The 243,793-nt window shown below is 42.8% G+C and overlaps 1 protein-coding gene and 1 long non-coding RNA gene across 5 annotated transcripts; one reads left to right on the forward strand and one right to left on the reverse strand.

Moving 5' to 3' along the window:
• The first annotated feature begins 80,382 nt into the window (after positions 1–80,382).
• Positions 80,383–225,362, forward strand: LOC134355557 (alpha-1,3-mannosyl-glycoprotein 4-beta-N-acetylglucosaminyltransferase C-like). 4 transcript variants are annotated; one of them, XM_063065593.1, is made up of 4 exons: positions 80,383–80,461; positions 205,209–205,364; positions 207,757–207,907; positions 218,314–225,362. In XM_063065593.1, exons 2-4 carry the CDS (start codon positions 205,263–205,265, stop codon positions 219,468–219,470), a joined length of 1,410 nt encoding a protein of 469 aa, XP_062921663.1. In that variant the 5' UTR covers positions 80,383–80,461; positions 205,209–205,262; the 3' UTR covers positions 219,471–225,362. The 4 variants fall into 4 exon arrangements, with proteins under 4 accessions (XP_062921663.1, XP_062921661.1, XP_062921660.1 ...); XM_063065591.1 differs by lacking the exon at positions 80,383–80,461 and adding an exon at positions 92,612–92,850; XM_063065590.1 differs by lacking the exon at positions 80,383–80,461 and adding an exon at positions 148,770–149,020.
• On the reverse strand, positions 123,740–148,755 carry LOC134355558 (uncharacterized). The gene is made up of 3 exons (XR_010020123.1): positions 148,451–148,755; positions 138,990–139,146; positions 123,740–123,771 (listed from the first exon to the last, which is right to left on the reverse strand). It is a non-coding gene; the product is annotated as an uncharacterized LOC134355558 (long non-coding RNA).
• Positions 225,363–243,793: the final 18,431 nt, after the last annotated feature.

Raw genomic sequence — 243,793 nt, forward strand, 5'->3', positions numbered from 1 at the left:
CACATACCACCAGGCTCAGGGACAGCTTCTATCCCACTGTTATAAGTCTATTGAATGGTCCCCTAGTACAAAAGATGGAACCTTGACTTCAGAATCTGCCTTGTTATGATCCTGCATTTTTGTTTACCTGCACGGCACTTCCTCTAGAGCTGATACATTTTATTCTGTACTCTGTTATTGTCCTACCTGAATACACCACATAATGATTGAATCTGTATGAACAGTATGCAAGACAAGCATTTCACCGTATCAATATTAAACAAATTCCGATTTCTTCGAAATACACAATATGTGACATAAATGACACTACTAAATTTGATGAACAACGGTAGTAGAAGAGACATCAGTGAGATTGAATGTGAATTGGCCAGGTGATAATAAGCTGACAGAGTGTTCCCTCGGACCTTGAAGGAGACTAGTGTTGAAATTGTGGGGGCCCTGACAGAAATATTTAAAATGTTGCTGTCTACGGGTGAAGTGCCGGAGGATTGGAGAGTGGCTCATGTTGTTCCGTTGTTTAAAAAAGGATCGAAAAGTAATCCGGGAAATTATAGGCCGGTGAGTTTAACGTCAGTAGTAGGTAAGTTATTGGAGGGAGTACTAAGAGACAGAATCTACAAGCATTTGGATAGACAGGGGCTTATTAGGGAGAGTCAACATGGCTTTGTGCGTGGTAGGTCACGTTTGACCAATCTGTTGGAGTTTTTCGAGGAGGTTACCAGGAAATTGGATGAAGGGAAGGCAGTGGATATTGTTTACATGAACTTCAGTAAGGCCTTTGACAAGGTCCTGCATGGGAGGTTAGTTAGGAAAATTCAGTTGCTATGTATACATGGAGAGGTGGTAAATTGGATTAGACATTGGCTCGATGGAAGAAGCCAGAGAGTGGTGGTAGAGAATTGCTTCTCTGAGTGGAGGCCTGTGACTAGTGGTGTGCCACAGGGATCAGTGCTGGGTCCATTGTTATTTGTCATCTATATCAATGATCTGGATGATAATGTGGTAAATAGGATCAGCAAGTTTGCTGATGATACAAAGATTGGAGGTGTAGTAGACAGTGAGGAAGGTTTTCAGAGCCTGCAGAGGGACTTGGACCATCTGGAAAAATGGGCTGAAAAATGGCAGATGGAGTTTAATACTGACAAGTGTGAGGTATTGCACGTTGGAAGGACAAACCAACGTAGAACTTACAGGGTTAATGGTAAGGCACTGAGGAGTGCAGTGGAACAGAGGGATCTGGGAATACAGATACAAAATTCCCTAAAAGTGTCGTCACAGGTAGATAGGGTCATAAAGAGAGGTTTTGGTACATTGGCCTTTATTAATCGAAGTATTGAGTATAAGAGCTGGAATGTTATGATGAGGTTGCATAAGGCATTGGTGAGGCCGAATCTGGAGTATTGTGTTCAGTTTTGGTCACCAAATTACAGGAAGGATATAAATAAGGTTGAAAGAGTGCAGAGAAGGTTTACAAGGATGTTGCCGGGACTCAAGAAACTCAGTTACAGAGAAAGGTTGAATAGGTTAGGACTTTATTCCCTGGAGCGTAGAAGAATGAGGGGAGATTTGATAGAGGTATATAAAATTATGATGGGTATAGATAGAGCGAATGCAAGCAGGCTTTTTCCACTGAGGCAAGGGAAGAAAAAAACCAGAGGACATGGGTTAAGGGTGAGGGGGGAAAAGTTTAAAGGGAACATTAGGGGGGGCTTCTTCACACAGAGAGTGGTGGGAGTATGGAATGAGTTGCCAGATGAGGTGGTAAATGCGGGTTCTTTTTTAACATTTAAGAATAAATTGGACAGATACATGGATGGGAGGTGTATGGAGGGATATGGTCCGTGTGCAGGTCAGTGGGACTAGGCAGAAAATGGTTCTGCACAGCCAAGAAGGGCCAAAGGGCCTATTTCTGTGCTGTAGTTTCTATGGTTTCTATGGTTCTATGGTTAAGCTATTTGCCTCACCAAGGCAGTCTTGCAGAAAATGTGAGAAACTATTTTTGACAAGAAACCAAAATAATTGGAGCCTATTCTTCTGGAAGCTAAGAGAACCATAAGAGCTCAAAGAATGGTGTCTCCTGTGTGTACTTTCATTTCTAAGTTGAATGGTGCCAGTGCCACACTGGGGTTAACAAGTAAGCAGTGGGTGTAGAGAGGAATTGGTAATTAATTTGTTATCATTTCAGAAACAAGAATGCAGTGAAATACTCTTGCTTGCATGCTCTCCGGACAGATTGTTCTATAAATACACATGTCAGAATCAGGTGTATTATCACCGGCATGTTAAGCAGAAATTTGTTAACTTAGCAGTTCAATGCAATACATAATATAGATGAGAAAATAAACAAATAAAATAGTAATAAACAACTAAGTAAATCAATTACAGTATATGTAAATTGAATAGATTTAAAAAACATGCAAAAAACAGAAATACTGTATATTAAAAAAAGTGTCCAAGGATTCAATGTCCATTTAGGAATCGGATGGCAGAGGTGAAGAATCTGTTCCTGAATCACTGAGTGTGTGCCTTCAGGCTTCTGTACCTCCTACCTGATGGTAACAGTGAGAAAAGGGCATGCCCTGGGTACTGGAGGTACTTAATAATGGACGCTGCCTTTCTGAGACACCGCTCCCTGAGGATGTCCTGGGTACTTTGTAGGTTAGTACCCAAGATGGAGCCGACTAAATTTACAACCCTCTGCAGCTTCTTTCAGTCCTGTGCAGTAGCCCCTCCATACCAGACAGTAATGTGGCCTGTCAGAATGCTCTCCACGGTACAACTATAAAAGTTTTTGAGTGTGTTTGTGAACATGCCACATCTCTTCAAACTCCTAATAAAGTAAAGCCACTGTCTTGCCTTCTTTATAATTACATCGATACGTTGGGACCAAGTTAGATCTTCAGAGATCTTGACACCCAGGAACTTGAAGCTGCTCTCTCCCTCCACTTCTGATCCCTCTATGAGGATTGGTATGTGTTCCTTTGTCTTACCCTTCCTGAAGTCCACAATCAGCTAATTCGTCTTACTGACGTTGAGTGCCAGGTTGTTGCTGCAGCACCACTCCACTAGTTGGCATATCTCACTCCTGTACTCCCTCTCATCACCACCTAACATTCTACCAATAATGGTTGTATCATCAGCAAATTTATCGATGGCATTTCACCTATGCCTAGCCACACAGTCATGTGTATAGAGAGAGTACAGCAGTGGGCTAAGCACACACTTTTGAGGTGCGTCAATGTTGATCATCAGCGAGGAGCATATGTTATCACCAATCCACACAGACTGTGGTCTTCCGGCTAGTAAGTCAAGGATCCAATTGCAGAGGGAGGTACAAAGGTCTAGGTGCTGCAACTTCTCAAACAGGATTGCGTCTGCCATTGACCTATTGTCCAGGTCCTTGCTGAGGCAGGAGTTCAATCTAGTCATAACCAACCTCAAAGCATTTCATCACGGTCAATGTGAGTGCTACCAGGTGATAGACATTAAGGCAGCTCACATTATTCTTCTTAGGTACTGGTATAATTGTTGCCTTTTTGAAGCAAGTGGGAACTTCTGCCCGTAGCAGTGAGAGGTTGAAAATGTCCTTGAATACTCCCGCTAGTTTGTTGGCACAGGTTTTCAGAGTCTTACATCGAGACCTTCTGCCTTGCGAGGGTTCACTCTCTTTAAAGACAGCCTAACGTTGGCCTCTGAGACAGAGATTACAGGGTCATTAGGTGCATCAAGGATCTTTACAGTTGCAGTTATGTTCTCCCTTTCAAAGCGGGCATAGAAGGCGTTGAGTTCATCTGGTAGTGAAGCATCGCTGCCATTCATGCTATTGGGTTTCACTTTGTAGGAAGTAATGACCTGCAAACCCTGCCAGAGTTGCTGTGCATCTGATGTCGCCTCCAACCGCGTTCGAAATTGTCTCTTCACCCTTGAAATAGCCCTCCGCAAATCATACCTTGTTTTCTGGTACAGGACTGGGTCGCCAGACTTGAATGCCACAGATCTAGCCTTCAGCAGACGACGTACCTCCTGGTTCATCCTTGGCTTTTATTTTGGGAATGTACAGTAAGTCTTTGTGGGCACACACTGATCCACACAGGTTTTAATAAAGTCGGTAACAACTGCAGCATACTCATCCAGGTGCAAAGATGAATCCCTGAATACAGTCCAGTCCACCAATTCAAAACAGTCCTGTAGGCACTCCTGTGCTTCCCTTGTCCAAACCTTCTTGGTCCTCACTGCTGGTGCTGCAGTCTTCAGTCGCTGAAGGGAGTAGAAGTACAGCTAGGTGATCAGACTTCCCAAAGTGAGGGCGTGGAACAGGTATTCTTGATGGTGGTGTAGCAATGGTCCAGTGTGTTGTTTCCTCTGGTATTGCAAGTGATCTGTTGATGGTAATTGCTCAGTGATTTTTCAGACCAGCCTGGTTAAAATCTCCCAAAATGATTGTGAAGGTGTTAGGGGACACCTAGGTGTGACTCGAGTAGCAGCAGTACTCTCAATGGATGCGATTAAATATTCCTGCTTCAGTCTGGTACAGAATCAGGTTTAATATCACTGGCATGTGTTGTGAAATTTGTTAACTTAGCAGCTGTAGTGCAATGCAATACATGATAAAAACTATAGAAAATAAATAAATCAATCAATTACATAGTGCAAAAACAGACATAATGAAAAAAAGTGAGGTAGTGTTCATGGGTTCAATGTCCATTTAGGAATCAGATGGCAGAGGGGAAGAAGCTGTTCCTGAATCACTGCGTGTGTGCCTTCAGGCTTCTGTACCTCTTCCTGATGGTAACAGTGAGAAAAAGGCATGTTCTGGGTGATGGGGGTGCTTAATAGCGGACGCTGCCTATCTGAGGCACCACTCCTTGAAGATGTCCTGAATACTATGGAGGCTAGTACACGTGGTGGAGCTGACTAATTTTACAACTTTCAGTAGCTTTTTTTGATTCTTTACCCATACCCAGTGATGCAGCCTGTCAGAATGTTCTCCATGGTTCATCTGTAGAAGTTTTTGAGTGTTTTAGGTGCCAAACCAGATATAGCATGAAAGGATAGAAAGCACGGAATGTGTCCATCTATTTTTATTTGGGAGACTAGAACTGGGGTAAAACAGCAGTGAGGCCATGGAGCACATTCAGATTACAGAAGAGGAGCTGTTTGCTGTCTTGAGGCAAATTGTGGTGGATAAGTTTCCAAGCTGACAATGTGTCTTCTCGGACCTTGTGGGAGGCTAGTGCAGCAACGACAGGAGCCCTGGCAGAGGTATTTAAAATGTTCTGAGCCACAGGTGAGATGCTGCAGGACTAGAGGATAGCAAATGTTGTTCTGTTGTTCAAGAAAGCCTTTAAGAATAAGCCAGGAAATTATAAGATTGGTGTCTATCCAATCTTGTTGAGTTTTTGAAGAGGTTACCAAGAAAGCTGATGAAGGAGAGGCAGTGGACATGGTCTACATGGACTTTAGCAAGCCCTGTGACAAAGTCCCTTATGGGAGCTGGTCCAGAAGGTTTGGTCGCCTGGCGTTCAGTGTGAAGTGGTCAATTAGAGACAACAGGTGAAGCCAGGGAGTGGTAGAAGATGGTGGCCTTCCTGACTGGCAGCTGGTGTCTAATAGTGTGATGCAGGGATCAATGCTAGGCCAATGTTAGTTGTCATTTATATTTATGATTTGGATGATAATGTGGTAAACTAGATCAGCAAATTTGTGGATGACACCTAGATTGGGGGTGTAATGGACAGCCGGGAAGGCTATCAAAGCTTCAGCAGGATCTGGAACAGCTGGAAATATGGGCTGAAAGATGCCAATGGAATTGAATGCAGACAGTGTGAGGTATTGCACTTTAGGTGGACAAACCAGGGGAGGACTTTCACAGCAACTGAGGAGTATGTTAAAACAAAGGGATCTGGGAAGACAGATCCATAATTCCTTGAAAGTGGCATCACAGGTAGATAGGATCAAAAAGAGAGCTTATGGCACATTGCTTTCTTAAGTCAGAGTATTAAATACAGGAGTTATGTTGAAATCATGTAAGACATTGGTGAAACCAACTTTGGAGTATTGTAAGCAACACACATCAAAGTTGCTGGTGAACGCAGCAGGCCAAGCAGCATCTATAGGAAGAGGCGCAGTCGACGTTTCAGGCCGAGACCCTTCGTCAGGAGTATTGTGTGCAGTTCTGGTCACCTACATCAGCGGTCCCCAACCACCAGGCCACGGACCGGAACCATGCCGCAAAGCATGGCTACTTGACCGCGAGGAAACGATATGAGTCAGCTGCACCTTTCCTCGTTCCCTGTCACGCACTGTTGAACTTGAACATGGGGTTGTCAACTGTCCCGTATTTGCCGGGACATCCCGTATATTGGACTAAATTGGTTTGTCCCAAACGGGACCGCCCTTGTCCCGTATTTTCCCCGCTAAGGTAAAGCGTTCCTATGAAACCTTTCGTGCCAAAATGGTGTAAAGCGAAGAAGTGATTACCATTGATTTATAGGGGAAAAATTTTGTGAGCATTCCCAGACCCAAAAAATAACCTACCAAATAACACATAAAACCGAAAATAACACTAACATATAGTAAAATCAGGAATGATATGATAAGTACACAGCCTATATAAAGTAGAAATAATGTGTGTACAGTATAGTCGGGAAGATTAAGCCAAAACCGATTTGTGGAAAAAAAATCGGCACGTACGCACATGCACACGTCACGCATGCGCACACAGGTGCCCGCGCAAGGCCTCATGGTCATGGTAGTCTTTCCAGGGATAAAGTGTCCCAGGATTTAACTGCTACTTTTGTCCCTTATTTGGGAGTGAGAAAGTTGACAACCCTAACTGTAAAAGGCATGTCGAGGTGTGTTTAACCCTACTTGAACATCCTCCAAGCGCCGCCCCCCCCCCCCCGGGTCAACCGGTCCGTGGTGCAAAAACGGTTGGGGACCCCTGACCTACATACAGGAAAGATATCACAAAGATTGAAAGAGCACAAAAAAAAATCTAAAGGATGGTGCCACAACTTGAGGAGCTGAGTTATAGGGAAAAGGTGAATAGATTAGGACGTTATTCCCTGGAGTTGTAGGAGAATGAGGGGAGATTTGATGGAGGAATACAAAATTATGAGGAATATAGGTAGGGTAAATTCAAGCAGGCTTTTTTCCACTGAGGTTTGTTATGTTCTTTATACGTACCGTGGGTTACTCATAAAGACACATATTCTGGAAGAACATAACTAGAACTTTTATTTATCAGCAAACAGCAACTACATCTAACATACAAGCTTCTTGGTCATTCTGTCAGTTCTGCGCATGCTCCAAACTCTGTCACGTGACACATAATAGCACCACATCTTCCTTTCCTTAAAAAGAAAAACAATTAGCAACATTAATCAAAACAAATACATAATTTAACACGTCTCTATCAGTCTGCCTGGGGGTCTACAAACACATGTAGACCTTCTAAGTCAGGGGTCCCCACCCTTTTTTGCACTGTGGACTGGTTTATTATTGACAATATTCTTGTGGATCAGCCGACCCGGGGGGTGGGGGGTAGGGTATGGTTGCCAACGGATAAGAGCAGCAGTCAAATATGTTGTGTTTACCCCAGAGAGACTACAATGACTATGAAGCCTTGCGCGGGCACCAGTGCGCATGCGTGTACATGCCGATTTTTTTCTACAAATCATTTTTGGCGATTCTGTTCCGGGGGGGGGGCGTTGTTAATCACGACCGGAATATAGGTGATAAGTGGCTAATACACTCAATTTCGTTTCCTAAAGGGTTTATCTAACGAATTTAATATTAAACACACAGCGTATATTTTCCTCGCATAAATATAGCGATAAGTCAATTATCAGGGGAGGCCAGGGGAGCTTGAAGTAAGTGTTGAATGAACTTCCAGTAGAAGTGGTAGAGGCAGGTTCGATATCATCATTTAAAGAAAAATTGGATAGGTATATGGATAGGAAAGTAATGGAGGGTTATGGGCCGAGTGCAGGTCGGTGGGACTAGGTGAGAGTAGCGTTCAGCACGGACATGAAGGGCTGATATGGCCTGTTTCCGTGCTGTAATTGTTATATGGTTATATAAGTCACTTATAAGTCAATAGCATCATAACATTTTAAGTAATGTTTGAATATTAAACACACAGCACATATTTTCTCCGTATGAACATATAAAATCATTGCAACACACCAATATCGCTGAATCAGTGGAAGCCCTGGGCTTGTTTTCCTGCAACAACACGGTCCTATCCAGGGCTGATGGGAGACAGCGATACTCAGAGGGGGTTCCTTATGTCCAGTCTATTCCGCAATTTAGTTTTCATTGCATTCATTGCAGAGATACGTTGGAAATGGAAGCAACATTTTCCGTGCTTTCACGGCTATCTTAGGAAATTTAGCCTTGACTTTGATCCAGGCAGAGATGTTAGATCAATCATACTTTTCAGTCCACTGTCATTTGCAAGCTTGAGGAGTTGATCTCCTTCCCGCGCTGACATGGATCACGCGTGCGTAATGACTTCGTGCGCGTTCGAGCTCAACAGTGGGCGTGACAGGGAATGAGGAAAGGTGTAGCTGACTCATTTCACCAAATCATATCGTTTCCTCACGGCCCGGTAGCACATGCTTTGCGGCCCGGTACCGGTCCGCAGCCCGGTGGTTGGGGACCACTGTTCTAAGTGGTTCACACAGTTCTTGTGTTTCATTGTTATTTCCATGTTTTGTCTGGTCTGCATCAGTTAACTGAAACTCTGAAGTTGGCTCTTTCTTGAGGTCTTTGCGATTTCTTCTTAACACTGCTCCCTCCTCTGTTTGGACCATGTATGATCTGGGTTGTACTTCTTCAAGTACTGTAGCTTTCTGTGTCCATGTGTTCATTTTGTCTTGTATCCTTATTTCATCTCCTTGGTGCAATTCAGGTAATGGATGAGAACATCTGTCAAAGTATGTTTTCTGCTTTGCTTTTAGTTCATCTTTCCATCTTTTCACTTGTTCATCTCCCCCTGTTCTCAGGAGGCCCTCTCTATTGGCAGATTGGATCTCAAATGACATCCCATCAAGAGCTGAGCAGGTGAAAGTCCACATTCAAGTGGAGTACTACGATAGGCTAACAAAGCTTTATAAAAGTCACCTCCACTATCTTTTGTTTTGTGCATCAGTTTCTTGATAATTCCTACTGACTTCTCAACTAATCCATTGGACTGAGGGGAAAATGTTGTATGAACAAAGTCCCATTCATGAGCAAAATATCTCATGCATTCACCATTGAATTGTGGACCATTGTCTGTGAAAACTCCATCAGGTACACCATGTCTGGAAAAAAAACTGATTTCATGCATGTAATTACAGTCTCTGCTGTTGTTCTGCTCAGACCACACACTTCAGGGTACAATGAGTAGTAATCTGTTATTAATAGATAATCTTTGTTGTCAGTTACAAAAAGATCAATGCCCATCTTCTGATAACATCCCTGAGGATCAGGATGTGGATGCAGTGGCTGCTTAGGGTTGCTAGGTTAGTATTTAAAGCATATTCGACAAGAAGACACCAATTCTGCAATTTCTTGATTCATCCTGAGCCAAAACATCACTTCCCAAGCTCTTCTCTTACATTTTTCAATACCTAGGTGGCCTTCATGAATTTTCCCAAGCATTTCTTTTCGGAGACTTTTAGGAATCACAATTCTGCTACCTTTGTACAATATCCCATCCACAACAGAAAGTTCTGATCTGTGGTTCCAATATTCTTGTACTTCTGAGGTACAGTCATGCTTATTATCTGGCCATCCATCCATCACCACTAATATTACCTGACTGAGAATTTTGTCCTCTGTCTCAAGACGCAGCAGTTCCAACTTTCCAGCAGCAACAGGTACAGTCTCTATGATCATATCAATGAATACCTGAACATCAACAGCGTCCCCGTAACTGCCTTTTGTTGTTGGATCCACAGCTCTGGAAAGTGTGTCAGCCATGTACATGAATTTTCCAGGTTTGTATGACACAGTCAACGCATATCTTTGCAATTTGATCATCATCCTCTGAATTCGCAAAGGACAGTCACTTAAAGTTTGGGAAACAATGCAATCAGAGGCTTATGATCAGTTTCATCATCAATAGATTGCCCTGACACAAACTGATGAAATCTCTCAGAAGCAAACATAATGCTGAGCAATTCTTTTTCAATTTGGGCAGACTGTACCTTGTTTCTGGATCAGATAATGAACGAGACGCATAAGCCACTGGTAGCCATTCCTGATCATGTTTCTGGAGTAATACTGCCCCTAAGGCTGCCTGAGATGCATCACGTGAGATTTTGGTGGGTCTTTCAGCATCACAGAATTTCAACACAGGTTCTTTGGTGAGCACTTTCTTGAGATTTTGCCATGCCTTCTCCTGTCATGATTCCAGCTCCATTCGTTTCTCTTTTCTGTTAGCTGCCTCAATGAAGCAAGCTGTTTCGAAAGATTGGGTATGAATTTTCCTATGTAGTTGACCATTCCCATGAACATTTGAACATCTTTTTTACATTGCGGTCTTGGCATGTTCTCAATAGCAGAAACCTTCAATGGATCAGGATGCACACCCTCATTGCTGATGATATTACCCACAAAGGTAAGTTCAGTCACTCCTAGCTGACATTTGTCTTTATTCAACTTCAGGTTTGCCTTGTATGTTGCCTCTAAGACTTGTCTGAGCCTGGCGTCATGCTCTTGTTTAGTTGATCCCCAAACAATAATATCGTCCATGGATGTATCCACGCCCTCAGTGTGCTCATATAGCATGTGAATGGTTTTATGGTACACTTCAGGAGCTGATGCAATTCCAAACGGAAGCCAAAGAAAACAATATCTGGCAAAAGGAGTGTTAAAGGTACACAACTTTGAACTTGGTTCAGCTAGTCTAAGTTGCCAGAATCCAGAGGATGCATCTAATTTACTGAAGTACTTTGCATTAGCAAACTGTGAGATAATTTCTTCACGAGTAGGCAATTTGAAATGCTCTCTTTTAATGGCTCGATTCAAGTCTCTTGGATCTAAGCAAATCCTCAGTTTTCCATTTTTCTTATCAACAATGACAAGCGAATTGACCCATTCAGATGGTTCATCAATTTTTTTTATGACTCCTAGCCATTCCATTCTGTCAAGCTCTGTTTTCGGTTGATCACGTAATGCAAAAAGTACTTTTCCACTTGAATGTACTACGGGTGGCACTGTGTTGTCAATTTTAATCGTGTGCTCTCCTGGAAGACAACCAAGCCCTCTGAACAAGTCCTCATACTCTTTCATCAAGTCACTGTATTCTGACTCTGTGTCACTATCCAGGACTAAGACTCTTTTCACCAAATTCGGTCTCTCACAGGCAGATAAACCAAGTATTGACTGTACATTCTTAGGCACAACCACAAATGAAAGTGTGCACACGATATTTTTGTGTGATACTTTTGCCACACATGTTCCTTTAACTGGAATGTCTGCACCTGAATACCCAATCACTTTTATATCTGTCTGATGTAACTTTAGTCTAGGCTTTAATGCATTAAACTCACATTCTGCAAGAACATTTACTTGCGTTCCAGTATCCAATTTAAACAGAATAATGTTTTGGTTCACTTGCAATGGCATAGTCCTGTCAATCTTACTTTGTTTGTTTTCACAAAGCACATCTATGTAAAACTCCTCACGTTCATTTTCAAGCACTGCATTTATGTGTTTTATTTCCTTTCTACTTCTGCAACAGCATGAAAAATGATTAATCTTACCACAGTTGTTGCACAGTTTCTGATACACTGGACACATTTTAGGTCGGTGCTGCCACCCACAGTGAACACAAAGTTTATTTCTTTCAAACGACATCTTGCTCTCTTTTGGTTTCATAGTCGCTTAATTATTTTTTCTAACATGCTCACGGTTATTCACAACGTGTATGCTTCAGTTCTCAATAAAAAACTTTTTAGCCTGTGACTTTGCTGTTTCTGAAGCTTTAGTCATAGTCATAGTCATACTTTATTGATCCCAGGGGGAAATTGGTTTTCGTTACAGTTGCACCATAAATAATAAATAGTAATAGAACCATAAATAGTTAAATAGTAATATGTAAATTATGCCAGTAAATTATGAAATAAGTCCAGGACCAGCCTATTGGCTCAGGGTGTCTGACTCTCCAAGGGAGGAGTTGTAAAGTTTGAGGGCCACAAGCAGGAATGACTTCCTATGACGGTCTGTGTTGCATCTTGGAGGAATGAGTCTCTGGCTGAATGTACTCCTGTGCCCACCCAGTACATTATGTAGTGGATGGGAGACATTGACCTAGATGGCATGCAACTTAGACAACATCCTCTTTTCAGACACCACCGTGAGAGAGTCCAGTTCCATCATCACAACATCACTGGCCTTACGAATGAGTTTGTTGATTCTGTTGGTGTCTGCTACCCTCAGCCTGCTGCCCCAGCACACAACAGCAAACATGATAGCACTGGCCACCACAGTCTCACAGAACATCCTCAGCATCGTCCGGCAGATGTTAAAGGACCTCAGTCTCCTCAGGAAATAGAGACGGCTCTGACCCTTCTTGCAGACAGCCTCAGTGTTCTTTGACCAGTCCAGTTTATTGTCAGTTTATTTGCAGAGAATCAAAGCTTTTTCCAAATTTACATCTGGTTCTCTTAAGAGTCTTTCTCTCAGAGCATTATCCAGAATGCCGCAAACAATTCTGTCTTTAACGAGAGTCCCTCGCATGTTTTACTGTGGTTTCGCAATTCTGTAACAAATTGATCAATCATTTGACCAGCCTTCTGCTTGCGTGTAAAGAATTTATACCGTTCATACGTCACATAGTGCTTCGGTATGCAAAATGACTCAAACTTGTCGATTATTGCTTTTAGATTCAAATTATCTCCATCTTCAAAAGTAAAGTGGTTTTATACCTCAACTGCGTCATCCCCAATCACGTGGAGTAGAATTGCAGCTTTCGTTTTCTCCATTTTATTATCTCCTTTGATCACCAATAAATAAATTTCAAAACGCTGTTTAAATCTTTTTGTTTTCAGCTACATTTACAGTCAGCTGAAGCGTCGATGGGGGTTGCGAAACTTCTATTCTTAAAGCTGTTAGCAAACAACAAAAAAGTTTGCGCTCTTTTTTTTCCCAATTACCTTCGCTTCTCCTGTGTTAGCGAAATGAATTATTCTTCCAGACTGACTTCTGACACCATGTTGTGTTCTTTATACGTACTGTGGGTATTCATAAAGACACAGATTCTGGAAGAACATAACTAGAACTTTTATTTATCAGCAAACAGCAACCACATCTAACATACAAGCTTCTCGATCATTCCGTCAGTTCTGCACATGCTCCGAACTCTGTCACGTGACACATGATATTACCTCAAGTTTGGGTGAGACTAGAACTATATGTCATGAGTTAAGAGTGAACAGTGAAATACTTAAGGGGAACCTGAGAGTGGTGAGAGTGTGGAGTGAGCTGCCAGTGGAAGTGGTGGATGCATGTTCAATTGCAACATTTAAGAGAACTTTGGATTAGTACATAGACGGGAAGGGTATGGAGGGCTATAGTCCAGGTGCAGGTCAAATGGACTAGCCAGAGTAACAGTCTGGCATGGAGTAGGTGGGCTGAAGGGTTGTTTTGTATTGTATAATTCTATGACTTTAATGCAGTTAGTACTACATTTACAAAGAAAGTGCAGTGCAGGTAGTCTAATAAGTGGCAAGTGCCATGATAAGGTAGATTGAGAGATCAAGAGTTCACCTTTATTGTAATAGATGTCTGCTCAGGAGTCTTATAACAAGCAGCAAGATACCTGGAGCCAGAATGTTTTCTCAAACATTTGTATCTTCTGCATGCAGGAAGTGGGGAAAGTGAGAATAACCTGGGGGTAGGGCATGGGAGAATGTCCCTTGATTACGCTGGCTATTCTCCCAAAATAGCAGAAAGTGTCGACAGGTTCAATGCAAGAAGCAAATGATAAATACTGTACAAGAGATTCTGCAGATGTTGGTGAATATCTAGAGCAACACATCAAAATGCTGGAGGAACTCAGAAGGTCAGGCAGCATCTATGAAAATTAATAAGCTATCAACATTTCAGGTCAAGATCCTTCAGGACCTGTTTGTTCATTTCCATATGTAAGGGGTTTCTTCTTTTATGTTACTGCTAAGGCTAATAACAATGGCTTCTTTGTTATGTTAACTGCTGAGAATGTTCTCCCTCTAGCAGCTTGTTTGGGTTAATTACTGATAAGAGCATTGTATTCATTTGCTAACCAATTGGGATAGATGTTATTCTTTCTTGTGTGTCTGTAAGCTATTGTTTCGCGGGCTTTGGGGCAGAAGGCGTGATGGGGACAGAGAGAGGAGACGCGATGCTGTAAGCTGGGCGGCGGAACGGACCACGAGTGGGAGTCTAAGGCCCAGGGTCTTCGGCTAGGAGAGGAGATGGAAGATAGACTTGTGTGGGCATGAGGCATTCTGCAGATGCTGGAAATTCAAGCAACACACATCAAAGTTGCTGGTGAACGCAGCAGGCCAGGCAGCATCTCTAGGAAGAGGTACAGTCGACGTTTCAGGCCAAGACCCTTCGTCAGGACTAACTGAAGGAAGAGCTAGTAAGAGATTTGAAAGTCATTTTGGATCTCCCCCTCCCCCTCCCACTTTCAAATCTCTTACTAGCTCTTCTTTCAGTTAGTCCTGACGAAGGGTCTCAGCCCGAAACATTGACAGTATTTCTTCCTATAGATGCTGCCTGGCCTGCTGCGTTCACCAGCAACCTTGATGTGTGTTGATAGACTCGTGTGAAGCGTCTGGTCAACCACCGTGGTTGGTCCCAGGTGGCGGGTCGAGGTGGTCGGAGGGGATCAAATGGTGGAAAGAGGACTCCATTAATTGAGCTCCAACTGTTGTGCATGAAGTGGTTGAACTTTGATAAGTTTGGCACCTTTTACTTTCCTTTTATATTTTATCTCTATTAATTACATAGTTCCAGTAAGATCTATAAAGTGTAATCATTTAATTGCATATGGTGTACAGTCTGTTATTTGGCGGGGTGGGGTACATCACACAGCATCCACACAAACCTGATTACCCAGTTTGGTGAGACCGTAGGCTGCTCTCCCTAGAGGAATGCGAGCTGAGCGAGCCTGAGGCTTACCAGGGGGGGCTACACATAGATGCTACCTGATCTGCTGAGTTCCTCCAGAATTTTCAGTCTATCAAACGAAGAAGTTGGTTTTCATCATAGACTGCTAGGATGCAAATAGAGCCAGGAGATAGAGACATCCATCGAGATGGAACTCAACTTTAATAGTTCTGCTGACCTTCTGGAGCTCGGCACCTTCTTTGATCCTCACTAGCCTGAATAGGCATTTAGCAGTGGGTAAAAAATTCCCATCTTTTTTTAATGGATTGTTGATTGTTTGAATCTAGTTGTTGCTACAGTTCAGCAGGTATTTCATTCTTTCCACCTTTGTTTCAAATAACAAAGAACTCTGGAGAGGATTGACAGGAGATGAAAGAAATGTCATTGGCACCAAAGCTTCTGAACAAATTAGTCTCTCAGATGCATATTATTAAGCTTTCCTTTTAAAAATGGAATAATTTAGTGAAAGATCAGAGGCAAACTCCTTGAAGAAAATGGAGCTTGGTGGGTGTGGAAGGGAGGAATGTGGGCTGATGGGTGTTGGGGGGAGGGTGGATAGTGTGGAGGATAGTTCTTAACACCAAATATTGTCTATCCCGACAGCTACCAACTAAATTGTCTATACTTCATTCCTTTCCTTTCACACAGCTAGCCAAACAAGGATGGGAATGGCACAGGAACTTACAGGAAGTTTTTAAGTTAGGAAGAGTGCTTCCCCTGAATATTCAAGGGATAGTCTATAACGCTTACCACATTTGCCCTCACAATTGTCCTATTGCCAGCAATTTCAAGTGCAAAGACAATCTAGAACGTATCAATGGCTATTTGTAGTTCATTATATTCTGATAATGAACTACATCAGAATATAGTGACGGGGTGCATGGGGTGTCAGGGAGGGGTAGCACCTCTGGTGGGGGAACATGTCGCGTCCTTTTCAAGGCGGTTAGTCCACGTTTGGTCCCCACCTGGCACTCAGCTCTCACCTGTGGCTCCCCGTGGCTGTTTGCATGCGACAGCGGCCACACCCTGGGCAACGGCTTCGACAAGCCGGCTAAACCAGCTGAGGGTAGCCGACGGATCTCAAACCCTTGGTGAGACAGGGAGTTGTCTATCCCAGCATGTGAAGACAGACTCTGGTGGATTGAGTGGACGAGACCAATGGAAGGTCCAATGGTCAAGAAAGGTGATCTCTGCAAGCGTCGTGGAACGTGTAGAGCAGGACAAGACACAGAAGACGTCCTGGTCATCCGCTGCGCCTAGTCCCACCTCCAGCCATCTAGACTCTATCTTGCCACTGGATCCAGATGGGAATTGGGAAGAGAGAGTGAGGCTGACGCTGTGCAACTCTCCCTCACTTAAACCCAAATAAAACACTAGTCTCGACACCATCATCATGGTGTTGAGGTCCTCATCAACGTCAATGACGGATGAACACCTATATTCTGATACTGAAAACTGTTTTAATTGTCTGAATGGTACAAGGGAATGTTCATCTTAATTGCATTATATTTACATGCCTGAATGGTTTGCAAAGAACACTTTCTAGTCTTGTATTGCTATAAACTGTAGACTGTAAGACATAGGAGCAGAAATTGGCTATTTGGCCCCTCGAGTTTGCTCCGGCATTCAACCATGGCTGATTTATTATCCCTCTCAACCCCATTCTCCTATAGCAAATAATATCAATGTAAACAAACAGATGTCAATGAAATGAAACATGTACACTTGTTGGAAAGTATCAGAGAAATAAAAGACCTTCAGGGGAGAAAGTCATTTAGCAGTTGCCAATAGTTGAAAAACCCTGGAACTTGGAAAGTCAGAATGACAGATTCTATGGAACAAATGCCTCATGTTGAAAGTCTCCTCAAACTGCCCAATTATGAATAAAATACTGAAATTCTCAGGTTTTTGAACTCAGGTTGCAGCAATAACATAAAAGACATAGGAACAGAATCAGGCCATTTGGCCCATTGAGTCACAGGCTATTTTTTTATGCCTCTCAATCCCATTCTTCTGCCTTCTCTCCGAAACCTTTGATGCCCAACTAATCAAAAACTTAACAGCCTCCACAGATTTGGCCTTCACAGATTCACTACTCTCTGGCTAAAGAAATTCCTCCTTATCTCTGTTCTAAAGGGGTATCCTTCTATTTGGAGGCTGTGCCCTCTGGTCCTATACTCCCCCATTATAGGAAACATCATATCCACTCTCTCTCTCTCAGCCTTCCCATATTCAATATTTTTCAATGAAAACACTCCCTCATTCTTCTAAACGCCAGCAAATACAGACTCAGAGCCATCAAATGCTTCTCGTGCATCAACCTTTCCATTCCTGGGATCATTCTTGTGAACTGCCTCTGGGCCCTCTCCAACGTCAGCACATCCTTTCTTAGATACAGGGCCCAGAACTGCTCACAATACTCCAAATGTGGTCTGACCAAAGCCTTATAGAGCATCAGCATTATACCCTTGCTTTTGTATTTTAATCCTCTTGAATGCTAACATTGCATTTGCTTTCCTTACCATCTACTCAACCTTCAAGTTAACCTTTAAGAAACCCTATACATGGACGCTCAGTTCCCTCTGTCCCTCTGAGCCCTCTCTCCTTCTGTTATGTCCTCGAACATTTTGACCCTTACAGGTTGCTGTCAAGTTTCCCCGTGTTTTACATACTGAACACAATATGACAGGGCAGTCTGGGTAGATGGCTCACGATAAAATAAACAGCTGCATGCTTGTTCTTCACCTCTCCGTCTCTGGTGTGTGTTATTCTCAGCCACCCGGCTTCTCAGTAGCACAAACATGAAAACTGGTGACGAGGAGACAAGTCCTCTCGCGATATTTATTGCTTTGCTCCGTACGGCAAACAAAGCTTATGCGCGAGACTGGCAGTGTACCGCTGTGTAACGTGGGTGAGTGAAAGGACAATGGGCACAGGAAGAGGGGTGAGCGAAGAATCCGAGGGAAGAGAACAAGAACAGAACAGTTAAATAAAACAAAAAGAGGGGGGAAGCGAGACGGATAAGACTAGATAACCTTTTCAGAACGTGATTGTGTTTGAAAATGGTGACAATGTTTGAAAATATGGGGCCTTATGACGAAACGACAGAGCAATAGAGTTCATATACTGAAGGATTTGAACATTTCACACTGGCAAATTAAACTTCAGATGATATTTGTGTTCCAACTTTTCTGACTGTAATGGGTGTAAAAACATTTAATTTAAGATACAGTCTAGTGCAACCTGCTAAGCCTGGTGATAAGCCTTATGAGGACATAGTTAATGTCTTAAGGGACCACTACTCACCTATAAGTTTAATTATTGCTGAGAGGTTTCGATTTTGTAAGGGGTCTATTTCAGTTTGTAGCACTGCAGAAGCAATTGACTGAAATGTGACTGAATTGACTGAATGACACGGTATTTTGAGCAGTCGCTGAATGACACGGTACAGGATAGACTCGTTTGTGGTCTGCGTAGTGAGGCAATTGAGAAACATTTGCTTACAGAATACATATCAACATTACAGAAGGTAATTGAGATTAGTACATCGATGGAGGTGGCAGCTAAAGAAGCACAGGTATTAAGTACATCTTCCCAAATTCATAAAGTTTCTACTGACTTTAAGAATAAAACATTTATTGGCAATCAATGTTACCGTTGTGAAAAAACTGGGCATTCAGCAAAAGAATGCTAGAATAAGAATTTAGATTGCTGAATCTATGGCAAAAAGGGACATATTGAATGTTCATGTAAAAGTAAAAAGAGACTATCAACCAAAAACACTGTAATAAGAAAAATAACTTTTGGAAAAACAAAAAGAAATGTGATCAGGGTAGAGCATACTGGGGGCAGACTGAGTGACTCTCACTCTGTGGATAAAGAAAACTTAAGATCATAAGAACTTAAGAAATAGGAGCAGGAGTAGGTCATCTGGCCCGTCGAGCCTGCTCTGCCATTCAGTAAGATCATGGCTGATCTGACCATGGACTCATCCCCACCTACCTGCCTTTTCCCCGTAACCCTTAATTCCCCTACTATGCAAAAGTCTATCCAACCTTGTCTTAAATATATTTACTGAGGTAGTATCCACTACTTCACTGGCAGAGAATTCCACAGATTCACCACTCTTTGGGAAAAGCAGTTTCTCCTCATCTCCATGCTAAATTTACTCCCTTGAATCTTGAGGCTATGTCCCCTAGTTCTAGTCTCACCTACCAGTGGAAATAACTTTCCTGCCTCTATCTTATCTATCCCTTTCATAAGTTTATATGATTCTACAAGATCTCCTCTCATCCTTCTGAATTCCAACAAGTATGGTCTCAGGTGACTCAATCTCTCCTCATAGTCTAACCCCCTCATCTCTGGAATCAACCTGGTGAATCTCCTCTGCAATGCCTCCAAAGCCACTGCTTCCACAAGTAAGGAGACCAGAACTGCATGCAGTACTCCAGGTGTAGCCTCACCAGTACCCTGCACAGTTATAGCATAACCTCCCCGCTCTTAAATTTAATCCCTCTAGCAATGAAGGCCAACATTCCATTTGCCTTCTTGATAGCCTGCTGCACTTGCAAACCAAACTTTTTGTGATTCATGCACAAGCACTCCCAAGTTCCTCTGCACAACAGCATGCTGCAATCTTTTACCATTTAAATAATAATCTGCACTTCTATTTTCCATCCAAAGTGAATGAGCTTGCATTTACCAACATCATGCTGCATCTGCCAGACCCTTGCCCACTCACTTAACGTATCTATATCTCTCTGCAGACTCTCTATATACTGTGCACAATTTGCTTTTCCCCTCAGTTTAATGTTATCAGCAAACTTAGACGTACTGCCCTTGGTCCCCTCTTCCAGATTGTTAACGTATATCATGAACAGTTGTGGGCCCAGAACCAACCCCTACAGCACACCACTCACCACTGATTGCCAACCAGAGAAACACCCATGTATCCCAACTCTCTGCTTTCTATTGGTTAACCAATCCTCTATCCATGCTAATACATCACCCAACTCTATGCATCCTTATCTTATAGATACGTCTTTTATGTGGCACCTTATCAAAGAACTTCTGGAAATCCAAGTAAATAATATCCCTCTGCCACTGAGCTTGTTATATCCTCAAACAGCTTCAGTAAGTTTGTCAAGCAGGACCTGCCTTTGCTGAATCCATGCTGCATCTGCCTTTTCTTTCCAAATGCCTCGCTATTTGCATGTTTATCTGTTTCAGGATACAAAGACGGCTCTTGGGTGATCCCACGGTTGGAATGGGCCACAGTGATGATGCAGGTGGACGTGGGTGCTGCAGAATTGCTGGTGTTAAAAGCAGTTTACAAGGGGAAATTGCAGCCAGCATCTCACCCCAGAAGGGGCAAGTTGACATTAAAAACTTACACTGGTGAGGTTGTTTCATTGAGGGGAGTTGTACATGTTACAGTGGAGATTAACAAACAGAGAAAGAGACTTCCACTGTACATTGTCACGGGTGGTTATTCAGCACTCCTGGGCCACTTGAGATTGGAGCAACTCAAAGTCAACTGGACAGAAAGTGTCCAGAAAGTGACAGAAAGTGTACTGGATTGGTGGGAGCACTGGTCAACAAGAGGTATTGAAGAAACGAGCAGAGGTATTCAACAGAGAACTGGGCAGTATAAAAGGAATCACTGTTAAGCCTGACACTACACCCAAATGCCTGAAGGTAAAACCTGTTTCATGTGCTCTCAAACCAAAGGTAGAGGCTGATTTGGAAAGACTGGTCCAGAGCAAGGTATTGAAACCAGTATGCATAAGAAAATCAGCAACTCCAATGGCTTCTGTCCTTAAAAGGGATGGATCTTTAAGGCTTTGTAGAGACTTCAAGATAACCATTAACTCAGTTCTTACTGCTGAACAATAGCCTCTTGCCCTCATTGATGACCTTTCTGCAGGATTGGTTGGAGGACAGACATTTAGCAATGACTTGTGTCAAGCATATTTGCAGATGAATATGGAGCCAGAGTCACAGGAACTGCTGACCATTGTGACTCACAAAGGAATGCTCAGGTACCTAAGGCTTCTGTTTGGCCATCACCTTGGCTCCCGCACTTTTTCAGCAGGCAATAGCCCAGATCCTGAGCGGGTTGATAGGGGTGTAAGAAAACTTGGATGCTATACTACAAAGGCTCAAGGGATACGGGCTAAGAATCTGGAAGGACAAGTCTGCGTTCTTTCAACCTTCAATTGAATATTTGGGCCATGTGATCGACAACTCTGGGCTTCACAAGGCACCACCAAAGGTGAAGACAATCGTGGAGGCTCCATCATCACAGAATGTAAGTCAATTCAGATCTTTCTTAGGACTACTAACATACTACGCAAAGTTTGTTTATAACTTAGCTAGCACTTCATGAGCTTTTAAATAAATCAACGCACTCGCAGTGAATGGATCACTGAGAAGAGGCTTTTAAAAAGGCCAAAAGAATTTTGTCACAGTCTGAAGCACTCACACGCTTCAACCCATCATTGCCCACACAGTTGGCCTACAACGGAGTGTGGGGGCAGTTATCTCACACATATGCCATCCTGTGAAGAACATCCAACTGCTTTCGCATCAAGGACATTACCCATGGCAAAAACCACTATGCCCAGGCAGAATCAGAATCAGAATTGGGTTTATTATCACCGGCATTTGTCATGACATTTGTTAACTTAGCAGCAGCAGTTCAATAGAAGAAGAAAAAATGATCAATCAATCAATCAATCAAATACCGTATATGTCTATCAAATAGATTAAAAATTGTGCAAAAACAGAAATAATATATATTTAAAAAGTGAGGTAGTGTTTATGGGTTCAATTTGCATTTAGGAATCAGATGGCAGAGGGGAAGAAGTTGTTCCTGAATTGATGAGTGTGTGCCTTCAGGCTTCTGTACCTCCTACCTGATGGTAACAATGAGAAAAGGGCATTCCCTGGGTGCTGGGGGTCCTTAATAATGGATGCTGCCTTCCTGAGACACTGCTCCTTGAAGGTGTCCTGGGTACTTTGTAGGCTAATACCCAAGATGGAGCTGACTAGATTTACAACCTTCTGCAGCTTCTTTTGATTCTGTGCAGTAGCCCCTCCATACCAGACAGTAATGCAGCCTGTCAGAATGCTCTCCACCATACATCTCTAGAAGTTTTGAGTGTTTTTGTTCATATACCAAATCTCTTCAAACTTTGAATGAAGTACAGTCGCTGTCTTGTCTTCTTTATAACTGCATCAATATGTTGGGACCAGGTTAGGTCCTCAGAGATCTTGACACCCAGGAACCTGAAACTGCTCACTCTGTCCACTTCTGATCCCTCTATGAGGATTGGTATGTGTTCCTTTGTCTTAACCTTTCTGAAGTTCACCATCAGCTCTTTCGTCTTACTGCCATTGAGTGCCAGGTTGTTGCTGTGACATCACTCTTTGGCATATCTTGCTTCTGTACACCTTCTCGTCTCCATCTATGATTCTACCAACAATGGTTGTATCATCAGCAAGTTTGAGCTATGCCTAGCCACACAGTCATGGGTATATAGACAGTAGAGCAGTGGGCTATGCACACACCCCTGAGGTGCACCAGTGTTGATCTTCAGTGAGGAGGAGATATTATCATCAATCCGCACAGATTGTGGTCTTCCAGAAATGAAGTTTAGGATCCAATTGTAGAGGGAGGTACAGAGGCCCAGGTTCTGTAACTTCTCAATCAGGATTGTGGGAATTATGGTGTAAAATGCTGAGCTATAGTCGATGAACAGCATCCTGACATAGGTGTTTGTGTTGTCCAGGTGGTCTAAGGCCATGTGAAGAGCTATTGAGATTATGTCTGCTGCTGACCTATTGTGGCGATATGCAGTGGGTCCAGTTTCTTGCTGAGGCAGGAGTTCAGTCTAGTCACGACCAACCTCTCAAAGCATTTCATCACTGTAGGTGTGAGAACTACTGGGCGATTGTCATTAAGGCAGATCACATTATTCTTAAGCACTGGTATAATTGTTGCCTTTTTGAAGCAAGTGGGAACTTCCACCTGTGGCGGGTTGAGCAGAAGGCACTTGCAATTGCCTTCAGAGTTAAGACAATCCATCAGTCCCTTGATGTCAATTTTGTCCACTTGCAGGCTGCTAGTCAAGTGCAGCGTTGGGCTCTGTTTCTATCTGTACATCAGTACAATATGAAATACAGGAGATCCAAGCACCAGTGTTGATGGACTATCCAGTCTTCCCTTACAGCTCCAAAGCCTCCCCAAAAGAGTTCCTTTGCTTCAAGGAAGTACCGGCAGCTCCGTTAACTGTGGCACGTGCAGAAGCACACGCATACCCACCTTGTTCTATCTGAAGTGGCAGACACGGTAACCATAGAACTGAAGCCTGACCCTGCTCGATGGAAGGAGCTCACAGTCCAATCACAATGTTTACTACGGGGCTACTGCGTTGTCATTAACAAAGCGGGTGCTTGATGAGCTACATGCAGGACACAGTAGCATAGTGCACATGAACTAAACTACACACAGCTACTGCTGGTGGCCGGGACGGGGTGTAACCATTGAAGAGAAGGACAAAGCACGACCACATTGTCAGCAAGTGAGAAATATTCCTCAACTTGCTCCTTTGCATCCACGGGAATGGCCTGAAGAACCACGGCAGAGGATTCACATCGATTTTGCATGACCTGCAGAAGGGCGCATGTTCTTGGTCGTCGAGGATGCATACAACAAATGGCTCGCGGTAGTCAGCATGAAGAGAACTACATCTGAAAGATGAATTGAAGAGCTACGTTCCACCTTTCATAATTTTGGGCTTCTTCAGCAGCTTGTAACTGACAGCAGCCCACAACTCCTGTCTGGAGAAATCAAGGCATTTATAGAAGCAAGCAGTATTCAACACGTTAAGTCAGCACCATTTCATCCAGCCACTAATGGCCTTGCTGAATGATTCAAACAAACAATGAAACAAGCTTTCAGGACTTCAGTGGGAAGTAGATCCCTCACCAGTATCTCAGCACTTCCTTGCTCACATATAGTAACACACCTCATGTCACCATCAAAATGGCTCCAGCCACTGCACCGATGAAAAGGTAGCTTCATGCCAGGCCTGATCTGCTTAGATTGTTTAGTGACTGACCCTCAGCATGCAGGGCAGAATAATCGCCAGGGCTATGTCTGTGAAGAGAGGCAGCATCCTCTTTCCTTGGTTTTGAAAAAAATTGTTGCTGTTTGAATTTGATGACCATACCATTGAATGTTAATAGTTCAATGGCTGGTCTGTGTTTGGAAAGGGAGAGAGATCTTTAAAATAAGGGAATAAGGGGGGGATGTTATCTATGAATGTATACTTTGAACCCTACGGGTTGCTGTCAAGGCTTCCCTGTCTGTTATGTACTGGACGTAATGTGAGAGGGCATCCTGGGCAGACTTACAAGCAAAATAAACAGCAGCACATTCGTTCCTCACCTTTCCGTCTCTCATGTGCATTATTTATGGCCACTCGGCTTCCCAGTACCACAAACGTAACACCAAAATGCCTGACCCACACTTCCCTTCATTGCATTCCATCTGTCATTTCTTTGCCCATTCTCCCAATCTGTCTAAGTCCTTCTTTATCCGCACTACCTGCTTCATCCGCACTACTGACCTATCACTGCCCAATACTATTTTTTGTATTATCCACAAACTTGGCCACAAATCTATCAATCTCATCACTAAATCATTGACATATAACGTGAAAAAAGTGGTCCTAACGCTAGCCTGTGTGGAATACCACTAGTCTCTGGCACCAATCAGAAAAGATCCCCTTTATTTCCACTCCTTGCCTCCTGCCAGTCAGTCAATCTGCTATCCATGCTAGTATCTTTGCTGTGATACCATCTTGTTGAGCAGCCTCTTGTGTGGCACCTTGTTAAAGGCCTTCTGAAAATCCACGTAACACAAAATAGTGCAGAACCTTTATTTTATAAAGCCAAATCACCAGGCAGGTCTGGTGCTGTAACCCAGTCAACTTGCCTGTCATCCCAAATGATGAGGTCACTATCATCTCTGACCTTGCAGCCAAATCAAAGACACTGATGATCAAAACATTTAGGCAACGCGCCTGTATGTAGCAGCCCAGATTAATTAAACCCAAGATCATCACTCTTTTCTCTCAAGCACTTTCATAATGGAGTAACTAATCAATGGATTTACAACTACAATGTCAGGGACAATGAGTAGTCCCTGATGGAGTTTTACAGAAGTTTCTTAGCAATCTAGGAATATGAGCTTTCAGTTTGTGGGTATTTTCACAATATCTGTCTTAGAATGCTCCACAGGGTGATCGCCACATTCAGAAAGCTGGGAGTCCTGCTGTTGTACCTGATCAGCTGTAGGGTAACGTCCTCTCTGGCCATGGTTCACGAGAAATCCAGTCTGGATGTCACGACAGCCAAAGAACAAAGCAATTTCTGTGATCAATCAAAAACAACAAAATAACACTAACTGGTCACACTCTGGCTGGATGTCAAAGCAAGTTAAAAACAAATGCAGCTGTTATAGATCTTTCCTCTACATATAACTCTGCCTATTGTTAAAAGTTGGCAAGCAATCAGACCTGTGCTTCCTCTCAAACCATAGTCTCTGGGTACACTTCAGTCAAAAGTTCTGCAAGCTTCTACTGCCATGTTTCCAACCTCAGAGCAGAATAAGGGGCATATTGCCAGAAGTTTTAACCCATTGATTCTTTCCAACAAGGAGCTAGGGAACTTACATTGTACTGAAGAAAGTTCTGTGAAAGATATCAATTTTCAGAGAGAATTAACTTCAGTTCATTCTACCATGCTACGGGTAGCCGGGGAGTAAGTACATAGCTTCATTATGATAATAGGCTTGCCCATAAAGCAAGCTAGCATTACCGTCCACAGGTATGTAGGCTCTGCTTTGCAGTGGAGAACAAAGGGATTCAGTTTCCTCACTGTCCAGATGATATATCATGGCAGGTAATCTAGAAGCCTGCTGTACCAGCTGTGTTTGCAAAATCATGCAAAGAATGGATGATTACTGAGTGATAATTAAAGTTTCAATGGTTCAAAGCTTCCATTTGATATCAGAGAATGTATCCAGTATACAACCTGAAATTGTTACTCTTCACAGACATCTATGAATCGGAAGAGAAACGCAGAGAATGAATGACAGAAAAATGTTTGAACCCCAAAGACCCCTTTCCCCCCGCAATGTACAAGCAGCAGCAAAGCATTAGCCCTCCCTCCACCCCTCCCACTTGTTCCAGCAGGAAGCATCAGTGGCATAACAAAGCACCCAAAGAGAGACAATGACCTGTAGTCCAACAGAAACTACTGTTCACCTGACAATTGACATGCCACAGGCTCTCTCACTAACAAGGGACAGGGAGGTGTCGCTCTCTTCCACAGCGAGAGGGGAGACCAACAAACTGCTCACTGTTACGACGTTACAGTCTGAGCTTGCTTTTATTCTGAATTACTCCAACTCGAGAATCGGTAGCAAACTCTCTCCCACCATCGAGAGAAAGAGGGAGAGAGAGCGATTGCCCAAGTACAGAGGCCTATGACGGACGTATCCAGTATCACGATGTTCCGTTCTCAGGTGACACCTCAGTCGGCATCACAGGCACCGAATTGGTTCATCCACAAGGCCACCCAAGGCCACTCCTGGAGATGTTAAAAGTGGCCTGTCGGCGAGCTCCAGGACCAGGAACTCATCTGCCACGAAGAACCGGAGTTTGAATGCAACTGTAGATCATGAGCTCCAACAGAATTCCATCCACCTTGAAAAAGAAAAAAAATGACACTAAAGAGATGAATTTAAGCTGTTTCACAGATGAACTCAAAGAAGTCACCTGCTGTTGCCATCTTAGCTCTGCCCACTTTGCAGCAGAGCTGAATATCTCATTACACACACCATGCAGCAGGCATACAATGGGAACCATGCTACCATTTTAAACAACACACATAAAAGTTGCTGGTGAACGCAGCAGGCCAGGCAGCATCTCTAGGAAGAGGTACAGTCGACGTTTCAGGCCGAGACCCTTTGTCAGGACCGTCGTGTTTGCGCTACTACTTTAAACGTGTCAGAGCAGACATTGTGTGATGAAAAAATTGCCCCTGCTGCCTGAGCCAGTCTGAATGAGCCCCGGAGGATTACCATCATGAAAACACATCCCTGGCCACCAACTCTATGGCAATTAACTGAGGTGGAGTAATATGAAGAAGGTGAGGAAATTAGGGAAGAGATGAGGAGGTGAAGGAAGAGGACCAGAGTGCCCAATCAATAGAGAGTAATACTGGAAACTACAACATATTTCTCTTGCATTGACAATTCCTCATTTAACCCTCCTTCTGACATTGACAATTACTACATCTGCTTGTACAAAATATGAAATTAAAAGCCAGCACAAAGTTAAAATCAAAACATTTAAAACCAATGATATAAATCAAACCATTAAAACATTAGCCAATTAGCCGATGGCTTCCCAGTGCCTTTAGATCCTGCTCCACAGTTACTGCAGCCCAGCTGCCGAAGAAGATCAGTACTGCAGATTGCAAATAGCCTAGATGTGGAGAGGAACACAGTGACTGGTGATTATTTTTACTGGTCAGATAACACAACAGCTATATCTTCGAATTCCATCAAAGCATCTGGAGAATTCACATGCAGAGATGAAGAAAGTCAGAAAATGTTAAAAGAAGCCAGTATCAACAAAGATGTCTACAAAACTAGGGGATTACTATAAAAGCCCGCCAAGTTTCTTAATCTCCTTTGGAGTAGGAAGTCTGTTGTCCTTACCCTTGCAGTTGACTCTTATCTGTCTTTGACATGGCATGTCAATCTATTCAGCTCAATAGTAAGTGGAAGAGCAAAACTTTAAACACTTCGGGGTTAGAAGTCGTGATTTTGGAGTCAATCTTCCTAGCGTGGATGACAGCAGCCTTGGCAGCAACAATCCCCTGGCATTGGCAAGAGGGGGAGAATGAACATGAAGGAAGCTGCAACTTCATCCAGCAGATGCAACACCTCAAATGTGCAGGAAGTTCCAGTAAGATGGCGGTGTGTTTGGTCGCAATGGCTTCCACAGGGTCAACAACAGGTACTACTGTCATATTTAAAGATTGCAAATTTTGCTAAATATTAAGAACTTAAAGGACTGCAGGTCTACCCCATCAGCGATTTGCTCACTGGTGGAGAAAATGAAGGAGCTGAGCAGTGGACTGCTGCCTGAGTCGAAGGATGCGTACAGTCTATTAACGAATCAGCATCTTGGTTGCATTTCTTGTGATCACAAGATCCCTTTGGAAACTGTTAATGTGGAATGCCGCAATTTCAATTTACTGATTTATTGGTGATCAAGACCGGATGGCGGGGGAGCTGTCTGGCCTAGGTCATAGAGAAAACTAGGCCTCAAGCAATGGTGTCATCTACCTACAGCTATCAGCAGAGAGGTGTCATAGCTAGTGTTCTCCACCGGGGGCAGTGTGGTGCAGCATCCAGGCTGGAGTCAGTGCTGCCCCCCAAGTTTTCGATCAGTGGAAGACTGCCGATTTCGGTGGCATTCAGTGGACAGCCACAGAGAAAGAGACACCGGAGCCAGTTCACTCCACTGGGTGTCACAGCATTCGGGCTGGAGTTAGTGCTGCCCCCACCCCCACCCCCACCCTCACTCAGCTGTTCACTCAGCAAAACAATGACTCAGGGTCTGGATTATATACATACTGCATATGCTTTGCATGATTGTATTTTACCGATGTCCTATGTGTGCTTGCTATCTTGAATGTGCAAGGCCTAGGCCTCAAGCTGTGGTATTGGATGTTAACGGCTGCCAGGGAGAGACGTCAGAACTGCTGCCCCAGGGGCAGTGTGGCGCAGTGTCCAGGCTGGAGCTGGTAGTGCCTCCCCGCCCCGCCACCGAGTTCACTCGGTAGAAGGCAAGCTCTGTTGTAGTCAAATGCAGATTTCAGCAGTGCTGGAAGGCTTGAGTTTGTTGTGTGGCTGTATCTTTCTGTCTTACAGATCGTATGTGTGCTTTGTGCTGTGTGTGACTTTTGGTATTGCGTTTTGCACCTTGACCCTGGAGTAACGCTGTCTCGTTTGGCTGTATTCATGTGTGGTTGAATGACAATGAAACTTGAATTGAATCGAATCAAGTGGCCAGCTCTCCCATGCTGGGAAAGGATAGGCTCCGAAGCTTCTCTTCCATGGGGTCTAGGATATGCAACCTCTAGTGTTTCCCAATATCTGATCCCTGAAGCCTTCGTTTGCAAGGGAACAGAAATGTTTCACTGAGTGATATGCTATCCATTTGAGTGACAGGACATATGTTAGACTCCATGGGATAGTAATTGCCAACATATAACTTGTGAGGGTCTGGTGGAGCATATGAATGATGAAAATGAGTTTTAATTTCTAGCAATTGTTATTAGGTTAGTCACGTGGCTGTGAATGAAACTGCGCAGTGTGGGTCCCGCAGTGGCAATACTAGGATATGGTATTTGAAAATGCTTGTGTAAGTTATTGCACTTCTGGCATCACTGCCATCAGGTTACTGTGACTTAACTCCGGGCTGCAATCTCCATGTCTCCCTGCTCCTATTGCTTCTTCAGTGTAGAGCAACTTTAAGTCCCAAGGTGGTTAGAATTCAGTTCCCACTCTGCTAAGACCTCCTATGTAAAACTATCAAACATTTGGAGCCAGCTCTTTCCTATTTTGTGCTGCAACCTCGTTCTTTCACAGATGGGGTTCACTTCCTACATATATCCAAATGTATGCTCCCATCGCAAAATACCTACTCCAAGATGGCAGTATGAATGAGATGAGTGGACAGCATGAAATTAGAGAGTCATGTGTAGACAGGTGATGGGGATTAATTCTGCATCACATTCATCATCCAGTCCTATCCAGTTGCATCAAAGGTTCAAAGGTTCATTTATTATCAAAGTATACAACTCTGAAATTCTTCTTCTCCAGATAGCCATGAAACCAAGAAAGAAAAGAAAAGCAGCACGATCATCAACCCCCCCTCCCCAAATACCCTCCACTGCACAGAAAAGTGGTCAATTTTGTTAATCGTGTTTATTCGGTGGAAGAAAGGTGAGGTGCTCATTCATAAAAGTACATTCTCCTTGTAGCAATTTGCTTTGCTTGGTGACGAATATTTCAACTACTTTAGATTGCCTCAGTATATGAGGGATTTTATCCTCTCAGAAAATACTCTGTGAATCTTAAAAAATTATCCAGTGGGCTCCATTAGAATTCAGAAGATAAAGCAAAACTTCGGACCCACAGCTAGCAAGATCGCTCTGTAGAAGTCCAAGGACGGTGGAGTCATCAAAGACCGTGCCAAGCAGATGAAGAAGTGGGCTGAGCACTACCACTGAGAACATGGTCACTGAGTCAGCCCTTGCCAGTATCCCTGCCCTACCCGTCATGAAAGAGCTGAATCTACCCCCAACAGAGGAAGAACTCAGCAAGGCCATCGACTCGCTTGCTCACAGCAGGGCACCAGGCAAAGACGGCATCCCCGCAGAAGTGATCCAGTGCGGGAAACCAGTGCTCCTGAGCCATCTTCATGAGCTGCTCTGCCAGTGCTGGGAGGAGGAATCAGTTCCCCAAGACATGCGAGACCCAAACATCATCACATTGTTCAAGAATAAGGGAGACCACAACGACTGTAACAATTACAGAGGCATATTCCTGCTCAACACCATTGGCAAAGCATTTGCCTGAGTGGTTCTGAAGCGACTGCAGACATTGGCAGAACGCATCTACTCTGAGTCCCATTGTGGCTTCAGAGCAGAGAGATCCATCATTGACATGATCTTCTCACTCAGGCAGCTACAGGAGAAGAGCCGGGAACAGAGACAGCCTTTGTACGTTGCCTTTATCGATCTGACTAAGGCTTTCGACCTGGTTAGCAGAAGAGGCCTCATATACTGAGGCAATCTAAAGTAGTTGTCAGGTCCTGATCCGGGAAATACTCTTCGCTGATGATGCTGCCCTGACGTCTCACACACACAGTTTGGTCTCCAGAGGCTAGTCAGTTTCCTGGCACATGCTTGCCAAGAGTTTGGTCTCACCATCAGTCTGAAGAAGACAGAGATCATGGGCCAGGACGTCAGCGAAGCCCCTTGCATCAGTATCAGCAACCAAACCCTGAAAGCGGTAGATGAATTCACCTACCTAGGATCGACAGTCTCCAGCAACCTGTCCCTCAACCCAGAGCTCAACAGGCGAATAGGGAAAGCCGCCGCTGCCATGGCCAAGCTGTCAAAGAGAGTGTGGAAAAACAAGCTCACCACAGCCACCAAGACTGCAGTGTACAGAGCCTGCGTATTACGCGCGCCCAGAGCACAGCCTCAACAGCTTCCACCTACGGTGCTTGCGTCGGATTCTGGGCATTTCCTAGAAAGACCGCATGCCAAACAAGGACGTCCTGGACCAGGCCAGCATGCCTAGCATGTATGTCCTTCTCACACTGCGACGACTGCGGTGGCTTGGCCGTGTCCGCCGCAGGCAGGATGGCCACATCCCCAAGGACATCCTACACGGAGAACTCACTGCAGGATCCCGGCCCTTAGGGCGCCCACTGTTGCGTTACAGGGACGTTTGTAAACGTGACCTGAAGTCTGCTGATATCAGGGTGGACACTTGGGACGAGACAGCTGGTGACAGGCTGTACGTACAGGCATTACCAATGCAGACTCGACTGTGGTCAGACAGGAGAGAGGGAAGGAAAGCTGCGACAGTGACTACCCAGCCGCAGCCATCAGGCTTGGTGAGCAGCAGCCGTGCCAAGGACCGCCGCTCAAGAATCGGCTTATTCAGCCACACCCAACTGAGTCCTAAACTGGGCGCGTCCATTGTCTACTTAGACAGACGGAGCCATTATATATTATATTATCCTCTCAGAAAATACTCTGTGAATCCTAAAATGTTATCCAGTGGGCTTCATTAGAATTCGGAACATAAAGCAAAACTTTCTTCAACATACTGCCTTCTGCAATCAACAACATGTCAAACACAGCAAGGAATGCATGTCAGAAAACAGTTAAGAGCTCTCTGTAAGACCTCCCAGAACCATATGCCCATAAATAATGTCTCACTCACCATGAAAATAACTAATTTGGTCATCACCATGGGATGTGGAATTTTCATATTTATTACACAACTGTGACATTTCGTTTTTGAATGTGAGTAAGCACACATGTGCAGTAGTGATTGGGTGGGGCATGGTGCAAATTAGGATGCAGCAAGCTGTTTTGTATGAGTCAGCACAGAAGTAAGACTTCTGAGGACAAAGTCTCAGACTGAAAAATGGTAACTGCTTCTTTACTGCACCCCAAGGAGTTGCATTGTGAAGAAGCCAATACTTTCCCCATGCTGGTCTCTGCCCGGCACATTCTTCAGCATTTTCTTGTAATTAGCCTATAGAATCTGAGTTGCCCGTCAAACATCAGCAAAATCAAGCAAAGTCTGCACTACGCACTGCTGATTCAGGAGGGCTCACAAACATGGGGGTTCTTAACTCTCAATCGGAAAACCAGTTCTCCAAAAAAGACGGTTACTAGTTAAAATGAAACCAAAAAGATTTGGAACACATACTGTTGTTTGCAAGGCGATGTTTTGTTTGGATTACACTCCCATCTTGGACTCTTGCCCTCCTTGGCCCCGATCTCTCTGAATGCAAGTACCATTGTGATATGCAGTTGGCTCCTTGATGAAGTTTTGGCTGACTGAGTTCTGACCCCATCTGGCATAGTCCTGCGCTGTGCCAGGACCTTACTCACATATGCGTGCACACAAGTCACATGGTTGGGTCAAAACAAGCCTCACCCTCAAACTGGCTGAGGAATCGTTTCTGTCTGTGTTTCTGAACGTTCCTGTTATTTAAACACACTCAAATATCACTAGAACTAAATGTGCAATTGCTATTTTAAGCACTTAGAAACAATGTAAAAATTACCTAAACATTTATAACTCTTAATTGAAAACAATATTGCAGTATAACTAAAGACAATGTAATGTACAGGTTTCTCCCACCATCCAAAGGTAGAGCGTTCCTATGAAACAGTTCGTAAGCTGGAACGTTGTAAAGCGAATAAGCAATTACCATTAATTTATATGGGAAAAATTTGTGAGCGTTCGCAGACCCAAAAATAACCTACCAAATCATGCCAAATAACACATAAAACCTAAAATAACAGTAACATATAGTAAAAGCAGGAGCAGGAATGATATGATGAATACACAGCCTATATAAAGTAGAAATACTTTTCTACAATCACTGCCTGCACTGTTCTCCGTAGCGAAGCAAGCACAGTTGGCAGAAACACGGCACAAGCGCTCTCGGCAGAAACACGGCGCAAGCGCTCTCGGCAGAAACACTCTCTCTAGTAACCTTTAAGCTATGAAGCTGCCAAATCATACCAAATAACATGTAAAAATACACAGCCAATATAAAGTAGAAATAATGTATGTACAGTGTAGTATCACTTATGGGAATCGGGAAGGCATTGAGCACACTGATGATGGTGTGTTAGGCTGAGTGTTCGGAGGTTGGGGTGGTGCAGTGGCCCCCACCCTCCGGGCAGCGAACCAATACTGATCCGCGAAGAACACAGTGGTACAGCGGTGGCCGGGACTCACCCAGCACATCTTTAAGAAAAAAGCTGAAATAAACAAGCTAATTAATTAGGTGCCGCCTGGCACACAAATGTCGGCCCAGATAAGAGGCAACGCTATCGGCAATCGCCTCTGATCTGGGCTGACATTTACGTGCCAGGCGGCACCTAATTAATTAGCCTGTTTATTTCGGCTTTTTTTCTTAAAGATGTGCTGGGTGCATCCCGGCTACCCCTGCAGGCTTCGCAGATCAGTATCTGTCCTCGGCATGGGGGTTGGGGTGGTGGGACACTGGGGTGCCATTTCGTCGTCTGTTTCCATCAGGGCAGGCAGGTCATCTTCTTCAATGTCTGCCTGCCTTGATGTCGAAGGTCGAGGTTCGTTGTCTGCTGTGGCTGATGTGGAAGGCTTGCTTGACTGCTTAGCCTCGCGCATTTTTCTATCATACAGTTCTTTGTAAGGACTCAAACCATCCTGCAAATATGCCCTAAACCGATGTACCCATTCAAAATTAAAGTCATACTTTATCATTGCAGTGAAATTCTCACATAGTTGCTTCACATTCAGTCCCTGGACGACTTCACTTTCAGTCCATTTGCTACTGTATTCGATTTCGATTGTTATCCTTTCCTCTTCCAATTGCATCAGCTCTTCATCTATCAGTTCTTGGTCATGGGATGCCAAAACCTCTTCAATATCATCTTCGTCAACTTCCACAAGCCAAACTCACATTGTCCTTACTTCATTCACCACGATCGAAACGCTTAATTATGTCTAGTTTTACGCTAACACCCTTATGAGCTCTTTCAGGCTTTTCCAATACCTTAGAACTCATCTTGCTAACGGCTGCTCACAGGCATGTGTTTAAGCAATGCCGGCGAGAATGTAGTTCCGAATCCAGGGGAGAGCGGCTGCTCGGGGCGCGCGCTGCCTTTTTTCGCGCACTACTTTTTTCACATGCTGCCTTTTTTCGTAACAGTGAAAATACCTTCTGTTAGCAAAAACAGGTTACTAATGTAGGTCTTTCATAACAGTGAGGTTTCATAAAGCAAACGTTGGAAAAGCGGGGGACACCTGTAGTCTATCGTAAAGGCACAAGAAAGCGCGGATTCTGGAATCTGGATCAAAAGTCATGCTGCGCGAGGAACTCAGCAGGTTGCTACAAGAATCACCCCTTATAATAATGATCAGGGTTGGGGAGGCACAGAGAGAATCTGTAATTACCGTTAAGTACCTTTATTATTTCAATGGAAGAACACGTGAACTTACACAACTGAATACCTAAGCGCAGACCCACTAAGTTTTCCTGACCTTCCATGATCAGTCAAAGAACAGAAAACATAATACCAGTTAAAATAGTAGTTCCTCCTGGGGCTACATGTTCCTCATAGCCCCATTTCGAATCTCCACACATCCGTGGGGTCCTCCTCATCCGCAATGCTGTCTCCTACAGGGTTATGGCTGCTAGCACACTTGAAGTGTCTGCTTTCATATTTATTTCTTACTAATTTGAATATTGCATTCCACTGTCATTGGCTGTAGGTCATGTAGGCTGGTCCTGGACTTATTTCCTGGCATAATTTACATATTATTATTTAATTTTTTATGGTTTTATATTGCTATATTTATACTCTATTCCTGGTTGGTGCAACTGTAACGAAACCCAATTTCCCTCGGGATCAATAAAGTATGACTATGACTATGTATGTGACTATTAACACCTTTTTGTTGGCTCTGCTCCAGGCCAGCATCCATTTATTGTCCTCTTCCCAGTAATTGGCAATCGGTAATTTATGGCTCTTTGTTTTCAATCAGCAACCAGCTTGAATCATACAGATCAGACACAGACGCCAAAATTCATAAACCTGCATAAATAACTTCTTATTTTGAAATGATCCCTAGTTTAACAGATTACCTGAGGCACCATTGTGTGTACTTTGAAGCACTGATCAAACAGCTGACTGACAAAATGGAAAAGACAGTCTCTTCATAAAATGGCAGCCTCCATCTCTACCCTTATGTCAAGAAACAAGGCAATTGGTTTGTCTGCTTCCACTGTCCCAAATTCATTCTAATTCACTGATTTGTGGACTGTAGATCTTTCTGGCCAACAGGGTTGAGTAGTATCTGTGGAGGAAGATGCATATTTGGGGTCGAGACCTTTCATTAGGACTGTAAGAGCAGCGGAGAGATCTGTCACTACCTCCAGTCCACCCCCCACCACCACCCCCACCCCACAGCTCCTGGCAATCGACCCCTGCTCACCTGAATCCACCTACCACTTGCTAGCTCCTGCCTCACCTCTTTATGCAGATTATTTCCCCCTCTACTTTTTGAGTCCGGATGAAAGGTCTTGTCCCGAAGTGCTGACTGCCCTTCTCCCTGACATGCCTATTTCTTCCACCAGCTCTTTTTTTTGTAGCGTCCTCCTTCCTTGCCAGTGTAATACCTCTATCGAAGTGGTTGGGCTTATAATTAAACTACACTTGGAGTATTGTGTTCAGTTCAAGTTACCACATTATAGGATGGATGTGGAAGCTTTAGAGAGGGTGCAGAGGAAATTTACCAGAATGCTGCCTGGATTACAGAGCATATCTCATGAGGAAAAGTTGAGGGAGCTAGAGCTTTTCTTTTTGGAGTGAAGGAGGGTGAGAGGGGAGCTGACAGAGGCATAGTAGAGTGGAATATCAGCTCCTTTTTCCCAGGGTACCAATGGCTAATATGAAAGGACACACTTTGGTTAATATAAGAGGACAATGGCTAATATGAAACGTCATACTTTTAAGGTGATTAGAGGAAAGTACAGGGGGCTGTCAGAGGTGAGTTTCTTTACACAAAGTGGTAGGGGCATAAAAGTGCATGGGGCATAAATGGTAAAGGCCCATACATTAGAGACATTTAAGAGACTCTCAGAAAGGTACATGGAAACATGGAGGACGATGGAGGAGGGACGGATTAGACTGATCTCGGAGTAGGTTAAGAAGTCAGCGCAAAACCATGGGCCGAAGATCTGTACTGTGCTGTACTATTCTTTGTTCCGTATCGTGGAACCTATTCCAGATCCAAATTGGGACAGGATCCAAGAGCACCATCATACATTTTGGGGAATATTAGCAAACTCGTGCTCTGCCATAGGACTCCAAGCAGACCATGACCAGCTTGTCATTGGCTGAGCTGGACTACCATGTCAGGACATGTGCATTCTAGCTGAAGTCCCAAACTAACCAGCATTTTATTCCGAACCTCGAGAAAAATTCACAATGGGAAATGTGCATGATTTTCACCAGCTTAAAGTTATGGCCAGAATGTAGTTTGTAGTGTGAGCTTAAATTTCTGATTTTTGCTCGCTACTGTCCGCAGAAAATTATTGATCTTATATTTTCACAGAAATATTTGATTTATTCAGATAATTTATACTGAGCAAAAGTGCAGGAAACATATCTCTACAACTAAGGCTGATTGATTAAAGTTTCATTTTACCAACATCTATCTTGTCTCTGAACTTGCCATAGGATGTATCATTCACTAGTACTTTAGTGTAATTTTTGAGTCACGGTACATTTGTATGGAATTTTTAATGAGAAAATAATAATTCCTGGACAATAAAAATGATGGTAAAGCTCAATAATTCTGACATATTTGCTGATTTGAAGCTTGTGTTTCATTGAGCAAGGCTGCAGAATAAATAAGCTCCACTTTATTTCAGAACTTCCTGAGATGTTCGTAACAGCGCACAGGAGAACAGTGGTTCAGGACAAAAGGGAATGCCAAATGGGTTGTCTGAGATGACTGGAAGAAGAATCTTAATGAAAAAAGGGGCAACAATCTTTTTCTTTAGCCATTAGAATATTATTTGGTGAGGTAATATTCCAGTTGGTCTGAGGTCTTTCGATGTCTGTGAAACAAAGTCTTAGTAATAGATTACAACATGGAGCTATTAATATGTCTGCATGTTTTATGCAAGATATGGAGGAGAACAAGTTTCTATCCTAGCATTTCCCAATTATAATACTGCTTAGGTTTTCTTACTAATACAGATATAAGATATTTTTATGTGTGTAATGCTCAGCAAATAACCATTGCAATGTTTACTGTATATAGTGCTGTTAAAGCAATCAAGAGTTCCAAATTTTTCCATATGAGTCCTATTAAACAAAATTTTATCTTAATTCCAAATTATAAGAGTAGATCACCAAATGATTGGTCAAAGGGGTGTATGAATGGCTTATCATATGAAGAGCATGTGATAGCTCTGGGCCTACATTCACTAGAATTCAGAAGAATAAGGGGTGACCTCATTGAAACCTAGCAAATACTGAAAGGCCTTGATAGAGTGGATGTGGAGAGGATGTTTCCTATGGTGGGACAGCCTAAGACCAGAGGACACAGCCTCAGAATAGAGGGATGTCCTTTTAGAACAGAGACGAGGAGGAATTATTTAGACAGAGAGAGGTGAATCTGTGGAATTCTTTGCCACAGGCAACTGTGGAGGCCAAGTCCTTATGCATATTTAAGGCAGAAGTTGATAGATTCTTGATCAGTCAGGGCATGAAGGGATATATGGAGAAGGCAGGAGATTGGGGCTGAGAGGAAAATTGGATCAGCCATGAAGAAATAGCAGAACAGACTCGATGGCCCAAATGGCCTAATTCTGCTCCATTATCTTATGCTCTTATGGTCTTATTTTAAAGAGCGGTTCAAAGGAAGAGGGACAGGTGGAAGGACAGAAAGGATCAGGAGGAAACTACAAACCCTGAGGCCCAGCTGGTGGAAGATATGGCTGCCAGTCTGAGAGTGACTGAAAGTGGGAATCTTCAGGAGCCTTTTATATTAAAGATTTGTGAAGTTCCATTAACCTTATAGGTCTTCAGGAACTTAGAGAAAGAAACAGGAGTAACACCATGGAGTGATTTGAAACACGGTGTTTTTTTAACATTCGACAGAGCAGTACATTCTCTTTATTTTGTCAGATTTGGGGTGGAGTAGGGTGAGGAAGTTGTTTTCCAACAGATGCCCTGCTGGCTCGATGACAGGTTAGGAAAGGAGACTGGGCAGATTCCAAACACAGAAACATAGAAAACCTACAGCACGATACAGGCCCTTCGGCCCACAGAGTTGTGCCAAACATGTCCCTACCTTAGAAATTACTAGGCTTACCTATAGCCCTCTGTTTTACAAAGCTCCATGAACCGAACTAAAAGTCTCTTAAAAGATCCTATCGTATCCACCTCCACCACCGGTACCGGCAGCCCATCCCACGCATTCAACGCTCTCTGAGTAAAAAACTTACCCCGACATCTCCTCTGTAACTACTCCCCAGTACCTTAAACCTGTGTCCTCTTGTGGCAACCATTTCAGCCCTGGGAAAAAGCCTCTGACTATCCACATGATCAATGCCTCTCATCATCTTATACACCTCTATCAGGTCACCTCTCATCCTCCGTCGCTCCAAGGAGAAAAGGCCAAGTTCACTCAACCTATTCTCATAAAGCATGCTCCCCAATACAGGCAACATCCTTGTAAATCTCCTCTGCACCCTTTCTATGGCTTCCACATCCTTCCTGTAGTGAGGCAACCAGAACTGAGCACAGTACTCCAAGTGGGGTCTGACCTGGGTCCCATATAGCTGCAACATTACCTCTCGGCTCCTAAATTCAATTGCACGATTGATGAAAGCCAATACACCGTATGCCTTCTTAACCACAGAGTCAACCTGCGCAGCTGCTTTGAGCGTCCCATGGACTCTGACCCACAGATCTCTCTGATCCTCCACACTGCCAAGAGTCTGAACATTAATACAATATTCTGCCAACATGTTTGACCTACAAAAATGAACCACTTCACACTTAACTGGGTTGAACTCCATCTGCCACTTCTCAGCCCAGTTTTGCAATGTCCCGCTGTAACATCTGACAGCCCTTCACACTATCCACAACACCTCCAACCTTTGTGTCATCAGCAAACTTACTAACCCATCTCTCGACTTCCTCTTCAGGTCATTTATTAAAAATCACGAAGTGTAAGGGTCCCAGAACAGATCCCTGAGGCACTCCACTGGTGACTGACCTCCATGCAGAATTTGACCTGTCTACAACCACTCTTTGCCTTCTATGGGCAAGTCAGTTCTGGATCCACAAAGCAATGTCCCCTTGGATCCCATGCCTCCTTATTTTCTCAATAAGCCTGGCATGGGGAACCTTATCAAATGCCTTGCTGAAATCCATATACACTATGTCTACTGTTCTTCCTTCATCAAGGTGTTTAGACACATCCTCACAAAATTCCATCAGGCTCGTAAGGCATGACCTGCCCTTGACAAAGCCATGCTAACTACTCCTAATCATATTATACCTCTCCAAATGTTCATAAATCCTGCCTCTCAGGATCTTTTCCAACAACTTACCAATCACTGAAGTAAGATTCACTGGTCTATAATTTCCTGGGCTATCTCTACTCCCTTTCTTGAATAAAGGAACGACATCTGCGACCCTCCAATCCTCTGGAACCTCTCTTGTCCCCATTGATGATGCAAAGATCATCACCAGAGGCTCAGCAGTCTCCTTCCTCGCCTCCCACAGTAGCCTTGGGTACATCTCATCCGATCCCGGCGACTTATCCAACTTGATGCTTTTCAAAAGCTCCAGCACATCCTTTTTCTTAATATCTACATGCTCAAGCTTTTTAGTCTGCTGCAAGTCATCACTACAGTCACCAAGATCCTTTTCGATAGTGAATACTGAAATAAAGTATTCATTAAGTATCTCTGCTATTTCCTCCGGTTCCGTACACACTTTCTCACTGTCACACTTGATAGGTCCTATTCTTTCATGTCTTAATCTCTTGCTCTTCACATACTTGTAGAATGCCTTGTGATTTTCATTAATCCTGCCCGCTAAGGCCTTCTCATGGCCCTTTCTGGCTCTCCTAATTTCCTTCTTAAACTCCTTCCTATTAGCCTTATAATCTTCTAGATCTCTAACATTACCTAGCTCTCTGAACCATTTGTAAACTCTTCTTTTCTTCTTGACTAGATTTATTACAGCCTTTGAACACCACGGTTCCTGTACCCTACCATAACCTCCCTGTCTCATTGGAACGTACCTACGCAGAACTCCACACAAGTATCCCCTGAATATTTGCCACATTTCTTCTGTACTTTTCCTTGAGAACATCTGTTTCCAATTTAAGCCTCCAATTTCCTGCCTGATAGCCTCATAATTCCCCTTACTTCAGTTAAACGTTTTTCTAACTTGTCTGTTCCTATCTCTCTCCAATGCTGTTGTAAAGGAGATAGAATTATGATCACTATCTTCAAAATGTTCTCCCACTGAGAGACCTGACACCTGACCAGGTTTATTTCCCAATACCAAATCAAGTACAGCCTCTCCTCTTGTAGGCTTATCTACATATTGTGTCAAGAATTCTTCCTGAACACACCTAACAAACTCCACCCCATCTAAACCCCTTGCTCTAGGGAGATTCAAATTGATATTTGGGAAATTAAAATCTCCCATCACGACAACTCTATAATTATTACACCTTTCCAGGATCTGTTTCCCTATCTGCTCCTTGATATCCCTGTTAATATTGGGCGGCCTATAAAAACACCCAGTGGAGTTATTGACCCCTTCTTGTTCCTAACCTCCACCCACAGAGACTCCGTAGACAATCCCTCCATGGCGTCCACCTTTTCTGCAGCCGTGACACTATCTCTGATCAACAGTGCCACACCCCCACCTCTTTTGCCTCCCTCCCTGTCCTTTCTGAAACATCTAAAACGCAGCCCTTGAAGTAACCATTCCTGTCCCTGAGCCATCCAAGTCTCTGTAATGGCCACCACATCATATCTTCAAGTACTGATCCACGCTCTAAGCTCCTCTGCTTTGTTCACAACATTCCTTGCTTTAAAATAGACACATCTCAAACCTTTGGTCTGAGCGTGTCCCTTCTCTATCACCTGCCTATCCTCCCTCTCGCACTGTCTGCAAGCTTTCTCTATTTGTGAGCCAACCTCCTCTTCCCCAGTCTCTTCAGTTCGGCTCCCACCCTCCAGCAATTCTAGTTCAAACTCTCCCCAATAGCCTTAGCAAACCTCCCCGCCAGGATATTGGTCCCCCCAGGATTCAAGTGCAACCCGTCCTTTTTGTACAGGTCACACCTGCCCCAAAAGAGGTCCCAGTGATCCAGAAATCTGAATCCCTGCTCCCTGCTCCAATCCCTCAGCCATGTATTTATCCTCCACCTCATTCTATTCTTATTCTCACTATTGCAAGATTACTACCTTTGCGGTCCTGTTGTTCAATTTCCTTCCTAACTCCCTGTAGTCTGTTTTCAGGACCTCTTCCCTTTTCCTACCGCTGTCATTGGTACCAATATGTACCACGACCTCTAGCTGTTCTCCTTCCCACTGCAGGATATCTTGGATGCGATTTGAAACATCCCAGACCCTGGCACCTGGGAGGCAAACTACCATCTGAGTTTCTTTCCTGTGTCCACAGAATCGCCTGTCTGACTCCCTAACTATCAAGTCCCCTATCACTACTGCCTTTGTCTTCCTTTCCCTACCCTTCTGAGCCACAGGGCCAGACTCTGTGCCAGAGGCATGGCCACTGTCGCTTCCCCGAGTAGGCTCCCCTCTCCCCCAACAGTACTCAAACAGGAGTATTTATTGTTAAGGGGACAGCCACAGGGGTACTTTCTAGTACCTGACTCTTCCCTTTCCCTCTCCTGACTGTGACCTACTTGTCTGTCTCCCGTGGCCCCGGTGTGACCAGCTGCCTATAACTCCTTTCTATCACCTCCTCGCTCTCCCTGACCAAGTGAAGGTCATCGAGCTGCATCTCCAGTTCCCTAACTCGGTCCCTTAGGAGCTGCAGTTTGACACACCTGGTGCAGAAATAGCCGTCCGGGAAGCTGGGAGACTCCAGGACCTCCCACATCAAACGCCGAGCACAGAAAACTGGCCTCACATACATACTTCCTTCTTTCCGCAAATAACAGAGGTAAACCAACCTCGCCTCTTCCCGTTACCTCCAAGCCCGTTGAGCCAAAGCCCTATCACTCTGCCGCCTCTCACTCCGCCACCCACTGGATATGGTGGTTTTCTTTTTAAACCTTTTGCGCTCTACTGGCTGACGTCACGCGCCTGCATAGTCTCGCCTCTCTTTTACCCCGAGTAGTAAAAAACTCCCTTCGTTCCAAAAAATCAGCCATTCACTCGCAGCCTTCCTGCTCTGAATCCTGCTGAAACACTCTGTCATAAGCTTTACACAACAGTAGTGGAACATGCAACCCTCAGTCTAAAAGTGATTAGAGCAAAAATATCATCGAGGTGCTAATCGAGGTGCTGGGGGAAGTGGAATGCTTGGAAGTGGAATATTGTCAAATGATCATGGTGAAAGCAGCATTAACAGGCCATCCATAGAATTAAATTTACCCTCTGATAGGAACAGTGGCGCATACCAGACGTGTTCAATAAGATCATAGCTAATTTGTGATCTAAAGCCCAAATCCTCCTTTTCCCTATCATTGTCGTCGTGGCTATCCCTCGAGGTCGAGGATGATGGTCTTCGTTCTGAAGAAGTGGCCTACAGAGTGAAGACACCTGTGCTTGTATTTGTTTAATGTGTACTTGATGCTGCACTCCGAGAAGCACACGATACTTCACAAATCAAACAACTGATTCCAATGGCATGGAAACTATGACAATTGGAGCTGATGGATTTGTTGCAGCCTTCATCCGCCTTCACATCCGTTGAGTTCGAAGTAACATCGTCAGCATGTTACACCATTGAGGTCCCTATACCCCTTAATAGTATAAGTTAAAAAGAATCTCATTAATAATTTTCCCAGCACCATTTGTAAGTTGTGGGTGAATTGTAAATTTCTACCACCCTCTGTCTGGAAAACTGTTTCTTAATTTCACTCCTGAAGAGTCTACTTTTCAGACTATTGGAATCCAGAACAAGTAAAACTACCTTTTCTTTACTTAGAAGATAAGATATTCTTAATAGTATGAACATTCAATTCAACTATTACTTAATTTTCTAAACTCCAGGGGTATATAATCTCTGTAACTTATACCTTGCTGATTGTATATGATGACTGTAAATCTCAGAAGCACAGCCTTCCAAGGCTAACCTATCCTTTCTCTGGGTCATGCAAAGTGAATAGGTTTCTTCAGGAAACAAGCATGCAGTGGCCACTTCGTTCTACACCTCCTGTACCGAATAAAGTCACCACTGAGTGGAGTTCTGCTGTGGTAGCCCATCGGCTTTAAGGTTCAATGTGTTGTGCATTCAGAAATGCTCTTCTGCACACCACTGTTGGTTATTTGAGTTACTGTCACTCTCCTGTCTGTTTGAACCAGTCTGGCCATTGTCCTCTGACCTCTCTCATTAACAAGGAGTTTTTTCCAAAGAACTGAAGCCCATTGTTTTGCACCATTCTCTGTAAATTCTAGAGACTGTTGAGTGTGAAAAACCCAGGAGATCAGCAGTTTCTGAGAGACTCAAATAACCCCGCCTGGCACCAACAATCAATCCACCATCAAAGTCATTTTCCTTCCCCATTCTGATGTTTGGTCTGAACAATAACTGAACCTCTTGACCATGTCTGCATGCTTTTAAGCATTGAGTTGCTGCCCCATGATTGAGTGATCAGATAATTGCATTAACGAGCAGGTGTATATGTGTACCTAATAAAGTGGCCACTGGGCATATTTTGACCTTTTAACTATGTTGAAAGTACTCTTTTTATCATATTCGACTCCAAATTGAATGGAATCCTTTTGCCCATTCAGTGCATGAAAGAATTTCTTTCTGGAGTTTAAGTCTTCCATTTGGACAGCTTACAAAGAAATGTGTTGTCAGAAATTTAGATTCAAGGCTTTGTGTTCTCAGCAATGGATGTGGTGTGCACCCAAAGCCCAAACCAGACTACTTGCAGACACCCTCTGACAGACAGGGCAAGCTGGCATATCTGGCCATGATTCACTCATCACTCATTATTCATACTGTGACCTTTGTAAGTTTTTCTCCTTGGTCAAAGTAATGTTCCATAAAAGGTTCAAATCATAGTGACCACTGTCCTACATTTCCCTCAATAGCTTAAGTATTGAACTCTGGGACAGATTGTTCCAGTTGTAATTTTTTCTACCTTTCTGTGCCTTAACTCCAGACTCTGAGAAGTATCCCTGAATAAGGGCTTGTGCAGGATTTTAGATTTGACTGCCTTAGGGTCCATGTATGAATATCCTTAATGTTTTCAGAGATATATATGTATGTGCTGAGGTCAGTGGACAAGGACTAGAGACTGCCAAATAGTTCGAGTGTCTTGGCTCTATCATCAACCAAGAAGGATCAAAGGCTGAAGCTCTTACAAGGACAACCCAAACAACGGCAATGCTGGCTAAACAAAGACCAATCTAGAGAGACAATAACATTGCTCTCAGATCCAAGTTGAAACTCCTGCATGCACTTGTGTTCTCCATCTTCTTGTATACATGCGAATCACGGACAGCAGAACTGCAAAAGAATATCCAGGCAGTAGAAATGAGAAGCTTCAGAAGGCTCCTCAGCATCTCCCACAGAGACCATGTCTCAAACGACAAAGAACCATCACCCAGCATGAGACACTACAAAGATCTACTATCCACAATAAAGAAGAGGAAACTGAGATGGTATAGCCACAGAGCAAGATCAAGTGGACTCTCAAAGACCAGTCTTCAGGGAACAACGCAGGGGAAAAGAAACAGGGCAGATAGAGGAAGAAATGGACAGACAGCATTGCAGAGTGGACCAGAGACAGCTTTGTCTCCAACCCAGGCACTCACCCACAACCTTGAGAGATGGAGGCAACTGGTACAGTACTCATCTGTACAATGCCCCTACGGCGCAGGATCCATGACCATATGTGTATGTACATCCATTACCTCACATTATACACTTCTCTTTCTGATATCTGAGAGGATATGTTCCTGTTTCCCTATAGCCCTCAATTCTTTTTTGCTGAACTGTAATAGTGTGAGTTCAAGTTCAAGTTTATTGTCATTCAACCATACACATGTATACAGATAAGCGAAACATTGTTCCTCTGGAGCCAAGGTGCTGTATGGTCACACACAACATATTTAGTTAGGATCCAGCACATACAGCCACAAAATAATATTAACACAAGTCCTGAGTGGACTGGCCTGAAGATTGTCAGGTTGGCATAAAGTGCCAGGTGCATGTTTATATAAGACCATATAATGTTACTGGCACGATAAAAATGTGAAACAGCAGCAATAAAAGATGAAAAATTGACCAATCGATCAGTGACCAGGGCATTCATTCATGTGTGCTGGTTGCTCTTGCTCTTATAACAGCCAAACACTCTATCAGTTATTCTTTAAATAAACTATATACATTATGAGGACACTCAGTCCTCGTTTATTGTCATTTAGAAATGCATGCATGCATCAAGAAATGATACAATATTCCTTCAGAGTGATATCACAAGAAAAACAGGACAAACCAAAGATTAACACTGACAAAACCACATATTTATAACATATAGTTACAGCAGTGCAAAGCAATACCATAATTTGATAAAGAACAGACCATGGGAACGGTAAAAACAAGTCTCAAAGCTCTGATTGACTCCTGATAGCAGACGGCAGAAGGGAGAATCTCTCTCTGCCATAAACCTTCAGGCACCGACAACTGTCGATGCATTGGAAACACCCGACCCCAGCTGACTCTGAGTCCGTCTGAAAACTTCGAGCCTCCAACCAGCCCTTCGACACCGAGCACCGAGCGCCATCTCTGCCAAAGCGCTTGGACCCCGTCCCGGCCGCCAAGCAACAAGCAAAGCCAAGGATTCCGGGCCTTCCCCTCCGGAGATTCAGGATCATACAGTAAAAGCAGCAGCGAGAAAGGCATTTCAGAAGTTTCTCCAGATGTTCCTCCGTTCTCTCACGTCTATCTCCATCAAATCAGAATTGTGCACGGCACCCTACTTGACAGATTACAGATATCATTCACCGGAGTGGCCGCGCAAGCTGCGTCGCGCCGCCATCTTCTCCTCCTTATAAAACAATGAATTTACTTTAAATAATTTTTGTGGCAAAATTTCCCTTTGTTCCTGAGATGACAGGACTGCACACAGTTTATTTCATGTTGTACTCATTAAAATAAACCTTCACTGATTGACACAGGCTGATTGTAAGATAATTTACTATGTCCATTTGATTTTCATAGATCCAGCTTTTTCCCTCCTTTGTGGTTTCTTAATCCATCATACTTTTCAAGTTCAATTGACCCAATCTAAGAGATTTCCCCTGGAAATGGTAATTCCACTTTATTGGAGTTTGCGGTAAAATTTACGTACTGGTTCTCTCCATACCTTTTTTATTTCAAGTGCTATATTTTTTTTCTGTGTGATTCTCTAATCACTGTTTATACTTTCCTCTTCTTAATAATTATTTTCTTGATGTGTAGCTAGTAGTAGTAGCATGGAATGGTTCTGATTTTTATAGAGGGAGTTTTTATAACACTTTGCAAACTGAGAAAACTTCCTACTTGCATTCAAATATTAAGGTGGCTGCATCAAAACAGTGAAAAGGTCAATATTAACTTGGTAAATATCTTGACATTTCCAGGAATAATTTTATTTGCAATGCAATTAGTCTTAGACTATTGTACAAAACAGTCTACTGGAGAGCTTTCTTCAAACTTGAAGAAATGAGAAAGGATCTAAAAAGCATGGATTGGGACAGGTTGTTCTCTGGCAAGGATGTGATCGGTAAGTGGGAAGCCTTCAAAGGAGAAATTTTGAGAGTGCTGAGCTTGTATGTTCCTGTCAGGATTAAAGGCAAAGTGAATAGGAATAAGGAACCTTGGTTCTCAAGGGATATTGCAACTCTGATAAAGAAGAAGACAGAGTTGTATGACATGTATAGGAAACAGGGAGTAAATAAGGTGCTTCAGGAGTATAAAAAGTGCAAGAAAATACTTAAGAAGGAAATCAGGAGGGCTAAAAGAAGACATGAGGTTGCCTTGGCAGTCAAAGTGAAAGATAATCCAAAGAGGTTTTACAGGTATATTAAGAGCAAAAGGATTGTAAGGGATAAAATTGGTCCTCTTGAAGATCAGAGTGGGTCGGCTATGTGCGGAACCAAAAGAAATGGGGGAGATCTTAAATGGGTTTTTTGCGTCTGTATTTACTAAGGAAACTGGCATGAAGTCTATGGAATTAAGGGAAACAAGTAGATCATGGAAACTGTAGAGATTGAAAAGGAGGAGGTCCTTGCTGTCTTGAAGAAAATTAAAGTGGATAAATCCCCAGGACCTCACAGGGTATTCCCTCCGACCTTGAAGGAGACTAGTGTTGAAATTGCAGGGGCCCTGGCAGATATATTTAAAACGTCGGTGTCTACGGGTGAGGTGCCAGAAGATTGGAGCATGGCTCATGTTGTTCCGTTGTTTAAAAAAGGATCGAAAAGTAATCTGGGATATTATGGGCCGGTAAGTTTGACGTCAGTAGCGGGTAAGTTATTGGAGGGAGTACTAAGAGACAGAATCTACAAGCATTTGGATAGACAGGGACTTATTAGGGAGAGTCAACATGGCTTTGTGCGTGGTAGGTCATGTTTGACCAAACTATTGGAATTTTTTGAGGAGGTTACCAGGAAACTGGATGAAGGGAAGGCAGTGGATGTTGTCTACATGGACTGCAGTAAGGCCTTTGACAAGGTCCCGCATGGGAGGTTAGTTAGGAAAATTCAGTCGCTAGGTATACATGGAGAGGTGGTAAATTGGATTAGACATTGGCTCAATGGAAGAAGCCAAAGAGTGGTAGTAGAGAATTGCTTCTCAGAGAGGAGGCCTGTGACTAGTGGTGTGCCATAGGGATCAGTGCTGGGTCCATTGTTATTTGTCATCTATATCAATGATCTGGATGATAATGTGGTAAATTGGATCAGCAAATTTGCTGATGATACAAAGATTGGTGTAGTGGACAGTGAAGAAGGTTTTCAAAGCTTGCAGAGGGACTTGGACCAGCTGAAAAAATGGGCTGAAAAATGGCAGATGGAGTTTAATACAGACAAGTGTGAGGTATTGCACTTTGGAAGAACAAACCAAGGTAGAACATACAGGGTAAATGGTAAGGCACTGAGGAGTGCAGTAGAACAGGGGGATCTGGGAATATAGATACAAAATTCCCTAAAAGTGGCATCACAGGTAGATAGGGTCGTAAAGAGAGCTTTTGGTACATTGGCCTTTATTAATCAAAGTATTGAGTTTTAGAACTGGAATGTTATGATGAGGTTGTATAAGGCATTGGTGAGACCGAATCTGGAGTATTGTGTTCAGTTTTGGTCACCAAATTACAGGAAGGATATTAATAAGGTTGAAAGAGTGCAGAGAAGGTTTACAAGGATGTTGCTGGGACTTGAGAAACTCAGTTACAAAGAAAGGTTGAATAGGTTAGGACTTTATTCCCTGGAGTGTAGAAGAATGAGGGGAGATTTGATAGAGGTATATAAAATTATGATGGGTATAGATAGAGTGAATGCAAGCAGGCTTTTTCCACTGAGGCAAGGGGAGAAAAAAACCAGAGGACATGGGTTAAGGGTGAAGGGGGAAAAGTTTAAAGGGAACATTAGGGGGGGCTTCTTCACACAGAAAGTGGTGGGAGTATGGAATGAGCTGCCAGACGAGGTGGTTAATGCAGGTTCTTTTTTAACATTTAAGAATAAATTGGACAGATACATGGATGGGAGGTGTATGGAGGGATATGGTCCTTGTGCAGGTCAGTGGGACTAGGCAGAAAATGGTTCGGCACAGCCAAGAAGGGCCAAAAGGCCTGTTTCTGTGCTGTAGTTTTTCTAGGGTTTCTTGAAGTGGGTTAATCTGCTTATCAAGACAATGCCACCAGTTATAGCAGCTGCTGTACTGTTAATACCTGCTGCCCTTGAATCTGAATTTGAATAGAAGGCACACGGTACATGGCGATTACATTGCAAGTTAATAACTGTTACTATCCTAGGCAGTCATGGGTCAACGTGTTGGTGATCAGTGAATTTGTGGACTTGGAGGCTGAGATTAACAGGGTGAGGAGGTCAGGAACCATCAGGAAGGGTGGCCATATGAGTGAAGAGAAAAAGTAGATACCGAATGACAGAAGGGTAGAAAGTAGGTGCTCACATTTATTTTGGTGATGCTCCTGCTGGGATTAGAGATAAAAATACATAGTTATCCTGGGATTGTCCAGTGATGGGGAATGAAGCCACCTGATGCTTGGCAAGGCACATGCCAGCTGAAGTTTTGAGTAATGCAAAATAATTCAGAAATAACACAACTGTATTTCTAAATTGTTTCTTACCAAATATTAATGTTAACATGATTTTCTGGCCAAACATGATGATAGAATCATGATTTACATACCCTATATTTTTTGTTTTTTCTTGCTCCTTTCTATGCCTTTTGGCACATCAGGCAGCAACAGTGCTCTTTCTTTATCATTTTTCTGTTTTTTACGAGGCCAGTTGCTAGCTCGATGCTCAATCCAGCACGGATGGAAAACGTGTAAGGAGCCGGCCAGATTCAAAGCCAGGATCACCTTGGTCAGGTGCGGATACCACTACACCAGCAGCCCGCTTACATATTCTGTGTAGTTAACAATAAAACCAAAAAAAGTAAAATGAAGACTAAAAAATCCAAGAAGTTATTTACTTTAACAGAATGTAATCATGAGGGAGAAGGTCACAGTCTTTCTCCCGGGGTAGGAGAATCTAAATATGGAGGACATTAGGTTTAAAATGCTTTTGAGAGACAACTTTTCACACCAAGGGTGGTGGGTATATGGAATGAGCTGCCAGAGGATATGGTAGAGGTAGGTACATTTACAACATTTAAAAGTTATTTGGACTGATGCATTGATTTATTATTGTCATATGGCCCAAGATACAATGAAAATTGCGATGTACTGCAGGTAGACAAATAAGATATATGGGCCATGATAAGGTGGAAATCAGCAGAATTTTTTTTCAGTGCATAACTGCAGGGTAGGAAATAACCAGACTAAGTAGCATAGCTAATGTATTATAAGTTGCACTTTAGCAACTAATCCTTTGATAACTATTTCTCTCGTTTGCCCAGTGAGGGATGCTCCTGAAGACAAGCATTATTTTTGAAAGCATTTATTGCCCATCCTTTTTTGATCTTGATCTACCTTCCTCAACATTGCAGTCTCCCTGGTAAGTTATTTTTTTGAGATACAGTGCAGAATAGGCTCTTCTGACCCTTCAAGCCATGCCACCCAGCAAACCCCCCCCATTTTAAAAAAATCACAGGACAATTTACAATGACAATTAACCAACTGACCAGTACACCTTTGGACTGTGGGAGGAAACCAAAGCAGCTGGAGAAGACCCACATATTTCACAGGAAGGGTGTACAGACTCCTTACAGATGACTTTGGAAATGAGCTCCAGCGCCCCAAGCTGTAATAGCACTGTGCTAACCACTTACGCTACCGCGGGGACCAAATATAAAAATACCCCGACTGTGCTTTGGGTAGAGAGAGACAGGAATTAAACCCAATGGCGACCTACTAGTGATATATGTCCAAACCAGGATGGTTTGCTTACTGCATGAGGGGAGCTAGCTGGTTCTGGTGTTCCCTTGCACCTGCTACACTTGCCTTTCATGGTCGCCAGTGTTGCAGAATTAGGAGATGCTATTGAAACCACAGGGCAGTTCAAAGATGATGACCACTGCAACCACTGTACCCTAATAATGGGGGTAATAAATGTTTCAGACAGTTGACGGGCTGCATTTTCCTGCACGGTGTCAAACTTCGAGAGCTGTTGGTGAGGCACTCTTCCAGGCAAATGATAGTGTAGATAGTGGAATGGCTTTGAGTGCCAGAAAAAGAGTCACTTACCACAGAATACCTTGCCTCTGACCTGCTCCAGCTGTCGATGAGATTATGTGGCTGGTTCAGTTGAGATCCTGGACAATGGTGACCTTCAGGGTATCCATGCTTGGGCACTGCCAGTGAATGTCAAAAGCAGGCAGAGTCTCTCACACCATTCCTGAATTTTGCCCAATCCTTGCTAACTGCAGGCATTGATTGTAAAAGTCCCCATCCTTTACTTTATGAAAGAAGCAGCTGAAATTGTTTGGGCCCGAAACACCTCTCTAAAGAACCTTCTGCACTGACGTATTGGGGCTGCCTTACAACCACAACCATTTCTCTTTGTGCAAGATGTATTTTCAACTACTGTTTTTTTTTTCTCTTTGATATTCCCTGATGAAATCACTGGAGAGACAGAGTTACCGGTAGATACAAAGCAGCTTCTTTATTTGACACAACAAGGTACAACAGGCATCATATGGACTGAGACACTTTCGGTAGAAAGGCCTGCTAGCCCAATGGGGGCTCGATATTTATTTGCTAAACACAAAGGGAAATTCCTATTTACAAAGTATAGACAATACATAGACAATGCTTTATTTTGAAGCTACATACAAAACATCACACCTTCTGACTTCATCCTTTCCTCCCAACACCAACATCTCTGGGTTGGTACTCACAGCCTTTAGGAATGCAAGTTAAACCCACAATACATTTATTTGGTATTTTACGTGCTAACATAGAGGACAATTCATATTTATAAGGTATAGATAATATTGTCTTCGAAACTACAGCATCTGGTCGAACTACGGCATCAGCAGCGTCTGGTATTCACAGCTTTTAGGAAGTGCATTGTTATGAACTCAATCCACAGTACTTTGTCAAACAGAAGACTGGTGGCCAGAGTCATTTAAGTGTAGATGAATCATCTACCCAAAAACTCACTCTAACAGTCCCTCCTCTATGCCCTCCTGGACAAAAACTAAATTTGTACCAGGAAAGGCCAACCTGCTCAAATAGGGCAGCAAAAATGCCCTGTCTCAAAATTCCCCCCTAGTTTTGTGTGCCTCAAAATCTATCCTAGTATTCTCCAATCGCTACCTACCAAATGTTAAGCAGAGAGGCTGTTCCAAGTCTTTAGGGAATGCAGCTCCTTTCATGTGCTTGTTGGCTCTTTCCCTGCAGGCTGACTGCAGCTTAATCACATTCCTTTGTCTTCAATCCTTCATCCTCTGGTCACTGAAACTCTCCTTCCAGGAGTACTCACAGGCTCTCTCATCGATGTACAGGAAGAGGTTGGGGTGGCCTCTACGTAAATGTCTGCAAGGCCCTCTCCCCGGTGGCACCCCCTTCCAAACTATCCAGTCGATCACTGGCTCAACTGCTGAAAAGGGCCCAGCTCCTCATACTGGGGGTGACTGTTTCCAGATGCTGTGTACAGTCTGAAATGCCATCGAAATGGTGGAACTTGCCATCTCTGCTTTAACTTAAAAATCCCTCTCCGTCTATTTCCCGATAATTTCCTATACTATGCTATAAAATTAATCATCTACCTTTAGCAACCAGCCTTTTTTACAGAGTACCATCATCATCACACTTTAGCAGGCTATTCATGGTTTTCCAACACGCTCTCAGTGCCTTCTGCCATGCTCTCAGCGTTTTCTGCCATCAAGTTTCTTCCAGGTATGTTTTCATCAGCTGTGGTCAGGTCTGGCATGGCCGGCTGGTGTTCCTCTCTTAGGTTCTCTGTAATTACATGGTTACTGGGTACACCTGGTTCCCCACTCCGTCTGTGGGAGCAACAAGAGGGTGAGTCGTATGCTTTAACCTGCATCCAGTGTTTCCACTGGCTGCCTCGCTGAGTTTGCACACGGACACACGTATCATTGGTTAAGAGTACCGTCTGTGGTCCTGTCCACCTGGGGGCAAACCCCGGCCTTTCTGGCAGCACCCTCACCATGACTTGGTCACCGGGCTGTGGAAGGACTATCTCCTTTCCCTCTGGTTCTCTCTGATCAGCGATTCGCTGCTGTTGTTTTGCTCAGTTCTTCAACACTTTATTCTTGTCTAAGGGGAGTCACTGTCATCTCACCACTGCAGTTCAGCTCTGTCATGCTAGGAACAACTGGGAAATTGTCTAACAGTATAATCTTTATTATATTCAGTGCTCTCAACATATGTATGGAACGAAGTTGACTGAACATGTCTCCTGTACTCATGTGGCTCTGAGAAGGAAGCAAGATTGATCTGACTTTATGAATGCCTCAGTCTTATCTTCAGAACTGAGGTGCTGGAGCTCACCAACATCTTCTGGTATCTCCACCATCATTCACAACTAGATACGGCAGGTCTTCTGGTATCTCCACCATCATTCACAACTAGATACGGCAGGTCTTCTGGTATCTCCACCGTCATTCACAACTAGATACGGCAGGTCTTCTGGTATCTCCACCATCATTCACAACTAGATACGGCAGGTCTTCTGAACTTCAATCTGATTTGTCACTTGTGAGATGCACTAGCTTTGTCTATTGCATCGAATGTCCTACCCCTTAATCGAAAGCTAGCTTGTCAAAGTACAAGTGACCATGCAAAAGCAATGAAACCTCATGATCAAGGGAGCTTTTCAAATGTGAGATGGAATCACTTGCCGAAGTGTGGAAGCTGTTATGACATATTCAACCCAGAAGATGGATTAAATACAAATGGACAGGGGTGGGAAGAGTCATTTTTTATTAAATATATTGTAAAAGAATCTTTTCCAAATTGTCAATGAAAACAATTTATAGAAAAAAGTTTATGAAGAGGAAAAGATACTGGAAGACCATTTTGACATTGTGCATAACCTTACTTCAAATAATGTATAATCACATTTCAAAATCCTTTGGAAGTTCATAAATGCAGTGTCTTTCACAACCACAGAAAGTCCTAGAGCATTTTCACCTAATGAAGTACTTGTAAATTGCACTCACTTTTACAGTCAGATCATGAGATCACCTGTTTCTTTGTGTGATGTTGTTTAAAGGATAAATATTAATGAAGCTATAATTCCCCAAGTCCACTTCAAACTGGAAATCCACTAGAAAGAGCAGCTAGAAGCTGGGTTTAATGTTTCCTTCAGAGAACAATATCTCCAGCAGTGCACCACTCAATACTGCCCCATGTTTTTGGCTTAGATTTTAGTGGCCATGTTCTGAAATAGGGGTAGAATCTATAACTTTCCAATCTTAGAGTGAGAATATTGCCAAATGAGTAATGACCAAAAATGTGAGGTACTTTGTCATGTCGTTTTTTTTTTATGGCAGCTTATATTATCACCTTAGCTTCTTAAATCAGAATTTTAGGTCAAAGTGAACCTCATTCCATCTTTCTAAGAGGCCATCTTTATATTGTTGCTAAGAAACTGCATAAATGGTAAAACCAGGGTTAGATTGTCCTGGACAAAGCACTGTGAAACCACCTAAAGGAGATAGTTTTATGCTGGTTAGGTTTGAGACAGTGCAAAATATTACTTCAATAGTAAAATCTAGATTAAAAATTCAGAAGGTACGTTTCTTAGTTATCCTGGTCATTTTGAAATTTAATTGCAGCAGATTTATGAGTTTCCTTTGTGCTTATACTGTCAACTGATGAAATATAGGATTCTGCCTGCTCCCTCAACTACTCCCCACTCCTGCTCCAGCATTACAATCTTCAGGTCTCAGTACTTTCTGTATCTTTCTGTATGTACATAGCAGTCAATAAACACTAATGCCAGAAGTCAGAAGTACAGGCAAGTGTCACTGACGCATACAGCCATGGTCTCATTTCCACAGCTGATCCCTGCACAAGGTTCACCAAATAGCCTAGGGACAAATACATTTTGCAATGGCCTTTTCCCTTCCTTACAGATATAGAAACAAATGCAATTCACTACAATATGCGGCACCAGTAAAGAGCACTCTCACTTCTGACTAAGTAAGGTCTGGGATTAAGTCCCAATCAGAATCAGAATCAAGTTTATATGTCATGAAATGTATTGTTTAGCAGCAGCATTACAGTGCAATACATAAAAATGATTATATGTCACAATAAGAAATATAAAAAAATAATTTAGTGCAAAAAGAGAATAAAATAATTAAGTAGTGTTCATGAGTTTATGGACCGTTCAGAAATGTAATGGCAGAGGAGAAGAAGCCGCTTCTAAAATATTGAGAATGTGTCTTCAGGCTCCTTCCTCATGGTAGCAAAGAGAAGAGAGCCTGTCTTGGGTAGTGAGGGTCACTAATGATTGATACCACCTTCTTAAGGCATCACCTTATGAATATGTTCCCGACAGTGGGAAGGGTAGTGCCCATGATGGAGATGACTGTGTTTACAACCCTTTGCAGATTTTTCCCGACCTTCTGCATTGGCCACTCCGTAACAGATGGTGATGCAACCGGTCAGAATGCTCTCCACAGCACATCTGTAAAAATTGCTCAGTCATTGATGACATACCAAATCTCCCCAAGCTCCCAATGAAATATAGCTGCTTATAAGCCTTCATCATAATTGCATCTATATGTTGGCCCCAGAATAGATCTTCAGATCCCAGGAACTTGAAGCTGCTCACCCTTTCCAAGATGATCCCACGATGAAGACTGGTGGTCCAGAAGTTTGAACACGAAAACCTAGGCTGGCACGCAAAGTAAATGCTGCAGTGATAGGTTTATCTTTTACGTGAGAAACCAGGCTGATGTTTGATGACGGCATTTCAAAAGTTCTCCTTTGTGAGACATTAATTCACTTTGCCTTTATCAATCTGGCCACCATATGTCAGTAGTCAAAGCTCAAGCTTGTAAAGTCCAAGGTTTTCATCTAATACCCTTCAATAGAGCTGCTGAAAATCACACGTCAATTCAGTGAGCACATTTAATAGCACGATTAAAATTTGCGGAATTTCTTGATTATTTTGCAGCAAAAAAGAAATATGTTTCAAGGTGTGTTTTCAGATGTAATACTCTTTCTAAGCACAATCTATTCCAGCTGCTACCATCCAGGAAACAGTACCACAGCATAAAAACCAGGACCATCAGGCTTCTTCCACCAAGCCATCACTGATTAACTCATGCTGATTTGAGTGTATTTCTACGTTACATTGAATATTCTATTTATTATAATCTACTATGATTGCACACTGCACATATAGACGAAGGAGTATCGTAAAGATTTTTACTCCTCATGTATGTGAAAGGTGTAAGAAATAAAGTCAATTCAATTTTAATGTATTTATTTGTAACTCCTAAGCAGTTTCTCACAGGGGCTTTCTCAGCCTTTTTGATCCCCTTTCTCTTGAGTTTTCAGTTACTGCTTTATTTTGAGAGAAGTAATTCAATGTGAACATAAAAGTGTGACAGCAGAAGGCAACTGTGGAATCGGTGGCAGTGTGCTAATCGTAGGACTTTTAATATAAATTGACAAATAGACACCAAGCACTGTACAGTAACAACATTCCATGTAAACGATATTTAATTGCTTGATAGATACAGATTTATCTAATTTTTGTATTAGCTGGTCTTTCACAAAAGAACTGTAACCTTTATAAGGATTAAATCAGATTTAATTAATTGATTTATAACTCACTTCTGTCTGTGGAAGACCCCCCTGAAAATCTGAATTATGATTTTTTTTAGGAGAATCAGAAATGCCTGCTCGGAGTGTGTTATTACCATAAATGTAAATAGCCGTTCCTTCTTATATCACATAATCCTGCAGGATGAAGAATTGCATTACAAGTCCAGGTTGAACAGAACCAGCTGCTTAGCTGGTAACAATACTACAGTTTCCACGGTTTAAGAGATCAGCAGATAAATGACTAAGTTAACAGATGGACAGCACTAACAAGCTGCTCAGAGCTTTTCAATTTACATTCCAGCGTGAAAGGTGCAGAGAAAATGCAGGTAACCCATGCTGCAAACAGATGCAGATGGTGAGATTCCTCTCCGGGCTCTCGGGAGATCCTCCCTCTCAAGCTGCCGAGCAGTTGTCAACAATTATTTTTTCCCTGGGACTGCTGTTCCTGCAGGACCTGTGACTTTTTTCTCCCCCATCAACATTAATGTTCTTTGGCATGTGTAAGGACGTAGCCTTGCCCACACACAGACGTACATACTCTCTCTCTCTCTCTCTCTCTCACGCACACACACACAAGCACAGAGACACATATATAAAAAATCAGTGTCCATTAGATGATGTGGGTGCAGCAACAGCACTATGCTTTCTCCAATTGCCCGATAAGGATTTACAAACCAAATCCGAAAGCCGCAGAGAAGAGATTTGAAATGTGGTATATCACAAAGGTAAGAAGATTATGTTTTAACAAGTTTAACTCTCTAGCTACTGATGTTCACTGTTTAACTTGCACAGTAAAAGTGGATTTTCTCTTATAATGTCCATCTACAAAAGAGACAATTACTTCCTGGCTCTTTGCTGTTTGGCACATTCTCACAGATTTGAATTTAAGGAACTTGTGCCACGCATGTAAACAATAAAATAAAGTCTGATCTGAACTCAGATAGACTCTCATTGGATCTAAAAGTGGAGCTTCCATGTGCAGCTGAATCAGAATATGAAAATACAGGATCCTGGGCTCTATACAAGAGCAAGAAAATCATAATAAACACTCATAAAACAGTGGGTGAGCCACATTGGGAACATTCTGATCTGTTCTGAGTTCTTCACTTCTAGAAAGACAGATGGGTTTTAGGGTGGCTGTAGGAAAGGTTTATTAAAATGATTCCAGGAATGTGGGACTTTAGTGGATAAAGAGAAGAAACCATAGCTGTTATCTCGATGAAAGTGGGAATTGATCTGAGGTAGTTAAAATCATGAAGTGTATAGACAAGGTAAATAGAAAGAAACTGTTTCCACTGGAAGGTTCAAGCGCATGGAATAGAGAGGATTGGCAAAAGTGCCAAATGTAACATGAAGAGGTTTTTTACACAGTGAGAGGAGGAAATTGCCAGAGGATTAGTGGAGGGAGAAAAGCGCTGGAGAAGTAAAGCATAGAACATTGGACAGTGCAGCACAGGAACACCTATCTACATTTTCATCCAGGTCATTTACATATATCACAAGCAACAGAAGTCTTAGCACATATCCCTGTGAAACCACCAAACACAGACCTCCAGCTAGAATAGGTCCCTTCAGCCACTCACTCCGTCTTCTGTGGGTAGGCCAGCTCTGAATCCAAAGGGACAATTCACCTTTGATCCCATGCATCTTAAGTTTTCAGGATGAGCGTCCAATGATGAATGTTGTCAAATGCCTTGCTAAAATCTATGTAGACAACGATGCTGAGGATGTTCTACAAATCTGTGGTGGCCAGTGCGATCATGTTTGCTCTTGTGTGCTGGGGCAGCAGGCTGAGGGTAGCAGACACCAACAGAATCAACAAACTCATTCGTAAGGCCAGTGATGTTGTGGGGATGGAACTGGACTCTCTGATGGTGGTGTCTGAAAAGACGATGCTGTCCAAGTTGCATGCCATCTTGGACAATGTCTCCCACCCACTACATAATGTACTGGTTGGGCACAGGACTACATTCAGCCAGAGACTCATTCCACCGAGATGCAGCACTGAGCGTCATAGGAAGTCATTCCTGCCTGTGGCCATCAAACTTTACAACTCCTCCCTTGGAGGGTCAGACACCCTGAGCCGATAGGCTGGTTCTGGACTTATTTCCTGGCATAAATTACATATTACTATTTACCTATTTATGGTTTTATTACTATTTATTATTTTTGGTGCAACTGTAATGAAAACCAATTTTCCCCGGGATCAATAAAGTATGACTATGACTATGACTATCCCCACTTCTACTTTCATCAATCACCCTTGTCACCTCATCAAAAGGCTCAGTCAAGTTAGTGAGACACAACTTGCCTCGCACAAAACCATACTGGCTTTCCCTAATTAGGCCATGGTTTTCCAAATGCTCATAAATCCTATCCCTAAGAATTCTCTCCAGTAACTTCCCTATCACTGATGTGAGATTCACTGGTCTATAGATTCCAGGATTATCTCTGCATCCTTTATTGTCCAATGGAAAAACATTAGCTACTTGCCAGTCCTTAGGAACCTTGCTTGTGGCTAGAGAGGACGTAAAGGTATTGGTCAAAGCCCTAGCAATCTTTTCACTTGCTTCTCTCAGTAACCTGCACTATATACCATCAGGCCCTGGGACTTATCGACCTTAATGCTCTTTAAGAGACCCAACACTACCTCCTCCTTTACTTCAAAACGTTCTTGATTATCAATACTCTAAGCACTAATCTCGTTATCCTCCATATCCTTATCTTTGTAAATACTGATGGAAAGTCTTTATTAAAGACCTCATCCAGATCCTTCACATCCAAACAAATACTCCCATCTTTAACCTTAATTGGTCCCACCCTCTCCCTGCTTATCCTCTTGCTCCTAATGCCTTGGGATTTTCTTTAATTCTATTTGCCAATGACTTTTCTTGCCCCTCCTGGCCTTCCTAATTCCCTTCTTGAGTTCATTTCTGTTTCCAGTTAACTCTCCCTGGTTCCTGCCTAATGGTCTTGTAATTTGCTCTACTCCAGTTGAATACTTTCCCACAGGGTCCATACTTATTCTTATCTATAGCTATCTTAAAACTTAAGGAGTTGTAGTCACTATTACTTAACTGCTCACTGAAAAGCCGGTCAGCTGGCCAAGCTCATTACCCAACACCAGATCCAGTACAGCCCCTTCTCTTTTTGGACTATCTACATATTGATTTAAGAAAAACTTCTGGATGCACCTAACAAATTCTGCCCATCTAATCCACTTGCTCTTAGAAGGTCTCAGTTTATATTGTGTAAGCTGAAGTTCCCCATGACAACAACACTGTTGTTTTTACTCATTTCCTTAATCTGACTGTATATCTATTCCTCAATGTCCTATTGGGGATTCTATAGTCTAGAGTGATTGCACCCTTCCTCATTTTGTGTTCCAGCCACATAGATTCAGTGGACATGCCCCCATTATGTCCCCTCTGACTGCAGCTGTGATATTGTCCCTGATTAGAAGGACAACTTTCCCCCAATCCTTTTTTTTGCTCCCATAGAAAACCATAGAAACTACAGCACAGAAACAGGCCTTTTGGCCCTTCTTGGCTGTGCCGAACCATTTTCTGCCTAGTCCCACTGACCTGCACACGGACCATAACCCTCCATACACCTCCCATCGATGTATCTGTCCAATTTATTCTTAAATGTTAAAAAAGAACCCACATTTACCACCTCATCTGGCAGCTCATTCAATACTCCCACCACTCTCTGTGTGAAGAATCCCCCCCTAATGTTCCCTTTAAACTTTTCCCTCCTCACCCTTAACCCATGTCCTCTGGTTTTTCTCTCCCCTTGCCTCAGTGGGAAAAGCCTGCTTGCATTCACCCTCTCTAACTTTTCTATAACATCAAAACCCTGGCTTGCATTCACCCTCTCTAACTTTTCTATAACATCAAAACCCTGGAACATTAAGCACTCATTCCTGCCCTCTTCCAACCAAGTCTCTGCAATGGTTACAACATCTGAAAGGAATTAACTTGCAAAATCAAAGGGAAAGAGCAAGGGGTACGACTGGTTGGATTGCTCCTACATGGAGTCAGAATGGATTTGATGAGTTAAATAACCTTGTTCTATAGTGGAACCATTCTGTAGTTCAATGCCTCTGTGAAGAGCTGGCTGCTTGCCAACTGACATTTCTATTTGTGCTAAGCGACAGGATAAGCATCAAAGAATATCAAGATGAAATGATACACTTTAAGAAATATATTTTGCTCAGAAATAATCAGTACTGATTCAGTTTTGGAGAGGAAAGCGGGAGACTTCAGACAACTGTTAGACCCTTAACACATCAGAATGTATAACAAAAGGAAAACTTAAGGTTTGCAGTTTAGTCCTGCAATCTTGCTGCCGTTCTTGATGTTAACGATATCAAAACGAGAGGGTCTCTGTTTTGTTTATCCCTTAAGCACAGCAGGATTGAAAGTTACCATTTTCTCATGCTTTTATCTAGTTAGAAAACTGACAGAAATGTGAAATAATTGTTTAAGGATCAAGGTTTATGGAATAATGAATTGTCAGTTGTTGTCAAATAAATAATGTGATACAAGAACAAAGTAATGGTAATTAACTTCTGGCGCTGTAAAGAAAAGCTTCAATCTTCATTAATGGAAACATTTCAAACTTTTCACATAATCAAGACTTTCTGAAGTGAACAAAGGACCTGTTAAGTAAAGCTATTGAACTGAAGAAGATCCAGAAGTACCTTTGTCACTGATGATGTTGAACTCCATGCAATGATCTCTTTAACAAAATACAACTTCAGAAAAAAATTATTCATTTCATTAGTGACATTTGCTTTTCAGATAAAAACAATTTTCAGCCTTCAAAATGTTAAGACTTTGGAAGTTGGGGATATCCTGAGTCTCAACATTAATCCATGTCAACCAGTAGAGATGTACTTTGAAATGGAATTTGTTTGAAATACAGAAGAAACTCCACTGCACTAAAGCATTTCTGTTCTCTGCCACATTTTTCCTTCTCCCAAAGGCATCATGCTGCTGAAGGAGAAGAATACTAATGGGTGGTGGGTGGGGGAAGTGTCCCCTGCACTTCAACTGAATGACCATGCAACATTTGATCCTTGCTAGCTAAATGCTACCAGAAGGGAGAGAAATTTGAGGGTCAGTTCAAAGCTAAGTGTTCTGGCCATCCTTAGCTGTCTGACCCTTTTGTCCTCCTCTTCTTACCCTCTGTCCCATTCCTCAATCACCCAGTTTTCCAAATGCAATACAACTAATAGAGTCACAGTTTTGAGAATTGGACTTTCTGGTTCAAATTGCTCAGCTACATTCTTCTTCAGAAAGTGAGTCATCAGAGAATTGAAATATATTATTTATAGCACAGTAGCAAAAAACATTGCCATATCTAGCTTCCTGTGTAGAATGAAAGGCTTTAACTCCAATTCTCAAAAGATTTATTTGGAACGTTAACTGAAATTATTACAACTAAACAACATCAAATGGGTCTGAAAATTAACATATTCCCCCACAACCTAAGAGGAGACAAACTACCTTTATGTATAAAGTCATGAATTTCATTTGTTTCCTTACTCTCAGAGGGGATTTTGACATGTTGGAGGAGAATGGTGCCTTTTTTATATATTGTGATACAGGTGTGTACTGACATTTCCAAGCTAAAGGCAAGTTTATTATAAGCTGTGGTTCTGAGTTATGATTTTGTCCAGGTCATTGGAGAATTTTCTAATAGATGTGTGCTTATTCAGGAATACCAGCCTTCTAAAACCTGTAAGCTTATTGATGAAAACACTAGAATATAACCATGCATATAATAGTGCATGCAGAAAATATTTTAATATTTGTTTTTGATTTTCAGCATAAGAACATAAGAAATAGGAGCAGGAGTAGGCCATCTGGCCCACCATTTAATAAGATCATGGCTGATCTGGCCATGGACTCATCTCCACCTACCTGCCTTTTCTCCATAACCCTTAATTCCCCTACTGTGCAAAAGTCTATCCAACCTTGTCTTAAATATATTTACTTAGGTAGCCTCCATTGCTTCATTGGGCAGAGAATTCCATAGATTCACCACTCTCTGGGAAACACAGTTCCTCCTCATCTCCGTCCAAAATTTGCTCCCTTGAATCTTGAGGCAATGTCCCCTAGTTCTAGCTTCACCTACCAGTGGAAACAACTTTCCTGCCTCTATCTTATCTATCCCTTCCATAATTTTATATGTTTCCATAGGATCTCCCCTCATTCTGAATTCCATCAAGTACAGTCCCAGGCCACTCAATCTCTCCTTATAGTCCAACCTCCTCATGTCTGGAATCAACGTGGTGAACCTCCTCTGCACTGCCTCCAAAGCCAGTATATCCTTCCATATAAAGAAGACCAGAACTGCACGCAGCACTCCAGGTGCGGCCTCACCAGTACCCTGTACAGTTGCAGTATAACCTCCCCGCTCTTAAATTCAATCCCTCTAGCAATGAAAACCAGCATTCCACTTGCTGCCTTGATAGCCTGCTGCACCTGCAAACCAATCTTTTGTGATTCATGCACAAGCACTCCCAAGTCCTTTTGCTCAGCAGCATGCTGCAATCTTTTACCATTTAAATAATGATCTGATCTTCCATTTTTCCTTCCAAAGTGGATGACCTCGCATTTACCAACATTGTACTCTATCTGCCAAGCCCTTGCCCACTCACTTAACCTATCTATATCTCTCTGTAGACTCTCTGTACCCTCTGCACAAATTACTTTTCCACTCAGTTTATTGTCATCAGCAAACTTAAATACAGTACACTCAGTCCCCTCTTCTCGATCATTAATGTATATTGTGAACAGTTGTGGGCCCAGCACTGACCCCTACAGCACACCACTCACCACTGATTGCCAACCAGAGAAACACCCATGTATACCAACTCTCTGCTTTCTATTACTTAACCAATCCTCTATCCATGCTAATATATCACTCCCAGTTCTGTGCTTCCTTATCTTATGAATAAGTCTTTTATGTGGCACCTTATTGAATGTCTTCTGGAAATTCAAATAAATAACATCCATCTGTTCCCCTCTATCCACTGCGCTTGTTATATCGTCAAAGAACTCCAGTAAGTTTGTCAAACAGGACCTGCCTTTGCTGAATCTTTGCTGCATCTGCCTGATGGATCCATTTCTTTCAGATGTCTCGCTATTTCTTCTTTAATGATAGCTTCAAGCATTTTTCCAACTACAGTTGTTAAACTAAGTGGCCTATAGTAACTTGCCTTTTGCCTACATCCTTTTTTGAACAGTGACATGACATTTGCTTTCTTCCAATCTGCCAGGACCTGCCCAGAGTCCAGAGAATCATGCTATTGTTAATGAGATTCTGACAGAAATTAATAATATTGGAAGTAATAAACGATGCATAGTTAATTTTCTTTCACTATTTTCAGTGTGGTTGTTCTAAATTTTAGTCTAACACCTAACTTAGGAAAAGAGTGAATTCATTACAGTTATGAATTTTGTATCAAAAAATATTGGAATGGCTCTTAATAGTTAGGCTGGCTTCATTAATAGTTAATAAGAACAAAGTAAAGACTAAACTAGTCGCAGTGCCAAAAATGTAAGCAAAACAGAATGGATTGGAAATACTCAGTGGGTTCGGCAGCACCTGTGAAGAAACAGAGTTGATGTTTTGTGACAATGCTATAACAATTTTAAGACTCCAAAAGGAAAGCAGTAAATACAAGCTCTGAAATTGAAAGTAAAGCAATGGAGATTAAAAACTGAAAGGGTGATAGGGCGGGACAAATGAAGGTCAGATTAGGGCAGTGACCAGATGACTGTGCCAGTAAAGATACTGACAACAGAATTTTAGATAGCCTTATGTTTTTGAAACACAAACAATCTGTTGAAGGATTCAGCAGATTGAGTGGCATCTGTTGGGGGGAAAAAGTTGCTGATGTTTAGGGTCAAAATCCTGCTTCAGGACTAGGGTCCCACCTGAAATGCAAGCAAACTCTTTACCCCACAGATGCTGCTCAGCTCGCTGTGTTCCTCACCCGGGTTTCTCATCACTACATATTCTCTTGTGTCGCTCATGTTTTTGAAGCTAGCTTGTGGTTTCAGCAGCACGGTGGCATTGGGGTTAGTGAAACTCTTTACAGCACCAGTGATCCGGGTTCAATTTTCGCTTCTGTCTGTCAGAAATTTGTACATTCTCCCCTGACCCAATGCGTTTCCTGGTGCTCATGTTTCCTCCCACATTCCAAAGATATACGGTTGGTGTTAGTAAGTTGTGGGCATGCTACCTTGACACTGGAAGCATCATGACGCTTTCAGACTACTCCTAGCTCATACTTGGACAGTGTTGGTTGTTAACGCAAGTGACAAAAATCACCATATGTTCCGATGTTTCTATGCACATGTGACAAATAAACCTACTCTCTTGGAGCTCTGGAACAGTTGAATCTAACAATCAAGACAAATAGATCAGGATCACAAGAACATGGAAGTGGATTTTAGCAGCTGACAGATTGAGGGAGAGATAAATGAAAGGCAATGTTGTGAGCACAATGGAGACAACAAAGGTTCAAAAGTTGAGTTTAGGACCAGATAAGACACAGAGTTTGCAAAAAGTGATCCAATTTAAGACAAAAACCAAGGAAGGAGCTTCTGTTTCAGACACCCAGCAAGAAGAAACATAACTCCAAATCTACTCTATTGTCACTAAAGAATTTTGCATATTTCCAGGTAACTGGAGCAGACCTGGATTACTTGCAGGTCTACTTGGTCACATTAATTGCACAGCGGTGTCACAATGTATATTTCCAACAAAACAGCCTGACCACCTCCATTTGACATCCAATGACATTACCTGTACTGCATCCCAACTATTTTTGACAAAAAAGCACAAGGAAATAGTAAGGAGCTTTTTGGCCTGTGAACATTTGGCTCCAAGTATTCTAGAGCACCTGAATTGGTTAATGGTTGTTCAATGAGTGTCATTAATCCCTGGTGCTTTCTGTTTAATCTTGTCAAGTTCATTCTGTTTGGCTCAGGGATTCTGCGTTCTGGTATTATTTAAGTGGACATCTGATTTTCGCTTATCATGGGGTCTTAGTTTTGAGAATGTCTTGTCTTCTGGTGTCGCTTGGTCAAGCCATCAATATTCTATTGGAATTCCTATGTATAAACTCTTGTTGCTATCTCTACATGGGAGTCTGGTTTCCCTCCACACTAGGGTTCAGTCACTGCCAGCACTCACTGTGACAGAAATACCAAATAAACACTGTGGCTCCCAAAGAAGATCAGAGGCTGAGTATTCTACATTAAGAGGCTCACCTCCTGACTTCATTCCTGACGTAATACTCTCAAACCACACATCAATATTCCAGTTCAACACCATAAAGTACATGCTGACTGATTATTCGTGTCTAAACACTGTGTGGGCACGTGGCCAAGTGGTTAAGGCATTCAACTAGTGACCTGAAGGTCGTGAGTTCGAACCCCAGCTGAGGCAGCGTGTTGTGTTCCTGAGCAAGGCACATAACCACACATTGCCCTGCGACGACACCGGTGCCAAGCTCTATCGGCCCTTGCCCTTCCCTTGGATAACATCGGTGTCGTGGAGAGGGGAGACTTGCAGTATGGGCAACTGTTGGTCTTCCATACAACCTTGCCCAGGCCTACGCCCTGGAGAGTGAAGATCCATGGTCTCACAAGACTAACGGATGCCTTAAAAACATTGACCATTTAACTAACACTATGTGGCTGCTCTGTGTACCACTCCACAGGACGTTCTGCAATAATTCTCTAAGGTTGCCCACAACTCCCAAAACCTAGACATCAACCATCTTGGAGGCAAGGAAATTGAGTATGTGATACATAATATCAGAGAAGAAAATGCTGTTGATGTAACCCTGGTGACTCCTGGAGTCGATCCACCAGATCCTATTAATCTTGTCCCAGAAAGTAGCATTACAGTTGGACAAGGTGGTGAAGGTGGGGTGTTATTTTGCAGTTTTGTTGGTGCGACATTTGGAGTATTGTGTTCACAATCATGTTCTAGTTCATGTGCTAGTTATGATGGTGCATGACTTGAAGGTTGCGGTGTTTTTATTTTTATATATAATAGAGGACATTAGTTCTGGAAAGTCACTAGGTTACATCTTGTAGATGATGCACAGTGGAGCCATGATGAATGGTGGTATGGTGGTGCAGGAAGTAAACATTTATACTTGTGGATGGCATCCCAAACAAGCAGGCGATTCACCCTGGACTACTCTTCTGTCACGTGAGTATTATTCCACTGCACATTAGACATGCTGTATAAATGTTAACTAAGCTTTGGGGAATCAGGACCTAGATCAGTGCAGAATACATCGCCTCTAATCTAGAATTGAAGGCTGGTCCATTTAAACTTCTAGTCAATGGCAGTGTCTAGGATATTGAACATAAAAGACTACAGCACAGGAACAGGCCCTTCAGCCCTCAATGTTGTGCAAAGCAGCTAAAAAAATCAAAAACCTCAAAAAACTAATCCCTCCTACCTACACAATGTCCATATCCCTTCATCTTCCTCAGTTCCATGTGTTTATCCAAAGGTCTCTTAAGAGCCTCTAATGTATTTGCCTCTACCACCAGACCAGGCAGCACATTCAATGCATCCAGCACTCTGAGTAAAAAACTTGCCCCTCACATCCCCCTTGAACCTACCCCCTCTTACCTTCAATGCATGCCCTCTGGTGTTAGACATTCCAACCCTGGGAAAAAGATACTCCCTGTCTACTTTATCTATGCCTCTCATAATCTTAGAAACCTTTATCAGATCCCCTCAGCTTCTGCCACTCCAGAGAAAACAACCCAAGTTTGTCCAGCCTCTCATGATAGCACATGCCCGCTAAACTAAATAGCATCCCCTAGTAAACCTCGTCTGCACCCTCTCCAAAGCTTCCACATCCTTCCTATAGCGGGGCGACCAGAACTGTGTGCCATACTACACATGTGACCTATAAAGTTGCAACATAACCTCCTGACTTTTGAATTCAATGCCTCAACTAATAAAAGCAAGCAGTCCATAAACAAGAGAAATCTGCTGATGCCAGAAATCAAAGCAACAGCCACAGAATGCTGGTGGAACTCAGCAGGCCAGGCAGCAACTGTGGACAAGAGTAAACAGTTGATGTTCTGGGACAAAACTATTCATCAGGACTGGAAAAAAGAGATTAGAGAAGGAGAAAGAGGTGGAGGGAGGAGAGGAAGAAATACAAGGTAGTAGTTGATAGGTTAAACCGGGGGAGGGGGAAAAGTGAAGTAAGAGCTGGAAAGTCAATTGGTTGTAGAGATAAAGGACTGGAGAAGGGGGAATCTGATAGGAGAGGGAAAAAGACCACGGAAGAAAGGGAAGAGGGAAGAGCACCAGAGGAAGGTGATGGGCAGGTTAAGAAGATAAGATGAGAGAGGGGAACAGGAATGGTGAATGGTGAAGAAGTGGGCAATTACCAGAAGCTCGAGAAATTGATGTTCATGCCATCAGGTTGGAGGCTACCCAGGTGGAATATAAGGTGTTGCTCCTCCGACCTGAGGGTGGCCTCATCACAATAATAGAGGAGGCCATGGACTGGCATGTCGGAATGGGAATGGGAAGTCAAATTGAAGTGGGTGACCACCAGGATACCCCGCTTTTTCTGGTGGACAGAGTGTAGGTGCTCAGTGAAGCGGTCTCCCAATCTACATCGGGTCTCACCGATACGTAGGAGGACACACCGGGAGCACCAGATCCAGTAGATTAGCCCAACAGACTCCAGGTGAAGTGTCATTTCACCTGGATCCAGACCTCCACTGGAGCAACAGTGTCTCAGCTTGTGCAGGTTGAGTGTGGTTGGATGTGGAGCACTTGCCAGCATGTTACAGGTGCTGATATCTTAAGACCATAAGATATGGGAGCAGAATAGGGCCATTCGGCCCTATCAAGTCTGCTCCGCCATTCCATCATGGCTGATCCAATTTTCTTCTCAACCCAAATCGCCTGCCTTCTCCCTGTATCCCTTCATGCCCTAACCAGTCAAAATTCTATCGACCTCTGCCTTCAACAGACATAAAGACTTGGCCTCCACAGCTGTCTGGGGCAAAGTATTCCACAAATTTACCACCATTGGTGACTTCCTTGTTCCAAAAGCCCATTGACACTCTTCCAGGATCAGGAATTCATTGGTGTTGTAGTCTGCCATGAATCGGACTGCACCACTACCAGCTCCATCACCGGAGCTCTCCAACTCACAAGATCCACTCTCTGACAGTTATCTCCTCTCTGCATTCAGCTATCTCCTCCTGGGTAGTCGCTCTCTGCTCCTGTGTGTCTTCCTAGAAATGCAGATTTTGACTGGTGCCTCAGTGGAAGCTCAAACTTGCCCCACTGGCCATTGCACTGTCGATCTGTACAAGTCGCTGGCATTAGTCTGGGCACCAAATCCATTCTGGCAGTAATGTGTCCCTGGCTCTGTTGAAGGGCCTTTGAGGAGCTCGTCACCTCCAAACGTCTTGACATCTCTCACAGATTGCTCAAATAGTCAGTGCCCATACTTCGCTTCTTTCTTCATTGTTACCTCACCCATCATATCATCTATATGTCTGCTGTGCGTGTGCACATACATATATGTATGCACATACATATGTGCTTAGGATTTAACAGTGAAGACAAGTTCAGGACAAGGCTGCATCTGCCAGTTTGGTTTTGTTAAGAAGTTACACAACTAATTGTGTCTACATGAGAAAGATCATGGAATCTTTTGCAGCAATCCTTCCAGATCAGTGGAGACTAGCCTCTGGCACTTATTTCCCAGCTGTCCTCCGCCTAGCTTCTTACCACTTCAGCTCAGCTCCTGGAACTCTCCCGGCATTCCTTCGAGTTCCCTCTCAAACTCATCCACCAAGATACTGAGGTCGCTATCTGTAAACCTGGGGGACAATCCTCCGCTCAGGTCAGACTCCCTTGCAGCTCGTGCTGCAGAGAGAGACAGAGCTACATCCATTGATGAGCTGCTTCAGTGGGAAGGTACTGTCTAAGACCCTAACCCTCTGACTTCGGTTGGCAGAGGATGAGGTGCATAACTGCACAGTACTTCAAAAGCTCATAAGCAGTTAACAAAAAAGAAAGCTCTGCCTGCTGAAAATACAAATGCTAGAGTCAGTTATCAAAGATGTGATAACAGCACATTTGGAAAGCAGTGAAATCATCAGAGGAAGTCAGCATGGATTTGTGAAAGGAAAATTGTGTCTGATGAATCTCACAGAATTTTTTGAGGATGTAACTAGTAGAGTGGATAGGGGAGAACCAGTGGATGTGGTATATTTGGATTTTCAAAAGGCTTTTGACAAGGTCCCACACAGGAGATTAGTGTGCAAACTTAAAGCACACGGTATTGGGGGTATGATATTGATGTGGATAGGGAATTGGTTGGCAGACAGGAAGCAAAGAGTGGGAATAAACGGGACCTTTTCAGAATGGCAAGCAGTGACTAGTGGGGTACCGCAAGGCTCAGTGCTGGGACCCCAGTTGTTTACAATATATATTGATGACTTAGATGAGGGAATTAAATGCAGCATCTCCAAGTTTGCGGATGACACGAAGCTGGGCGGCAGCGTTAGCTGTGAAGATAATAATAAGAGGATGCAGGGCGACTTGGATAGGTTAGCTGAGTGGGCAAATTCATGGCAGATGCAATTTAATGTGGATAAATGTGAGGTTATCCACTTTGGTGGCAAGAACAGGAAAATAGGTTATTATCTGAATGGTGGCCGATTAGGAAAAGGGGAGGTGCAACAAGACCTGGGTGTCATTGTACACCAGTCATTGAAAGTGGGCATGCAGGTACAGCAGGTGGTGAAAAAGGCGAATGGTATGCTGGCATTCATAGCGAGAGGATTCGAGTACAGGAGCAGGGAGGTACTACTGCAGTTGTACAAGGCCTTGGTGAGACCACACCTAGAGTATTGTGTGCAGTTTTGGTCCCCTAATCTGAGGAAAGACATACTTGCCATAGAGGGAGTACAAAGAAGGTTCACCATATTGATTCCTGGAATGGCAGGACTTTCATATGATGAAAGACTGGATCGGCTAGGCTTATACTCTCTGGAATTTAGATGATTGAGGAGGGATCTTATTGAAACGTATAAAATTCTAAAGGGATTGGACAGGCTAGATGTAGGAAGATTGTTCCCGATGTTGGGGAAGTCCAGAATGAGGGGTCACAGTTTGAGGATAAAGGGGAAGCCTTTTAGGACTGAGATGAGGAAAAACTTCTTCACACAGAGAGTGGTGAATCTGTGGAATTCTCTGCCACAGGAAACAGCTGAGGCCAGTTCATTGGCTGTATTTAAGAGGGAGTTAGATATGGCCCTTGTGGCTAAAGGGATCAGGGGGTATGAAGAGAAGGCAGGTACAGGGTTCTGAGTTGGATGATCAGCCATGATCATACTGAATGGTGGTGCAGGCCTGAAGGGCCGAATGGCCTACTCCTGCACCTATTTTCTATGTTTCTATGTTTCTATTTTTGTAAATATCTCAATTGAAAACCAAGCCTCAGAAGCATACTGTAGGTGTTGACAGGTACTGGTTACCAACACCACCCTAGTTTAAACCAGCCTAGTTAAGGGCAGAGGAATTCCTACCCCCATGATTCTATGATGCAATTTTAACTTTGAAACTGAGTTATTTTTGAATATAATATTGTAAAATATTGCATATAGCTTGAGCTTTTTGAATAATGTCACAGGAACTAATTATTATGCTTCTTTAATCATACTTGGTTCTTAATATGATCTGCAGTGTCACAACAGGTCTGTTGTATCTTATAAAACACAAACTCAGTGAGAAAGAATTTAATAATTGCAAGCACGACCTGTTCATTTTGAGGGTTGATTAAAGTAAGTTCAATTATTCATGATGTCTGCAAATCCTCTTGCATTCAAATGTTGCACATTGTTTGGGGTTGAGATTAAGTCTAAGGAGCTCTGTCTGTGTTTTGTACTCGGCTCCAATGGAGGGGCTGATGAGATGGAGTTAGCTCAAAGGAAGCTGAGGGTGACCCCACCACTTGGAAGGGGTCTGATTCGTTTAAACATAGCAAAGGCCAAGATGCAGCTGGGAAGATTAAATAGTGTACTTGTTGGACTTTACAGTGCAAGTATAACTACATGACAGACCCTGGTGTGCCCTGAACCAGGGATATTCTGCAGTTCCCTGGGCTGGGTGCATCTACTTGCAACAGAGACACGGATGCTACTCTTTGTTGACAAGGTATCTATAAATACATGCAGTCTATCGCACATAATCTCTTGGTACCTCTGCCCTATATGTTGTAATGCATTGCTGTGACACACCAGCAAGCAATCCTTTAGCCTGCTGTAGCCAATCATGGTTCAGGCTAAATCTGGACAAATTTAATTTACATTTTTAGGCATTCAGATCACGAGTGTGATTTAAATTGACTGAGAAGAAAAAAAAAGTTCTAAATTATTTTTTAAAGAGCCAAGAATGTGTTCAATACGAAAGAACTTAAAGAAGACTGACTTTATTTGACGGCAATGCGCAAGCAGCAAATAAAAAGTGTACGGACCAACAAGGTAAGAGTTTTCCAGCAACTCTTGAGTGGAGAAACATTCCCACTTCTGTGGAAGTGTTGGGCTACATGGTTCTCTCTCCTCAACACTCAGTGAGTAATAGAAGCAGTATAATCAATCACAGTCAAGTGTCTTTGGCAGAGAGCAATGAGTACTTAAGCAGTGAAATGAACAGACGGTCAATCGCAGGTTGTCAACAGCTAACACAATTGATTTTTGTTTTTAAACCTCTTTAATACGACTGTTTCATGAAATAGCCAGTTGTTGATGTGAATGCTAAATCCGAGCTTTGCATCCCAGGATTCTGACCTGGATTGATTGCTCTTTATTTTTCTGCTTGAGGATATATTTTGACTTTTGAAAACAGATCTGGATTGAAATGGTTTGGTCCATTAGGAGTCATTACTTTACATACTCTTACATACCCTAACCATCTGTGGTAAGCTAGACATGTTCCTGTGCAGGGTCAAATGGCTGAGATGTAAGGCAGATAAGGTTAAATGACTTAGGCGATTGAGCCCATCAAGTCTGCTTCTCCGTTCATTATGCACCTTCTGAATGTTTATTTCTACTCTTTTATGCTTCTGCCTAGACTAAATATTCTGTCAACTGTAACAAAACAAGTTCTCAAAGGTGAAAAGTTTAAGGGGAAACGTCTTCACCTAGAGGGTCGCGAGAGTGCAGAATGAGCTGCCAGCACAAGTGGTTCATGTTAATTCGATGTACAATACATGGATAGTAGGGGTATGGAGGAATATGGTCCCAGTTCAGGCCAATGGGAGTAGGCAATTCAAATGGTTTCATCATGGACTAGATGGGCTGAAGGGCCTATTTCTGTACTGTACTTTTCTATGACTCAATGACAGTATTTGGTTAAGGGCCAAAGGATAATCCTATCCCATGAACTATGTCAGTGTAAATCATGTTTTCAGAATATGAGAAAAGGGGAAAAGAAACATGTCACCTTCGTAATAGACATGACAACAATTGACATATTTCTCTTTTTTAATCTTTATTTAAGAATCCTTTTACTGATGCCAACCTTAGGTGCTGTCCATGTGGAGTTTGCATGTTCTCCCTATGATTGCATGAGTCACTTCACACATCCTAAACACATGCTAGTTGGTTAATTAAAAACCAGCGAGAGATTTGGGGCAATGTGAGAATAGATGACCAGAAAATATGCAAGGAAATGAGACTTATGGGAATGCTTACTCTATGTGTTGAACACCTTCCTTCTATGTCACAATGAAGTATAAGAAATTAAACTCTGTGATAACATTTCCATGTGTGTTGAAGAATGATTTGACGGTAATATCTTTGTTCTTAATAATAAGTCAAGATGAAACATGGAATCCTTTTTATCCGGTGTCACCCACTCAACCTTGCCATGAGCAACACATACGGAATGCTGGAGGAACTCAGCAAGTCATGGAAAATAATAAAGAATTGATGTTTCTGGTTGAGACCCTTGATCAGGACATCTGAAGAATGGTCTCGACCTGAAACGTCAGCTGTTTATTCTGCCTGACTGCTGAATCTCCAGAATCTGCAAAATCTTTTGTGTTTATGACCTCACCATGAAGATACTTTTCAGGTAATAAAGATACTGTGATATCTCCTAACGGCACAGGTTCACTTGCGTATTCTGATTTGCTTTGGTTCATTTTGTCTGAGTGTGGCCCTGGCTGTTTCACTCACTACTTCTCTTGCTCCATGTATGAAATGAAATAGATATCCTGCAATTAGAGGGTGGGGGGGCAGGGAGAGGAAAATGAAGCTGAAAGTACCACTCTGACCTCCAGCAGACAAGTTCACAACCGTCTGTCGCATTCACCAACACAGTTTCATGGGTAGCTGCACAGCCTGAGCCCACCAAACCTCCGCTGGGCTATGTTACTGGATTCTTTGAGTTGGTGGTAGCTTCTCAACACAGATCACGGAACAGCACAGCACAGGGACTGGCCCTTCAGCCTAAGATATTGTGCCAAACTAATCAAACTAACTAATTAAACTATCTTCCTCTCTTTATCACTACCTATTTAATTTTTATATACTGTATATTATTATCGTAATTTTAGTTTATTATTATGTATTGCAATGTACATAATTGCACTACAACAAATATCACATCATATGCCAGTGATACTAAACCTGATTCTGATTCTGAATTAGTAATTGATCACCTAAGTAAACCGATCCCTTCTCCCGACACTGTGTCCATATCTCTGCACATTCATGAGCCTTTTCATTGCCTCTGTCCTATCTGCCTCTCGTGGCAGAGCATCCCAGGCACCCACCGCTCTGATTTGTAAGTACAAGTCAACATTCTTCTCAGGTGAGGTTAGAATGAGGAGCTTGCTATCACATAAAACTGATGTGAATAGCAGAAATGTGCTTAAGATAAACTTAAATAAAACGATATTGCGCGGAATAGATGGAGTTAGATGAAGACATTTGTGTGCAGCAACAAAATCAACATGAATTAGTCAGGTGTCCTATTTCTTTGCTGAAAGTCTGTGTGATTGATGACTCACCCCCATGCTTTAGGATGAGACATGACAATTTGCAATGATATGGACTCCTACTACCTCATTTAATGTCCTTAGGGAGGCAGGTAACCACAGGAAACATTTATAGGCAGTGTGGGTAAATACGATTTTTTCATTCTTAGCTGTCCTTTGACATTAAGTAAACATTATATGATATTTGCAAATCTTTTTGATAGTGCTTCACAGAAGGAAACAAATTACAGTAAAGCTAACCTGATATAAAAATAGTTAATTTTTATTCAGTATTTCAATAGAAATAATGGTCAGTTCCTGCACTCTCTCTGGGAGTACAAATGATGCACTTGTGAGTAAGTGGTCTTAAATGCATTCATTAGCATTGAAAATGAACTCAGCAGCTTCCTTTTTCATGTGGTGTCAGGGAGCCAAGGATAAACTGAAAACCAGAGTGGTGCGCCTGCTGCTCAGTAATAAGAAGTTTGACATATTCTTGCACTGTGGGTTAGGACATTGCTCATCTCTGATTAAATGTACCTGTATTGCGATGACCCACAAAGTACTCTGGTATGAGACAGGCCCCCGCTCTGGTTCAAGTGCACCCTCCTGATTTTCTGCTTATGTTGATGACTTTAATTTAGGATGGCAAGGCAAGCGAGTAGGTAGAACAAAATAATTCATGTCCTGCTGTTAGATAACCTTTCCTGCCAACAGAATTATTGATAACCTATTATTTTTAGACATGTTTGTGTGAGACCTCATCACTGTGGTGGCATGAAAATTCTTGAAGTGGTTATTATAAATGCCAAGTAAAGCACACAATTTCTTGAGGGACAAAGGGTCGCTTTTATTTTTGAAATTATCAACAATTTCAAGTAAACTTTTTATCATTTTACCAATCCATTCTCGGACACTGAATATTCAGTTGCAAACCAACTAGTTGCCTTAATTCTTTAGAATCTCCTGTAGGTTTCTGCAAATAAAACAAAGTGAGGTGTTCTATGTTTAATGAAACCTGTAGTACATTTTATTGAACTCCAAAACCTAAAACACAAAAGCATGCGAACGGCCTGTATTGTGCTATAGGCTTTCTATGTTTCTAGAAAACCTTATGTGACAACGTTCATCACTTCTAACCAGCCTCTTAAAATGAAACCCCAACTCAATGTTGGTGGTTGTGAATTATGTACCTTTCTCCTAAATATGTTACCTCACACAGGACCCCACCCCTGCCCCCAGAATTCACTAAAATTGGCATTCTGAGCCTGTCTGGCGTTCAGACGAGCCGCCCGGCTCAGGTCCTGTGTCCCATGGGTTCAGGAACAGCAGCTGCCTGTGGCTCATCCAGGGGTGTGTTGACATGCTCATGGTCATGTCGTGATGGCAGGGGCCTGCTAACAGAATCCTCCAGATCTTGGTGGGCCCGTTTAAGGTGATCTACCGAAATACGTTCAGGTTTACCCCTCTTATCTATGATAAAAGGCTTTTCCCCCCTTCTAAAATGTAGACTGGGCCATCATAAGGGGGCCTAAGGGGATGTTGGTGTGATTCATGGCAGACAAAAACAAACAAGGCAGAATGTAGGCCAACAGGAACCCAAGTGTGCTGTACGCCATGATGGGAGACAGGAATAGGTGCAAAGGAATTGAATTTACTGAGGAGCGTGGAATGCTATTGAGAGGCCAACCAGGCAGTCGTGGTGTCAGGAATGAAATCACCTGGCACTTGTAACAGTTGTCCGTATGCCAAGTCAGCCAACGATGACTGTAGGACCTCCTTTGGAGCAGTTCTGAGCCCCAGCTGAACCCAAGGGAGACGATCATGCCAACACTCATTGGTTAGGGAAGCCCTCAGAGCAGCCTTTAAGGAGCAGTGAAACCACTCATTAAGGACATTGGACTGTGGATGATATGCTGTGAGTGATGTAGCTTATCGTCGAGGTTCTAGGCCATCACAGCCCAGAGGTTTGATATGAATTGGGGACTAAGTCAGAGGAATTATTAGACGTAATGCCAAACCGAGCAACCCAGGTGCTGATGAACGCCCGAGCCACATCTGCGGCCATCGTTGTTGCTAGAGGGACGACCTCTGGCCACCTGGTGGTACAGTCCACCATGGTAAGAAGGAGCATAAAACCACGGGAGGGGGAGAAGAGGTTGAAAAAAGTCCACATTGACATCGCTCAGGGACCTCAAAAGGTGCAATAGCACCTGAACATGACGGCCCTCACACAGGCTGCCGTCCAATCACACACGGCCGAACAAACTTTAGTGCAAACAGTTTCTGTGCGACCTTCCAGCCTGGATGTGAGAGAACATATATGGAGTTGGAAACAGTCCGTCTCCAGTTTGCGAGGGGCGAGGGTGACCGTTTCAGACATCGTACAGGAGAGAAACCCCAGCTTCCCCGCACTTAATGCCAGCCAGCCACAGGCCCATGATTGCTGTTCAGCAAGCCTGGACTTCTGGGTCAGTCAGTTGATCAGCTGCCATGCTGGCAGAGTCAACTCCTATATGCACGGCCTCAGTGGCTGGCTGTGAGAGGCAATCGGTCACGGCAGTATTTTTCCCCTTGATATTTGTATATCAGTTGTGACTCTGATATGTAGGCCAGGTGGCATTGCTGCATGCAGACCAAGGGTCTGATACTTTGCCATCGTCTGCACAAATGCTGTGAAAAGGTGACCGTCGAGAAGAAAACAAAAATGGTGGATAACTAGATAGAGATTGAGAAGATCACGGTCAAACGTGCTGTACCTCCTTTCGGGGGGAACCAAGCCTCCAGCTGAAGAAGGCAAGTGGCTGCCTTAAGCCTCCAAACAACCGTTCATGCACAGCACCCACAGCATAGTCTGAGGTGTCAGTAGTAATTGCTACCGGTGTGTGGGAGAGCGGGTGCACCAGTAGGGACACGTCAGAAAGAGCTCGTTTGAATCATAAAATGCCCTGGTCATGTCTGCTAACCAGTCCAACACTTGATTAGGGCAATTGTATTTAATTGCACTATACAGGGGGAAGCGTAAGTTCAGCAGCTCGCGGAATGAAGCGGTGGTTGAAATTCGCCATGCCTAAAAATTCCTGCAGTTTTTTTTTGTAGTGTAGGGCAGTGGGAAATCCATAATAGTGGCTGTTTTTGATGGGAGGGGTTTCACACCTTCTGAAGAGATGCAATGGCCAATGGTTCACAAACCATACTGGCATTTAGCAGAGTTAATAATCAACCTGGGTTGGTTTAAGTGCTGAGAAAGTGTGCAGAGACGAGATACATGTTCAGATTTGGACGCACTGGCGACAAACATGTCATCCAGGTAAACAAAAAGAAAATCTAAGTCTTTTAATACAGAGTCCATCAGGCATTGGGAAGTCTGTGCACGCACTGTTGAAGCTGCAAGGCGGTCGGCACTTCCTAGCGTTCGCTCCAAAACGAGTGTAGTAAAAGCACAGGCCCTGCGTCATCTGTTTCATAGCCGCCGGCGTCCTTGTGTTCGGGGCCTTGCTGACGGGACTTTTTGAGATAGAGAAAGGAGGAAGAATAGGACTTAGACTCTGATAGTCCAAAAGCTTGTAAAAGGTGAGTTTATTTATCATGTTCAGGTGGGTGTTCAAGCAGACTCACCACTCTCGCAGTCATGGAATTACTGAGCGACCCTACCACATAGTAGACTTTAGTGTTGTCAGCAGAGATTTCTCACAGGGTGAACTTGGCTTCAGCTTGTACAAACCAAATGACAACATTTTTGCTCCCGAAACTTCAGCAGTTTCAAAGTGACTACGTTGGCCGACCTGTTCAATAACTCTGGAATCGTCCTGGAGCATCAGGGTCACCAATGTGGGTGTCCGCAAATAAAACGAAATGAAGTGTTTTATGTTTACCATAACACATCTTATTGAATTCCTAAACCTACACAACAAAAGCACATTAAAAACTTTTACGTAATATTGTCATCACATCAGGGCAGTTTCATAAAGCAAAACCCCAACTCAATGTCAGTTGTTATGAATTATGTTCATTTCTCCCAATGATGTTACCCTACATTTAAGGCAGCAAAATAACCTGAGAAAATATAAATTTAGCAATGGTGTAACTTAACCTTGTGTGGGCATGTGGCCAAATGGTTAAGGCATTTGACTAGCGACCAGAAGGTCGTGAGTTCGAGCCCCAGCCAAGGCAGCGTGTTGTGTCCTTGAGCAAGGCACATAACCACACATTGCTCTGTGACAACACCGGTGCCAAGCTGTATCGGCCCTTGTCCTTCCCTTGGATAACACTGGTGTCGTGGAGAGGGGAGACTTGCAGCATGGGCAACTGCCGGTCTTCCATACAACCTTGCCCAGGCCCGCGCCCTGGAGAGAGAAGACTTTCCGGGCACAGATCCATGGTCTCACAAGACTAACGGATGTCTTAATAATAATGAGAATAACTTAACATAACTCAGTAAAGGTTGCAAGTTTATTTTCAAAAGACTCATTTTAAAATATTTTAGTTAGTCCTGACGAAGGGTCTCGGCCCGAAATGTTATCTGTACCTCTTCCTATAGATGCTGCCTGGCCTGCTGCATTCACCAGTAACTTTTATGTGTGTTGCTTGAAATTCTAGCATCTGCAGGTTTCCTCATGTTTGCATTTTTAAATATTTAATGCTTTAAAAGTTATACATTTATGTTATACATTTTAAAACTGAATTGAAATTATTAAGGGTACACAGAAATCACTGTTTTGTGAATTAAGATCGCTGGATTATTATACTGTACCAGTAATATAACCACAACATTACTACACTGCTGTGTTATTATGTTTTGAAGCTACAAAGAATGCTTTTGGCCGACACTGTATTGCCCAATAGCCAAAGGGAACAGTCTGCTAACTCCTCCTCATGTCTACGTACAACTTGATATTCCACACTGCACTTGCACTCTTAAAGGCAAAAGTTGAAGTGGAACTGGAGAACAGGCTGTCAGGCAGCTGACTCCTTTGTGGATCATTGTCACACTGAAGAGAAGGGTTTAATGCACGCAGCATCTGGCCCCCAATGTTTCTCTAGGGGGAGTTGAATTGGGTTGGTGGAGGGAATGAATGAGCTGCTCGCCATGTGGACAAAAGTGTATACAGGTGAGTGCGTGGCTTACGTTGCTTCACTTTGATGTTCATAACCTTTGACATTTTAGCATCCTTTAATTAAACCTTTGTTTAAATATTGTTCTTAAATCTTTAATGGCTGGCAAGTTGTTTAAGGCATTGTGGGCTCTCAGAATGCAGTGGCTTGGTCTAGTTGCCTCTTGGATCCTGCTCTGCCTCAGCATGTACCTGCTTGGCCCTCTACATCTGGTAAATAGGGTCAGGCAGGGGTGATCTGTGGAAAGCAGGACCAGTCATGTAGCAGGCCAAGGATTCTGTTAAATGGTGCACATTGTGGTTTTCTGTTGACCAATTATGTTTCCCAATATTGTTTTTTTGTTGCTGATTGATTACGTTTCCAACTCTAAATATTGCCATTGAGTTAAACTGATAAATTTAAGTTTATGTAATTGATTATTCTTTCTTTGTAACATACTGTGGTTCAGCTGTAAAAAGCTATTTTTCATGACATCCATACTCTTGTATTTAAATGTGACTTTCACATGACATCCTTGGTGCATTTTAGTGCCTGCTTTGACTAAATAGTTGAAAAATAAACAACAGATTAAAGGATCAGCAATAGTCACTTCTGTTGGGCCTGCAGAAGCAGGCACTTCCTAGTCTCCACCCAGCTGACAGGAATCACCTGCCGCTTGTTTCCAAATCAGCACCTGTGGCTGTTTCAAGGCAGCTGACATCCACAATCCTTGTTTGGGATTTAGAATGTATGTCTCGTGCACATTTTGGAGCAGAGGGTGGCGGTAATGCACCATTAAGCTGGATGCCAACCGCCGTAAAACAGGATACAGACAGACAGACCTTGTTCACTCACACAAACCAGCTGCTCCCAGCCCCGGCATGTTAAGTATCTGTGTTCTCTTGTTTTCTGGCCCCTTGCCAATTGTTGTTTTGCAGTTTATTAGTAAAATACCATTTACTGTTAAATTATTTTCTGCTGCTCTGCTTTTGGGTTAAACCCCCTCGAATCCTCTTGACAACTGGTAAGATTGGTGTACTGGGGCAGCTGCTTGCCTGGTGCAGTGGTTCCAGCATTGTCAAGACAGTGGCATTTGTCCAGCTCCTCCAGCCCTGGAAAACAGGCTGGACCACCTTCAAGCTTTACCAACTATTGTTTGAGTTCTGTAATACAAAGACTGCTGCAGTTTGCTTCCTCAGGGTAACAAATGCACAGACGACCTATGTACATCATGAGAATACTGCTTTTTAAATAAATTCATTGCTAATATATAATGTTTGAAAATGGCTGCTCATATGATTTCAGTCGAGATTTGTAATTCTCGTTGGAGGATGGTGGTGTGCATCAGGTCGGCCTGGTGCCTTTTGCTATCCTGTGTGCTCATGATGCCAGCACTACAGTTCGTAAGGAAGGAAGTGGTCTGAACGTGAGGCTTGCCATGTTCTCACTAGGCACTATGATTGAGTGGTCAGTTATCTTTAGGATTGTGCTACATTCATTAAATCATGGATGAAGTAATGAATGGGCAATTCTATATGACTTGATCTGAATAAACTGACAGTGATTTAGAAACTGATTTAGAAAACAATGTTGTTGTAGCTGACAGTGAGTTGCTTTTAATGACTGGAGGTAGTGGGTGGAGAAAAATCAATGATTTACCCAACACACATAATTAATAGTCCAACAACACTCTCCAGTGAGATCAAATTTATCATAGAAAATGGAATAAGTTTCATGTAAAAAAACATTTGTATTCTGAAAGCAAATTCTACAGCTTTAATATCACTTCTAAAAAAAATTATAGCTGTTATATAGTTAATGAGAGCAACCAATTAATTGCACAGCAAGGTTCCACCAACAGTAGTGAGGCAAATAGCCTGATAATAATTTTGTGTACCGGTTTCACAACAAATGGGCAGGGCTCAAATCTTTTTGCATCTTCATTTGGTACTACAGCAAAGGAAAAATTAAACTGAAAGACTGGGTTGAAAACACAGCGGAAGAAAGCTTTATAGAAGGATTTTCTTCAAGGGTCAGAGATTTCAGGAGGTAGTTCCAGACAGCAGAAGTTTAACAATCAAACAGCCTGTTGTCATAGAAAGTCCCTGATGAAATGGGAAACCAGGAGTAGTGGAGAAATGCCATTTGGGACCTAGAATTAGTGAACCTTGCGCCGTCCTAGTATTTTGTTCAAGGTCATGTTGTGAAGATGCTAATTTTATGATCATTGTCTTTCAAAATTGTGTTTTAGGATTGTTTCTAGGCTTGTGGCACAGAATCAAAGGTAATACGTTACCTGTATTTGTCAGCATTCTAAAATTCTGTCCAAATTAATAGTCAGTAGTCCCTAGTGCATGACCTGATGTACTTGTGTAGAGCTTGATGTACTTAAGCATTGTATGATCTGTCTGGATGGCACACAAATATAAGATTTATCTCCGGACACGTAACAATAATAAACCAATACTAGTGTCAGGAGTTTTGATGCAGGCTGTACTTCACTAGAGCCAAAGTACGAGTGTAGAAGTCTACAATATGACATTTCCATTTACTGCACCAGCATATCCCTCAAGTTCTGTTGGGGAGATTAACAGTTTTAAATGGAATTCTGTATGGATGTTTTCAGAAGATGACGACTACTCAAAAAGCTGCTGATGCTGGATAACAAATTGAAAGAGAAAATGGTGGAAACACTCAGCAAGTTAGTGAATAGGAAACAGATCACATTTTAGCTTTGAAGACCCTTCATTTACTAAGGTACTTCTGAAGTTTTTTTTGTTAACTATGGCTTCCCCTCTTCTCTTGATGAACTCTCAGGTGTTTTGTATTTATCTCGTGCCCCCTCACCCCCTCGCCCCCTCGCCTTCCAGACAGAACAAGAAGTGGGTTTTCCCTTTGGTCGCCTTTCACAGCATCAGTCTTCACATTCACCAGATTAACTTCTGTACTTTTAATGAGATTTCTCCACTCGACACACTTTCTCCTCCCCTCGTTCAGCATTCTGTAGGGGTTGTGCCTGACCAATCCTCATCTACACAAGTTAATTCGCCTATCACTGCACATGCGGGATATACAACACGTACTTCTGCATCTCCTTTCTTCCCAACATCCAGTGACCCAAACCATCCTTGCACCTTGCCAATTTGGTGCACTCAATTTGAAGTCCAAGATGTGCTGTCCTCTACAATGAAAGTGTAGATTACAATGCCACTTGCAGAACACCTCACTCAAGTCCTAGGGTGACTCCGAGCTTCCAGCTGCCTATCACTTAGTTACTTAGAGCTTTATTGTCATTGCTGAGGACGAGATTGTAGTGTAACTCCATTCAGTGCAAAACAGCAATTCAATTACTAAAGACAAAATGACTACATTTAAAATAATATCTTGAGTTATTTAGAGTGACATCGAAGTTATAACTGAGTTAAAAACAAACACCTCTAAAAGTGGGCATTGTTCAGTTGCATGTCGGCCTGGGGGAAAAGGTTGGTTTAAGTCTGGATGTTCATGCAGAGATGCTTCTGCGTCTCCTGCCGGATGGTTGGATATTGAACAGGTGATTACTGGGGTGGGATGAGCCCATCACCATTTTGTGAGCACGCCGTAGACATCGCAAGTTGTGGATGGTTTCCATGTCTGGTAGTTGTGTCCTAGTGATGTTCTGTGCAGTCCCGATCACTTGCTGAAGTTCCTTTTTGGTTGATCTTGTTGCAGCTAGTACACCATACTGTCATACAGTAGATTAGTATGCTCTCATTTACACATTGGTGAAGGTTTACCTGCAGCTTTCGGGGCAGATTCACTCTCTTCAAACTCCCTTAGGTGCTTTAATTATTTGTTCCATTTCCTGTTTCTCTGTGGTCTCCTGCATTGCTCCAACAAGGACTCATGTAAAGTTGAGGAACAGCATCTCATTTCCATCTGGACATTTCAGTTTTCAGGATTCAGTAATGAAATCAACAATTTTAGGTAACTCATGTTCCCTCTTTGTGTCAGAACTACCCAATTCTGCCACAGTTATCCTGCAGAATCCTCCTACCATTCCCATTCTGACATATTGGTCTATGGCCTCCTTTTCTGCCGTGATGTGGCCACTCTCGGGTTGGAGGAGTAATACCTTATATTCCGTAAACACAAGAAAATCTGCAGCTGCTGAAATCCTGATGAAGGGCCTCAGCCCTAAGCATTGACTGTACTCCTTTCCATAGACGCTGCCTGGCCTACTGAGTTCCTCCAGCATTTTGTGTGTGTTACCTTGTATTCTGTCTTGGTAGCCTCCAACCTGATGGCATGAAAATTGATTTCTCCAACTTAGAAACATAGAAAACCTACAGCACAATACAGGCCCTTTAGCCCATAAAGCTGTGCCGAACATGACTTTACCTTAGAAACTATCTAGGGTTACCCATAGCCCTCTATTTTTCTGAGCTCCATGTACCTGTCCAGGAGTCTCTTAAACTCCTGGTCGGTAATTCCCCCTCCCCCACTCTTCAGTTCCCCACTTTGGCCTCTCAGCTCCTAAAGAGTCAGAGTCATAGAGAAGTACAGCACAGAAACGCCCTTTCGCCCATCTAGTCCATGCTGAAACCTACTCCCAATGACCTGCACTTGGACCATTGCTCTCCACACTCCTACCATCCATGTACCTATCTAAACTTCTCATAAACATTGAAATTGCATGCACCACTTGCTGGAAGCTCTTCCACACTCTCACTGCCCTCCGAGCAAAGAAGTTTCCCCTCATGTTCCCCTTAAACTTTTCATCTTTCACCCTTAAGCCAACCTCAGTGGAATAAGCCTGCTTAGATTTTCCCTATCTATACCCCTCATAATTTTGCATATTTCTATCAAATCTCCTCTCAATCTTCTACATTCTAAAGAATACGGTCCTGTTCAATCTTCCCTTATAACTTGGGTCCTCCAGACCCGGCAACATCCTTGTAAATTTTCTCTGTACTCTTTCAACCTTATTTACATCTTTCCTGTAGGGAGGTGACCAAAACTGCACACAATACTCCAAAATAGGCCTCACCAGCATCTTGTACAGCTTCAACATGACATCCCATCTCCTGAACTCAGTACATTGATTTATGAAGGCCAATATGCCAAAAGCTTTCTTTGCAACCTTACCTACCTGTGCAGCCACTTTCAATGAATTATGTACCTGTATTCCCAGATCCCTTTGTTCTACCACCTCAGTGCCTGACCATTCACTGTAAGGCCTATCTTGGTTGGTTCTACCAAAGTGCAAAACCACACATTTGTGTACATTAAATACCACCTGCCACTTTTCAACTCATTTTTCCAGCTGATGCAGATCCCTCTGCAAGCCATGATAGCCTTCCTCACTGTCCAGTACACCCCCAATCTTGGTGTAATCCACAAATTTGCTGATCCAGTTAATCACATTATCATCCAGATTATTGATATAGATGACAAACAATAAAGGACCCAGCACTGATCCCTGCAGCACTCCACTAGTCACAGGCCTCCAGTTAGGGAGGCAACCCCGTACTTCTACTCTCTGGCTTCTCCCACAGAGCCAATGTCTAATCCAATTTACTACCTCATCCTGAATGTCGAACGACCATGCAGGACCTTGTCAAAATGCCTTTCTAAAGTCCATGTAGATAACATCTATTGCTTTGCCTTCATCCACTTTGCTGGTAACTTTCTCAAAAAAATCAATAAGATGTGTTTGAAATGACCTACCACACACAAAGCCATGCTGACTATCCTCAATGAGTCCATGTCTATCCAAATACTTATACATCTGGTCCCTTAGAATACTTTCCAATAACTTTCCCAATACTGATGTCAGACTCACTGGAATATAATTTCCTGGCTTCTGCTTAGAGTCTTTTTTAAAGAGTGGAACAACGTTGGCTATCCTCCAGTCCTCTGATACCTCTCCTGTTGATAAGGATGTTTTAAATATCTCTGCTAGGGCCCCGGTAATTTCTGCACTGGGTATGAGGGAACACCTTGTCAGGCATTGGGGATTTGCCTCAGGGTAGCAGAGGCAAATCTTCTCTTTATCTGCCTATCACCCCCTGCTGGTGCCCCTCCTCCTTTGTCCCATGGTCCATTGCTCTCCCATTAGATTCCTTTGCTCCAGCCCTACACCTTTTCTATCCATCACCTTCCAGCATCCTACTTCATCCCTCCAACCCTCCACCACCAACCTGGCTTCACCTATCACCTAATTTGTCCTCCTTTCCTCCCCACTCCCCACCTTCTTTTTCTGGCATCTTCCCCCTCCTTTTCCAGTCCTGATGAAGGGTCTCAGCCTGAAACTTTGACTGTTTATTCCTCTCCATAAATGCTGCCTGACCTGTTGAATTCCTCAAGCAATTTGTGTGTGTTGTCCTGAATTTCCAGCATTTGCAGAATCTCTTGTGTTTATCCCTTTGTCTATTATCTGGAACTAATAAATAACTTGTTTTCTTTTACTCTTTGGAAGGGACTCCAACCTGAACTAGTAATAGCCAAAAAAAAACAGGATCTACCAGTGGCCACCCATTTTAACTCCACTTCCGATTCCCATTGCCCTTCCAACATGTCGGTCCACGGCCTCCTCTACTACTGCGATGAGCCCACACTCGGGTTGGAGGAGTAACACCTTGTATTCTGTCTGGGTAGCCTCCAACCTGATGGCATGAACATCAATTTCTCGGCACCTCCAACTTCCCTTTCTTCCATGACCTTCTGACCTCTCTTATCAGATTCCCCCTTCTCCCGCACTTTAGGTCTTTCACCAATTGACTTCCCAGCCCTTTCCTCCTCCCGGTTTCACCTATCACCTGCTACCTTGTATTCCTTCTTCCCCTCCCCCCACCTTCTTACTCTGACTTCTCGTCTTTTTTTCTCCAGTCCGGAAGAAGGGCATTAGCCCGAAACGTTGACTATTTACTCTTTTCCCTAGTTCCTGCCTGGCCTGCTGAGTTCCTCCAGCATTTTATGTGTGTTGCTTGGATTCCAGCATCTGCAGCTTTTCTCTTGCTTGTTGGCAATAGTATTTAATTTTTTCACAGGAGCAATCTGATCTGCCTAATATTGTTTCCAATGCTCCAGGCCTGTATAGAGTGTTCCCCAAATTAAATATTGAAGACAGGGAAGGTACTATTTGAACTTCTGACCTAAGGGATTGTTTGCAACCTTACTGCAGAACCAAGCTCATAATCTTAAATGTCAGTCAGTCTTTTTTTACAGCAGTGTAACACAGACTTTTTAACTGAGTTGAAACATTTCTTTTTTAATAATACCTATAATTATGGAGATCACGATTCATTTTAAATCACCTGATCTCTGGTTACAGAACCAGGCATTACATCTCCACATTGTGTTGGGCAGAAGCCAAGCTGTGTACAAAATGAAAACTGAGATTCTGTTCAGGAAGTTGGTGGAGAATTACACTCAGTGGCCACTTTATTCGGTACCTCCCGTACCTAATAAAGCAGCCACTGAGTGTGTGCTTGTGCTCTTCTGCACACTACTGTTGTAATATGTGGTTATTCGAGTTACGGCTACCTTCCTGTCAGTTTGAAATAGTCTGGCCATTCTCTTTTGCTCCGTCACATTAATCAGGTGTCTTTGCCCACAGTACTGTCACTCACAGGATGTTTTATGATTTTCACACCATTTTCTGTAAACTCTAGAGACTGTTGTGCCTGAAAAATCCCAGATCAGCAGTTTCTGAGATACTCAAACCACCCCATCTGGCACCAACAATCATTGCACATTCAAAGCCACTTATATCACATTTCTTCCCCATTTGGATGTTTGGTCTGAACAACAAACAAACCTTTTTACCATGCCTGCATGTTTTTATGCATTGAGTTGCTCCCTCGAGATTGGCTGATTAGATATTTACATTAGCAAGCCTGTGTACCTAATAAAGTGACCACTGGATGTATTTGTATGAGCATTATGTTTAGCATCTGCATTGAGAGTATGGGTCATGGTGGGGGTGGTGCTGGTGGAGGGACATGAGAAGCTCCCTCTCAGGAGAGGTCTTTCTTTAGCAATTGCAAGATGTTAGTATGGGCTCCCCACCCACTTCATCCTCCTGCCTTCCAAAATAGATTGGCCTAGAAATTGCTTTGGTCAATTCCAAAAACAAAAGTTCCTGCAGTTGAAAGCTAGTTTAAACAGGAGAAGTGCAATATTGCCTACATTTCTGCCTGTCTTAACACCTTTTCACAAATTCAACTGCTGCCTTTTCAGTGAGAATTTTGATTGCTGTAGCATATTTATCCCAGTGTAAATCTCTGCCAGATGATCTGAGCAGCAGTACAATGTTCAGTAGTCAACTCCAGCATTGATTTTCTACTTCACTGATCTGAAATCAGACAGTTCTTATTTGTTCACACAAGAGCCAGCTTTTATTTAACATGTTTCATCCAAACTATACTTACATATAAACCCAGCTCTCAATCTGTATTCTTTGTTGTTACTGAGATCTGTGGCTTCTTGCAACCTCAGCTGAGCTCACCTGTGTGTCTCAGCTGATTTTCACATGATGGAGAAGGAGGTTATTCGGCCCACCAGGTCTATGCTGGATCTCAAAACCCATCAATGCCCCTCCCCCACTTATTTCCCTGGGACCTGTTTCTCTCACAAGCCCATCAACTCCATGATTCAATTGATTTGACTTTATGACTTGCATCCTTCATATACATGAGTAAAAAGTTACATCGCTGTTCAAATGTGCAATATTGTAATTTATAATAAATATTACATACAACAGGATAGTCGATATAACATAGAAATACAGTTGTGTCAGCATGAATTAATCAGTCTGATGTCTTGGTGGAAGAAGCTGTCCCAGAGCCTGTTGGTCCAGGCTTTCATGCTGTGGTACCGTTTCCCGGAGGGTAGCAACTCGAACAGTTTGTGGTTGAAGTGACTCGGGTCCCCGATGATCCTTCGGGCCCTTTTTATACACCTGTCTTTGTAAATGTCCTGAATAGTGGGAAGTTCACATCTACAGATGTGCTGGGCTGTCTGCACTACTCTCTGCAGAATCTCGTGACTGAGGGAAGTACAGTTCTCATACCAGGCAATGATGCAGCCAGTCAGGATGCTCTCAGTCGTGCCCCTGCAGAAAGTTCTTAGAATTTGGGAGGTCATACCAAATTTTTTCACCACATAGCTGGAATGTACAGACCACATGAGATCCTCAGTGATGTTTACGCCAAGGAATTTAAAGCTGTTCATCCTCTCAACCTCAGATCCATTGATGTTTATAGGGGTTAGGCTGTCTCCATTCCTCCTGTAGTCCACAACCAGCTCTTTCGTTTTTGCAAGGTGGAGGGAGAGGTTGTTCTCTTGACACCACTATGTCAGGGTCATGACCTCCTCTCTGAAGGCTGCCTCATTATTATTTGAGATGAGGTCAGTGTTGTGTCGTCAGCAAATTTAATTAGCAGATTGAGGCTGTGGGTGGCGACACAGTCATGGGTAAACAGAGGGTAAAGGAGGGAGTACACAGCCCTGAGGGGTTCCTGTATTGAGAGTCAGAGGGGTGGAGGTGAGTGAGCCCACTCTTACCACCTGCCAGCAATCTGACAGGAAGTCCAGGATCCAGCTACACAAGGCAGGGTAAAGGCCAAGGTTTCTAAGCTTCTTGTTGAGCCTGGAGGGAATTATGGTGTTGAATGCTGAAAGATAGTCCAAGAACAGCATTCTCATGCAAGCATCCATCTTCCCCAGATGTGTAAGGACAGTGTCTAGAGCTGAGGCTATTGTGTCATCTGTCAATCGGTTGTGTCAGTAGGTGAATTGTAGGGGGTCCAGTGTGGGTGGGGGTCCAGTGTGGGTGGTAGCAAGCTGCAGATGTAATCCTTGACCAGCCTCTCAAAGCATTTGCTCATTATTGAGGTGAGTGTGACAGGACACCAGTTGTTCAGATATGTTACCTTAGTCTTTTTAGGTACAGGGACAATGGTGGATATTTTGAAGCAGGAGGGCACTCTACACTGGGAGAAGGAGGGATTACTCCCTCCCCCACTAACATGAGGGTTAACTACAGCAGCCAAATGACCTCCTAACTATCTCGTTGTTAGAATTGAGAGGAAATTGAACAATCTGCAGGAAGCTCTATGAGTACTACCCGCCGAGTCATTGTGGTGACCAGGCCACCTCCCTGCCAACTACCCGCCAGAATATCAGCTTGTAACCCTACAGTGACTCAGTGTCATTGCACAAATATTGTAACATCTTCAGGAGCCATTTATCTTTGGTGTACTCAGTTTCCTCTGACTTCTTGGACATCATTCTTCCCCCCCCCCCCCCACCCCATCCCCATTTCATTGCAACATTGATTATTTTAACAAGCATCACTCATAATAATTCAATAAAGTAGAACAAATTGAGACTAATAGTGCAGTGTTACACATGAAAACCCAATACGATCTTCTGAAAACCATACCCAGAGAATCTTCAGTTGTATTGTTAACATTCCCACCAATAGAAAATGGCTGCTGTTGCAATTTAACTATTAAACTCTGATTATATATATTTGCCCAGAACTTCAGATCGATCCAAACAGGTGTACTGATGAGGCACAGTAGCCATGTCAGTACAGCAGGCCAACTGAAAATATTTTGCACATTGGTTACAATCTACTGCCCAGAATGAGTGCTTGACCAGTCTCTATTTCCTATAGCGTAGAAGCTTTTATGAAAAACAGAATAATTTGAATGGGAGGTCATTTAATTGATAGCATTATTACAGCACCAGAAACCCAGGTTCAATTCACTGCCGTCAATAAAGAGTTTGTATGTCCTCCCAATGACTATGTGGGTTTCCTCCGAGTGCTTTGGTTTCCTTCCACATTCCAAAGATGTATGCTAAAGTAGGTTAATTGGTCACAAGGGTACAATAGGGTGGCGTGCTTGTTGGACTGGAAGGACCTGTTACTGTGCTATATCCCTAAATAAATAACAATTTGGGAAGGGACAGAGTTGCCAAGGACTTAATCCTGGGGGATTAGCTGGTAAGGGGTCAGTATAGCAGAATATTCAGGGCTAGGAAGAGAGGCTATGACTGGAAAATGGAGAGCTAAAAGATCAGAGACAATACCTCACAGGGTCCCAATCTAATGCTGCAGTTTTAACACCTAATTGTCTCAGGAATGTGTCAGTAGTTGCTGGTTGGACAACCCAGTAGACTAATTTCCTCCATGGTGCTTCCAAAGGAGCATTTCATGGGGAAAGAATTGGATGTGAATTTACACAACAGTAAACTTCTCTGGTACAGCTGATTTTCCTAAGTGACGCAAAATATTTGAGGAATGGTCAATGCTGTGTTTTACTGTGAAGAAAGTCAAGATTTAATCACACAATTAAAGGAAAAAAAGAAGAAAATGTGATTGAATCTCCAGGCAATTATTTTATACTTTCTAATTATTCAACAGAATAAAGATTTAATGGATCTGATTTTGCTGATGTATAGTATTATATTTAATATTGTTGTTCACACTTCTGTAACATTGCATTGTATAGCGCATGGGGCCAAAGTTATTTTGTTAACATGAGACCAAAAGCACAGCTGTTACCGTAGTTGCTAAGGTTAGAACAGTTATTCAATAAGTTCGTCATCTCACTGCAGTTGAGAGAAATAAAATCAGATTTCAGATTGTTAATTAGGCCAACAAATTATCGCAGTGGGTTAAGGATAATTACTAAACGTAAGATGAAAGTAGAGCCCAAGGGAGGGTGGGAGCACTAATCTGAAAGGAGAGCAGCCATATTACGCACATTAGCTGTAGTAATAGTTGAACTGTAGATTATGATTAAAATTTTATGTGATTATAACTAATGTAGATATTTGATGGGGTGATGGTGTGGGGGTGATAATTGGGGGGGGGTGGGTTTAGCCCGCACATATTAGATCCAGCAATGAATCTTCCTAATTTATAATTCTATTGATTTCAGTGCCCAGTCGGTATTGAGTGTATTGTTGTTTGTCTAAATCCATCAGAGGGAGAGAAGGTTCAAGGGAGAGCACACTGCTTAAAGCTGTCTAGCAGTTGTCAGTCTGGAGGTGCCACAGATGTGCCACATTGATTGAGAGGAAAGGTGCCAATTCCCCAAAGAATGACTGTGTCTATGGAATCAACTGCGAATTCTCAGCTGTTAACTTTGACAGGGCAGATCGGAGAAAGACTGATGGAATATTTGTTGCACTGGAAAGCTTGGCTCCAAGTCAAACAGCTGGAGGAGAACAGCATCGACCTTGGAGACAGATGTGGAAGCTCCATTAAGTCCGACTGAAGGCGCAGCAATCCTCCACCTTCTAATGGCCTGCTGCCTCGACATGCAAGATGCTACAGGGCAACACGAAAGTCAGCAGCCAACCACGTAAGGAAAAATTGGATATGACATACAGAATTATATAATTCAAGGTAAACTCTACAAGCTCTCAGTATTCCATTCCCTTTCAGCATTAGCAATGCAAAAGAAATCCAGAAGTAGCAGTGCAACATACAGAATGCTAGAGGAACTCAGCAAGTCAGGCAACCTCTATGGAAATGAATGAAGAGCTGATGTTTTGGGCTGAGACCCTTCTTCAGGACTGGAAAGGAAGAGGGAAGATACCAGAGTAAAAAGGTGGTGGTGGGGGGGGGGAGGAGAACAAGGATAGCTAGAAGGTAATAGGTGAAGCCAGGTGGATGGGAAAGGTCAAGGGTTGGAGAGGAAGGAATCTTACAGGAGAAGAGAGTGGACCACAGGAGAGAGGGAAGGAAGAAGGGACGGGGTGGAGGGTGTGATAGCCAAGTGAGAAGTTGTAAGAGTCCAGAGTGGGGAATAAAAGAAAAGGGGAGGGAAATTTTTTTATACTGTACTGGAAGGAGAAATCGATATTTACATCACCAGGTTGGAGACTTCCCAAATGGAATATAAGGTGTTGCTCCTGCACCCCGAGGGTGGCCGCATCATGGCACAAGAGGAGGCCATGGACTAATCTGTCAGCGGGAATGGGAACCAGAATTAAAATGTTTGGCTGCCTGGAAGCTCTGCTATTGGTGAATGGAGCAGAGGTGGTCAATGCACCCTCACACCAATTTGCATTGGGAGCACCAGACACAATAAACGAGCCTAGTAGATTCACAGGTAAAGTGTTGCCTCACCTGGAAGGACTGTTTGAGGCACTGAATGGAGGTGAGGGAGGAAGCAAACAGGCATGTGTAACACTTTGGCCACTTGCAGGGCTAAGTGCTGGGAGGGAGATTAGTCAGGAGGGACGTCTGGTCAAGGGAATCACGGAGGGAGCGATCCCTGCAGAAAGTGAGGGGTGAGGCATAAATATGGTTGATGGTAGGATCCCTTTGGAGATAGTGGAAGTTTTGGAAAAGGATATGTTGGAAACAGAGGCTCACGGAATGGTAGGTAGAGGCAAGAGGAATTCTATCCCTGACAAGAGGAACTCTGTCCCTGTTAAGGTGGCAGAAGACTGAGTGAGCGTGGATGTTCAGGGAATGAAGGAGATGCAGGTGAGGGCAGCGTCTATGGTGGGGGAAAGGGAAACTCTGTTCGTTGATGAAGGAGGACGTCTCTGATGTCCTGGAAAGGAAAGCTGCGTCCTGGGAACAGATACAGTGGAGACCAGGAAACAGAGAAAAGGGAATAACAGTTTTACAAGAGACAGGATGGGAAGAGGTGTTGGTCGACAGCTTGTCTCCAGAGACAGAGATTGACAGAGAGGAGGGAGGTGTCAGAGATGGACCAAGTGCATTTAAGGGCAGGGTAAAGTTAGAGGTAAATTTGATGAAATTGATGAGCTCAACATAGGTGCATAAAGCAGTGCCAATGCAGTTCTATGTAGTGGAGAAACAGCATTACTGGGGAAAGCTTGGAACGTGGACTAACTGAGAGGGCAGGCAGGCATACCTGGGGCCCATGCTGTTGCCCATGGCAACCCCTCAAGTTTGGAGAAAGTGGGAGGAGCTGAAGGAAAAATTGTTGAGGGTGAGGACCCGTTCTGCTCGGCAGAGCAGTGTGGTGGTGGAGGGGAACTGGTTGATTCTTTTACAGGAAAACAAGTTATATGGCTTTCTTAATGGGGGGTAGAAGTGTAAAGAAACTGGATATCCAAGGTACAAATGAGGCAGTCAGGACCAGGGAATTGAAAGTTAGTGAGGAGATCGAGAACAGGACAAGTGTCACGGATGTAGATGTGAAGGGACATGAACCACGGGGGAAAGAATGGGGTCGAGGCATGAGGAGACGAGTTAATTGGGGCAGGAGTAGGCCAAGACAAAGCGCCTACTGAACAGCCGGGTTTGTGGATATTGGATAGGAGGTAGAAGCAAGCAGTGCCAGGTAAAGGAATGCGTTTGGTGGCAGTGGATGGGAGTTCTCCAGAATTGATGAGGTCAGTGATGGTGTTTGGAGGGACTTTCTAGTGGCCAAACATTTCTGTTCTGACATATCAGTCCATGGCCTCCTCTTGTACCACTATGTGGCCACCTGCAGGGTGGAGGAGCAGCACCTTGGATTCTATTTGATAGCCTCCAACCTGATGGCCTGAATTCTGGATTAAATAAAAATCTTTCCCCCTCTCTCATCTTCTATTCCCCACTCTGGCCTCTTGCCTCTGTTCACCTGCCTATCACCTCCCCCTGGGTCCCTTCCTCCTTCCCTTTCTCCTTTGGTCCACTCACCTCTCCTATTAGATTCCTTCCTCTCCAGCTCTTTATCTTTCCAACTGACCCAGATTCACTTATCAATTTCTAACTATACTTCTTCCCGCCCCCCAACCTTTTATTCTGGCATCTTCTCCCTTCCTTTCCTGTCCTGAAGAAGGGACTTGGTCCAAAACAGTGGTCAACTGTTTATTCATTTCCATGGATGCTGCCTGACCTGCTGAGTTTCTTCAACATATTGTATGTGTTGCTTTGTATTTCCAGCATCTACAGAATTTCTCATGTTTATAGAAACACCAAATGCTAGTTCGCTTAAAGCCATACATAGTAGAAATGAGATCAATAACTAAATTGTAAGCACTTGATGACATATCTAATTGGCAGCTGAAAGCTTAAACCTCCACAAGTGTTAAAAGCAAGCTGCTAACGGCATCATGACATTCCAATTCGACAATGTTGACATTAGTGTTTCACATTGATTGATGTAATAATTGGCCTACTCTAGCAGATCATTTTTGGCAGGTTATATCATTCAGATAAACTGCCCCTTTTTTACTCATCCTACAAATAAGTAGGCAGAGACATAGAAACATAGAAAATAGGTGCAGGACTAGGCCTTTCGGACCTTCGAGTCTGCACTGCCATTCAGTACGATCATGGCTGATCATCCAACTCAGAACCCCGTACCTCCCTTCTCTCCATATCCCGTGATCCCTTTAGCCACAAGGGCCTTATCTAACTTCCTCTTAAATATAGCCAATGAATTGGCCTCAACTGTTTCCTGTGGCAGAGAATTCCACAGATTCACCACTCTCTGTGTGAAGAAGTTTTTCCTCATCTCAGTCCTAAAAGGCTTCCCCTTTATCCTCAAACTGTGACTCCTAGTTCTGGACTTCCCCAACATCAGGAACAATCTTCCTACATCTAGCCTGTCCAATCCCTTTAGAATTTTATACATTTCAATAAGATCCCCCCTCAATCTTCTAAATTCCAGAGAGTATAAGCCTAGCTGATCCAGTCTTTCATCATATGAAAGTCCTGCCATCCCAGGAATCAATCTGGTGAACCTTCTTTGTACTCCCTCTATGGCAAGAATGTCTTTCCTCAGATTAGGGGACCAAAACTGCACACAATATGCTAGGTGTAGTCTCACCAAGGCCTTGTACAACTGCAGTAGTACTTCCCTGCTCCTGTACTCGAATCCTCTTGCTATAAATGCCAGCATACCATTTGCCTTTTTCACCACCTGCTGTACCTGCATGCCCACTTTCAATGCCTGGTGTACAATGACACCCAGGTCTTGTTGCACCTCCCCTTTTCCTAATTGGCCACCATTCAGATAATAATCTGTTTTCCTGTTCTTGCCACCAAAGTGGAAAACCTCACATTTATCCACATTAAATTGCATCTGCCATGAATTTGCCCACTCACCTAACCTATCCAAGTCACCCTGCATCCTCTTAGCATCCTCCTCACAGCTAACACTGCCGCCCAACTTCGTGTCATCCGCAAACTTGGAGATGCTGCATTTAATTCCCTCATCTAAGTCATTAATATATATTGTAAATAACTGGGGTCCCAGCACTGAGCCTTGCGGTACCCCACTCGTCACTGCCTGCCATTCTGAAAAGGTCCCGTTTATTCCCACTCTTTGGTTCCTGTCTGCCAACCAATTCTCTATCCACATCAATACCATGTGCTTTAAGTTTGCACACTAATCTCCTGTGTGGGACCTTGTCAAAAGCCTTTGTATAACAATTTGAAAGCTAATCAGAATTTGGTAGTGCCTAACTGAAAGGGTCTACGCTACAGCAAAAGGCAATCCATATCAGTTGTCAGAGCCAACATGGTTCCCAGCTCTGTACTGATTTGGATTTAAGAAGCAGGAAAGAAAACGTGAGGAAGAGAGTTTAAGGATATTCCATTTATCCTATACAGTACTTGCGTAATCTGAATCCTTGAAGACCCTGGTTAATAATAAAAGAAATATAGAATACTTATCCACAGAGTCAAAGCTGGTGGGGAATGATGTAATAACTATCTAATGGATTTCCAGATTCATTGCTTAATTGGATATAAAGAGAACTCGGGAATTAAAAAGTGTCTCTGATATAAATTTCCATCCCTTAATGTTGATTATCCATGATAGCCATCCTTTGGAGATCTACACCCTCGCCTAGCTAACACAATGCAGCAGCAGCGCAGCTACAACTGAAGAGAAATGTGCTCACTCTAAACTAAAACACAGCAGAATGAAGAAAGACATCTAAGTACAAACAAATATCTTCCAAGTGCATAATGTCTGACAGACAAAATTTTAGTTAGGTCTAACTCTCAACACAACTGATTCAGAAAAAGAACACCTGAAGTTACCTTGACTGTCCAAACACCTGTCAGATACTAACAGTGTATAATATTATATATATCCTCCCAGCTAGCGACATATTTGATAACAGACCAGCTAGAATCAACATGATTCCCAACACACGTCATCAGCACTGCCACATGAAGTGTGTTGACGTGAAAAGCTGTTTTTCTTACTTGCAACCAGTTTTTACAAATGACCGACTAAAATGGCAATAGCATTTACACTTAATTCAGACAAAATTCAAGTTCATGTTAAAATTGCTGGACTTAATATTTAGTTTAGGTTAAATTAAATCACAATCAGTTTTATAGAATTCCTGATGCTCACACCAAATTGCCCTCCTTTCTCTCCCATGCTGCTCAATTAACATTGGAAAAAATCACTCCAATAAAATTGAATTCCAATGAACCAGACACATTTAATTGCCAATTGAAGGGAATTCCAACGTACCCACACCAAATCACTCTCTAATCCCACAGATCAAGATAGTGGAGAAGGTTGTGCTTCTCCACTAATAGGTTGTGCTTTGACCTTGAAAGAATATTCTGTTCCAAGACTTAGATCTCTGATGAAGCAAATAATTAGGTGAAACATTGGCTTGGTGAAAAGAAAACTGCGAGTTGCAAAGTGCTGATTTGTGGAATTCTACTTTCTCGATCCCCAACTTTTTAAGGTTTTCACTACTGACCTAGATGAAAGTATTAAAAAAGGCATTTCTAAATTTGTTGAGAACACAAAATTATGTAAGTTAGCAAAAAGTAAATCATTCCATTGATTTGGAACTGCTTTGCAGCTGGCTAATTCTTTGTGAAGTGTGTCTAATTTGAATAAGTATAAGGTAATGTTCACAGATGTAAAATGCATGAAGAAAACAACAGAACCTTAGAATGGTATATCTGGTTGTGTGTCCTTTTATCTAAGGGCTTAACTTATTGACTGAAAGTTTTTTTGCACTTTAGTAAAGTTGCAAACCTATTGCTCAGTTGGAGATGCTCTGGTGGGTCTGACCATTTCTGACCTTGCTCTCCTACTAGGGTATTAACTACCAATTGGAACATTCCCAGAGCAGCAGCTGATAAAATGCTTGGGGTTTTCCACTTGTATTTGCCTCTCAGCCATTTCTCTGGCTGAAAGCATAAGATTCTAATGGAAGGTGGTTTCTTAAGAATACCCCAACTGCCTCCAAACTGAACTGGGGATGAATAAGTTACGCAAGACCAGAATTTAACATTCTGTGGTGATATACTGTTACAAACAATCACAATTACAGTGCTGCTCATGTAAGCTTTTGGGGGGTAAAAAGAGACTCTTCACTTCCTTTCTAGTCCTCGATACAACAAGATGAATCCCATGTACTCATAACAGGAGTCAATCAGTCAACATGCCTTATTTCCCGATGAGTGACCAGTCATCCTTCTCAAACAGCAACTTCTGTCAAGGTGCTGCACTCACTGGCAACTGCCTCTGTGAGAATAGACCACCTTGCACTGACTGCAGTGCCCTCATGATTGATTGGTCTTATTTTAAAGACAATACATTACCAGCTTAAACAGCCTCTGCCAATGGAGTAAACTGATGGTTTGATATAATACGCTTTGCCAAATTCTTCTACAGTTCATGCTTGGGGGTGGGGGGTGGGGGGAGAAAAGGATCAGCCATTACTGAATGGCAGAGCAGACTCGATGGGCCAAATGGCCTAAATTCCGCTCCCATGTCTCGTGGTTTTATGCCCTCGTCAGTGCATTGAGTACAGGAGTTGGGGTGAAGTTGAAGTTATTATATGATGTTGAAGATATTGGACGGGCTGAACTTGGAGTATTGTGTGCGGTTCTGGTCAGGTCATCTACCAACAGGAAAGATGTCAGTTAGCCTGAAAGAGTACAGACAAAATTTGCAAGAACATTGCTGGGTCTTGAGGACCTGAGTTAAAGGGAAAGGCTGAGTAGATTAGAATGAAGGGTGCCTGCCTGAAACGTCAACTGTTTACTCTTTTCCAGAGTTGCTACCTGGCCTGCTGAGTTCCTCCAGCATATTGTGTGTGTGTGTGTGTTGCTTTGATTTCCAGAATCTGCAGAACTTCTCTTTTTAGGTTAGGACATTATTTCCTGAAGTGCAGGAGAATAAGGGGGGTTCTCATAAAGGTGTACACAATTACGAGAGCATAGACAGAGTGCATGCTGGCCAGCCTTTTCCCCTCAGGTTGGGTGAGACTAGAACTGGGTTTAGGTGAAAGTTGTAATATTTAAGGGGAATCTGGTGGGAAGCCTTTTCACTCAGAGGGTGCTACGAGTGTGGAACATGAAGCCAGTGGAAGTGGTAGGTGGGAGTTCATTTGTAACATTTAAGAGAAGTTTGGATTGGAAACTCAAGATTCAAGTTTAATTGTCACATGTACATCAAAGCATACAGTGAAATGTCTCTTTGGGTTAACAACCAACACCTCAGAGTGTGTTGAGGGCAGCCCATAAATATTGCCACACACTTAGCGCCAAAATAGCATGCCCACAGTTTTCGGTAGAACAACACAGATCACAGCAAACAACAATAGCACTAAACAAGCCCTGTCCCTCCCACACAGAACACACACACCCCTTTAACCCCATGACAGGCCTCAGGCTCCAGTCTCCAGCAATCATGAACTTGGACCCAAACACAATGGGCTATGACCTCCACGTGGACTCACAGAGATTCGCAGACTCAGCTCTGGCCTACAGGCATCAACCTCCAGACCTTCTCGGGCCTTGATCCTCGACATCAATCCCAGGACACACCAATCACTGGGCTTTGAAACCTGGAATCGGTGATGGTGGGGACCTGAACACCAGGCCTCAAACTCTGGTCTCACCAATTCATAAACCCAGTGAGTCATCAGAGCGCAATCCTCCTGCCTGCACAGAATTCACTCAGGAACTTGCCGACAACTCAGTGACCTAGGAGCTTCCTTCATCCACTCTCTACCTGTCTGACATCCAACATCTGATCAGACAGGTCCTACGTATGTGTTGATGATCTTTGAATGTGGGACGGAGACCTAGACTCTGACCTGACCTCTAACTCGCAAACATCCATATTCCTAAACCCTAACATGACCTCCGACACCCCTCTCTGTCCCCAAAACAAATCCCCACAAACCTAAACAACAAATAAAAAAAAAGAACTAAATCTGAGATCATGCAACAGAGATCACAGCACGCACCAGCTCGAAGGGTTACTGCATGGATGAGGGAATATGGAGTGCTTTTGTCCAGGGACTAGGCAGAAGACCAGGACAGCATAGACTAAGTGGGCTGAAGAGCCTGTAGCACTCTATGACTCTATGAAAGCCCAACTTGTGGGCAGCCTCTGTACATGAAGGAGCATTTGGAAGAACAGTGGGAAAGACAGGATGGATTTACTGGCTGCATTGGGACTGCAGGTGTCTTCACGGTGGAATAGGCCATTTCTACCTTCTGTCCCAACACCCCTTCACACGACTCCTGCACCCACCGCCCCCCCCCCCAAGCCAAAACAATCAAGAACTGGGTCAAGCCTAGCTGGGTGGTGGGCACTGAACATTGAGTCAGCAGGGCTGGCGGCTGCTCCTCTGAAAAAGTACAAAGTAAATTTATTATCAAAGTACATGTACCCTGAGATTAATGTTCTTGCAAGTCCCTGAAAGTGAGTCCATTGGTTGTGCAATCAGTTCAGTGTTGAATGAAGTTATCCACGCCGGTTCAGGAGCCTGATGTTTGAAGGGTTCAGCCTGTTCCTGAACCTGGCGGTGTGGGACTTGAGGCTCCTGGAGCTCTTTCACAATGGCAGCAGTGAGAAAAGATATGGCCTGGGTGATGGGGGCACTTGATAATGGATGCTACTTTCTTGTGGCAGCTCTCCTCGTAGATGAGCTTAATAGAGGGGAGGGATTTCTTGTGATGGAATGGGCTGTATCCACTACCTTTTTGTGGGCTTTTTCATTCATGGGCATTGGTGTTTCCATCTCAGACTGTGAAGCAACCGGTCAGTCAATGGTGTTGATGTTTCCATACCAGACTGTGACGCAACCAGTCAGTCAAGGGTGTCGGTGTTTCCATATCAGATTGTGTTGCAACCAGTCAGTCAAGATACTCTGAGCTGTGTATCTATAGAAGCATACAGCTGTGATCCTTTCCTACACACTGTTGTAGCTCACTTCTGACTTGCAGATAGTTCAGATTACAAGCAGTTCTGAGGAACAGAGCCCTGTTGAGTCCTGAGGACTGCAGGTATACCTTGCAATTAGTTGCCAGTTTGTCTTCCAGCTCATTGCTTAATGCAGTGCATCACATTGCCCAACACCTGATCTATCCAATTGAGATATCCAGAACCAAAGACACCCCTGACTAGTTTTGACTTTTTAAAAGGGGAACATTAGAATGATAGATTTTATCAAGGACCTACAAGAATATTCACATTTTCACAAAACTGCTAACAATATTTTTGTTACTTAAAGAGAAAGAAGCCTGAGATAAAAAAGAGAATTCTGAAAACACTCAGCAAGTCAGCCAAGACAGAAACAATTATTATTAAGTTGGTAACTTTTCATTATAATTCAGAAAAGTTAGATTTCAAACAAGTTTAAGTTGGAGAGAACTGAGAATGTGATGAGAACAGGGATTGCCTGTTCAAAAGGGGAGAGCAGGAGCCTCAACGACAGGTGTGGCAGTGTCAGCTGAGGCAAGAGGTGAAGGTTTGCAGAGGGTATGTGTCTGGTGGAGATACAAACAGGAGAAAAGTATTGGAAACAGAGGAAGAAGAAATGACACAGGTGAAACAACAAGATATAAACTGAAGAAGCAAACCACTGCAGATGCTGAAACTATGAAATAAAAACAAAGAATGCTAGAAATTCAGAGCATTGTATTCTGTTCTAGTTGTCAGGGAGAATACAAAGGTTTTGGGGAGTGTGGAAAACAGTTCACCAGGATTTTGCCTGGATTAAAACTATTCACCATAAAGAGAGGCTGGTAAAACTTGTATTGTTTTCTCTGGGGTATTGGAGGCTGAGAGCGATCGATAGAATATAATATTATGAGAGGCACTGATATGGTATATAGTGGAAATGTCAAATACTAGATAGGGTATATTTAAAATGAGAAAAGGAAGGCTTAAAGCTGATTAATGTATGGGGAGCTTTTGATGGATCTTTGCTTGTACTTGCTCTGGAGAATAGTGGGTGGGGCAATCTCACTGAAACCCATTGAACATTGAAACCCTAAGAAGAGCGGGTGGAGAGAGGATGTTTCCTATAGTGAGTGAGTGTAAGACTAGCGGGCACGGCCTCAAAATAGAAGACTGTCCATTTAGAACAGAGATGAGAAGGAATTTCCACAGCCACAGAGTGGTGAATCTGTGGAATCCATTGGCCCAGGCAGCTAAAGGGGCCAAGTCATTGGTTTATTTAAAGAAGAAGTTCTTGATTAGTAAGGATGTCAAAGGCTATAGGGTGAAGAAAGGATAGTGGGTTTGAGGGATAATAAATCTGCCTTGATGGAATAGCAGAGCAGATTCTGGGTAAAGGACTGTTCCAGCCTAATTGTGCTCCTATGTCTTGTAGTCTTTTGGTCTTCACTGAACCCTGAATCATCTGGATCGCAAAGATGCTCTTTATTGACTACAGCTCAGCATTCAATACTGCCATCCCCTCAAAACTAATCAATAAGCTTCAAGACCTTGGCCCCAATACCTCCTTGTGCAATTGGATCTGATTTCCTCAGTTGCAGACCCCAGTCAGGTTGGATTGGTAAAAACATCTCCTCCATGACCTCTATCAGCTCAGGTGCACTACAAGACTGTATGCTTAGCCTCTGCTCTACTCACTTTACGTTTATGACTGTGTGGCTAAGCACAACTCCAATACCATATTCAAGTTTGCTGACAACCCCACTGTTGTAGGTTGAATCAAAGACGGTGATGAATCAGCATATAGGAGGGAGATTGAAAATCTGGCTGAGTGATGCCATAACAATAACAAGATCTCTCCTTCATTCTTCTACCCTCCAGCAAGCACAGGCCCAGAGCCATCAAATGCTCCTCATATGTTAGCCCTTTTATTCCTGAAATCATTGTTGTGAACTTCCTTCTGAACCCTCTCCAATGCCAGCACATTTTTCTTAGATAAAGGGGCCAAAATTGCTCACAGTACTCCAAGTGTGGTCTGACCAATACCTTATAAATCCTCAGCATTACATTCTTGCTTTTATATTCTAATCCTCTCCTACTGAATGCTAACATTGTATTTGCCTTCCTTACTACGACCAACTCAATCTGCAAATTAACCTTTAGGGAATCCTGCGCAAGGACTCCAAAATCTATTTGCACATCATGTTTTTGAAATTTCTCCCCATTTGGAAAATTGTCTACATCTTTATTCATGCTACCAAAGTGCATGACCATAGACTTCCCTACACTGTATTCCTTCTGCCACTTCTTTGTCTATTCTCCTAATCTAAGTCCTTGTACAGACTCCTTGCTCCCTCAACACTACCTGTCCTTTCTACTACCTTTGTATTGTCTGCAAACTTGGCCTCAAAGTTAAATTCCATCATCCAAATCATTGCCATCTAATGTGAAAAGAAGCGGTCCCGACCTCAACCCCTGTAGAACAACCTGGTAGTCACTGGTAGTAAACTGGAAAAGGAAACCTTCATTCCCAGTCTTTGCTTCCTGCCAGTCAGCCAATCTTCTATCCATGCTAGTATCTCTCCTGTAATATCATGGGCTCTTATCTTGTTAAGCACTCTCATGTGCAGCAATTTGTCAAAGGCCTTTTGAAAATCCGAGTAAACAACATCCACTGACCTGCCTATTACTTTCTCAAAGAATTCTAACAGTTTTGTCAGGCAAGATTTCCCCTTGGAGATACCATGCTGACTCAGCTTATTTTATCATACCCCAAAACCTCATTCTTAATGATGGACTCCAACATCTTTCCAACGACTGAAGTCCGGCTAACTGGCCTATAATTTCCTGTCTTTTATCTCTCTCCGTTCTTAACCTCTAGACAAAGAATAATATTTTGTACTGGATTCTTGAGTACTCTGATATCCATTTCAATTCAATTAACAATGATAAGTGGGCATTTCTGAAAACAAACTTGACCAATTGCTTTTACTTTGAGGTTTGCATCTGAGCTCAGATTGTAAGCAATTTAGATTAAGATTTGAAATATTGAGTTCTTTTAGGAAAACACTTAATGGATGCTATCAGTGCCCCCTTCTAAATGTAATGGAAATGAGATTAGCACATGTAGTTTAATGCTACATATCACTCAATCTCCACCCTCACATTGAAATGAACACAAATCATGGGCAAATTTTGTCAGCTAAACCCAAGTCTAATTACACTTGTCACTGAGATGAATAAATAGGGTGATTTATTTTTCCCTACGAAGTCCTATTTACAAGCATTCATTTATAGTTCTGTTTTCAAATGTAATTATTTTGTGGTTTGTACTTGATTTACTTGTGCTTCCACTGCTAGGTTTTATGGGGAGAGTTTGTTCAGCTATAAATCTTGTCAACCAAATACTGTGCACCATTTCAGTTCATCAAGTCTGATCTGAGCAAAGTTTTTCCATGCAGATGGTCCTTATCCATCTTCCACCATACTGAATTCCCATTGAAATGAAATCCAGGAATTTGGAGTTAATCTTTATTGGTGTACTAAACAATTGGTGGCATTAATCAGATGATCCACAAAATCATGAGGTCGGTTTTTTTCCCTGATGCACATGTCTAAACTTCAACAGGATGTTTTCCTGACAGCTCACTCACCATACCTATGACTGGGAAACAGATCACCTCCTAATCTACCTTTTCCATAGGAGCAGGCAACAACAGAATAAAGGCTCCCTTGAAGATGAAGATGAATGAGGGAAAAGGAAAATGGGAGACTTAATGCTCTTTTGAACTGACCTAATTCAAATCTTGTGTTGCCAGTGTCTGCTATCCAGCAGGAGATATGGGCTCATCAAAGGGCCAGTGATATCTCAAAAGGTTCAAACATTCATTCATTATCAAAGTATACAATTCTGAAATTCTTCTTCTCCAGATAGCCAAGAAAGAAAAGAACAGCAGCACAATCATCAGCCCCTCAAATCCCTCCTCCCCACACAAAATAAAACGAAAACTGAACAGGCACATCAACACCAAATACCCTCCCCTACTCACAAAAAAAAACAAGGAAGATTGGGTGAAAAACAGAATTAGAGAAACTATAAGACTGGAAAAAAAAAGTCTATAGTCCTAGTCCATCTCCAAAAAGCAGAAAACCTGGTAATATTGTCCAGGCCTAGTGGTAGCCTCTCCCCAATGTTTCATTCTCCCTTGTCACTTTAATCGGTCAACAATGGAATTTTTAATCTGCAAAATGGAATCGAACATTAACTTGTGGCCCGTCCTGCCGCCCACTCACCACGAGGTTTGTGCACTTTGCCTTTGTCTCCCAGAATCCTGTCGGAGATTGCAGAGCACTGAGACACTCAAACGATCTCCAAACTGCAAATCACAGGCTCCAACAGTTCCAGAATCACATTCAAGATGAGAAACAAACATAAAAGACATAAAAGAAGTGAAATATATGGTTTCGTAATCTGGCCAAAAGATGTCTACCGAAGGAGCATTGTACACAGCCGCCATCTTGACCGGAAGAAAGTTAATATAGAGGTGCTATTATCAGCGTTTAGTTCGCATTCCCTTACCAATCTACTGATGGGTTTATTCCTTGTATTATTGTGGTGGAAAAACTTGCCTGACAACTAATTTCCGCTAGTTAACGTGGAAAGGCTATGTCACACCAGACGGTGCCATTGGATGCATATCCAAAGCTATGCAAAGATCTGATGCCTTGAGTTGAAACATACACAATAAGATCCTATCAATATAATTCCTTTTCCAAGAGGACCACAACCTTGCCGTGGTTTGAAGGCTTGCGTGCCTCAATGACCCAGAAAGCTATGCTGGTTGGAGTCAAGGCTTTATGCTTTGGCTCTTGGTAGGGTCTCCCATGCCAAACAGGTCAAAGGGTAGAGGCCAGACTAAGAGTGGTCTACTGGTCCTCCAGGTTCCGGGGTTCATAGCGGCAAGTAAGTAACAACTGGGTCCTATATTTGAGGGTGTCTTATTTATTATTATTATTATTATTATTATTATTATTATTATTATTATTGCTACTAAGGTTTATCCCTTGATCAATGCTAACCTAGAACCTTTCCTACTGCCTATGCTGATGATAGCTGAACTCCAGGAAGAAAGTGGGGAAAGAAATAAAGTTCATGCTTCTGAAAGTTACTTAATCCACTGGCCAAAAGTAGCTGAGGACCTTGATCACTCAAACAAAGCTGGTCTCAACGGCCTCTCAAATTAATGGGGACAGTTTGGCACAAACAGACTTGAAGATGAGTGCTGATCAATTTATACCTGTTGCTTCAACACTGCTTCAAAGTTGTAGTCTACTTCCTGCCAGAAGTGGGTGAACTCTCTGAAGCCTAGATCCCTGGGAAGTAGAGAACCACTTTAATTTGTGGTTAATAATAGCTATCAGCTAACACACCTCCCTTAGATCCCAAACACAGATCTGGGAACTTGTCAAGCAACATACATCAAAGTTGCTGGTGAACGCAGCAGGCCAAGCAGCATCTATACGAAGAGGCGCAGTCGACGTTTCAGGCCGAGACCCTTCGTCAGGACCCTTGACCCTTGTCCTGACGAAGGGTCTCGGCCTGAAACGTCGACTGCGCCTCTTCCTATAGATGCTGCTTGGCCTGCTGCGTTCACCAGCAACTTTGATGTATGTTGCTTGAATTTCCAGCATCTGCAGAATTCCTGTTGTCTGGGAACTTGTCAACCATTTTTGTACATTTTCTACATTACAAGCTAGTGTGTACAAATATCTAAACAATATTTTTGAACTATCCATGTAGATATAACTTCCTGATGGTTTATTCATGGTAAGATATTTTAAATTAATTTGAGAAAGCAACAATACTTAAAAACACAAAACTTGATTAATTAGTATAGTTTTAGGAAAGGGAAACCATGTTCAATGAATTTATTAGAACTCTTTGCAATTGGAAGGTTAGATAAAGGAGAACCAGTCGATCTGGTGCACTTAGATTTTCAAAAGGGTTTGATGGGATGCCACACAAAAGATTATTACATGCAATCAGGACTGATAGGGTTGAGGGTTATAATATTGGTATGGATTGCCATTGTTTAACAGAGAGAAACGAGTAGGAATAAACCGATCTTTTCAAGTTAGCAACTGTAACCTGTACAGAGCTTCTAGGATCAGTGTTGGATGCTCAGCAAGTTGCAATCTATATTAACGACTTGAACGACTGAATCAAGAATAATCTAATCAAGGTTTCTGGGGAAAATAGTTTCTGAAAGGGACACTGTAAAGGATATAGACAAACTAAATGGTAATATTTAAAGCGGAGGTTCATAGGTTTGTGATTAGTAAGAGCATCAAAGGTTATGGGGAGATGGCCTGGGAATGAAGTTAAGAGGGATAATAAATCAGTCAGGATGGGATGGCAGAGCAGACTCAATGGGCTGAATGGCCTAATTCTGTTCCTATGTCTTATGGAAATATAGGCAGCTGCTGTATAATAATATGATTGTGAGTTATTCACTTCCACAGAAAGAATCAGAATCAGGTTTAATATCACTGGCATATGTCATGAAATTTGGTGTTTTGTGGTAATAATCCAATGCAAAACATAATAATAAAAAACTATAAATTACAATAAGATACTGTGTGTGTAAGCGAGGAATAAAATAGTGAGTTCCATCTCCTTTTAGAAATCTGATGGCAGAGGGGAGGAAACTGTTCCTGAAATGTTGAGTTTGTGTCTATACTTTCAAGACTAGAAAAGCAAAGTATAACTTTAATTGGCATTAGATGACTAAATATTAGTATTTTCAGAAAGATTTACTGGTCCTTGTAGGGTGCTGGTACAGCAAGTTAGAAGACATCAAATTAAATCCTGTGGTAGAGGTGTAAGATCATTTTTGGGGCTCTAGTGGTTCACACCTGCAGTACAGTATACACTTTCACTCATTTCAAAAAGTGTGTTTTCTGAGATGAGAGGGAAAGATTGAACAGAATTCGTCTATAATGGATTCTGGAAGAGTGAGGAGAGGTCATTGAAACATGAGATTCTGAAGGGAATATACAGGATAAATGTTGTGAGGACTTTTTCTTCAATGGGAATTTAAAATAGGTAAAGGCAAATGAGAAGAGATTAACCAAGTAAGATGATCGTGTGAAAGTCTAGAGTTAAGATAGCTGTTGATGCTGAGCTATTAATTACATACATGGATGATATTCACCAATTTCCTCTATCAATGAGGGAATCAAGGATTATGGAAATTGAGGTGGAAATCCATGGTCTTTTTAAACAATAGAAGTGACTCAAGTTCTTTTAAGGCTTGTTCCTTTCACTTGTGCTTTTATGTTGCTGTCACCAATTAAACTGTGCCAATGTAGGGCATCCTATAGAAAAGGCACGTACAACCTTTGAATTGTTGGAATGATTATAAAATGTTAAGGAATTAGAGATGCCAGCTAGGTTTAGTACCTGAGTTCAATGTCATTTTTCACAGGAAAGAAATCAAATAGAACCAACAGTTATCTAGATAATCACTGCCCATTCCGTACAGTCATGGCACTGTGGTGAGAAAGAGCATGAATTCAAAAGAAAATTAATTTTGTGAATATCTTTATTTATTCATTAGCTTGCATCACACATGCGAATAAACCACTGATGCTAAAGCAGATGATCATGCAACACTCTTGTGTTCATTATCTCTTAATCAGTGCATAAAAGTGCTGTTATTACTCCAGGATTTAATGGTAATGTATAGTATTGAGCCCTGCAGCTGAAAGCACTTTATCACTGATAGATGGGGTTGTGTTTGTATCATTAATTCATTTTATAAATAGCTACTGAATCATTTGAGTTCTCGCCTTTATGTAACAACAGCTGTTGTTGAATATATCCACTTTGTCAGAGGTTTTCAAGTCTGTGTAAACATAATTTTTACTTTCCATTACACTCTTTATGCGATGCTTCTTGTGTTTTTTTTAATGGCAATGTTTTCCATTCTGGGAAGTACTGAGTTTTGCGTTGGCTGCCTCTGATAATTCACATTGGTGGCCAGTTTTGGGATATTGCATAATGTCCATACCATGCATCACAGTCAAACCAATGACTCCCTAATGGAAGATCACCACTCTGCTGCAATGAGCAAGGATAGATCTTAGGATGTTCTCATTAGTAGGAGTGTTTTGAGTTAGGGGGACATAGTCAGATATGGAGTCAACTTCTTGTGTTTAAGATAAAGGGGAATTTCTTCTCTGAGTGTTGTGAAGCTTGCTGCGTATATGATGTTATATACCCCTGAAACTGCTGTAAGTTTTTCATTATAACTACATACATGAACTTAGCATCTGACAATAAATGTGACATTTCACTTTGATACTCTGTCTGTGTGAACTTACCTCGTTCTCTATGACTCTATGGCTTTCTCCTATTGCTCCTTCCCAATTCCCAAGATGGTCTAATTGAGAGGTTAATTAGCTCATTGTAAAATGCCCTACTGTAAGTGGATAGCAGGAGGATCACTGGTGAGGATAAATAGTAAAGAGAGAAATGGTAGTATCGAAATTAATAGCATACACGCAATGGGCCGTATGGCTGCTTTCAATATGATAATAGGAGGTTAGCTGATCTCAAATGTTATTTCCAAAACCTAATACAAAACAAACCTTGATGCTGGCAATGTCAAATTTTCATCTATTGGCAAGTTTCTAAAACAACTTGAACCTCGTTATTAGTCTGCTTGATATTGGCTGGAATTGTAGACTCCATTTTGTTCTATGTTTTTAGTCTGTTGGGAATTACGTTGGCTGTATGATGACCTGTCTTTGTCCATGGAAAGGTCCCTTGCCGTCAGTGAAACTCTCATTGTTGGGCTTTTCATTCACATAATAAATAATTGCAGAATCCTGCAGCCATAGCCCAATGTAGTAACCTTTTCTGAGTTAAATAATTGTGACAACAAACCAAATTATTAGAAGATTGATGCTAATGTGAAAGAGATAAGGGAGACAATGGAGGAACGTTCAAAATGTTAATGGGAGAGAAGAGAGAGATAACGGAAAAGAAACACAGTTCAGAATATTGACAGACTGGTTGCTTTGAACCTGAACTGTTTGAAGTTTGATGGACAGGCGATACCCCAGCAGGGGGATAAAAAGAACAGGTTTGCTAAGGCACGACACACCACAAGATCACGAGATAACGAGATCCTGGAAGAGCGGTGTGCCCCCACAAGTTGGTGAAAGTTTGGAGGTCTGATTCGAGGGAACCAACCATAGACTCACAGGGTGAAAAGGTACGATCAGCGGGAACCTGGTGTGTGTGTCCATCCTTGCCTGGGTGCCGGGTTCACCGTGGAAGAACGGTCGTATCCGGAACGTAGGGGTCACAGTCGGTGACCACAGCGGGATAGAAGACATAAAAGGGTCTGCCCGAAAGCCAACTGCGAAGAACATCAAAGGTCTGCTTGAATCAAAATTTGCATATCTCTCTCTCTCCAACTGCACAACAGTGATTACTGCGAACTGTGCTAAGCTGAACTGAACTCTACGTCACTTGAGACTGACCATTTTACCCCTAGACTGCGATAGAGCTTGGTTGATTTCTATTACCCTAGTCCTGTGTATGTGTGTGTTTTATCATTGCTAACCTGTTGCATTTATATCCTTACGATTAGAGTACTGTGTTACTTATTTCTTTAATAAAACTTTATTAGCTTCCAGTAATCCAGACTCCAACTAGTGGTCCATTTCTGCTGGTTTGGCAACCCAGTTACAGGGTATGTAACACAATTTAGTGGTTCAACTCCCTCTTGAACGAATTGACCCCAAATCCAGATCGACTCTCCCAGTACAATACTGAGGGACGGCTACAATTTTGTAAAATATATCCTTCACAAAGATCAGGAGGACCATGAATGACAGTCTTTTCAGTAATAAATTGGAAAATGTTATGATATGAGAATGTAAGAAGTAGAAGCAGGAGTAGGCCATTGTTCTCATGCCTGCTCCACCTTCCAATAAGGTCATGCTTCTGCCCGTTTCCTGCAATAATTCTTAATTCCCATAACCATTGAACATTGATGAAGCAATCTGAGCCAAAGGTTTGAATGCTGTATTGGAGAAATAGGCGTGAGCAGCATCACCATTTATTTGTAACGCAGCTGCTGACTGTGGACAATGTCACCATGAGGTAATATGTAAGTGGTAACGAGAAGAGGTTGGTCATCTGTATATGATATGGCAATGCTGGGGACTAGAAACCATCACTGGGGATAATCCAACTACAAAGACACCAGATAAATCAAACAAGGCTTGTCTCATTGTTCAATCCACTGCTGAAAGTATTGTCAAATACTTAGAATTAGGCACAAAGTTGCAGAAAGTGAGGGAAGGAAATGGGAGAAACCTTTAGTAAAGGAATAACTAAACCTTGTAGTGACTGATGACTATACATAAAAACTCTTGGTAAAAATGTAAAGATTTCAAAGTGGCTTGCAGTTTCATAAGCTTTATACTTTATTGTCACCAAACAATTGATACTAGAACGTACAATCATCACAGCGATATTTGATTCTGCGCTTCCCGCTCCCTGAATTACAAATATTAAATATTAATAATAGTAAAAATTAGTAAATATTAAAAATTTAAATTATAGATCATAAATAGAAAATAGAAAAATGGAAAGTAAGCTTCAGGAAATGCCTACTCCCTTACAGGCCCACACATGACTGAACAGTTGAAAGCTCACCCAACCTGCAGGGTGAATCAGATTTTATCTTGTAGTACTATGGTGGTGCAGCTAAGTGTGTGACGCAGGTATTTTGTAAAGCAAATATAATCATGAAAATACAAGGAGGGAGTTCATGAAGAAGTAAGGGATGTGAAACAAATCATTTGATAATAGTACTCGCAGTTTATGGGCCGTGACCTCAGTGACTGGGAATTTATAGTGTACTTCATTGAACATGGTGCTGGTCAGCCAAACTGAACAGTCTGTTCCACTGATTCACTGAGGGCTAAGACTTTGTTTTTGGGAAGTCACAGAGAAGGCCTCCTTATATTTCAAGATTACATTTTGTGATCAGAAACTAGGTGGAAGAGACAAAAACAGGAGAGTCGCCTGAAGACCCAGTTATATTATTGCTGATGTGCATTTTAATTCCAAATACCCATTTTGATTGTATGATCTTGTACTCTGGACTAACAAATCTATGATGGCCATATTCTAAGTTTTCAGTGCAAAACGCCTCAACATACTTTTACTGGAAGGTATATCAGATTTCCACCACACATTGGAAATGTGTGAAAGTATCTTTTATCATCACTGGGTCTAAAAAGGGACTTCTGGGCTACCATGGTTGAAGAATAAGAAGACATTATTTATTTACTTAGAGATACCGCATGCAAACAGGCCCTTCTGGCCCAATGAGCCCCTGCTGTCCTATCACACCCATCTGACCAATTAAATTAACTAACCCTGTGTGTCATTGAAATGTAGGAAGAAACCAGAGCACCTGGAGGAAACCCACATGGTCAAGGGATAACAAACAAACTCCTTACAGACATTTGCTACCACACTTTCAATGACGAGGAATTGACGTTGCTAGAACTGACAGAACAGGTATGACCCACGTACAGATTTACGTCATCAGCAGAGATCAGTTTTACTTTTTAGTCCTCCTGCTTTCAAGTTGACAAATTTACAATGCATCCCCTCCTTCCTGAAGGACACCATCCAAAATGTTTGCAGTGTTCTCAGTGGAGCCTAACCATCATATTATCTCCCGGTTCCAGTTTCATCTGCTTCATTTCTTTTTAATCCAGCACTCTACAGATAAAGTCCAATATGCTTTCTATTATATTCTGCACTACTCACAATTTTTTCTAAAATTCCATATTTGGAGTCCTCAGACTCACTGCTGATCTGCAATACCAAACCATTCATTATCGAGAAAATCCTCCGACCTGGCTTTCTTGACCCCAATGTAGATGATTTAACAGTTATTACATTCAGCTCCATCTGCCGCAGTTTTTGCCTCCCACTTAATTACCATTTTTCTTTTCCCATCGCCACTATTGTGCTGGTAAACTTGATATAAATGTAAGTATGTAGCATGGTTTCTGGTTAATTGGGAGACAACTAAGTAGTTGCACCAATTAACTTAAGTTTCATGGAAATAGTTAAATAGGCATAAGAAAGACAAAGTATTGTTTAACTGAATATCAAATTATATACTTAAATCAAAATCGTAACAAATTAGAACACTACCAATACTATTACAGTATAAAACTGTATTAGTTCCTGATAGTTATTGACTGAGGAATTTATCCGGTGTATGAAACATAGAAACAAAGAAAATCTACAGCACAATACAGGCCCTTCGGCCCATGATGCTGTACCGAACATGTACTTACTTTAGAAATTACCCAGGGTTACCCATAGCCCTCTATTTTTCTAAGCTCCTTGTACCTATCCAGGAGGCTCTTAAAAGACCCTATTGTATCCACCTCCATGACGATCGCCGGCAGCCCATTCCACGCACTCACTCTTCATATTTTTTGAAAAAACAACTCACCCCTGACATCCCCTCTGTACCTACTTTCAAGCACCTTAAAACTGTCCCCTCTCGTGTTAGCCATTTCAGCCCTGGGAAAAAAGCCTCTGACTATCCACACAATCCATGCCTCTCATCATCTTATACACCTCTATCAGGTCACCTCTCATCCTCCATCACTCCAAGGAGAAAAGGCCAAGTTCACTCAACCTATTCTCATAAGGCATGCTCCCAATCCAGGCAACATCTTTGTAAATCTCCTCTCCACCCTTTCTATAGTTTCCGCACCTTTCCTATAGTGAGGTGACCAGAAATGAACACAGTACTCCAAGTGTGGTCTGACCAGGATCCTATAAAGTTGTAACATTACGGCTGAACTCAATCCCACAGTTGTTGAAGGCCAATGCACCGTATGCCTTCTTAACCACACAGTCAACTTGTGCAGCAGCTTTGAGTGTCCTATGGACTCGGACCCCAAGATCCCTCTGATCCTTCACACTACCAAGAGTCTTACCATTAATACTATATTTTGCCATCATATTTGATCGACCAAAATGAACAACCTCACACTTGTTTGGGTTGAACTCCATCTGCCACTTCTCAGCCCAGTTTTGCATCCTATCAATGTCCTGCTGTAACCTCTGACAGCCCTCCACACTATCCACAACACCCCCAACCTTTGTGTCATCAGCAAATTTACAAACCCATCCCTCCACTTCCTCATCTATGTCATTTATAAAAAATCACGAAGAGAAGGGGTCCCAGAACAAATCCCTGAGGCACACCACTGATCGCTGATTTCAATGCAGAATATGACCCATCTACAACCACTCTTTGCTTTCTGTGGGCAAGCTAGTTCTTGATCAACAAAGGAAGATCCCCTTGGATCCCATGCCTCCTTATTTTCTCAATAAGCCTTGCATGGAGTACCTTATCAAATGCCGTGCTGAAATCCTTATACACTACATCTACTGCACTACCTTCATCAATGTGTTTATTCACATCCTCAGAAAAATTCAATCAGGCTTGTAAGGCATGACCTGCCTTTGACAGAGCCATGCTGACTATTCCTAATCATATTATGCCTCTCCAAATGTTCATAAATTCTGCCTCTCAGGATCTTCTCCATCAACTTACCAACCACTGAAGTAAGACTCACTGGTCTATAATTTCCTGGGCTATCTCTACTCCTTTTCTCAAATAAGGGAATAATATCTGCAACCCTCCAATCCTCCGGAACCTCTCCTGTCCTTATTGATGATGCAAAGATCATTGCCAGAGGATCAGCAATCTCCTCCCTCGCCTCCCACAGTAGCCTGGGGTACATATCTCATCCGGTCCTGGTGACTCATCCAACTTGATGCTTTCCAAAAGCTCCAGCACATCCTCTTTCTTAATATCTATATGCTCAAGCTTTTCAGTCTGCTGTAAGTTATTCCTACAATTGCCAAGGTCCTTTTCCGTAGTGAATACTAAAGCAAAGTATTCATTAAGTAACTCTGCTATCTCCTCCGGTCCCATACACACTTTTCTACTGTCACACTTGATTAGTCCTATTCTCCCATGTCTTATCCTCTTGCTCTTCACTTACTTGTAGAATGCCTTGGGATTTTCCTTAATCCTGTCTGCCAAGACCTTCTCATGGCGCCTTCTGGCTCTACTCATTTCATTCTTTAAGCTCCTTCCTGCTAGCCTTACAATTTTCTAGATCTTTATCATTACCTAGTTTTTTTAACCTTTTGTACGCTCTTCTTTTCATTTAGACTAGATTTTCAACAGCCTTTGTACACCATGGTTCCTGCACCCTACCATCCTTTTCCTGTCTCATTGGAACGTACCTATGCAGAATGCCATGCAAATATCCCCTGAACATTTGCCACTTTTCTGCCATACATTTCCCTGAGATAATCTGTTCCCAATTTATGCTGACACCTGACCAGGTTCATTTCCCAATACTGTACCAGGTCAAGTACAACCTCTCCTCTTGTAGGCTTATCTATATATTGTGTCACCCCATCTAAACTCCTTGCTCTAGGAAGATGCCAATCAATATTGAAGGAAATTAAAATCTCCCAATCACGATGACCCTGTGATTATTATACCTTCCCAGAATCTGTCTCCCTCTCTGCTCCTCGATATCCCTGTTACTATTGGGTGGTCTATAAAAAACACCCAGTAGAGTGATTGACCCCTTCCTGTTCCTAACTTCCACCCACAGAGACTCAGTAGACAATCCCTCCATGACTTCCTCCTTTTTTGCAGCCATGACATTATCTCTGATCAGCAGTGCCACACCCCCACCTCTTTTGCCTCCCTCCCTATCCTTTCTGAAACATCTAAAGCCTGGCACTCTTAAGTAACCATTCCTGTCCTTGAGCCATCCGATTCTATGGCCACAACATCATAGCTCCAAGTACTGATCCACGCTTTAAGCTCATCCGCTTTGTTCATAATTTAAAGGCATCCCTTAGTCTTGCGAGACCATGGATCTGCCCCTGGAAAGTCTTCACTCTCCAGGACACAGGCCTGGGCAAGACCAGCAGTTGCCCATGCTGCAAGTCTCCCCTCTCCATGACACCAATGTTGTCTAAGGGAAGGGCATTAGGACCCATACAGCTTGGCACCAGTGTCGTCACAGAGCAATGTGTGATTAAGTGCCTTGCTCAAGGACACAACACGTTCCCTCAGCTGGGGCTTGAACTCAGGACCTTCAGGTAGCTAGTCCAATGCCTTAACCATTTGGCCACATGCCCACACTTGTTCATAATACTCCTTGCATTAAAATAGGCACATCTCAAACCATTGGTCTGAGCATGTCTCTTCTCTTTCACCTGCCTATTCTCCCTCTCACACTGTCTCCATGCTTTCTCTATTTGTGAGCCAACCGCCTCTTCCTCTGTCTCTTCAGTTTGGTTCCCACCCCTCAGCAATCCTAGTTTAAACTCTCCCCGATAGCCTTAGCAAACCTCCCAGCCAGGATATTGGTCCCCCTCAGATTCAAGCGCAACCCATATGCTGCTGCATTCTATAAATGAACAAAATCAGTACAGACATCTAGTGGAGGTAGACTGCCTTCAAAAAATGCTTTCACCTATTGTATCCTCCATATCTTCATTTTCATTGTAGCATTCAAGATGATTGTCGATACTCTCAAATTAATTGTAGTTGCTAACTTTTAGTGAGACTGTTTCATTTTCACTCTGGGCCATTTTTGGCATCTCCAAGCCTGAATGCTTGAAACCACAGTGAGTAAAACAGTTTGGAATTGTCTTATTGCTTATTCCCCACCATTGGCTGCCATTTCAACACAAACACATGGAAGTGACTCTATATAAAAACTGTTCTCTCTAAGCATGGTGTAGTGTCTAATAGCCACACAACTGCATACTACTGACGCTAATTAGAAACTGTTAAGCAACAGTCTCCTGTCCTGATTGATCAGAATCCGGTTTAATATCAGCGGCATATGACATGAAGTTTGTTTTGCGGCAGCAGTACAATGCAATACATAATAATAAAAATGATAAATTGCAATATGATGCAAATATATAGAAAAGAAAATTAAATAAGTAATGCAAAATGAAAGGGGAAAATACCGACGTGGTGTTTATGGGTTCACTGTCCATTCAGAAATCTAATGGCAGAGGAAAAAGCTGCTCCTGGAAAATTGAGTCTTTGTCTTTAGGCTTCTGTACCTCCTCCTTGATAGTAGCAAGGAGAACAGGGCATGTTCTGGGTGATAGGGGTACATAATGATGGATACCACCTTTTTGCCACAGCACCTTCTGAAGACCTGCTGGATGCTGGGTTGACTAGTGCCCATGATGCAGCTGTCTGAGTTTCCGATCCTGGGCAGTGGCCCTTCCATACCAGAATTAAGCAGCATAGTGTCCCCAATAAACAAAGGGAATCTTGACTATTCACTCAAATAGCTTTTGTACTTTAAGAGTTATCTCAAATAAGTAGATGTGCCAATTACTGACGGCTCAATTAACCAGAATCCACTGTAATTTCACATCTTGAGTTTGTAAGAAAGGTGTTGAAAAGCAAATAAACCAGTAGAAATTCTTGAAGGGCGTCACTAATCACAACCTGTTAAATTCACTGCATATAAATTACCTTGCTGTTTATATCCTGCCTCCCAAGCAATTCACTATCAAAGTCTAATTTCTTTGTATTTTCCTTTCAGGCTTCCACTTACTGTATCTGAAACATTGTTAAATGTCCTGTGGATTATTCAGCCTACTTTGTATCTTATTTCTACAAGATGTTCATATTATAAATCCATGCTGATCCTCATCAACTTTGCATACCCAAGTGGATCTGTCAGTCTTCCCCCTCCAAACCTGAAAGCACAAGGTGAAAGAGTGATATTTCAGAACATAATTGGGATGACCTACCTGAGGGAGGAGGTAGCTTAGCTGGAAGAGGCAAAAATGAAACCTAATTTAACAGTGCAGCAGAGACAAACCAAGGGGAATGGCTTTAGAGAAGGTTGGGTCAATGTTTTGAACCCGCGGTGGATTTTTCCATAAGACCATAAGATATAAGAGCAGAATTAGGCCATTTGATCCATTGGGCATTCTCCGTCAATCCATCATGGCTGATTTATGATCCCTATCAAACTCATTCTCCTGCCTCCCATCCCCTTACTGACGCCCTTACTCATCAAAAACCTATCAACCACCACTTTAAATATACCAAATAATTTGGCCTTCACAGCCAGCTGTGGCAGAGAATTCCACCCTTTGGAAAAATAAATTCCTCCTTCATCCTTTCCATTGTACCTTTGCCCGAGTAACCAGGATAAACTTGGTGCTGTGGGCATGGCAAAATCTTAGACTGAGGGGATTTGAGAGGCAACTGTGGAAGAGATGAATGGACTGTTTTTAGGAAGTAGAAGCAAAGTGGAAATGCTCAGTGTCATCCAGTAGGAAAGCAGGCCCTGTAGTCTACTGAGTGTGCACTAGTAACCAAACATCTGCTTACACTTCCGCTACTCTGCTCTCATTTTATTGCCCCATATTCCTATCCATTCCCCAAATTCTACCACTTCCCTACACGCTACAGATAATTTACCATGGCCAATTAACCTATGAACCTATGGATGGAAGGAGTAACGTATGTAATTGTGATCCTTACAGCAAAGAAATGAACTAGCTCTTTTAATGTGACGTTGCAGGAGAAAGGGGCACAGGGTAATGGTTAAAGATAAAGGTGTTGAGCCTTGTTTGCCAGGATCTCCTTACGCCGGGTCAATTTAATCTTTCAAGTGTAGAATCAGATTTTTGTTTTGGTGAGTGTATCAAGAGATTTGGTTCCACAGAAGTTTAAACACGTTCAAGTACAGAAATCAACTGTGATTAAAGTGAATGGCAAAATAGGCCTCAAGTGTTGAATGGTGCACTGGTGGTCCTAAATCCCTTATTTCGTCTTATTAATGAAACATTATTGCTTGGTTTGAATTGAGAAATGTATCTCAGATGTTTCTGAATATTCCATACTGTAATAAAATGTTGCCAGGGATTCTTAGAGGCAGTTTTTATTACCCAGGGAATAGTACTTGCAGAAAATTGAAAAACAGGTACAATTAAATATACTCTTGTAAGCTACACCATCCATGAACAAATTCTCCTACAGCTCGTGTGATTTTGAAACCAATTTTTGAAGTCTCAGTGACAAGCCCTAGGAATTGTTCTGTCATCAGAATCCCAGGGAGAGAGATTTTCCAACATTCAAGCATGTTGGTTATATTGCTTCGTGTGCTGTGCAGATGTTCAGCATTTCAAACAAAAAGTGCTTGCTGACAATTGACCTGCATGGTTCAGAGAAAGAAACAAAGTTTATCTGCCTCGAAAATACGTGAGACATTACAATGCTTTTCAGTAACATCGAGAACACTCTCTCACATACCATGAGACAAAGGATTTCCTGTGGAGAACTAAGAGACACAATTCTTCCAGTCAGTAGCACAGAACAGGTGAAGTAGAATTGCCAGTCCATTCTGAATGCTGCCCTTATATGTCACTGATACGATTTAATTAGGCAGATCTATTAGCTTTTGGCCATCTTTCCACTCATGACAAAGTTCACCTCCATTGTCCCTCATTTGACAAGCTCAGTACATATAAATTAATTTAACATTTTAGTAAATTATTTCCTAGAGAAAAGAAAACTTATTAGCTGAAAGACAAAACTATTGAAAATGATCCAAAAGATTTGATCTTGGTGTCTTGACGGAAATTCAAATGGTCATATATCATTGCATCAGTTGTTACCCACAAGATAAATCAGATTATGTCAAATACGTAATAAAGCTAGATCGTGATGAGCTTGGTATTCAAGACAACTCTGAGTGCCCATATTGAGGAGGTCAAACGAATGAAGTGCAACTGTGAGAGGTCTGCAGAAATACTGAGAAGTACTACAGTTAACCAGCTTTCAGCCAAGTAACTTTGACCATAAATGTACTTAAACAGCCTGCAATGCAAGCATGCTTACATAACCGTTGCATTTTCCAGAATGTCATCTTGAACAGCTGTAGTATTAAGTCAGCTGATTTCTGTACAGCGTTGGTCATGACTTTGGGGGTAATGGTCTTGTGGCTTAACCATAAAGTGGAGGATTCATAACCTGACTGAGGGACTTGAGCACAGGGTTAAAGCAGGTGCTCTTGTGTATTGCCAAGCGAGCGTCAGGTGCATCAGACATTAGAGTTATGGACCAACACAACATGGATACAGGCCCTTTGGCCCACTGAGTCGAGTTCAAGTTCAAGTTCAAATCACAAACAAGAGAAAATCTGCAGCTGCTGCAAATCTGAGCAACACACACAAAATGCTGGAGAGCCCAGCAGGCCAGGAAGCATCTGTGGAATAAAGTACAGTTGACGTTTCAGGCCGAAACCTGTCGGCAGGACTGGAGGAAAACAAAAGCTGAGGAGTAGATTTGAAAGGTGGCGGAGGGGAGAGAGAAACGCCAGGCGATAGGTGAAACTTGGAGGGGGAGGGATGAAGTAAAGAGCTAGGAAATTGATTGAAGAAAGGAGAAGTGGGGGACGGGGCACCAGAGGGAAGCAATGGGTTGGCAAGGAAATAACATGAGAGAGGGACAAGGGGATGGGTAATGGTGATGGGGAGCAGGCATTGCTGAATGTTGAAAAAAATAGATGTTTATGCCATCAGATTGAAGGCTACCCAAATGGAATATAAAGTGTTGTTCCTCCAACCTAAGTGTGGCCTTATCCCGACAGTGGAGGAAGCCATGTGACATATCAGAATGGGAATAGGAAGTGGAACTAAAATGGGTGGGCATTGGGAGATCCCGCTTGTTCTGGCAGGTGGAGCATAAACAGTCAGCGAAGCGGTCTCCCAACCTACGTCAGGTCTCACCAATATACAGGAGACCACAGCGGGAGCAGTAAACGTAATGAAGTGATGCCTCACCTGGAAGGACTGTTTGGGGCTCTGAATAGTAGTGAGGGAAGAGGTGTAGCACCTTGTTCTGCTTGTAAGGGTAAGTACCAGGAGGGAGATCAGAGGGGAGGGACAAATGGACAAGGGAATCGCATAGAGAGCGATCCCTGCAGAAAGTAGATGGGAGGGAAAGATGTGTTTACTGGTGGGATCCAGTTGGAGGTGGAGGAAGTTGCAGAGAATTATGTGCTGGATGTGGAGACTGGTGGGGTGGTAGATGGGGATGAGAAGAATCCTATCCCTGGTAGGGTGGTGGAGGATGAGGTAAGAGCAGATGTGCATGAAGTAGATGAGATGCAGTTGAGGCAGTGTTGATGATGGAGGAAGAGAAACCCCTTTCTTCGAAAAAGAAGGACATCTCCTTCATTCTAGAATGAAAAGCCTCATCCTGAGAGTAGATACGGCAGAGACGGAGGAATTGAGAGAAGGGGATGGCATTTTACAAGTAGCAGGGTGGGACGAGGTGTAGTCTAGGTAGCTGTGAGAGTCCATTGGTTTATAATGGACATCAGTGGATAAGTTGTCTCTGGAGATAGAGACAGTGAGATCGAGAAAGGGGAGGTAAGTGTCCGAAATGGACCAGGTGAGGCATTGATCATGTGGATAGCCAGAGGCTTTTTCCCAGGGCTGAAGTGGCTAACACGAGTGTGCACAGTTTTAAGATGCTTGGAAGCAGGTACAGAGGAGATGTCAGGGGTAAGTTTTTTTTATGCAGAGTGTGGTGAGTACATGGAATGGGCTGCTGGTGACAGTGGTGGGGGCAGATACGATAAGGCCTTTTAAGAGACTCCTGGATAGGTACTGGAGCTTAGAAAAATAGAGGGCTATGGGTAACCCTAGGTAATTTCTAAAATAGGTACATATTTGGCACAGCACTATGGGCTGAAGGGCCTATATTGTGCTATAGGTTTTCTATGTTTCTATGAATTGAGGACAGGGTGGAAGTTTGGAGGCAAAGTGGATAAAGTCAACGAGTTCAGCATGGATGCAGAAAGCAGCACCAATGCAGTCATCGATGTAGCATAGGAAAAGTGCAGGACAGTGTAGGTTTGCAACATGGACTGTTTCACATTGCAGACAAATAGGCAGGCATAGCTGGGACCCATGCGAGTACCCATGGCTACCCCTTTTGTATGAAGGCAGTGGGAGGAGCCAAAGGAGAAATTATTTAGTGAGGACATGTTCTGCTAGGCAGGAGAGAGTGGTGGTGTAGAGGAACTGGTTGGGTCTGGTGTCCAGAAAGAAATGGAGAGCTTTGAGGCCTTCCTGGTGGGGGATGGAGCTGTATAGGGACTGGATGTCCATAGTGAAAATAAGATAGGGGCCAGGGAACCTGAAATCCTCAAAGATCAAGAGTGTGTGAGGTGTCACGGATGTAGGTGGGAAGGGACTGGACTGCAGGGAAAAAAGAGTTCAAGTTCAAGTTTACTGCCATTCAACTATACACATGTATACAGCTAAACAAAACATCCTCCTTTTGTCTTGCACCTTGGCCCCAGAGGACAATCAAGTTCAAGTTAATTGTCATTCAACCATACGGAATACCCATGAATACAGCCAACGGGAACAGCATTACTTCAAGGCCAAGGTACAAAACACAGTACCAACAGTCACACATGGCATAAGTCACATATAGGACAGCAAGAACACAGTCACACAAAAAATATAGTTCAAGACTCTGAGTCCATGAATGTTGCGGCAGTCTGTAAACAAACACAATACAGCTGGTCTTTGACTGAGCAAATACTGGGGACAGCACCAACTCCAGCTTGGATGCCATGCCACACGGCCTCCGGTGGAGCACACCAACACCTCCTTTCTGGGCAGCTGAAAACGGTGACACCACAGCCCAAGGCCTGGTCCTCACCACGATCGAGACCACAGAGCTCCCCCACAGTCCATGCCTGCCATCCGGCAATAAATCAGTGAAACAGACTTGCAGCATTCCACATTAACAATGTGCAACAGGGTCTTGTGATCGCAGGAAAAGCAAACTAAGACAATTGCTGTTGGACTGCACATCGCCTTTGCGCACCAACTCGTCTGACTCCTCTCTGACGAGTACAGCAAGTCCAGCTTCTTCGCTTTCTCCACCAACAAGCAACTCGCTGATGGGGTAGACCCACAGTACTTTAATTTCTTCATGTCTAGCAGTATCCTGTGATAATAAAAAATACATTTAAATAGCCAATAACACCTCTGGTTGACCCTGTAGCAGTTATTAGGATCGAATGTGCCACCACCTTCAGGTTCCATCTGATGTTTCATTTAGCTGTATACATGTGTGTAGTTGACTGACAATAAACTTAAACGGAGTCCATTACAAGCACACCACCCACCCAGCTAGTCTCAATTTCTTGCATTCAGCCCATACCTGCCTTAACCACATCTTCTGATAGTTCACTCCATATACTCACCACCCTTTGAGTAGAAGTGGGTCCCTTTTAAATCTTTCCCCTCTAACCCTAAATCTATCTTTTGGACTCCCCTACACTGGGAAAAAGACTGTTAGCATCCACCTTATCTATTCCTTTCATAACTATAGACTTATCTATCAGGTCACTTATCATTCTCCTACTTGCCAAGGAATAAGAACCTAGGCTGGCCAATCTCTCCCTGTAAATCAGGCCCTCCAGTCCCGGTAACATTCTCAGAAATGTTTTCTGCATTCTGCCCAGTTTAACTACATCTTTCTTATAACAGGGTGACCAAAGCTCTGCACATTACTTCAAGTGCAGCCTCACAAACAATTTGTATATCTGCAACTTAATTTCTTATCTCTTGTACTCAGGGCCCTGATTAATGAAAGCCAGCATGTTATATCAGAATCAGAATCTGGTTTATTATCATCAGCATGTGATATGAAATTTGTTAACTTAGCAGCAGCAGTTCAATGCAATATATAATCTAGTAGAGAGAAAAAATAACAATAAATAAAATAAAACATAATAATACATTGAGTGCCAGGTTGTTGCTGCGGCTACACTCCACTATTTGGCACATCTCACTCCTGTACGCTCTCTTGTCACCGTCTGAGATTCTACCAACAAAGGTTGTATCATCAGCAAATTTATAGATGGTATTTGAATGCCTAGCCACATAGTCATGTGTATATAGAGAGTAGAGCAGTGGGATAAGGACACACCCCTGAGGTGCACCAGTGTTGATCGTCAGCGAGGAGAATATGTTATCACCAATCCGCACAGATTGTGGTCCAGGTCCAAGGCCATCATGTTATATGCCTTTTTCACTACCATCTCTACCTATGATGCTGCATTCAATGAACAATGCATTTACATGCCTAAATCACTCTGTTCCATTACACTTCCTACTACTCTACCACTCACAATATAAATCCTACACTGGTTTGTCTTTTTAAACTTCATCACCTCACACTTGTTTGTATTGAAATATATTTGCCACTCCTTGGTCCAAATCCTCAACCGACCAAGATCCCTTTGATAATCTATGATAATCTTCTTCACAATCAACAACACCTCCTAATTTCAGATCACCTGCAAATTTACTGATCAAGCCTTGTGCATTTGCATCCAAATCAGTTATATAAATAATGAATAACAGTCCCAATGCCAACTTTTGTGGCACACCACTAGTCACTGGCTTCTATTCTGAGAAACAATTTTCAACCACTACCCTCTGCGTCCTACCGCTAAAGAAGTTTTGAATCCCCTAGGTAATTGTCCCTGGATTCCATGGAACCTATCCTTCCAGACCAGACTACCATGCGGGACCTCGTCCAAGGTCTTGCTAAAGTCCACATAGACAACTTCCACTACCCTATCGTCATCTACCGTTTTGGTTACTTCTTCATAAAACTCTAAAAGGTTCATCATGCATGACTTTCCATGAACAAAACCATGCTGATTCCTGCTAATCAGACTCTGTCTATTTAAATACTGATCGATTCTGCCCCTCAGAATTCCTTCCGGTAATTTCTCCACTACTGATATCAGACTATAGTTCCGTGGCTTATTCTTGCTACCTTTGTTAAGCAATAGAACAACATTAGCTTCCTTCCAGTCTTCAGGAGCTTCACAAGTGGTTAACCATGAAGAAAATCTTACCGCAAGGGCTTCTCTAGCCTCTCTAGCCTCCCACAGAGTCTGAGGACGCAGTCAGTCAGGCCCTGGGGATTTATTCACTTTAATGCCCTGAGGCCTTAAGGTTGTAATACCTCCTCCCTGGCATTATGAATGTACTCCAAAACATCTCCACTTGTATTCCTTACCTCTTGAGCACCGTGACTTTCTTCTCAGTAAGCATCCATGAGATACTGTATATTTGTTAAAAATCCCATCCATCTCTGATGGCTCAAGACATAGATGACTAATATTTAAGGGTGCATTTTCTCACCCTGGCCATTCTCTTACTCTTAATATAGCTATAGAATCTCTTGGGTAGGTAATGATGGAGGAGAAGATGGCAACGCGACACAGCACACGCGGCCTCTCCGGTGAAATGATATCGTATTTGTAAGTAGGATGCCGTGCACAATTCTGATTTGTTGGAGACAGACGTGAGAAGCATGGAGGAACATCTGGAGAAACTTCTGAAATGCCCGGTTCGCTGCCGCTGCTACTGTGCAATCGAGAATCTCCGGAGGGGAAGGCCCCAAATCCTCGGCTTTGCCTATTGCTGGCGGCTGGGACTGAGGTGGTGCTCAGTGTCGGAGGGCTAGTCGAACGCTTGAAGTTTTCGGATAGACTGAGAGTCGGACTGAGGTCGGGTGCTTCCAGGATGCTGCATCAGCAAGTTTGCCGCGCTGGAAGCTCATGACAGGGAGAGTTTTCTTCCTTCGTCCATCTGCGTGAGATGTTGGGACTTTTGAAAGACTTTAAGACTGTTTTTTAAACCGTGCCCATGGTCTGTTCTTCTATCGAATTACGGTATTGCTTGCACTGTTGTAACTATATGTTATAATTATGTGGTTTTTGTCAGTTTTTCAGTCTTGGTCTGTCTTGTGTTTCTGTGATATCACACTGGAGGAACATTGTATCATTTCTTAATGCATGCATTACTGAATGACAATAAAAGAGGACTGCGTGTCCTCATAATCTAACCTAACCTGCCTGAACTATCTCATTCCTCTACCCACCTCATGCCAGACCTATCTCTTCCCTCCTAATTTCCCTCAAGTATATTCTTAATCTTACATAGACATGAAGAGATTCACTCACCTCCATCCTCCTAAACCCAATCTGTTTCCTTCCTTATCTGGACCTTGGCCTCAATATCTTATGCCAGCTAAGGTTCCCTGAACGTACCATCCATCCCAACAGGAACCTGCTGCCCCTGGACACCTGGTATCACTTTTAAAAGCCTCCCATCTGCCTTTCCAATCCTTTTATTTTAAACCGGCTCATCCAATTGATCCTGTCTAATTCCCCCAATTAGATGCAATGTTAAAGCCTCTTGTCCCCTCACCCACAATTGTGATGGAAAGATCTGTTTATTTGCAGGCAATAACACTCGAGTTTAATATTAAAGATACTTTTATTGAGAGATTTTTGCTTACAGTACCTCTCTGAATGAATTATTAATTAACACTCACAAAATACTGGAGGAACTCAGCAGGTCAGGCAACATCTATGGAAATGAATAAACAGTCAACATTTGGGGCCAGACCTTTTTTTGGGACTGGAAAGGATGGGGGGGAAGATGCCAGAATAAAAAGGTGGGGGAGGGGAAGGAGGACAGCTGGCAGGTGATAGGTGAAGCCAGGTGAGTGGGAAAGATAAAGGGCAGAAGAGGGTGAAATCTGACAGGAGAGGACAATGGACCATGGGAGAAAGGGAAGGAAGAGGGGACCTGGGGCGGGTGGGTGATAGGCAGCTGAGAAGAGTTAAGAGGCCATAGTAGGGAATAGAAGAAAAGGGGAGGGGGGGGGAGGGATTCTTTTTTAAACCAGGAGAAATTGATATTCATGCCATCGTTGGAGACTACCCAGATAGAATATGAGGTGTTGCTCCTCCACCTCGCGGATGGCCTCATCATGGCACAAGAGGAGGCCGTGGACTGACATATCAGAATGGGAATGGGAACTGGAATTAAAATGTTTGGCCACCAGGAAGTTCCACTTTTGGCGAAGTGATCGATGAAGCAGTCCCCAATTTACGATGGGTCTCACCAATGTAGAGGTGGCTGCATCGGCCCTTCTCTACGTTGACATAAATTAACTGATTTATCTAGACTTTATGATGGGCTTCTATAATGTATAGGTTCTAAAGGAATACTGAAGAAAACATAATATATCATATCTAACTATTGTATATCTCAGCTTTTCCCCATGCTGCTCTTGAAGCTAGTGACTAGCAATTTCACAGGGATACTGCTGAGAAAAGGCATTAAGTTTAATTACTTTTTTCCCTATGACAATGAATAAGAAGCTGACACAATGGAGATAAAACATTGAATTATCAGTTCCCAGCATGTGATGAAAAGTAATATTAATATTTACTGATCTCTGGGCTGCTCTGGATATAACTAGAAAACTGTATACATCATGTCTTCAAAAGCAGGAAAAAATTGTGAAATGCTCTGACTTTTGAAGGTAAAAGGGATATCTCACAAACAAGATTGTATATTTTAATATTGACATCACATCTTGGGCTCCTGTTTATTCAGTACAGGCTATATTTCATTTATAAAGACGAATAAAGTCATTTGTGTGTTACATTGTCCTAATTGTCTTCTAGCCACTCTCAATGTTCTTGAACAAAAGCAACCTTTCAATATATTTTAAGGAGGAGTATAGTCATACAATATATTCTTTATACAAACTTGATCTATCACTTGATAGATTACTAAAATCTTAATAATGTAGCATTTGTTTTGCTTTTCCCATTGTTTCTAATCTTTACAATTCACTTTATAGGATCTCTACATGACTGGGTTTTTCACAATTCCTACCTGTTCTTGGAACTGTGCTGATAAACCATCTACTTGAACCGCTCTGGTATTTTGGTGCTGCTGGGTAGATAGTTCCAGAATTGAGACCAAGTGCCGATATTGTTTTCAATCAGGATGGTGTGCAGTTTGAAGGGATGCCTGCATGCGATGAATCAGCTATCCTCGTCTCCCTTGGCACTTGGGGTTACAAGATTAGGAAGTAATGCCAGGGCAGTCCTGCAGAGTGTCTGCAATATGAAATGCACTGCAGCCATTGTACAATGTGGTAGAATGTATATTTAGAGTGCGGATGAGATGTCAAGCAAGTGAGCTAAAAATAGCTGGGCTGGGGACAATGCCCAGGGGGACTCCAGCCGTATTGCTCTGGGTGATAGAGATTGACTTCCTATTACAACCATGAACCTTTGTACACGTATGACCCCGACTGTGTGTTTATCCATTGGTTTCCATTGACTTCAGTTCTAAGAGAGTTCATTTAGAAAGCCACTGCCTTGGTGTCAAGAGGAGTCATTCTCAACTCACCTTCAAAATTCAGCTCTGTTACCACTTCTTTCTCCGCCGTCAGATTTCTAAACCATGAACTCTACCTTGTTCTTTATGTTTTTTCAGTGTTATTTACTTCTGTAATTTAAACATTAAGAGATTCGCTTTCTTTGTCACATGATCATCAAAACATACAGTGAAATGTGTTGTTTGCTTCAAGAACTGACAGAGCCAGGGGCAGCCCGCTAGTGTTGCCATGAAGCCAGCACCAACTGAGTATGTCCACAATGTACTAACCCGGACTAATCCGTACGTCTTTGGAAGATGGGAAGGAGGCAGAGTGCCCAGAGGAAACACACGCAGTTTTGGGGACAACGTACAAACTCCTTAGAGATAGTGGCAGAGTTGAACCTGGGCTGCTGGCACTGTGATAGCTATGCTGATGTGTCACACTGTAGTAATTGTATGCCTTTGCACAGTACTGCTGCTACAAAACAACACATCATTTAAGTCAGTAGTAATACATCTGATTTTGATTCTTTGCTTCATGTTTGGACCATGGCTGTAAATGTGATAAGACCATCAGATACAGGACAGAATTAGGCCATTTGGCCCAGAGTCTGCTCTGCCATTTCCAATTTTCCTCTCTGCCCCAATCTCCTTCCTTCTCCCCGAATCCCTTCATGCCCTGACCAATCGAGAATCTAACCTCCGACTTAAATTTACATAAAGACTTGGACTCCATAGCTGTCTGTGGCAAAGAATTTTACAGGTTCACCACTCTCTGGCTAAAGAAATTCCTCCCCATCTCTGTTCTAAAAGGACACACCTCTATTCTGAAGCTGTGTCCTCTGATCTTAGACTCTCCCACCACAGGAAACATCCTCTCCACATCCATTCTATCAAGGCCTTTCATTATTCGATAGGTTTCTATGAGGTCATTTCTCATTCTTCTGAATTCTAATGAATATAGGCCCTGAGCCATTGCATGCTCATCATAGGACAAGTCATTCAATGCCAGAATGTGGCGATCTAGGTGGGCATTGACGAGCAGGTTATTTCTGGGAAGGTAATGCTTGCACCTTGCATTTTTTTTTCTTATGACTGAGAACAGACTCAGTCATTGGACAGCAATGAGTTAATGTGCATTTGTCCTGTTTTCATGGACAAGGCGTTCTAAGTAAAAATTCCTCATTACCTTGGCTTAGCAATTAAAATATCAACACACTTATTATTCTGGAAATCCCTTGACATCTAAGAGAGGTGGAAGTCGAAAGAGTTTAAGGCAAGTTAGCTAGGTGTTTGAAACACATCAATGAGGCAAGCCAACCTAGGAAAAGCTACCTGATGCCAAATCCTATTCTGATAATAACTGTGACCTAAGACAACCTGATGCAAAATTTTGGCAGTTATCCTTAGTTTCCAATTAATGCATTCAGGTACAAGTAATTTTTTGGACTGGCTTGTCAGTCTCTGACCCTGAGATTTAATGTATGAGGTCTCATTCCCTCCAAACTTAATTAGTGTTGATGATTTAAAACAGAATTACTTTAAAAATATATTTTCTCTTTAATTCCAGCTATTTTTCTGAATATTATTTTGCCTTCTCAGCATATTTGATTCAAATTTCTGTATTTTTATTCCATGCTTATGATTTACACTCTCATGGGTTCGGCGAGTATAACCTGACTGGATGAAGAATCCCATTGTTGATTTTCTTGCTACACCAGCCACAATTTCTCTGTGGATGACACCCACCTGGATTAATCACACAATTGCAACAACTTGGTATTCCAGAAAACTTTTAGAAAATAAGAGACCTAGAGATGGAGAAGCAGAAGCCGGGAGCTAAATGAAAGCTTGGATTTGTGACAAGTATATGGTTTGAGTGACTGCTTCCTTCTGACACTTGGGGAGAATAGCTAACCTCCAAAAAGAGCTAAAAAGTTACCGACCTTTCATTCTCACCCATGTGAGGCATGTAGGTTCATTATCAGACAGGTGTCCTCCAGTCTACAATTAAGTTGTGGCTTCTGTGGTGACAGGCTTTTTCAACTGTGTGTGAGGATCCTGTCTGTCTGGTTTTGTAACACAATAGAAATAAGGGCAAATTACTCAATCCTAAACTGTTGTTTCACCAACTTTCTCCCCTGCCACTCTGGGTGGGTTGATAAAATTGACACTGAGCTTATGATGAAACTCTTGGGAATTTCTCCTGCATACCAAGGATGAAATGAGGAGAAAATTGCTCAAATCTGTCCATTTTTCTCTAATGTAGTAAGGTTTTGTCAGGACAAGAAAGAGACTGATTGGAAGTACATTCAAGTTCATGCAGAAGAACCTGTTTTTCCTCATTGGGTAACTTGTGCAGAATCCTCCAAACAAAATGATGCAATCTGACACACAACTATTTAGAAAGCAGAGCGTAGACTCAGAGCACCACTGGCATAGTTCAGCGTGCTTATGGAGCTGGAGCTGCCAGAAGACACGGTGCATGCAGCCCCTGGGAATTATGGATTATTCATTCCCTAGAAAGAACACTAGAAACTGACTGTCATCTGTTGAAATATCACTTATTTACTGCATTCCGATCTGAATACCTTTGGATGTATGATGTTAGTAGTTGCTCCAATCCAGCTACTGTACACCCACACACTCATATACACACATTCTGAGCTGTGAGTTATGCAGGAAGCTGTTATTTTATTCCAGCAGCTGAGTGATTAATGATATGAACTTTGCACAGTGCGAACCAAGGGCTTGACAATTATTTTCTGTGATGACAAATACTTCTGACAGCCAAATTTGAAGCTGCTTTTCAATGAATAAATGTTACTTTACATCAGTGATCGAAATCTCACAAATAGCACACACACACACACACGCTGACAAGCCTTCGTGTCCAACACATAATACTCTGAAATTTCTGCCATCTCCAACAGGATCCCACCACCAGGCAAATCTTTCCCTCCCTCACTGCCTCACTGCCTGCCCCCCCCCACTTTATGCTTTCCCCAGGGATCATTCCCTATGTGACTCCCCTGTCCATTTGTCCCTCCCTAGCCCCACTGATCTCCCTCCTGGCACTTATCCCTGCAAGTGGAACAAGTGCTACACCTGCCCCTACACCTCCTCCCTCACTACCATTCAGGGCCCTAAACAGTCCTTCCGGGTGAGGCGACACTTCACCAGTGAGTCTGGTAGGGTCATCTACTGAATCCAGTGCTCCTGGTGAGGCCTCCTGTATATCGGTGAGACCCAACATAGATTGGGAGACCACTTCGCCAAGCATCTATGCTCCATCCACCAGAAAAAGTGGGATATCTGTGGCTATCCATATTAATTCCACTTCTCATTCCCATTCTGATATGTCAATCCATGGCTTCCTCTACTGTTGCGATGAGCCAACATTCAGGTTGGAAGAGCAACACCTTATATTCTGTCTGGGTAACCTCCAACCTGATGACATGAACATCGATTTCTCAAACTTCAGGTAATGCACCCCCTTTACCATTTCCCATTTTCCTCTCTCACCTTGTCTCCTTGCCTGCCCTGCACCTCCCTCTGATGCTCCTCCCCCTTTTCTTTCTTCCATGGCCTTCGGTCCTCTCCTATCTGATTCCCCCTGCTCCTAGCCCTCCAACTCTTTCACTAATCACCTTCCCAGCTCTTTACTTCCCCCACCCCCACTCTCCTGGTTTCACCTATCACCTTGTACATCTTCCTCCTCTCCCCCTCACCTTCTTGCTCCAACTCTTCATCTTTTTTCCAGTCCTGCTGAAGGGTCTCAGCCCGAAATGTAGACTGTACTCTTTTCCATAGATGCTGCTTGGCCTGCTGAGTTCCTCCAGCATTTTGCGTGCGTTGTTTGGATTTCCAGCATCAGCAGATTTTCTCTCATTTGTGATTGGACACCCTGACAAGGCACTATTCCACCAGACCAGCTTTGGTGGAAGTGCAGTCTTACATTTGCAACAAACATTGATCACAATGTAGTAATGTCAGTACATGGAGACAGAATCAGCCAAGTTCAAGTTTATTGTCATTTCAGCCACGCGCATGTATACCACCAAATGAAACAACACTCCTCTGGACCAAGGTACATACAACTCACGCACAACACAAAGTAATATTACCACAAATAAATGAACAAATAATACGGTGCATTTGCAATACAAGTTAAAAAGTAAACGGCATAACGCCACTAGAAACAACAGGAATTCAGCAGATGCTGGAAATTCAAGCAACACACATCAAAGTTGCTGGTGAATGCAGCAGGCCAGGCAGCATCTCTAGGAAGAGGTGCCGTCGACGTTTCAGGCCGAGACGCTTCGTCCTGACGAAGGGTCTCAGCCTGAAACATCGACTGCACCTCTTCCTAGAGATGCTGCCTGGCCTGCTGCGTTCACCAGCAACTTTGATGTGTAATGCCACTGGTGCTTCATAAGTGATGAGACCTGGGTGGCAGGGATTTAGTAGTCTCACAGCCTGGGAATGAGACCTGGGTGGCAGGGAGTTAGTAATCTCACAGCCTGGGAATGAGACCTGGGTGGCAGGGAGTTAGTAATCTCACAGCCTGGGAATGAGACCTGGGTGGCAGGGATTTAGTAATCTCACAGCCTGGGAATGAGACCTGGGTGGCAGGGAGTTCAGTCGTCTCACAGCCTGGGGGAAGAACCTGTTTCCCATCCGAACAATCCTTGACAATCACATCACCAAGTCCCCCACCAAAGTCTGGAGATCACCAGTGACCAAAAGCTCAATTAGATCAAGTACATAAATACTGTTACTATATGGTCTTATCAGAGGCTGAATATTCTATTGAGTGACTTATAATTGTGTTCAAAGAATTTCCAGCATAGATCAGCCACATAAGGAGTATAAAGAAGTGTCCTTCACTTGCCTGGATGAGTGTATCTTAATATAATTCAAGAAGGTTGCCACATTCTCCATCATTAGCTTATTTTGTACTGCATCCACTCCCCAAATATCCATTGGTGCAACTTGGCACCATTTACATTCTACACTGTAACACACACAAAATGCTGGAGGAGCTCAGCAGGCCAGGCGGCATCTATTGAAAAGAATAAAGAGTTGATGTTTTCTGCTAAGACCTTTTATCAGGACTGGAAGGGTCTTGGTCTGAAACATTGACTCTTTATTCCTTTCCATAGATGCTGCCTGATCTGCTGAGTTCCTCCAGCATTTTGTGTGCGTAACTATTTATTTCCAGCACCTGCAGAATCATTTGTGTTGATGGCATACTGCACTATACTTCCTTGTCTAGACTATTCCAACAGCACCCTCCCAATCCCCAACTTCTACCACCACAAAGAAGAACAGCATGATTAGGCACACCAACACCTATCGTGGTACACTGTTTAGACTTGGAAATATACCACTATTCTTTCATCAGCACTGTGACTAAGTCCTGGGACTTCTGAACCTGCAGCATTGTGGGATTATTTTTACTTAACAAGCTCAAGACTAATTAATGGTGGGAAATTGATGTTGACAACTATTGGTGAGCTCAGGACTTTAATGATGGGGTTGGGAGGGTGGATATGCCAGTGTGAACTGTTAACTCCATTGTGGTCACTCATTTATGTGTTCATTTGTTAGTTACTTTGTTTATTTACTTATTTATCGATTGCTTTACTATTTATTGATTGATCGATTGATTGAATAGGCTGTTTTGCCCTTTGAACTACAGTGCACAGCAATCCCCCAACTTAATCCTAGCCTAATCATGGGACAATTTACAATGACTAATTAACCTACGAACTGGAACATCTTTGGACTGTGGGAGGAAATCAGAGCACCTTAATGCCTTCATCATTTTAGGGGATTTTAACCAGGCCAGTCTGAAAAAAAAAACTTACAACAATTACCATCAACAGATCACTTGCAGTACTAGAGGAAACAACACACAGGATAATTGCTACACCACTTTCAAGAAAGCCTATTGTGCTATTCCATGCCCTCACTTCAGGAAGTCTGATCACCTGGCTGTACTTCTACTCCCTGAGTATAGGCAGAGACTGAAGCCTGCAGCACCAGCAGTGAGAACCTAGAAGGTTTGGACAAGGGAAGCACAGGAGCGTCTACAGGACTGTTTTGAATCGGTGGATTGGACTGTATTCAGGGATTCATCTTCAAACCTGGATGAGTATGCTGCAGTTGTTACTGACTTCACTAAAACCTGTGTGGATGAGTGTGTGCCTGCAAAGACTTACTGTACATTCCCAAACCAAAAGCCATGGATGAACCAGGAGGTACATCGTTTGCTGAAGGCTAGATCTGTGGCATTCAAGTCTGGTGACCCAGGCCTTTACCAGAAAACCAGGTATGATTTGCAGAGGGCTATTTCAAGGGTGAAGAGACAATTTCGACACTACCAGATGAAGTCAACTCCTTCTGTACCCACTTTGAAAGGGAGAATATAACTACAGCTGTGAAGATTCCTGATGCACCTGATGACCCTGTGATCTCTATCTCAGAGGCCGATGTTAGGCTGTCTTTAAATAGAGTGAACCCTCGCAAGGCGGAAGGTCCCGATGGAGTACCTGGGAAGGCTCTGAAAACCTGTGACAACCAACTGGAGGGAGTATTCAAGGACATTTGAATCTCTCACTGATACAGGCAGAAGTTCCCACTTGCTTCAAAAAGGCAACAATTAGTCATAGTCATACTTTATTGATCCCAGGGGAAATTGGTTTTCGTTACAGTTGCACCATAAATAATAAATAGTAATAGAACCATAAATAGTTAAACAGTAATATGTAAATTATGCCAGGAAATTATGAAATAAGTCCAGGACCAGCCTATCGGCTCAGGGTGTCTGATCCTCCAAAGGAGGAGTTGTAAAATTTGATGGCCACAGACAGGAATGACTTCCTATGACGCTCTGTGCTGCATCTCGGAGGAATGAGTCTCTGGCTGAATGTACTCCTGTGCCCACCCAGTACATTATGTAGTGGATGGGAGACATTGACCAAGATGGCATGCAACTTAGATAGCATCCTCTTTTCAGACACCACTGTCAGAGAGTCCAGTTCCATCCCCACAACATCACTGGCCTTAAGAATGAGGTTGTTGATTCTGTTGGTGTCTGCTACCCTCAGCCTGCTGCCCCAGCACACAACAGCAAACATGATAGCACTGGCCACCAGACTCGTAGAACATCCTCAGCATCGTCCAACAGATGTTAAAGGACCCCAGTTTTCTCAGGAAATAGAGACGGCTCTGACCCTTCTTGTAGACAGCCTCAGTGTTCTTAGACTAGTCCAGTTTATTGTCAATTCGTATCCCCAGGTATTTGTAATCCTCCACCAAGTCCACACTGACCCCCTGGATGGAAACAGGGGTCACCGGTGCCTTAGCCCTCCTCAGGTCTACCACCAGCTCCTTAGTCTTTTTCACATTAAGCTGCAGATAATTCTGCTCACACCATGTGACAAAGTTTCCTACCGTAGCCCTGTACTCAGCCTCATCTCCCTTGCTGATGCATCCAACTATGGCAGAGTCATCAGAAAACTTCTGAAGATGACAAGACTCTGTGCAGTAGTTGAAGTCTGAGGTGTAAATGATGAAGAGAAAGGGAGACAAGACAGTCCCCTGTGGAGCCCCAGTGCTGCTGATCACTCTGTCGGACACACAGTGTTGCAAGCACACGTACTGTGGTCTGCCAGTCAGGTAATTTAAGAATCCATGACACCAGGAAAGCATCCACCTGCATCACTGTCAGCTTCTCCCCCAGCAGAGCAGGGCGGATGGTGTTGAACGCACTGGAGAAGTCAAAAAACATCACCCTCACAGTGCTCGCTGGCTTGTCCAGGTGGGCATAGACACGGTTCAGCAGGTAAACGATGGCATCCTCAACTCCTAGTCAGGGCTGGTAGGCGATCTGGAGGGGATCTAAGTGTGGCCTGACCATAGGCCGGAGCAGTTCCAGAACAAGTCTCTCCAGGGTCTTCATGATGTGGGAGGTCAATGCCACCGGTCTGTAGTCATTGAGGCTGCTGGGGCGCGGCGTCTTCGGCACAGGGACGAGGCAGGACGTCTTCCACAGTACAGGAACCCTCCAGAGCCTCAGGCTCAGGTTGAATACATGGCAAAGTACTCCACATAGCTGAGGGGCACAGGCTCTGAGCACCCTGGTACTGACACCATACCAGTGCTTAAGAAGAATAATGTCAGCTGCCTTAATGACTATTGTCCAGTAGCACTCATATCTACAGTGGTGAAATGCTTTGAGAGGTTGGTCATGATCAGACTGAACTCCTGCCTCAGCAAGAACCTGAAGCCATTACAATTTGCCAATCATCACAATAGGTCAACAGCAGACACAATCTCAATGGGTCTTCACAGAGCTTTAGACCACCTGGACAACACAAACACCTATGTCAGGATGCTGTTCATCGACTATAGCTCAGCATTTTACACCATCATTCCCACCATCCTGATTGAAAAGTTACAGAACCTGGGCCTCTATACCTCCCTCTGCAATTGGATCCTTGACTTCCTAACTGGAAGACCACAATCTGTGCGGATTGGTGATAGCATATCCTCCTCATTGACGATCAACACTGATGCTCAGGGGTGTGTGCTTAGCCCACTGCTCTACTCTCTCTATACACATGACTGTGTGGCCAGGCATAGCTCAAATACCATCCATAAATTTGCTGACGATACAACCATTGTTGGTAGAATCTCAGTTGGTGACGAGAGGGCATACAGGAGCGAGATATGCCAACTAGTGGAATGGTGTTGCAGCAACAACCTGGCACTCAATGTCAGTAAAACAAAAAGAGCTGATTGCGGACTTCAGGAAGGGCAAGATGAAGGAACAAATACCAATTCTCAGGGGGATCAGAAGTGGAGAGAGTGAGAAGTTTCAAGTTCCTGGGTGTCAAAATCTCTGAGGATCTAACCTGGTCCCAACATATCGATGTAGTTATAAAGAAGGCAGCAGCTATACTTCATTAGGTGTTTGAAGAGATTTGTTATGTCAACAAGTACACTCAAAACCTTCTATAGATGTACCGTGGAGAGCATTCTGACAGGCTACATCACTGTGTGGTGGGGGGCGGGGGGGGGGGTTGCTACTACACAGGACTGAAAGAAGCTGCAGAAGGTTGTAAATCCAGTCAGCTCCATCTTGGGTACTAGACTACAAAGTACCCAGGACATCTTCAAGGAGCAGTGTCTCAGAAAGGCAGCGTCCATTATTAAGGACCTCCAGCACCTAGGGTATGCTCTTTTCTCACTGCTAACATCAGGTAAGAGGTACAGAAGGCACACACTCAGCGATTCAGGAAGAGCTTCTTCCCCTCTGCCATCAGATTTCTAAATGGTCATTGAACCCTTGAACACTACCTCACTTTTTAAATATATAGTATTTCTGTTTTTATACATTTTTAATCTATTCAATATACATACACTGTAATTCATTTATTTATTATTATTTTCTTCTCTATTATGTATTGCATTGAACTGCTGCTGCTAAGTTAACAAACTTCATGATATATGCCCGTGATAATAAACCTGATTCTGATTCACCCGGAGGAACCCTACACGGTCACGAGGAGAACACACAAACTCCTTACAGGCTGTGGTGGGATTTGAACCCAGGTCGCCTGTACTGTTAAACATTGTGCTAACCAGTATGCTACTGTGTTGAAAAGCAAACAACACTCCCACCAGAGCTAGGATTAGGCATTGTATTAATTGATCCTTCTGCTCTTCCTCCCAAGTACAAGTAATTTTGTGAACTGTGATGTCATTTGTACTAATCTCTGGACCTGTGACACGAGCCATATTCCTTCAGTGCTTAGTGTTGGAGATTTTAAGCGGAATTATAATTATTACTTCTAAAGCATATTTTTCTCTTTAAAATCTAGATTTCTTTCTGAACATCATTTTGCCTTAGCTACACGAATCAAATTTTCGCTTTATGCTTACTATGTTTTGGAGATTGAGAGTCAGAGTGCCTCTCCAAAGCAGTTGAACCAGTAGTAGACAGACTGGGCAGGTTTCACAGATGTAGCAGTTAACGCCTCACTGCAAGTTTGAATGTGCAAATTTCTGTAGGATTTTTTTCCAGAACTTCACTTGTCATCTGAAAATAAAATGTGGAACAATATACAATTAACTATTATTCAGGTCATCTGATAGAAAAAATGCTGATTCAATTTCCAAGTACAATTCTAAGGCAGCAAGTATAATTTCATCATAGCAAGCGGTTGGATCTGTCTCATAAGTTTAGAACTATTGAAAACAAATTCAGAATTTCCATGAATGAACATTTTAAAGATTCAGAGTGCTGTGTTCAATTCAGTGCTCTATATAACTGAAGCATGACCTCCCTAGCAGTAAATCATAATTCCCTTTGCAATAAACATGATTTTACCTTTCCTAATCATATGCTTTATTTATAAGCCAGCCTTTTGTAAATTAACTGGAATGCCCAGACCCTTAGAGCTCTCAAATTCTTTAGATATAATGCTATTTTGATAATATACTATTTTGTATGTTTTGTGCAATCGTAATGCACACATGCAAGACTCCTTTTGTCAGATTTTTGCTGACATACTTAACCTATCTCACTTCCTTTCCAGCTTTCTTCTGTCCTCTTCATAACATACTTTCCTTGCTTAAAAAGCAAAGTAACAACCATGGCTTTGATGCCATCATCCACATTTATATACATAATAGTGTACAAAGTTGAGGTCCCAGCACCCATTGCTGTGGCACACCTCTCATTATATGTTGCCAACCAGAAATGGGATTATTTTGTATTGGCGTTAGTTTATTTTTGCCACACGTCCCAAGATACAGTGAAGTATTTTTGTTTTGTATGACATCGAGAGATCATGCCATACATAATTAAACTGAGGCGATTAAAACTGAATGCAGAATGTGATGTTGCATTTCCCAAGAAAGTACAATGTAGCTAAACAAATAAAGTACAAGAGGCAGAGATTAGGAGGTCAAGATTTCAAGGGTTCAAAGTCAAAATTGAGTTTGTTATCATGCGCACAATTACATGTTCTCCTAGGTACAACAAAAAAAACTTATCTGCAACAGCATCACAGGCACTTAGTATTAGAAACACAACGGTCACAAAAAAAACATGAATTGTACAGAAATTACACAAAACTATACAAGAAAACACAATAAGATCAAAAAAAGTGGCAATAGCATTGCTATACTGAGGTAGTAATTCGGCTTGTGCAAATTGGTTCAAGAACCAATTGCTTGAAAAGATATCGCTGTTCTCAAACCTGATTATGTGGTATTTCAGATTTCTGTTCTTTCTGACTGATGGTAACTGCAAGAAAATGGAGAGCTTTGCATACGCAGAGCCCTTTGTATTATTAAGGAGCCCACCCATCCATCCAGCATCCTCTTTGACCTTCTACCATCAGGCACGAGACAAAAACAAGAACAGTCAGTATGAAGAAGAGTTTCTTCCACGAGCCCATGAAGCTTCTGAACTCCCAGCCTCATTGTATTGAAAGTGCCACTAGTTAACTGTTCCGTATCTTACAATATTTAATATTAATGCATTGTAATTTGTTATTTGTGTGGTTCATATGTAGATTTTATCCTTAACTTCATAAGTTATCATGTGTTATCCATTTTATTCCAGGTTTGAAGAAACGTCATCTGATTTCTATATACGGTATATATGTTATACGCATATACAGTACCTATAAGTATTCACCCCCTTGGAAGTTTTCATGTTTTATTGTTTTACAACATTGAATCACAATGCATTTAATTTGTTGTTTTTACACTGATCAACAGAAAAAAAGGCTCGTGTCAAACTGAAAAACACCAAATAATTGATTTCATAAGTACTTACCCCTTGCAAGTCAGTATTTAGTAGATGCACCTTTGGCAGCAATTATAGTCTGTGTGGATTGGTCTTTATCAGCTTTGCACATCTGGAACCTGCAATTTTCTCCCATTCTTCTTTACACAACTGCTCAAGCTCTGTCAGATTGCACAGAGATTGTGAGTGAACAGCCCTTGACAAATCCAGGCACAAATTCTCAATCGGATTGAGGTCTGGACTCTGACATGGCTACTCCAGGACATTAACTTTGTTGTTTAAGCCATTCCTGTGTAGCTTTGGCTTTATGATTTGGGTCATTGTCTTGATGGTAAACAAAACTTCTCTTGCAGACTGCATCAGGTTTTTCTCCAGGATTTCCCAGTATTTTGCAGCATTCATTTTACCCTCTATCTTCACAAACCTTCCAGGGCCTGCTGTATTGAAGCATCTCCACAGCCTGATGCAATCCCACCATGCTTCACGGTAGAGATGGCATGTTCTTGATTATGTGTGGCATTTTGGTTTACACCAAACATAGTGGTTAGTCTGATGGCCAAAAACACTCAACTTTGGTTTCATCAGACCATAGACCCTTCTTCCAGGCAACTTCAGTCTCCCACATGCCTTCTGGCAAACTCTAGCCAAGATTTCCTGTTAATTTTTTTCAACAATGGCTTTCGCTTTGCCACTCTCCCATAAAGCTGTGACTGGTGAAGCACCCAGGAGCAGTTGTTGTATGTGCAGTCTCTCCCATCTCAGCAACTGATGCTTGTAACTTCTCCAGAGCAGTCATGGGTCTCTTCTGGCCTCCCTCACTAGATCCCCTTCTTGCACAGTCACTCAGTTTTTGAGGACGACCTGCTCTAGGCAGATTTACAGCTGTGTCGTTTCTTTCCATTTGTTGATGATTGACTTAACTGTACTCCAAGGGATATGCAGTGACTTGGAAATTTTCTTGCATCCATCTCCTGACTTGGGCTTCTTAATAACCTTTCGTCTTCGTGATGTAGCATTTGCCAGGATACTGACTCACCAGTAGCTGGACCTCTCTCTGTATCTTGTTTTACGGCAGTTGGCATCCAGCTTAATGGTGCATTACCACCATCCTCTGCTCCAGAATGTGCACTAGACATACATTCTAAATCCCTTCACCCAGTCCCAGTCTCACTCTCACACACACACACACACACACACACACACACACACACACACACACACACACACACACAAACCTATACTTCACCCTCCCATCTTTGACCATCCTAGTATCCTATTCCTGTTTATTCGTCATATTCTATAAAAATCCCTGTACCCCTTAAAAACGCTAAAAATACCTGGACTTGTGCTCTCTCACCCATGCCCAGCAACCCTTTTAATGTGAATTCCTGCATCCCCAACTCCCTTAATTTATTTCTCATCATCTCTCTCTGTATCCCATACTTCCTGCAACTCAGAACTACATGTTCTACTGACTCCTCTTCCTGACATTCCTCACACAATCCTGTCTGGTGTTTCCCTATCATTTTCAATGCTTTGTTTAATGCACAATGCCCCAGCCTTAACCTAGTCCACACAATTTCCTCTCTTCTGTTTCCATTACCTACCCTAGTACCTGCAACACTCTTTTGTATTTGATATAAATGCCTCCCTTTCCCCTCCCTGTCCCATCTTTCTTGCCACATTCGGTTGACTTTTTCCCAGATTACACACTTAACCTCTGCTTTACTGATACTAATGTGCATTTCCACATTTTCTTTCTTTAACGCCCTCTTTGCCAACTCATCCACCCTCTCATTCCCCTTCACCCCTACATGTGCTGGAACCCATAGAAATTTTACCTGACCTCCCTGATTTGCAATTCTTGTAACTAACTGAAGGACTTCATAAAGTACATCTTGCCAACTGTTTGTGTGAAAAGACCTTAAACTTGCTAGAACTGAGGATGAATCTGAACATAACAATGCTTTGGCTTGTCTGGCTTTCTGCACCCATTGTAATGCAACCAACACTGCCAGGATCTCCACTGTAAATACCCCTAACTTATTAGATGTTCTTCTGCTGATTCCAATTTCTTTTGCTGGTATTGCCACCCCAAACCCTGTCACTCCTGTTTCAGGTTCCTTCGCACCATCCGTATAAATGTGAGTATAATCACTATACTTTTCCATCACATGACAGTTAAATACATTTACCAAATCTGTTTTATATCTTTCTTTCCTTTTTACCTCTAACAAATGCCAGTCTATGTCAGGCCATACAAGCTTCCATGGAGCTACAACCGGATAAACTACTGAAGGACTTATCCTCAGATCAAATACTCCACATTCTTTCGCGATATCATTCCCTACCCGACTAAAGGTATCCCTCTGAAACCTCCCATTTTCCCAGCACTCCTGCAACACTCCTTTAGTAGGGTGAGAATCATTGTGCCCCTGCAAGTTAGCCCAGTAGTTTGCCATCAGTTGCATCCTTCTTAGTTCCAAAGGCATTATTCCCATTTCTACCTGTAGGGCTGACACTGGTGACGTTTTAAAAGCCCCACTGCACACTCTCAAGGCCTGAGCCTGAATCACATCCAGTTTCTTTACAAGAGACCTAGCTGCTGATCCATATACTATATTTCCATAATCCAATACAGATCTTACTAAAGCCACATACATTCTCTTCAAAGCTGAACAACTTGCTCCCCATTCCCTACCAGTCAAACATCTCATCACATTTATTACTTTTTTACATTTCTCCTCAGCTTTCCTGATATGGTCTGCCCATGTTAATCGTGAATCAAATATAACTCCCAGAAATTTAAATGATGCAACCCTTTCTAATTCAACCCCATACATCCTTAACTTCTTCCCTACCTCAACCCTTTTCCTGGTAAAAAAATACAGTTTGAGTTTTGTCTACTGAAAATCTACATCCCCAATCATAACCCCACTCCACCACTTCATCAATTGCTTCTTGTAGTTTCCTGATTAGATAGTCCATGTTCCTGCCTCTTTTCCACAAGGCCCCATCATCCGAGAACAGTGACCTACCTATATCCACTGGTACCTTTGTGAAGACATCATTGATCATAATGATGAAAAGTAACAGGCTAATCACACTACCTTGAGGTGTGCCATTTTCCACTATGTACTGTTTTGATAATTCTGATCCAATCCGAACTTGAATTTTTCTACCAAGCAAAAAATCTTTAATCCAATTAAAAACTCTCCCACCAACCTCCATCTTGTGCAGTTTAATTAATAATCCTTCCTTCCACATCATATCATAGGCTTTTTCAATGTCAAAGAACACTGCCACTACTGACTCTCTAATTGCCTGGGCCTTCCTTATTTCAGTCTCTAACATAATCACTGAGTCCATGGAATTCCTTCCCTTTCTAAAACCACTCTGATAACTTGCCAGCATTCCCCTTTTCTCAAGCTCATATGATAACCTTTCTGTTATCATCCTTTCCATTATCTTACATATACTTGATGTTAATGCAATTGGTCTGTAGCTAGTGGGTTTTGACAGATCCTTGCCAGGCTTCCTTATTGGAATTACTACTGCTTCTTTCCATGCACTTGGTAGTCTTCCCTCCTCCCACACTCTGTTATAAAAATGCAGCGACTTCAAGAGCGCTCCTTCTCCTAGATTTTTTTAGCATCACAGAGCATATCAGATCTTTCCCTGGGGAGGTTGGTCTCAATCTCTTTATTGCTCTCATCATTTCTGCTAATGTAAATGGATCATCAATTATATCATCTGTTCCTTCCCTCCTGCTTAACACACCTGGGTGTTGGCTCATTATTCTTTCCCTTCTTCTTCTCCCTTCTTCAGACAAATTTTCTGAACTGTGTATCAGTACAAATGACTTGGCCATGACCTCGGCCTTATCCCTACTGGAGACTGCAGTTTCCTCCTCAGATATCATTACTGGATATTCCCATTCCCTTCCATCTCCTCCCATCCTCTTAATCATTCCCCATATCTCTCCCTCAGGTGTTGTTCTTCCTACCTTGTCGCAAAAACTCCTCCAACTTGCCCTTTTAGCTTGACGTATAGTTCTTCTCACTACTGCCTGTGCTTTCTTATATTGAACCAAATGTTGCATATTATGGGTTCTTTTAACTAGCCTGAATGCTCTATTTCTGTTTTTTACAGCCTGACAACATTCCTCTGTCCACCATGGTACCAGTTTTCTATTCATCCTATTTTTACTCCTAGATTTAGATCCTTCTGCTGCCATGATAATTGCTGAAGTCACCTGTTTAATTCATCTACATTTCCAGAAATATCAATCTTTGTCAACCCTTCTTCACTCAACTTCTGTAACTTACCCCAATCAGCTTTTTCAAACACCCACTTTGGGGTTCCGTCACCTGATCTTACTTCAACTCTTTCACCCACTGAACACAAAACTGGGTAGTGATCACTGCCTACTGTTGAAGCAGTCCAAACTCCCCAGTTACTAATGCCAGCCAAGGTATTAGACACTAACGTAATATCTAACACTGACTCAGTTCCTGTTGTTATATCTATCCTTGTGCCGCTACCATCATTCATACACATCAAATCCCTTTCTTCCATCAAATCTTCAATGACCTTTCCATTTGGATCTGTAATCTGATCCCCCCCCCCATATTGTGCTATGAGCATTGAAATCTGCACACCACAATACTTTATGTCTGTTTTGTCCTTGTATCTTTAATAGGCTGTCCAAATCCAACCTTTTACATGGATTGATAGTAGTTAATTATAACCACTCCCTCCCCTCTCTCCCACACTTCCACCACTATGTATTCCTGATCATCTCCTTTTTCCAGTACCCTATATGGTATACCCTGCTTGATTAACACAGCACAACCCCCTCCTCCCCCTAGATTTCTATCTTTCCTTATCATTGTATACCCATATACCACAAAGTCTAAAGTTGGTTTCAACCAAGTTTCCTGAATACACACTACATCCGGTTTTACAACCATTTCTTTAATAAAGTGCTTGAATTCCTGGCTATTGGCCAGTAAGCTCCTTGCATTCCATTGTAAAAGAATCACCATAATTAGTATTAACCAACACATGACACTTCCTGGCTTGACTGATTACTGAGGTTCTCCCTCACTTCCTCCCATGTCAGTCCTACTAACCCTGAATGGTTTACTGCTGCTTTTACCACCAGCTGAATTTTGTCACTTTTTGACTTTACCTCAGCCGTACTATTAATCACTCCTGCAATGAATGTTACTAGAGCCTTTTTGTCTACATAAATCCTGTCATTTGTTCTTTGTTGCATCTCTCGTATCCCTATTGCTCCCTGTTCATTAGGAGCATTATTCTGTTCTCTTGACATCCTTACAGCTTCTGCATAAGTGATCTTTCTTTTCACTCTTATTTCTTGAATTTTAGTCTCCCATCTCACAACCTCACACCCACTATATGCCACAGTATGAGCTCCTCCACAATTGCAGCATTTTGGTTGAACTCCTGTTCCGCACTTTCCATATTCATGATCACCCTCACATCTAGCACATCTCCTCTGCCTTTTACAGTTTTTAGCCACGTGTCCAAACCTTTGACAATTATAGCACCTCAGTGGCTTTGGCACATACACCCTTACTGGGTAACTCATGAAACCCAGGAACACCTTCCTTGGCACTCTTTCTTCTTCAAATTCAATCAATACTGATTCACTTTCCTTTTTCACTCCCTCCTTTGTTGTTTTCAGTCTTTGAACATTCATTACTTTCCCTCCTTTGATATTTCTCTTTATCTCCTCCATATTAATACTCATTGGTATCCCTGTGATCACTCCTTTACAACCACTGTTTTGTGCTCCCACCTTCCCAGTGTATTCCACCTTGCATTTTCCTATCTCTTTTAGCTTGAGTGCTTTCTCAAGTTGTTCCTCATTCACACATCTTACCAATAAGTTGCCATCATTAAGGACTTTTGCAAATACTATTTCCCCTACCTTATTTGTCAGAGTTGTTGTTAGCACAAACGGGTTAATTTTCTTCATATGTCCCTGAACCTTCTCATTAAACCTAATTATGATAACACCTCCTCTCTGAGCTTGTTCATCTTCCTCACTTCCAGTGCTTTCTCCACTATCATTTCTTATTCTTTTATTCCCTTTGTCTTGGTTTTTATTCATCCGACCCCTCACTACCTCCTCATTCCCTTTATTTCTCCCTTCACAATAATCCACCTCTCCCCAGCTGCCTACCTCTGGTCCCAAGTCTCTATCCCTCTCCTTCTCCACTTTCTTTCCCTCAACCCCACCTCTTATCTTGTCCGCCATTACCAGACCCACACGACCCCCTCCCAGCAATTTCTGTTCCTTCCCCACTCTCTTTCCCTCAACAGGTTCCAAACCACATTCACGCATCAAGCAAAACACAGCCAGCTTCCAGTCAAGCCAACTCACTACTCAGTAGCTGGACCTGTCAGATACAGGTGTGTTTTTACTACAATCAATTGAAACACCTTGACTGCACACAGGTGATCAACATTTAACTAATTTGCAACTTCTAAAACCCATTGGCTGCACCAGTCATGATTTGATGTGAATACTTATGCAATCAATTATTTTGTGTTTTATATTTGTAATTAATTTACATCACTTTGTGGAGATCTGTCTTCACTTTGACATGGAAGAGTTTTCTGTTAGTGTCAAAAAAAAGCCAAATTAAATCCACGTAATTCAGTGGTGGGAGGGGGATGAATACTTTTCATAGGCACTGTCTATAGTTAAATGACAATAAAGTTGTCTTGATGTTGCCTTCTAGACATAACACCTTATGTAGGTACTTTTGGTGGTGGGGAAGAATTTGCACGTGATGTATTGGGCTGGGTTCACTACTCCACTTATGTTTCTACTGGTAAAAATATTTGAACCGGACCATGATGGAGCCATCAGGATACTTTTAACAGTACTTCTGTATGTTTGTTAGTGTGTTTGGCCACATGCTGAACCTCCTCAACCTTCTAAGAAAGTGAAGACTCCTTGTGATTTCACCCTTCTTCCTTTATTCCCTCCCTTTCTTTTAGTCTGCTCTCTGTACTTTGATAGCTAGCCAGTTTTTAATGCTTCATCCTGCACCATCAGCTTTAATATTGAAATGTGGTACCTTTTTACAAATGTATAAGCATTCTGGAACCGTTAATATATCCGCCACTTCCCCTTTACTCACTGGTCTTGTCGGATGTGGCCTGAAGAAGGGTCGCGGCCCGAATCATCTACTGTTTACGGTTTTCCATAGATGCTACCTGGCCTGCTGAGTTCCGTGTGTGTGTGTGTGTCGCATGTTTAACTCTTAACGTCAATATTTTTAAAAAGTTTGAAACATTAAAAAATCTATTGATTAATACAAGAAGGCAGGATCTAAAGCTATGTGGGGTGGGGGAAAGATAGGGTGTGACTGGACACGTAGTTGCTTTACCCAAGTCCTGAACATTTCGGGGTAACAGGATCCGGGCTGCCCTGATCCGACCCAGTGAATGAGGATTGCAAAATCCGACCCAATTCCGCCAGCATGTTTTTAAAAGTGCATTTTCCTACAGACTGGGAATAAACGAGTGTAACAGGGAACTCAACTGGTCTAAATTAATATCCGAGAGAGCCAGTGGATTTTAGCGCGGCCGCCCGTTTAGTAGCCGCTACGATTGTACTTCCTGCTCCGTCGCTTCTACCACTGCTCGCCAGTCTTCGCCGCCTGCTCTGCCTGGGCGATAAACAGCAAACCAACGCTTTAAGTAAGTAGTTGTCCCGCATTAGAGAAATAAAGCAGCCTTTTAACACTCATAAACGAGCTTCGCGTGTCGAGTGATGGCTTTGCCTTGCAGCAAAGGATAGTGTAGATAAGGACACAAACCCTTCTGGAGAGGCAACGCGTACCGCCGTTTCCGACGCCTGGTGAATGATCGACCAACCAACCGTGCTATTGGAAATGTAAATCAGACTCCGCCTCATAATATTATAACCAGGCACATGAACACTGCAACTTCCTTGGTTAGAGAGAGTAATGAATTTGTAACCAGGAAGGAGATACAAGTCACCATTCCGCTCCACGGTGGAGTTTTACAACGATTGGCAGCGCATGTGGATAGAATCGAGTTGTTTCAACGTTCCGGTGCGGCAGACTACCCAGTTGTAATGTAATCTCAGGTAAACTCCAAAGCCGATAGGCGATTCCGCAGCTCTTGAAAGTTTTATAATGTACTCTTCCGCCAGCATGGTTTTGAAGGAAGGAGCCGAAGTAGCAACTGGGGTCTCAGGTAGGCTGAAAGTTTGGTTTGCCTCGCATCTGAATATGGCAGATAACACCAGTTGTTCTGAGTGTTGTGTGTGGACGCTGTGGCTTTCTCGTGCTGGTGAGAGGGATTAATCTATTTACAGTAAATACAGTCAGAATGGCACTTACCTATAAGCCCAATTTTCGAGCCGTGGTAAAGACATTATAAGAAATAGTTGTCCTTGAATCAGTAGAAATAACCATTGAAATCCATCCTCGAAAAATCGGGACGATTCGATACTGCTTTACCAAAGACTTCAAAGAAAGGGTACCTTTGCTGATCGTAAATACAGTTATTAAGACTGATTAAAATGGATTATGGAAGGGATTCTGTCAACAGATTTGGATTAAAGTTAATGAAGTGTGTTTGGCTCCCATGTGCCTGCAACCCTTGTTTTTCCAGATAGCAGAGTTTGCGTGTTTTTGTTTTATGGGCTGTGTTAAGCCTTGTTGAACTGCGACGGTGAACACGCAATCCATCTTGCATTTTTCTTTTACGGGATATGGGCGTTGCCAGCAAAGCCAGCGTTTATTGCCCATCCCTAGTTACATTTGAGAAGGTGGAGATGAGCTGCCTTCTTGAACCCCTGCAGTCCCCGAGGTGTAGGTACACCCACAGTGCCGTTAGGGAGGGAATTCCATGATTTTGACCCAGCGGCAATAAAGGAACGGCGACATGTTTTCAAGTCAGGATGGTGAGCGACTTGGATGGGGATTTCCACGTGGTGCTCTTCCCAGGCATCTGCTGATCTCATCCTTCTAGAAGGTGGTTGTCCTGAGTCTGGAAGCTGCTGCCTTTGGAACTTCAGTGTGTTGTTCCAGTGCATCTTGTAGATAGTACACACTGCTGCAATTGTCCATCGATGGTGGAGGGATTGGATGCTTGTGGAAGGGGTACCAATCCAGTGAGCTGCCTTGTATTGGATGGTGTCGAGCTTCTTTAGTGTTGATGGAGCTGCACTCATCCAGGTGAGTGGCGAGTATTCCATTACACTCCTGACCTGAGTCTTGTAGATGGTGGACAGGCTTTGGGGAGTCAGAAGGTGAGTTACACACTACAGGATTCCTAGCCTTTGACCTGTTCTGGTAGCCACGGTGTTTATATGGCTAGACCAGTTCAGTTTCCTGTCAATGGTAACCCCCAGGATGTTGATAGTAGGGCAGTGAATGTTTGAGATGGTGAATAGAGTGACAGGTGGGTTGCTCTGACCCCAACGGTGTAGAACTTCCTGAGTGGTGTTTGAGTTGGGCTCACCAGGCCACATATTCCTGATGTGCCTTGTAAATGTTAGAAAATGGATGAAACACTCCCCACAGGATACCCAAAGTTTAATTTCTGTCGATACAAAATGCACTTTGTTGGGTTAAGTTTCTGGTCATTGGGATGGAGAGTAGGACCCATGAGTAGTTGGTTAGAATTGGTCTCTTCGTGTCATTTGAGTGGTAAAGAATATTCGTGAATTTTTTTTTCCTGTTCCTCAATTTCTCAGAAGATAGTTGCCAGAGACTGAGGTTATCTCATCACACAGTGACAGAAATCTGTAGTCACTTGCAAGAATGTCTCATAGCTGCTCGTTATCTGTGCCTGTGGAAATGGCCATTACCCTCAGATTTGTCCAGACCACTGCAGATATGTATTCACAGTCTCTCAACTGGCTGCACGAAAGTAGGTAAGCTAAGTGGCTGATCGGCAAGAGGCAGACTGGATAGTCCACGTTCTGGGTTGAGACCATTCAGCTTAACCACTGAGTCCCTCCAGCAGTTGAGTTTTGTTTTGCTCTTCTTCCAGCATCTGCAATCTCTCATGTCTCCAAGTCTTGTCAGCTACCAGCAGAACCAGAGTGAGGGAGTCATCCAGAAGAACTGCATCCAAAAGAAGTTTGCTACAGGTCATGGTTATGGTAATGATGCTAACTTCTCTGAGGATTGCTGTCTTGTTGTGGTGGAGAGGCTGGTAAGTTCCTGAGAACCAAACAGTGATGCCACCTGGACTTTAGCCATCTGGCATTTGGTTCCTAATAGGGTGCAGTCAAAGGGGATGTCTAGACAAAGGGCGATCCTCAGCAGTGGAACTGGAAGAAGATGATGACATATCATAAAGGTAGTGAAGGTGGAGGAAGGCTACAGCATTCAGAGGGTCTGCCAGTCCAGTCCCACTGGACTCTGACCCTGATCTATCAAGGACCATGTGGTGACTGCCCACGCATCAGCCTCCCCATGTTAAACAGTCACATACAGGTGCACTCCATTCAGAGAATCCACCCTAACATCCTGGATAAAGCCTCGTGATGATCAGCAAGTGGTGAAGGGGGCAGGATTGAGAGCCCTCAAAGCCACTAGTCCAGAATACGTGGATCCTGGGTCAGCTTCTACAGCTACGTGGAACCACCAATAGACAGCCCCTGTGGAGAACACCGTACTCACCTGGACTTATCACAGAAAACAAGATGCTAGACAAATTGAGTGTGTGTCCCTTCTTTGGCTTTCCTGATACAGTGTTACATTATTTGCCCATTCTTAGTGGTCTCTGCAGTACCAGACTAACCAGAAGTATTCATGAACAGCAGGACTTCTGATTAAACAGTGTTTAGCTAACATAGAGCAACAACATCATTCAGAAACAGATGCTGGCGACGTGAAGCACACACCATATGTAGATGCATCAGAGTTGGAAGGTCAGCCGAACATTGCTACTTGGAATCTTCTTATAGCTTATTAGATAATAACTAATATAACTATTGTAATTATAAAGCTCATTTAGTTATCAAAGTTACAGTTACATCCCATATCTCCTCCCCCTGCCAAACCCACTGAAATAAAAACTCCTGATGCCAACCATCCATTCTATACAGATTGTTCAGTCCTATAGTGGTTCCCATCAATGAACAACTGAACCAGCCAGCTGAGAATCAATAACAGAAGTTGAGCAAGGCAAGGGAAATCTTGCATCTTATGTAACTCTGTTTTGTTTCCCCACACACTCACATGCTTCTGTGCTTCAAGTACTGGTGGAGGGAAGCTCTGCTGACCCGTGACCTCCTGGTGCTCAGTCCATGGAGGAAACACAACACCTGCTCCATCTGCATTTGAGTAGTTATACTGCATAGAAACAGGCCCTTTGTTCCCTACCTGAGCTAGTCCCATTTGCTAATTAACTTTGCCAAGGACGCTACATTAATTGGCCTTATCTCAAACAATAACGAGGTGGCCCACAGGGAAGAAGTCATCTCTCTGACACAGTGGTGTCAAGAAAACAACCTCCCCCTGAATGCCGCAAAAACTAAGGAGCTGGTTGTGGATTACAGGAGGAATGGAGACGGGCTAACCCCTATTGACCTCAATGGATCTAGGGTTGAGAAGGTGAACAGCTTTAAGTTCCTCAGCATCCACATCACTGAGGATCTCATGTGGTCTGTATGCACCAGCTGCGGTGAAAAAGGCACAACAGTGCCTCTTTCACCTTGGACGGTTGAGGAAGTTTGGTATGGGCCCCCAGATTCTAAGAACTTTGTACAGGGGCATAATTGAGAGCACCCTGACTGGCTGCATCACTGCCTGGTATGGGAACTGTACCTCCCTCAATCGCAGGACTCTGCAGAGAGTGGAGCGGACAGTTCAGCGCATCTGTAGTTGTGAACTTCCTACGATTCAGGACATTTACAAGGACAGGTGTGTAAAAAGGGTCCGTAGGATCATTGGGGACCCATGTCACCCCAAACACAATCTATTCCAGCTGCCACCATCCGGGAAGCGGTACCGCAGCATAAAAGCCAGGACCAACAGGCCAGCAGACTGATTTGAGTGTACTCTATATTACATTGACTGTTCTATTTATTATAAATTACGATGATTGCACATTTAGATGGAGATGTAATGTAAAAATTTTTACTCCTGTATGTGAAAGATAGAAGAAATAAATCCAATTAAATTTGCCTGTTTTTGGCCCATTTTACTCAAAGCCTTCCCTGTATGTGTACCTGTCCAAATGTCCTTTAAACATTGTAATTGTACACTTTCTGGCAACTTGCTTCATACAGTAAATGTACTACTCTCTGTGGGCGGGGGGAAGTACTTTCAGGCCCTCTTAAGTTTTCCCCTCTCAACCATGAACTTGTGCTCTATAGTTTTAAAGTTCCCTGCCCTCGAAAGAAGGCTGTGATCACCCACCCTTCCACTCCCCCCATCATTATATTCTGGTGTTTTCCCTCTCTATTTCCAGTCCTGAAGAAGGTTCTCAGCTGAAACATTGGCTATTTATTTCCATAGATGCTGCCTGACCTTCCTCTAACATTTGGTGTGTTACTCTGGGTTTGCAACATCTGTGGACTTCCTTGTGTTTATGACCTCCCCCACCCCCCACCCCCCCACAACTCCCGCCACCTTCATGATTTTATAGACCTGTAGTCACCCCTTCTGCCTTCTGTCAGGTAAAACAGTGCCAGCCTGCCCACCGTCTCCTTTTCACTCAAGCCCTTCACTGCCAGCAACACCTGTTGTGAGTCTTTTCAGCACTCTGTGGGCTATTTGCATGGTGACCAGAACAGCACACAATATTCCAAGTGTGGTTTGACCAACATCTTGTACAGCTATAGCATAACTTTCCATTTTATGTGCTCCAGTTCCCAACCAGTGAGGTTGTCACCTTCACCACTCTGTCCATCTGTGTCAGGGCCCCTAGATCTCTGTTCTACTGTACTCTTGAGTCTTCTGCTATTTGCTGCTCTGGTTTCACTTCCAAAAAGGAGAATGTGGACACAACAAGCAGGACGTGAGCCTTGTCATGGACAGTGGCCCTTATATGCATTAATGACTGCTTCCTATCCTTGCACAGAACTCAAATGTCACCATCATCCTGCCTTAACTTCCATGTCTACCTCTGTCCTTTTCCTTTCTTAATATTTCTAATTCCACCTCAAGTGGATTCTCAACAATTTTAGATAACCTGTCTTTCCTGATTATATCTGAAGACCTGTTCTGCCCTAAGTATGTTTAACTGAAAATTATTTTCCATAAATCAACTTGTTTGTGTATTTCGAATCAGCTCCTTTACTTCAGATTTCCAGCAACGAATGTGATCATATCTCACAGGTCCAGCATTCTTTCCTTCTCTTCTGCTCTCAGTTGTAAGTTCCAAGCAAAATACCTTGCCTTTCGTCTCTGCATGTTGGATTAATGTGCACTCCAGAGTATGATAATTTCAGAGAGCTACCTATTCCTGCCTGTCTGCACCAGGACAATTCTGATGTCGGATCATCTGCCGGTTACTTCATCTCTCTCTCTTTCTCTTTCTTTAGATGCTTCCCAATGTGTTGAGTATTTTCAGTGTTCCCTTTTGTTCAGACTTCTAGTATCAACTCTCTTCAGCACCCTTCACAGTTCAATATACAGTATTCTTTTGTCATTTTTTCTTTCCCCAGCTGCCACCATAGAAATGGACAACTCCAAAGGAATTGTTACCCAAACAAGCCAGGTCCCATCACAGAAGTTGCCTTTGTTCTTTCCTCCTCTTCCCCTCTGCATCTAAGAAGTGTTACTTTTCTCACTTTTTCTTTACAGTTCCAAATGAGAGGTCATTGACCTGAAGTGGTCTTTCTGTTTCCCGCTCCACTGATGCAGGCTCACTAGCTGAGCGTGCCCAGTACTTTCAGTTGTTATAGAAGAGAATAATAGTTATGCTTTCAACATAATGTTCTTTGAGAAGTGGCATGCTGCAGTAAGTTGGACGAGGCATATAGCAAAGGGCAGATGATGATGAATACAGTATGGTGCTTGTAACTCTGCAGCTGTCCTCTGCTTTCCTGCTGGTATTCTACAGTGCATAACCCAGGAATATTGACCCTTTATAGTTGGCTGACTGCTCCTAAATTCAAAGTTATATTTATTTTCTGCCATTTTTAAAGCTGCCATAGTCCGATAGCAAGAAGATATTGATTGCAGAGCTTGTAAATAAGATTTCTACTGTCAAAAAAATTGTGCAAGAAGCCAGTTTCTATTTGTATTTTTTCAGAAAAATTACTGGAAAGCATAATTCCTTCCCCCAATCTTGTGTTGACATGTATTTAATCACTTTAAATTGATGGATATCTCCCATGCCAAATAAATATAAATGGGTAATTTTTCGGTCCTTGCTGAAATCTGTTGGCATTTTAAGTGTTTACTGAAAAAAATCCTTCACTTTTTATCTTTTAAAATGTTTTCTATGCTCTTTGTCTAACAAAAAATTCATTGCCCTCTATTTTTAAGAAGGGAATGATAGAAATGAGAAGTCAGTTTCTATATTTGGTCAACTTTAACATATTCCTTTCTCTTGTTGAACAGTAATAAGAAAGTGATTAATTTTCTGTTACGCCTTAGTCATTTAAAGAGTGCCAATAAAGTAGGAATGTAAGCCCCATTACCCTAACATAATGTGAGATCTGCCTATGTAGTCTTCAGATGCAAAGAGGAGTGATATACAGTATGTCTCGCGAACAAATTAAACGTTTTGTATCACATAACTGCATGCTATTAAATCCATCTGCATTGGTTCTACGAGAGAATTATCTTTGTTTAAACAGCTACGCCTGAATTTCAAAGCTGGTCACCTGCCTGACCTTTTCAATACTGGACTGAGCTTCTATGATACAGCAAAAGTAATCGATTCTTGCTTATCCCATTGATTTGTATATCTTGGTATTCTTTTCAGAGGACTAGAATATCAAAGGATGTACTGCTGAGGCTCTAAGGCATTGGTCAGATGACATTTGGAATGCTCTGAGTACTTTTAGACCTTGTATCTAAGGAAAGATGTGTTGGCTGTGGAGGTGGTCTAGAGGAGGTTCACAAGAACGATACCAGGAAAGAAGGGCTTAACAGATGAGGAGCATTTGATGGCTTTGAGCCTGTACATGGTGAAGTTCAGAAGGATGACTGGGATCTCATTAACAACTACCAAATAACTAAAGCCTGGATAGAGTGGATGCACAGAGAATGTTCCCATGAGTAGAGGGGTCTAGGGTCTGAGACTACAGCCTCAGAATAAAGTTCTACATAAATTTATTAGCAAAGTACATATAGTATATCACCATATATGCGGGCAATCACAGCAACTACAAGAAACACAATAGAATCAATGAAAGACCGCACCCAACAAACCAATGTGCAAAAAACCAACAAATTGTGCAAATGCAAAAGAAAGAGAAGAAAAAAATAATAATAAACAGGTAAGAAATAAATATCGAAAACATAAGATGAAGTGTCCTTGAAGGTGAGCCCATAGGTTATGGGAACAGTTCAGAGATGAGTGGGTGAAGTTGAGTGAAGACCCCCCCCCCCCAGTTCAAGAGCCCAGATGGTTGAGGGGTAATAACTCTTCCTGAACCTGGTGGTGTGGGTGCCACCTTCCGGATGGCAGTAGTGAGAAGTCAGCATGGCCTGGATGGTGGGGATCCTTGATGAATGCTGCTTTCCTGCAACATCACTCCATAGAGGCGTGCTCAGTGGTGGGGAGGGCCATATTCACTACTTGTTGTAGGCTTTTCCATACAGGGGTATTGTTGTTTCCATACCAGGCCATGATGGAACCCATCAATATAAAGGGAGGCCCCTTTAGAGCTGAGATGAGGATGAATTTCTTCAGCCAGAGAATCATGAATCTGTGGAATTCATTGCCATGGAGGGATACGGAGATGAAGTCATTTGGTGTATTTAAAGCAGAAGTTGATAGTTTCTTGATTGGAGGGAGTTAAGAGTTATAGGGAGAAGGCAGGAGAATGAAGTTGAGGGAAAAAATGAGTTATAATTGAATAGCAGAGCAAACACAATATGTTGAAAGGTCCAATTCTGCTCCTAATGGTTTTATGATCGCCACTCCCTAACAGTAACTAAGCTAACAGATGGAATGTCACCTGGAATTAGCAAAAGAAGGTTATTAAATCAATTTGGATCTCATTTAGGAAGAGCAACCACAGATGCAAACCTAAAAGGGTTCCTGATTGATACAAGGAATTGCAGTTGCTGGAATCTGGAGCAAAAAGCAAACTGGCAGAAGATCTCAGCAATCAGGCAGTATCTGTGGAAGCAATTTGGATCAAGACCCCAATTGCTTGTATTTCACCTCATTGTGATCCTGTCTTTAACTGCTAGGCATGTGGTTTTAGATGAGGTAATCTGATATTAGACTGAGCTGGAAAGAAATACCATAACATTTGAGCTGGGTATTTGTGTCTTGATTTTTGTCCACAGTACTTTATTTAATTCCCTTGTGATTATACTCCAATTACCTACCATGTATACGAGGGAACTTAGTACCTGTTGAGTGGTGTCATAGAGCAGTTGTATTTTTGATTGTTCCTATGCTGCAGAAAATATTTGTTCACTGAAATGTGAAACAGTGACAGGAGAAATCCTACGTGAAGTGTTTGACCTTTTTTTTGTTATCTTCAAGAAGCAATACTGTTTGCTACTGACAAACATATGAACTCAAAGATTTAACACCCTTCACAGTATTTCTAAGATAGTTCCAGGCATTAGTTCAAATGGATAAACAAGAGATTTTTTTCAGAAATCTAGAGCAACACACACAAATTGTTGGAGGAACTCAGCAGGCCAGGCAGCATCTATGGAGAGGAATAAACAGTTGAAGTTTCGGGCTGAGACCCTTCATCAGGACTGGAAAGGAAGGGGTTAGAAAGCAGATTAAGGTGGGGGAGGGAAGAAGTACAAGCTGGCAGGTGAGGGGGAAGGTGGGTGGGCGGTTCAAAAGGATACCTGACAGCCATGAAATCACCAAGTGGAAAATTAAATGTTGTATGAAGTGAAATAATACATTTCAGAAGTTGGTGAGAGACGTATAATCCACTTACATAACATTACTATTTTTAGGATCAATGAGTTTAAGCAGTAATAATGGTTGTTATGATATTAACAGCAATTTAGTTTTGCTATCCTAACAACTGTAAAATTTGACCTTTGTTTATCAGCTCATTAAGTTATGGAAGGGCAGATGGGCCATGAGGGAAATAATGATGACAGGGGTCAGGGAGGTGAGGGATTTGTTCAAAATGTTTGCGTCTGCTACTTTTTACAGCCAACATTTCCCTCCCTCCTATTTGCTTGCGCAAATCCAGATGTTTGGGCCTTCACAAACTTGAGCATGTCAGTCGCGGAAGTAGGAATCTTCCTCTACTTGAGCTAGGCTTTTCTTGCGTAACAGTGCTAAGAAGACAAAATAATTTGTTACTTAAGGCAGTGTACATGGATTTGTGAGATAAAGTTTCTGTCTGATCTGCTATATTAATACTTAATTCTACCTTTGCTGATTTTGACTGGCCTGACAAGTGGCTTGGCTCTTTGTGAGGCAAGGACAGATGTGAATTGTTTCTGAGAAGTGAAAGACCATGAATTGTGAAGTTGTTGCAAGAGCTGCTTTGTTAGGGGTATTAGATGGACCTGGGTGCCAAATGGGCAAAATGATTAAAAATTGAGGGTGCCTTGGCATCTCTAGAAATATCAAGCAGCAGGTGCATTAGCTCATCACCTTCCTTGGAAAGCTTTGAATCAGAATCAGGTTTATTATCACTGGCATGTGACGTGAAATTTCTTAGCTTAGCAGCAGCAGTTCAATGCAATAGATAATCTAGCAGAGAGAGAGAGAGAGAGAAAAAATAATTGATTTACTTGTTTATTATTATGTTTTATTTAATTTATATATATTGAATAGATTTAAAAGAATGTGCAAAAACAGAAATACTGTATATTTAAAAAAAAGTGAGGTAGTTTCCAAAGCTTCAATGTCCATTTAGGCAGAGGGGAAGAAGCTGTTCCTGAATCGCTGAGTGTGTGCCTTCAGGCTTCTGTATCTCCTACCTGATGGTAACGGTGAGAAAAGGGCATGCCCTGGGTGCTGGAGGTCTTTAATAATGGACGCTGCCTTTCTGAGACACCGCTCCCAAAAGATGTCCTGGGTACTTTGTAGGCTAGTGCCCAAGATGGAGCTGACCAGATTTACAACCTTCTACAGCTTCTTTCGGTCCTGTGCAGTAGCCCCTCCATATCAGACAGTGATGCAGCCTGTCAGAATGCTCTCCACGGTACAACTATAGAAGTTTTTGAGTGTATTTATTGACGTGCCAAATCTCTTCAAACTCCTAATAAAGTATAGCCGCTGTCTTGCCTTCTTTATAATTACATCGATATGTTGGGACCAGGTTAGATCCTCGGAGATCTTGCCACCCAGGAACTTGAAGCTGCTCACTGTCTCCACTTCTGATCCCTCTATGAGGATTGGTATGTGTTCCTTCATCTTACCCTTCCTGAAGTCCACAATCAGCTCTTTCGTCTTACTGACATTGAGTGCCAGGTTGTTGCTGTGACACCACTCCACTAGTTGGTATATCTCACTCCTATACACCTTTTCGTCACCACCTGAGATTGTACCAACAATGGCTGTATCATTAGCAAATTTATGGATGGTATTAGAGCTATGCCTAGCCACACAGTCATGTGTATATAGAGAGTAGAGCAGTGGGTTAAGCGCATACCCTTGAGGTGCGCCAGTGTTGATCGTCAATGAGGAGTATATGTTATCACCAATCCGCACAGACTATCTTCTTCCGTTTAGGAAGTCAAGGATCCAATTGCAGAGGGAGGTACAGAGGCCCAGGTTCTGCAACTTCTCAACCAGGATTGAGAAGTCCCTTCCTCCTGTATGCTGTGACTTCTGGGCTGATGTTTTGTCCAATGCAGGAGAAGATAATTCTGGAGACCCTAGATAGTGTGATGAGAACCTCTCAGATCCAAGGAGGCATCTAGAAGATGACATCATCATCATCATCATCATCATCATCATCATCATACTGAGTTTAGCTCAGTGATGCACCTAGATGCCTTATGCCTTGTATTTCTCTTGTTTGTGGTTAGTTGGTACCTCCTGGCTGTCATTTTTGTGGTTGCTTCTTGTGTCTAAAGATCAATTTATTTGTGTCTCTCAGTGTGTGATCTTCAGCGGGAAGGGTGGGGGGAGGAAAGGGACGGGGTGGGGGAAGTTGGTTTAATCTAAATACCTTCATAAAAATTGAGCTTTCATTAGTCAAGATAAAATATGAAGTGATTAATTAACCAAAGCTGAAAATTCTAAAGCTCAAGAACAAAGTTAATTTTTGCTCATAGGAGCACACCTGCACACACACCCTTTCCCCTGAAATGTTAACGGTTGTTTCTGGTTGTAGATGCTGCCTTACCTGAATTCCTGCAGTAGTCTGTGTTTGTGTGTGAAGCACCTTCAATTACTCCAAAAGACGAGGTTTGGTAAAATACTGAAAGACTTTTATTCGCTGTACAATACGACCTCCACAGTGAGTGTCTGCCCCCGGACTGAGGGGGAGAGGCAAGGCGAACACCTTTATACAGGACTCTGTGGGAGGAGCCACAGGGGCAGTCAGCAGAGGGGTGTGTCCAGACAGGTAACCGAGTTACAACATATATACATGGTTTACCACATTCACCCCTCTTTTTTTTAAAAAGAGTCCCCCGGGGTGAAGTGACTTTAAAACAAGTATATTTACAGGTTAAGTCTATCAGGCGGTCGAGTCCGTCGCTGTGATCTACGTAGCACCGGTGGTGATTGCATCGGCGATGGCGTTGTGCTGGTATGGGAGTGTCGTGTGGTGTCTGTATAGGGTTTGGGGTGCACGGTGTCTCGTAGGTACATACATTGGTGGGTACGGGGTCAATAGTCACCATGGAGTGTTCAGGGTAGGGGCCCGGAGCTCCTGCGGGCGCCAGGTTGCGGATGGAGACCGTGTCCTCCCGCCCATCAGATAAAACCACGTAGGCATACTGGGGGTTCGCATGAAGTAAGTGAACCCTCTCGACTATCAGGGAGTATTTATTGCTCCTCGCATGTTTCCAGAGCTGCACTGGCCCCGGGAACGTCAACCAAGTTGGCAGGGTGGTCCCAGTGGTCGATTTTCTGGGAAAAGAAGAGAGCCGCTCATGAGGGGTGGCATTGGTGGATGTGCGTAACAGGGAGCGGATGGAGTGGAGTGCCTCGGGAAGGACCTCCTGCCAGCGGGAGACCGGCAGTCCCTTTGACCTGAGGGCTAAGAGTGTGGCTTTCCACACTGTGCCATTCTCCTTCTCCACCTGTCCATTCCCCCGGGGATTATAGCTTGTGGTCCTACTGGTTGCAATTCTCCTAGCCAGTAGATATTGGCGCAGCTCGTCACTCATAAACGAGGACCCTCTGTCACTGTGGATATAGCATGGGTATCCGAACAGAGTGAAGAGCTTGCGCAGGGCTTTTATAACTGACGTGGTAGTGGTGTCGGGGCAGGGGATGACGAAGGGAAACTGCGAGTACTCGTCGATAACGTTGAGAAAGTACACATTGAGGTCGGTGGAGGGAAGGGGGCCCTTAAAGTCAACACTCAGTCGCTCAAAGGGGCGGGTGGCCTTGATGAGTGGTGCCTTTTCGGGTCGGTAGAAGTGCGGTTTGCACTCTGCGCAGACTTGGCAGTCCCTGGTCATCGTCCCGATCTCCTCAAGGGAGTAAGGCAGGTTCCGGGCTTTCACGAAGTGGAAAAGCCGGGTGACTCCCGGGTGGCAAAGGTCTACATGTAGGGCGTATAGCCGGTTGATCTGCGCGCTGGCGCATGTTCCCCAGGATAGGGCATCAGAGGGCTCGTTGAGCTTCCCAGGCCTGTACATGATGTCATATTTGTAGGTGGAGAGTTCGATTCTCCGCCTCAGAATTTTATCATTTTTGATTTTGCTCCGCTGCTGATTATTAAACATGAATACGACTGAGCGCTGGTCAGTTAGCAGGGTGAACCTTTTGCCGGCAAGATAAGGCACTGGAGGCACTATAGCTTCCACTATGGCCTGAGCTTCTTTCTGTACAGCAGAGTGCCGAATTTCAGGGCCTTGAAGAGTACAGGAGAAGAACGCCACTGGTCTTCCTGCCTGGTTGAGGGTAGCAGCCAGCACAAAGTCGGAGGCGTCACTCTCTACTTGGAAGGGAATGGCCTCATCCACCGCATGCATTGCTGCTTTGGCAATGTCCCCTTTTATGCGGTTGAAGGCCGCGTGGGCCTCGGCAGAGAGGGGGAATGTGGTGGACTTGACCAGGGGGGCGGGCCTTGTCTGCATAGTTAGAGACCCATTGGGCGTAATATGAAAAGAAGCCCAGGCACCTTTTGAGGGCTCTGAGGGTGTTGGGAAGAGGGAGTTCCAACAAGGGGCGCATACGGTCGGGGTCAGGGCCAATGACTCCATTCTCCACGACACACCCAAGGATAGCAAGTCGGGTGGTCCCAAATACACACTCGTCCTTGTTATAGGTGAGGTTGAAAGATTTGGCCGCTTGGAGAAATTTTTGGAGGTGGCACCGACCAAGATGGCCGCCCCCATGTCTCGCACGTGGTGGTGGCGTGCAGGGAAGATGGCAGCAGGCAAGATGGCGACCCCCATGTCTCGCATGCGGCGCTGCTCGATCCGGCTTGCAGTTTTGACTTACAGACCTTGGCGAAGTGGCCCTTCTTTCCACAGCTGGAGCAGGTATCTTGTCGGGCCGCGCAGCGTTTCTGGGGGTGTTTCTCCAGTCCGCAGAAGCAGCACTTCGCGGACTCACGACTGGCGGCAGCCGAGGTCGATTCGCCGGCAGGTTACAGGGTCTGCGGCACCCACGAGGCCATCGGGGGATCGCGTGCCTGGAGAGCCTCGGAGTTATGCAGAGCGGCCTCCAACATATCAGCCAGCTCGATCGCCAAACTTAGGGTAAGATCGGCTTTTTCCAGCAGCCGCTGGCGCACGTACACTGACCTGGTCGCCGTAACGAAGGCGTCTCTCACTAGGAGTTCTGCATGCTGCGCCGCCGTCAGCTCCTGGCAATTGCAGGCTCGCACGAGCGTCCGTAGGGCCTGGGCGAACTCAGCACTCGATTCCCCGGGGCGTTGTTGCCGTGTCGCTAAACAGTGCCGAGCATAGACGCTGTTTATCGGCCGCAAGTATTGTCTTTTGAGTGCGTTCATCGCGCCGTCGTAGTTCGGCTGGTCTCTGATCAGTGAATAGACCCGTGGACTGACCCTGGAGAGTAGAACTCTGCGCTTCACTACGGTCGGTCGCTTTAATCTCCTCTAGATACGCTTCGAAGCAGGCCAGCCAGAGTTCGAAAGCATTTCCAGCTTCAGGTGTTTGCGGATTGAGGTCTAATTTTTCTGGTCTCAGGGACTGTTCCATGTTTTAAAATGTACAACGAATAAAATTGAAGCACCTTCAATTACTCCAAAAGACTGAGGTTTGGTAAAATACTGAAAGGCTTTTATTCGCTGTACAATACGACCTCCACAGTGAGTGTCTGCCCCCGGACTGAGGGGGAGGGGCAAGGCGAACACCTTTATACAGGACTCTGTGGGAGGAGCCACAGGGGCAGTCAGCAGAGGGGCGTGTCCAGACAGACATATATACATGGTTTACCACAGTGTGTGTGTGCGCACGTGTGCACGCATGTTGTGCGCACGTGTGCACGCATGTGTACATGGCTGTGTTCCTATGAGCAAAAGTTAGTTCGTCCTTGAGCTTTAGAATTTTTAACTTTGTTTACTTAATCACTTCATATCTTATCTTGACAAATGAAGGGTAGTTAGACTGAACAGACTTTGGCCCTGAATAGCTCGCATTTCCTCTTTCTCAAAGGTTCCCAACCTTTTTTATCCCATGGACCGTGGGCAATAACAGAGTCCATAACCATGGACTCCAGGTTGGGAACCCCTGCTTCTTTCTGAATTTTGATATTTATAAATGTCAGCTGTACCCATTCAAACAGAGTCAATTTATTAATATCTTCAGGATATGGAAACCTTATCGTATCCAGGTACTCTTTAGTATGTATAAAGTTTCATTCAATTCAAACAATGTTTTGCTTTCTATCTACGGGGGTTCTTAAGTAGAGAGTGACTTTACCATCATGATAAACCGTTTCCCCTATTGGAAATAGTGTACTGTTATCACCCATTCCTCTGCACCCTGCGTCTAGTGGGCCACCGGGACCTTTGATTGTAATTTATATAAACCATTCAGATATTAATGTACAAGGCATGGTTAGTAAGTTTATAGATGATACCAAAATAGTGGGGTAGCATAGAAGGTTGTGAAAAAATTAATGGAATCTTGACCAGCTGAATATATGGACTAAGGATCGGCAAATGGCTTTTGATCCAGATACGTGAGGGGTATTGTATTTTGGGAGATCAAACGAGGGTAGGATTTATGTCGTGAAGAGGGTCATCCTGGGGAATGTTATGGAACAGTGAAACCTCGCAGTGCAAGTGCATGTTTCACTGAAGGTAGACTCACAGGCAGGTAAGGTGGAGAAGGAGGTGTTTGTGGCACATTGGCCTTAACAGTCAGGGCATTGAGTGCAGGAGTTAAATCTATACTGCAATTGTATAAGATGTTGGTGAGGCTGCACTTGAAGTATCATGTACAGTTTTGGTAACCTTACTATTACAAATATGTTCTTAAACTAGAAAGAGCACAGAAACTACTTACCCAGAACTTGGGCTTGAGTGATTGAAGTGAACATGGAACAGTAAAGCACAGTACACATCTTTCAGCCCATGCTGTTGTGCCAACCTTACAACCCACTCCGAGATCAACTAATTCTTCCCTCCCACATAGCCCACTATTTTTCTTTCATCCTTGTGCCTCTCTGTTAAATATCCCGAATGGATCTGCCGCTACCACACACTCAGCAATGCATTCCATGCACTTACCAATCTGTTCTTTAAAAAAAAATTGCCTGTGACATCCTCCACCTCAGCGAGTTCCGCATTCTCACCTTTGTCCCCCTTCGCCCACACCTCAGCGAGTTCCGCATTCGCCACGATGCGGAACTCTTCTTCCATCGTCTCCGTCTCCGAGCCTACTTCTTCGGCAAGGACTCTTCCACCCCCGACGATGACCCCTTCTCCCGTCTTCAATCCTCCTCTTCTTCATGGACACCCCGCTCTGGTCTTCTGCCTGCTCTGGATCTCTTTATTGCTAACTGCCGACGGGACATCAACCATCTCGACTTTACCGCACCTTGTCCCCATTCCAACCTCACTCCTTCGGAACGCTCTGCTCTCCACTCCCTCCGCACTAATCCTAACTTTATTATTAAACCCGCCGATAAGGGGGGTGCTGTTGTAGTCTGGCGTACTGACCTCTACCTTGCCGAGGCACAGCGACAACTCACGGATACCTCCTCTTATTTACCCCTCGATCGTGACCCCACTAAGGAGCACCAGGCCATTGTCTCCCACACCATCATCGACTTTATACGCTCAGGGGATCTCCCATCCACTGCTACCAACCTTATAGATCCCACACCTCGCTCTTCCCGTTTCTACCTCCTACCCAAGATCCACAAACATGCCTGTTCTGGCTGACCTATTGTCTCAGCTTGCTCCTGCCCCACCGAACTCATTTCTGCATACCTCGACACGGTTTTACCCCCCTTGTTTAATCCCTTCCTACCTATGTTCGTGACACCTCTCACGCTCTTAAACTTTTCGATGATTTTAAGTTCCCTGGCCCCCACCGCTTTATTTTCACCATGGATGTCCAGTCCCTATATACTTCCATCCCCCATCAGGAAGGTCTCAAAGCTCTACGCTTCTTTTTGGATTCCAGACCTAATCAGTTCCCCTCTACCACCACTCTGCTCCGTCTAGCGGAATTAGTCCTTACTCTTAATAATTTCTCCTTTGGCTCTTCCCACTTCCTCCAAACTAAAGGTGTAGCTATGGGCACCCGTATGGGTCCTAGCTATGCCTACCTTTTTGTTGGCTTTGTGGAACAATCTATGTTCCGTGCCTATTCTGGTATCTGTCCCCCACTTTTCCTTCGCTACGTCGACGACTGCATTGGCGCTGCTTCCTGCACGCATGCAGAGCTCGTTGACTTTATTAACTTTGCCTCCAACTTTCACCCTGCCCTCAAGTTTACCTGGTCCATTTCTGACACCTCCTTCCCCTTTCTAGATCTTTCTGTCTCTGTCGCTGGAGACAGCTTATCCACTGATGTCTACTATAAGCCTACTGACTCTCACAGCTATCTGGACTATTCCTCTTCTCACCCTGTCTCTTGCAAAAACGCCATCCCCTTCTCGCAATTCCTCCATCTCCGCCGCATCTGCTCTCAGGATGAGGCTTTTCATTCTAGGACAAGGGAGATGTCCTCCTTTTTTAAAGAAAGGGGCTTCCCTTCCTCCACTATCAACTCTGCTCTTAAACGCATCTCCCCCATTTCACATACATCTGCTCTCACTCCATCCTCCCGCCGCCCCACTAGGAATAGGGTTCCCCTGGTCCTCACCTACCACCCCATCAACCTCCGGGTCCAACATATTATTCTCCGTAACTTCCGCCACCTCCAACGGGATCCCACCACTAAGCACATCTTTCCCTCCCCGCCTCTCTCTGCTTTCCGCAGGGATCGCTCCCTACGCGACTCCCTTGTCCATTTGTCCCCCCCCCAACCCTCCCCATTGATCTCCCTCCTGGCACTTATCCATGTAAGCGGAACAAGTGCTACACATGCCCTTACACTTCCACCCTTACCACCATTCAGAAGCCCCAGACAGTCCTTCCAGGTGAGGCAACACTTCACCTGTGAGTCGGCTGGGGTGATATACTGCGTCCGGTGCTCCCGATATGGCCTTTTATATATTGGCGAGACCCGATGCAGACTGGGAGACCGCTTTGCTGAAAACCTACGCCATGTCCGCCAGAGAAAGCAGGATCTCCCAGTGGCCACACATTTTAATTCCACATCCCATTCCCATTCTGACATGTCTATCCACGGCCTCCTCTACTGTAAAGATGAAGCCACACTCAGGTTGGAGGAACAACACCTTATATTCCGTCTGGGTAGCCTCCAACCTGATGGCATGAACATTGACTTCTCTAACTTCCGCTAATGCCCCACCTCCCCCTCATACCCCATCCGTTATTTATTTTTATACACACGTTCTTTCTCTCACTCTCCTTTTTCTCCCTCTGTCCCTCTGAATATACCCCTTGCCCATCCTCTGGGTTCCCCCCCCACCCCTCCTTGTCTTTCTTCCCAGACCTCCTGTCCCATGATCCTCTCGTATCCCTTTTGCCAATCACCTGTCCAGCTCTCGGCTCTATCCCTCCCCCTCCTGTCTTCTCCTATCATTTTGGATCTTCCCCTCCCCCTCCAACTTTCAAATCTCTTACTCACTCCTCCTTCAGTTAGTCCTGGCGAAGGGTCTCGTCCTGAAACGTCGACTGCACCTCTTCCTAGAGATGCTGCCTGGCCTTCTGTGTTCACCAGCAACTTTGATGTGTGTTGCCTGTGACATCCTCCCTTTATTTTCCACCAATCACCTTAAAAGTGCATCTTCTCATATTAGCCGTTGGTGTCCTGAGGTAAAGGTTCTGACTGACCACCCTGTCTATGCCTCATATAATTTTATACACCTCTATCAAGTTAGCTGTCAGTATCTTTTGCTACAAAGATAAAAGCCCAAGCTTGCCCAAGTTCTCCTCGTAAGACATTTACCAGTATCCTGGTAAATCTCCTTTCCACCCTCTTAAGCTTCCACATCCTTCCTATAATGAGGCGACCAGAACTGACCACCGTACTCCGTTGTGGTCTAACCAGAGTTGTATAGTGCTGCAATATTACCTCGTGGCTCTTGAATGTAATCCCCCAGACTAATAAAGGCCTGCACAGCATACAGCACCTTAACCATGCTACCAACTTGTGCAGCAACTTTTGTCCATCCTTCTGTCCCTCCACTCTGCTAAGAATCCTGACGTATTTTTGCAACCTTCCAGAGCATAGTCACTCGATGGGCTGAATGGCCGACTTCTGCTCCTTTGTCTTATGGTCTTATTCTCTGGAATGTAGGAGATTGAGAGAAGACGTAATAGAGCTATGCAAGGTCACGATGGGCACAGGTGGGGTGAAAGCGTGCAGTCTTTCTCCCAGGGTGGGGCTACTTAAAAACAAGGGGTATAAGTTCAGGATCAAAGGCAAGTTTTAAAAACGACATTGGGGCAGTTCCTTGGTCCTGGAGCTGTTTCATTTGGCTGTATTCATGGGTATTCGTGTATGGTTGAATGAGAATTAAACTTGAAATAGTGGTTTAAAAACTATGGATCCGAGGGTCGTGGGCCAAAGGTGGGCAATTATGACCAGCTTGGAATGGATGAGCCAAAGAGCCTGTTCCCATTGAATCCCAACAACTTTTCAAAACCAAGATTTTTCTAAAGAGAATTAGGTTCACAGAGGTTATTTTCACTGGTATTTTAAGTGTCAGCATTGCTCGGCTGGCAGACCTTCTGCCTTTGAGTCAGTCATTTGTGGGTTAATGCCACAAAAGAGATTTTGAACACAAAATGTAGGAGTACTGGGCAGTTGTGACTGCTGCAAGTGAAAAAGATAACCTGGGGCACTATTTTTAAAGTTGTCCTCAGTGAATTTTATCCCTCAATATATCCTTCAATATAAGTCACCATTGAAATACAATCTGATCATTAGTACCTTGGTGCTAATGGGAGTTTGCTGTGTGAAACTTGGCTGCTTCATATGAAGTTCAAAGTTAATTTATTATCGAGGTATGTATATGTCATCATGAGATTAATTTTCTTGAGGGCATTCACAGTAGAACAAAGAAATTCAACAATTGCAATAATAATGAATAGTAAATATATAATACTGAGAATGTGATTTGTAGAGTCCTTGACAGTGAGTCCATGGGTTAGGGAATCAATCAGTTCAGAATTGAGCTGAGTGAAGTTAACCATGTTAGTTCAGGGCACATGACTGTCTTAAAGTACCTTTGACCTGAAAAAGATGCTGTAAAAATGTAAATGTAACTTGTACCACTGCACAATTTATGATTTGACTCTTGATTTAAGGATTATCAAAATGAAATGTGAATTGACTGATAAATCGGCCCGAACTTCTATTTATACTGGTAAAAGACGAATGGTGGGAATGTGTGCTGTCACTGAGGAATGTGGTGTTATGAAATGGAAGCTTGAAATACACTCAGGGCACTTGATCAGCCAAATACCCAGTGTTCCTGCTGCTCCCATGTTAAAGTGCTACTCTGTTTGCAGATATTTATAGCTGATGAAACTAAGTAAGAACTGTCCTGTCTGCACACAAGTCTCTTAAGAATCACCACTTAAGCTATTGTAAAGGTGCCAACGTATCTCATTTATACACACTGTGGAAATCTCCAAAGGTCAGCCAGATACTTGCAGGATTTACTGCTAAATTGGCAATGTGTCAGGGAAAAATAATGTAAATTCCTCATTTAAAAACAAAGAAATGCCAAGTTTGTATCTGAGCTCAGCTTGCTCAGTGAAATGGTAGGGGCGGGGGAGTGAACAGATCAGGTCAGGCTTCAGGCTGTGACTTGTAGTTACCCTGACAAAATCTATTCCTATGGTTATTAGGAAATGCATTTGTTTGTTTCAAGTGTCTAAATGATTTAATTGTGCTGTTACCATCATCCACTTCAATCCAATTCTCACCCTATATACTGTTTAAAGAAAAAAATAAGGACACAGCTTGATTGAATTTGTGAGTTATTTTATTATTTTACACATAATCGACAGTGGCCTTTTTAAAATGTTGCTCCAGTGTGGAGGGACGGGGGAGTGCAAGTTCTTCATAAATGGATATGGTGGGAGGGAATTAAAACTTCAGACGCTCCCAGATTAGGGAGGGATGTGTTCCTAATCAGATAACCACTATAGGAGCGCTCAGCCCTAGTATAAAAAGAAAAATAAGTCATCAGTCATTTTTGGAATCTTTTCAATTTAGTTCCAATTTGTGAAGATTGTTCTCTGATATTTCATTGTACCAATTTATTCGGTGTCAATGTTTGCAGCTGTCAGAAAGAAAAAAAAACAATCTTGCTTCAAAATAAAATGCAGAATGTTGAAGTGAAAAGAATGTGTTTTCCTTTTACACTGTCTTCCCTTGGTCAGTGCAGCCAATGTGATTACATCATGTGGTTTGATTAAAATGGTGCTTCCCCAAGTCGAGAAGCAGCTAACTCATCAGCTGTCCCTGTTAAGTGTGTTTGCACACTTGAAACATGATGTCCAAAAATGAGGCAAAAATTACAAAGGCTAACTGCTTGTGGCCAAGTTGAAATTTTCCCTGAAAACAGATTTCCTATGAAAATTTTTTTACACATGGTCTAAAATTAATCAGAATATTGTTTGCATTTCAGTGCTAATAATATTTCAGTGGTTTCATTGCCATTACATTTTCCATTTTCCTTCTACAGTCTGCCCTTTTGGGTGTAATAAAACTCCAAGATAAATATTGTTTGTTTTAAAATGACTGAAGAATGTATTCCGTCGTCAGAGGAAATTAGAAACATCTTGAATATTTATTTAACCCCGTCACTGCGGCTCAGAGGCACAGCTAGTAGAGACACTGACTCAGTCAGCCACTGTTTGGTTCAGTCCCAACCTCTGCTGCTGTCTGCATGGAAGTTGCCTGTTCCCTTTGTGATCACGTGCTCCAGTTCCCTCCTGCATCACGGTGATGTGCAGGCTGTTGGGTAAATAGGCCACTGTAAAATGTATCAATGATTAGGTGAGAGGATACGGTCTAGGAGGTGAATGATAAATGGGGTTAGTGTAAAATAGTTCTGATATGTCTATCCATGGCCACCTCTACTGTTGTGATTCGGCCACACTTGGGTTGGAAGAACAACACCTTGTATTCCGTCGGGGTAGCCTCCAACCTGCTGGCATGAACATCATTTCTCAAACTTCCAGTAATGCCCCCTCCACCCTCACCATTTCCCAAGCCATTTCCCCTCTCTCACCTTATCTTCTTGCCACCCATCACCTCTCTCTGGTGCTCCTCCCCCCCTTCTCTTTCTTCCATGCCCTTCTGTCCTCTTGTATCAGACTCCCCCTCTCCAGCCCTGTATCTCTTTCACCAAATTCCTAGCTCTTTAATTCTCCCCTGCCCATTTCACTTATCAGCCTGTGTTTTTCTCTCTCCCCTCCGCTCACCTTTAAAATCTACTCCAGTCTTCTCCAGTCCTGCCAAAGGGTCTCGTCCCAAAACGTTGACTGTACTCATTTCCATAGATGCTGCCTGGCCTGCTGAGTTCCTCCAGCTTTTTGTGTGTGTTGCTTGGAGTTCCTGTGTCTGCAGGTTTTCTCCTGTTTAAAATAGTTGATGGTTGATTAGTACCAATGGGCCTTTTTCTGTGCAGTATCATTCTGGCCCTATAACAAACCTCTCCGCAGACAAAACACTCACAACTGCACCACTGCCTTTCACTGCAAAATCCAGAGTCAGGTTTATTATCACCGGCATCTGACGTGAAATGTGTTAACTTTGCAGCAGCAGCAGTTCAATGCAATACATAATATAGAAAAAAAATAAGTAAATCAATTACAGTATACATATATTGAATAGATTAAAAATCATGCAAAATATAGAAATACTGTATTTTTTTTTAAGTGGGGTAGTGTCCAAGGGTTCAGTGTCCATTTAGGAATTGGATGGCAGAGGGGAAGAATCTGTTCCTGAATCGCTGAGTGTGTGGCTTTAGGCTTCTGTACCTCCTCCCTGATGGTAACAGCGAGAAAAGGGCATGCCATTTGCACATCTTAGAATTATTTTGTGGTTTCAGTCAAAAACCTCAATGCCCACCTTAGATTTAAAAGTCTTGCAAATTTCCCTGTGCAACAAACAATCTTTAACTTATTTCAGTTGAATCCTGTTAAAGGCACCTGGAACATGATAAAATGTCTCTGTTTATTAGAGAGAATGCAAAGAAGCAACAGTTGGGAGTCAGTTGTTGGCCTTCATTTAATTGAGAAAGAAAGTGAAGTATTCAGACGTTTTTGGAAAGAATGTAATGCAGTTGTATACAAGTTCACTGAATAGAGCTTGCCAGGGTAGGCTATAAGGCAGCTCTGTATACGAGGTATGTAAAAATAAATCGATTTTTATCATGTGGCATGACTCATGGTATATTGTTGTACCCAACAAGTACTTTATCCTTTTGATAAATGATATCCTGTTTTGTAGATTTGTGTCTGGTATTTGTTCATGTATCGTAACAGCTTACATTTCAGAATTTTCAGTCCTCGCGCTTTTTGGGTGCAGTCACCTCCAATGATGCTGTTTGTGTAAAAAGTGGTTTTCTTTCCCAGTTGAAAACCTCTTCCTCATTCTGGATGTAGCATTCTCTTTCCCTGTGCTTTTCCATTGTTGATAGTTTTGCAATATCCTGTTTCATGGGACTGTGTTCAGTCTTATTTCATAGTCAGGCCTGTATTACTAATGCAGAGGTTCATCAGGAGTCTAATCTGGCCCCTTCCAATTTCTCATTTGCATGCTGCCCCTCAACAATTTCAACCAAAAATGCAAAGCTAATCTCCACAGGAATGTTTATTACACCCACATTTACCATACTATTATCTGCCTTGCCCTATCCAATTTCTCTAACTTTCCATGATGAGTGTCTAATATCTCCTCCTTGATGAGAGAGAATTTCTGCCAGTTAAATATTGTGAAGACTGAAGCCATTATCTTCAGTAGCAAACTCTGGTCCCCAGATATCAAGTCCAAATTTGACCCTGGCAACTATCTAAAACTGAAGATCTAAAACGCAATTTTCATTTCACAATTTTGCCATCCTCTGTAACGTGTCCTTTTGCAGTATGAAAAGTCACTTTTCTATTATCATAATTTTGTAGTAACTTGGTATAATAATAGCTGGGAGAGTACTCAATTGGAATGGAAGTGAATGGGGGCAGATAACTACAATGACCATGCAGCTTGTCTACACTCGGGGGGGGGGGGACATAATTATGCTAATAAACTAAATACCCTATTTGGATATATATTCATATTGAACCAGTTGTCCCCAACATGACACATGAGGTTTATAGCAGACCAGTGTTCCCACATTAAGTCATAATTCCTGCTGCTGATCCCAAGTTAAACCATAACTCCTCCTTCTGGTCAATGACTTCCTGAGTGGATAGGTTAATTTCCCAGTAAGTGGGAGGCAATTAAGGTAGGAGTTCTTGGGATATGTGAAGGAAAATGTTACTGGGAGAAGCCAGTTAATGGGCCTGATCCGGTATAGACTTGATGGGCCAAATGGCCTCCTTATGTTATTTTGTGCTAGTTATTGCAGATCGTATTTTTTTGGCTGTATTATGTGTTGTGTGTGACTGGACGGTGTTTTGCACCTTGGCACTGGAGGAATACTGTTTCATTTAACTGTACACGTGTAGGGTTGAATAACAATTAAACTTGAACTTTTAAATTATTGGGGCTGGAAAAAGTAAAGGAATAAATAAGATTTGTTTTAAACTTTGAAATGTTTGAGAGGGGTTAATTGTTAAGAGGTCAATACAAATTGCTGTGTACTATTCACTATTCCACACAGGGGAATCAATAGAAAGCATCATGAAACCACTTTGGAGGGATGCCTTAAGTCAAAGCCACAACAAAAGTGTAGATTTTGTTCAGTGCCACAGCACCTAATTATCAGCTCGATCTTCCACTGACAGCAGGACTCACTTTGTTCCTTCTGGCATTAGATAATCAGACCTCACAGATTTCAAACCTTTACTTCTCTCCTCTCCACGCACAGCTTGTCCAAAGAGAAAGCACTGAGACTGGAGCTTTCAACGGGGCAGAGCTGCTGGTGATTCACCTTTCCTCTGTGATCCAAATAGCCATTTAAAGATACAAAATGTCATTACTTCTTCCAGAGTCAAATTTGTTAAATTTGAGACAGAATACATTAGGCACTGGACCGACTCGTTCACATCCATATTGTAAATGTCACGTTAAGTTGAAGCAAGGGGAAGTTGGGATGATTTGCATATTGACTGCTATTTCTCATTATCAGTGAACCCCTCATTATGGGCTATGTGGCAGATCATGGGCAGAAGTGAAGCTGAAATTGAATTGATTTTAATTGACTTTATTTCTTACATCCTTCACATACATGAGGAGTAAAAATCTTTACGTTGCATTTCTCTTTGAAAGTGCAATGTGTAAATTATAGTAATTTGTAATAAATAGTATGTACAGTAAGATAAACAACAGGACAGTCAATATAGCTTAGAAATACAATTGTGTCAGCATGAATTAATCAGTCTGATGGCCTGGTGGAAGGAGCTGTCCCGGAGCCTGTTAGTTCTGGCTTTAATGCTGCAGTACCGTTTCCCAGATGGTAGTAGCTGGAACAGTTTGTGGTTGGGGTGACTCAGGTCCCCAATGATCCTTTGGGCCCTTTTTACGCACCTGTTGCTGTAAGTGTCCTGAATAGTGGGAAGTTCACATCTACAGATGCGCTGGGCTGTCCGCACCACTCTCTGCACAGCCCTGTGATTGAGGGAAGTACAGTTCCCATGCCAGGCAGTGATACAGCCTGGTATGAATTTTAATCAGAGGTGCGATTTACTGAACTGCAGATGTATTTTGAGTGTGAGGAGAAAGTGTTTCCATTGGTGATGGTTATACTCATCCAACACCATCTGCAGTGCAGTTTTTCCTGCAATGCTGTACTTTGTTTTTCTAAATTTTCATTTTACCTGGTAGATGTTGATGGCAAGGTCAGTATAAATTGTTCGTCTTTGGTTAACGTTCAAATGGAGCTGTGCTTCTAGTAAAGGGACAATAGTGAGCGAAAACAAGCAGCCTGCTGGAGGTACTCAGTGGGTCCAACAGCATCAGTGGAGACAAAGGGATGGTCAGCGTTTTGGGTTGAGTCCCTGCGTCAGGGCTTTTGTCTCCAGAGGTATAGTATTGTTGAACAAGATGCTGCAATGAAAGGAAGGAGATCTATTTGAAATAAGAACGGCAGCTGACGTACAAAGGAGCCTGAAGATGATGATGTTGCCATGTAGCTACCCTTTCTATATTTTTTATTCTGATACAGCGTGGAATAGGCCCTCTTCCAGCACTTCAAGCCGCATTTGCAGCAATCCCCCAATTTAACCCCAGCCTAATCACGGGACAATTTATAATCACCTATTAACCTACCAACCAGAATGTCTTCGGACTGTGGATGGAGACCAGAGCATCTGGAAGAAACCTATGTGGTCATGGGGAAAACGTACAAACTCCTTGCAGACAGTGACAGAAGTGAACCCGGATTGCCTGTACTGCAAAGCGTTGGCTAACCACTACGGTACCATGCCATTCTTGTTGGTGTGTGTCTGGCCTTGAGACCTGACTCATTAGAAATCTCCCACTGACTGGTCTTTAAGGAAGATATTTACCCATCGACTTGGCAGTTCCTTCAATCCCCACTTCTGCTGTCCAGTTACAATAGCCAACCCTCCACTCTCACCTGCAGCTTCTTTATCTTCCTCCACCAACTTCAACCATAAACAGTCCTTCACGTCACCCACCATTCTCCAGCTCCCATCTTCCTCACCAGCCAACCTCACTGAGCTTCAGTCTACTTGTTGCTAGTGTGACGAAAAATCAAGTTATCAGAAGATTGATGCTAATGAGAGAGATAAGTGAGACAATGGAGAAATATTCAAAATGTTAATGAGAGAGGAGAGAGAGATAACGGAAAGAGACACTAGTCCAAGTTTTGACAGACCGATTGCTTTGAACCTGAACTGTTTGAAGTTTGATGGACAGGCGATACCCTAGCAGGGGGATAAAAAGAACAGGTTCGCTAAGGCACGACACACACCACAAGATCGCGAGATAACGAGACCCTGGAAGAGCAGTGTGCCCCCACAAGTTGGTGGGAGTTTGGAGGTGGTTGCGGGACCGACCATAGACACACAGGGTGAAAAGGTACGATCGGCGGGAACCTGGTGTGTATGTCCGCCCTTGCCTGGGTGCCAGGTTCACCGCGGAAGAACGGTCGTATCTGGAACGGAGGGGTCACAGTCAGTGACCACAGAAGACATAAAAGGGTTCGCCCGAAAGCTAACTGCGAAGAACAAAGGTCTGTCTGAATCAGATTTGCATTCTCTCTCTCTCTCTCCAACGGCACAACAGCGATTACTGCGAACTGAACTAAACTGAACTGAACTCTGCGTCATTTGAGACTGATCATTTTACCCCTAGACTGCGATAGAGCTTGTTTGATTCCTATTACCCTAGTTCTGTGTACATGTGTGTTTTATCATTGCTAACCTGTTGCATTTATATCCTTATGATTAGAGTACTGTGTTACTTATTTCTTTAATAAAACTTTCTTAGTTCCAGTAATCCAGACTCCAACGAAGTGGTCCATTTCTGCTGGTTTGGCAACCCAGTTACGGGGTACGTAACATAAGTGGGGGGCTCGTCCAGGATTTTGAATGCCAAATTTGGAACTGGGTAAATTGATTGGGTTAAAATTCCCAAAAGATTGAAAGGGCAAACAGCAGAAATGGAGATGGAGGAATTTCTAAAGGCGCCGACCTTGGAGGCATTAGAGGATGCCAGGAAATCAGAATTGGCAACTGTGGCCAAACGGTTGAATCTTTTTAAGGGGAAGTCGACAATGAGGAGAATGGAGATGCACAGAGCTATCATAGAGCACTATGTATCTAAAGGTGTGTTTCCCCAAGGGGAGCTGGAGGTGGTATCTATGGGCAATCCTGGTGGAGAAGCAGTACAGCTGCAGATGGAAAAATTGAGGCTTGAGCACAAGTTCTGGGTAAAACAGCTGGAGCGAGAAGAGAGGGACAGGCAGTTAGAACGCGAAGAGAGAATAAAACAGCTGGAGCGAGAAGAGAGGGAGAGGCAGTTAGAATGGGAAGAGAGAGAGAGAAGGAAAGGGAATTTGAGCTGGAGAAATTAAGGATGACGCTAGCGCAGGGGCCCATGCGAACCAAGGTGGAGAGTTCAGGGCGACTCAGGAGGTTAGGCTGGTTCCCCCATTTGAGGAGGCTGATGTTGATCGGTACTTTCTCCATTTTGAAAAAGTCGCTGCAAGTCAGGAGTGGCTGAGGAATAAGTGGGCTGTTTTGCTTCAGAGCGTACTTAAAGGAAAAGCTCAGCAAGCTTACTCAGCCTTGTCCGCAGAAGATGCCCAGAGGTATGATGTGGTGAAAGAGTCCATACTCAGGATTTATGACTTGGTCCCGGAGGCATACTGGCAGAGGTTCCGGAATGCGAGGAAGCACGTATTTAGAGTTTGCCTGTGAGATGCAGATGTATTGTGAGCGTTGGTGCGCCTCAAAAGGGGTCAGTGGGGATTATGACAGACTGCTACAGCTAATACTGATTGAGCAGTTTAAAGGTTGTGTCCCTGAAGGTATGAGACCCTACCCAGATGAGAAAGAGGCAGACACCTTAGCCGCAACTGCTAAGTTAGCAGATGAATACGCGTTAACGCACAAAGCGAAGTTTACCCCGAGTAAAGGCTACCAGAAAGGTAGTCAAGAGGGTGGGTAGAGTCCGCCAGAAAAGTCAGAAAATAAGCCGGGGACTAGTGAGAGGGATAAGGTAGACCGGGAGCAGTTTGGTAGGAAGTCTCCTGGGGTCATATGCTATAATTGTGGGAAAGCCGGACACTTTGCGTCCAGGTGCTTTGCCCCAAAGAAGGAGACAGGGAAAGGAAAAACGATGGTTCCGACTGGCTGTATTGAGCTGGTAAACAAACCACTAGGGGAGAAGAGGTCTGATAGAGTTCAGGAAGGGCGCGACAAGTTTATTTCGGCCGGATTGGTGTCAGTGAAGGAGGGGTTAAACCCAGTTCCAGTACGGATCTGGAGAGACACTGGAGCTTGTCAGTCATTGGTATTAAAGAGTGTGTTAGACTTTAGTTCAGAGACCCAGACTGGGGAGGTCAGGGTGATAAAAGGCATTGGGAAAGGGACTGAAGCAGTACCTTTGCACCAGATACACCTAAAAAGCGACTTGGTCTCCAGACCGGTCACGATCGGGGTGAGGCCCGAACTACCGATGGAAATGTGTTCTCAGCAGTAAAACTGACAAGCCAGCCTGCCAGCATTGAGGCCCCGCCCATGGACTCACAGGCTTATCCCGTTTGCGCAGTGAGTCGGCGCATGTCCAGAAAGGCTGCCGAAGTGAATATAGATTTAGCTGAGACGTTTTTACCAGCCTTGTACCAGGAGGGGTTAGAGAGTGAGAAGCAGCGTAGTGAAACGGAAGTTAAGGTAGACTTATCATTAAGGAAGGAATTTATGCAGGCACAGGAGCGAGACGAGGAGCTGATGGTTTTGACGGAGACAGCTCTCTCTGAAGCAGAATTAAAAAGGGAGCTAGTAGGCTATTATGTGAAGGAGGGAGTACTAAGGCGGAAATGGAGACCAAGTACCGTGCCCGCAGATGAGGAATGGGGGGTGATAGTGCCGAAAATTTATGGGGGTGAGATTTTTAACCTGGCCCACAAGATACCCCTCGGTGGACACTTTGGGGTGAGGAAGACAGTCGATAGAATCATGAAAGAATTTTACTGACCGCATAGGAGGAAAGATGCTATTGACTATTGTAAACGTGAGCTAACACAATTACAGGCTATTGATATGCTAACAGTTTGCCACGATAGGCGAGCAGACCTAGTCGGCATAATCACGAAAATTAATGAGGCTAGGGTGCCACCTGATAAGGGGAAAATCCATTTTGAAAAGATAAGTATGGTGCCAACCAGATGGGAGAACTCTATTGTTTTGGCCAACTTTGCTGATGAGTTCTCTCACTTAACCCCCAAACAGAGCGAGCCGCTAAGAAAGCTAATTAACTGGAACGCACACGTATGTCCGGATGTCCCGAGGCGATGCAAAGAGCCGGGACATGGTGTTGTTGTCACATCAGGTCAGCCTAGTGAGCAACACCCCTATAGGATGATTAATTCAGTGACAAAAGGGCTAAAGAATGCAGAAGCGTATATTGGCGATTTAGTGGTCTGGAGTGACACGAGGGAGGAGCTGTTTAAAAAGCTGTTTGAAGCCATCCTGACAGTGAACCTCGCAAAAAGTGAATTCAGCCACGGAAAGATCACTTATCTGGGATTTGTGGTAAGACAGGGCAGCTGGCACCGATGCAGGCTAAGGTGTGGGCTATCTCTGAAGTCCCCACCCCGACAGACAAGAGAGCCCTGAGAAGGTTCTTGGGGATGGTGGGGTACTATCGGAAGTTTTGCAAAAACCTTGCGGATATTACCCTCCCTCTTACTAAGCTCTTGCCAAGGAATGCTAAGTTTGTGTGGGACAACCCTTGTTATCTTTGTCCGGGATGGAAACCACTGAGAATTTACACTGATCACAACTCATTAATGTTTTTGGCCACTATGAAGTTTGCTAAGTTGGAGCCTGGTTTTAGAGGATTATTAAAATAACACATATAAAAGGAACGGAAAGGTGATTGCTGACTGTCTGTCAAGGTGTTGACAACTTAAAGTTCTCTGTATTAGCCGAATAGCTGATGACCCTGTATATTAGTGTGTATCTAATAATGTATTCATGCCTATAATTTTTACCCCGGTAAAAATCCTTTGAAGGACAGGGGTGTGACGAAAAACCAAGTTATCAGAAGATTGATGCTAATGAGAGAGATAAGTGAGACAATGGAGAAACATTCAAAATGTTAATGAAAGAGGAGAGAGGGATAACGGAAAGAAACACTAGTCCAAGTATTGACAGACCGATTGCTTTGAACCTGAACTGTTTGAAGTTTGATGGACAGACGATACCCCAGCAGGGGGATAAAAAGAACAGGTTTGCTAAGGCACGACACACACCACGAGATCGCGAGATAACGAGACCCTGGAAGAGCAGTGTGCCCCCACAAGTTGGTGGGAGTTTGGAGGTGGTTGCGGGACCGACCATAGACACACAGGGTGAAAAGGTACGATCGGCGGGAACCTGGTGTGTGTGTGTCCGCCCTTGCCCGGGTGCCAGGTTCACCGCGGAAGAACGGTCGTATCTGGAACGGAGGGGTCACAGTCGGTCACCACAGAAGACATAAAAGGGTTCGCCCGAAAGCTAACTGCGAAGAACAAAGGTCTGTCTGAATCAGATTTGCATTCTCTCTCTCTCTCTCCAACGGCACAACAGCGATTACTGCGAACTGTACTAAGCTGAACTGAACTCTGCATCACTTGAGACTAATCATTTTACCCCTAGACTGCGATAGAGCTTGTTTGATTCCTATTACCCTAGTTCTGTGTACATGTGTGTTTTATCATTACTAACCTGTTGCATTTATATCCTTACGATTAGAGTACTGTGTTACTTATTTCTTTAATAAAACTTTCTTAGTTCCAGTAATCCAGACTCCAACTAAGTGGTCCATTTCTGCTGGTTTGGCAACCCAGTTATGGGGTACGTAACACTAGTGATCCACCATCTTCTCATCACCTAACCTGACCCTTTAGGTCCAAACAACAGGTCCTGACGAAGGGTCTCGGCTTGAAACGTCGACTGCACCTCTTCCTAGAGATGCTGCCTGGCCTGCTGTGTTCACCAGCAACTTTTATGTGTGTTGCCTTTAGGTCCAAGTCAGTTTGGCACATGACTTTAAGGGGAACCTGTGGATAGTGCTGTTCCCACATGTCTGCCCCCTGCCCGATGATGGAGTTGCACGATTGAAATGTTGAGTTAGTAAACGCTATAGGTAGGGATAGCGTGTTGGTTAAGCTAGCTGTTTTGTCCTGGATGGTATCAGGGTTTTAGTAAAGGTAAGCACAGGTTCTTTAAAAGCTGCAGTTTACTTGATGGAGGAGTTGGTTTTGCCATTGTATACAGTGTAAGATGTACATTCGCTCTCAACTGTGAAAAATGTATTCTGGCATTTTACCAGGGAATGCAATTTGCTCTTTTGTACAAGTGTCTGTTCAGTGATAATTTTCTTCATTGTGAGTACTATAAAACTTGTATAATTAGACAATCTAAGTGAATTTTTTTGTTATAAACAGTTGCTCTTGAACCACACAATTCTTCACCAGTCTAATAGAGGGTGGAATTTGCATTTATGTTCAGTGTTGGCAATTAAGAACCTTTTATTAAAGCAATAATGCTTCCATTTTCCTGACTTCAACAAGTCTGGAAGACACACATGAGGGACGATTAGCCGTAAGAATAACGGTAAAGCTATCACAGGTCACTGTTATTTTTGATGTTCACACTTGCCCAAGTGACCCAGTAGGTCAGAAAGTTGTCTTAACTTGCTGAATTTATCCGAGACACAAGGCAGGTTCGATCCCAAAGGACAGCATTCAATCACATGAAAGGGTAAATACTGGTGTAATAACTTTCAGAAGTTGGGGTCTTAATCCTTCAGCATTTATCTCTAGGAATTTTTGTTTATATTTTCCTGTTTCACTTCCATCTCCTTTCTCCTCGCTTCAATTTCTGAGCGTGATGTTATAATAAATTTAATATACTGGCAAATCTCCCACCAAATGACTGTTGTGTTAAAACAATTACACTTACTGTTTATTTTATTCCAGTTTGCAATGACTGTCGGCTCCAATTTGCTTAGGTCACCCATCAAAATGGCAGTGCAAGATAGTTTGTGGTTTTCTGATTCTGGCATAGCATTTTGTAGTCTCTCCATAAAGATCAGCTTTCTGTTAACCATTTAAGCATTCAGCATTGTAAAGCTAATCAATATAAAATATCTGAATTTCCAGTACAGAATACCGTATATACGAGGGGAGATTGATAAGTTCGTGGTCTAAGGTGGAAGGAGTCAATTTTAGAAAACCTAGCACATTTATTTTTCAGCATAGTCCCTTCCTACATTTACACACCTAGTCCAGCTGTCATGGAGCATACAGATCTTGGACCTCCAGAAAGTGCCCACAGCAGGGGGTGATTGATAAGTTCGTGACCTAAGGTAGAAGGAGATGAGTTATACAGCTCTCGTTACATGCACATGCAGCTCAACTCTTTGAGTGATTATGCAGGAAGTTTGAAGTTAATAACTCATCTCCTTCTACCTTGGGTCCAAGATCTGTATGCTCTATGACCTCTGGACTAAGTGTGTAAATATAGGAGGGGACTATGTTGAAAAATTAAAGTGCCAGTCAACCAGAGAACTGGACTTGTAGTATTCTACATTACCAATGTCCAACAGGGTCTTGTGATCACAAAATGACTGCACAGTTTGTTGGACGGCACACTGCCTCCATGCATTACCTTTACCACCTTCCTCCTGGGGTTGCTGTAGTGGGCAGCAACACAACACGCAAGAAGCCCTGCTCCATCACGATTTAGCAGCTCACTGACGGGGTAGACCTGTACTACTTGATGTTCTTGGTATCAGCAGTGTCTTGCGATCGTTTAGGAAAGAAAGACGTAAAAGACAAACAATTACACCTCTGTTTGGGCTCAGAGGCCGCTGCGACCGAGCATGCCAACTTATTGGAAGATTTTTGACATGCAGTGTGGAGTTGACCAGTCTCGTGCAAAGTTCTTAACTGCTGGCTTGAATTGGTGTAAAGATCTGTCAGTTTTAAGGCCCCATTAAATATTATAGCAATGCTTTGAAAATTACATACATTTGTGGGTTGAATAATTATAACCCCCTTTAACTACTAAGTATTACTAGAGCCATTACTTTCTTAATTATTACAATTAAAAGTAGCAACATCATGAACAGCCTCATTTTCAATTGGTGGGCCCAGCCTGAGCTGAGTGAGATCAGAGAGCAGTGAATTGCAATGTTCCAGTAAGGAAATAAAATCACCAAGAGATCCTCTATCTCAAGACATGTCTCAAAATTTGCATACTTGTGCAAAATCACATTTTCCCTCCCTCAATCATCCTCATTAGTAACACACCCTTATAAGTATAAGCTAATTGAATGGCGGAACGTGCAAGAGAAGGTGAATGTTTGTCTAGCGTTGTGCTCCACTTTAGAGAGCTGAAAACTTAAGCGATGTGAAACTGACGCTTAGTTCAGATCAGCTATGATCTTACTGAAGGTGGTAGCAGATTTATCGCATGTCTGGTCTATTCTCTAAATTTTATTTTGTATTCTCTTAGAGCTACACAGCCCAGAAGTGAACCTTCAGCCCAACTTGTCCATGCTGCCCAAGATGTCTATGAAGGCTAGTTCCACTTGCTTGTATTTGACCCACAAGCCTATAAGGTTTTTTTTTGTCTAAATGTGTTTTAAATGTTGTAATTTTACCCACAGCTACAGTTTCCTCCGGCAATTGGTCACACAAGCACAACACCCTCAACTTAGACCTATGCCCCTAGTTTTAGATTCTCCTACCTTGTGTAAAATAGTGACCATCCACCTTACGTTATCTATTCCACATGCATTGATAATGTCACCTCTCAGCCTCCTTCACTCCAGAGTGAAAGTCCCGGCCTATCCATCTTTCGTATGGCTGAACCAGAATTGCACACAATACTCAAAGACTGGTTTTGTGTATTATAAAAATATTGAAATCTACAGCACATTACAGCCCCTTTGGCCCACAATGTTGTGCCAACCATGTAAACTGCCTAGAATTTTCCTACCGCATAGCCCTCTATTTTTCTGAGCTCCATGTACCTGTCTAAGAGTCTCTTACAAGACCCGATTGTATCTTGTAGTGTTCTGACTGGCACACTAGTCATGAACATCGAGATTTGACGTGGTCAGTATATCATAAAAGCATGAGAACATTTTATGAAGGAGCTCTTCCACGGCTTGGGAAGTGAGTTTACTGATACAATACTGAGTCATGCACAGCAGCAGGATCCGAGGTATGCTTGTTGGTCTATGCTGGGTTACGTAATCAGGTGTGAGGCATTGTAAAGGACTTTAGCCTTTGAATTGGTGGTAGGAAGCAGCAAAGGAAACTAATAGTGGAAGACTGCCATGGAGGATTACGATCAGTGGCTTCCCAGCCCGTGATACAAAGACAGCTGGTCTAGTGGCTTTCCTGGGCAGAGTGAAATTGCAGAAATTCAGGAAGAGCAGATTAGGTTTAAAGGTGTTTAACCTGATGGGGAAATAATTTGGAGATGTTGACTATTTAAACCAACCAAGCACATTTTGAACTATAGAGGTCCCCAAGTGTCCGGAAATGTAAGTGAATAATATTTCCATTTTTAAGTACCATTTATGACCTCATAATGTTCCAAAGAATGCTAAAATCCAGCTAATAGCTATAAATTAGTTACAGATTAGTAGGCAGCAAGGAGATAATCACAGCATTGTGATAAGGTACATTTTACTGGTGGTGGTGATGAGAAAACTGTTGTTCAGAATGCTGGTCTCTTTTGCTTGTTTTAAAACTGCCCCATGAAGTCTTTCACCATCTCTGTCTCACCCAGATGGCTTCACCAGTAGTGGAGCACTGGGTCAGCCTGGCTCACTGCTCGAGTGGGTATAGTGCTGTTGAAGAATGTTGTGACACATGCTTTCAGTTCCATCTACTCTATACATAGAGCTAAAGATTAACTACTGAACAAAATTTTTAAAAATACAGATATCTAAATCTTGCACTGAAAATGCTGGCAACAAGCATTTCTGTCTGACATGTCTTCTGTTCTGACAACAGAAGATGTACAGAGAAAGTTGTCATTCTGCTTTGTTTTGAAAATGGTTGCCTTTCAGAAATATTGAACTGGATCTGGCCTTTATCTTGGAAATAGCTTGCACTCTCCCCTGCCCTCCCAGGCTTGGCCCACAGTTGCCCTAATCTTTGGCAGCTATGCGGTTCCAGATAACCTTTTGCTGTGATGGGGAGCAGAAGCTTGTGCTGTGCTGTGAGAAAACATGTTTCCATTAATTAGGGACATATGGAAACATTGAGATAATTTTTTTTTGGCATGTGCCTGCGTGCGTGCAAGTCTGTGTGTCAGCGTGTGCGTGCGTGATGACGTCTTTTTCATGACTGTTTACAAGGCACAGAGCGAGGGAGAGACTGTGTGGTCACTCCTCACACAGACATTTTCGCAGTATTTTTCCCTTTTATTTTACAAGGTCGAGTTGTGATCTCGACACTCAACCCAGCACGGATGGAAAGCGTACTCGGGAGCGGACCCAACTAGTTTTGAACCCAGGAACCTCCGCTCCCAGGTCCGGTGCTGTTGTCATTGCGCCACCAGCCGGCCCGGGAAAAGAAATATATTTTTATAAACCTTATTTAGTGATACAGTACAGTAACAGGCCCTTATTTAGAGATACAGTACGGTAACAGGCCCTTGCATCTCGATGAGTCCCTGCTGACTAATTAAGCCCATGTAACTACAAACCTGCACGTCTGCAGGAATGCCACCAGTCATGGGAGGACATACAAACACCTTACAGATAGCAGGAGAATTGAATCCAGGTCACTCGCACTATCTTAACATTATGTTAACTGCTAAGCGACTGTATAAAACAAAAATAGTTAAGCTAAATTCATCTAAAGCACAACTAATGTAAAATAGATAGTAGATATAAGTGTAATGCCCTGGTTAAGTTTTTGACCGCTATACTTGGGTATTCCATTTTAGCAGTTTTCTGCAAAAGCAGTGTGGCCTGCTGTAGAATGTTTTGGTTTCGGCTAAAGATAAGAAGCCATGTAGATCAACTTAGGGGTGTTGTGTCAACCAATCAGGATGGTGGGATTGGGAGAAGGTTCTAGAGAGAGCGGAGTGGAGAGAGATTTCTGCTTTGGGGTCTATTGGCAGGAGGTACAGAATGGGGCACAAGGGAAGATCCCGCAGAATGCAGTTCAAAGAAGAGTCCCTGTTGCAAGAAGTGCTTTGTTCAGGTGGATGGCTCCAAGGAGGAAGGGCCAGTACTCCTGAGAGAGAGCCAGTTTGTTCGAGTTGGACTTCGAGGGAAGTTCAGAATGTGGTGGTGCTTTCTCACAGACTGTGGGCCCAGTGTGTAAGAGATATACGCCTGAATACTCCAATATGACCTTCAATGGTCATGTGCACATTGGACTGGTTTAACTTTAATGGGCCCTTTTATTTTCTTTTTTCCTTTTCATTAATTGCTTACTTTTAGAAGATTTTCTGGCCCCTCACAATCTTGCTTGAAATATCCATCTTCTCCACAGTTGTAACAGAAAATTCTGGTTGCTTTTCTAGTCAAGGGACCGTTTTCAACAGCATTCCACTGTGTCATAAGTCCTACAGGTGGGTCGGGTTTCCCAACAGATGTGCCATGTTTCACTGAAACCTTAGCAGACATCCATTGAGACAGGACATGTTAGTGAAGTTTTGTGACTTCATTCGAATGAGTGCTGCCATTTGAGATCTGTCAGCCATGGCTGCTGTAAGGATGGGTGACCAGATGCAGAGTGTGCAGCAACAGGGCAGAACTGATCAGCACAGCCTTTCCTGTTACTGCACTCCATTCTGCAGGGCCCTCCAACAGCGGGATGTATGAGCCCCTGCTGCTTCATGGACCTACCACTAACTTGCAACATGACCTGGCCCCATTGGTTTCTCATCACCAATGCTGCCTGACCAGCTGTGTGTTGCCTTGTAAACTGGATACGTGTGTATCTGTCTCCATTGACCAATAATCTCTGCTCTTAGCATTTTATTTCCTAATTTAAAAAAAACCTGACTGTAGTACCTCCTGTACCTAATAAAGTGGCCACTGAGTGTAAGTTTGTAGTCATTTGCAGCTGTAGCCCATCCTGTTCAAGCTTCGATGTGTTGTGCATTCGGAGATGCTCTTCTGCACCACTGTTGTAATGTGTGGTTATTTGAGTTATTGCATTCCTGTCAGCTTGAACCAGTCTGGCCATTCTCCTCTTGGGTCTCATTAACAAGGTATTTTTGCACACTGGATTTTTTTTTTTGATTTTTGCACCATTCTCTGTCAACTCTAGAGACTGTTGTGCGTTCAAATCCCAGGAGGTCAATTTTTGAGATACTCAAACCACTCCATCTGGCAATCATTCTACAGTGAGTCACTTTGTTCACATTTCTTCCCTTTTCTGATGTTTGGTCTGAGCAAAAACTGAACCTCTTGACCATGTCTGTATGCTATTTTTATTGCCGCCGCAAGACTGTCTGATGAGATAATTGCATTAATAAGCAGTTGTACCTAATCACATGGACACTGGAGTGTAACTGCCTCAGGGGTGTTGCCTCTAGAAAATTTCAGACTTGATTAAATCTAAATGTTGTGGGATTTTCACGCACTACAGTTTCTAGAGTTTGCAGAGAATAGGGCTAGAAACAAAAAACACCCAGAGAGTGGCAGCTCTGTGGGTGAAAATGTCTTGTTAGTAAAAGAGGTCAGAGGAGAATGGCCAGACTGGATCAAGCTGACAGGAAGGTGAGATTAACTCAGATAACCACGTGTTGTAACAATGGTGTGCAGAGGCGCATCTCTGACTGCACGACATGTTTAATCCTGAAGTAGCTGAAGAAGACTATGAACATACACTCATTGACCACTTTAATAGATATAGGAGGTACCTAATAAAGTGACCAAAGCATATACTTCTCTGTTCAAAGTCATGAGCTGTTTATAAACTGAACAATAATTCATAATCATTTTCTACACAGTGTAATTCATACAGCCCTATTTCTACACCAGTACACTATTAAACCGCCTTGATTTAGAGTATAGCTGAGACAGCTTGTGAATATTGTGCTGTACATGTTAGTAGTTTCCCATACATTTGCAACTCAGTTACTTTGTGCAAGAGAAGATGTTCTATCTTCTGGCGAAGTGTCTTGATGGACATGGAAGAGTGGTCCAGGGAGCTGCAACAGGGAAGAGTCCCTTTGAAACACTGTGAAGAGAGGTGAGAACAGGTCCAGTGACAAAATCCCTCTAAAAGTGGTGGAAATTGTGAAGCTTTTGCGTGCAGAGGCTGGGAGCTGGGGAGGTAGAATGAGGGGAGCTCTATCCTTGCTGCAGATGCATGGAGAGAGCATGTGACCAGAGATGTTGGAAATAAGAGGCATGATTGAGGGCTGTGTCATCTGTGGTAAATGGGAAGCCACAGATTTAAAAAAGACTTATTTCTTCTGTTTGCATCAGAACTGGCTAGTCTTGCTGTAACCCAGTTTGTTTTTCCTCTCCACAAATACTGTCTATCTTGGGTAATTCCAGTCTTCTCACTTTGGTTTCCAATCCCAGCACACCTCTGACCTGAATTTTACAGCTTTCACAGAGTCCTCTGTTTGCTTTCTCTCAAGCTTTCCTCATTAATCTCACAAACAGACAGCTCTGTGAAACTCTGCTCCCCTGTAAAGTTATATTCCATTTGTCCTGTCCAACCCTTCATCCATCCACAGCAGGCATATAGCAATTTAAATATCCAGCTGTTCTCCAAGACATACAACATCTTACAGAAATATTTAGTTCTGCATTTCACCTTGGCTTGGTTAAACTCTTGAATTCCCTACTTGTGAAATGGTGTTGCTCACAGCATCTGCTTTCCGAAGAATGTTTACAGAAATGCAATAGTTGCTGGTCTTGATAGGAGCATCCACTTACTATCAACGAATTCTAATTTTTATAGAAAGACTGAAGTTCCCCAGTGAAGCAAACTCGATCCTCTAATATTCCCACAGAGGCACTTTCAATAAGGCTCTTTATTTTAAAATGTATAAATGTTTCCATTTAATTTTTTAAGATTATCAAGTTTCTTGTTAAGTTGTCTTGACCTATGAAACCAGTTTTCTGCAGTTGCCCACGAGCTGAGGATTCTCTGGTAGTTATTGAATGACTGTCCTTTCAGGATTGCTAGGCCATTAATATTCAGCTCATCTCTTCAGCATCTTAGTTTTCTTTTGCATTTGACAACCAATTTTTAACATTTTCCTGCATTGGCAAACAACATTCACAAGGTGCAATTATGTCAATCCAATAATATGCCAAGAACTGTTTTGCATTAAAATTATTTGTAATTTGTTCCTATGGATCCTAATAATCTAAAGGCCATCAGTTATTTTTCTTGCCAAAATTGTGCATAGATGGCCATGAGGTTATTGATTAGTTGGTTTTGATTCATTATCTATCTAGTCCATAGCCTTAATGATTGTCAGCTTAGAACCAAGCTTCCTTTCAGAGACAGATTGTGATCTAGTACTAGTAATAATTGTTTAGAATCACCTTGAGTTCTTAATTACACAGCCTAGCATGAAAGGACAGCCAAATTAAACAAAACCACTCATGATTGCAGGCTTCACTGTACAATTATTTATCTACTATTATATAATATAGATTTTTCTCAATTTCTAATTTGATTAACTTAATTGAGCAGCTGGGCTTGTACTCTGTAGCCTTGAAATACCATTTCTATTTTTTTCTTGCATGAGAACAGGAATCAGAATAAAGTTTAATATTACTGGCATATGTCATGAAACTTGGTAACGTAGTACAATGCAATACGTGATAATATACAGAAAAAATAAGTAAATCTGTTACAGTAAGTCAAATATCTAATATATATACAGTGGCATGCAAAAGTTTGGACACCCCTGGTCAAAATTTCTGTTACTGTGTATAGCTAAGCGAGTAAAAGATGGAACTGATTTCCAAAAGGCATAAAGATAAAGATGACACATTTCTTTAATATTTTAAACAAGAAAATTTTTTTATTTCCATCTTTTACAGTTTCAAAATAACAGAAAAGGAAAAGGGCCTAAAGCAAAAGTTTGGGCACCCTGCATGGTCAGTACTTAGTAACACCCCTTTTGGCAAATATCACAGCTTGTAAATGCTTCCTGTAGCTAGCTAAGAGTCTTTCAATTCTTGTTTGGGGGATTTTCACCCATTCTTCCTTGGAAAAGACTTCTAGTTCTGTGAGATTCTTGGGCTGTCTTGCATGCACTGCTCTTTTGAGGTCTATCCACAGATTCTCGATGATGTTTAGGTCAGGGGACTGTGAAGGCCATGGCAAAACCTTCAGCGTGCGCCTCTTGAGGTAGTCCATTGTGGATTTTGAGGTGTGTTTAAGATCATTATCTTGTTGCAGAAGCCATCCTCTTTTCATCTTTGGCTTTCTTATAGACAGTATGATGTCTGCTTCCAGAATTTACTGGTATTTAATTGAATACATTCTTCCCTCTACCAGTGAAGTGTTCCCCGTGCCATTGGCTGCAACACAAGCCCAAAGCATGATCGATCCACCCCCGTGCTTAACAGTTGGAGAGGTGTTCTTTTCATGAAATTCTGCACCTTTTTTTCTCCAAACATACCTTTGCTCATTGTGGCCAAGAAGTTCTATTTTAACTTCATCAGCCCACAGGACTTGTTTCCAAAATGTATCCGGCTTGTTTAGATGTTCCTTTGAACCTTTTGAATAGAACACGAACGAACGCACACAGACACACACACACCAAATAGTTAAATTTAAAATAGTGCAAAAAACAGAAATAATAAAAGTGAGGTCATGTTGATGAGTTCAATGTCCACTTAGGAATCAGATGGCAGAGGGGAAGAAGTTGTCCCTGAATCGCTGAGTGTGTGCCTTCAGGCTTCTGTACCTCCTTCCTGATGGTAACAGTGAGAAGAGGGCATGTCCTGGGTGATGGGGGTCCTAAATAATGGATGCCACCTTTCTGAGGCACTGCTCTTTAAAGATGTCTTGGATACTATGGAGGCTAGAATGCAAGATGGAGCTGACCAATTTTACATCTTTCTGTAGCTTCTTTTGATCCTGTGCCCACCCCCCTCACCCCATACCAGACAGTGATGCAGTCTCTCAGAATGCTCCCCACGGTACATCTGTAGAAGTTTTCAAGTGTTTTAGGTGACAAACCAAATCTCTTTAAACTCCTAATGAAATATAGTTGTTCCCTTGCCTTCTTTATAGCTGCATCGATATGTTGGGATCAGGTTAGATTCTCTGAGGTTTTGACACCCAGCAACATGAGATTGCTCACTCACTCTAATTCTGATCCCTCTATGAGGATTGGTTTGTGTTCCTAGATCCTATGCTTTCTGAAGACCACAATCAGCTCTTTATTCCACCTTAATGTTCTTTTTAGACATTCCATTAAAAAGATGATCCCAAAGGATGGGTTAAAATTGTAGAAGAATGGCATGTGACATAACTTAAATTTTGGGTGATTGTGTTGAAAGACTGATATTAATTAGACATCCATTACAACCAATATATCCTTCCTGTTGAAGGCAGTAGAAGAGAAATGGGTTGATGGAAGATGATATGTAATCATCTTCACCAAGTCAATTCATCATCAGCCAGTTCAATTTCACCTTTTTCTACTGCCTATAGTGGAAAAATTGCCTTCAGTCAGAAAACATAGCTGCTGCTTTATAGCTGTTACCTGTGGGTACATGGCCACAGAATTTCTTGCCTTTTGCTATCCTGGTGATTAACAGTCATCTTATCTGGTGGCCACTGCACCAAGCAGCCAAACTCAATACGTACTTGCAGAGATAAGTAATTTTGTGGTTAGAATGCAGTGTAAGGCAAGCCGAACCAAAGAAATATCAAGAATTGCAAATATTCCCATTGCTGTGAAAATGCTAGCCGTCCAAATTATATTGAAGTTGTCTTCATAGATCCTACGTCCTCAGCCCTTCCATTGCAGTCCTTGCCCATTTGGACTCCAACTTTGTTATCCCCTTAGTCAGCAAGCTTGCATTCTCATTTAAACTCTCCTGAGTGCTTTCATGTTCAAACTTGCAAAAGTCTAGTTTGGTCTTTAGGGTGGCTCCCAATTTTCACCCTCTGTCATTCAGCTCATTGCAAAGCAGATCATTTTAAATTTAATTCAATGATTCCTCATAGCCCAATGCATGTAAATTCAATGCAAGTTTATATTGGGTTGCCAGACTCTCAAAAACATTTAACTTGTTCATCCTTGGTCAGTAGCACTAAATATGCTGCACAGTAGCGACAGCTCTACTTTAAGTGCATGACCATACACTTTCCAACATTGTACTTCATTTGCCACTTCTTTGCTCATTCCCCTAAATTAAATCTTTCTGCAGGCTCTCTTGTTTCCTTGACACTACCCGCTCCTCCCCCTATTTTTGTATCTTCGGAAAATATAGCTTTACAGTCATACTGAAATACTTTGAAGATCACCACTGTAAAGCAAAGCTGAGATGAGATTGAAAATTAGACTGAGATGACCCTAGAGCTGAGAGTCAATTTTTAAAAGGTGATCTTCAATGTATAACTTGAATGGCTAATTAGCAACTTCTGAGCAATTGGAATATTTCAATTCCTGAAAGCAAATATGGAAGAAAAACCTGTGATCCATTTGGACAAGAGAATTGGCTGTATGTGTGTCAGTATCTGACATCCGCACCATTGCAAATAACATCGGGGCAAGAAGGACAATGCAGTGTGTTGTAGTGAGGTCATTTTCATTTTGTCAGGTGATGCTGTTGCAGTGAATGAGATGGCATGAATACTGAGGAACCGCTTCATGTCTCCAGACTTAGCAAATGAAGTAAACCAAATTCAAATTGGACTACAAACTCCAGAGAAATGTCAGAGAAGGTGACTTACGAATTTCAAGAGCCATGACTTGAAAGAGAAAGGTTCAGTGTCTAGAGGGAAAGTCAGTAAGTAACAGTGAATGAAAGCCAAATGGCAAAGGGAGTAAATAGAGTAAAAAATGATTGAGTTAATAGTGTGTGGCAATTGACTGAAAACTAGAACTACTGTAGTGGCTAAAGTTATTTGCAAAGTTTAGTGTTATAGTTGTTCAGGAGATGTTCCTTATAATTATTATATTATACTGGTGAAGTGATCCACATGAATTATCAGCATCTACAATGCTGAGATATAGAGTTTACTTATAGAGTAGATAAAGCAGTGAACAAGTTCATATTTTTAGATTTAAAGCAATGTAATGCCCTGGTTACGGTTTATACTACTATGCTGTAGGTATTTAATTTCAGCAGCTGTCTGCAAAAGTAGTGTGTCCTGCTGGTAGAATGTTTTTGTTTTGGCTAAGATACGAAGCCCCACTGCTCAACTTAGGAATGTTGCGTCAGCCAGTCAGGATGGTGGGATCTGGAGAAAGTGCTAGAGAGTGCGGGGTGGAGAGAGATTTGTGATGGACAGCAGTGTGGTTTGAGGTCTTTTTGGCGGGAACTGCAGAGAGGACAGGAGGGAAGATGCTGCAGAATGCCATGGGAAGGAGAGTTCCCTTTGCAAGAATTGCTTTGTGTGGATGAATGGCTCCAAGGAGAAGGGCCAATACTCCCGAGAGGGAGCTAGTTTGTTCGAGATGGACTTAAAGAGAAGTTTGAATGATGGCTAGTTCTTCCATGCAGGCCTTGTGTTTGGGACCATGAGTAACAGTTACACTGGCTTTGGAAGATATGAGTTCCAATGTTATGTGCACATTTAGACTGGTTTCACTGTAATGGGCCCTTTTGTTTTTTTTTTCTTTCTTTTCTTTCTCTAAATAACTTCGATAAAGTTGAAATTTGTAAATATACTTTTGTTATGATTTTGATCATAACCAATGTTATTTCTTGATGACCGGTAATTGATCATGGGCAGTAGTTACACAGCATTCGCCTAATCAAGGTTTCTGTAATCGGAACATTACGATGTTTCTGTTTGGTTGAACCCCAAATCATACTGACCCCAGATGTATATTGTTTATGGAAGGTGGCCTGCTCACCGCTGAATCATGTGGTTGTTAGCAGAGCTAGCTAACGAGCTGAGTTTGCATACAAGCCCCGGTAAGGGGCATACAGCTGTATCTATGAGAAATGTACATTGCATCAACCACTTCAGTTGATAAAGTGACTACATTCTTATAGAGTCACAGAGAAGTACAGCACAGAAACAGGCCCTTTGGCCCATCTACTGCATACCAAAACCATTTAATCTGCCTACTCCCAACAACCTGCACCGCGACTATAGTCCTCCATATCCTTACTATCCACGTACCTATACAAAACTTATCTAAAACATTGAAATCAAGTTTGTATTGACCACTTGTACTGGCAGCTCATTCCACACTCTCACCACCCTCTGTGGCTACATCCACACTAGACCAGGTAATTTTGGAAACGCCGGTTTCACGTAAAAACCAGGCGTTTTTGAAAATACCTCCGTCCACATTAAAATTGATATTTGAGCGAATCTCCTCCTACTGGGCATGCGCAGGACACACAGAAAACAAGCGAAGAGGAAACGGTATACTTGGTGCATGTTTGTCCAGTTACAGACTAGAAAAACTTAAAAGGAAATTGCCAAACGAAAGACTTGGTGCGTGTTTGTCCAGAAGCATTCCCTACAGCCATAGTCTCTTCACCAATGAAAGGGATGACAGCTACAACTAAATGCAGTAAGGCTTGTTACTGGGCAAAAGTGAAATTTGCTGTTACCTCATCTGTTTGCCTTTACTTTTGCCATGTTTTTGTGTATTATTTTGCTGTATTTAACATGTGCAATAAAATAAGTTACTGGGCAAAAGTGACAATTGCATCTATTGAATGTTTGCACAAGCAATACATTAATGAAGCACCTTGTTAAATGTATAAAACATGTCTGCATCAGTGTTATCTTGTATTTCCATACAATGTTGCATTAGGCTGTTACACATCTATTGCCAGATATTGTTGTTGTGGTGTTGGAGGTTACGTTCAAGAAAACAATGAAAGGCCGCGCTGTCGCCACCATTTGTTCCGGTACGTCATGACAGTGTTTTTAAAATTAGCCGGTTACCCCGTACATACTACAACGGCCAACCAGCACTTTCAGATTTAAACACTCTGGAGAATGTTTTAGAAAGGCTCCGTTTTTGGGGGAGGAAAATGCCGTTTCAGTGTGGACGGAGGGTCAAAGTGAAGAGAAAAAGCTTCGGTTACGAATTTATCCGGTCTAGCGTGGACATAGCCTGAGTGAAGAAGATTCCCTTCATGTTCCCATTAAATTTCTTATCTTTCACCCTTGAGTCATGACCTCTGATTGTAGTCCCACCCAACCTCTGTGGAAAAAGCCTGCCTGCATTTACTCTCTCTATACTCCTCATAATTTTGTATACCTCTATCAAATCTCCACTCAATCTTCTATGTTCTGGAAAAAAAATACTGTCCTAGACTCGGCAACATCCTTGTAAATTTTCTCTGTACTCTTTCAACCTTGTTTACATCTTTCCTATAAGGAGGTGACCAAAACTGCACACAGTACTCCAAATTAGGCTTTATCAACGTCTTAACATAATGTTATCAACATAACATTCCATCTTCTGTACTCAATACATTGATTCTATAATTCTATATTGATTCTATAATCAATACATTGATTCTATAAATGACGTTTTGATTGTGTCTCTATCTTGTTACTTGGTGAACAGCAACATAAGAGCCTCTGGATATCACACGCAGAATGATCAAGATATGGCCCCTGTAGCTGCTGGGCTTCCTCAGAATCTCCGACCCGACATGAAAACCAGCTTAATGTCATCATGTCACATAAATGCACAAATAAGGTTTCCCTCGACGGTGTTTTGGCGGTCTTGATATTTAACCTGTTAATCAATTTATCCTGACATCATCTGCTTGACAGCACAAGGGAACAGGAGTCAGTTTTAAAATCAGATTGCTCACACAAATTGCTTGCTTTGTGATTAAACCCATCGTAGTATAATTATGCTGGATGGCTTTTACTGTACATGAATCAAGGTGTGTTTCCCCAGGCAAAAAAAAACTACAAAATAATTTAAATCAGTGGTTGATTGGTTTGTAGCAGATTTTACTTCTGGTGGTATACAAACTAGCTAGCACAGAAATGAGTGTAAAACGTTACTACTGAAACCTAGTATGATTTGCATCTGGTTTGCTGATTACATCCGCATTAGAAACACGTGGCTTATTTTCCTTTCATTCTTGGTTATCTCGACAAGTTATTAAAAACAAGTAACTGAAAAACAAACTCTAGATGGTGGAAACCAAGTAACAGAATACTGGAATCACTGGGTAGGAGAAGAGAAATGGTCATTGGTTCAAACTGAAGATGCCTGCTCAGGACTGAGAAAAAAGCCAAAGTTAATTTTGAGTTATAGAGCTATACATAATAGAAACAGGCGCTTCAACCAACTTTGTTAATGTCATCTAAACTAGTCTCATTTACCTGCATTTGGCCCCCATCCCTATCAATGTACCTGTGCAAGGGCCTTTTAAATGTTGTTGTTATGTCTGTTGTTGTTAAATGTCCTCTGGAAGCTTGATTTATATATGCAGCACTCTCTGTGTGAAGCTGTTGTTGCTCAGATCCTTCTAAATCTTTCCCCTCTCACCTTAAACTATGCTGCTGCTGCAAGTAAGTTTTTCATTCTACATGTATTTGTGTATACGACAATTATCTTTGGCCAATGCCCTCTGGTTTTTGATTCCCTTCCCCGGGAAGAGAGTCTATTCCCCTCATGATTTTACTCTCCTTATTCTCCTTTGGAATGTGTGAAGTCCCAGCCAATTCAACCTCTCCCTATAACTCAGGACCTCTAGTTCTGGCAACTTTCTCATGCACCTCATTTATTTAGAGATGCAGCACATAACAGACCCTTGCAGCCAAATGAGTTGCACCACCCAGCAACCCAGCTATTTAGCCCTGGCCTAATCACAGCACAATTTACAATGACCACTTATTCCACTGACTGCCACGTGTTCAGACTAGGGAAGAAACTCTCACAGTTTACTGGAAGAACATGCAAACTCCTTACAGAGGGCGCCAGAATTGAACTCCGAGTTCCACTCCAGAATGCCCCAAGCTGTAATAGCGTCACACCAACTGCTACACTAGTGTGGTGCTCTACTTTGCACTCTTTCCAACTTAATGCTGCATTTCCTGTAAGCAGGCAACCAAAACTGTACACAATACACCAGGTACAGTGAGGCTGGCAGAGAAACGGATGATGAAAGAAAATACCTGATAGGGTGAGGACATTTTATTGGAGAGAGATAAAATTGAGGTAATATGCAGAGGGCAGGAAAACTGGCCAGTTCAAAGTTAATTTATTATTCAAATACTTATATGTCACCATCTGCTATCCTGAGATCCATTTTCTTGTGGGCATTCACAGCAAATACAAAGAAACACAATGGAATTAACGAAAGACTGCACACAACAGGGTGGACAAACAACCAATGTGCAAAGGAAAACAAAACTATGCAAATACAAAAAATGAAATAGTATTAATAATAAATAAGCAATGGATATCAGGAACAGGAGATGAAGAGTCCTTGGGTTGTGGGAATATTTCAATGATGGAGTGAGTAAAGTTATGCCCTGTGGTTCAAGAGCCTGATGGTTGAGGGGTAATACCGGTTCCTGAGCCTGTACTGAGGTTCTTGAGGTTTCCTGTACCTCCTCCTTAATGGCAGCAGCAAGAAGAGAGCATGTTCAGGATGATGGAAGGCAAGTTGCCTGTAGTTGTTGAATTCAATATTGAGCCTAAAAGTCTGCAGCCCATCTAGATAAAAAATTAGGTACTGTTTTTCAAGTTTCCATGGTATCTTGTTATAATAGTGCAGATAACTTCAATTGACTTTATCATTGTGATAAACCTGGACTCAACTTATCAGAGTTTTCCTTTGCGATGGCCAATCATTATCACTCTCTCTGCAACTTAAAACTAACCTGCTTTCTCAGTTCTGATAAAGGGTCAAAGTTCAAAGTACCTTTCTTATCAAGGTACATATATGTCATCATATACTACCTTGAGATTCATTTTCTAGTGGGCATTTACAGTAAATACAAAGAAATACAGTAGGATTTATGAAAAACTGTACATAAAGGCTGACCAACTTCAAATGTGGAAAAGAAGACAATTTGTGCAAATAATTAAAATAAATACTGAGAAAATGAGCTATAGAGCCCTTGAAAGTGAGCTTGTAGGTTTGGAGTTAGCTCAGCATTCTTGAGCTGAAACACGAATTCTGTACTTCCATTTTTGTTCTAGTTATTGGTTGGATAAGAATAGGCAGCTTCCGTTGATTTTATGTCACTGCTCACAAACAGAGATTGCTTGGAAATGAGATTAACACTTTCCTGCAAGAATTCTCCCCTCCTTTGCTCTGTACTTCCTTCCTTAATACATGCATCATTGAAGCTTATCATAAAAATCTGTACATCACTAGAAGCCATATTTAGAATTTACAATCTTGCTTCCCCTTCTATACAATTTTGCATCTATCCTTACAAGTATACTAAACAGGAGATCCTTTGTATTAACAAAAGCTGTTGGCCCTCAGTACTGAAAGTTCTCCCAATTAAAGCTGTTTTTTAATTGGTAAATATGTGTCCTTATATAGGAAACTTACTGCTGCAATGTGTTAGCTGTTAATCTTTTATGGTGAACAGGTTTGTGAGTTGAAAGTTAATTAAAGGAAGCACGCAGAAGTTATTTGAGAGTTATTCCAACAGTTGATTTACCGCCAGGTACATTTTTTATTCAAAACGAACCCTTTGGCAACTCATTCAAAGCAGTAATGTCCCTATTGAGCAGCCTAGGCTGCAGTGGATGAGCAGGAATACAGATGTTGTCTCTATAACCAGGTCAGTTAACTTCACAAAATATTGCAAAATTTATTTAAAAGGGTTGTGTATTACAGTGTATATGGGGTGTGTGGTTTCACCTGTTTCACAGATGCAGATCTTTAGTTATTTTCTAACTCTGAGCAAATTAATTTACATTTCCATATTTGCTACTCGTTTGTTGCTCTATGCCCTTGATTAGAAGCCTTCATTTATGGAGAGATTTTTATTATCATTAAGGATTGGATATAGTCTATATATATTTTGTCTGTTTCATGGGTAGATGCTGATGTTTGTTTTCCCCCATAGGAAGATGTAAAAATTCTATTCCATTACAAAAAAAACGAACAATTGCCACCAAAGGCCTCATTTGATCTGTACGATTCTGCTGATTCTCCTTGTGAAGCTTGGTTTGTTTGGGAGGTCGGGAGGAAGTATCAGAACCAATTTACAAATGAGATGGGATTAGGAGCAGAAACTGGCGTATTGGTATGGGGGATGGGATCACTCCAGAGATTATTGTGGGAGGGAGGGAGGGAACACCATCTCAGACCATGAGAGGCCTGCGTTGGGCATTTTCATGCCTTACAAGATGCAGATTGGAAGTCTGTGTGGGGCGCCACTCCTCACACAAGACACTGGAGCAATGTGTAGTTAACTGCCTTGCTCAAGGACACGAACACGCTGCCACAGCTGAGGCTCGAACTAGCGACCTTCAGATCACTAGACAAACGCCTTAACCACTTGGCCATGTGCCCAACAACATAATGGGAATTGGGAATCAAACTAGGTTATTGCTCATTTTAGAATATAGAACATTGAAATCTACAGCATATTACAGGCCCTTCGGCCCAAAATGTTATGCCAACCTACTCTAGAACCTGCGTAGAATTACCTTACTGCAGGGGTCCCCAACCTTTTTCGCACTGCGGACCGGTTTCATATTGACAATATTCTTACGGACCGGCCGATTGGGGTGGGGGGTTGTGGTTAGGGTTGCCAACGTACAAGAGTAGCAGTCAAATACGTAGTGTTTACCCCGAGAAAGACTACAATGACCATGAAGCCTTGTGCGGGCACCAGTGCGCATGCGTAACTTGTGTATGCGTGTACGTCCTATGACAAGAATACACATAGATTAAGATGTTAGCTGGCCTGTGCTGGCACAGTGGGATCAGCAGTCGGTCTGCCACCTGTCTTCAGGAGAGAGAGAGAGATAAGGAAAACAATGGAGCAGCATTTGGAGATGTGTAATGAAGGGACGGGAGAGAGAGTAACAGAAGGAGAGAGCTGTCAAGAGCGGCTCCCCCCTTTGAACCCTGAACTGTTTGAAGTGATGGACAGGCGATACCCCAGCAGGGGGATAAAAAGGGACAGGTTCACTAAGGCAGGACCCACACGACACCCGAGGTAACGAGACCCTGGAAGCGGTGCGTCTCTCACAAGTCGGTGGGAAGCTTTTTTTACGGCTGATCGCGGGATCAAGCCATAGACGCTCAGGGTGGAAAGGTACGATCGGCGGGAACCTGGTGTGTGTCCACCCTTGCCTGGGTGCCAGGTTCACCACAGGGAAACGATCGTATCTGGAAACGGAGGGGTCACGGTCAGTGACCTCAGATCACATCACAAAGGACTCGCCCGAAAGCTGACTGCGAAGGTCTGTGTGGAAGCTGTTTTGAATATTCATTCGTTTTGCGCTCTCTCTCCTTCCCCCCATTGTCCATCTCCCACGGCAGCGATTATTGCGAACTGAACTGAACTAAATTGAACTGAACTTTGCGTCACTTTGAAACTGGTCATTTACCCCTAGACAACGATAGAGCTTGATTGATCCTGTTATCTGAATTCTGTGTACATGTATGTTTATCATTGCTGATCTGTTGCATTCATTATCCTTTTGATTAGAGTACTGTGTTGCTTGTTTCTTTAATAAAACTTTCTTAGTTCTAGTAATCCAGACTCCAACTGAGTGATCCATTTCTGCTGGTTTGGCAACCCAGTTACGGGGTACGTAACAGTCCCGATTTCTTAAAAATCGTTTTTGCCGATTCTGTTGGCGGCGGGGGTGGGGGGGGGGTGTTAATCACGACTGGAATATCGGCGATAAGTGGCTAATACACTCAATTTCGTTTCTAATAGGGTTTATCTAACGAATTTAATATTAAAACACAGCGCATATTTTCCTCGCATGAAAATAGCGATAAGTCAATTATCAGGGGAGCTTGAAATGAGTGTTGAACGAACTTCCAGTAGAAATGGTAGAGGCAGGTTCGATATTATCATTTAAAGAAAAATTGGATAGGTATATGGACAGGAAAGGAATGGAGGGTTATGGGCTGAGTGCAGGTCGGTGGGACGAGGTGAGAGTAGCGTTCGGCCGGACTAGAAGGGGAGAGATGGCCTGTTTCCGTGCCGTAATTGTTATATGGTTATATAAGTCACTTATAATAGCATCATAACATTTTAAGTAACGTTTGGATATTACACACACCGCATATTTTCCTCATATGAACATATAAAATCATTGCAACACACCAATATTGCTGAATCAGTGCGAGCTCTGGGCTGAATACTTGTTCCCTGCAACAACGCGGTCCTATCGAGGGGTGATGGGAGACAGCGATACTCGAAGGGGGTTCCTTATGTCCAGTCTATTCCACAATTTAGTTTTCATTACATTCATCGCAGAGATATGTTGGAAATGGAAGCAACGTTTTCAGTGCTTCCGTAGCTATCTCAGGATAGTCAGCCTTGACTTTGATCCAGAATGCCGGCAGAGATGTTACTTCAAGCATACTTTTCAGCCCGCCGTCATTTGCAAGCTCGAGGAGTTGATCTCCTTCCCGTGGATGACATGGATGACACGCGGGTAACGACCTCGCGTGCGTTCAAGCTCAACAGGGCGTGACAGGGAATGAGGAAAGGTGCAGCTGACTCATATCACCAAATCATATCATTTCCTCGCGGCCCAGTAGCGCATGCCTTGCGGTCCGGCACCAGTCCGCGCCCGGTAGTTGGGGACCGCTGCCTTACCGCATAGCCCTCTATTTTTTTTAAGCTTCATGTACCGATTTAAGACTCTCTTAAAGTACTTATTGTATCGGCCTCCACCACCATCACCAGCAGTGCATTCCATGCACCCACCACTCTCTGTGTGAAAAAACTTGCCTCTGACATCTCTCTTGTACCTACTTCCAAGCACGTTAAGATTATGCCCCCTCGTGTTAGCCATTTCAGCTGTGGGAAAAAGCCTCTGGCTATGGACACGATCAATGCCTCTCATCATCTTATACACCTCTATCAGGTCACCTCTCATCCTCCTTCGCTTCAACAAGTAAAGGCCAAGTTCCTTCAACTTATTCTGATAAGTTCTACAAAAGTTCCCATGAAATCATGTAAAATCCACTAACAAGTTTTGATCAGCACTGATAAGGATGAGGAATACTGATGAATGTCATTTGAACCTAAGTTTACTCTGGCTTCAGTATTGCTTTGTTCTAGTTAAACTAGTTTTGCATTCTTTCTTTTCCAAGTCATATCAAGTTTCCATGCCATGTGGGTACAATTTCTAGCAAGTGTAAACTTGCTGATTGAGTCATTGGGCAGAATCTTGGCAATTGGAAGTTAACGTGGGGAAGTTGATGGGAGGAATCACAAGTGATACGGAGTGTTGCTGAAGCCACGTATGGAATATGGCAAAAGATGATATTGCAACTTTGGAGGTTTTGCAAAGATGATTCACCAGAGTGAAGGAGGTGATATAATCAAGAGACATTGCAGCTTAGGTCTGTATTCTTTAGAGTTTAGCAGAAGGGTGACCTGTTGAGCCATACGTTATCGGGACGGTGTTTGACAGGGTAGAATTTTGAGACTAGTGGGAGAGTCTTGAATGAAAGGATATAGTTACAAGATTAGGAGGTGGCTTTTTTCCATTTAAAATAGGTGCAAAGAAATTTATTTTCAGAAGGTGGAGCACCTCAGCTGTGAAGATCAGATGATTAGAAGTATTTAAGGCAAGGTAAATAAAACTTTGAAAGATAGGGGTACTGAGGAAAATGGGGGACTGGCATGGAAGAGGAGTTAAGGTCAGCGTAAGTCAGCCATGAACGAATTGAAAGGCAGGGCAGGCCTAATAGATAAAGGTGGTTTACTCCTATTGTGTTCCTGCATTTCTCCTATTTCCCACTGATTGCTAAAAGCACTGCAGAAATATTGATCCAGCTTTGCCCTTGTACCTGATTTGTATGATCAATGTAATGCTGATTGAATCAATGGAACCTTTCACAGACAATTCTGTACTTTTGATGCAGAGACAGGGCTTCACTGCAGCGGCTAGTGTGCAGAGTTGACAGAGAGTTAAATGTATGGCTTAGAGGAATGGAAGTAAGGCAGGACATCATAAAGTAGAAAGGAAAATTGTATGTTGCCCTGCCAAAAAATCTGCATGTGTAAATTACAATTCAGTATAACATTCTTTGATCATTGCAACTAAACTCTCTGCTTTAATATCTAGAGACTTCACTTGATTAAGTACCATCCTGGGCAACAGTATTACCACTGAACCAATAATACCCTTAAAATCACTTTGGCAATTAATTTTCTCCTAATGACTTGAGGGTTATGTATTTGTACTTTATTTTATCTGTCATAGATTAGTAACGACGTTCAGGACGTGACACAAATTTGGAAGGCAAATCATTCCTAATCCAAAGGTTTGGTCCAATCAAAAAGAGCAAAACTTTTTTTTTGTATTGTTGACTGAGGCAGGAGAGTCTGTAAAATGTTTTCATCGTAATGTAATAAAGCAAAGCCTTAGTTGCTGGAAGTGTAGCTGTTGGAATGGAAAGAAACTTAATCCCAGTTGATGCAGTTAGTGGCCTCAATCCTTCATCATTCTCGATTAAATAATTGTACAGTTCTAATTTCTATTGTGTTTAAAATAAACTCCACCATTATAAAAGTTTTGCTATTTTAAAAAAATTAAGTTTAAAAATTTGGAAGTGAACAAAATGTGTCCTGAATCTGATGAAGTTTCTGTTGCAATTAAACCTGGAGATATCTGAATTATCGTTACACAGTCATATACTGACATATTAATTGGGACAAGAAAGATGACTAGCACAGGATTAGAGTCAAATCATGAGCTGATTATGTTGCAAAGAATATTCTGTGGACACCATTTTGCATGGAAAGCTATGACTTTGGTAGGTTGGGAGTTTATACAGTTCATTTGTTTCAAGACTGTAAGGTATGCAGTGCTCCTGTTATCAATCTCCTGAGTGGAGAAGATAGAGTGATTTAGCTGCTTGGCTATTCTTTTTCATTTGGTGACAAGTGCCTTAAGAGATATCAGTCTCTGGAGGTACACAGCAGAAAAATATCGATTGTCCTTCCATGCTATCAATCACCTGTCCTGGAATAGGACAGAAATTATGTCAAACACACTTGCATTAAACAGGTTTCCAATCTACTAGGTTTTTGGTTTAGAGTCTACAATGTGGTCAGAAATGGATCAATCTGACAGATCCTTTTGCAAATCATTAGTGATTGTTGTAGTAAAATTAGAGTATTGGATTCTTACCCACAAACAAGGCTAATTTGTGCAAATTGCCTTTAGAGTAATGCACTTTGAAAGTTAAAGAGAGGATGCTTTAAGACCGGTATTAATAAAGGCACATACCTAGGGATCAAAATGGGGGTTGGCTCTTTGCTGAGGATACAGACAGTACAGAGGAATGTAACATTGCAATATGGCACCATCTAGCTTGGTTAGTATTTGGCTCTCCAGGCATTTTGGAAGAAATGGGGCTCAAGTGTTGAAGTGCTATGGGAAGTTATTCTGCTTTTTCTAATTTGTTGCCTTCTACTATTATCAGTGTGGGGCGTCTTCTGCTCTCAGATCCATTGTATTGTTCAAAACCGCTCAGGTGAGGCTCATGAACATATCAAGGAAGGACCATCGATGGTTGCTATCCACATAGGAAAGTGATGACTGTGTTGCGAGATCTGCTTAAATCCACACTCACATGCCCTGTCATCATGACAAAGATTCATCAAGGAGGAATTTCTTTAGCCAGATGGTGGTGAATCTGTGGAATTCATTGCCAAAGGCAGCTGTGGAGGCCAAGTTATTGGGTATATTTAGAGCAGAGGTTGATAGGTTCTTGATTACGGGGAGAAAGCAGGAGAATGGGATTGAGGGCTAATATATCAGCCATGTTGAAAAGGCATAGTAGACTCGATGGGCTGAATGGCTTACATCTGCTCCTATATCTTAGGGTATTGATCCCTCAAAAGCAGTGACCCCAGTATGAGGAAGGCTCCATGGATGCTGACGCCGTGGTTTCTCAAGTCACTGTTTTGTGTTTTATTAACTTATGTGTGGTAATATTTTGTTTTATGTGCTGTGTCTGATAAATGTTTTGTGGACGCACCGTAGTCTGGAGGAACGTTGTTTCGTTTGGTTGTATACATGTACAGCCAGATGGCAAAACATTGGAACTTGAGCTTGAAAACATGAACTCTTAATATAAGCACTTAAATATCCCCTTGTTATTTTTACTGTGCTCACTACAGCGAAGATCTGAAATGCCCTCCGTTTCTCTGCTCATAATCTGTGAAATTGGAGGCGGATGTGTACCTGGAGATTCCAATTTCAACTCAAGCATCTGTGTGTTTTTCAGAGCAAGACTAAAAGCAGCCCTGTCTCATAATCAACTTGGAAAGCTCCTGCTGCAATGAGATGCTACTGGAAGCGATCTGTCACTACTCTTGGCCTCTCCCTGCTTCTTTGCCTCCTTGTGTATCTTTATATAAAGGAGGAAGAGGGAAGTGCACTGGTGAGTATTTTAGAGAGCACTATGTGAGTACTTCTCATTATGTACCTGTCTTTGAAAGGCTTGACACTTGTGTTCCTAGATAGATTGAGCTAACGCTGTTTTTCAACAAATTAATATGGGAATGGGAGTTTTGTTGAACGCTTCACAACCAAGGTTGTCATTGACCTGGATTGTCAGTTTTGTTTCCCTCTCCACTGTTGCCGAGTATTTTCACCATTTTCTGTTTCAATTTTGGTAGTGCTCAGAGTTAATTAAGTTCAGTAATTCATACCTTCTGACATGGTTTCCTTATAATGCACCATGTGTCAGATGGCTGCATATTTCCATATAACCATTTAACCATTACAGCACGGAAACAGGCCATCTCGGCCCTTCTAGTCCATGCTGAACTCTTACTCTCACCTAGTCCCACCGACCTGCACTCAGTCCATAACCCTGCATTCCTTTCCTGTCCATATATCTATCCAATTTAACTTTAACTTTAAATGACAACTTTTAATTTCCATTGACATAAAACCTTCGAAACTTTCCTGCCAGATTCTGCACCAAAGTAGAGGTCTTTATTTGTAATAATATTACAACGAGCCCAGTCAGATTGCTATCCCAGTAGTAAGAGGAATAGTTATTTCACCCAAACCCAAACTGATGTCTGGCTCAAATCTCCTTCCTGCTATATTGATTTACCCAAGTTCCAAACCTCTCTCTCGAAGGAATATCTCAGTCGTCCTGAACATTTAGCTGACATTTGAACAAGAAGGCCAGCTGATACCTTGCCCTTTGTAAGATATTATCCTGAAGAGGTTTCAGAAAGATTGACCAAAGATTAGCTACTAGTCATAATAGTTACATTTACAACTGCAGGCATATCCAAAGCCATCAATTGCACACAGACAGCACTTGAGATCAGGATTAACTCTTGATTGCCAGCTCTACTTGCTGCTTCTGTGTGGCCTGACATTTTGTCACTCTTACAAAGATAATAGCAGAACCAAAAACAAGCCTGCCCTCAGAAATTTGTTCCATGTTGTAGTGTTATTGTGGAAGCACAGAACTAAATTTGTGTACGAGGTAAGAAGTATAGATACAATGGACAGTCAAAGCCTTTTCCCCAGGGCAGAAATGGCTAACATAAGAGGGCATAATTTTAAGATGACTGAAGGAAAGAGTAGGGGGGATTGTTGGAGATGGGTGTTTTTACAGAGTGGTGTGTATGTAGAGCATGTTGCCAGGGTGATAGTAGAGGAAGACTCACTGGGGGTATTTAAGAGACTCTTACGTGGGCACATAAACGAAAGAAAAACTGAGGGCTATGCAAGAGGGAAGTGTTAGATTGATCTTGGAGTAGGTTTTAAAAAGTCAGCATAACATCATGGTCCAGAGCACGTGTATTGTTCTGTACTGCTCTATGTTCTAAATTAAAGAAGAATTCAACACAGATGTGTTACTTGCTTTTCCTGATGGAGAATACTGTCTTTTCTTCTCGGGCAGCCCCTCAGAATCAAACCTAACATTCTTCCCCTTCTGTTTTGTGACTGAGGCCAGTGTGGGATCCACAGATTCTTTCACAGACAGGGCAGAGGTGCCTTGAAGGGCCAGTTGCCAATTAGTCTATGAGGTGGTGTGCTCCTTGCACTGTTTATGCACGGCTCCTGATTATTCCCAATACATGGATCAAAGGTTCTCAATACAATCTCAAATGCTTCTCCTCTTTGAAAGGACGTGGGCCAGAGATACCCAGGAGACAGTGAGGATGTTGCATTAGCATTGAGCATGTTCATGGACCTCAGCAGAATACTCAGGGTACAGCCCACGCTGAGTTTGCATCAATCAAGCTAAACTAATTTAGAGTAGTCTGAGAATAAAGTACTTCAGATAAAGAAAATCCAAAAGGCAATAGAAAATGATGACCTGTAACACTAACCCTGTTTCTCTCTTTGTGGATGCTGACTGACTTGCTGAGTATTTCCTATATTTTCCTTTATTTCAGTGTATGTTGACGATTGTTTTAAAAAAATCCTAATTTCCAATGTTCCTGTTTCAGAAAATCACTTAAATCCAAAACTTAATCACTCAATTTTGCTTTGAAGTTAATTCATTTACAACTAGATTTAATAGAAATGCAAGTTCTTCATGTATTTAGTTGAACAGGAAATTAGAACTGAGCAAAAATGTTTTAAAATATCCTTTCAGCATATGTTGCTAACTCCAGAAACAGACATTTCCACGGCCATAGCTACCTCTGTGGGGAAAAATATAAATGGCTCACGTGGCCATGTTGAGATATTTCATATGTGATGTCTCCTTTTTATGCCAAGATTACTGATGGCCCATAAAATGAGCATTACTGAAGTATGCATCTTTGATAATTGTCCAATTTCCTATTGTCTTTCAGGAAGAAGAAGAAAAGCGATTGGCCAAAGAAATAGCCGTGCAGCAGCTATATTCTGAGAGAAACGTGCAGAACTTCAGGGAGCTGATAAATTTTTCTTCGCCCATTAACATCACCTATCAATTTTTGGCAGGGTACCCTTTATTAAAAAAGAGTAAGAGAAATATTATTCTTAAAGTTTCTCATGAGTTAACTATAAAGAGATAAGATTGCAATGAACTGATATGTATGTGTATCTAGTCTCAAGCAGGAACCATTATCTAATGTGCACATGAACATGAATTTTGGAAAAAGTTGCTTTTATCCAAACAAATGATTTAATTGTTTCTAGAAAGCAGCTGAAGATCTGACAATTTTTATTTCAATTTGAGACACAATAACTAGCTGAAAGTAAACGAGATTCTCCAGATCCTGGAATCTTGAGCAACCCGCACAAAATGCTTAGGAACTCAGCTATAGCATCTATAGAAGGAAACAAATAGTCAACATTTCCAGGCTAGGACCCCTTAAGAGGACAGATGAAGGGTCTTGGCCTGAAATATCATCTTTTTTTAAATTTCCCTCTATGGATGGGGCCCGACTTGCTGAGTTCTTCCATTTTCTGTGTGTTGAATTAGCTGAAGAAATGATTCTCAAGCCAGTAATAGTTTAGCACCTTGGGCTAAATTTTCGACTGTGTGATACCACAGTTACTTGTACCATGCTATTAAGTTTCAAAGGGAACACAGTTGCTAGAAGAAATCAGATACTTAATGTGTAAATTTCAAAGTCCAGAACCTATCTTTCATCCCAAAGAAAGAATGAGGGAACCATGGCTGACAAGGGAAGTCAAAGACAGCATAAAACCTAAAGAGAGGACATATAATACAGCAAAAATTAGTGGGAAGGTAGAATATTGGGAAGCTTTTAGAAATCAACACAAGGCAACTAAGAATCCATATAGAGAGAAAAAGAAGGGAAGCTAGCCAGTAATATTAAAGAGGATACATACAATACTTCTTTCAGATATATAAAGAGTTAAAGAGAGACGAGAGTGGATATCAGACCATTGGAAAATGACACTGGAGAGGTGGTAATGGGGGACAAATAAATGGTCAAACTGAATAAGTCTTCACTGTGAAAGACACTAGCAGAGTGCCAGAAATGCTGGAGTGTCAGGGGCAGAAGTGAGTGTCATTGCTAGGACTAAGGAGAGGATGCTTAGGAAGCTGAGAACTCTGAAGACCGATACAGTAAGTCACCTGAATCAGGTGGACTAAGTACCAGAAAGAGGTACGTAGGTGAAGAGATTGTGGAGGCATTAGTAATGAACTTTCAAGAATCACTAGATTCTGGAATAGTTTCTGAGAACTGGAAAATTGCAAATGTCACTCCACTCTTTAAAAAGGGAGTGAGGTAGAAGAAAGAAAATTATAGGCCATCTAGCCTGACTTCAGTGGTTGGAAAGGTGGTGGAGGCTATTATTAAGGATAAGTTTTCAAAGTACTTGGAGGCACATGATAAAAACATGGTTTTCTAAAGGGGAAATCTTGCCTGACTGTTGGAATTCTCTGAGGAAATAACAAGCAGGATAGACAATGGAGAATCAGTAGATGTTCTATATTTGGATTTTCAGAAGGCCTTTGACAAGATGTCACACATGAGGCTGCCAAACAAAATAAGAGCCTGTGGTGTTATGGGAAAGGCGCCAAAATGGATAGAAAATTGGCTGACTGGCAGGAGGCAAAAAATGGGAATAAAAGGGGCCTTTTCTGGTTGACTCCTGGTGACTAGTGGTGTGCCACAGGGGTCAGTGTTGGAACCGCTTCCTTTCTCATTGTATGTCAATGATTTGGATAAGTGGCCTTGTGGCCAAGTTTGCAGATGATACAAAGGTAGGTGGAGGGGTGAGTAGTGTTGAGGAAACTCGGTGTCTGCAGAAGGGCTTGGACAGATTGGGGGAATGGGCAAAGAAGATGGACTGTTATGCACTTTAGCAGAAGGAATGAAGGCATGGACTATTTTGTAAATGGGGAGAAAATTCAAAATCAGAGGTGCAAATGGATTTATTCAGGATTCCCTGAAGGGTAACTTGCAGGTTGAGTTGATGATGAGGAACGTAAATACAACGTTAGCATTTATTTCGAGAGGACTAGAATTTAAAGATGTAATACGGAGGTGTTATAAGGCACTGATGAGGCCTCACTTGGGGTATTGTGAGCACTTTTGGGCCACTTATCTAAGAAAGGATGTGCTGACAACGGACAGATTCCATAGGAGGTTTAGGAGAATGATCCCAGGAGTGAAAGGGAGCATTGTGAGCAGTGTTTGACGTCTCTGAGCCTGAACTCGCTGGAATTTTGAAGAGCAAGGGGAGATCTCATTGAAAATGATCAAGTATTGAAAGATCTGGATAGAGTGGGTGTGGAGACAATGGTGGGGGTAGTCTAGGGCCAGGGGGCACAGACTCAGGAGAGAGGAACATCCATTTAGAACAGAGATGAGGAAAAATTTCTTTACCCAGAGGGTGGTGAACTGGTGGAATTCCTTGACACAGACAGCTCTGCAGGCCAAATCAGTGATTATACTTAAGGCAGAGGTCGATATGTTCTTGATCAGTCAGGGCACCAAAGCTAACGGTGAGAATGCCAGAGAATAGGGTTGAGAGGGATGATAAATCAGCCATGATGGAATGGCAAAGAAGACTCAATGGGACAAAGGCCTAATTCTAATCTTAGGTCATATGGTTTATGGTCTAACATACATTGTGAGACTGGGGCCATGCCACCTCACACCACCCCGCCTATCTGTGAGGGCTGTCTTCACCATGTCTGGAAGAATCATCACTGAACTAGACAGGAGAATATCCCAGCTTCATCAAGTTAAGGATGACGAGCAATTCCTTGACTCTGTAGTTGCTTTGGGTGCCACTGCCACCACCGGAGGTGAAGTTGACTGTCTCCTGGATTAGGCCCATTTCCACAACTCCTTGTTCAGAGGCCACTCTAGCCAAGCCAAACAAGCTCTGGGTTCAGCTTGGAGCTAGGGTCAAAACATCATCTAGCTCATGAGGAGAGAAGATGGCAGCGCGACGACAGCGCGCATGGCCTCTCCGGTGATGAATATCTGTTATCTGTCAAGTAGAGGACCGTGCACAATCCTGATTTGATGGAGACAGACGTGAGTGCACAGCGGAACATCTGGAAAACTTCTGAAATGTCTGCTTTGCTATCGTTGCTACTGTGTGGAAACCGGAATCTCTGGAGCTGAAGGCCTCGAAATCCTCGGCTTTGCGTGTTTCAGCAGCCAGGAAGAGGTCGAAGGTGCTCGGCAGAGGATGGCGCTTGGGAGGCTGTATCGGAGGGGCTGTTCGGAAGCTCAGAGTTTTCGGACAGATGGACTCAGGGTCCGCTGTGGTCGGCTGCATCCAAGGTATCGGCAAGTTGACAGTGCCTGGAGGTTTATGGCAGGGAGTTTCTCCCTTTTGCCGCCGCTATCGGGGCCTTGGGAGTCGATCGACTCGGGACTTTGAGAATATTTTTTTTACTGTGCCCATGGACTTTTCTTCATCAAATTATGGTGTTGCTTTGCACTGCTGTAACTATATGTTATAGTTATGTGGTTTTGTCAGTGTTAGTCTTTGGTCTGTCTTGTTTTCTGTGATATCACACCGGAGAAACATTGTATCATTTCTTAATGCATGTATGCATTTCTAAATGACAATAAAAGAGGACTGAGTGTTCTCATAATCTAATCTAATCTAACTGCCTGCTTAGCACTGCTTTGGTTGTAGGAAGGCCCAACCGCTCCAGTCCTCCACCAAGAAATCCAAATACTGAATAGATTCAATGCCCTGGATGAGCAACAGTTTCGCTTGCTGACCACTTGGCTCATCCTCCATGTCCTGGGCCATCAGGGACTTAGTCTCAAGTGGTGAGATGCTTACCGCCGGCAGCTACACGCTTCTCCAGACTCCCAGTAGATACCTCTCTGCCTCCACTGCACGTTAAGTTGGGTAGCTTTCAGGCTACCTCCCGGTCTGCCACGACACCACAGATTCCACTATCTTCTCCCCAGTCTCCAACAATGCTGACAATCGGCGACTCCATCATCAGGAACATCAAGTGAAAACTAAGTGTGACGGTATGTTTTCCTGGCACTGAAGTCTCTGACGTAACGTACAAGCTTCATTGCCTGCTAACTGACTACCCCGCTGTGAACATTTTGGATGCAACTGACAGTCAACAATTTTTCAAGTTTTGAGGTACACGTGTTTAAAATTTGTGGTACAGATCCTGTCCTCTGTGTTACCAGTTACTGTTCTCCTAAGACCAATGCCTGTTTTCCCTTTCAGTTTCTTGTCCTCTATTACGAGGTGTGATTGACAAGTTCATGGCCTAAGGTAGAAGGAGTCAATTTCAGAAAACCTAGCACATTTATCTTTCCTACATTTACACACTTAGTCTAGCGGTCATGGAGCATACAGATCCCTTCTTTGTAGAAGTCGGTGTCTTGGACCTCCAGAAAGTGGTCCACAGCAGGGGTGATTGATGAGCTATTAACTTCAAACTTACTGCATTTTCACTTAGAGTTGAACTGCACGTGCACATAACGAGAGCGGTATAACTTATCTCCTTCTACCTTAGGCCACAAACTTATCAATCACCTCTGCTTTGGACCACCTGGAGGTCCAAGAGGCTCTCGTTAGATGCACATGCAATTCAACCCTTTGAGTGATAATGCAGAAAGTTTGAAGTTAATAACTCATCTCCTTCTACCTTAGGCCACGAACTTATCAATCACCTCCACTGTGGACCACTTCTACAAAGAAGGGATCTGTATGCTCCATGACCCCTGGACTAAGTGTGTAAATGTAGGAGGGAACTATGTTGAAAATTAAATATGCTAGGTTTTCTAAAATTGACTTCTTCTACCTTAGGCCACAAACTTAACAATCACCCCTTGTATATTGAACTATGACGAGATGGTGATTTCAATAATCATATTAATGATCTCTCAAATGTAAACTCTATGGCAGCTAAATTCATGCTCTTACTAGACAGCCTAGATTATACCCAGCATGTCACTGAGCCCACTTGGAAATACATTTGATTTAGTAATGACAAAGTGGTTACATATTATTAATATCTCTTTGACTAATACCAGTATCTCTGATCATTTTTGTGTACTTTGATGCCTTCCTGCCTGGAACCAAGACCACAAAAGAAATTAGAGTTAAAATAATAGTTTCTTGAATCTGCAACACAACTTAAATTCTTTGAGCTGGCTGGTTTATCTGACCCATGTGATCTAAACTGCTCGGTAAATGAGATAGTTGATTCTTTGAACAATAACTTGACAAATGTATTAAACATGGTGGCTTCACTTAGGGTTAACAAGAAATCACTTAGTTAATTATCACAATGGTTAAATAATTCTATCCATGAACTCGAGAAGTAATGCAGGATAGTTGAGAAAAAATGGAGGAAGACTGGGCTAGACGTCCATGGTAATATTTTCAAAGAAAAACTAGCCTCCTTTAATGCTCTATATGCCCTGCAAGGAGAGTCCATTTTTCCAAGATTACTACAGAGAATATCAGCGAGTCAAGAATATTTTCTCAACCATCAAGCGACTGTTGAACATTTCCCCAACCTATAGTGTCCTCAGTGAAGCATCTGCTACAAAATGTGAGGAATTTGCAAAATAATTTATTAACAAATTTACTTCCATTAGGGAGCGTATGGCTAGGTATACTGGTAACATCTATAGCCAACTTTGTAAAAAGACGCAACCATGCCAAAATTTACAATAATTTCTAATTCAAAACTCTATAACATTATAACAAGGAGTGAACTGTCTATTTGCTATCCCTACCGCACTTTTTAAGGGTTCTTTAATACTGTTTTCAAATCTGTTATGAAAATTATTAACACATCCCTTGAAACTGATGTTTTCGCAGATGCTGTCAAAAATGCGGCTGTCAAACCCCTGCTTTAAAAACCCAAACCTTGCTAGTGAGGCATTAGGTTTAACAAAACCTTCCCTTCCTGGGCAGGGTTTTTGAGAAAGTTATTTTCAACCAACTCAGCAGCTTTCTGAATGAGAACAATATTCTAGAAATTTCCATTCAGATTTTGGAGCAAAGCACAGTACCAAGGCGACCTTTATCAAAATTGTCAGTGACTTGACGCTCAGCAACAATTACAACATAGTCTTGGTTCTAATTCTTCTAGATCTAAGTGCTTCCTTTGACACAATTTACCACAAGCCAATGTTCGACTCCATTTCACTAGTTAAAGCTTCCATTGTTCATCGATTAAAGCAACAAGGGACATTGAAACTTTGAGGTGAATGTGGAAGGTGAGCCCCAGCTGCCTGCCTATTGATCACTGGTGAGATCACTCAGCTACAGAGAGAGGAGACTGCCTATTGATCACTGGTGAGATCACTCAGCTACAGAGAGAGGCGACTGCCTTTTGATCGCTGGTGAGATCACTCAGCTACAGAGAGAGGAGACTGCCTATTGATCACTGGTGAGATCACTCAGCTACAGAGAGAGGAGACTGCCTATTGATCACTGGTGAGATCACTCAGCTACAGAGAGAGGAGACTGCCTATTGATCACTGGTGAGATCACTCAGCTACAGAGAGAGGCGACTGCCTTTTGATCGCTGGTGAGATCACTCAGCTACAGAGAGAGGAGACTGCCTATTGATCACTGGTGAGATCACTCAGCTACAGAGAGAGGCGACTGCCTTTTGATCACTGGTGGGATCACTCAGCTACAGAGAGGGGCGATGCCTTTTGATCACTGGTGGGATCACTCAGCTACAGAGAGGGGCGACTGCCTTTTGATCAATGGTGAGATCACTCAGCTACAGAGAGGGGCGACTGCCTTTTGATCACTGGTGAGATCACTCAGCTACAGAGAGGGGAGACTGCCTTTTGATTGCTGGTGGGATCATTCTGCTGCTAGAAAGGGGAGACTGCCTTTTGATCGCTGGTGGGATCGCTCAGCTACAGAGAGGGGCGACTGCCTTTTGATCGCTGGTGGGATCACTCTACTCTGGAGAGGGAAGACTGCCTTTTGATCAACGGTGGAATCGCTCAGCTACAGAGAAAACACTGCCTTTTGATCGCTGATGATCACTCTGCTATGGAGAGTGGAGACTGCCTTTTGATCGCTGGTGGGATCGCGCTGCTACTGGAGAGGAGAGACTGCCTTTTGATCACTGGTGGGATCACTCAGCTACAGAGAGGGGCGATGCCTTTTGATCACTGGTGGGATCACTCAGCTACAGAGAGGGGCGACTGCCTTTTGATCAATGGTGAGATCACTCAGCTACAGAGAGGGGCGACTGCCTTTTGATCACTGGTGAGATCACTCAGCTACAGAGAGGGGAGACTGCCTTTTGATTGCTGGTGGGATCATTCTGCTGCTAGAAAGGGGAGACTGCCTTTTGATCGCTGGTGGGATCGCTCAGCTACAGAGAGGGGCGACTGCCTTTTGATCGCTGGTGGGATCACTCTACTCTGGAGAGGGAAGACTGCCTTTTGATCAACGGTGGAATCGCTCAGCTACAGAGAAAACACTGCCTTTTGATCGCTGATGATCACTCTGCTATGGAGAGTGGAGACTGCCTTTTGATCGCTGGTGGGATCGCGCTGCTACTGGAGAGGAGAGACTGCCTTTTGATCACTGGTGGGATCACTCAGCTACAGAGAGGGGCGATGCCTTTTGATCACTGGTGGGATCACTCAGCTACAGAGAGGGGCGACTGCCTTTTGATCAATGGTGAGATCACTCAGCTACAGAGAGGGGCGACTGCCTTTTGATCACTGGTGAGATCACTCAGCTACAGAGAGGGGAGACTGCCTTTTGATTGCTGGTGGGATCATTCTGCTGCTAGAAAGGGGAGACTGCCTTTTGATCACTGGTGGGATCGCTCAGCTACAGAGAGGGGCGACTGCCTTTTGATCGCTGGTGGGATCACTCTACTCTGGAGAGGGAAGACTGCCTTTTGATCAACGGTGGAATCGCTCAGCTACAGAGAAAACACTGCCTTTTGATCGCTGATGATCACTCTGCTATGGAGAGTGGAGACTGCCTTTTGATCGCTGGTGGGATCGCGCTGCTACTGGAGAGGAGAGACTGCCTTTTGATCACTGGTGAGATCACTCAGCTACAGACAGAAAACACTGCCTTTTGATCGCTGACGATCACTCTGCTATGGAGAGTAGAGACTGCCTTTTGATCGCTGGTGGGATCGCTCTGCTACCGGAGAGGGAAAGGCCTGCCTGTGTGCCTGCATAATGTTACCCAGGCTTTTCTACATTTTGGATATGGACTTGGACTATAGGCTTTGTTTCTGTCTTGTAGTCTTTTTACATTCTGTCTTTTTCGCCCGATCTGTCGCATTTTTTTGTGTGTATGGGGGAGAGTGATTTGGGGGTTGACGTGCCTGTTCCATTTTTGTGTGGGGAGGAGAGATTTGGCGCTTGATAATCGTGTTGCCATTCTTTTCTTTCTTGATTTCATGGCTGTCTGGAGGAGAAGAATTTCAGAATTGTACGCTTTAATAATCAATGAACCTTTGAACTTTGCTCCCCTTGTAAAAATCAGAAGTAGCAAGCCTGGGAGGTATCCTTGGTTCCGATTTGAATTTTAAATCGTGCAGAAAGAAAGTGACTGGAGCAGCATTTCTACACTTAAGAAATATTGGAAAGTTCCATCCTTTTCAGTCATGTGATGATGCTGAAAATCTAGTTCACGCCTTTATTTCGAATAGACTGAACTACTGTAATGCACTTTTTACTGGCCTTCCCAAACATTCTATTGACAATCATCAACTCATTCAGAACACTGCTGCTAGGCTTTTAAACAAAACCAGGCTGAAGGAACATATCACTCCCATACAAGTTAATCTGTGTTGGCTTTCTGTAGAATTTTTAGAATTGATTTTAATGTTTTCTTACTAGCTTTTACAATTTTTAATGTTCTGGGACAAAATGATATTTGTTTGATAATCCTGCTTGAGATCTCAGGTCTCCTTCCACTAGTCTCTTAAATTTAAACAATCTCCTTCAAAAGATGACTGTCTGGTCAACTTCTTTTTTGAACTACCCTCCCAAACTGTGGAATTCAGTATCTAAAACCATAAGGATACATACTCAGTAGACATTTTTAAGCACCAGATCAACGCCTATCTATTTAACCTTATTTTTGAAAATATCTTTTTGTCTTTTATTTTCATCTTTCTTTTTATTTTTTTATTTTATTTTCATGTTTGTACTTTGATCACTTTGTACAGAGGAGATGTCGGGTAAGTTTTTTACGCAGAGAGTGGTGAGTGCGTGGAATGGGCTGCTGGCAGCAGTGGTGGAGGCAGATACGATAGGGTCTTAAGAGACTCCTGAATAGGTATATGGAGCTTAGAAAAATAGAGGGCTATGGGTAAGCCTAGGTAGTTCTAGGGTAAGGACATGTACAGCACAGCTTTGTGGGCTGAAGGGTCTGTATTGTGCTGTAGGTTTTCTAAGTTTACGTCATCTGCATGAAAAGTATAAGTAAAGGTTGTTATTACTGTTGTTATTATTATTATTATTATTATAATCATCATTCAGATGATAGCAATGACATTGGTCCAGGGTAATATCAAGTACCTTTTGCTGTACACTAAATGACAGAAAGAGAACATTTTTCCCTTTACCCCATATAAGTGTGACACATTGATTGTGCAAGCCAGTGAGACATCTATTACAGCTGGGTTGTCTGAACTCTTTTTTACTTCAAACCTTTGCAATTAGAACAAGTGTTGTTATTTTGACCCAAATAAAGAAGGAAAATAAACTTCTGTTGACTGCATCATCAATCTTTGCTCCAGAATAACGACAGTCCCTGGATTACCTAAGGGTTCAAGTCCTGGGAACTATCCAGCCAATTTCACCTCAGATCAAATGTCTATTTCCTATAGTAGTAGTCCATATTGTATCACTCTGTATACAATTGCTATAGTTCTTTCATTTCAATAATCACTCTTAATAGTACCTATAATTAAACTAATTGAATATGTACTGTATTCAATTATTGAATACAGTGAAATGCATTTAATAGCTTGAAAAACATTTTAAAAATGCATGGCAGTATTTGCATCAAGTCAGACTTCTGTAAGTCAGGTCATTCAGAAACTGGGGAGACCTTGTGTATATTTTAACATGTTTAGCACATGGATAGTAAGCCCAGAAAAAATTGGGGATTTAGATCATGTTATCATGACCACTTTTCATGTAATTCCAAAACAGAATGTGTATGTTGCTGATGTTAAGACAAATGGTCAGAGAAAAATCCAGTGAACAAAGGAAGCAAATGGTTCAAATTGAAATTGTGTGCCATGCAGCAAGCAAAACAAAATATTCAAGATCAGAATTTGGAAGCTGTGCAATCCAGTTATTAATTACATAAAATCAATTTGCTTCTATATAGAATAGAAACAGTTGGAATAATTTCCTTCAAATGTATTTGAATGTTGCTCAGAATATTTCTACAATCGTACAACCTTGCTTCTGTTTCATTTACAGAATACATTACAGTGGGATTGTCTTCTGTCAAGCGAAAGAGAGGAAATTACCTTCTTGAGACATTGAAGTCCATATTCAAACAATCGACTAATGAAGAGCTCACTGAGATGGTGGTGGTCGTCCATTTGGCAGACTTTGACCTGGAGTGGAATGCGCAGGTGGTTCAGGACATCGCCACAAAATTTGCCCACCATATAATCTCAGGCCACTTGATCATTATTCATGCCCCAGAGGTATACTACCCACCCCTAAAAGGCTTGAAAAGGAATTATAATGATCCAGCTGATCGCGTGACTTTCAGGTCGAAACAAAATGTAGACTATGCTTTCTTGCTCAACTTTTGTGCAAATTTATCAGATTATTACATAATGCTAGAAGATGATGTTCAATGTTCCCACTCTTTCTTAACTGCAATTAAGAAGGTTCTTGCTTCAAAAGCGGGCTCCTACTGGGTAACACTGGAATTTTCTAAGCTGGGTTACATTGGAAAACTTTACCACTCATCTGATCTTCCAAGACTGGCCCAATTTCTACTGATGTTCTACCAAGAGATGCCATGTGACTGGTTATTAACTCATTTCAGAGGCCTTCTCACACAAAAAGATGTCATTCGTTTTAAGCCTTCCCTGTTTCAACACATTGGCTATTATTCTTCTTTTAGGGGGACAGAGAATAGATTAAAGGATGATGACTTTGAAGAAGATTTCTTTGATGTCCCTGACAACCCACCAGCGGCAATCTACACAAGCCTCAAAGTTTTTGAAAGCTATGACCCCAGCAAAGCCTACAGTAATAGCGAAGAGTACTTCTGGGGAAAATCGCCCTCTACTGGAGATTTCTTCACTATTGTGTTTGTAAAGCCAATGAACATCAGTAGAATCCATGTAGCCACTGGCTCAGAAGAAAGGCATGGCGATATTCTTCATTCTGGGATTGTTGAAGTTGGAAAGCATCCAAAAAAGACACAAAAGGGGAAGGATTGTTCAGAATATGTTAAATTAAAAGAATTTCAAAATGGACTGTTTGATCAAAAAGACATAGGTGCCATTGTGAACTTTAGTGTGGAATGTGTGCGAATATATATTACAGACAGCCAAAAAGACTGGCTAATTATTCGCAGCATTGGTATCTGGGCAAAGCAAGCCACCTCTCTATGACAAAGTACACTATCATTCTCTCCTCAGTGACCTGTATTGAGTTGTCTTTCTGTGCAAGTATCTCATCAGTGAATTTGCAGAGCTTGTCCGGCTGGGTAGTCCAACAGCCATCCTCAGCGATCTCTTAAACCGACCCCAGGTGTTCAGCAATTGGTGGTTAGGGGAAAACCTCATGAAGATTCAGAAGACCTTCCTCTCATCTTTGTCCAGGGAATATCGTGTTAGACAGCATCAGTTCTGTAGTTCTGAAAAGAGCTATATAATAAGTAATTAAGCACTTTCCAGCTGTATGTGATCTTTCAATGTACCATCAAAAATCACCTGCAAATGGCAGGCTACCTGCAAGCTCACCATTATAACAGGCCGTTTGCTCATTTCCCAGTTTATTATGCAGCACAATTGCTAGTTTGAGAAAGTGTGAAATTTTGTGTTCTGTGCTAATGTATCAGCCCAGAATTATGAAATCAGGTTAATCAGGACATCAGAATGTCATGGTATTCATTGGACGGATATCTCCTGCTCTCCATCTTTTACTCTGAATAATGTGATGGGTTGTGAGAGGAAGTGACTGGGTCAAGTAGATAATGCCAGGAAGCATGTCAATTCAACTTCAAAGCTCACGTGAAAATTTTACAAAGCTCTCCCCAAAATACTGTGAGCATCTGATCACTTCTGAATCAAATATTAATAAGCACAATGATAATCTGACATATAAATAAATTCAAAACATCATTTTTGAACAAAAGCAGTAACTGCCATGTTCTGATCAAATGAATGTTAGATCACTGTGCCTATCTTTTCAGATGTAAGCCATCAAGAGTTAAACTCTCTGTAATCATCGCCAAAAGGGAAGGTTTGAACATTCTGATACAAGTCAAGTTCAAGTTTATTGTTATTCAACCTCATAGCTAAATTAAACATTGTTCTTCCTGGAGCCAGGGTATAAGGTAAACACAGTACATATAGTCACCCACAGCACATACACTCACAAAACAAAATTAGCACAAGTCTCTGAGTAGCATGGCCTCAAGATTGGCATTCCTACAGGTTCACAATATAAGGAAGGACAATAAAGTGGCCGTTTGAGTGTCTTGTCACTTATGTTATCCTAATATGACTAGCCATGGCTAGGAATGTCCCCAACTCAGTATCTGAGTCTTAAGGTATAAATGATTGCTAGAGGCTATTTGAGGGAGAATGAAATTATTTTGTTCTTTATGAATGATTTTACAATTCCTCTTCAAATGGTTCTGGGTGTGCTTTGCCTTACCTTAGGAAGAGGAGGAAAAATGGCCTTTACAATAGGTGTAAATATCTGAAAAAAATTATATATACTTGTATAAGTATTTGCACCATGATTCAAAGAATGCCTTGATGTTATATTCCATAAATTATGTGATCATTGCTGTTTTCAAGATAACTTTGATCTTTATCTTTATGAATAAGATCTTTATTCATGATATCCTGTAAATAAGGAATTGTTTACTTGTGCTTTTTTAGTTAGAAGTGTGGTTCAAATATTTGGATATTAAATGCAGCTATGGTTCATGAATGTTAGATATTGCTGCATTGTATGACAGTTAACTTTTTCAAGATGAATCTCCTTAGTTTAGTTTTTTACTATTCCATGGAGATGGATTCAGATTGGATGCATTCAGACCATTGTATCTGTCAATCAAATATACAGTAGATTTTGCTTTCATTTTTGCTGCTAGTCAGAAATACAAAAGGTGCTTCAGACATGTGAAGTATCCTGTAAGTGAAAGTGACTAGGAAGTGTCGATCATATGACAAGAGAACGTCTGCAGATGCAGATGCTGGAAACCTGAGCAACACACACAAAATGCTGCCTGGCCTGCTGAGTTCCTTCAGCATTTTGTGTATGAAGTGTTGAGGCCTGTTTGTTTGTACCCCGACAAGAAGGTACCAAGATTAGCTCATTATCGTGGTAACCAAAGTGATGGTTATTTAATTCCATTAAAAACTTGATTACATCTGCTCATGCAAACATTATCAGGTGTTCAATTTCTCAGATCAGATTATCCAGCAGTAGACTATAACCATGCAAATGATTATTTAACAATTGATCTATGTTACCAAACTAAATTAGATCACTTTTATCTCACTTTTCTAAACTCTCCACTGCAGGGAATGGGATTTCCACATATCATATATATATTATATATGTTATAGTCTAAATAAGCTAACTCATTGCTATGATTAGTTGACCCTTCATGATCGCCATACTTTTCAATGGCTTAAGAGACTGAAGGCAAATTAGGCTGATAGTAGTTTGTGTTGGCAGGCTGGTGGTGTAATGGCATCAGCGCTGGGCTTTAGAGCAAAGGCTCTGGAGTTCAAATCCAGCCGGCTCCCTTGCACGCTTTCCATCATTGCTGGATTGAGCGTTGAGCTAGCAACTCAGCCTCGTAAAAATAAGAAAGCCTGCTGGAAAAAAAACGCCGTCATGATGGTGTCCCGATGAGTCCACACGGAGTTAAGGGCTAAAGAAGAAGAAAAATTAGTTTGTTTAGCCGTTCCGTGATGATATCAGATTTCAAATATCTTCAAAGTTACTTTTAAAGGATCATCCAGCACAGGAATGGGGTCCCCTTTCAGCCCATTTCATCCATGCCAACAGTGATGTCTATCTGTCCTAGAAAAAACTGCCAGGGAGCCATGTATGGGGAGCTAGTGAAGATCTCAAGTGATTTACAAAGGGATTATGCTCAGAGGATTGATGGTGTTTACACTCCAGGTTTCAAACCCATTTTGTGAAGAAATCTAATTCCTAGGGTTCATGTGGTCCCCTGCAGGGTGAATTTTGCTTTATTTGGTGTTCCAATAGATTGTGAATTGTTGAGGTCTTAACTGACCTTAGACAATAGTGTTTTCAAAGGTCATGAAAAGATCTGTTGATTTACATCACTAAGTGCAAATTCATATTTTAAATTTTGGGACTTTTACATCCATTTTGACAATCTTATTTTTCAATTGATTCATATGAGTAGTTCCATGTAAATCCTTGGCCTTGGCCCTGAGTTATTTTTGCTGTCCTGAAGTTTGCACTTCATTTGCTTTATAAACTCATATTCATGATTCCCAAATGACAGGCACATTGTTAAAGGTCTGTAATTCGCAGGTAGTTATTTAAACAAAATTGGCTGGAAAATACTGCTTTGATATTTGAAGGTGGGTGAAGGATGAGAAGAAAATAAATGCTTTATAAAATTTATAGATTGGATTGATTGGCCTAGAAATCCATCCTTCCTCAGTAACACTCGTAGTGTTAAATGTCGTAAATACTGTTATAGTCTGCCCCAGATTCTTTCCATTCACTGGTGAGCATATATATAAATAAAATAGAGCTGGGGTGCCTAAGACTTTTGTACAGTACTGTATTCCTCAATGTGGAGAGGAGAACAAGTCTGTGAATCTGGCAGGAGCGAAGGATGTTGGGAATGGCGAGGGTGGAGAGGTGCAGAGAAGGGTTGCCAGGGGTGGGCATGCCCAGCCCTGAGGCATCAGGCAAGGTCTTTTGATTCCAAACGATTGGTTTATTTCATCACAGAATGTTTCTCTGATGCTTTCCTCTCCTTTCCACTTTTCCCAACCATGATTTGCCTCTCCCTGCATCCTTCCCACTCTCCGTCCACAATAAAAAACCATATCAGAATCAGATTTATCACCACTCACGTATGGCATGATTTTTTCCTCTGACAACAATACGGTGCAATACATAAAATTACCACAGTGCTGTGCATAAGTTTTAGGCACCCTAGCTATATACATGCATCACAAAGTACTGTATGTTTGCAGTATTTCAACCAACAGACTAGTCACCACCTGTGGTTAATCGTTCATCTCCAATCAGTGTTCTGCCCTTCCACAATGTGTTTCTGCCTTAGTGTGCTGAAGGTACCAGGAAGACTTGCACCTCTCTATTTTGGCTAATAATGGGTCTGGTCATTTGGAATCACTTCGAACATTGTTCCATTAGTCTTTTTCATCACAGCTTTTGACACTTTCCAGTCGTATTGTATAAAAGATGAATATTGACAAAAGATCAAGAAAGTGTACAAATGGCTTTTGTTAAAATAATGCCTTAAGCCTTTAATGTTTGGAGATGATCACTTCCTATGTCAAGTAGCTTTAGAGTGGCAATTTCATACTAACACTGCCATTTGATTCCATTGTTTGTGTCTTATCCTGTGAAGTTCATTACAGACGTCTTATGAAGTCTAGCCTTAATCCAAAAACCACAACAGCCTTAATCACTGCTAGAACCCAGCAGCAGTAGACTCAATGTTGTCATCAACAATTATTTCACATTTTTTGAAAAGCAAAGTGAACTCTTACTATGACAATACCTGCAAAACAGATTATAGTATGTGGAATCCAAGGTTTCCACTTCAGGCAGCTAGGAGATGGTTAGAATCAGGGTGGTCAGAATAAATGCAAAATTAAATTGTATATGGGGGTTCCCTACTGGCGTCCAGAGGCCCCTCGGTTAATGGTAAAATTCCATGTCATAACAAGGTCGGGAACCACAGGGTTAGAGTTATTTTGTAGGAATTAAGTTGAAGAACTGGATAACATGTTGGCAGGTGTCTAGGGCTTTGAAGCTCTGTCATTTATCATACTCAGTGGAGATACTAAGCATGAAAGTTGTTTCTTGTAGCTTGCCCTGCATGTTCTCAAGATAACTATAAGCTCCAGAGGAACATTGATTTTTTTTTTCGTTTGGTCACACATCTCTCAAGTTTAATAGTGAAGAGCACAGTGAATTTTAAATTAATTTGCTTTGAGAAATCAATCTTGATGCACGTTCTGTAGTACCATTGTGTTAATATTTCTTCAAACATGATTGAGCAGCTATGGTCAGGTTAATTCTGGCAAATCTGCACCATAGAATCACATCGTTCATATCAAAATAAACTGTTGACTTATCAGAGCTTTTCTTTCTGTAAACAGGTAGCAGTGACTGCTGCATTACAATCTAATTCATGACAATAAATCTACTTCAATGGACCTGCATGGAGCTAAGTCCCATGTAGCTCTGGACTGCCTTGTTTAGTGAATCAGTTGATACCTTCCTGAAAGTCACACAAAATATGACACTGGCTTCCTACGTGTGTTCAATACTGTTTTAAAATGCAGAGGTGACAATCATAATTGATGTAAATTATTATCATTTCACTTTCTTATAGAACATTTTCTTTTCACAGGGCCAATAATGTATGTTGGGTTTAATACAGCAAACCTGGTTTTGAATTTGAAAACAAGGAGCCAGAATATCTATCAGGATAGGATCAGCAGGGAAAAGATGATTTTCAGATTTCTCCTTTCAAAATCCTCCTGAGTTTGCCAGTTTTTGAATTTTACCGTCCTGGCAGAGTCACTGTATATTTTCAACAGTGGAGATGTTCTTTAAACTATGGTTTGATATGTCACTCCTAACACAACTCCAGCTCTTCATTAACCCTCAAGTGGCCATCACAGTTTGCACCGTAAAATAAAAATGGAATGATACAAACTAGGCTTTTGTAAACAGGATATACAACTGAAGCACAGAGTGTATTGTTTCATTGGATTCATTCTAAACCCTTTATTGTGAGATATTGGGAAATTATTCTATTGAGGTTATTATGCACTGTTCTTGGGAGATCTATTCTGCCACCGTTGCACTGTTGCTATGTTCTTCCATAGATGAGCACAATTAGTAAATGTAATTGTTCAAATCCTCTAAGATTGTTCATCAATTTTTGTTCGTTTTATTTTGATTTTATTGTCTCCATTATTCTGAATAGATTTTTACAAATGCACTTTAAGACTAGTGCTTTCATTTCAGTTATCCTGTAAAGAATTTCTTTTTATGTAGAAGACTGCAAATTTTTATTGTCAGTAATGTATTTGAATAAATTTATTTGCTTAGTATTGCGTATGTAATCCTTTCCTAAATTGTTAGACAAGTTAAACACATTCTTGAATAGTTGTCTTCAGTCTCAGTTTGAGATGTTACATTGGATTCTTTCTGTTGTTGACAACAATTACATCACATTGTACGGTTGAATATGTGAGCTGAGTCGTAGGTTTCACCATAAATGTCCTTCACTAAGACAGGGCTTCAAAAAAGGAGGAAAAATATCTTTTATTTTACTTGCCAAACAAAATATTTTTCTAGGATGGTGTAGAACTGGCAGCCTATTGTACTTTGACCCATTTTTATGTCCATACTCTCATTCTCTTAGTTTCATTTACAAGTCCTCCCAAACTATGAATACCTGAATTATGTACAACTGTTAAATACAGAAGAACACTTGGGAAACTGGTGGGATGGGTTTGCCAGCTGTTACATGACTGCAGGCATCTTCTACTGTGTGTAAACTTGATTCATGCCCACCTTATCAACTTATGAACAGTTTGGGGTTGCGAATATTTCACAGGAACGTGACCCTGCTATAACTTAGAAGGATTTGCATTGGTTTCTTTTGTGATAAGAAATGAATGTGGTCAGTGCTAAGTAAGAATCTAACATCCAAAACTGAAACATACTCTAAAAATATGATACCTGCCTTGCTGGGTGTTTGTCACAATTTCTGCTTTTACCAAGGGTTTCCCAATATTTATAGCATTATGTCTTTCTAATTTTGTCTGGGATACTTGTAACATCTGGGACTTCAAGATACAATGTCCTCTATATCCATCAATTGGGTAGGTTTTAAATTAAGTCTGTATCTCAATCCCTTTCTCTGTAATTTGCTGGAGAAACTCGGCACAGCATCTATGGAGGGGAATAAACATTTGACATTTCAGGCTGAGACCCACTGAATCCACCACACTTTGAGAACGAGAGCTCTAAAGACTAGTGACCCCTGAGAGACAAACTTGCATCAAGGATGGGAAGAGCTTTGAAATAAAGACTATTAATGGACGCAACCTACGAGAGTTGGATGTGCAGTGAGGATGAAGCCCACATCAAAATGTCACAAGATGGGACAGAAGTAACTGGTGATTTGGTACATATCACACCTCAGTTTATGTTAGTTCATTCAGAGGAGGACATCCCACAATTGGGCAAATGGTGTTATTCCAGGGCCACCGCTGAAGAGGACTGCTTGACAGAAGCAGTAATGAAGGATGACCACTAACCTAACTTTGCAGAACAAGTAACAGGCCCCAGGACAAGTACAACCAATTAAAACCAGACTGGGAATGACCATCTACCCAGTCAAGAAAATACAACGCACAAAACTTTAAGACTGGACATTATTTGGTTGCTTAGCTTTCATTTTTGTTGTTTTTCATTAAAAGAGAAATAATGGAAAATGTGTATCAAATGCAATAGTGGTTTCAAAACCAAATACAAGTACATATGCACTGGAATAGGTTGGGTTGATGCTCGAGTCAAAAGGAAGCTGACTGAAAATCTCTGTATAAAGTGGCTTACAAAAAATGGGGAAGGACAACAGCCTAGGCTCCTTCCTCCTACACACGGTGAGGTTGAGTCAGGTGAGGAAGCCCCTTGAACAGTGAGGGAGTATATCACCCCTGGGGACCTCATGAGTGGCAGTGGTTCTATGGTTTAAAAATATGTTAAGGCCGCTTGAATGTATTGGCCATGAATGTATAATGTTTTGCACTGTTTGAATCAAGTTCACTTTTAGGATTAAAAAGGCATTACTTCCTTAGTTGTTCCCATGCAAAGTACTGAGATAAAGTGCAGCTAGTAGATCATCAAGTTAATGAAAGGTGTGCTTTTGTATGTCCAAAATTTGTTGATCTTCCAGTTCCGTGCGTTGTCTGTGGAGGAATGTTACAGACGGGCACATTCCAGGCTACTGGAGCCCATGCTGAAGGACGTACTGGAAGTTTGGTGCAGGTAAGATAAAGGCTTTGTGGGGAAGGACTGCAGTCAACTGTCCTGTCATTTGACATTGAGGAGTTAAGCCCTGTGTAGAAGCTTCTCAGACACTATAGTTTGGCAGTGGTGCTCTGTATACAGAATGTGTTCCTACTACACGTGAGAAATAAAACTTCCTGTCATAAGAATGCACAGTCCCTGATACACCACCTGACACTTAAGCTTTTGCTAATTTGACTAACTATTTTCCACTGCAGTAGCACACACTATGTTAGAGGACCTCGGTGGGTCAGACAGCATCAATGGACAATGGATATTTTGGGTCAAATCCCTTCATCTGGACTAAATGATAGAAGGGAGACAGCCAGCATAAAGAAGTGAAGAGAAGGGGTGGAGCAAGATTTCACAAGCGATAGACTAACACAGGTGACGAGGGGTGATGGGAAGGTGGGAGAAGGGAGAGTGGAAATAGTGTCAGAAGCTGGAAGGTGACAAAGGGCTGGAGATGATAGGATCTGATGAGAGAGGAACATAAAATCATGTGGAGGAGGTGAGGAATGCAGATGGGAGCAGTGGAGGAGAGGAACCAGCAGGAGAAGTGAATGGGTGATGGGCAGTTGGTGCGGGAGAAGGGAAGCAAAGGAAAGAAGCAGGGCGATGGAAGCTGGAGTGGGTGTAGAAAGTACAGAGTAGGTCAGGATGAGAGTGAAAAGGGGCAGAAGGACAGCAGTCTACCATAAATTGGAGATTTCAATGTCCATGTGATGTTCATCTCAATGCCGACTCTCCATTTGCCTCTGTAGGTACTGCCTGATCCACTGAGTTTACACAGAACACTACAGGTCTGTGATATTGTGCCCACCTTTTAACCCACTCAGAATCACTCTGACTGTTCCATCCCCCCAGCCCTCCATTTTTCTATCATCCATTAAATGTTCCTAATGTATCAGCCTCTGCCACTACCCTGGCAATGCATTCCACACACCCAGTCTTCAACAGTGGGAGTTGTCTATTCAGCCCGAATAAAAATGATCATCAATTGATAGATGGTAAAGTTAAAGCTGATAGCTTATTGAAACTCTAGAATCCAAAGAATATTTCAGAGCTACACCCCTCACAGTGAGTGGTTCTGGACTGGCCAAGCGATAGCTCTGACTCATGGAATTAGACTGAGGTGCGACAGAAAGCATCTGACCAATACAAATCAAATAAATTCCAATGATTTGCTACAATGCATTGAGAACCCTAAGCTAACGTGCAATATTTCTGGTTGGAGTGGAGACATCATTAAGATTCAAGTACATTTATTATCAAAGAACTAAAATGAGTCCTTAGATCCAAATCCGTGGAGTAGGCCCAAAGCCTCAATCTCAGTTCATCATATTAGCAGGGTGAATCACCATGAAGCTTGGAGACATGAAGCACAGCAGCCGGGGCAGTCTCAGCCTCAGCGTCACAGAGAGTGGAGTGAACATCACGGGAGAGTGAGCAAAATTGGCCCGACTCATGCCTCTAACCCTGACATCCTGCCTTTCTGGTCTATCCAGGCTTTGCATTGTCCAAACAGCGGATTGTGCCACAGCAAAATGCTCTGGCCCGAGACCACGCCACCCAGCCCAAAGCCATTTCTGACCTATCCAAATCAGCTTGGCACTTAGCGCGATCCAACCTTGCACCCGTATTAGTTGGACGGGCATTGAAATTCCTCTGCCTCGATGACTCCTCTCTGAATTGCTCACTCCAACTCCATCTGCGTCAATTTTGCAAGGAAGCAGTACAGCTCATTCCTCTAATTCGCCTCACCTTCACTCACCACTTCATTATTTGCGATGACAGTTTACAACAATCTGTTAAATTTACATCAGCCATGTAATGTAACCACATGCCACTTGAGAAGTACAGTGAACATTAGCAATTATATTCAATATGAAGAACTTCCAACTATTCTTGTTGGGTAAGCCCTCTGCTTTGGTGCAGATCTCAAACAACCGCCAGTACTCCTGAGTCCCAAGGTAGCAATTCCGACAATGACAATTCCTAGATTGAAAAAAATCAGTGGTTTTGCTGCAACGGTATGAATACACAATTGTTTAATGACTCAAGAAGCATAATTGCTGTCATTCTCTCTGGTTGCTATATGAATCGCTCGGTGCAGATGGTAACTACAGATGATTATTTGAGGCAAGACCATGAATCAACCTGAACAAGTTAAGATTTGTGGCTGTCCTATAATCAAAGTTTTGAACTTCAGTAGACCAAAGTTGCTTGAAGTGCAAATGTCAAATAACTACAGAGTTTATAGATTGACTTAACATGAAAACAGGCACTTCAGTGCATCGATTCCACACTGACATTAACCACACATTTATATAGAAACATAGAAAAGCTACAGCACAATACATGCCCTTTGGCCCGCAAAGCTGTGCCGAACATGTCCTTACCTGAGAAATTACCTAGGGTTACCCGTAGCTCTCTATTTTTCTGAATTCCATATACCTGTCCAGGAGTCTCCTAAAAGACCCTATTGTACCTACCTCCACCACCATCACTGGCAGCCCATTCCATGCACTCACCACTCTCTGCGTAAAAAACTTAACCCTGATATCTCCTCTATACCTACGAACAAGCACCTTAAAACTGCGTCCTCTCGTGCGAGCCACCACTGGTGACTGACCTCCATGCAGAATACGACCCATCTACAATCATTATTTGCCTTCTGTGGGCAAGCCAGTTCTGGATCCACAAAGCAATGTCCCCTTGGATCCCATGTCTCTTAACTTTCTCAATAAGCCTTGCATGGGGTACCTTATCAAGTGCCTTGCTGAAATCCATCTACACTACATCTACTGCTGTACCTTCATCAATGTGTTTAGTCACATCCTCAAAAAATTCAGTCAGGCTCATAAGGCACGACCTGCCTTTGATAAAGCCAAGCTGACTATTCCTAATCATATTATGCCTCTCCAAATGTTCATAAATCCTGCCTCTCAGGATCTTCTCCATCAACTTATCAACGATTGAATTAAGACTCATTGGTCTATAATTTCATGGGCTATCTCTACTCCCTTTCTTGAATAATGGAACAACAACTGCAACCCTCCAATCCTCCAGAACCTCTCCCGTCCCCATTGATGATGCAAAGATCATCACCAGAGGCTCAGCAATCTCCTCCCTCACCTCCCACAGTAGCCACTGGTACATCTCGTCCGGTCCCGGTGACTTATCAAACTTGATGCTTTCCAAAAGCTCCTGCACATCCTCTTTCTTAATATCTACATGCTCAAGCTTTTCAGTCCACTGTATGTCATCCCTACAATCGCCAAGATCCTTTTCCATAGTGAATACTGAAGCAAAGTAGTCATTAAGTACATCTGCTATCTCCTTCAGTTGAATGCACACTTTTCCACTGTCACACTTGATTGGTCCTATTCGCTCACATCTTATCCTCTTGCTCTTAACATACTTATAAAATGCTTTGGGGTTTTCCTTAGTATGTCTGCCAAGGTCTTCTCATGGCCCCTTCCAGCTCTTCTAATTTCTTTCTTGAGCTCCTTCGTGCTAGACTTATAATCTTCTAGCTCTCTATCATTACCTAGCTTTTTGAACCTTTCGTAAGCTCTTCTCTTCTTCTTGACTAGAGTTACAACAGCCTTTGTACACCACAGTTCCTGTACCCCACCGACCTTTCCTTGTCTCATTGGAACGTACCTATGCAGAACTCCACAGAAATACCCCCTGAACATTTGCCACATTTCTTCTGTACATTTCCCTGAGAATATCTGTTCCCAATTTATGCTTCCAAGATCCTGCCTGATAGCCTCATACTGCCCCTTACTCCAATTAAATGCTTTCCTAACTTATCTGTTCCTATCCTTCTCCAATGCTATGGTAAAGGAGATGGAGTTGTGATCACTATCTCCAAAATGCTCTCCCGCTGAGAGAGCAGAGATCTGACACCTGACCAGGTTCATTTCCCAATACCAGATCAAGTACAGCCTCTCCTCTTGTAGGCTTATCTAAAGCGGCCAGTGCGTGAGTGGGCCAGTGAAGGAGTGGAGTTTTGAGGCTTTGACTCGAGAGATTCTGGCAGTTTTGGCAATTGGTCTGTGCAATCAAGTCAATCAAGATTTGAACAGATCAGCAGAAAGCCGTTGATTAGACAATCAAGATTTGAATAGCTCAGACTCAGCAGAAAGCAGCTGATTGGGCAGTCAAGGTCAGGTGACCAAACATTTTGAAAAGCTCAAACAGATGAAAAGAGGAATAGCTCAAGCGAAGCGGCCAGTGCGTGAGTGGGCCAGTGAAGGAGAGGAGCTTTGAGGCTTTGACTCGAGAGGCTTCGAAGAGAAGAGGCGGAGGACAAGCTAGTTCGCAGTTAGTTTTTACAATACCTCCTGAGACGGTGATGTGCCTCTCATGTGAGATGCGGCAGTCTTGGGGGAACTCCCCTCTCCCGCAAAGTCACATCTGCCAGAAGTGCATATGGCTGGGCGATCTGGAAGACCGTGTAAGGAACCTGGAGCAGCAGCTGGATGACCTTCGACTCATAAGGGAGAATGAGGCAGTCATAGATGAGAGCTACAGGGAGGTAGTCACACCTAGGCTGTCAGAAGCAGGTCGTTGGGTGACAGTGAGAGGAGGGAAAGCGAAGGTGAGCAGACAGGTAGTGCAGAGCACCCCTGTAGCCATTCCCCTGAATAATAAGTTTACCGTCCTGGATACTGTTGGCGGGGACTACCGACCAGGTGTGAGCCATGGTGGCAGGGCCTCCGGCACTGAGTCTGACCCTCTGGTGCAGAAGGGTGGGACGGAGAAGAGGAGAGCTGTCGTCTTTGGAGACTCTATAGTCAGGGGAGCAGACAGGAGATTTTGTGGACATGAGAAGGACACACGCATAGTCTTTTGCCTCCCGGGTGCCAGGGTCCGAGATGTCTCTGACCGGGTGCACGACATCCTGGTACGAGAAGGAAAGCAACCAGAAGTCGTGATACATGTTGGGACCAACGACATAGGCAGGAAGAGGGATGAGGTCCTGAAGTGTGAGTTTCGGGAACTAGGCAGAAGGCTGAAGAACAGGACCTCAAGGGTGGCGTTCTCAGGATTACTGCCAGTGCTACGTAACAGTGATGGTAAGAATTGGAGGAGATGGCAGTTGAATGCGTGGCTGAGGAGTTGGTGCAGGGAGCACGGTTTTAGATTTTTAGGTCATTGGGATCTCTTCTGGGGAAGGTGGGACCTGTACAGATTGGGTGGGTTGCACCTGAACTCGAGGGGGAGCAATATCCTTTCAGGTAGGTTTGCTAGCATGGTTCGGGAGGGTTTAAACTAATTTGCAAGGGGGATGGGACCCAGAGCGATAGAGCAGTGAAAGAAGTGCATGGAGTAAAGCCAGATCTAACATACAGAGAGGCTTTGAGGAAAGAGAAGCAGAATAAACGGTGTAAAGACAGTAAGGTAGAAGGTTTGAAATGTGTGTACCTCAATGCAAGAAGCATCAGGAACAAAGGTGATGAACTGAGAGCTTGGATACATACATGGAATTATGATGTAGTGGCAATTACAGAGACTTGGCTGGCACCAGGGCAGGAATGGAATCTCAATATTCCTGGATTTCAGTGCTTTAAAAGGGATAGGGAGGGCGGAAAAAGGGGAGGAGGGGCGGCAGTACTGGTCAGGGATACTATTACAGCTACAGAAAGGGTGGGTAATATAGCAGGATCCTCTTTTGAGTCAATATGGATGGAAGTCAGGAACAGGAAGGGAGCAGTTACTCTATTGGGAGTATTCTATAGGCCCCCTGGTAGCAGCAGAGATACAGAGGAGCAGATTGGGATGCAGATTTTGGAAAAGTGCAAAAATAACAGGGTTGTTATCATGGGTGACTTTAACTTCCCTAATATTGATTGGCACCTGATTAGTTCCAAGGGTTTAGATGGGGCAGAGTTTGTTAAGTGTGTCCAGGACAGATTCCTGTCACAGTATGTAGACAGGCTGACCAGGGGGAATGCCATACTAGATCTAATACTAGGTAATGAACCGTATCAGGTCACAGATCTCTCAGTGGGTGAGCATCTGGGGGACAGTGACCACCACTCCCTGTCCTTTAGCATTATCATGGAAAAGGATAGAATCAGAGAGGACAGGAAAGTTTTTAATTGGGGAAAGGCAAATTATGAGGCTATAAGGCTAGAACTTGCGTGTGTGAATTGGGATGATGTTTTTGCAGGGAAATGTACTATAGACTTGTGGTCGATGTTTAGAGATCTCTTGCAGGATGTTAGGGATAAATTTGTCCCGGTGAGGAAGATAAAGAATGGTAGGGAGAAGGAACCATGGGTGACAAGTGAGGTGGAAAATCTAGTCAGGTGGAAGAAGGCAGCATACATGAGGTTTAGGAAGCAAGGATCAGAAGGGTCTATTTAGGAATATAGGGAAGCAAGAAAGGAGCTTAAGAAGGGGCTGAGAAGAGCAGGAAGAGGGCATGAGAAGGCCTTGGTGAGTAGGGTAAAGGAAAACCCCAAGGCATTCTTCAGTTATGTGAAGACAAAAAGGATGACAGGAGTGAAGTTAGGACCGATTAGAGATAAAGGTGGGAAGATGTGCCTGGAGGCTGTGGAAGTGAGCGAGGTCCTCAATGAATACTTCTCTTCAGTATTCACCAGTGAGAGGGAACTTGATGATGGTGAGAACAATATGAGTGAGGTTGATGTTCTGGAGCATGCTGATATTAAGAGAGAGGAGGTGTTGGAGTTGATAAAATACATTAGGAGAGATAAGACCCCGGGGCCAGACGGAATATTCCCCAGGCTGCTCCACGAGGCGAGGGAAGAGATTGCTGAGCCTCTGGCTAGGATCTTTATATCCTCGTTGTCCACGGGAATGGTACCGGAGGATTGGAGGGAGGCGAATGTTGCCCCCTTGTTCAAACAAGGTAGTAGGGATAGTCCAGGTAATTATAGACCAGTGAGCCTTACGTCTGTGGTGGGAAAGCTGTTAGAAAAGATTCTTAGAAATAGGATCTACAGGCATTTAGAGAATCACGGTCTGATCAGGGACAGTCAACATGGCTTTATGAAGGGCAGATCGTGTCTAACAAGCCTGATAGAGTTCTTTGAGGAGATGACCACGCATATAGATGACGGTAGTGCAGTGGATGTGATCTATATGGATTTTAGTAAGGCATTTGGCAAGGTTCCACAAGGTAGGCTTATTCAGAAAGTTAGAAGGCATGGGATCCAGGGAAGTTTGGCCAGGTGGATTCAGAATTGGCTTGCCTGCAGAAGGCAGAGGGTGGTGGTAGAGGGAGTACATTCATATTGATGGATTGTGACTAGTGGTGTCCCACAAGGATCTATTCTGGGACCTCTATTTTTTCATGATTTTTATTAACGACCTGGATGTGGGGGTAGAAGGGTGGGTTGGCAAGTTTGCAGACGACACAAAGGTTGGTGGTGTTGTAGATAGTGTAGAGAATTGTCAAAGATTGCAGAGAGACATTGATAGGATGCAGGAGTGGGCTGAGAAGTGGCAGATGGAGTTCAACCTGGAGAAGTGTGAGGTGGTACACTTTGGAAGGACAAACTCCAAGGCAGAGTACAAAGTAAATGGCAAGATACTTGGTAGTGTGGAGGAGCAGAGGGATCTCAGGGTACATGTCCACAGATTCCTGAAAGTTGCCTCACAGGTGGATAGGGTAGTTAAGAAAGCTTATGGGGTGTTAGCTTTCGTAAGTCGAGAGACAGAGTTTAAGAGTCGCGATGTAACGATGCAGCTCTATAAAACTCTGGTTAGGCCACACTTGGAGTACTGTGTCCAATTCTGGTCACCTCACTATAGGAAGGATCTGGAAGCATTGGAAAGGGTACAGAGGAGATTTACCAGGATGCTGCCTGGTTTAGAAAGTATGCATTATGATCAGAGATTAAGGGAGCTAGGGCTTTACTCTTTGGAGAGAAGGAGGATGAGAGGAGACATAATAGAGGTGTACAAGATAATAAGAGGAATAGATAGAGTGGATAGCCAGCGCCTCTTCCCCAGGGCACCACTGCTCAATACAAGAGGACATGGCTTTAAGGTAAGGGGTGGGAAGTTCAAGGGGGATATTAGGGGAAGGTTTTTTACTCAGAGAGTGGTTGGTGCGTAGAATGCACTGCCTGAGTCAGTGGTGGAGGCAGATACACTAGTGAAGTTTAAGAGACTACTAGACAGGTATATGGAGGAATTTAAGGTGGGGGCTTATATGGGAGGCAGGGTTTGAGGGTCGGCACAACATTGTGGGCCGAAGGGCCTGTACTGTGCTGTACTATTCTATGTTCTATGTTACATATTGTGTCTAGAAACCTTCCTGAACACACCTAACAAACTCCACCCCATCTAAATCCCTCACTCTAGGGACATGCCAATCGACATTTGGGAAATTAAAACCTCCCACCACGACAACCCTGTTATTATTACACCTTTCCAGAATCTGTCTCCCTATCCACTCCTCAATTTCCCTGTTACTATTGGGTGGTCTATAAAAAACACCCACTAGAGTTATTGTCCCCTTCCTGTTCCTAACTTCCACCCATAGAGACTCCGTAGAAAATCCCTCCATGTCTTCCTCCTTTTATGCAGCCATGACACTATCTCTGATCAACAGTGCCACACCCCCGCCTCTGTTGCCTCCCTCTGTCCTTTCTGAAACATCTGAAGCCTGGCACTTGAAGTAGCCATTCCTGCCCCTGAGCCATCCAAGTCTCTGTAATGGCCTTATATAACATCATAGATCCAAGTACTGATCCATGCTCTAAGCTTATCCACTTCGTTCATAATACTCCTTAGATTCAAATAGACATATCTCAAACCATCTTTCTGAACCAGTCCCTTCTCGATCACCTGCCTATCCTCCCTCTCGCACTGTCTCCAAGCTTTCTCCATTTATGAGCCACCTGCCTCTTCCTCCGTCTCTTCAGTTTGGTTCCTATCCCCCAGCATTCCTAGTTTAAACTCTCCCCAATAGCCTTAGCAAACCGTCCCCTGGGATTCAAGTGCAACCCGTCCTTTTTGAACAGGTCACTCCTGCCCCAAAAGAGGTCCCTATGATCCACAAATCAGAATCCCTGCCCCCTGCTCCAATCCCTCAGGCACACATTTATCCTTCACGTCACTCTACTCCTATACTCATTGTCGTGTGGCACAGGCAGTAATCCTGAGATGACTACCTTTGTGGTCCTGCTTCTCAACTTCCTTCCTAACCCCCTATAATCTGCTTTCAGGACCTCCTCCCTTTTCCTGCCTTTGTTGTTGGTACCAATATGTACCACGACTTCTGGCTGTTCTCCTTCCCACTTCAGGATATCTTAGACGCAATCAGAAACATCCCGGACCCTGGCACCTGGGAAGTAAACTACCACCCATGCTTCTTTCCTGCATCCACAGAATCGCCTGTCTGACTCCATAACTATAGAGTCCCCTATCACTGCTGTCATCCCCTTCCTTTCCCTACTCTTCTGAGCCATAGGGCCAGACTCTATGCCAGAGGCGCAGCCACTGTTGCTTCCTCCAGGTAGGCCATCCTCCCACAACAGTACTCAAACAGGATGACTTATTGTCAGGGGGTACAGCCACAGGGGCACTCTTTAGCCTCTGACTCCTGCCCTTCCTTCTCCTGACTGTCACCCACATCTGTCTCCCGAGGACCCGGTGTGACTACCCGCCTATAGCTCCTCTGTATCACCTCCTCACTCTCTGTAACCAGACGAAGGTCATTGATCTGCATCTCCAGTTCCCTAACTCAGTCCATAAGGAGCTGCAGCTTGACGCACCTGGCGCAGATGTGGTCGTATGGGAGGCTGAGAGAAAACCCGGCTCACACACATACTTCCTGTCTGTAATCTATGCAGGCAACCTACCTTGCCTTGACCCATTAACGCCAAAGCTCCATTGAGCCAAAGCCCTCATACTCTGTCTCCCTCTACTCTGTCGTTCGCTCTATAAAGATGTCTCCTTTTGACCTCTCCTCGCTGTTCTCACTGGCTGACGTCCACGCACTTGACCAGTCATTCCCTGATTAAACTGCTGAAGAAATACCCTTACTAATCCTACTTTTCTCCCACCACATGCTCTTCAATTACCCAAGATTCTTCCACACACACTGGGGGGAGGGGGAATGTAATTCGTTACAGCCAAAAAATCCACTGATATGCATATATTTGGACTGTAGATGGAAATGAGAGCATCCAGAGAAAACCCACATGGTCACAGGGAGAATGTGCAAATTCCACTCAGGGTGACGAGTGAACCATTGTCACTGATCCTGTGAGGCTGTAGCTCTGATGACGTGTCTCAGCCTGAAACGTCGACTGTTTACTCTTTTCGATAGATACTGCCTGACCTGCTGAGTTCCTCCAGCATTTTTGTGTGTGTTCCTTCAGATTTCCAGCATCTGCAGATTTTTTGTTACTTGTGAGGCTCTGCTAGCTTTATGCAAGGTGTACTAGTTATTCCACGTATTATTGGAAAGTGTTTGGAAATATGCATTTTGGAAAATAGTGATAAAAATTGGGAAGTCGTTCGCGTACTCAGTTGCCACCACTACAGTCATGGAGGTAGGTCCAGGAAAAGTGACCAAACTGGATTGATGACATCCTTTCCAGTGATGCACCCTCAGAATGACTAAAGGCAAATATATAGAAACATGTACAGCAGAATAAACTACCAAAGAGCCAAAGTGGATTTTTTACTATGCAGTCTAATTGTTATTGAACAACTATCTTGTTCGCGCACGCAGCCTCTCCGGTGAAATGATATCGTATTTGTTAAATAGGGGGCCATGCACAATTCTGATTTGATGGAGACAGACATGAGAAGCACAGAGGAACATCTGGAGAAACTTGTGAAATGCCCGGTTCGCTGCCGCTGGTACTGTGCAATCGAGAATCTCTGGAGGGAAGGCCCCAAATCCTTGGCTTTTCCTGTTGCTGGTGGCCGGGGCTGGGGTCTAAGCACTTGGCAGAGATGGTGCTCAGTGCTCGGTGTCAGAGGGCTGGTCGGAGGCTCAAAGTTTTTGGACGACTCAGAGTCGGACTGTGGTCGGGTGCTTCCAGAATGCTGCATCAGCAAGTTTGCAGCACTGGAAGCTCATGGTAGGGAGAGTTTTCTTCCTTCTCCCATCTGCGTGAGATGTTGGGACTTTCGAGAGACTTTGAACTTTTTTTACTGTGCCCATGGCCTGTTCTTCATCAAGTTACGGTATTGCTTGCACTGTTGTAACTATATGTTATAATTATGTGATTTTTGTCAGTTTTTCAGTCTTGGTCTGTGTTGTGTTTCTGTGATATCACACCGGAGGAACATTGTATCATTTCTTAATGCATGCATTACTAAATGACAATAAAAGAGGACTACGTGTCCTCATAATCTAATCTAATTTTGTTGCTTCCATTGTTTCTTAAAGGGCAGCACTGAGATTGGTATGGTTAAAGAAACCTTTAGAGACACTGACTATATCACAGTGACTGGCTAGCTTCTTTCTTAATAACATATGGAGACTAGCTCCTCTACAGGTTTTATGCCAACAAAGCTGCTAATGTTTTCACATGTGGTGGAGCTACTGTGGAGAGATTTAAACTGAAGACAATGTTTCAAAGTAAAGGAAAGCAATTCTGGCAAAGTAAGGAGGTGCAGGCCCCAATCCAACAAGCATCTATGAGACTCAACAATGGGATTTCTGTCAAATAGTCCAACTTCACATTCCAATAAGAAATTTAATATTAGAAATAGTTAAAATTGTCCGTGGTTGATCAAAGCAAGAGATATACCTGAAGATACTGAAATGTTGTGAAATGAAGTGATACGTTGAATACAACCAGGCTTTTCTCACTGAGGTTGGGTGAGACTAGATATGTAGAGCTAGAGCTCATAGGGTGAAAGGCGAAATATTTAAGGGGAACCTGAGGGGCAGCTTCTTCACTCAGAGGATGGTGAGAGTGTGGAACAAACTGCCTGCAGAAGTGATGGATGCTGGTTCGACATCAACGTTTGAGAGAAATTTGGATAAGTACTGTACATGGATGGGAGGGGTATGGAGAACTATAGTTCTGGTGCAGGTCAATGGGACTAGCCAGAATAATAGCTTGGCACAGACTAGATGGGCCAAAGGGCCTGTTTCTGTGCTGTAGTATTCTATGACTCTATGTGTAAACCTGATATCCACAAAAAGATCAGCCATAAAGACAGAGCAATAATGAGATGAAAGTTCTTTGATTCAAGGCATGTACTGAAGCAGTTGTATACATTGAGGAACAGACTTAACTTGTAATGATTTTTACATGTGAGGATAAATAAATTATATGGATATTAAATATAACGATACTGTCAAAGGTTCAAAGGTTCATTTATTATCAAGGTATGCAAGTCTGAAATTCTTCTTCTCCAGATAGCCACGAAATCAAGCAAGAAAAGAACAGCAGCACAATCATAAACCCCCAACTCTCTCCTCTCCACACAAAAAAAACAAACAAAACTGGGACAGGCACATTGACCCCCAAATCCCCCTCCTCCACACACTAAAAAGTGCAAAAGATCAGGCGGGAAGAATAGAATACAAAAGAACCATAAGACTGAAAATGAAGTCCACAGTCCAAGTCCACATCCAAAATGCAGAAAACCTGGGCAACATTCTTCCTCTCAGTAGCAGAGCAATCTCACCAACAATAAAAAGGCAATCTCCACTTTCTGTACAGAGCAATCTCACCAACGATAAAAAGGCAGTCTCTACTTTGCAGCCCCAGAGGAATACGCAAGTCATAAAAAGGCAGGCAGCTGGCATTTCAATATCCCTCGTCATTTTAATTGATGAACAATGGAAGATTTAATTGGCAAAATGAAGTCAAACCTTGGCTTGCAGCCTTCTCGCCACGAGGTTCCTGAATGCTGCCTCTGCCTCCCAGAATCCCCTCGGAGACTGCAGAGGGCTGAAACACCCAAACAACTTCCAAACTATGAATCACTGGCTCCAACAGTTCTAGAATAACATTCAATATGAAAAACAAATGTAAAAGGCATGAAAGTAGTGTAATATATGGTTTCACGATCTATCCAGAGATGTCAACTGAAGGAGCATTGTATGCAGACACCATCTTGACCAGAATGTCAGGTATCTAAATAATGCATGAATCAATGATTGCTGATCTTACTGACAGGTCAGAATGAAGTACATACTCAGAACGCTCCTGACGATCTGTAGATACTATTGTGATTAAGGGTTACCAGCAGGAGCAGGCATTGTCCAAGATCCACATCAAATGATTTTACAGTCAGTATCAGAATCAGAATCAAGTTTAATATTACTGGAATGTTCGTGAAATATATTTTGTGGCAGCGTTACATTACAATACATCACCATAAAAAGGTACTATAAATTGCAGTAAGAAGTAGATGTAAAAAATGAAATGAAAAAAGCAGTGCAAATGGAGAGTAGGTTCTTGACGATGGATGCTGCCCTTTTGAGGCATCGCCTTTGGAAAGCGTCTTCGATGCTGGGGAGGCCAGCGCCCATGATGGAGCAGGCTGAGATTATCACTTGCTGTAGATTTTTCTGATCCTGTGCAGTGACCCCTCCATACCATGGCACATCAGTAGAAATTTGAGAGAGTCTTTGGTGATATACCAATTCTTCTCACACTCCTGATGAAAGTTAGCCAGTCATGCCTTCTTTGTAATTGCATCAATATGTTGGGCCCAGGTCTCGTCCCTTTCCACTGCTGATCCTTTGATGTGTGTTCCCTTGACTTCCCCTTCATAAAGTCCACAATCAATTCCTTACTCTTACTGATGTTAAGTGCAAGGTTGTTGTTGTGACCCCCTCAATCAGCCGATCTAGCTCATTCCTGTACAACTCCTTGTCACCATCTGCCAAAAACTATGCCGAGCCACGCAGTCGCAGGCGTGGAAGGTGTGAAGCAGTGGGCTAAGCACGCCTCCTTGAGGTGTGCCAGGGTTGATTATCAGTCAAAAGGAGTTGTTATTTCCCATCTGCACTGCATGTAGTCTCCCGGTGAGGAAGTTAAAAGATCCAGCTAGAGAGGGAGGTGCAAAGACCCAGGTTTTGGAGCTTGTTAAATAAAACTGAGGGCCTGAATGTGTTGAATACTGAGCTGTTATCAATAAACTACAGCCTGCTTATAGTCTGTTTTTACTCCCTGTATGAATGCAAAATCTACTTTGACATTTTAAACCCACCCTGCTAACTCGCTACTGCAATAAATCCATTAAAGAGTAATCATTAATTCTGTACTCACAATTAATGTATTTTATATCTAGCATTACTTTGAATTTATATGAATTAATCACCATTTGCCAATCATTACCCTGTGCTAAAGCATTCCAAAGCTCTGCTACCATTAATGATTCCAGATTTTTGTAATTAATTAAAATCCCGTCAAATTGGAAGCACTTAGAAAGAAGGTCCCTTGCAATTTGCGACTAATTGAGAAATGCTTTGCAGTTCTTCATGGAACGTGCTCCAGGGGTGGTGATAGAGGCAGATACATTTGGGACATCAAAGGAATTCGAAGATATGCACATGGATGCTAGAAAAATGGAGGGAGATATATAGGAGGAAAGGGTTAGTTTGATCTCAGAGTAGTTTTAAAAAAATGGCAGAAGGGCCTGTACTGTGCTGTAATGTTCTATTTTCTCATTTAATCTTAGATTTTCAAAATGAGGTAGAGGGGGTCATTCAGCTTTTGATTTCCCCTTCAACTTTTTGAAAGAATTAATTCCACTTCCTGACATTTCTTTCCTCTTCAAGGTCTGACTTAATCTTCATATGCATTGTGTTTCTCACTCTGTTGTACAGCCTGTAAGTTATAGGTTGCTGAGCAGTCAGTATACAGTGGCATGCAAAAGTTTGTGCACCCCCAGTCAAAATTTCTGTTACTGTGAATAGCTAAGCGAGTAAAAGATGACCCGATTTCCAAAAGGCACAAAGTAAAAGATGACACATTTCTTTAATATTTTAAGCAAGAAAACTTTTTTTATTTCCATCTCTTACAGTTTCAAAATAACAAAAAAGGAAAAGGGCCCGAAGCAAAAGTTTGGGCACCCTGCATGACAGTACTTAGTAACACACCTTCTGGCAAGAATCACGCTTGTAAATGCCTTTTGTGGCCAGCTAAGAGTCTTTCAATTCTTGTTTGGGGGACTTTTGCCCACTCTTCCTTGCAAAAGGCTTCTAGTTCTGTGAGATTCTTGGGCCGCTTTGCATGCACTGCTCTTTTGAGGTCTATCCACAGATTCTCGATGATGTTTAGGTCGGGGGACTGTGAGGGCCATGGCAAAACCTTCAGCTTGCGCCTCTTGAGGTAGTCCATTGTGGATTTTGAGGTGTGTTTAGGATCATTATCCTGTTGTAGAAGCCATCCTCTTTTCACCTTCAGCTTTTTTACAGACGGTGTGATGTTTGCTTCCAGAATTTGCTGATATTTAATTGAATTCATTCTTCCCTCTACCAGTAAATGTTCCCTGTGCCACTGGCTGCAACACAAGCCCAAAGCATGATTGATCCACCCCCGTGCTGAACAGTTGGAGAGGTGTTCTTTTCATGAAATTCTGCACCCTTTTTCTCCAAACATACCTTTGCTCATTACGACAAAAAGTTCTATTCAAAAGGTTCAACAGTCCACAGGACTTGTTTCCAAAATGCATCAGGCTTGTTTAGATGTTCCTTTGAACCTTTTAACAGAACTTTTTGGCTGCAATGACAAAGGTATGTTTGGAGAAAAAAGGGTGGAGAATTTCATTCTTCTCAGTTCTAGTGAGTACAGACTCAGAGCCATCAAACACTCCTCATACATTAACCCTTTCATTTACTAGATCATTCCCATAAACCTCCTTCGGACTCTCTCCAATGCTAGTGCATGCTTTCTTAGATAAGGGTCTCAAAACTGCTCACAATACTCCAAGTGCAGTCTGACCAACACCTTATAAAGCCTCAGCATTACATCCTTCCTTTCATATTCTAGTTCTCTTAAAATGAATACTAACATTGCACTTGCCTTCCTTAACACTGATTCATCCTGCATTAGGACTCCCAAGTCCCTGTGGATCTCTGATTCCTGAATTTGCTGCCAGTTTAGAAAATAGTCTTTGCCTTTGTTCCTTCTACCATAGTACATGACCATATACTTCCTAACAACAGTATCTGTACCTCTCTGCCAATTCTCCTAACCTCTCCAAATCCTTCTGCATACTCCCTGATTTCTCAACACTTCCTGCCATTCCACCTTTCTATATATCATCCACACACCTGGCCACAAAGCCATCAATTCCATCATCCAAATCATTGACACATAACATGAAGAGAAGCGGTCCCAATGCTGACACTTGCTGAACACCACCAGTCATCAGCAGCCAGTAAGAAAAGGCCCCCTTTATTCTCACTCTTTGCCTCTTGCCAGTCAGCCAATCTTCTATC

This window comes from Mobula hypostoma, chromosome 13, assembly GCF_963921235.1.
Source record: "Mobula hypostoma chromosome 13, sMobHyp1.1, whole genome shotgun sequence".
Taxonomy (NCBI): domain Eukaryota; kingdom Metazoa; phylum Chordata; class Chondrichthyes; order Myliobatiformes; family Myliobatidae; genus Mobula; species Mobula hypostoma.

Excerpts from the sequence above, each read along its gene's own strand:
- LOC134355557 (XM_063065593.1), top strand. The coding sequence starts at position 205,263 with ATGAGATGCTACTGGAAGCGATCTGTCACTACTCTTGGCCTCTCCCTG. Across the intron at positions 205,365-207,756 it reads AGGAAGAGGGAAGTGCACTG|GAAGAAGAAGAAAAGCGATT; the intron begins GTGAGTATTTTA and ends ATTGTCTTTCAG. Across the intron at positions 207,908-218,313 it reads GTACCCTTTATTAAAAAAGA|AATACATTACAGTGGGATTG; the intron begins GTAAGAGAAATA and ends TTTCATTTACAG.